Raw genomic sequence first — 281,732 nt, 5'->3', positions numbered from 1 at the left:
AGGTCATTCTATATAATGGGTGCAGCAACACTAAAGGCAGTCTTTCCCCATTCAGTTCTAAACCTCTGTGTTTTCAAAGTTATCCAGTTTTGAGACCTTGTTGAATAGCTCGAAATGTTTATGGACAGGAGAGTGGTAAGGTAAGAAGGCAGTTTACCTATGAGTGCCTTGTAAATAAACAAAATACTGTGCTGCTTTCTTCGTTGACCCAACGAGGACCAGCCTACAGAACGCTAAAGGTCACAATGATGAGTTCGAAATCTGTTGCCTGTGATAAAGCGAAGAGCACTGTGGTATAAGGCATCTAAAGGCTTCAAGACAGAAGCAGATGCGTGTATGTAGAGTGTGTCTCCATATTCCAAAACGGGCAGTATTGTAGCCTGGACAATCTTTTTTCTATTATGCACGGTTAGGCAGGATTTGTTCCGATACAGAAAACCAAGTTGCGGTCTTATTTTTCCAGAAAAACAAGAAATGTGAGACCTATACAACAAATCATGATTTAACCAGATACCTAAATATTTAAACTGTTGAACACACTCAATGTTTACATTGTCTACTGTTGACAATGTGGCATTAATGGGTTCAACATTCTGTCTTGAGAAGATCATATATTTAGTTTTTTCGGGGTTCAGTTTCAATTTAAGATGAACAAGAGTTTGCTGGAAATAGTTAAAATCGGTCTGTAGCAATGAAAGGGCTTGAGTATTGGAGGGCACAATGGCATATAATATTGCATCGTCAGCATACAGGTGAATTTTACAGTTTTCAATATTTTCTGCGATGCTATTTATATACATTGTAAATAGAATTTGTCCAAGGATAGATCCCTGAGGTACTCCTTTGTTGACCTCCATGAAGGGGGACTTTACATTATCCACAACTATTGCTTGGGTTCTGTTAGTCAAGTAGTTGTGGAACCAGTTCAATGCAGTTGTCTCATCAAATCTGGAGAATATCCTCCTGAAATGATTCAGATATTTGTTAAAACGGCTTTAGTGACACTTTGCAGCTGAAGAAATGGAGGACACTCTTTAAATGTGTGTTTATGTTACAGCACAGCGGCTGTATTCCAGAGGGGGGGAACGGCTGTTCCCCTAGATGACGTCACCTTTTGTTCTCCATTAGTAAAAAGCAAGTAATTATCATGTAAGACAACAGTTGTCAGATGAGCTCATGTTGTTTCCACCAGCTGTTTTCCCCTCGGGAGTCGCTGGTGGTCAAAATGTTGAGGGGCCTGATGACAGCTTTCTTCACGTCTCTGTCTTCTTATTCCTCCATTCTGAAAGGAACTGACAGGCTGTTCAACAAAGGGACGATTGTTTCCTTTCTATGTCCCGCTCCCTGACACTTCAGCATTTTATGGTTCATTTCCTGTTGTCTGCCAGTTAAATGTTTCCAATATTTCATTATTTATTGGTTAGAGCTTTGATTCTTTCTGTGACAGCAACATGACAAAATAATCCTCCTAACTCTCAACTCTTTTTTCTAACTTCGACAATATTCATCCTCAATTAATTTTAAAGAAATAAAAAGTGGCTGTATTTTAAAGTTATTACGAGCTCTTACACTACTTTTGTTTTATTTCCAGCCAAAGGTACATGATCTTCACCAAAGCCAGAGATATTGATGTTCACAGTGTACAGTTCAGGAAAGCAAAACAAGATCAGCACACCAAGAAGCTCCCGTTTGAAGGATTTATTAAGTGACGTTTTGAGCCAACATCCTCCTCAGTCTACAGTTATCCACACTCGATGGCAGCAGTAAAGAAAGGGTCAAAGTGTATAAATATCTTGGCATTCGGCTGGACGACTCATTTACATTTAAGCATCATGTGGGAAATCTCACTGGCAATTTTCTATTCATTGTAGGAAAAATTTTGTTGACGCAGTCTTTATGTCGGTCCTCGATTGTGTAAAAATCTTGTAAAATCATTTCAAGGTCTTGTGTTTTAATGGATTTACCAATGACATTGAGTACCACTTCGAAATGAGGTTCAATTTAATTAAGACAACCTTTTTCTTTTCACAAAGGTTAATCTTATTATTATTGAGCTGCTTTTACATAAAACAGAGAACAAAAACATGAAACTAAAGAGCTCAAATTAATACTGATGATAAATAATCAGATATAAAGAATATCAAAATATAAAAAATCTGTCAGGGAGGAAATGAAAAAGCTTTAGAGCACTAGATGTTTAGCTGTCAGCTCAAGAATATCAAGAGAAACATTAAATTCAAATCATTCCTCACTTAACTCTACAGAAGCCCTAAGCGGACAAACTTCTGTACATTTGATTAAACTCTGTTTGCCCATGATGACGTATAATGGTTTGGTTTCTGAAATCTTGACTTATTTCTGCGTTATCTCAGGAAAACAGTGCTGGTTTTCTCGTGAAAACTGGTCTATTTCAGCAGTTTTCTCCACATTCACTCGTTCTCACAGGAAATCCAGAGTTGTTGTCCCGAGATAAATAAGTCGAGATCTCAAGTAAATAAACTGAAAATGTTTCCATTTCACTGAAAAACTGAGTTAAATGGATGGATGGATGTCTATATATTTATTATATCACTTAGTTTATACCATTTTGATAAAAAGGTGATTTTTTTTACACTCGAGATCTCGAGAGCTACGAGGCGTGTTTTGTGTAAAGATTGTGTATGACAAAGATTCTCAGTTAGGATAATTGGAAATAACACATTTTAAAAGGTGAAAACTCTTCCTTCTAGCTCTCTTAAAAAGACAGAATTTAATGCAATATTTATTAGGACCTGACCGATGTGGGATTTTTGGGGCCAATACCAATATTAGGGAGAGAAAAAAAAAATCTGATACCGATATATCGGCCGATATCTTTCTTCGATCTTTCAAGATGGATTGATATAGATATTTATTACATTGATCCCCCAAATGCAGTTTTCAAACACTTGTAAAACGAATGTAAAACGAAAACTTGTCACCACTTGACATGGTGTAATGTTGTTTGTTGTAATCCATATAGCGCCCTCTGCTGGTGAAAGAGAACGGCTAGTCTTATACAATAAAATGAAATGCTATTTCACCGATGAATAAATCTAGTAAGATCGATGCATATCGGCGCCAATGCAGATGTGACTTGATATGCTAATATCGAGTGATATTATCGGCTGGCTGATTTATCGGTCCGGCTCTATAAATTATCAGTTTAAAAGTTTCTTTAAATTGCGTAATATCTTGCAGAGTTGTCTGTTTCAGATTTAATCCGACTGACTGCCCCCTCCATCAGCTCTGAGCCTGGTTTCTCCCCGTTTGGTTTCCTGGTGTGACATGTTGGACAAACTGAGGTGTCAGGCCAGAGGATTTAGGAAACTGGAGGCACCGCGGCGGGTTTAAACAGGAAGGATCCACTTTCGGAAAACAGCGGCTATTTCAAGTCAGGTATGCATCAACACAGGCAAACTCCTCCAGGGATGCCGTGTAGGAGAGGGGAAATCCTTTGTTATTTCTCCATGAAAATGTTAGAAACCGTTAATTAAAGAGGTGGTGAGAGAGCTTTTACTCACTTATGATCCTAACTGTACCCTTCAGTTACCATTTAGTTTGTTTAATGTGCACTACGGTAACATCGCTTTACATTCTTTCTTTTAATCAAGTTGGAAAGAGCCCTGCAGTTCACTCTCCTGTTTCAGCTTTCCTCTCTAATCTGTTCCCTCACACACCTTCTGTGACCCTCCATCCTCTCTATGATGACTTAACGCTAATGAGAGCGTGTGACTGCTCACACCGACACAATCAACCGCTTTGCTCTTTAGTCAAACCGCACAAACACAAACACACAAGCAGTCATCACTTCGTCTTTCATGTGGTGTCTCTGGTCCTCGCTCTGCTCGCCGCTCTGGGACTGAATGTTGCTGTCTTGCAGAAATTACACCCCTCCAAACGCTGCAGACACCCAGAGGTTCACAGGGGCTGCTGGTATTTGGGGCCCGAGGCCAAAAGCTTTCATCTGAGGGCTTTGGGAAGAGCACCGGTCTGGTCTCTTCAAACACACGGAGAGATAATGGCTTAGAGACACAGAGGGAGGGGAAGCGGCTGTCACACCGGCTGAGAGCGGGGGCTGCAACACACCGAGGAGAGATTTTAGGAGCTGTTGACAGCTCATGTTGCTCAAAAGAACAATCTCACTTTCTTGCTGAAATTTGCGAGTGATGATGAAATAGCTTTAGGTCTTTATGATGTTATTGTTTACTGAAATTCAAACACATCCTTTTAACTTTGATTCATAATTTTAAATTGATCTACATGCTCATCATTCAGGCTGTGCATCCGTTCAATTTCATTCAATTCAATATCATTATGCACATCGATGCACATGTCTACATTTTCATCAATGGAGACAAGCAGTCAGATTAATATGAAGTCCCTTTTTAATTATTCAGAAAGTGCTTTAGAAATCAATGACTTTTCATTCTAAACCAAAATAAATGAATCTATAAATGTTTTTTTCATGTTAAGTTTGTCATTAAGGGTCGCCGTCTCCAACACCCGCTGCATGTTGTCTTCAGCACATATGGTCAGAAAGGCCAGCACCTCGTTGGGGGTCCACTTGTCATACGTCTTTTTCTCAGAGTCCATCTTTAAACACATTGATTTGCATCACGATGAGAACATTTAAACAAAGGTCTTGCAGCTGCAGTTGTTAAACATGGCGCTAACTCTACTAGTGCCTGGCCAATCAGACGTTACCTAACGCTACGAGAGCCTGACCAATCAGAGATGTTCAGTGCTGCAGGCGCTGCCCCAAATGTCCCTGGACCTTTGGAAAGTACTACCCCCGAGCAGATTCTGTCTTCGGGGTAGATTATTTACCCCAGAACTAAATTCATACCCTGGTAGATTCGATCGAAATGCACGTAGTTCTTCAAAAAGACCCCAGTTCTGGGGGAAAGTTCCTCCGGTCGAGAGAGCAGCTCAAGAGGTAGAAAACTGCTTGAACAACAAATCGATCAGAAATTGCAATCAGCAGTGGTATAGAACGAGGTGATGTGTTCACAGAACTGTGCTTCAAGGAAGCAAAGAGAGAATTCCAAACGTCTTTTTGACGACACCAAAGTGGCTTAAAAGGAAATCCCAGTGGAGGAAGCAGGCCACTGTCTGAACCATCGGAGATATTTGGTTTCAAAGCACATCTTTTAGATGTTAATGAAGGCGAGCCAGGAAGTGGAGAGAGATGGAAAACATGACTTAAAAAGAATTAATTTCAATTCATAGTTTCAGCGTTACTGAGGAAAAAAGAGGATGAAAATATTCAAAACCTTTAACCCAGACCTCCACAGAAGATGATTTAAATGAGTAAATGTTTCCTCTTTATGTGACTAATCTGGTCGTAATGTTTCATTATAATGTGACTGTAATGTGAATCATCACATCATCATCTAAATATTGAACTGAGGACGTTTTTTAAGGAAGACAATAAAACTTCCCATTGTAGAAGGAGGATAAGTTTGGTGTTTATAGCTTCAGTGTTCGGCTGACTGACTGACTGTGGTTGTGGGTTTTAGGATGATGAAGAGAAAAGACATGTTAGCAAGCCAACCCACTATACTGCTGTTAGCATATGCTATCTCACTGCATGGCGGTTATATGTGCAGACTGAGAGCTACATGACAACATTGTTCAGTGGAATAAGAAAGACGTAAAACGGAACTTCAGCTGTTTTTTTTTGCTTAATTTGTATTTCTTGAGTTCTAACGTTAACAAACATAAGCTGTTTAAATGTATAGAAATTAAAAGGACAACAACTAACAGTACAATAAATGTTAATACAATGTTGACTGGACAAAAGACAATAAAAAGATCAAAATGAAAAAAAGAAACCTGCAAAGAAAACTAAATAAATCGACTAAATGAACATTAACAGGGATAGGGTAACTTGTCACCCACCTTGTATATATAGTCAGACTAAACTGTAGCCTTTTTCACACATGAAAGGAGAGGACATCATGTTTTACTGAATGTTGCATGATGTAAATGTCATCATCCCCTCCCACCATTTTCCTGAATATTTCCTGCTGCGTTCCCACATCGGCTCACCCTGTCTTCAAAAAATAATTGTACAAAGGGACTGGTTAGATTCAGGGTTAAATAACAAGGCTGTTTTGCCACATGCAGCTGACTCGGTAAAAGTTCCATATCTTGTAAAATGTTTTTCTCTCATTCCTACAGGCCGTTCATGTCGTTCATTTGAGCTGGCAGTGCCCATTTTCAATACAAAACCAATTTAGTGTGGGTTTTTGTCCCGGTGTTCCCAGCACTCTCATTTGAAAAAGTTGAACTTTTGTAACAGCTCTGTGTTCGTCAATGTCACTTACCACCAGTGTTGGACAGGTTACTGAAAAATAGTAAATAGTTACTGAATTACAAACTGAGGTATTGCTTTAACGTTACTGTACATTATTTGCGCCAATGCTCGTATTAATGTTGAGATTATTAAGTGTTGCTGTGGCAGAACAACAACTCGGACATTTCTAATTACACTGAAGTCATTTTCAGTTTGTGGGTATTTTACCGATTAAATCTCTGAAGGCAACAGACTCATCCGTTGATATTAAACATGTCGCCTCCAACAAACCTGTCTATGAGTCTTTAGTTCGGCTTACAGCTCGTGCAGCAGGCGGTGTTTTAAATCAAGCCGGCTGTATGGAGTGTCTCCTCCTTGGTCTGCCGAGCTAACATGACCTGCAGTGCACTCTCCGATCTTATTAAGCAGCGTTGGGCTCGTCTTTCTAGGGTATAATTTCCAGATCTAGAGCTGCTGCTGTTGCCAGGACAGGATTCCATTACATTGTTTTCATATTTTCTTGGTGACATTTTTAAAAGCGATCTGAACCAGAGCAGAGAAATGGACACAGGCCCCAAACCAGAAAGCTATTGTCTGTAAGGGTTTACAGAACCACTTTCTCTTTGGAAGGGAGTCATCACTTGATTTTCATTTTAATGCAGAACTTTTCCTTTCTCAATAACTATGAGTATGCTTTCAGACATTTTGGAATGCTGTTTACAAACAAATTATGCAACCAGGATACAAGCTGGCCTTGACTGTTCACCACAACAGTGATTAAAAATGGAACCTTTGACATCCCGGTTCTCCTCCTGTGGCTTCGAGAGCAGCTTTTCTCTCAACATCCTCAAACCAACCAGCACATCCCCACATCCTGCGTAAATTGTAGTGGTCTTGGGTTTTTGTCATGACGGCTTGGTGTCAGTCAAGTCACACAAAAAGAACATCAGTGGCTGTAAAGGGCTGACCACAGAGGAAAGCATAGCGTGCAGGATTCAGAGAGACTGTGGACTTCAGAAGACTTCAGTGCTGCAGATCTTTCGGGGTCCTGACATCGACTATATGCCCATGTCAGGAGGTTAGCTTCCATCTGTACGTTGATAAATAACCTTCAGCCAGATAATCATGAGCAGCACATTCTCTCAGGCCCCAGTGGAGAACTGGCATTGGTCTTGTTTTTCACCATGGCTGCTTTTATTTCAGCGAATGACTGAAATATGAGTTCATGTGACAATATTTGCTGTGTTACTGGAGGCCATGGCCAAACCGAGGTGTGAAATCTGCTCTGTCAGCATCAACATACCAGGAAGACGGGAGTTGGCAGCTTTTAGAAACGCTTGGCTCTAAGAAGACATGAACAGCTTTTACACTTTAAGTTGAGCATGAAATGAAAAATACATTTTCCCAGTGTAAATCCACTTTTCCTGTGTTAAATGTTAATTTATCTGCCAAATATCTTCAATAAAGCTTTATCTGAGTAATTTTACAGCAAAGCAACTCTTAATTTTCCTGTAAAGCGTTTCAAATGTGTGATGACTCATCCTGCAATCAGGGGTGTTTACTCATTTTCTACTTATTAAAAAGCTTTGTCGAAGCCAACGATCCAATCAAATTAATCCAAACGTTATGTCCCGCATTCTTTTTTGTGATTGGTTCTATCCCATGTCAGTTGTTAATGTGTCACGGCTTTAAAAATCAGACCATCCCAATCTTAAAGATGGTTTTACCTTGAAAACGAAAAGGATGTGTTAATGAAGTCATAAAAAAAACAATGTTTCTCTTTTGTTTGTTTGCTAATATTTGATTTTTGCTGCAGGTGAATTGTTAGCTAGCTAAGGTGGCAAATTGTCGCTGGCACAAATCCCGGCTTTGGCCCTTTGCTGTATGTCTTCCCTCCCAAACCAATTTACTTAGAAAAAATGAAATCAGGGAACTTAATTATGAGTGAACAATTATTCAATTTACAAGTGTAGAAGAGGAGAAATGTGACTCCATCGTGATGCCTTCAGGTACTTGTAGGAGTAACAAGGCCAACAGCAGGATATATAGGCCTACCCCTCGTATTTTAAAATATTACAGCTGCAGAATGATTGTTAATAGAGGTCATGTCAGAATCTGGTTGGTTAAGTAATTAAAGCATTAACGCTCATAATCAGCTGATCACCTGAGCAGGAAGATAGAAGTGAGGGAGTGAGGGAGTTTCTTTCAAATATCCAGGGTCCTGGTCAGATCAGGCTTGGTTGCCTCGCCCTGAGAGAAGGCAGTAAAATACACCTGCATTGTAAACTCTTAATGGGATTTAAACCCAGCTGTTAAATTGACTTACAGCTGGGGTTTAGCTGCTAATGTAAAACAAAGATTTTCACCTTGGACAGCATGCACATTATACTGCACAGAAATAGCTTTGTGTTGTTGCTGCATGTTGTAAACAATAGCTGGAAGAAAAAATAGGATATTTGTCATATTTGACCCATTTTAATGAGATGAGAAAAGGTCAAGGGAAGGATCAACTGCCCTGCCCTGACCCCCGTTAACTTTAAACGATGATGCAAACAGAATCCATGCTGCATCTGTGAGCAAGATGGGGAGATGGAGTATCAGAATCTCAGTTATCTCAGTTAAAACCTTTATTTATATTTCATATTTTAGATCTGTTTCTCCGACAGGAAATGCTCTACATCAGGGTGGAAACTGTAGAGCTCCAAAACACAAGAGGAACACACCTGAGGAGCACATCAACATCTGAATTTTGTTTCATGGTTCGACCTTTGTTCTCTAAATCCTTCCATTATAAATATCTTTGCTTTGTAAATTGCCTTGTATTAAATTAAAAAAGAGGCTCTTCATACTCTCCCGGGTCAGTTGATGTATCTGTACCTGCACTGGTTTATGTGTTGGATGGGCTCGTGCATGAGTGCGTCATCGTTCGGAGCTCCGTTCACTTCAACATCGTGACGTCACCAAGCGCGCACCTCTGAGCTGCTCCGGGACGGTCCGGTCAGCGTAGACACGGCAGAGGATGAGGAGGGGATGAGCTGAAGACACGCCGGGCGGACGACTGCTTCTCTGTGAGTGACTTTTGAAAGACTTCATGTGTGTGTGGTTTTTTTTAATTTCCCTTCGTGAATATCAAACATTCACGTGGCTGTTTAAGAACAGCCACGTTCACTTAAATATCATGTTTCATGTAGGGTTTGCAGTTTAATTTTAGAGCGATGGTATAAACAGAGCGCTGAAGTGACACTTAGATTGAAAAATACATCATAAGGCTGCAGAACCCCTAAATAAGACATTGAAATAACGCGATATTTATTACAAATGTTTGAGTTAATTCGATAATTTCAGCGAAAGAGGCAGACGAGAAAACTGCGAGAAAATAATAATAAACGCACATGTTCAACTTTGTTCGTATGATTTAGATGAGGGAAAACGTTCATCTTTAGGCTATTATAATAGTTTGTAGGCCTTTTGTAATTCCTGAAAGGACACTTTATTACTTTATGAATAAAAGCTGTTTTATTGTTGTTAAGGTTTGATTATCATGACTTCTCTATTAAAAGTGGTTGCCTATCGGATTTCTTTTGGACTAATTTGTGAATTTTTACTATTTTTTAGCTCCTGTAGCCCATCAAACTATTCCGAGCTTTAATTTCATCTTGCTTTCTATCCAAACAATGGACTTTCCAGTCTGTGATTTCACCTCGCCCCCTCCCCTCCTGCTGGTATTTATGACAGTTGAGTAGGCTACAATAAAGAGCTCAGTATTTATTTTGACCCGCAGAGGACAGCATCATGCTGAGTCTACTGCGCCACCTGCTGGCCGTCTTCCTGTACCTGCTGCTGCCCGGTGCTCACGGCAGGTTCCCCAACTACAACAACGGCTTTCACTACCATGACATCAGCAACGGCAACGGCAACGGAGAGAGTAGGTATTGTGTGTGTGTGTGTGTGTGTGTGTGTGTGTGTGTGTGTGTGTGTGTGTGTGTGTTATTGAAGTAGCTTTACCATCCTACACCTTCAACAAAGTCTTTCTTTAATCCGCTTGCAAGAAAAAAAAAGTTACTTAAATTCAAAATTAAAATGTAGGATATTAGTGCCAAACTAAACTCTATGTAAGAGCATACCTGAAGCAAAATAACCCATCGTGCAGCAATTTCCCATTTTCAGAGAATCACATTTTATCATAGGATTTGAACAAGCAAAGACAAGCAAAGCAGTATTTGTACTTCACTTGTAAAATGGGATCTAAAGTTAACTTGTCCATCTACTGGTAACAAATTGTGGATCAATAGTTACACCTTGTAACCCTGTTATAATGCATCACGGCTTTTTGTTTGCTGTACTTTGTACTGTAAATCTGTGTTTGCAAAAAAAAAAAAATCAAACACATTGGAGTCTAAAGTACAGTATATACTTTTGGGTTGAAGAACATTTAGATCCTAAAGCTGAGGAAAAACTGCAAATTGTACACTTGAGTAAAATCTTTATATTACTTTCAACACGTCAGCGTGCAAACTTATCTTACTTTTCGATTTAAGTTGTTGAGTGGGCTTCTTGATGGGCAGAATTCACTGCAATTAGTAGTTTGAAAATTGTATAAAAAATGCTCAAAATAAATTGTGGAAAACAAACTCAAAATGTTTTCAGTGAACAAAGGGGGAATTCCTCATGTACAACATAACAAGCGTAACTTTCTAATCCCTGACAACAGCCGGACAAAACAAAAGAAAACATTGCATTTTGTAAAACACATTGCGATAAAGCCCCACAAGAGTGAGGGAAAACAAAGCAGCGGGAGCTATTCAGGGTTTAAGTGTCTTGCCCAAGGACACATCGGACATGTGGCTGCAGGAGCTGGCGATCGAACCCCCGACCTTCTGGTTGAGATGACAGACTCTACCAACTGAGCCACAGCCGGAAAAAAGGAAAGACATGATACAAAACAAGAATCCTTCAGTTGTGTTGTTTAATATGACCCAACATTGGAGGAGTGTGGGAAAGTGTTAATATGTCGCTTAATAAAACTAGATGTGTAGACAGAAAAAATGAGGGATGAACTAAATAGAAAATGACAATTTGTAGTAGACTATTACTGTTTATATTCCGCTTGTGGTACTGTGGTATAAAAGCAATGTCTCACTTGCTTATAGTGAATGTTAGCAAGTTTCCTTCAGTCAAGTCAAAGTGTGCTGATATTCAGTACAACAGCAACCCCTCTTTGATTATGTTGCATATATAACCCCATGATTACAAAATATGCAGAACAAAGTTAAGCTTCCACTGCTTGACTCTTTTTGTGTTTTTGTTGTCTTGTTTAGTCTTTTTCAATGGTGTCCGTCTCCACGTGGAATCCCCGCAGCTTGCCGTGTCGGCCTCCAGGGGGAGCAGTGTCATCCTTCCTTGTCACTTTCACTACGAGCCTGAGCCAAACACACCACGCAGGACACGTGTCAAATGGTCCTGGATTCCAGCCAACACTATCAGTGAACCTGTGTTCCCTGTAGCGACCGCCAGGGAAACTGAGGTCATGGTTGCCATGGGTAAACGTCAACGCAGCTACGGCAGCTTCAAGGGTCGCGTCCGCCTGCGACGCTCAGTGCCAGGGGACATGTCGCTGGTGATCAATGAGCTGCAACTCAATGACACGGGCAGGTACCGCTGTGAGGTGATTGACGGCCTGGAGGACGAGAGTGTGACAGTGGATCTGGAGCTGCGGGGTGAGGAGAGTGTGTGTGTGTTTTTATTACATAGTGGGGACTGCAGTATGTTCAGCCACTCACAATATGGGGTCCAAAATGTGTGTGTGTGTGGAGTTTTATTATGACATGGTTGAGACCACCATGTAGTAAACCACTTACAGTATATGGTCCAAAATGTGTCTGTGTGTTTGTTTTTATTACATGGTGGGGACTTCAAAATGTTAACCCACACACAGTATGGCACCAGGTACTGTAAAAGAGCCACCATGTTTATGATGAGTATGATGATAAAAACATTATAACAACCTGTTAAAACTTCCTCTGTACAGGTGTGGTGTTCCCTTACTTTTCTCAGAAAGGACGCTACCATTTTAATTTCTTTGGGGCCCAACAAGCATGTCAGGATCAGGATGCCACCCTGGCTACATTCGAGCAGCTCTTCACAGCGTGGGAGGAGGGGTTGGATTGGTGTAACGCGGGCTGGTTGGCTGATGGAACAGTGCAGTATCCAATCATTGTCCCACGTGACGGCTGTGGGGGAAACAATTTGGCACCTGGTTTACGCAGCTATGGACAACGACATCGTCTGCTCCACCGCTACGATGCTTTCTGCTTTTCTGCGTCCATTAAAGGTCAGTATGAGTTTATGTCTGTTATGTTCCCCGGGATGACTAGGGGATGAGGGGAGTAACAATAATATAAAACTCAAGGAAAAGAAGGAGGAACCTAGTATAAGCAAATTATAAAATAATTTCTTGACAAAATCAGAACACCCTCCTTTGGCAGAGGGAGTACAACTTCTACAAGCTGGTAGAGTAGCACGCCACCAAATGGTCAGCTGACCCTGACTGCCAGCTCCCCCTTGCTCTTCATATGCTGCCCACTGATTGCAGAGTGGGCACAGGTGTGCTCGATCAGTGGCTGCAGCGAGGCAAGGAGCAGCACCTGAGAGAGAGAGAGAGAGAGAGAGAGAGAGAGAGAGAGAGAGAGAGGAAGAAAACGAAAAGAAAAGACAAACACAACACTGATATCCACTGAATACCAAAGTTCTCCTTTTCCTTCGTTACAATGTAATTTAAGGATTTATGGACTTTATAGTAAGCATCTAAAAATAATAAGAAACCAGTCTTAAACCAAATCTGATATTAGGTGTAATTGTTGTATTGGTAAGCTCAGATATTCATTAGGAAATTCATAAAATAAAAAGTGGTAACCAGTGAAGTAGCTCGCGATTAATATTTATTTAATTAAAAAAATATATAAATATATATATTTATATATTTTTTTATATAAATATATAAGTTAATAATTGATCAATGCACAGGATACATTTGTAAAGAAACAAAAGAGAAAATATAGTACATTTATGTAGCAACCATGTGACTGTGAGGTATTGTGATCTAATTTATTTTTCCTTGTCATGTTATTATTATTTATCATTTATCTTCTACTAAGTGAGGTAAGTCGCATAACTGTACATTTTATGTTTTGTTTATGTTAGAATGTAAAAAAATATAAAAGGCAATAATTTAAAAAGAGATTAGTAAATAAAAAAAATAATTATATCTTCCTTTGTTTATTGTAAATGAGTGGTGACTTACCTGCAGGACCTTCAACCCATACTTTAGGAATTATTGATAAAAACATTTAAGCTAGCTATTTTTAATGTAGGATATCTAATATTTTGAACATTTATTTTTACTGAGATTGTTGTGGATGTTTTTATGAGTATATCATATTTGTAACTCAACTATTTCAAACCTTTTCCTTCTCCTTCAGGGACTGTGTACTTCTTAAAGCACCCCACCAAGCTCAACTTCACAGAAGCAGTCGAGGCCTGTGTCAGAGATGGAAGTCAAATTGCCAGAGTGGGCCAGCTTTACGCCGCCTGGAGGCTGATGGGATTGGACCGCTGTGATGCCGGCTGGTTAGCTGATGGTAGTGTCCGTTATCCCATAACGGTGCCCCGGGCAAACTGCGGCCCACCAGATCCTGGTGTGCGTGGTTTTGGGTTCCCCCCTGCGCATCTGAAATTTAGCGTTTACTGTTATCGATAGATACTTTTTTGCTCAACACCATAGAAAACGAACAATTTACAAAGCTCACTGGTTGAGAGGTTCACTTTAGATGTTTCCTGGAAGCAATTTAGCGGTTAGCCAGTTTGTTCCTCCACTTCAAAAAGAACGTAGCTGATAACATCTTTTAAACTAAGTACATCTGAATCCATGGGCATTAATATGCTGCTAATACATCTTTTTTGATTCTACAAGTTTTTGGAATCTGGAATCAGAAGATGTTTCTCTTATTCAGTCACAGCAGAATTAGTTAGCACATATATAGACATTGGGCATTTCACCTTTTTCCGACAAGCTGTTATAACGTCATACCACTTTGATCCACTTCATTGATACTAGCTGTGATCTTGTCCCAACCACAATGACAGTCTGCAGAAAAGGAAAACACCTTCCTGTACTTTTATGTACAATCATTTAATTCTAGGGAACAGTTAAGATATTTCTTAACATTTTGCAAAACAGCTCAGACTTTGTGAACCACCAGCACTGACATTAATTAACAGATGATTCATTATAAACTTAGAGGAGATTTCAGACAGAAAAATCTTTATGCTTGGAATACTCTCAAACCTTGCCTACATCCTTCATCTACTATGTACTAATTCAAGACCTTTTTTTCAAACCATGCCCATTATAATCAAACTTCAAAGCTCTAAGCTTCAAACCACATCTGTAGCTTTTGTGTTAAGTGCCTTGCTGAAGGGCACTCTGACGATTAAAGCAGAGAAGAATGTTTCTTTTTAATTTCCCTATAAAATCTCACTCACTGTGTCGCCACACCAAGCAATCATTCTGTCTCTCCGATACTGTGAAATATACTAAAGTGTTTGTTCGTTGACTGAAATGCTTGTTTATCCCACTTTATAAAGTATAATGCGTCTCTTAACTTTTCTCTGTGTGTGAGGAGAATAGTTTGTGATAAAGAAAAGTTATCTGTATTACTGTAGTATTTAAACGCTGTTGTTTATATCCGTTGTGGGAAAAGAAGAAACATTGTCTCATTACATATATTCACATGTTTTTGTTTTCATTATCTAATTTTTGTATTTGTACCATTTTCTACAAATTGATTAAAACACTACTGTACGGACTTTTTGAATAAGGAAACAGTGTATTTTGGGAAAACTTTTATTTGTTAAAGACCAACGTTCATTCATATTTTAGAGTGTGTAAGGAGCGACATAGGGGTCAACACTAAGACTTAAGAAACCATTCATGCAGTTTACAATCTTGCCATGGTGATGTTTTTTTAACGATGTTTACACCAATGCAACAATTGGGAATCTTTGTCATCCATGCCTATATCAGTGAAATAATAGGATGTCTACATCAAGAGAAGAGCAGTCTTAATGTCTGTTTCCATAATCTGGCCAGCTTCTTCAACAACGGGCCACCAGACCGCCATTTACTGAACATAATACTTGTCAGTATCCTCACTTAACCAAAATAAATATAAATCAGAACTATCCCTTTAGCCACCGCTGGATGGCATGCTCTTGCAGTCCAAACAGGGATACCATGGCGAGGTGAGTTGGGTCAGTGGTCCGTTATAAAACAGCTTCTGTATGTAAACAGCGTCACTCTGTCTGAGCTCGATACACTTTTAGGTGAGTGTGTATACGAACACGTTGCTACGCCCAATATCCAGCTTCCGCATGTGAACAGAAGTCCCACTGATGATATGGCCAAAAGGTTTTTATAAACATGTTTTATTTACACCTGCCCATGTACCTATACATACAGAGCTACTCTCCCGGTAACACACACACATACACATACACAGTAGATCTGTTTGCGGTGACTGTAGTGATGAAGGCACTCGCTGTGCAGGTTGATGAACGGGCTATTTACTGTGTGTTTGTTCACGGCTGGGTTCCACAGGAAGGTAAAAACAAACTAAAAGCCAGTTCTGTTCCCCTTGCCTCAGAGCGTTTACCTCAGATTTAACAGCTCTGGGTTAGGACGACTTTCAAAACCAGCAGAAAAATCAGTTTGCGATTTTTACAAGAAAGATAACATGAAGCACAGAGTGACCTGTACAGCTGCTTTCAATGTCAATGGATTGATATCTTTACACTAAAGGACAATAATGTAACAGAGACAGATGATTCCAAGTTTTATTTGGCACAGCACAGAATACTGTATGTTCACACATCAGGTTTCGGGATCTGAACAGAGTCATAACAGAGGTGTGAAATGTTACACATATTTTGGTTTATTGTCGAAAGATTTGCTGAAAGCTCCGTTTGTAACAGAGTCCCAAGGTCACAAACCCTGATACAGACGACTACTTTCACCGATTCGGCTGGTTATTAAAAACTGTTCCTTGCCTAATCCCTTAGATTTTGTTTTTGTTATACTGAAACGTGAGCGTATCCTGATGTGAAATAGACTTTGAAATATTCATTGACACACCCATAGCATCCCAAAGTGTCTTAATTCAACTTTTTTCTTGTATAAAATGTTCAAATCTTTGTGCAAGCTGTGTGTTTCACTTCACAGCTTTGCCAGACTCACTCATCATCGTCTTTCATTTTCTGTTGTGTGTTAACTGATGTGTGTTTTTGGCTGTGTCAGAGTGTATGACTCATCCGTGGAAGTCAGATATGGACACTAGTATCTGCTCTAAAGTTGAAGCAAATCTTGACCTCATGGTCAACATTTTATAATCTCCTCTTCCACCTCTACCTTCTCTATCTTTCTCATCATTTATATAAATTTCTACTGCTTTCACAGTTTCTTTTCCTTAAAATTGTTTCATTTCACGAGTTTCAAGACATACTTTTCTGTTTATTTGACCCTGTCACACGAGGAACAGCCAGAAACCTCCACAAAAACTCCTGAAAAATCAGTTTGTGTTCTTTTAAAGTTCAGCTTGCGGTCACACCCACTTAATAAACAACGCATAACTGCACCTTACCAGTTATTAAGACTAACAAATCAACAAACAGGTTGATGATAAATCAAACGACTGTCTGCTCTGCAAAAGGTTTTGACAGATCCTGCTGTTCAGAGAATTGTAGAGAAAATATTTACAGTGAGAAACTAATCCATTCCGTTAATCTAAATCTTATAAAAGCAACATTTTAGCATAATTCTCAGAGTTCATTGATTGCGCTTAAGAAGCCCTAAACATAAAACTGAACCTGCCAAACTTGGTGCACTTACTTTGCAACAGTTATCCCAATGTATTGGTCTTCTGCACTGTCCTAGTTGTGTGTGTGTGTGATTGTTTTTATAAGGTGCACTGGATTCAGATGATTAGCACAGAAGTTACTGAATGCTCCCAAAAGTGCCTGAGTGCTGACTACTTCGATCCAGGTTTGTTACAAATCCTCTCTTAAACTTGGCTTTCCATTACCATCATCACATGGAAGAGCACAATCACCTGTGAAAAGAAGGCTCGGACTAATCCGAGCCTTCTTTTCACAGGTACAACTTCCAGATGTAAAGATGCTGCTCATGCCAGGACATTATTGCCTTACATTGTTTTTATGTCGATGAAATGTCCTTTAATAAATCCAAATATTAAGCATATGGAGCAATTACAAAATTGACATTAGTGTCACTACCGAGGAGAGTGTGGTGAGCCAACTTTCGTACCCTTGCAACAATAAGCGTCTGTGAGAAGCACTCTCAAATTATGGTCATGAGTGCTGCCAGCTCAAAAAAAAAGGCAATTAATGGACACATACTCTTATTGGGCTGTTTCATGGACTTTAGGTGTCACTCTAAAGCTTCTTATATCCCCATCTTACAGCTTTATCTACATTACTTTGTTTTGCAGTGCTGGCAGCTAATTGCAGAAAGTTTGTGCATTCAGGTAATTCTTCCAAATACTGGGTCACAGCTATAAATAAGAGAGTATAAATATATAGAAAAGTGTCTCTAGAAGATTTAGAGTGACACTCAAAGAAACACAATTTCTGTTAATTACTCTACTACTGTCTAAATGTGCTTTAAAGTGTGTGTGTGTGTGTGTGTGTATATACATGGGGAGGAATATTATCTTTTTGGTAGGGCATTTGCATTGGTGTCCATGCCTCTTTTCAAGAGGGGTCCTTTGTGGCTCTCTGCAGTGTGTCCTTTCATTCCCGCTCAGTGCTGCTTCCTCTGTTCCTGTTGGCTGCTGACACCTTTACTTCTCCTCCTGAGGGATCTTTTGTGTAGCCTGTTGCTGTTGGCACCAGCTGAGGAAGAAAAGTTAAGCATACTGATGAAATCATACACAGTGTGTTGCTTAAAGCCTTATGCTTAAAATTGAAGTGACTGTTGTGGCTAAATGATCAAGTCAACTGGCTAATGACCAAATTCCAACAGCAGCCAATTTCCTGTGACGTCAAAATGTAAAACTGCCGTTTCTCAGCTTGTAATTGTAGATTAATGGTATCTGAAAATTATTTTAAATTGTATCGTCTTGAAATAAAGGATTTGCTTTAACAACAGAGAGGGAATCTGGTCGTATATCTTAAGTTAAGACCACACATTTGATATCCTATCGAGCAAGATTGATTGCCAGAAAAAAACTAAAGGGTCAGCTACAGAGGAAAAGGCATTAATTCTGAGTTTGCGTTATGTTAGCTTATGTTATGCTAACAAACTCATGGCATCTATTGTGTGATGTATGGCTACAGTTTATGACCTAACAGTTATGTTGGGAGTCACAGACATAGTGATGTTTAATCCATTTGAGTATAATTACTAGAAGACAGATAGCAATTTCCTGAAGGTGTACCAGAAATAAATATCAATTATCAATACAAATGTAAAAACTAAACCTAAAAACCAGGTAAAACAAGCACTGTCTAAAACATAGCCAGTGCCAATCAAATCTGATTCCTGAATGTAATGTGCAATTCATATGTGACAATCACAGAGAACTTATGAAAGGAGGAAAAAATTGATTAGTTAACTTAACATGAATCTTTGCCTCTTGAGGGAATCGAGTACTTTGTTTTAAGTTTTAAAAGAGCTTCACTTTCCTTTAAACAATATATCAGTAAATCCATATTTCAGCATTTCCATTGAAAATTACCTTCTGTACACTCCACTTGGGGCTCCTCCCACTGTCCATCTGGCATACATCGTATGATAGGCAGGTGTCGCTGTGTGTAGCCTGCATCACACTGGTAGCGGACTATAGAGTTGACCGCATAGTGCTCTCTGCTGCTGCCCATTGGATGGCCATGTTCCACCTCAGGAGGTGCTCTGCACATAACTTGAGAAGAAAGAAGAATAAAAAATAAAAATCAAGATTATAGTTTTTGTGTCATGGTTCAGTCCAAGAGGTCTTGGAGATGTCCTGTAAATTTCAGAATACGTAGGTGGAGTGGTGGTGATGTCTGATTTCTGACTGAGATTGTCTTCAACCACAAAAAAACACAATTTATAGTAAACCACTGTACCACATTTCCTTCAATTTTTCCATCAAAAAGAATTCCCAGGACAACTTTTTGTTCAGGATTTATTCCAAACCAATAAGCCTACCTGGACCAGTCTTGCAGGTGAAGGGAAGGTGGTAGTTGCAGGGCACGTCATTCCACTGTCCACCCTCGTGCCAGATCATCACCACACAATCCTCCCCTGAGTTGAAGTAATTATCTGGCTGGTTGGGCCTCCAATTCTCAAAGGTCTAAGAACAGTAAAAGATGTTTAATTATATGGCACCTTCCAGGACAACTATACAACCCCAAATAAAAAATACAAGAAGATTGTATATAAAAGGGTATATTTTAGCTTCTTAAAAAAAAACGATTGGACAAATTACATCCTTGTGTTTTAAATAATGTCATTGTTGAGGACCTAAACTCTTGTCTTGGATATGGAACCCAGAGAGAGCCCAGAGGTCTGTTAGTGAGAACCAGAATTATGATTTACATTAAAAACAAACAAACAGGGAGCTAGCGGAACAAGATGAAAGAGTGTTTTTGGTGTGATCATCTTTTGTAATGTGTCACAGACCTTGCAGTAGCTTTCTGGGCGTGTCCAAATAAACTCACCAAAGGACTGCCATCTGTCCAGCGGAACTCATTCTGCACATCTTTGTCGTTGAGTCCAATCCACTGGTAGTCCTGACCATTGGCTGTATATAAATTAGGACAGATTTAAGCTTTAAAGAAACATGTATATTGCTCTTCTTTCTATTATGTTTCCATCCATCAAAAGGCTATTGTAGTATCAAGCTTCATCCCTCCTGCAAGGCTCAATGAAAATACTTGGAAAGCAAGTTCTCCCGCATTGCATTCCTTTTTATTATATAGATTAATACCATAACCACAAGTCTACACTGTGTAAACCTCCCCCTACTCTACCACCCACTTGATGATCCTCACTGGCTACCCACCCACAAACTGGCAAGTTTCAATTCATCATAACTTGACAAGCATTAGCATTAATAGGCTTTTAAAAAAACATCTTAAGGCTCTTAAAGCATTAACTGCCTTTAAAAGTTTAAAAGCACACTGACACACACAGCTACTCACAATTGACAAACTGCTGCTCCTCCTGAGAGCCGACGCTAACCAGGTGGGAGTTAAGCTCCTGACAGCGCTGCTCAGCCTCGGACCAGGTGTCTCTCTCCGAAAAGTGGAGGTAACAGCTGCCCATAAACTCCAACCAGCCCTCGGCACAGCCCTGCACATCTAGGGAAAGAAACAGTCACATCCAGGTAAATTATGACATTTTATTATTTGTATGCTAATTCTCCTGTGTGCAATGTGCAGTTTGTTATGGTTGACTCACGTGTGGAGCAGTCTTCGCCAGTGAAACCAGTGGGACACTGACAAACAGCAACGTCTCCCTGCACAATGCAGGTTCCTGATCTGCAGGGGTTTGGTTCACAGGGATCTGCAGAGACTAATATCAGAGAGAAAGAGACAGTACTTTGTCAATTTTGTATGGTGTAGTTCCAGTTTATTAGTGGTACTGACACACATGAATATGTCTTAAGATACTCAGGTGGACAAATCTGTTTATTTAAAAAATGTAGCGCATGCCACCATGGAAGTTTTAGTCTAGTTATATAGTATGTCAGTGAATTAAACATCTAAATCATATACCTTCCACGACTTCAGGCTGCTCAACAACAGAAGGGGTTGCTAATGACACTGATGGTGTTGTGGTTGGGCTGGTGTAGGCTGAGTCGGGAGTCACGGAGTCAGTGTAGGTCACCTGGTCACCACTTCCTGACTGATGCAGTCTTTGGTCCAAAGTACCACTGAATTCATGATGGATCCCTGACCCACTTCCTTCCCCGCTTACCTCCACCTCCCCTCTTCCTTGCTGAGGGTGGCTAACCTGTGGGGCTACAGTCACTTCCATCAAATCAATGTCTGTAATGTAGACGACATCTCCACGGTACTGGACAGAGTCCCCAGAGGCTGAGCCGCTACTTGAGACACCAGATGGAAAACCACTTGGGAAGCCGCTGTGGAAGGGTCGATATCCAGACACCTCCTGCTCACCAGATGCCTGAACAGTGAGATCAACAGCACTGTGGTCTATAAATGAGATGCCAGAAAATCCACCAGAGCCAGACCCAGAAATATCTCCCGATCCTGACATGCTTGATTCCAAGAAGGTCCCACTGGAATCAATGCCTCCATGACCTAACTCTTGCTCAGTGGGGTTTTTCTGAGTTCTTGGCACTTCCACTGTCCTCCCATCCACCATGATGATCATTGTGTCTCCACTGCTACTGAAGATGTCTCCACTTCCACTTGTGAAACCTGATCCTGAAACACCAAAGCCAGAATGCCTTCCGTCCAGCCTCTCCCCTGATCCAGAGGCACTACCATGTTCTCCAGATGTGAAGATGACAGAACTTCCTCCTTCGGCCTCTTGTGGGCCTCCAGAAGCAGATGGTTCTCCAGAGAAGATGTCTGTTTGTCCACTGAAGATGACATTCTGTCCTGATCCAGAGGCGTCTCCACTGGCACTGGAGGTGCTGGACTCTCCTGAGATCTGGCCACTGGTTGAATGATCGGCTGAACCAGAGCCAGATTCATCAACATGGATTGGAGGTAAAATTGTTTTCACTGGCGGAAATATTAAGAATCCAAGCAAAAACAATTACATGTATTGTAACATCATGTTCAGCAAATTTAGATATTGTGTTTAGTTAATTGATTTAAATAAAACTATTGCATGTTTTGCAAAAAGCGGAATACATTTTAATAGCTATATTCCTCTAAAAGTTAAAGCAATAAAACTTCGTACACAGTTATTTCCAGCCCCCTTACCAGTAGGAACAGCTTGCTGAGTTGTGATGGTCGTCTCGTTGATAAACTCCTCTATACCAGTAATATTTACACTAGTTTGAGTTTCATTGTAATGCACTGTAGTATGCATTGTAGTTTCAACTGAAACAAACAAAACATACAGAAATTAGATTTGGCAAAACATGGACTGTATATTTTGATAATGATATTGGACAACAAGATCAGGCCAAAGTCATGACAAGGACTTAAAAGAGCAGATTTCATGCGTGTTACCAGTGGGAGCCACATGATCAATTGTGACGGCTGTGGTCTTGTCGATGACATCTACTGTCATTGTTGTCACATTCACAATGGTTTCTGTTTCAACATGTACAACAGTACTATCGGCTGAAAGAGACAAATGAGATAGGGACAAAATGAGCCAGATTACAGAAATAGAAGTAACTTTGATGTAGGCAGCATTCGGTATGCTACCAAACATTATAGAAATTGATGTGGTGAGAATATTTTTGATAAAACTAAATGTTATTATGTACGTAAACAATTTCTTATTATTCATATCCAACTAGGTTCAACCATTTTTTAATCACTTTGGGCTTACCACTTCAACCCCATATCATATGACTTTAGCTAAGTACCTACTTGTAAATAAAATTATATTAGTTGATCTACACATCAGTGTTATGCCCCCATTGTTAAGCATGAGTAAGTATGAATGGGAATAAGTGCAATATAATCAAACAACAAGTTATGTTTATAGTCAAGTTTGTAGTCATACTACTTGACGGAAGCTGTATGTTTTACCTTTCGTGAGAGATTTCAACAATTTGTCTGTTACTTTCAGCCAACTATTTCTACCATTTTACCTAGCTTGCTACCTCTTCTTCAACAAGTGTTGCCTAGCAATGCCAGAATGACAAGAGTTTCCACGTGTCATTTCAAGTGGGTGATTTTGAATCTTACACCAAACAGAATCAGTTTTGCCATTAAGCATAATTTTCTTCTCTATGTCACTGTTTTATTTACAAGAGGTTTTTTGTTTCACATTAAAATGTATATGTAACTCACCTAATCCTTTCCTACCTTTGAAACAATAGGCGTCATAGCGTGAATGCTCATCAGGAAATCCTGTCTGGTTGGGGTAGGCGTAGATAATGTGGACTCCAACCTGCCCGCCTCCACAGTGGGACCTGGGGGTTGTGATTGGGTAGCGCACGCTGCGATCCATCAACCAGCCTGGACGACACTTGTCAAGGCCTTGGTTCCAAGCAGCATAGATCTGCCCAGTGTTTGCCAAGGTGGTGTTGAGTTTCTGACAGTGCTGCACAGCCTCCTCATAGGAAAAGCTGTCATAGTCACTGGTAAAGAAGACCTCACCTAAGAGAATCACAGAGGTATTTACCAACATTTAGAGGACTTTGGATCAGTGGATAGGTATGTCGCTAGACAGCTTTCTGTAATCCACCATGATTGGGCTCCTCACCTTGAAGACGTTCCACATAACAAAATACATCGTAAAGTTCACTAGCTGGCCTCAGCCCGTAGGATCTGACTCCAGGTAGGTGAGGCAGATTACCATTACAATTATCTCTTGGTGATACAATGGGATACCTGTGAAATAAAGAGAATGTTGGTACAGTTTATCGTTTTATTTCAATGATTTAAAATGTTATCACTACTGTACAAACCCCTGAATCGAAACAAAAAGGGAAATGTTTTGTTAGAATTGCGATGTTGCTGATGTTTCCTTCATATTGATATATTTGATGTATCTCTATTATACACATGCCTCTTTCTCACCTGACTGTCTGGTCACGGAGCCAGCCAGCATCACATTGGTGCAAGCCTTTCTCAAAGGCTGCCTGTAGCTGCTGAGGACTGGCAATGATTGCTCCAATACTCTGGCAGGCTCTGGCAGCCTCCAAAAAGGACAGGGTGTAGCGACCAGTGATGGGTCGGTAATGGAACACCACACCTGTGAAATGTGAAAGCAGGAAGAAATGAAAGATAGTAGGACAGAGGGAACAACTTTTTCCAGTTGTGATGTTGTATTGTAATTCTTTAAGGTGAATTCTTAAAGCTTATATACATCTTCAACAAAGTGGTCTCAATAATCAAGTTCATAACCAGCTTACCTGTGGGAGCCATGGCAGCATATATGTCTGTCAGTCCAAGTCCAGGCTCAGGTACAACAGGAGTCACTTTGGTAAATGTGTCGGTCACACTTGGTGGGACAGGCAGTGGGGACAGGGTGTCAACTTCACCACCCTTGATCTCCTCACCCCTGGGAGTGGGAATGATACCTGGGTAAACTCCTGAGGCAGGTGTCAGGGGAATGATGTCTGGGAAAGGGGTGGTCTTCACTGGCACGGTACCTTCATCCTCACCAGCTGAGCAAACCAAATTGCACAAGTGCTTGATGAAATTGATGTTTCACACAGATACGTCCATAAATACACTGACCATCACAAACTGGTATTCCATTTTTTTCGGGAGTATGTGTCCATGAGGAATTTACCTTGGAAGCAGATGGCATCATAGCGGGAGTCTGGGTAGGGGTATCCTGTCTGGTTGGGGAACAGGTAGACGGTTCTCACTCCAAGGAGCCCGCCTCCACATTGAGGTCTGGCTATGTTGATGGGGTAACGTACACTCCTGTCTCCCAGCCAGCCAGCGTTACACACATCCATGCCAGCCTGCCAGGCCAGGTAAAGTTCTCCAGTAGTGGCAAGGCGTGCATCAAGTTTGGCACACTGATCCCCAGCTTCATAGAAGGTAAACTTCTCCACAGACATGGAGTAGAAGACTCTGCCTGGGAGGAGAGAGGAGGGAGTTCAAAAACAGTGGACTCCTGAGTGGTGGAAATGTTTTGTTCATCTGTGGTGCTATACTTGATAGATGAGCCTACCTGACATCTTCTCAGCAAAACAGTAGACGTCGTAGGTCTCATTTACATCTCTCACACCATAGGTTCTCACACCAGGGAATGTCTCCTTGTCTCCATAGCAACGCTCGCGGGGCTCCTGGATAGGGTACCTTGAAATGTCAAGATAGATGTTAGTCAGAAGACACCAACATCAGTTATTTTACTGTGTTAATTATTGCAAGTCTGTTGGTGCATAAAAGGCATGTTTTTATATTAGCACTGTCATATTGGACTGTCCTACTGTATCATCTCCGAAAGTACAATACCCTCTGAATGGGACAGCATTAATTCATTAATTTATACGTATATAGGGCCAAACCAACAACAACAAAAAAGATATCTGCCTCTTAAATGCTGGAAATGCTTAATGTAGATGGACAATAATTTAGATGGACACTACCTGACGGTCTGATCCGATAGCCATCCAGCATCACACTGGTGGTATCCATCATCATAAGCAGCCTGGAGCTGGGCTGGAGTGGCAATCGTGGCACTGTTCTGGATACACGCTGCTTTAGCTTTCTCAAAGGTCAGGGTGTAGCGGGTGGAGATGGCTCGGTAGTGGAACACAATACCTGTACAGAAAGTAGTCGGAAAAAAGAAAAGCTGTGGAATATTTCTTATATTTTTTGCCTATTTTGAAGAGTCCTTTTCAAACAACACTTATTTCTTCTGTTGGTAGCTTATTTCCATACATACCTTGAACCTGAATGTCCACAGTGTCATAGTTGTCCTCAATGCCGTGCATCACCTCACAGCGGTAGGTGCCAGAATCTTTGGACCTGAGCTCTGTTATCTCTAAGGTGGCATCAGTGGACACCAGTGGGTAGTTGATCATCGTCACTCTGTCCAAATACTCAGTCTCCACTTGGACTTTTCCCTCTGACGCCACCAGGATGGTGGTGACTTTCTCCTTGGTGACGTAGGTCCATTTAATGCGGTGGGATAGTGGGGCAATGGTTGGAGCTCCGGGGTCGTTGACAGTGCTGTCCTGAAAGTAGCACGGTACCACTACCTTGCTGCCGAGCAGAGGGCGGAGAGGCATCTCCATTGGAATACTGACACGCAACGTGCCATCCAAGTCTAGGGTAAGACCAGTTAGGGTTAACTTAGACTAGATTTTTGCACAATTGTGAATATTGGTAGAGACTACATTTAAGAACTTTCTTGAAGTTTTCCAAAAGCTTACTCAGAGTAATATGTTCTGATGCTGCTTGGGGGAATCTTATGTTTTTGGAAATGACTTGCAAAGAATGGGCTCAAAAAATGACAGAAAGAAACTACAATCTCTACACTTAAGACATAAAAACTTGGTCACTAAAGCCAATGCCTTTAGAAGATATATCACAGAATATATTAACGAAGACTGATGAATACTTTCCATTGCACAACTTAGCAAGTTTTCTCATGGGTCTGAAAGGTATTTGAAGATTACACACTGATGATGAGAATGAGGAACTGTTCAATAAAAAAAAACTTACCATCGTGTTTTTCAAGCAATATTGTTGCCGAGATGATGGGCAAGGACACACACAGCAGAAGCAGGAGGGTCATGGTTACCTGAAAAATATCCAAATACCCCAACACTGGTGTTAAACATGTTGAACAAAATCATTAATGACAGAAAGGACTAGCATGGGAATGGTGGCGCTTACTTTGCCCCCAATTTGCTCAATTACAAGGTATAACAAGACCCAAAAATGTCATTTTTATGTTTAAAATTATTTTTTTGTTGTTGTAAATAATTGAACAAATCTGAAGTGTGTGCTGGGATGGACTGAAATTCTGACTTCTCTTTACCAGAAGTGCACACAGCATGAACAGTAAAGTAAGTGTTAAAATGAGTAGGAGGGTTTATGATCATTTCCTTTGCTTATGAATGCTACTGTGTTTTTTCCTAGCTCCTGTACACTTACAGACATATTCCACGGGATTCAGGATATTCAGTGTGTTTGGTTGTTACGTCAGACCTACTAGCCAAAATGGAAATAGACCGTCAAAAGTCGCCAGAATCATTTAGAAATACCAAACATACCCACTGAGGAATCAAAGCCCCTCTGTCTCTGGGAACAGGAAATGTCTTCAGCACTAAAATAACTTCAGGCGGAGACGAAGGAGTGTGATTCATTCATCTCAAATGCTTTTCCATTTGTTTAACACTCGTGCATAAAATAATGAACTGAGGCAGTTTTTCCATCTTTCAAAATGTCCTTTCAAAAAGCATCTTTGTCTCTTTGTGCTTTGTATAAAATTAACCTAAACCACTTGTATGAACTGTATTTCTTTTCTCTATATCTGTTTTCTGGCCGATGAGAGTGTCTTTTCGTGCCACACTTTAATCCGAAAATCATTAATTGTGAACTAATATGTGCTTTTAAATAATAGCTACTTTGAATCTGAGACCTCAGTTTAGTTATTTTAGTGACATACAGTAGCTCTGGGGAATGGCAAAGTTGGTTGCTCCAACAATGAACACCGATTCACGAGCAATGCCCACTACATCATCAGGATGCAATTTGTCTATTATTCATTAGTTATATTGGAATGAAGATTCTGAATCAGGTGATGTTGAACGTTTTTGATCAGTTTAGGGAAGCCTCTTAGGGTATCCACCGTAGCTCCCGGACGTGACGAACCTAATCTGGTGTTATTAGCACCAGCATCAGGTGTACTTTGTGATTACTACTAATGCTAACATGCTAAACTAATTTGTAAGCATATTATTCTTGTTTAACATCAGTATGTAAGCATTGTTAGTGGTAGCAAGTAAGCTTTCTATTGCTAACATCACCAGCAGGTTGGCTATAAACTCTGAAGACCCTTACAATAAAAACTCGGGACAGTTTCCAGATATTCAGGTTCTGATAATATCTTTTTATTATTTTTGCCCTTTCACAAATTTCAACTTGAAATAGTCTGTCAGGTTTGCTGAGGTAAAGGGGGCCTTGATAGAGCATGCAAGACGAGGAGAATGACATCTGGAGGATGGTCCTCCAAGCGGGCGACTCAGGTTTGAATCTGACCTGTGGCTCCTTTCCCACATGTCATTCCCCACTCTCTCTCTCTCTCTCTCTCTCTCTCTCTCTCTCTATCCGCTTTCTTATCTCTAAAATAAAGACATAAAAAGCCCCAAAAATATATTTAAAAAAGTCTGGGTTAATGAATTCAGACATTTGCGTTCACTATTGAACCCCAGTTGAACGATCTCAGGACATTTTCAGGTGAAAGGTGCATGTGTGAACGTGCTTGTATGTAGTCTTTCTCCTGTACATTTCTGTTGAAATTCAAGTTATCAATGCAGATTCACTAACTCACACAGAGGATTGATTATACAGCTCACTCAGTGAAAATATTCCTTTTTGGTGGGTTTCTACCCTCATCTAAAGACAAATCCGACCATAAATATCGTTTAATATCAACGACTGGAAACTCCAGTCCAACATAAAAAAAGCCAAAAGAGTAAATGCAGCGACCTTTTAAGAACGAGTGACTCAGCTTAAAAAACAATCATTTCTTTACTTTAACAGAGTGGAAGAAGCCAGAACAACTCTGGGCAAACGCCTCACATGAGTAAGTGTGTGTGTGTGTGTGTGTGTGTGTGTGTGCGCGCGTGCGTGCGTGGTCTGCTAGCATTCTCAGAGTTCCACAGATCCAGGACATACAGTATGGTAGGACTAATATTTGCCCTTCTGTCTAAGATCTGTCTGCAACTGAATGTTGGCCCAGTTTTGGCGGAAACAAAAAATATGAAGATGGATGGACACATCGAAGCTGCAATATTGCACTCTGTTGTTCGAGTTCAGTCAGACTTTCCCAAATGTTGCCAACTGTCTTTTTATGACTTTTGGAACTTTTGACTTTATATTCCATCTGACTTTTTCTGTGTTTTTCTTCAAACTTAATGGAACAGTGAAGACACAACCACAGCACTGTTCCGCCCTGCTGGCTCCGATGTTACACATTTCCACACCCTCGCCTCTTTTCCGTCTCTGTTAGGCAACTGAAGGCAAATCAGGGGCAGGACAACCTCACCCCACCATTATGCCTCGGTGGGTCACACACTGCAAATGAGGCGTAAATATCCCGCTTTGAACTGACAATGTGTAAGGGGCTTTTTCAAGTTACTGCACAGAAATATGACATTCTGCCTGATGGCCTCTTTTGTTTTAGTAGGTCATAGAGAGCCAGCCGTATTTATGTCATGATGTTACAAACTTTTCACCAAGTATCAAAGGTAATCCTAACATACCCACAATTATACTTTAAACTTTTAGGGTTTATCAAACATTTTTTGGGCTGCACTTACCAACATTAATTCTGCAGGATATTTAGGTTGTTAGGGGGATTTTGTATGTTTCTTAAACACAGAGAACACAAGCAAATACCAAATTCTCAACTCCTCACTGCCTACTGTCCGATAATTGAGAAGAAATGTGTCTCTCTTTAAATGCATCATTTAAACTGTGGCCACTTCATAGTTTGTTTGTTTTTTTATACCAGACCCCCTCTCCACAGTGTGTTCATTCAGTCAGAGGGGCGGCTGCTGCTCCCCTGTTTGGTCACTGTGGTATGTTCCTGCTCCCAGCTGAGGAAGGGCGCTATAAGGCCTTGGTCTGTTCCAACAACGGACAGGAGCAGGGACTTTTAGGGAGGGGGTGGGGGGGTGGGGTGCAGACCTGCCAAGGTAAACACAAGCTTGGCATCCAGAGGAGCCCCCCTTCCCTTGACCCCCCCTCACCACCTCCCACCTCCACACACTCTCCTCCAAAGCTCCAGAGACCCTCAGCAGAGGAACAGAGTTGACATTGATACCTTACACACACAAACACGTACACACAGAGATCACGTCTGAAGCTCCTGGGAGAGAAAACGCTCTGCAGTGTGTGTGTGTGCATGTGTCAGTAATAGCACTTACTGTAAGGCCTGTGTTTAACGACACACACACACATCCACAAATAAACACACACCCATGTACAGTAAAGTGGAAACATTCATATTCACAGTTGTTTGTAGGTGCATTAGTACACGCCTTCATACTCAAAGGCATGCTTTAGAAAGACGCACATTAGTTTAAATGTCAAATATCAAACATATCAAATGTGGTTGAAGTCTCTAAAAAACCATCTCAGGTGCCAAATGTCAATTAAGATCCTTCTAAAGGCTTAATTGAAGATTTCTGCTATAATGGATTCCTTTGTCCCATTTCCTTTTTGATGAATCATAACGTGTCCTAACACGGCCTGATGTCGCCAAACAATCAGGAGGTCACTCTTGTTTTTAGTTTTTTTTTTTAATCTTGCAATAAGAAATAGTGATTAGAATCAAAAGCTTTTGAAGAAATCATTCTCCTGTTTAATTTAAAACATTTGTAAAGCTGATCATACAAGAGAGTTATAGGGCTGTACATGTTTAAAATTAGCATCATGCACTGTACATAAATGTTGTGAATATTGGGATGCCAGTTTAGCTCAGTGAGTAGAGCACTCGTCCCGCACACAGAGGCTCTGACCTCTGTCAAAGCGAATCTGGGTCTGACTCCAACCTTTAGGTCTTTGTTGCATGTTATCCTCACTCCTGTTTCACCTGTCTTTCACTCTGCTTTCCAATAAGATCTGTGGGTTAACTCGAACTCCAAATATGAGGAGTTATTCACAATTTACTCTGAAGGTCAACACTTTAATTTCTCTTGTGTCTCAAAGTATTTTCCTTTTTTTGGTCTGTTAAATTGTGTTTTTTCTGTATCTCAACATCTTTCTTAATAAGGGGAACCTTAAAGATGTATGAGGTTTAAATATTGGCATACATTTAAATAAAATAAAGGCAAAAGCCAACAATAAAATCTTGAAAAAATGTCAACACAAATGCATATTGTGTCATCAGTGGTTCCCAACAAATGTCAGATTATTTCAATGAATCATGATAGAAATCTCCGGATATACAAGATTATTTGAAAAAAATTAAAAACATATTCCCGCCAATTTTTTCCAGACTTTCCTCTTGTCTTTTGTGACTTTTTTAACATTTCAGGGCTCTAAAACAGATTCAGAAATAATGAAAAAAAGGGGTGCCGGAGTGCCTAGCGGTAATGCCATGCGTGCCTCTTACAGAGGCTGCAGTCCTCATTGCAGCAGCCATGGGTTAGAATCCGACCTTGGCCCTTTGTTGCATGTCATCCCTCAACTTTCACCTCCAAACATTTTGCTCTCCCTCTCTTCAGCTGTCCTGTCCCATAAAGGCAAACATTTCTCAAAAAATATAATTTTGAAAGAAAAAAAATAAATGACGAAGGAAGAAAATTGCCTGCTGATGGTCATACGCCATCAAGATTTTAACCACAAATAAGAGTCAAACTCCATGTGAGCACTGCCGTAAGGAGACTTGATATTTGATCATTCAGTAATGTGATGCAAGTTCATTGATTCTCTTCACGCAGGGAAGACATCCCGGATGTGAAATAATCAATTCATATAAATGTCCTTATTCTTAATTTAATTTCCAGATCTTTCAAACCCTTTTTAGACAGATTAAACATTTGAAAATCACCTTAGAAAACACAACACAGAGCAGCAATGTCAAAGCAACAAATCAAACACAAACGACTCCATTCACTCCTCAATGAAGTCAACTCAGTAAAACCTCTGAAATTCAAACCTCCCACTGCACACTGAGCACAGAATCTGACCTAAATTTTTCACCAAGGATCTTATCACGCTTAAGTTCTCTTGGCTGTGATTTCTACGAGTTATGGTTAACTTTCCAAAGAGCAGCCCAATATTGAGATAGAAAGCATTATCTTCTTCCAGCATCAGTACATTACCTCCACCAAACACCTGAGGATGAAGAGTTTTTTTTCCCCTTTTCACAAATATTCCTTGTTCAGGGCTCCAGCAGTGAGACGTAAACGTACCGTTGATGCTCCAAAGCTCCCGGTGCCAGCGACTCCAGGGGCCTCTCACTCCTGCCTGCGTAGGAGAGCAGAAAGAAGCTTTATTCAAACTCCAGCACACATTTAGATGTTGGAAAGAGAGAGAGAGAGAGAGAGAGAGAGGGGGAGAGAGAGATGTGGTTCTTTCCTGCCAGGTGGTGAGGTCATACAAACAGCCTTGAATATCAGAGCTGAAGTTCAGAAGAAAGAAAAAAAGGAACCTGTGCTACTCCTGGACTATACACATGATATCAGAGTTTCTTACATTTTATTCAAAACCTTTTGAACTAGGTCACATGCTGCTATAAACCCAAAATACAACAAACTAGCCATGTAATTCATATACATTCATAGTTAGGTATTCATACAATAATATGCATATTTTTAATCTTTAAAAATAAAAGTGAAAAAATGAAAGCAACATTATGTAGGAATGTGGTTTGGTGCGCCTTGGCGCTCACCAAAGATCTGACAATAGAGGAGATTGTAGAGCTTGTTGGCATTTTTCTGCCATTCAAATGGATGTTAGGACTTTAAAACTGGTCATTGTTAGAAGAATATGTTAACTGTGTTTAAAGGAAGACCCAAATGTATACCTTCTTCATATTCAAAATATTAGAATTTTCTGTCCATTATTTCTTGGGTCAGGCATTATAGGGTTAAAGGTCAAATATTATCCTCCATTTCAACCAGTTTAAATAAGTCTCAGAGCTCCTCAAAACATGTGTGTAAAGTTTCTTGTTCTAAATCCACTCTGATCCTGTATTTGATCATGCCTATAAACCCGTCTATTTCAGCCCTGCTCAGAACAGGCTGTTTCTGTGTCTGTAGCTTTAAATATGAAAATGAGCTGTTTCTGACAACACCCCCGTGAAAAGGCTTGGGTGTACTCAGTGCTTTCTCGCTCCATGCCCTATTGTTTACAGTGTGAAGGCAGACTCAGAGGGCAGAACAAACACCTAGCTGTGGGAGGGGTTACTGCCCTTTGTGATGTCATGAAGGGAAAATCTCAAAATGGCCTGTTTGAGCACACATTTTCTGAAAAGTGGAGCAGGCAAAAGATGCAGAGGATGGACTTTTCTCGTCATTGGGGGGTTTGTAGACTAACTAGGGACACATATTAGTGTTAGAGAAACATGGTGAACAGTATTTTGCATAACGTGACCTTTAAGAGATGAGTGCTGCAGAACAAATCCTGCAGTCAAGCTAAAGACAAGCTAGGTGTTTTCCATCTTTTTTACTTCATGCAGGTGGCTTAATGGCATTTACAGTATATTTACAACAGTATAAGGATTAAGAGTGTTTTGAATCTTTGATAATCAGCTGCAACGTTTGAAGTCAAATAGTTTTTCATTAATGTGTTGAAATGAGCCGTTTTCACACATGCATACAGTCTTTGGTCATGCACGGATGGCAGGGAATAAATGTCACCAGCCCCTTCTGCTCACTCAAGATGAATTCTCCTGCTTCTGTGAATTCTGTGCTGCGTTCTCACATCAGCTTACTCGGACTTTTGGTTGAAAAAATAGTAGGAGGCTGGCAGGAGAAACTGAGTGAAAAATTCAGCTGTTTGCGTTCACACATGCAGTTTACCCTGAACATTTCTGGAGTTTTTCAGAGGTTTTGGACAAGTGTGAACAAAGCTAAACAGATTATTAGCTGCTTGGTTAGCACGTGTCAGTAGGTCAGATTAGAGGGCATAGAAAAGCTAATTGGACACACGAAGGAGGTTTGGTTTTCATTGTTAGCTTATCTTAAAGTACATAAAGGGCTAACGCAGATATTTTCACATTCTGCAATAATGCTTCAGAAAGCGTCAACTTTTTATGCTAAAAGATCTACAGGAGTGTTGATGTGTTGGTGTTTGTCACTTTGCAAAGCAGCCAATAAAAAAAAGCAAAGAATCACGAGTCATGCCAGTGTGAGCACGTGTTTGCACATGCCCATTCCACTTTGTGTATACACTGCCACATGTGTGTGCTGCATGAGTCTGTGTATTGAATTTAAAGTCAAACATGCTAATGTTGGCCTGAGGTGGAGAAAGGCGTGTCTCCTCTCCGCTTCCAACTTAACTCTATTCAGAGGTGTAAATACTGGCTGTGTGCTCGCTGCACTCGCTGACGCACACTCGCCGTCCACATCTTCAAAGGAGAACGTATTAACAGACGATTCAGTCTAATTTGATGCTTATTTGCAGACACACTCAATGTTTATTAAGCAGCTGTGGAGGGAGATGGGATGGTCACATCAGGTTTACTCGCCATCATTCATGTCAATCAGCTGTTAGATGCTCACATTCCTGAAGGAGCATTTTAGGCCATGACACCTACAAACCTTTTAATGTTCAAGATTTAATTTTACTCTTTTTTATTGCATATAGATTCTTGGATTTATAGCCGAAACAACCACTTTCTAATGTTGGCAGCTCAGCAGCTTCACTAAGATGTCGAGCACTTCGTCAACAGGATTCAGTGAAGAGGAAGACGTTTCCCTACTGTCCAAGTAAGCCGGTCTGGGGAATCCATCGGGTGCTGTGAGTCACAATAAACACTCCCCTTTCATTTAAAGAAACAAAAACTGATGAAGTATGATCAACACTTTCTTTTTTTTGAAACCATGCCAATTATTATTAATGTTTTAAGGTTTTGTTTGTTGGCCTTCAGTAGATAGGACAGCTGAAGAGAGACAGGAAATGTTGGGAGGAGAGAGTAGGGGATGACATGCAGCAGAGGGACGAGGCCAGATTCAAACCCACGGCCAACTATAACCTCCGTGGGGTGCGCAGCATTACCGCTAGGCTATATGTCGCCTCAAAACCATGCAGATTATGACTATTTTGTAATTTATTTAAATTATTTTTAAGAGTGGGAACTTGCAAATAATTAATATACATAAAAAAATAACATGACACAGTCCCTTCAGGATGTCAAAGGATTTTCTGTGATCGTTGTGGGGACCTTAAAAGTCAGATTTTGGAGGCCGCTTTTTGAAAAGTTTTTAATACAAGTCGTGATGTTTTTTAAGAATATTTCGTGAGAGAAGAAAGGCTCAGACATGATGGGGCTCCTGGTGGATCTTGTTTTAGATTGAAGGTTACGACTTTAGTTTAACTGAAGAAAAAGTAACTTTTTACAGATTGAAAAGAGAGTGAAAACAGTGAGAGGGAATGGTAAAGAAAAGAGAAATGTTTGATCTACAAGGGGATACGATATGATACACTTTGTTGTCCTCTTGGGTAAATTTGTCTTGGACTCAAAGTGCTGCCAAACATTCAGCTGCTTCCTCTCCTATCAATAAATAAAAAACAATAGCAAAAAACGTTCACAATTATAATACTTTTGATTCGTCAACTGAGCTGTGTAGGATTTTTTTTAAAAGTAAAATGAGCCGTAGTGATGTCGTTCTTTTCCATCTCTCCAGCAGCAGGGAGACGGTGCAGTGGCTAAGCTATACGGTGCGTTACCGTGCTCCTAAAGGGACAAAATAGCACACGTTAAATTCAATTTTTTAAAATGTATATATTATTGTCTGACCTTAGTCTAATGGTGATCAACGCATCCACGCTGACAGCCCTTATAATTAAGTGTTATAATCTGATCCTCCTGTATCACTCCTGCAGTAGTCAGAAGCAGAAATTCTGTCTTTCAGAGATTTAAAAAAAAACTGAACCCCTCTTGAACTTGAAACCTTCCAGTAGGTTTTAGGATCATCCGCTGAAACTGCACTGAGGTTGTTAAAAGTGTTGAGTAAATATACTGCATACATAAAGGCTTTATGTGTGAGGTTACCTATAATTCACGGCACACAATGAGTCTCTAGTTATGGACATGTAAGGTCTGGGTCGTAAAGGATTGTGGGTGTATGACTATGGTGTTGGGCTGACTCACAGAATCAATAATGTAACACAGCAAAGGACTGTCGCCATACTAAGTCGACCATGAATGGTCCTTTTCTTCTCACAAAGAGTAAAGAATTGTGTTAATTTCCTTCTTTTATAAGAGTTATGCATATCCCAAATTGGTCCTTCTGTGTATGTGCATAGAGTCATCGCTTAAAGTGACTCCTTTCAGCTCATTAGCAGTCTCTGTGGGTGCAGACCTGACTCACAACTGAAAGCTTTAGTCCACCTGAAAGACCTCTCAGAGTGGACGAGGCAGGTCAGCACAGAGACGCCTGTGTTTGCGCTTTCCCCCCACCTCAAATGATCCAAATATGAGCAGCCACACGCTGGAAACATGCTGGAATATTGCTGACACAGAAAGTGAGGCGGGATCAACTGAGACTGGACTGAGGCTTTTTCTTTCTTCAGGGTGACAAAAATTTCAAGCTCAGAAAAAGTGCTGAGGCGTCAGTTTCGGTTGAGGGGATGATGCTCCTCTGTTCACACAGGCCAACACACATTCATTTGACTTTGACAGCTCCTTTCACACCCACACTGAAAATGTACTCTCCTTGTCTGAGTGGGCTGCATCTGACACCAGACATATCCAAATCTGTTCTTCCTGACTTTAATATTGCTTTCACACTTTCAGAAAACTCCTGATATTTGCCGGAGGAGCTGTATGTGTGAACGCAAACAGCCAAATAATTTACTCTGACTTCACCTGTAGTTTCTCCTGACAGACCCCTCACTCTGACTTTTTACACAGAAAGTCAGAGTGAGCTGATGAGAGAACGCAGCAGGGTATTCGCCGGAGAATTCACCTCGAGCCAATAGGAGGGGGAGTGACATTTATAAACTGTGACTGCTGCACGATGCATAGAGTGTGGAGCAGTCCTCCTGAATGTATCTAGATATGAACAGCAGAAAAATGTCTAATAGGAATCAGGATGAGCTGATCTGTGAACGCAGCAGGTAATGATTTGGAGAATTAAGCGCCAAGTGTGAGCGGGCGGAATGATGGCGTCCACGTTGAGCAGAGTTTCTCTGCTTTATAAGTGTAGAAGCCAATTTTGTATGTATTGAATTTTTCCTCCATTACAGTTAGAGTTTGGTTTACATGTTTATTTATTTACACTTATTTGTTTGGACACGGCATCGGGATAATCGGTAGTGTGGGTTAATTGGTGGTATGGGTCAGGCGTGAACAGGAAGTCAGTCAGGTGGCACAGCTGGCGGGAACCCATGGCTCTTTTTGTAAACATAAATGTAACATGATTTCAGCATAAGCTTTGAACAAACATGGATTTGTATCATCACTGCGGTACATTGTGTCTGCTTCATCACTTGATGAATAAATAAATAAAAGAAAACGTCTCCAAAAGTTATTTCATTTTGGACATTTGGTTTGTTTTGTTTTGACCGTGACCTCTGCACATGACTAATAGTCTGACTTGCACATTTGGACATTTGAAAGTCATTATAATAAACCCTTCACACATTAAGAGTCTGCAGCAGCGCCGTAAAGATGCTGTCACTTTGCATCACAACAGTGTACTATTAGTGTTACAGTGAGTGGTTCACATTGTGTTACAGTAATGCAGGAGCCTGAGAGTTGTTAAAACTCTAAGAATCTCAACCTGCTATATTTTAGACAGTCATATGTATCACTCGCTGTGAATCTTTGTCATTAAAAATGTGAGGAAAAAGCTTTTTCTGCAGCTGTTAATCGCCTTGTCTTACACCTGCCGATAACATCAGGGGTTTCAGGAACAAACATAACTTTAAAGACAAAAAAATCTACTTTTATGCTGACGCTGTGGTTTGATTTTCTAGATCATATAGAGGCATCAGTTTTAATGTAAGGCTGTTTTGTAATCATCTAATAAGTCCTAAATACAGATCTGTTAGCACGAGCTACCTGCACCGCTGTGTTTGTGTGGAATTCCTACTTTTGTGGTATACAACTTAATTTTAGAGTCGACCTGGCAGCACTCATAAATATGGAAGCCAGAGGGGGGAACCGACTTAAAGACATATATTTATACATACAGGTTTAAAATCTATCGGTATGAAACAGGTCATACATACTCAGTAATGTATACAGGAGGTACTTGGTCGAGCATGGACACAGAGAAATTGTACACAACCACTTAATTTGCAAATGCAAATATTCCATATTAGAAAATCTAACGTTATTAATGTCAGCGGTTTCAGATATAAAACATGTCCGCAGCTTACAGACCTAAACTTGTCCTGTCTGATTTTGTAAGTTCTGAAGGCTGTAAATCAGAGAGAGAGACGAGGAGGGGCTTAAAGACGGACAGAGACCAAATTAATGGATTAAAAAAAGAGAGAGAGAAACTTAACTGAACAACAGAAACTTTCAGATGTTCAAAATCAAGTAGCATCCTTGGGTCCAGTGACCATTGTGAAAATCATGACACCTCACATTACTCCTCCCTGTATTTTAAAACTTTCCTGAAATAGTCGCTCAGTTTAGCGTGTTGTGGTGTGAAGTAAGGCTGAAAAAAAACCCACATGGAGACAGAAAAAATATGGACGCTTTAGTCAAGCTTTTTATTCAAAATATAAATATCCCCCTCACCTCAAAGTAATCAAAGACAAATGATGGAACAAAAGGGAGTGGAGACCCCGGTCAAAAAGAACAAAGTATGGGAAGGTGCCGAGCCAACCTCGCAATAGGCCGTCCCCCTAAAACGACCTAAGAAAGAAACTAACCTACAGAAAACAAGAAAACCGAATCGGGTATCACCAGCCAGAAGTAAAATAACAAAACCCAGAAACCCCAAAAATGCACAAAAGTAAAAACAGAAAAAGCAGGGAACAAAATCACTAGATATTTAACAAAATCATTGTGTCCCACCTTGTCTTACTAGAGGAACCTAGAATTCCCAGTTCTACTGATTTCTTCTGGTTTCTTCATATAATTTGATACAGTAACAATAAGTTTGATATCATGCTGAAAGTCAACTCAACTCAACTTTATTTATATAGCACTTTGAACACAACATAGTTGATCCAAAGTGCTGAACATTGCAGAAACAAAGCATTAAAAAGTAACAGACAAGAACAACAACAATAAAAAAAGGAAAGAACAAGTGACAGTTAATTCCAGTGTAACACAAGAATAACAGAGCTATGGGTTTTTGTGCTTGATGGGTTACTGAACATTAAAGGCAACTGAGTAAAAATATGTCTTAAGGTGAGTTTTAAAAACACCAATAGTGTGAGAGAGACGGATGTCTAGGGACGAAGAGTTCCACAGTTTTGGTCCTGCAATAGGAAAAGCCCGATCCCCATTGCACCTTGTCCTGGATCTAGGCAGTGACAGAAGGTTTTGTGCTGATGACCTAAGACCTCTCAACAACCTGGCATCACTGAACTCCAAATTAAGAGTTAGGAATGTTTGGCTGAGAATAAAACATCATGTATTTCTGCAGCGTGTTCTGCAGCTTCTCTCCTTGGCCAGCAGAGGGCATCAACTATTCTGTACCAGAGCCGTTACAGTAAAATGAGATACTGACTTACATTTTAATATAACGCTGCTGATGACAACATGCAATTGTAAAACCTACTTTGTTCTGTTAAAACCAGAACTAGTTTAGTAGGTTTTACTAAGAAGTAATATGACACTTAAAACATTTCCCATTTCCTATGTCATTTCTTTTTCTTGCCGTCTTTATGTGTTTGTGTGTGTGTGTGTGTGTGTGTGTGTGTGTGTGTGTGTGTGTGTGTGTGTGTGTGTGTGTTTGTTTCCCTCTCATAAGGCCTTCTTTCAACTAGTCCTGGCTGGGCATCTCCTCCTGCTATCCATTAAGGAAAGGCAGCAGTGTGTGTGTGTGTGTGTGTGTGTGTGTGTGTGTGTGTGTGTGTGTGTGTGTGTGTGTGTGTGTGTGTGTGTGTGTGTGTGTGTGTGTGTGTGTTTAAACAGCCTCTTGCAGTCAATCAAGTGGGAGGGCTGCATTTTTCTCTTTACAGCCTCTTCATAGAGGTGAATGGCTTCTTTATGGATGTCGGGGCTCGCTCACTTTATATAAAACTAAGTCCGAGTAGGAGACTCACTGACAGCTCTTGTTAAACACATATGTACAAAATATCTCCTCCTCTTCATTCTGTGATTGTCTTCAAGGCACTGTTGATTTTTAATTTAGTTTTAGAAGATTATTCTGTGACTTTTTTTGGAAATCAGGGCACTGTAGTGACACTCTCAAAGATCATTTAAAAGTAAAGCATGTGACACAAATGCAAAGGGTAACACACTGATAGACTGCAGAGAGAATACAAACCAGTGTTACACACATTGGTTTGTATAAAGTATGTTGAGAGTAAAGCCTGGTTGGTGTGTCTGCGTAGTAGGGTTGTAATCAAGACCACAGTAACCGAGACTAAGACATAACCAAGACCAGAGTGCACTGAGACCCAGTCAAGACCATGACCAAGACCAAGACCAAGACCAAGACCAAGACCAAGACCATAAATAACACACAAAAATCCTCATCTTGCGTATAGGGGGCATGTCACTCACTTAGATCGTAACACGGGGAAGGTTGCGGACATAACTGGAGGATAAAAATCTAATTATGAATGAATTGAAGTTATTTGTTATTTTAGAAAGAGGCATTTTCCTTCTAATCACAGTAATGAAGTGGAAAAATAGCCAATCAGAGGTGGTCTTGATCGATCTTGATTTAAAATCCGGAGTCCACCCCGTCCGAGACCGAGACAAGACCGAGTAAAAATGCTTTCGATTCCGAGACGAGACCTTCAAAAAGTGGTCCCAAGACCGATTTGAAGTTCTCCAACACTACTGCGTATAGCGTCAACGTCAAAGACCCCTCAGGCAAGGCGCTGGTGGCCCAGTGGTTAGAACGCGCGCCCAATGTATGGAGGCTGTAGTCCTCCAAGCGGGCGGCCCAGGTTCAAATCTGACCCGTGTCTCCTTTCTTGCATGTCATTCCCTACTCTCTTTCTCCCTGATTTCCAACTCTATCCAGTGTCCTATCTCTCCAATAAAGGCACCAAACACCCAAACATACATAAAAAAAAATAAAAAAAGATCCCTCAGGCCAGTAAGTCCACAGCAGGTCAGATTCTTGTGTCTGTTTGATGCCACTTTTGTTAACAGAGTGGCCAATAGTGATGTTAGATTTACTTTAAGGAGAAGTAGGTGCACATGTGTATGTGTTGTATTATTACAAAGTCACTTTAACATCTACTGTCCTGGCATGTACACTAGAGTGTTTTAGTCTTTTTTTGTGGATCTGTGTGCACAGCGTTGTTGTCTGTTCTGACTGAACTTTTTTTAAAACGGAAAGCGACGCAGTTTCAGTGGATGGAAACGTGGCCTTGATGTATGCCCTCTTCAGTAATGTATCTTTCATCACTCCTCATATCTTTGTATGTCACACTGCGGTTTAGTGACCTACCTTTTATAAATGTTTTATGGTGTCACCTGGCTGCAAAATGAATTTCCCCTTGAGTGACGACTAAGCTGAAGTTAAAGGTGGAGAATCTGAAGTAATGGATTCTTCTTGAACCCGTTTACCCCATTATCTGTTGTTAGAGACTCCAACTTGCCTCGCATGGAAACTACATGAAGGAAACGTTCCTGTTGTTGTTTTAACCATATACTTGGGTTCGGAGCTAAATTGGTCACAGCGCACATATTTTAACAAGCTCTCTCTGTGGGTGTCTGTGTTAATTTGACTGCTGACAATCCTAAGTCTAATGTTACAGCTTTAAACGAACCTTTTCACCTCTGTTTCCTCTCTGTTTCTGTCTCCTTACAAACTGAATATGACTTAACACAGACAAAGACGTGTTTGTCTGCAGGCTTTAAAAGTCCAAGACATGCATCGATGAAAGTGAACTCATTGAATCAGTGAAGACAGGCTGCTACAGATACATTTTCGTAAACGTATTACATAATTTAAGGGTTTAAAAAAAGGGGGTTTTTGGATGCTAGATAGGTGGTGAGAGAGCGAGGATGAGGAGAAGGAGGGAGCGGTGGTCACTGTTTTTTTTAGCGAACACTGCTTCCTTATGCAGCAACACAGACTGACTTCTCACGTCCTGCTGCTGCATGAGGGGGGGCCACGGAGCCGCTCCACTTTTTCTTGACAGGTTGCCAGACTCGCATCAGCCTCACCGGGCTGTGTGGCAGCGTCCGGAGCCGCTCCGATGATGGGAACGGCTCGACGGGAAGCAAAGGGAATGCTGGGATCATGGACATCTATGTGAGGCTTGTTTCATAGCTCATCTGACTGTGTGTGGCTCCTGTGTGAGGCAGCAGTGTGTGATGAATGACTAATGAAATCAAAAGTCTGAGAGCGTCCCTCTAATGTAATTCATCGTTTATGTGAGACAGCTTGTTTCTACGGAAGCCTTTGGTGGACAAATCCATACATTTTATGTACACCAATTTCCTTTGATAATGAGTAATTTCTTCTTTTTTTGGGGCTAATCAGTCCCCCCATGCTAAGTGCTAAAGCTGGCTCTTTAACTCAATGTGATGCCAAATGGAGCAGCAAGAAATTCAGCCAGTCTCACAGATGACTAGAGTAGATCCTGAAGTATGGACTAATTCATAAACAGACTTTGAATCAATGAATCCAGAATCATTTTGAATCTGAAATCGATTCTGAATAAGGATTCTGAGGCTGTTTCTGTGTCTGTACCTTTAAATGTAAATAAGCTGTGTCTGACCACGCCCCTTCTCTGGAAGGGCTTGGGTGTACTCGGTCTTTCTCACTCCATGTCCTATTGTTTATGGTGAGAAGGCAGACTTAGAGGGCAGAACAAACACCTAGCTGTGGGAGTGTCACCCACCTGGGGGAGGGGTTACTGCCCTTTGTGATGTCATGAAGGGAAAATCTCCAAATGGCCTGTTTGCGCTCATATTTTCTGAAAAGTGGAGCAGGCAAAAGACGGAGAGGATGAACTTTTCTCATCATTGGGGGGTTTGTAGACAGACTAGGGACACATACTAGAGTTAGAAAAACATGGTGAAGTGTATTTTACATAATATGTGACCTTTAAAACATTTAACATTAAAGTAGGCCTACAGTAATGGAATCCAAATAAATACTCCTTCTACTTGAAGGCCATAGTTTGTAAAGCAAAAAACTTGAAACCGACCTACAGTACCTTCACTGCCCACCAGAGGGCCAGAGCCCACACTCAGGGAATCACTGATTTAGACAGTTTGGCCCCAAAACTGTTACTCAAACCTACTGTGGGGACCTTTGAAGTAGTCATGATGAGACATATTTAGAGTAACACTGATGCCTCTTTTTACAGACACAAGAAACCAAAATCAACAGCCAGAAGATTCATAATTTCTTTGGAGTTATTTTTCGATGTCTCTCAGCACTGCCACCAGGTCAGATAAAATGATATTCAGCTTGCAGAGCAAAAGTGATTTTTTTTTTCCCATCCTCTGACTTTGCTTCTTGCTTCGTTTGTTTGTTTTATCTTTTGACTTGTTTGTCAAAGTCAGTTGTGGATTATCACTGCAGCAGTATTATATTGAAGAGCTCTAAGGATGTGTCGCCTCCTAGTGGACTATAAGAGAAGTACATGGGAGAGCAGCAGTTCTTAGTGCCACACAGAAACCCTCTTTGGATTTTTTAAGTTTGTGCATCCTTGTTATCATTTCTCTCCTCGTCTCCTTATTTTGCGGTCGCTCCTACCTGAGATATGAGTGGAGGAGGTGAGGAAGAGTCGGATGACGGAGCAGTTCAGGACTTAAACGTTCATCAAAATGATACCAGGACGTCAGAGCGGCCTTTGAAAGCAACAGATTCAAGCTAACATGAGACATCACTTCGTTAACCATCCATTGTTTTGTTAAAGTATTTGAAAAACTGGTTCTATACTGTATGTGCAAAGAATTATAATTTTATTTACATGTTTTGTTTTGGTTTGTTTTTGTTTTGAAATATTTTTTGGGCCGTGGTTTTCTTTATTGGACAGGACAGCTGAGGAGAGTTTCTTGTCAAGTTGCAGTTGGATTGTGAACAAACACATAACAACAGAAGGACATACTGGCTTGAAGTCATTTAATCACAGACCGCTGGCTGTACTCCATCACTCTCAGAGGTTATAGTTTATTAGGCTAGAAATTATTTGATATCCACATCCTCAAACGTGCATCCTCAGCATGTAAACATCACACAGACCTTTGAAGTAAACTACTCCAGAGTCTGTGAGGGTACACAGATAAAGAAAGAAGGCTTCAATAGACATGTTCTAAAATTTATTGTGTATACATTTTCTTAGATTTTAGTATGAAAGGATGAAACACGTGAATGTACATCTGGTTTCAGGTACCAACTGGATCCATGTTGCCAGGTTTGATTTGATCACCTGTTGGGAAAAAACAAAACATCCAAATCTATGAATAGAATGTTTTCGTATTTTACACTTGTTCTTGTTATTATGTATAATCCATTTCAATTTAATCAATTCAATCTCTGTATGTATGAAGCACACATGTTATTATCCTGTGTTCAAACGGGGATCCTGCTGCGGCTTCAGGTAATGTAAAGACATTTTCAGGTGTGCAGTGCTTTAATTAAAGGAAGAATGTGTGACTTTTTGATCCAGTAGATGTCGCCCTGGAGCACCAGCATGAAACCAAAACAAACTGTTGTTAGGTGACACCTCCTCCGTACTGTTCTCCTCCAGGGACACACCTCTAACCCCTCTCCACTCGAACTACAACTTACCAAAATTGGAAGGATCAATCCCTTTTATTGTATCTTAATTTACCGACCTCCTGGTCAAGCAGGACAGTTTTTAACTGAGTTCACTGACTTTTTAACATCTTGTATTTAACTGGACAGAATACTTTTAGCTGGGGATTTTAACCTGCATATTGATGATGTTTCCAATTCTGCAGCCACTGAATTTCTCAATATTACAGATTCTTTTAACCTCAAGCAACATGTTGTAGGCCCCAAGCACATAAAAGGCCACACCTTGGACCTGGTTTTTTCTCTAGGGATAGATGTCAACCATGTCCGATGTGAAGAGCTACTGATCAGTGACCATAGAAGTATTTTCTTTGATCTTTGTGTAACCATTGATCCGCCCAGTGTTGTAAGAACCTTCCACTCCCACATCATTACAACAGATACAGCCGATCAGTTCTTAGCACAATATGATTGGGATTGTCATTCACACCTAAACAATACTGACCTTTTATTACAATCTTTTAATCTCCATTGTGCCATTTTACTGGACACAGTGGCACCTTTAAAGACTAGGACTAAGGCCATTCCTAACATTTCCCTATGGATGACCAATGCTGTCCACTGCCTGAGACAGCAATGTCGAAAGTCTGAACGACTATGGAAATCCACTGGACTAGAGATACATCGCCTTTATCTCAAAGATTTGCGGCATTCTTTTAATGAAGCAGTACAGGAAGCCAGAACTGCTTACTTTGGCACTTTAATCTCTTCCTCTAGAAGGAATCCAAAAGTTTTATTTGACACAGTCAACAATATTGTCTCACCATCTCCATCCACCTTAGCATGCTGTTCAACTGATGACTGCACTAAGTTCATTTCCTTCTTTGTTGATAAGGTATTGGCTATAAGGTCCAATATGCAGCCGAACTCTCACCCACCTAGAGACAGCTCCTCTGCTACCCCTACAGTCTTGGACTCCTTCCATCTTGTTAGCTTTGAGGGTCTTATGGATTTGACATGCTCCTTGGATGTCTTACCACCTCACTGTTTTTAAAACTTTTACCTACTATTGGTCCTGCTGTTTTATCCATTGTAAATTCCTCATTGCTTACAGGATGTTTCCCTACTTATTTTTAAAATGCAACGTTTTAGCCCATCTTAAAGAAACCAAATTTAGACCCAGCGCTGCCTATGAACTATAGGCCAATTTTAAAGTTGCCATTTATGTCCAAAATATTGGAAAAAGTTGTGGCCAATCAACTCACTGCTGTGTTGGAGGAACATAACATCTATGACAAATTCCAGTCAGGGTTCCAGAAAGGGCACTCCACTGAAACTGCTCTATCAAGGGTCTCCAATGATATTTTAATGTCTGCTGATGGAGGTGATTGTTCAGTGTTGGTTCTTCTTGACCTCAGCTCCGCCTTTGATACGGTTGACCACCCTAACCTCATACTGGCCCTCACTTATCAATCTGGTGTAGAAACCAGCGCAGATTTGGGTGTAGAAATCAGCGTACGTCAGGGTCCACGTGGGACCTGTGAAACGTGCGTATCTGGCTGATCACAGCGTACGCAAGACCGGGTGATCTATGTTTTATTGTGCCAATTATTGTTCCTGGTTATAGCAGGATTTTATAATGTCATCCATGACGTACACATTTTTTATTTTATCTTCTTTCATTGTATGGATGCTGTTGTTGTTTTTTGTTGATGTAAAGCACTTTGTGACCTTCGTCTGCGAAAAGCGCTATATAAATAAACTTTATTGTTATTATTATTCATACAAAGGTTTTAGCACAAGCTGCAGACAAAAATGTCCTTTGCTCAAGCTGCATAGTTGAGCTAGCATTCTAATGTTAGCACTCTTTAGTTAGCATGTAGCTTCATGTTGCATGTAAATTGACACAGAATGACCAAGATCTAAAAACACTTAGCTGGCATTCAAATAATCAGTGAGTATGTTCTTCTTCTTCTCTTGTCCTTGACTAAAACAGCTTTTATACACAAGTGGAGGAGCCGGCCGTCCCGTCCATGTTAACACGGCTCTGACAACAACACAGCCAGCAGGACTCAAGCTTCTCACTCATTGTAGACAGTCATGACTCAGAGACACATTTACACAGGATAGACTTGATGTCTGTTGTATTAATGGGTAAAATGTTGCACATTCTTCATTCTTCTACAAGTCGCTACACTAAACTCAAGGAGGGCAAGGCCAGGTGAGTTCATTTTAAGAGCACATTTCAGCAACAAGGCAGTTCAAAGAGCTTCACACAAAACATCGGAACATCATGACAAGGAGAAAAGAAGAGAGAGCACAGGACAATTATTAGAACACACCAATTAAAAGAGTTACTGAATTTAAAAAACTTCTGAAACAGAAGCTTGAATATAATAAAACATGATGTAGTAACAGTGTCTCTAACTAAATAGTACCAGGATCATTTGCACTAGAAGAGGGAGAATCACCAGAGAAAAAGATACTGCTTCAAATATAAGATGTGTATTAGGATTTTAATCTCCATCAAAATAAAATAAGTTGGGAACTCACTCTGAGGTTGTTGTTGTTTCAGTAGGCGACAGGAAAGTAAAGGACATTAACGAGAAACAAAGCAGAAGAGGAGAGTCAGACACTTACTCACTGTTTAACATTTGTACAGCCTGTTCAGTCTGGTGATGTCATTTTGGCTCATCTGGGTGGCCGTGCCGAATTCAACATTGGCGTTGGGGATGGGAGCCATCGTAGGCTTATTGTTCCCAGAGAAGGCGTACCTGGAAATATACACGATACAGATAACGATAATTTATTTTGTTGTCTTGGGAAGAAGAAAATTATTGGTTCACTATCAGCTGTGTCAAAAAAGGCTCAGGGAGTGTGGAAAATGTATTTGGACTTGTGGAAAGCACCAACCCCCCTTTAAATACGCATACTTTCCCAAGGTTGATTCTGCTTCAAAGTTTGGCATTTTAAAATACAGTATAAGGGGATTGACTCACTTTGGATCCCAGCCCCAAGTGGTCATTTGAGGTACTGCAGGTGTCGCTTGAAGGAGTTAATAAGGACTTATAACAGTTCATGTTGCAGCTCTTTATAGAGGTTTTTTTTCTTGTCTCTTAGTAAAACAGATTATCTAAAAAAGTGTTGACAGAAGCCGAAGAGGATTCCTTCTTGCTTTGATGAAATGAAACGTATGATTCTCCTCGTCTTTATCCCAATCATTTTCATAGTCATATTTAAGTCCCTTAAATCAAGATTCATACAAAAAATGATCGCACAAAGTTATTAAAAGAAAAACTTTCGGAAAATGTATTAAATGATATCGAAACAAGAGATGCTGGATGAAATGAAGTCTGGCCAACCTGTGGTACTGCATGACAGAGTTGTAGTCGTAGGGGGTGTTCTGGTTCAGAGTGTTGATCTTGTCGAAGGCGTACTCCCACCCTAAAGACAAAAAAGAAATCACAACAAGGGTTAAAAGAAAAATAGAAACTGTTAACTGTCTTTTAGTTTGCCCGGTTAGATCTCTGGATATTGCATTGAGGGAAAATATGAAATGTGTCATTTAAATTGAATTTTTTTTGTGCCAGTTTTTATCATTTGTTAGCTGTGAAGCAGTAGGATTACTTTTGTGTTACGATTGAATTTAAGCTATAAACCTGTTTCACAGATGCCATGATTTCTCAGCTCATCTTTGAGTTTTGGACTTTCTGTTTACAACAAGTTTACACAACATATATTAATAAATAAAAATGTGAAAAGGGCACGAGCATTTGGGAGAGTTTAAGTACTGGGTGCTGGACGAAAAACATCCAAACATAAAAAAAAGTGGTGTGTCCGCACACCAGAAGCTACTGCAATTAAATTGAATTGAATGGAATATCCCATATCTACAACCCCGAGGTCACCTGACATCATATCACATGACCTGTCAGGTGACCTCTGTGTTGCATATATATATATATATATATATATATGTATGTGTGTGTGTGTGTGGAGGTGTGTTCATTAACTTGTTCATGTCTGATGAAGGTAGAAAGCCTGAAATGTTACATGTGATATTCCATTAAATTCAATTTAATTGGAGCAGCTTTTGGTGTGTGGACTCAGTACTTTTTCTTTTTTTATATATTTATGTTCATATAAACCTCCAGGTTGTATTTCAAAGATAAAGATATGATCAATTTAAAAAAGCAGACCTATCAGAAGTATTTTTTAATCCTCAGTTGGGTCCACTGATGAGTTTATCCTTCTTCTAAATGTAACATTATAAGTGTCTCTTTGGTTTGTGTGTTAGAGGCTGAAATACAGACCGGACTGGATGTTCTCCCACAGGATCTTGATGTATTGGTCTCTGTCTGAGCGGCACTGTTCGTGGTTGAAGCCGAGCGCGTGAAGCAGCTCATGCTGCACAGTGCTGTGGTAGAGGCAGCCCTGACGGTCCAGAGACACCGTCTGAGAGTAACCACGGCGACCAACGTACGAATAACAACTGCAATCAAACAGTGAAATAAAACATGAGATGATAGAAGCAAAAGTGCACGGCTCAATAATTTGCTGAATAATTAAGAAGATAATTATTTATCTTAATGAAATAAAGTCTTCACTGACTCTGACGCAGCTGTCTCCCCCCCCCCCCCCGTCCCCTCCTCTCTAGAGTCAATGTGCACGCAGGTTGCCATGTGATGGACACTGAAGCTTCAGTGTTTAGCCAGCTCTGCATTAGTCTATAAACCATTCTGTGTTTTAACCTCCCTCCATTTTTCAAAAGCATCTCCAATATTGATCCTAGTTTTTGCACGTTTCTGCTCGTTGAGCTTATTAGAAACATGCATAAGTTTTTTAGGTCGGGTACAATCACTTCTATCTGAACCAGTTCTCTTGCCCGCTTCCATCGCTGCAACACCTGTTGGTTTGACCTGATAACTGCTCTCATATCTGGTCTCATATACGGTCTTATGGGGGTGCTTTAAAACCGCCCACCTTCTCTGGTCCAAACAAATCCAGATAATTCAGGACCAGAATCTAAAGTTAGAAGGAGAACATACTGGCTGCTGCATTGTTGACAGAGAAGCCAGCACTTCAACATAGCATGTTTCCTTAATGTCTGATCATAAAGTAAGGTCACTTTATCATTTCAGTTAGCAGATATCTTACAGATATGTTGCTCAATTTTCTAATAGCTGATATTAATTGATTTGTATTTTGCACAATCACATGTTTGAGGTAATAAAAACATCACCCATTGTCGGACTGGATGTTCAGGTAATCCCTCTGGCTGCTGCGCTGGACGAAGCGAATGCACGAGACGTCATGGAAGGAGACAAGACCACGCTCGATGATGGAGCGCTCACGAGAAGCTGAGAAAAACACAAGCACAAACGACTATGAGCAGGGGTTCAACATGTTGACGAGCAGCACCTCTGGAGGCATCTTAATCTTTACTTGATTACGAGTTCAAATCTCCGTAGAAGCTTAAAAAAATTTACTCACAGAAATGTCCTGCGATGGTATAAGGCACATAGATTTTTCCATCAGCTGATTTTGCCCACATGCAGCCTTGGGAGGTGCAGGGATCAGCGTTTCTCTCGTTTTCATTGTCATAGGCGATGTCATCGATAACCAAGGGCTCGTCCTTTGTGCGCACTGCAGGAGGACGACAAACAGGATAGGTCAGTGACATCATCGCCGAAGTCCGTTTACTTTGACCTTTAAAAGTGTTTAACTGGAAAGGCTGTCTAAGGCACAACCAATGTGCATGGACTTTTGCGTCATGGACTGTGGCAGCCTTCATGGTCCCCCGTATGGGACATTTCATGTAAGACACCCAGGTCTAAGATTGGCCAATGGCAGCTGGGATCGGCATCAGCAGTATAGAAAATGGATGGATATTTCTCCATCATTACCTTACTTTGTTTTAAAGCCACCATAGCTTTTGCCACATTTGACAAATGACTTCAATACTGAATTCATATAATTATGAAATGATTCACACTATCAAAGTTAAAATGTAATAAATACATTTGTCTTACCTACATCTTTGTTGGCCCTCCACAGGAGCTCAGACACAGACAGATCCTAGATCAGGAAGGTCATGTCATTAATAAGAGGACAGGAAATGGTAAATGGTCTTGAGCTTGTAGAGCGCTTTTCGAGTCTTCTGACTACTCGAAGTGCTTTTTCACCGCAGGTCACACCAATTCACACACTGATGGCAGAGGCTGATATGTAAAGTGACCATCAGAAGTAACGAATCCCATTCATACACATTCATACCCCGCCACCGAAGCAATGGGAGCAATTCAGTGTCAAGTGTCTTGTCCAAGGACACATCGGACACGTGGCTGCAGGAACTGGGGATCGAACCCCCAACTTTCCGTTTGAGAGAAGACCGACTCTACTGAGCCAAAGCAGCCCCATTTAAACAAACAATCAGCAAATTCAGAAATGCATTTTTGAAAAATATATGTACAACAGTCCAAAATAAATGCAACCACTGAAAGCCGCCCACACATGAAAAATGAACCAAGCTGCAAAAGTTATATGGAGAAAAAAAAGCATAAATAACAAACGTGCTGTTGTTGCAGGTTCAAACATAAAGACATAGATAGTAAAATAACTCTGAAAGAGTAAAATAGATAATGTTGTTGTTACAGAAATAGCCATTTTAGTTAGATGATCAATTAAAATGTAAGTAACTTAATCAATTGTCTGCTCTTATGAACATCCTTGTTGCTATAAATTTGGGATGCAAATCTTTTACAGCGTAGTTTGGGGTTAGTTGCAGCAGATCTTTATTTTCTGTTATTAAACTGGAGATAATAACATCAACAACAGAGGGCGCCGATAGCCTTGTCACTATAGGCTACCTTGCACTGACGCTATAGTCTTCATCACAGTGGCCATGGGTTTGAATCCGACCTCGACCCTTCGCTGCATGTCAGTCTCACTCTCTGATCCCAACGTTTCTGTCTCTCTTCAGAGGCCCAAAAAATATCGAACAAACAAAAAACCAGCAACAACAGGAGGAAATCCAGAGACTAAACTGAGAGCTCTGATCTGACCCTCGTTTGACCTCTTTCTTCTTTTCTGTTGTTTTAAAATGTGAAAGTTTCCTGACCGTATCTTCAGCCCAGGAGCATTCAGAGAGCAGCAGCAGGACAACGAGGACACCGAGCGAGCACTTGAAGAGAGCCATGTTTCCGTCCTGCAGGTGAACAGAGTGGACACCTGGGTCCTGCTGCAGATGCTGTTTATAACCTTCACTACATCTGCTTTGCCCGGTGATAAGAGGCGTCGCCTTGAAAACATGCGGCTGATTCCCACATTAGTTCAGCAAAATAAAATCTGCTTATGGAAGCAAAATAAATATTGGTCACTTTCATGTGAAATCGTGGGAGTGAAGGTGGGGAGGACACCTGCTAAATGTTGAAGTCTGACCCATGACAGATACAGTCGAATAATTATAGACTTTATTGTTTAAACTACAGATAACTGTTTCCTTAGAAAACAGCATGAGGGATTAAGCTAGACGTCATTTCTTATATCCATTTATATAACAATGTACTGGCCATTCATACAAGGGGCTGGCAAAAAAAAAACATTCTTATTTTAGCAGAAAAAGTAAATTCATAAAGAAGCAACACAAGAAGTGAAATACGATGTTTTTTTTCATTTTGTGAATTCATCTTTCGACTTTACATCTTCTTAAAGTACTTTGTCTCTATGTTATTTTGACTCAGCAAGTTTCCTGGCGGGTATGTTGCGCCCCCCATGTACAGAGGCTGTAGTCCTCATCGTGGTGGCCGTGGGTTTGAGACGCTGTTTGTCAACAGGCAAGATAGGGCCCAACATCAGTAGGGCAAAAAACTGAAGAATGGTGGTGAGTGCTGGTTGAAGGGGCCCCCTGTGAATCTTTGTCTTGGACCCCCAACAGACTCTAGAATCGCCCCTGGTTTGAATCCGAACAACATTCAAGGAAACCCGTGCTACCAACCTTCAGTCCCTTTTTATAAATGGGATGAATTTGCAGAACAGGGCATGTTCCACTAAGGGGTGATGTGAAGGGCAGTCACTATGCAAGTAGCTCTCAGGGCAGAGTCCGAGAGAGCATCATAATACAGTCATCAAGTATGACAATATTTTCACATATCTTCTATCATAAAATATGAAACATTATCAATATATGAACCTGATGTTTTGCTCCTGCTGGTTTTCATTAAGTTTATATTCCCTCTGGTCTACCTTATCACGTGTTGACCAGCTGTCACTTTAATGTTGCCTGAGATAATAATGAACCAGAAAGCTGTATGAAGTTACCTTCAAGCTAGCACACATTTCTCTCATCTTTACCTATGGCTACCAAACAGTAAATATGATCAGACAGCATGTTGAACAGAAAGGCTGGCTTGCTAGCTTTCCAAAGTGTTTTCACGGAAAACTAACGTTATGTAAATTGCCATGTGCTGCACAATGCGACTCATTGCGGTCGGGGTGAGAATGGTCAGAGTGTCTGAGCGCCCAGCCACACATCTCCAAGATTTTGTAACAACGCGGACGACCTCGTGTCGACCACGATTGCGCAATATTTCCCCGCAGGGCCCGGAAGTACTTTCTTCGGGCCGTGTTGAGCAATCAGACCGCTTTGACCGCAATCAGTATGAAACGACTCAACGTTTGCAGGGACCGTGGCGCCGGCCGCAAGAAGCATGACCTCAATTCTTGTTCCAATAAAAAGGAACGGCAATGATCATAACGACACATTTCACAGAGGGGGGCTCACAAACCAATGGGTGACATATCGGTGGCTGCGTCCACTTCTTGTTGTCCATTTTAAAAAACGCACCACGTTGGTTGCCTGAACACAAAGACGCATCAGCAGCCGTGACATAAACAACATTTATTCAAACATCGATAAGAGCAGCGAGACGGACACAAATAAAAGTACAATCAGGTGCAGAAAGACTTGGGGAACCTTTCATTATTTTCATTTAAAACACATAATACTCTGATTCAGTAAAGGACTTCTCTGATTAAAACTCTGTACTTTACAATGCTGGATTAGCTTCGACAGTTTCTGAAAACAGAAACCTGCTGAGCCCAGTTCATCACAGGAAACCAGATCCAGCTGTTCAGGAGGATCTGGATCAGAAGGACAGGTTAATGAGCGGGGCGTTGTTCTCTCTTTTGTCTTCTGGACTCCACTTGATGAGCGGAGAGGTCAGATCGATCAGCTGCTGAAAGAAATACATCAAAAACATTCCCCTATGAGGTGATGCTTGAACATGTCATTATAAGGCTGAAACTATACATTATATACTAATCTTCTGATTGTTTTCAGGTTCATCACAATCCTTTTTACAGGCAGAAAACGACATTGACCAATTCCCGTCTACAAATTCTAATGCCACACTCTGCATCCCAAGTCCCACTTTCAGTATTTGGCAGGTCACATTATGTAGAATCCACTTCATCATGTTTCTCTAACACTAACATGTGTCTCTAGTCCGTCTACAAACCCCCCAATGATGAGAAAAGTCCATCCTCTCCATCTTTTACCTGCTCCACTTTTCAGAAAATGTGTGCTCAAACAGGCCGTTTGGAGATTTTCCCTTCATGACATCACAAAGGGCAGTAACCCCTCCCCCAGGTGGGTGACACTCCCACAGCTAGGTGTTTGTTTTCCCCTCTGAGTCTGCTTTCTCACTGTAAACAATAGGACACAGTTACCTGAGAGGACGGGCAGGTCTTGCCGCTGGTCCGGATCAAGTCGGGGGTGTTGGTCAGGTCGATGAGCAGTTTCTCTTGAGGGTGCACAATGGGGGCCGGAAGATCCAACAGGAGGACCTGAGGAGATTAAAAAGAGAGAGGATGACGAGTGAAGAAAGTCTGAAAGGTTCTCTCAACTGAGGAGGAGGAGGAGGGTGAAGTTCAGATCAAATTATACTTTCAGAATATCCTGTTCTCTGTTGACCAGGCTCTGAACAGGTTAATCTGCAGCCAGCCTCAAGTGGAAACCAGAGCCTGCCGCTGTTTTGTGTTTGTGTGTCTTCTCTGACCTCCTGTGTCTTTGTGTTGCTCTCCCCTGTAGACCCGAGTTCGATCAGGTCTCTGCTGGGCGCTGGTTCCACCTGAATTGGTTCCGATACAGGCTCAATGCTCTCCGATTGGTCGGTGTGTGGAAGGCTTGGGGGCGGGGCAGCAGTAGACTCCTCCTCCTCTTCCAGACAGAAGGGCCGGACCTCAAGGGCAACAACAAGCTCTGCCTCCTGAGTCTCTGCTGGGGTGGGGCTACACAAAAAAAAACGACAAAAAACAAAACAGAAACAAAACAGAAGTAAGTGACAAAGGTGCTTTCAATATTCATTTGTACAACTTAATCAAACTGAATGCACAAAGTTGGATTTTTAAATGTGTATACATCAAAGTGAACAGGTAAGTATTTCAGTATGTCACCTGCAGCTTTTCTCTCTCCTAGCAACACTGTGGCAAGGGGCGGGGCCAGAGTCAGAGGTGGTTGAAGGTCTGGAGGGCAGGGTCAGGTTGGTGGGCGTGGCCGGGGGAATGGCGGACATCCTGCGCTTCACAGGGGTAGGAAGGGCAGAGGGACGCCGTGCCTTCATCGGCAACACCCTGCCACTGCCAGCAGAGGGCGTTACAGGACCGGCAGAGGCCTTCTGAGGGAGACTAACCTCAGCACTGTCAAAGAGGTGGATTAAAATAAACAAACTTAGATTTGAGACACAGAACTGAGTGGCAACAGAGACTGGACATGTGTTCAGGTGCGTTTTTTCCACCTGGATGACACATCTACTTTCTATAAATATCCCTCTGTACTTTAAATTAGATTAAGTTTGGAGCTGTATGTTGACTTTGTTTTAATTGAATTAAAGCTCTCTGTAGAGAACAAATTCCTCTTTGTGTAACTCCAGGTCAAAACTCCAGGACACCAAATCCCCTTAACGGCATAAACTTGCTCCCGTCAAAAGGATGTCAGCCAGCTGGTTATGTGTACAATTTGTAGGGTTTCATTGTTTGCATCTTCATCAACATCCAAATGACAAATTAAGCTACATATACTCTGCTCTGTTTTTGGACATGTGTCAGTCACATGACCAAAATAATAATAATAATAATATTTTTTTTAAAAAGGTCCCTGCTGACATAAAACTGACTCAAGATTAAAGATGCGGCGACAGTGGGGTAGTGGGATTTAATTTACCTTTCCACGCTGCTTGTTGACATCTGCCTCTTTAGATGAATCATCTTTGAGGTGTCTGGAGACGAAACACAAAGTCAGACAGAACGAGAGATTTAAACTTTTACTCACAGACAATAACACCCAACAACACTTTATAAAAGATTTCATGTCTTTGTAAAGAATGAGATTTTGTTTAATACACTGCAGAATGAATGACTTTAACTATTTCACAAACAAACTACTGAAGATGAAATTGAACTCTCACCGTCTTTTTGAGCGACTCCTCTGAATCCTCCGCTGGGCGTTGGTAGGACCAAAGCTTCAGGTTTGGATTTAGTTTTCAAACCACTCTGCAGCCGTGTCGAGGAGCTGGAGGGGATGGAGGCAGTCCTCTCTGAAAGTCTTTTGGCAGGCGTCACCTGGAGGGGCGTGGTCTCAGCTCTCTTCAGCGGTCTACACTTTGTGGTTTTGGGGAGTTCCACCTCTGAGGGCTTCCTCGCCTGGGTGGACAGCGAGCGACGGCCAGCGTTGGACGACGCTGGTCTCGCAGTGCCATACACACTTGAGCGGTTTGTTCTGCTGGGATTGGATGGTTTGGTTATGCTGCTGGGGGCGGGGCCAGTGGAGCCACTTAGGCTCTGGTTCAGAGAAGAGTTAAGTTTACCTGAGAAGAGACAACACCTGAACTGTGACTTGATAGTAATAAGCAGGAGAGAGTGGTGCAGATGTTAGTGATTTGCTGTTGGATGTCGGGTCTTCAAAAAGAATTTAATCTTCAATACTAAACTTGTAAAAAAAATAAAACGTAAGTCAAAAGGCTCTTAATATCTTTTTGATTAACTGAGATAGCACACAAACTCCTGCATACTGTCTGAGGGAACTCTCACACTAAGTAATCGGTACCATGCCTAAGCACACTTCACCCCTAAAGTCCAGTGTGAGTGCTCCGACCCGAGCTCAAACACTTCCTCAGCCCTTGCACGCTTGGAAGATGTGTGCGGCACGGGACAGTGCACGGGCACTCACTGTGGACAGTCTTTGTTATGGAGTAATCCCGGAGTGTTCTGTCTATATCTGACTAAAATGACTTAAAATAAGACACAAAGTCAGTAAAGTATCTGTCATGTTCTCTGTTTTGTTCTCCGATGTGCGGACGTGGACTCGACCGCCCATCCCTGTAATTATTTAAGTTTTCGAGTCCGTCTGTCTTGTAAACTAAGCACACTTCATAGTTACGTACAATCCTGCATGTGTTGTATTACAACGTTTACGCAGGCTATAAGATGTTACCATGCTCAGGCCCGGTTAGTCCTGGAGCAGTGTGAGTGCAGGCCCAGTGGGGGCAAGGGGAGGGGGGGTAATTGTGCTTAAACAGCTTACCAGAGCATGAGGCCTAGCGTCAAAGAGTAAGGTCTTTGATCTGCTTTTTGTAAAGTGTCAAAAAAAAAAAAAAAAAAGGCAACGGTATGTCGACAAAAAAAACTCCTCCCACGTGCTTTAAAAAGAATCTCATATCTTAGATCTGAAATTAGTTTTATGTTCTTCCTAAAGATTTACTTTTGGGCTTTCAGCCTTCATTTGATAGGACAGTGGATAGAGTAGGAAACGAGAGAGAATGGGAACAACATGTGTGAAAGAACCCCGCAGGTCAGGCTTGAACCCCAACCAGCAGCTCGGAGGATTATAACCTCTGTACACAAAGCGCGACCCAACAGCTAAAGGAGTTTTTAAAATGTTTTATTTTGTTCATTCTTTGCTTTTTACTTCATGACCTGCCTGTTTGATTCTGCTGCCTTCAGGTAGCACTTTTGTATCGTGAAACGTGTTTTATAAATCAAAGTTATTAATAGAAGATGATTTAGAAAAAAGGAAGACGTTTGTGATGAGTTAACTTTGAGGTCATAGTTTACCTTCAGGCTGGCACAGGGAAAGACTGTGGATGTTTGAATACAAAGTAAGCTGTAAGCAGTTAGCTTATCTTTAGCTTAAGGGGATATAGACAAATGTTCGATGTTTGTGTATGATTGAGCTGTTAGCACTTAGCATACCTTTAGCAGGAGACAGAGATATGCTGGAGTTGAAGCTGGACACTGATGAAGAGGACGAAGACGTGTTCTTCCTGTCCGTCACTCTCCTGCTCTGGAGGGGAGGAACTTTCACAGCTGACATGTTCCTCGTAAAACTCTGAATCAAAACAACATGATCGGTGATTTGTTAGTAGGTTTATAATAGCATACACAATCAATATGATAAAACAGATATGTGTCGGGTCACAATCGTACTTTGCTGGGCGGAGCCATCGTGCGTTTTCCCAGCAGGCTGGAGTTGAAGGAGGAGTCGCTGATGTCAGATGCAACACTCGCCGAGTCAGAGAGCAGATCCTCACTTGAATCTGCCAAGCTGGAGGGACGAGAAGATGGACTACGCTTCCAAGTCCCCAAAGCCTACAACCAGACAACAGCTGACATCAACATGTATCATCCATTTATTAAAACGTCAAACCAAACTGGGGGTCAGGACTCCTGTATGATCAGTGGGACAAGTAAAGAATTGTGTATACTCTAGTTCCACTTACCGGTTTCATCTCTCCGACTTTACTCAGGGGCTGCAGTCTGGTTCTATCCACTCTGCTCTTGCTTGCTGAACAGGGAGCCCTTGGGCCTGCTGGTTTGCTCGGCAGCACGACCCCCAGCGCGGCTTTCCCTCGCAGCCCCATCCTGGGCAGAGCCTTGACCCCGACCACAGGGCTTGAGGTGCTGAGTCTGGCGCTGGTGGAGAGGCGGGTGGATGATGTTGTGCTGACCGAGGCAGTGAGGCTTGATAAAGCTGCATTGTTAGGGCGGATGGTGGAAATAGTGTTAGCTGAGGCGGGGTGCTTTGATGAAGATGTCGCAGGGCTCGGGGATGGAGCTGTGCTGTTGCTGCTTCCTCTCAGTAGGCGGCGCTGGACAGCAGGCGGCAGCTGCTTCAGTGGACTGTCCTGCACTAAGAAGGTCTGCCGTTTGATAGGGCTGAGCGTGCTGAGCGAGCTGGTGGCGGTTAGAGCGAGCACGCCCAGTTTGGCTTCAGCGTCCTGCAGGAACTCCTCCCTGCGGTTTGTGGCCGCGGATGGCTCTCCAGCCTCACCGTGTGACTGGCTCAGTTCGCAGCTCTGAATCTGGTCCGCAAGTTTGTGAGCTTCCTGACACACAGCGTCCAGCAGATCTCCTGTCAGCGGACTCCAGCTCACCCGAGCACAATCGCTGCCCTCAACCCGAGATGCCACTTTCACAGAGACGCACTTTTCTTTATGGCTGAGTGGACCCACAAACACCTCGTCTTCATCTTCGTCTCCTTTGGAGCTGCAAAGAAGACAGAAATGACGGACATCCCAGCAGAGAGGAGATCAAAGAGCTTACAGAAGAATTAAACTCATGAAGGGGGAAGAAAGTTGACGCCTCAACGCAGAGCTCAATTAGAACAGTTGACTAATGTTAATGGCAAAACTTTAACATTATGAAAGTTGTTCAAATAACAGAAAGATGTGACCAGTTTGGTGCTAAATGTTTTTTGTTTGTTTTTTTGTAGCTTTTGGCTCTTAAGTAAAGTTTTCAGGAAATGTTCTTCCTACCTGGCAGGTGACAAAGAGACATCGAAGTCAAACTTCTCATCAAGCAGAAAAGACAGATCTGTTCAAAGACAAAGTTCATAAACAGACAATGTGATTACAACAGTATTAATAAAGTTTTATCCTATCCTATAAACAAAACAGACTGGGGGGGGGTCAGGGAGTGTTCACTTACCGCTGTTAGCTCGAGAGTCCATCCCGCTGTTTGTTTCTGAGGGAATCAGACTAAACCGGACGACACCTGCAGAGGTAAATAAAGATCTGATATCAAACAGCTTATAAAATATTCCACATTAACACTCTGACAAAGAGCGGAGACTGAAAGCATAATGTTGAACAGTTCATCGTCATGCTAACGTTAGCTTGTAGCCCATTGGCTCCCCAGACAACGCAGTTAACTCAACTCGATATGAGCTCTGAAGTGAGAATTTATATGTGAAGTTGCGTCCTTTCAGCAGCTCGGGGGAGTAAGAGTTTCATTTTAATCAAAACTACAAACCTCAAGTTCTTCTTTAAAAACTGACAATTCTTATGTTCTTCTTCGCATTCAAACGGCGACACGAAAACACGGCCAGAGCAAACGATTCAAATCGGCTGCGCTGCTGGTCACATGACTCCGACGAGCTCAGCCATTGGTTGGGAGGCGAGTGACGAAGGCAGGAGTAGAGTTGTGGGGATTGTAGTCAGATTGTAGTCCGTAGAGAGAAACCGACCTCCTGCTTGCATAAAAATAAGCAAAATTAAAAATAAAATACTCACAATTAACCGAAAAACATTAGCAGATACATACCAAGTAATATTAGTCTTTAACTTATTTATATATTTTTTATAATAATTCTTTATTTATCTATCATACTATGCGCTGGCAGAGCTAGTATTTTGTACTGTTATCTATGAGTAACAGCTACTTATGCACATGGACCATCCATACCACTTTTTTATCCTGGCTATGTATTGTGGGCTCATGTTTTTTGTATGTGTGGGATATGTATATATATATATATATGTGTTGTGTTGTGTGTTTGTATGTATGCTGGCTGCTGGAACACCTAAATTTCCCTGCTGGGATGAATAAAGTATATCTTATCTTTATCTTATCTTAATTCAGAATTTGGTTAAAAATGTATTACATAACATATGCATTAGGTCTATGATATGAGAGAAGCCTGTCATGTGTGATAACATTGTTCTGTATTACCATAACTTAGACTGAGACTTTCTTTATTGTCATTCAAACTTGTACTTTACAGTGCAGATAAGAACGAAATTTCGTTGCATTTCATATAAACGATATAAAGTGCAACACATGTTTCTCCTGAATCCAAAATATGAACAAAAACAAAAAGGTGATTTTTTTTAACCCCTTAATTGGCAGTGGTACCATCTGAGGGTATCTGACGAAAGCTTAAACTTCATTTGACTGCATCTAAATTGTGTGGAAGTATGAACATTGTGCCCAGGTTTCCATCCATTCTTTAAAATGTGAGAAAGCATTGTCTATTTACCAGAAATGATTTGCTTAACACAATAAATTCAGACTTCATGCGATCAGTTTATTTCAAATGGTCATGTCGCGAGAACGGTACAATTGTGATCAATTGACCAAATTAACACTGTAGACGAATAGCAATGCCTCAAACAATGGCTAAAATTAAAACAACAGAGCTATCATAAATATCTAACCAGAGGCGCTGCTTGTACACAGGCAACGCAGGCAACAGCTTGAGGCCCCGGACCAGTAGGGGGTGCCAGATGGCTGACAAAATTAAAACTAAAGAAGAGACCCATAATTAGCTAAATTTTGCTATGACAGTTGGGGACCTCCCTAAGGGGGCCCCATCTTACAGCATTCACTCTCATTGCCCTGCTGAAAGCTGGATGGAGGGCCACCCCAACTGATTTTTGCCTTGCATCCCAACAGACTCTAGAATCGCCACTGTATCTAGCAACTGTTTGACCGTCTGATCCTGTTGCTTTTGTTTTTATCGCTGGTATGTTCAGTATATTATACTGAATATATTTCATTCTCTTTTTGTCCTTTCAATATTTTTGTACATTTTATTTTGTGTTGCTTTCTCTCCTTAGCCATTAGTTGGGAGTGTTTCTCTTTCTATAATTATTCTAATTCTCGTTATTTTTACTCTGCTTTTCTCTCTTTGTATTAAGGGGGATGCATGCCACTCAGTTGGTAGAGTTGGTCGTCTCTCAATCGGAAGGTCGGGGGTTTGATCCCCAGCTCCTGCAGCAACATGTCCGATGTGTCCTTGGGCAAGACACTTAACCCCAAGTTGCATGCATTTCATTAGTTACTCCTGATGGTCACTTCACATAGCAGCCTCTACCATCAGTGTGTGAATGTGTAGGTGTGGCCTGCGGTGTAAAAGCGCTTTCAATAGTCAGAAGACTAGAAAAGTGCTCTGCAAGCTCGACTCCATTTACCATTTACCAAAAGCCTCCTATGTGGTGAGAATTAGCATTCGTGCTAAAACACTCAAAGCATACATCCGGTGCGTCCAATGTAATTGTGAGATCCATGCCGAATAAAAATCTAAATATTCTTATGTAGATATGATAGTTAATAGGTTAATTCTTTATATATTTAATGGGGAAAATGATACAAAATAATACATGATGACATGGTATAAAAACTTAATAGTCATTTTAATAGTTAAAGGATAAAAGACACCTCGTTGAAAATGATGTTGGACACATTTCTGAAACATTTAATAGAAAAAAAAAAAGAAATAACTTTTATAAAACTTGTTGAGTTAAATATTAAACAGTTAAAATAGTTAATGGGAGAAATGTCAAAGCATTTAATGGATGAACTGTAGTAAGAGATAACAGATACATTGTTGAAATAGATAATTGCTAAATCATGAGTGAGCGTAACACAGATGTCAAAAGAAATAATTCTAACAATTTCCAATGAATGAATGAGTTCAAGAAAGCACATCTGGAACATGAGGGAATACGTGAGGGACACACAGTCACTGGTTTCAGCTTCCAGTGTGAGTCAGCACTATCTGTCCACCAGGGGGCGCTCCCTCTGTTTGTCCAGCAGCTTCATTAGAGCAATCCTGCCATCAACAGGGAGAATGCACCAATAACTCAGGTTACATCAAGTGCACAGCCAGAAGAAAATCAGTTTAATGGGGGGGGGAAATTATTTCACAGGCGTTTCTTATATTAGCCAGTGGAAGTCATATCCGCCTCAACATGGGATTGTCGATTGGATTGTTGAGGTGAGATAAGATGTGCATGTTTACACATTTCCTGACTTTCCATGTAAGCTGTAAAAATGTTATTTTCCATTTAGCTTTATGATCACATTGTTTGTTCATACAGTTTTACATTTAAACTGATAAAATAAATGACAATCCAGTCCCACTAACACTTTTTTATGATCTCTTCAAGGTTGCTACTATATTTAAAAAAACACATCTATTTTTCCAGATGAAGTTATAAAAATACCCTTAAATCCTCTTTTTTTTTTTACATTATTTGTCTAAAATCTATCTCTTTAAGCTACAAGTCACATTTAGTTAATTGTTTGTGAATTAATTAATTTGAAATGTCCCTTGATTAAATGATCTGTCTGTCAGGTCAGAATCCACCAACCAATCAGGGTTACCCTTCATGTAACAAGCTAATCACAGAGGAGAATGTTTGGGTTGCTTAGCAACAGTCATCCAGATTCTACATGACTTGTGTTGACAGCTCCCTTTCTTGCTCTCTCTCCTCACCTCGATGGTGCTTGGAGCTCACTGCACTACGGCTGTGCTGCACATTCAAGTTCCTACTTTTTAAGTTTTCTAGGATGGAAACTAACGAGCTTTTAATGTTTCTCTCTGAGTTACACATACCTAGCTGAGTGGGTCAGACAGTCAAGGGCGTACAGTGTATGATTTCAGCCCGATTCACACCTGATCTTTGGGTTATCCCACTAATTTTGAAGTAGAGTGGTGGTGCAGTGTACAGGGGGTCCTGTCTGATCAGCTGCTCCTGACCGGTTGGATGCATTTCTGCATGTTTGAAATTTTGTTTGTATAACTGCACACACTCCTACAATGAGAGCAGAGACACGAGCTGATTCAAAGACTTCAGGGAAAACAACAGTTACCACATAAATACTAAAATAATTATTTACAATCTTATTACAAATTTTTATTCGAAAGCCACAAATTATTATTTGTCTGTTTTTTTCTCTGAACCCGGACTAGGAAATGAAGAAAGAAAAAAAAAAGAAAACCTTTGTTTTCATCTTTGTTATATTGTTTTGTTGATAATGAAAGGAGATTTTTAACATTTGTTTGTTTTAATATGATCCCCTCGAGTCACAATCACAGTAGTTCCTTTTCTCTCAGATAGAAAACTTGATTAAACACAGCTCATTTATGATGGGCTGAGTTTTAATAAGGTTGATTTCTTAACATTCAGTTTTATAATGTGAAGGGCTTTAAACCGCCTGTCTTGTGTTGTGCAGTGAGACAGCTGTCTGTGGACCTGTGTGATATTTTTGCCGAGCGTGAAGACCCTCTGATGTGGTAAATGAATCTAATGTCTCATGAAGGAGGTGAAACATCAGCATGGCAGGACCGTGAATGACAGTTTGAGTATGTTTGTAGTTTTTGTTTTCCTTTACAAGTGAAGGTAAGGTTTCTATCTCATCTCTTTGTGTAGTAGCTGTGTCACAAACATCCTGCTCCATAAGTTGTTTTGTTTTTTATCTTTTAATAACATCTTTGAAACAACACCCTAAAAATAAAATCAGACATTAGAGATTTACTACAAAGGTCTCTAAATATTTCCGCCACAGTCCTAAAGGGTTAAACCTTGCAAATAAAACGCACTGACTACTTTTGAACATCAACATTGATATTTACAGATCTGAAACTGATTATTGATCGATCACCTCACAAACACTCTTCTCCTAAACAACAACTGCAGAGTCCATATCTATTAAATTAAAGAAAAAATCATCAGTCTGTGCACACGCAATGCTCTGTGCACGTCCACAAACACACCTGGGAACATTTCTGCTTCCTGGATTCTAAAAAAAACAGTAGTGAACATCTGATAGGAACCAATTAGAGAAGTCTTTTTTTAAAAACATTTCTTTGGTCTTCATGCCTCTGCTCTCAGAGCAACCAGAACTCTTGTTGTAACAAACAGTACGAACAGACCATCGTCACAGGAAGTGCTCAGGTCTGGGGTTCAGAGCGAGGTCTCCAGGCTGTGCAGCGGGCTCCCCGGACAAGGCGGCAGAGTTGCTGAGTTGGGCTGGTTCAGACCGGGCCTGGAGGCGTCCTTATGCAGCGGAACAATGCGCTCCGTGGCATTGTTGTTCTGGTTGGTTGAGAGTGGCTGCAGGTTGGACAGTATGGTCAGCGGGGGTGGAATGGCGCCGGTGGAGTTCCGTTTAGTAGGAGCCTCGTCCTCCCCATCGACCTCATCGATCATGGGTATCTGAGGCTCAGAGTCCTCAATGCGGAACTCGGGGGCGGTCATGAAATTGTGGATGGAGCTGCGAGACTCGGGCGTCTCCAGACCTTCGTAGGGAGATACGCTGTCCCTGAAGGCGTTCACCACACGGATCTGAGAGAAGAAGGAACACAGTCAGCTTAGCGTTTGACGACAGAGCAAATAAGAACATTTGTGGTAGTTTTTAATCTGGTTCTTTTTCTCACTGTGTCTGTTTTAACCATTCATAGTTTATTGTTCACATACAGCATGATTCCTACAATGAGTATAAAGCATCCAGGGCTGAAAATGCAGCCAAACTAGATCTGTGACAAACAGCTGATTTAGACGGGCCTCTTGAGGCTGGCTCCAAAATGAGTCATCTTAGTAAAGGCCCATTTTGTTCTAATAATATTTAACATTTAAATTGAACTCAACCCTTGGGTTGTGTGTGTTGTGTTTTCCCCCAAAGATGTTTCCATGTGAACGACAGACATTAAGGCTCGTGGAGTTAAATGTACTAACAAGTTTCCACTTATTTTTTTTAATGCCATAAATCAATAAAAAATGTCACCGTGATTAATCACAGTTAATCACAATATTAAAATACGATAACATATTTACTTTTGAACATTTTGAAATACTCAAAATGTCCATCATTGAAATGTAAAGAAAGCTACTAGCAGCTTGTTGCAGGACACCAAATAGTGTATTTGGGATTTTGGGCCACCCCCACAATGGGCACTATTACAAGGCATCATTTGGGGGTACTCAGAAAATAAACCATACCTGTTTCTGAATGCGGTTTAGGCCACGACACCAGAGCACATGGCTCCTCCTCATTTCCATCTCAGCGTGATCGATCTCCTCATGGTCCTTCATCTCCTCCAGCTCTTCCTCAGGGATCTCCTCCTGCTGCGTTCCATGACCCGCTGTCTTCAGGAACTTTAGCCACTTGGTTGGGATGCTGGACACCAGCTAAGAAACCGACAGACACAAATATTACACCTCTGTCAGATTGAACTCACCTGTCCTGTTTGTAAACACCTCTGTGACCTGAAAATGTTATCATGTCTCAGATTTAAGTCTGGCCAGAAATGTTTGCATATCATCCCTTCCTTTTGAACCATGATTTCATGTTTTCTATCTACTTAAAAAAATTGCAAAAAGGTGTCTCACCTGTCCCCAAAGGAGGCTGCCGAGGCCCAAAAAGGTACACCACAGCCACTGCTCAATGTTCAGACGCACACAGCTGAATGGTTTACCTCCAAACTGCACAATGACAAACTACAGGAGAGAACCAACATACAGGTAGTGTTTTAGCACGTCAGACAGTTAACCTGAACAGGTGTGTTGATTATTTTGCCCCTCATAGAATACCTGAATGACAAAGGTTCCGAGGACGATAGAGCAGAAGATTGGGTTGTTGAAGACACCCTCAAAGACATTCCTCTCGCCGTGAATCTTGCGTGCGTTGAGCTCGTTGAAGATCTGCATCAGGACAAACGTGTTGAAGACAATGGTGTAGTGCTCAGAGGGCGGGGCATGGAGGGGGGCGTTCCTGCCACTGTCGATGTCAAATATCTTCTCACCTATGAGCAAGATTGTAAAAGACCACTGAGCATGTGAAGAATTCAAAGTTATACCCATGATTTTTAATTAAAGTTAAAAACATGTAAACATAAATTATAATGTAATATAGTATTAAACTGAATAACATGGAGACATTTGTTGCTGTTTTCCCTGTTAAAATTAAAGGATTTTTTGTTTTTCAAACCAGTTGGCTATTCCAATAAATCCTACAAATCCCCCCAAAACAAGAATCCCTATTTTTCCATGCATATACAAGGGATGTGACTCAGACATCAAAGTAAAGCCAAACAAACAAATCAACCTCAACACATTTTATGCACTTTTGCACAACGCCTTTATGTACTTTCAGGATGGAAAAAAGAGATACAGTCAAAAGCCATGTCAACCAAAGGCAGAATACATTGTCTAATACAGGGAAACATATATTTAAAAGAGTTGTGAGAGAACTGAGAGATTGTTTTGATAAGTAAATGTGCATACAGTCAATGTGCAGAATGTAAAGCAGTCTTTGATCTATAGCCCAGTAAAATACAAACTATAAATTTGAACAAGAAACAACAAAGCTCAGCCTGTACCTCAATCACATCGCCTCTATTTTGAGATTAATAATAATAACAAATAGATTTAGAATGGTTGGGCCTTATTTGCCTTGTAATTGTAGTTGAACCTGCAATAAAAGGGTTCGAAGACTGTAGTCCTAGTACATAAAGTGCCTGCTCTACCAACTGAGCTAGACTAGCGCCCCTTTATTATTAAAAATAAGAGTTGATTTCTAAATAAATACAGCATAAATATATCTGTTCGCCTCTGATCCCTGCTGCCTCACTGCTTGTTAACCGGATGCAGAAGTCACCTGGTTATTCCTAGGACTAGGTCTGGTATGAGACAGTCCACACTGTAAGGGTTTCTAGAGTATGGGTCATTTCCCTGAATGTACTCAATTCTTTACTTTTGTGTCAACAAATAAACTCTTTTAATGTTCACAAGTTCCTGACAGCTAGTTGCTCCTTTATTATCAAGTAGTAATTACGTATACATATTTTCATTTATTAGCATATTTTTCCTCTTCTTTAAATTTGAAATCTTTCTTTTTCTAAATATATTTTTGAGCCATTTTTGCCTTTATTGGATAGGAAGCTGAAGAGAGACAGGAAATGTTTGGAGAAGAGAGTTGGGTATAAAATGCAGCAGAGGGTCGAGGTTGGATTTGAAGGACTGTAGCCTCTGCACATGGGGCTTGGGACATAACCGCTAGGCTATCCAGCGGCCCATGCTAGATAATTTTTACAATTAAGAATATGCACACTTTGCAGTTCATAGAAAATAGGATGACAAAGGTTACATGCATTGGATTATAGTTTTCAGAGAAGTGCGGTTCCCATTATACATGGTTGGTTAACTGTCTAAACCTCCCCTAATCAATACTCTTCTGTATAGTGACAATGAAAACCTGCCATTACTTCTCTGCATCTCAACTCACAATAATTTAATCACATCCTCGTGTAAAGATATGAAGCTGTGGTGTGTTCACTGACCAGCAAAGAGCAGGGTGAAGATTACTGTCAGCTGGTAGACTCCGTGTCCGAGGATGTTCTTCATCATGGTGCGGGAAATAAGCGGCTTCTTGCGACCGTAAGGGTCCCTGAGCAGCAGCGCCTCGGTCGGGGGCTCAGTGGCGAGAGCCAATGAAGCAAAGGTATCCATGATGAGGTTGACCCACAGCATCTGCACAGCTTTCAGAGGAGAGTCCTAGAAACACACAGACAAATGCACAATCAAGGTCTGTCAGCAGAAACCAAAGCCTGATACACCTTGAGCGTTTTGGTTTTCATTCTTATTGCAGTTTTGACTTTTAGAGTTTAAAATATAAAATGTATTAAATGATAACCGTCCTGTTGTTTGTCACTAGATTACAGTTACTACATTCGTAAACTGCAGCAAACTTCTCCTTGAAAAATAGATTTCTGAAGTTGAAGTATCTGACCCTTTATTTGCATTTATTGCTTAATGTGATTTCATATCTTAAGAGTATCTTCAAATGCTTTTTATCCATAAAGCCGTCAGGTAAAGATTGTAAAGCTTTTATTATCATAGTGTAGCGATTGTACTTCTTATTTAATAAAACATTTGAACATTGTAATCAATGATCTCCTGCAGGCAGATCACCTGTTTTACTATTTTATTGTAGATACCTTTAAACAGAATTACAGTATGTATAAATAATCTTCCATGGTCTGTTTAACAGAGATTTTGTATGAGTCTGTTGTAGCTCGGTGAAAGGAAATGTCTTAAAGCCATGAACCACCTTGTCTGACAAAGTTAGCACGGCCAAGAAGGTTACTAATATTTTGTCCATCCTTGTAGGCGACAGCACTAGTGTCAGGTAGAACCGACCTGGGTGATGCAGGCTCCGGTGAAGGCCACGATGACGGCAACCACATTGACAGTGAGCTGGAACTGCAAAAACTTGGAAATGCTGTCGTAGACGTTCCTTCCCCACATCACGGCCTTTACGATGCTGCTGAAGTTATCGTCAGTCAGGATGATGTCAGATGCCTCCTTTGCCACATCAGTACCAGCGATGCCCTGCAGAGCAAAGCGTGCAGGTCAGCTTACACTCACCTAGGTTTAGACTAAGGAGGATGTAGGATACTGTTGACTGAAGGACATGATATGATCATAGAGCAGAATCAAGAATCAATCATCAATAGTTTGTCTTGTAAGTTGTGGGTTGCTCTGGACTATTTTTATTTCTCCTTCAAAATAATAAATGTGGTATCTGAATACTAATCCAAATATAAATCAATGTCTTTTAAGATTTTTTTTTACATCTCTTTACTACTAAGTTCAGTTTTTAGATGAATAACTTTTTACCTATGAATCCACTCTTAATATTTAAAGATGAGATCACAACCGCTGTTTCATCAGTATTAAATTCAGCGTGCTTTATAACCTGTCAAAAACTCCTCACAGACCATAAATCAATAGGCAGCACTTTGATGACAGTGACAGTGACTGTTACCATGGCAAAGCCAACGTCTGCTTTCTTGAGGGCAGGACCGTCGTTAGTTCCATCCCCAGTCACTGCAACAACCTGCCTCTTCTCCAGCACAGTGCTGTCGATGATACCTGTTAAAACGGAAGAAAGAAAAACAGCTGAGACACACTTACAGATGGAATAAGGAGTGGCGGTGTAGACTGACACTAGGAGCCTTAGAATAGTCTTGACACTCTTTCCTTTTCTCTGAGCTGTGCATCATTTCTTAATTACTTCTTATTAAATTATGTTTTTTCACACTTTAATGTTTTTTTTTCCTTATAATGTTTACATGTATCTGTTAAGCACAAAGAAACTGCATTATAAATCAGGCTGAGTGAAGTGTGTCTAACCTTTCACCAGGGTGTGTTTATCTGTTGGAGAAGATCTGGCGAGGACTCTAAGTTTAGGCCAAATCTTATCAATACGCTCCTGCTCAATCTGAAGAAACACAATAAACATGAATACAAAGTTAATTTAAGTCAGTTTATCAGTTCTTGACAGTGCATCATTCAACAGCCACAAAATGCAAATGTCATGTGGGTGATAAGTATTGTGTAAGGTGGTCAGAGGACTTTAGCTGCAGACACTGATATTTTATTTTCACATTTTTGTCTGTCTGACCTCTCCCATTGGGTTGCGGATCCTTCGGTTAAACTCTTTGCCCTCTATGCACAGGAAGTCGTCTCCGGGTTGCAGTATGCCACACTTGGAAGCAATGGCCCGTGCTGTATTTATGTTGTCTCCCGTCACCATTCGGACTGTGATCCCGGCCCGCTGGCATTTTCTGATGGCCTCTGGTACCTGATGAGGACAAGAGAACAATACATGTAAGGAGTATTCAATGTTGAGGTTTTGTAGTGCTATGGACAGAACACTCAAGAAATACAGTGATGATGTCACAACCTGTTCTTGGACTACAGTTTGCTGTTCTGTGAGTTTTGACTCTTACTGTATTTCTGTGTGGAGACAGGGGCTCACGTACCTCAGGTCGTACAGGGTCCTCAATGCCAACCACGGAGATGCAGGTGAGACCGGAGAGGATGTGTGCCTCATCTTCCCAGTCAGGCTCTCCTTCAGAAGCTGGGAAGTCTCTGTAGGCGAGGCAGATGGTCCTAAGGCCCTCTGAAGCCATCGGCTCAATCACCTTCTTCACCAGATCATCTCTGTCCCGAGGTTTGAAGGATTTGGCATCGCCGCTAGACACAAGGATCTTACAGCACCTATCAAGCAAAGGCAGGAGTCATGTAATAATTATCTTAATGAGCATAGAGGTTCATCATCATCAGCCAAAGTAAACTTACTTCCTGAGCAGGATTTCAGAGGCCCCCTTGCTGTACATCCGGTAGCTGCCATCATAGTTCTTCAGTACAGTGCTCATAGACTTCCTCACAGAGTTGAAGGTGTAGACCTTGAAGAGCTTCTCCTCTGGGATTTCATTGCGAACAGTTTGGTAGTCACGTCGCAGGTCCAGGGAGAATCCCAGTAAGGCACATTCAGTCTTGTTTCCTATCTGACGAGGCAGCCCTCCCTCCTTCTCTGGAGGCTGAATAGAGCAGCAGCAGAGTGGATGTTAAATTACAATATTTACAACATATGTTTCAGTTTAAATGGCTAATTGGTTTCTTCTATTGTCTGTAGATAAAAAGTAGCAGCCACATATGACAATAACATCGATTCAACATCATGAGCGTGACACAAATGGGGCAATGTCTGCAAGCTAGTTCAAGCAGACAATTGGAGCTGCACTGATTTCCCACTTGACATGCGTCATTATCCACAATCACCTGACAACACCTCCTTCCAATTGGCGGTCTATTTAAGCTGCAAGTTTTCCAATCTCTTTCTCTGCTCTTTCATTGCCAGATCTGACCTGCAACAGTACTGCATTCTTGCTCAGCCCCACCACCACCCAAATTCCCACCTTTAGGCTCCGACTGGGGGCGATTTAGATATCTCATCCCTCCTTAAATTTTTGTATGTAAAATAAAAATGTGAGGAATAATTAAGTCAGAGCAAAGACCGCAAAGACAAACTCTGTTCTGATGCTGCAATAAATATTTAAAACAAATACAAACATGAGTTGTCTGACTAAACTTTCAGAAAACACAAAAGAGGTAATAGTGTTCAGTGTCCCAATAGATTTTACACAGCAAATAACAACTACCGGTAACTGCTAGAATACAGAGCATTCACATTTTTGAGACGCAGATCAGATACTTGTTCAGCTCAGTCTCTGTCTTTGCCTCTATCCCACTCTTCAAATCCAGAATAGTCGCAGCACATGGCTATTCAACATGAATCTGGTTCTACTCGAGTTTCTGCCTGTTAAAAGGTAGTTTTTCTTTGCAGCTGTTAATTTGTAAATGTCGCAAAGAATGTCTGATCTTTAGTAAAACACAGAGACATCATTTTAAGTCATAACACTAAAACTCTTCATTGTGAATTAGTTAGTTATTAATTTCTCATTTTTATTTTCCAGCAAAAATTGTGCCCTAGGGGCCTGAAACCCCAGGTTAAGGACTACTGTTATATACAACATGACAACTGATAATGGAAATAACGTGCAGCAGTCTCAGGAGTGAGCTGACAAATTAAAACTGATTAAAAATGTCTTGGTATTTAGTGAGCGTTTAGGTGACCTGTTCATCTCCTCGATTCTCTGATCTGTGCAGTTGATCCAAGAGCGAGTGATCAGATGAGTCCTGAGCCACTGTGGCAGCTCTCCAAATTATCTTCCACTCTAGGTCAAATGATTAACTAACAGTGCTTCCTGAATGGAAAGCTATTTTTACAGCCTACCATAATCTTGGTGGTGTAGGCGCAGTTGACCCCAATGCCTTGGATGAGTAGGTCCAAGATCCTCGCAGGAATCAGGCCCGGTTCCGGCACCTTTTTGTAGTAGCGTCCTGCAATGTACGTCTGCACCACTGTCATGCGGTTCATAGTGAGGGTGCCTGTCTTGTCGGAGCAGATTGCTGTGGCATTGCCCATCGTCTCACAGGCATCCAGGTGACGGACAAGATTGTTATCCTTCATCATTTTCTGAAAAAGTAGGAACACAGGGTTGCTAGCTTCACTCTGAACTTATAAAGCCATTCACAGTAGGAGCCGTGTTTGGTCCATGATTGTTTGGACGAAGTCAAATAGGCCCACTAGGGGGTCACTGGTACAACCAACATGGACAACAGCAATAGAGCATCGAATCAATAAGTAACAAAAAGAAAATGATCTGACTGAATGTGTACATGCTTGCAGACTGGAAAATGAAGATGTATACATTCAGAGTGACACTGCTGTGTAGGACAGACAGACCTTGACTGAATATGCCAGGGAGATGGTGACAGCCAGAGGGAGACCTTCAGGCACAGCTACCACCAGCACTGTCACACCAATGATAAAGAACTTGACAAAGAACTGCATATAGATGGGCATACACTCTTTGGACCAGGGAACCCCCTGCACCCAGAAGGTGTCGATCAGGAAGCGAGTGATGAGGATGAGGACTGTGAGAGCCGACATAAAAAGACCTAGAAAAATACACAGAAAGATAAAGCGTTGTGTTAACATAAGCTAACCTCAGAGTTGTACTGTTAGTTACAGATGAAGTGAAGAATGAAGCATTATTCCCACTCTGTTCATATTTATCTCGTTTTTGTCTATACCTGCTTCGCCAATCTGCACAGCCAGTTTGGTCAGCTTCCCCTGGAGAACTGACTTCTCCTTCTTTGGTAGGTTTTTCTTCTTCTTGTCTAATTCTCCATCTTCCTTGAGTGGCTGCATCTCCACACCATCCTTGTCTGTTCCTGCTGAAGAGATATCATGCAAACATTCAGGTGTTTGAACACAATCCTTTACAAATTCGACTTAACAGTATCATTCATATAGCTCAGTCATATTTGTCCAGAGTAATGCCCGTGCTAAAGATACTGACTCACTCAAAAGAGCTACGTAAGAAAAAAAGGAAATGGCTGAAACAATTGCCTGTAGTTTGCTGTTTAAATGATGTCAATGGCATGAAGCTGTTTTCAGATGTTTCTCTTTTATAAATTGAAAATGAAAGGCTTGGATGGTATTCACAATCTGTATTTTCACAATTAAACAGTGTTTGCACCAGCCCCCCCCCCCCCCCCCCATATCATACTCTCACAATTTATTTTGTTTGGATAGAGAAATTAACTTTTGACGTTAAATATGAGCTGGAATCAGGCATCCCCTGAGCCAGGGAAAGGATTTTATGTTGACCCAAAATCCTAGCAATATTAAGGAACATTAATTGGCACATTGTTGGGCATTGAACGGTTGTGACAGGAGTGTGATAGATTGATCCTATTGGGCTCTTAGTTCATTTATTTTCTGTTTCCTCAGTCAAGATAAAAATGGGCAGGACTACTCAAAACATCTGTGTTTTGACTAATAGAGCAGAACTATAAAAACATACGAGACATAGTGGTTTTGAACTGTGAAAAATCTACATAATACAGTCTGTCCATCCTGGATTATATACTTTTTTGCATGTGTTTTTTTCTAAATGTAGAGCATGCGATGTGTACTTTTCCCTCACTTACTTCAGCGGGTTCTAAAACGTTCATGTCGGCTGCCTGATGCGCGCTCTACTCTCACACACTCGGAAGGCTGATCTTTGAAAAATACCTGATTGCCAGTGTGGCATCACTTGTGACAATTTTGTAAAAATGTATTGGTCTTTGACTCTCTGAGGCCATTGCAATTATTAAGGTGAAAAAGCTTTGATGTTTAAACTAGAAACCCTGGACAAAATGTTATAACAGGCCAGGTCCGAATAGGACGGCATTTTGGTGAGGAATTGGTTTCTTGGTCTGTCATTTGCTGACCAAGGCCTTATAAACTTAACTATCACACAATACCATGCACAACAATCCTTCATTTGGTACACTTCTTATATGAATCCCAGAGCTGGAGCTGAGGATGATGATAATAATAATATTAATAATACATTTTATTTAAAGGCGCCTTACAAAACTCTCAAGGTCACCTTACAGAGCAGAGATAAAAACAACAAAGTAACAACACAACGATAAAATTAACATTAAAAACACAAAAACACAAATGTACAGGATGTAAAGGAGTTGTGAGACCGGGTGGGGAATGATCAGACTGAATATGCCAGTTTAAAAAGATGTGTTTTGAAATGGGATTTGAAAATGGAGAGAGAGAGTCGATATTACGGATTTGTGGTGGGAGGTATGATGTCAGTGTTGGAGTCATACTGCCTATTTGTCTCGTGTTAATAGAGGGAACAATCAGTCAGAGTGTGATGGACAGACTCGTGAATGGCAGAGTCTTAATCGTACCTCTCTACAAGTGATTAATGTTTTTTTCTGTTTCTAATGATTTTTGTTAATAAACTTAACATATGAGTGGGAGCCTCCCTCCAAACTTACTTAATTAAAAACAAATCAAGTAACGAACTAAAAGGGCAGCATTATCTCTTTTGCCTCCAGATCGCCATGGCAACAATTTACGGCACTGCGGAGTCAAGTGACACATAGCTCAATGTCAGAGAGTGAGGGTATCTGAGTGTGAGTGTGTGTGTGTGTCTGTGTGTGTGTGTGTGTGAGCTTGCTGATCCCAGCTCAGTAATGAGGTTATTAGTGGACAGGCCAGGCAGCAGCAGCAGGCAAGAGAAGAAAGCAGCTGCCAAGCTTAAGGCAGATAATCTACTTGCTCCTAATCACTATCAACAGAGTCAGGAGCACCTGCTCCTACTCCTCGGACCACAGGGACACACACTCCACCAAGTGGAACCACAAGGAGCTAGGAGGACCTGCCAGGGACCAGGAAACATGGGCAAACTCAGAGCCATGATCTTCAGCAGGACCAGACTTTTTTGAGTACCAAATCATGATACAGAATGAAATTGAAAAAGAATAAATAAAAAGAAATCATTATCTATTTAACATTGCAAAAATGTTCAGTAATGAAAGATACACAATAAGTCTGACCTAAATAAAGATGTTTTTGAATGTTTGGAAAAGTTCTTGTATAACATAAACCTGGTACTTTAAGGACTGCCTTCAAGTGTTGGAAAAAGAGTAGGTATAACAGGCTAAAGTTTTAAAAGCAGGCTAATTTGAATTCAGGAGCTCAAAAAAACAAGCATAGAAAGATAGTTTAACATTTTATGTCTACATGAGACTACAAAGGTTTTGTTGACATCAGTAGCTCAGCTTGCTAGTGAACATCTGTACACTGTTTCATGAGCTCTCCCTGGTGGACGGAAGAGGGGGGGGGTTTCACAAGTAGGCTGGCAGGAAAAACTCTAGGTAAAGTCGGGTTGGAAAATCTTAATCTGGTCAGTGTGAGTGCTGAAATCCATGCAGTCTATCAACTAATACATCACTGGCTATATCCTCCACCATTGCGACTGAAAATACAAGTCTATTCAAAACATAGGATTCTGAGTATTCTTGCAATTCACAAAAGTGCAACGCCAGAAACCAAAGAAGGCCCATAGTCTAACAACTTTAAGGCTGCATTAAATCCTCCTTACAACAAATTACTGTTTTTCACAGTGCTTAGTAACAACTTCTTTTAAAGTATATGTATTGTGAAAAAGTTCAATCATATTATTTTTCAGTATGCTAAGCCAGGGTTAGCCAGTGAATGGTTTTGGAAAGCTGAAGCAAAGAGTTACACAGCTAAAATCTGTTTAATGCCGTTAGGCTTTTAATAAAGAGAAGTTATAAATGCAGTGCCTATTATACATGCTTCGTTCATTATAAATATGATTTAAAGTGCCCTATGTGTTCTGTTACTCCAGGAGCATAATGTTATTTTTTTTATTCCTGCTTAAATCAAACTATTACTTTTTATCAAACTTGCAGACTGATGATGTATTTTGTCTGTGTAAAGGGTCTTGTTAATTTTGTCAAATTATGAACATTTTCTCTTGACAAAAGATTCAGATTTTCAAAAAATACATTGTAAATGGTCTCATGTCTCTTGTGTGTCATTTTACCCATAAACAAAGTCAGTCTGATAAGGTTAGCCTGATAAGTTAAGTGTAATCATATTAAGTTGTTGTGGACTTTCCAGTGCTTTGCATTTTTGTAGGCACGCTACCTAGGACACAGTAGGAAAGGTAAACTGGTGTGATCATCACTGTAGATGTCTACAGAATCTGTCTAACATCAGGGTATCTCTTTAGCATACTACACATTTTTAATACACATTTTTAATTTGAAATGAGTACATTGTGCAAAAACATCAGGAAAGTCTGAAAATAACCCAATACCTATTTTTGTTGGAGAGGAACTCCTCCACACACAATTACTCACAATACCACTTTCTTTTAAGGTGAAGTCACAGCTACCAAGTGCACTCTTGAGCTCGACCTATGGTTTTGACTACTTTTTGAGGCAATTTTAAATGGTTGCTACCAAAAGGAAATCAGGAGTCTGAAGTAGTCAGTCCAGATGAACTGGACCTGCCACTGTTCAATACCACGATTACATCCACTCACAAACTGAAACTGACAATCGATGTGCAGCTTACCTTTCTTGCTTTTATCATCTTTTTTACCTGTAAAGGAAAAACATGCAACAGAAACATGTAAGTCACAGCTACAACACCAATTACAAGAGCATATGATGAGGCTCCATGCAGAATCAAATAAGGTAAATCATGAATTTTGATGATTAACACATTTCAAACTGGAGTGGTGATCTCTGATTTCCAGTTAATGCATTGACAATTTCATCAAATAATCGATCACTAAAATGCGGACTGCTTGAATATCAAGAAACTGTTTGTAATAGTGATGTTACGGTATGAGTATACGTTGTGAACCTTCATGTCCATTCACAGGCATACAGGAGTACTAAATAAACAAGATTTTTCTGTGCATCCAGCTGCAGCACTAACAACAACTTGTCTTATATTTTACATTGTAATTATTTAATATTTTCAAAACAGAAGATATCATTCATTTCTGTGTCGTTTTTATTTTGTGTCTTTATTTTAGCAATTTTCTCAGGGTGATCCAAACAGAACTATGGGCCATACTCTAACTTGCACTACTGGACTTTTTGTTGTTTTTTACCTGTTGTACCGAACTCATACTGAATAGTGATCCCAAAATCGAAGTATAAACCGAACAGTGACTTTGTTCCATGACACCCCTCGTTCGTATGCTGCTGTATTAAACCAACAAAGCATGCACGCTTATCATCATTTCCCTGATTAGCTGGCTAAAATTTGCTGCCACAGTGGCGTCACAACAACCCAATTCTAACAATGTATTAGTAATTGTATTATGCATTCTTCTTATACATGATGACTGGTTAATTACTTTTAATGGGCATGTATTTTGTTAACTAAATTCTTCAGAACCTCAACATTTAATCAATCATGGTCACATAGGAACTCGGTAGGAAAAGTGAATTAAGGTTTGAGCCCCAGGTTCTTGGGTGCATGCTTCAAAGTGGTTATAACAGAAATTGCAAAAAGGTTACGATAAGGCAGTTTATAAAGTCAGATTCAGTCCAAATATTTAAACAGAAGTGTATCTACTTTCCAATACAGTGCCTTAAACAACCACTTTAAAAATCATGTCGATATGAACCATACTTTAGAGTTCCCTTAACTTCCAAAAATGTGTTGAAATGTGAGCTCTGTTCGATATCACAGTCTGGGGTCGCTTTACTCTGTATTATTGTCAGCTATGTAGATACATGTCACACATAGATGCACAAGTAATTCTGCTCTTTATGGGGCCCTTAGCTGTGATGTATCACAAGAAGTGATAAAGAGCATATGCTGAACTTACTTTTTTTGTCCTTAATCTTCTTTTTTTTCAGTTCCTCTTTCAGCTTCTCTTTTTTCTTTTCTTTTTCCGCTTTCTCCTCTCCATCTTCTTCACTGGCTCCAAGCAACGAGAAGATGATTCCAGTCTGAGAGTTAATACCGACAGCACAGACCAGAATCTTGCCAGAACCCTCCATCACATGGGTACCTGAGAGTGTGAGAGAGAGAGAGAGAAAGAGAGAGGAGTTTTATCATTGTTATTTCTGTCTAAGCTTTAAAAACTACACCAGGAGTATAACTTTATATTCTGTTAGAGGGATCTCTTCTTTGTTGCTCTACTTTAAAGTTGTTGTACCAAAAGTGTGTGCACTGTTTTCATGTGTTGCTTGTTTTACAAAGCATCTGAATGTGAGTGTTAAGAGTTTAAGTTTGATAAATGCATGTGAACACGATGTTGTAAAACCAATCAGTAGCTGTGTTTACTAATCTTGATCTCAATATTAATACGAATAATCCTGATTAGGATTTTGGACAAAATCGAGCAGCCCATAAGAGATGGTTCTATTTAGTTCCTTTGTACAACCCTTAGGATAGGATACATGAAGTAATTTGAAAAAAATCTGTTGTGTGTTGATTTTGTGACAAAATTAGGGTTTTTTGTGTTGTATTTTTTCCTTATAAGGGTAATTCACTGTTCATTCCACACATGTTAAGACTAGAAAGATAGACAGATCTAATAGTGGAGCTGACAATAACAGCTCAGGTCACATTGACCTTGGCAGTTTTTTTGACATGAATGGAGTTGAGAGAAGCACCTGACAGCAGCATGGGATCTTTGTCAAGAGTCTTCTTGACATGATCTGACTCTCCGGTCAGAGAGCTCTCATCAATCTTCAGATCGTTGCCCTGAATCAGGATGCCATCAGCAGGAAGGAGGTCACCTGGTACAAAAAGTAACACAAGTATGCTATAATTAAAGCTCATCCTCATCAATCGTTATGTTACATCATCCTTACAGCATCTGTCTGTGGCATGACAACTGCAGGAAATACAAACAATAACCAATCCTAATATCATGATATTTCTTTCTTAATATTTTGAATAGTTATGTTGGGACTTGATGAGGGAGGATTTCACTCATTATCTTTAGAAACCATTAAAATGCAAGGAAACTTTTACCTTAACAATACATTTTGTTATTGTTAAAGGTTTTGGTCTCTTACCATATTTTACTTGTGCAATGTCGCCGACGACAATTTCTGATACTTTGATCTGGACCATCTGGCCCCCTCTGACCACGGTGAACTTCTGCTCCTGCTCGATGCGGCTCTGAAGGCCACGGAACTGCTTTTCTTTACTCCAGTCATTAAAGGCCGTCACCAGGACCACACACACCACTGACAGTAGAATGGCAGCACCCTCAATCCATCCTGCCTCCGCTTCACCATCCTCTTCCACGCCCCCGGCTGCACTGCCACAATCTGAATAGTGACAACACAGACTGGATTTAAAGTTCTGGAATAATTCAACGTTAGTTAATTTTCCTGCCTTTCCATAAACTCAACCATTTCACCTAGATAGGAAGAGACCTCTGATTGTTATGCAAGGATCCAAGATTCAAAGGACAAGTCACTCTTCCTTTGGGAAAACAGTCCCCAACTACTTTTCCCTTTTGCTTTTACAATAGAAAGTAATCATTTAAAAACAATAGTCTGTGTTGTTGTCACAGAGAAGTATTTTATTGGGATTACAGCTAAAAAGTAATTTCATTTTAAACATACTGGTATTTTTGTAGCCTTAATATTTTGTTGCCTATCTGACTTATAGTCGATTCAGACAAACGAAGCATCCCAGATGCTCTCCCTGATTTCCTACCTTATCCAAATAAAAACGCTGAAAGCCCAAAACAAAATAAAAAAGAAAGAGATGGTAGCTAAATGAATGTTACCAAAAAGTATGTCAATTAACCAGGGTCCGAAATGAACAACCGCCAAATGCGGGTTGATTTGGCAAGTAAATTTCAGAGGGCTATTAGCCACATGTCATATACCGTAACTAACATATAAAGAATCATCATGAATATTGAAAATAGGCCGAGCTATAAACATGTTTGGTTTAGCTGCAGCTTCTTTCTCTCCCTCTTCTGTGTCTCAGGGGCACTGTCACAAACTAACATACACTGATACACAGAACGCTAAACATAGTTGGTTAGGAAAGCAAGTGATTTTGTCGAATGGTCAGTTCGACTTCTCTCCATTCACTCTGACCGTGTCTGCATTTATCAACAATCAGTTACTAAACGATCGTAACTTTATCCAGCAGCCTGCTGTTGTCTGTAAATTTAAACGCAGTCAGTGATACATACACATCCGCTAGATGAACGGTCTGGAAATGTTACATGTTTAACATTGTCAAAGTTAAATTGAGAAAAGATAAAGTTTTGTGGATTAAAGCAAATTTATTATTAAAAAAATAAATTTTTGTGTGTTTGTAATTCTGATAAACAAAGTCTGCAGGGGCAGATCCAGGGGCTGGGCCCTGCTACTGCGAGCAAACATGTTTTACCATTTCTTAATTTCCTGATCTGATGAAATTATTCAATCTGTGTCTTAAATCTGTGATCCGATCCAACGGAACATAATACCTTATTAACTCAATTGAATATACTGAAACAAATGTGTATGTGACACAAAAACTACATTTCTATTATATTGGCCAGCAAAAAATGTTGCTTGTCTCGTGAATTTTTTCATCTAACTGCCACCTTGGCCAGTGAGTCAAAAAGTTAATTTCAGGCCCTGTTTGTAACTGACTAAAAGCAGAAAGTTTGTATGTTCCACTCTGCCTAAGGGACCAGGGAGAGAAAAGTCAGTCTTTTTAGGACAGTAAAATGTTTTTTTTACTGCACTCTATTATTAGTGGAGTCCCTAATTACCAAGACAATCAGAGATAAAGGTTTGATTTGAACAAACAATCAACTTACTCTGTCTCTCAGCATCTGGTGGTTTGTAGAAAGAAAGGCCTAGTGAAATAATGGCTGCCACCTCCAGGATTATCAAAGTCACATCCTGCAGGGCTTCCCAGACTAACTGCACAAAGGTTTTTGGCTTTTTAGGAGGGATGAGGTTCTGTCCAAACTCCTGTTTTCTTCGGTCGATGTCCTCTGAACTTCCGTCTAAACCTGCAGGTGGAGACAAACGCATGGCATTAAAAACATGTCCTCCTCTGATCCCTGCGACTTTACATTTAATCTTACATCCAAGTAAATTCTTAATCCTAACCTCTCTGAAACAATGTCTGCTCCTTTACAGAATCATCATGTTTGTTAAAACGTAATCCTTAAGTCTTATTGTAAAGTTTCCAAAGGTCCATAATGTGTAATACTGTACAGCAATGTATTAAAATGATTATTAGGGTGCACATAGGGTCAAAGAATATTTCTGACTGATACATGTTTAAAACCATTTGTTAAAAATATATATTTATTTCAAAAGAACTAGAATACGTAAACTGGGAATTTTTCCAAACGTACAAACGTACAAAAAAAATTCTAAACGTACAAATGTGTTGATTTTGAGATTTTTTCAAAATACAAATGTGACACTTCACTTTGTGATGAATGTGATCCATCACTAACTAAAACACACTCTTGAGGTTTAATCACACTGATGACGATCTAAACCTCGGAAGAGTAACAAGTAACAAATCATTTCAGAAAGATGCTGAGATAAACAAAATAAACAAGTTCCACCTACAGGCATTTACAATAGAAAGGAAGAACATATTTTATCCCAGCTTGATCCTAAAGTATCGGTATTTAGATAAGCACATCTGACATTTGCTTTAAGACACCTCTGAAGTCTTGCTGAAGACGGGGTATGTTTTGGTCTTCTGGATTGATTGGTGTACAGTTGTCAGAAAGCTCTATTTGAGCATTTATAAAACAGTGTTTTCTTTTTACTGACGTTCCAATAAAATATAAACATTTTCACAAACCCCATGTATATTCTGTTGTCTACAGTCAAAAATAAAGCAATTGATAAATATTTTAAAGAAATACTTTTGATTTATCAATATCAAAAGGTAATAGGTCAGCACAGTGTGGCTAACTATTAAATGCAAATACCTTTGCCCCACACTAACTCAAGCCATGTTCAACTATTTATTTGTAGATAATCTCTATTTATGTCTATTTGTACAGGGAAAAATATGGAGCAAGTAAATTTATGCCACATCAGTATCAGTGAGGCATAGGAAACATTCTGGATAGTTTAGTAATGGCCACCTCAGTTGCTTCAATCTGTTTTAAATGAAGTCTTAAATCCAATAAATGTAACTTTAAAGAAAGGGGACATGCCTGGTGTTTGTGTCTATCTCCAGTATTTTAGAGTAGTGTTGTATGTGAGCAGGGAGCAGACTGGTTTTCTCTGGGGAGCAGAACAACATGTCAGAACATGCTCAGATCCCTCTGGACACATTGCATGCAGCAGCAGACTCGGTCACTTTGAACAGGTTTTAAACCGAGCACTCTTCATCATGTTTGAAAATCATACATCCATTACAGAAAATGAAACTCAGGTAGCAGAGTACTTATTATTTTGTATGCTTTCAGGTAACAGAGGTTACATTCTATAAGTAAATGGATCCCCCCTGCCGGCTGTCACCCTCAAGACACAGAGCGCAGAAAAGCAGTGTGATGGATTTTCCACTGATTTCAAGCTGCTACTGACATTTTACCTCTCTCTGTCAGCAGGAGTCGAAATGCTGTAGGTGTTTACTGTGCAAGACATACAGACAGACTGAATGAATTAATGATGAGGAGGAAAATGTCAAAGGGCAGACGTATTAGAAACACTAAGTCCACAAATGCACAGAGTCCAAAGCATTAGAGGTCAGCACGACACGCACTTAATTCACTGTCCCAAGGTCAGTGTAACACACGTCAGTGTCATTAATATTAAGTTTGCCTCATCTTGACAAAGGTTGACTCAGTATCACCTGAAGTAAAAGCCTGTAGTCAAATAAAAGCAAGACTTGAATAACGGCTGTGTTTGACCACAAACAACACAATAAAGAACAAACAAAAAGAGGCTTTTCCTAAATATAGTCTGTGGGTCTCTGCATTTATAAAAAAAATATGTTTAAGCATTTTTTTAAGGATAGAAGGTCACTGGTCTGAAAACAGACTTGCTATTTGTATTACAGGTACTGAAACATACAAACAGCAGGGTATTTATCAAAAAGCAGTGAAGGGTTCTGTCAAAACTAGAAGTCCCAGTGGAGTCATGGAGTCTGTTTTTAGCATGAAATGTCTAACACAAAACACCTCTGGTCATCTGCAGACACTGATTTTTTAAATGACATTGATGATGAAACAGCATTTAATTTGGGTTGGTGATCCCAAGCCGATTCCTACTGCTTAATAAGATTACTACCACTGCCAATACCATACAAATGACTGATTTATTCTATGTTCAATGCATCCCTGGTTTAAGATACTCTGTGATTGTTTTACATCATTGATGAAAGTTCCTGCTCAGAATTGAACAAAAAACAAAGTTCTCAATGGCGTTCTTTGTAAAAAGTCGCTTAAACTAATTCTGTGAAACTTCGGAAAACACATCCCTATAACTGCCTCAAAAACAGGAAGATAGCTAAACTTTTTCGAGCTGTTGTGAACTTTACATGCATTTTTTTTTAACTGTAACTGTCTTTGTCTGATACTGTCCTGAAGTTAACAGAGGGCAGAGAAGAAAAGAGGCTGCAGGTTAGTTTTAGATTCATATTTCTGAGGCTTTGGTGCCCTAGCAGGCAATGTGACCTGTTGGTTTATAAAGAATCTGCAGACAGAAAATGAAAAATGACAGTGGCAATGGCAGAGCTTTTTAACATATTCACCATCAACAGGCGATGTCCTCAGTCTGGCACACAGTCCATTAACATCTCCATAACACTCCTGAATCTTGGTCACAGATTCTGGTCCTCTGAGCTCCATGAGAGCGCGCAGATCCTGTAGTGAGCAGCTGAACTCCGCCTCATGGTTGGCCTCGGCGCGTCGGCCATGTCTGGACCCCCGAACTGAGTTGCTGGCCATGTCTTCCACAGGGACTCGACAGAGGCCTTCCAGATAAACACAGGCTCAGTGGTCAGCCTGAGGTGCAGATCTGGCCTGATGGGGACTGTGTGACTGTAGGGTGACAGAAAATCTTTGTTTTATCAGAGGTCCTTTGGAAATCAAATTAGAAACTCTGGGGAAAAATGTAGAAACATTATCACACAAATGGCATTAAAGCGCCAAAATGTTGAAATTGGGCACACAGGATACAAAGGTACCTTAGCTCTGTTTCCACTTTGCATTTTCTTTCTTTTTTTATTTGGGGTATTTTCCCTTTTTTTAGATAGTGTAGTGCATAGAGAGTAGTAAATCGGGAGATATGGGAAACGAGACACAGATTGGACTCGAACCTAAGCTGCCTGTTAGAATGACTACAGCCCACATAGAAGGGGCGCGACCTAATCGATGGGCCATCAACACCCCTTCATTCTACATTTTCATACAAATTATATGGGAGGGTTTTTTAAGGACCAATATTTAGAAGGAATCAATATATTTAGTTAGTCTTTTTCTGGCAAATAATATGATGTCAATAGAGTAGTAATAGAGATTGTTGATGCTTGGAAATAACGAGATCATGCGAAACAATAACAACATATACATTCTTTTTTATGTGGTTGGGATTACCCAGGGGGAACTTGGACTCTGTTAGAGTTAATTATTTTCCCCAATTATCAATACACAAAAACAGTATCTTCAAATTAAAACATGTGGGCAAGTGCAACATAACTGATAGTGTAATAAATAAAGTGATGCTGCAAGCATTAAACCTCCACTGTAAAGCACTACATCAGTTCTCTTCAAGGGTCAGCCAGATGGTTTAAAGTCAGCTGGAAAGAAACTTTTTATTTTTTTTATTTTCTTAGATCAGCAAGCATTCAATAATGCTTTACAAGATTTCAAGAACAGCAGCAGCATGGGGGAGACATTAAGACATTAAGTAAGGGAAGAACAAACTAATCAACAAAAAGTGTTCACAATAGTGGCTTTATCCTGGACAGCAGGGCTACATTAAGCAACCCCCTCCGCTTGTATCATCTCATCAGTTACAAGCCGTATCACTTAAAAGCCCTAAACCAGAGAAGAAACACAGAAGAAAGAGAGCCAGGACCTGAGCAACCCAATCCAATCACCATTCCTCACACTGCTATGATCGCCGACCCCAGTTCATAAAAACAATCAAACTGTTGATTGACTTGGAAAAGACTTGGTCTTTTAATTTAAACACCTGCTAGTACGTGAACTAAAAGCATTTATATTTGTTCTTTACAGGTTGTGACCTCTGTGCTTTCAGATGTAATCTGTGTCAATCAGTCAGTCGAGGCTTAATCTGAACAAGAGAGAAGCAGCCTGTTTAAGGCTGAAGGAGAAAGAAGGAGCTTCTGAGAGCAGAATATGCTGAACAGAAGTCATGGCAGTCATATCAATGAATAAAACCTGCAGCTTAATTTGTCCAGAGCAAGAGCCTTATAAGTGTTTCAAACTAAAAGTGCAAAATAAATTCAGTGTACAGCAGGAAACACAGCAAGGCTATAAATCTTTTGAATTTTGTTATAAATTCTCTGTTTATCAGTTACAAATGAACTTATCATTAGCAAAGAGGGAAATTATTTGATATACACAATACATTCAGGATATTAATACAAATAGTCAGGAAACAGAAAAAACTATTTGTATTCCTGCTTTAGCATTATTGTCTATTTTTTGCTTCAGCAGTGAGGACAAGAAAGGCTTTACTTACAGAAACTTCCCCCATCGCCTCTTGTTAGCAGCAGCAGGTATTAGCGGCACTCTGATTACTCTGAGCAGCTTCACGCTCCCAGGTCCAGAAACAGCCCATAACCTGACCACAGCTCCTCAGCTGGCAGTCTGCACACCTGCTCCAAGACCACAATTTATTCCCAAAAACAGGCTCTTGCTCAGAAATTCAGTTTGACCTTCAGCAAGCTCACAAGCACAAGCAGCACTCCATCGTAGGAAAAAACAGGAGCTGGCTAAATGATTATCTGTGGAAAGCCTCGCTTAATCTAATTAGACAATCTGTGGCTTCAGTCAGCGCCAGAGAGACGGCTGCTCCTGCTGCTGCAGCTCCTCCTGCCGATAGGGACAGACCAGGTCTTCAAGTCACACACCTACACATCTACACATCTCAGTCCAAACTTACAGAGTCAATCAAAACCATATCTAAACAGTGGCACAGTCCAAGTCTACAACAGATACATACAGACCAGGTACTCACACTCAGTCTCAACAGACCAGGTCTACTCACAGCAGGGCAACAGAGACTAGGTCCACACACTAGTTCTAAACATACCAGGTCTCCGTAGACCAGGTATACTCACACCTGGTCTAAACACACACCAAGTTTATATATGTGACCATGAAAACTATTCCTCCAGGTCTAAACACATAAGTAGAACATGTAAAATCACAGACAGGGGGTTAAACACACACACAAAAACTCATGCATTAAATCCCTTCCCCCCACTGAGCAGTGATGCAGTCTGACGTCACATCAGGTTCCACACACGCACACACAGGTGGATTACAGCACATGGAGACACAGGAGGATTAAACAAACACACACCCAATCCACAAAGGGTGAAATCACTGATTCACATTTGCATGATACCTTTTTTAAGTCAGAACTGGTATGACCTTTGACCCTGCAGTCTTAAAAAGACCAACACAGTAGTAAGTCACAGGATCGTTTGACATTCAGCCAAAGATTGACCAAGCCCAATGCCATCACCATTTTCCAATCAGAGCTCTGGTGACCTAATATTAATACCAACTTTTAAATCTTAATCTACAACAAAAATAAATGCATGTTATAACACTTATAGGTGAGTGAGATAGAGACTGGTGTGGATTGAACGGATATATTCAAACCTTAAAACAAGATGAAAATCTGTAGAATGACTTCATATATATATAATGTATAATATATACACGTATATATTATATATGACATATGTATATGTCATAATATGGAATGTCATAATTGCTAGAGTCACATATTATGACATAATATTATGTCACAATATGTATATATTATATGTACATATATTATGTGTGTATATATATATACACACACACATAATAAATATATATATATACTTTTTTCTTAATTAATTTAATTTATTGTAAAGAGCTTAATTCTTCAGGACAAGTTGACCAAGCATCATCTCAACTGTCTGCATTGTGACTTCTGTAACTTGTGTGTAAGTGTAATGCCACTTAGTGGTCAGACATTAACAATACACAGCACATTCTTGAGCAACTCTGAGTCTAGAAAAGTTCAGATTATGAGATTAAGTGTCACATGTCTGATATATAATTAAAACCAGAGACAGAAACAGGAAAAAAATAAAAAGAAGAAAAGAAGAACAACGGGATTAGTTTTTTATCACGTGCATCGATCAACCTAAACGCAATCGCTGTACACACAGCTGATCGTGACGTCACTCGGCAACATGGCGGACTGGAATAGAGGTATTTATTTTTTGACACGTATTCACTTCTAAACGTACAACCATTAACCGTCTCCATTGCTACAGATTAAATGTATCATTCGTGTAAGGGAGGTTAAAATCTTAACGTCAGGACAGACCGGTTTTATGTTTGTTGTTTTGAGCAGTCACTTTACTTAGAGACAAATACAGACCTGAGCTTAGCTAACAGGCTAACTAGCTGTTTGGTAAAAATGAAAACTTGAACTGTCTAAAATATCAGTCTATTAATGGCTTTGTTTACTCGGTCCACAAATCTGTTATAAATATAAGTTTTTATGCAAGACGTAAAAAGCTGATACCGAATTTAGACTCCATCATCTAATATTCAGTTGAAAAGGTGATTTCTTGTGTTTGGTATAACTTAGGTTGGCTTGCTTATATTAGTTTAATATTCTGATTTTAAAAACTAGAATACATGTTGATAAGACGCAGTAGTCTGTGTCGATGACTTTAGCACACACTAACAGCACAAGCCCTTCTTGAACCGGACCGTCCTGTCCAATTTTCCCCAAATGTTTTTTTTTTTTTTTTTTTTGTGGCCAGACCAGCAAAGGATAAACAGCCTCTGTAATAACAAATGACATGTAGGACTAGTTTTGTATATTTAGTCAGTGTGTACTTGCCAATTAGAAACAGAGTAGATAGACTGATACCTTCAGCATCCTAGGAAAAAAAATGCAGTATAATACTGAATATTACAATTCAATCAAAGGTAAGTGGTGAATAAGAGGGAATCACCCTATGGAGACAGAAACATATGTGGGTATATGTAGCATACCTGCCTATACAACAATAAATATATAAATATAACAACAATATACTGCCGACAACACTAAATATGTTAGCTGTAAGTCAAGTCCTGTTATCTTTATTGTCATTTCAACCACAAGTACAGGGTACAGGGTACAGGGTACACAGTACAGAGTACAGAGTACACAGTACAGAGTACACAATACAGAGTACAGGGTACAGGGTACACAGTACAGAGTACACAGTACAGAGTACACAATACAGAGTACAGGGTACAGAGTACAGGGTACACAGTACAGAGTACACAATACAGAGTACAGTTTACACAGTACACAATACAGAGTACACAGTACAGAGTATAATCAAAGTAAATAAGGATCAAACTTATTTATAAACGCATCGTAAGTTCTCATGAAACAGCCGTTGAGGTGACATTTTAAACTTAGACGTTGACATTTCTACCGTTACGTGTGTTCAAGTTCTCCACAAAGCTCGGATATTCTACAATTCACTGAGCAGATATTCTATAATGAAACAATAAATAATAAATAATTAAACTTTAAATTCTGAATTGGTAACCACATAAAGTGGGTGCTGTACCCTTGGCTAGTGACATACATACGTTTTCTCAAACTATCCGGTTGTTGTTCCGACATGAGGAACACTTCAAAATGTATTCCCGCTTAGAAACTTCTTTCCCCCATTTTTTTATGACAGTACGTGAATGCACGGTCGCTTGACGTCTCCATTAGCATACAGGCTATTACATTTCGCCAGTTTTAAACTTATGCTTACTTTTCACTTTTAACAAGAGGGTTTGTATTTGTTTTTAGTAAAATGAGATTAGCTGCTTAAAAAACAACAACTTTATAATTGTCTTATAGCTTCTCTTTACTGCAAGTCTTTATGCTCGATTGACGTTAACGTTAGCTAACCGACAGCGCAGTGTGACTATCTTATACTTTACCACAGTAACCTCTTGCAAATTTACCCCAAAATAATTGTCTAATCCACATATATGTATGAATTTACCTTTTTTTATGGAGATCCGCGGATATTTGAAGGAGTAGTCACAATCGGAAAATGTTAAACCCTGCCGCCAGGGGCTGATAGGTTTGGAAACCCCGTGCCGACGAAGAACCTTTTTTATGACGATGACGTCACACACAAAAATACTGCCATATTCATTCTGTAATAATTTCTCGTGATTTTATTTTTTTCCCGTATTTTTTTGTAAACATGTATAATCTTACACGCGTTTCAGATGTTTCTCCTGGCATTTACAAATTATTCACTTTTAGGTGATTAGTAGGTTATTCTATGGGGCTTGTAAAATGAAGTGATAGGCTTACTCATTGACACATTACAGCAGGTTATCCCAACCTTGGGGTCCTGAACCCACGTGGGGTCGCTTGGAATTTAAATGGGGCCGACTGAAATTATTATTTATATTACATTAAACACTGGCTACTGTAGGAAATAGCCAATGCCAAAATAAGAAACTTGAAGATTCTCTGTTTGAAACGTCATCCCAGCCTTTCTTCCTCGGTCCACAATGCAAGAGAAAGCCTTAATGTGGTCTAAAATGAATCTGTTTGCTTGCAAGACACTAGGAAAGCTATGGCTGAAAACAATAATTTGAGCAAAAGTCTGTATGTGTTTTGGATGACTGGGGTCGCCAGAGTTTTAAGAAGTCAAAGTGTGGTCATGAGCAAAAAAAATGTGGGTAACCACTGCATTACAGTGTAGGCTATACTGAATGAGTTTGTTTATTGAGTTAATTCATTTCAATGTTTTGTGAAGGTATGGATCAACTGCAGAACTTACTGAGGACTTTTAACAGGAAAATCGTTTTTTAACATTAGTGAAATGTGTTTGTTTTACAGGACATGACTCTGTAAATGACATGCTGGATGCTGAAAACAAACGGATAGCAGAGAACTTGGCCACCAAAGTCTCCCGACTGAAATCTGTGAGTTGTTAAAAAGAGACAACTTATCTCGCTATTTGTCTTATGATGGCTGATCATTTTATCTGACCAAACCCTTGTGGATATTTATGTAACTCTGATATAATCAAAACGGACTGTGTGCTTAAGCAAATATAAGATGATGTAAATATTAATTGAATGCCTTTAACCAGCATGTTTCTTAAAAAAAAACAAAAAAAACCCAAGTGGTAGATCTGTCAGATAACATTGATTCCCTGTCTCTAAATCCAACAGCTTGCGTTTGACATTGACAGAGAGGTGGATGATCAGAATGACTATCTGGACGGCATGGTGAGTCCTTTTTTTCTGTCAAGCACTATAGTACAAGAATCAGCGTGTGTTAAAGCTACCCAAAACTTATTTGGAAAGACATGATTTCTGATGGCCTGGCAGGTAAATCATGTAATTCATTATTTTTCTCAAAGGATTTCTTTGTAAGAGGCTGACTTTTGTTTTACATGTTCTACAACAGCATATGTTCCATGTTTCTAAAGTTATCAGCACACATTTAAAGCCTCATAGGTTCTGTAGTTGTTGAATGGCAACCAATTGATAATTGTTTTAATTTTTTAAAGGTCCTTCTTCATGAAGGCTGTCACCATTTTAGATACTGTGATACTTGCATGTGTTTTAAAACAATATGTTGGGAACTAATATTTACTGACTGTTAAAAAAAAAATCTACAGTATAAAATAGAAGTGGATATGTTCTCATTTTGATTAAGGTGTGTAGGGCTAAATTACATTCTTCTCTTCCCTCTCAGGACTCAAACTTCATGAGTGCGACCGGCCTACTGAGCGGCAGCGTGAAGCGTTTCTCCACCATGGTCCGATCTGGCAGGGAAAACCGCCGCATCCTCTGCTATGTCTCTGTGGGCCTGGTCGTGGCCTTCTTCCTGCTCTACTACATGGTCTCCAGGATTCAAAGCTGACAGAGAAACCAAAAGGGCTAGAAGCTGGTCCTGATGCTGAACTGAGACTGTAGACTCTTGATTCAATCATCTGTTGTCAGGAGAAGACTTATTCTGGAGTGAGAACACAAACTGGAAGAAGACAGAAAACATGTTGAATCCTTGAACTGACCAGCAGGGGATGTCTGGATTACATTGTAATGAGATTTGCACAGAACAATGTCAGCAGGATTTTGAGATTTGAAAAAATGAGTAATACAGAATTAAACACAAATATGCTATCATCTCATATCGTTTCACAAAGGAAATAGAGGATCAATACAAAAGTGAAAACATGTCATTAAATCGTTTTTAAACCTTTGATATTACTAAAGGAAGATCAATGCAAAGAAAAGGATTACATTGTGATTAACAGGGCTATAGAAGAATACTCAAACTTTAAACTGCAACATGTTAAAATATTATTTTAATCCTTTAAACATCAGTTAAATTCCCCTTTAATGTTACAGCACATAAAGCTCAGTGTGTGTTTGAGGGTTCAGCCTGTTTACTTCTAACATTCATTGAAAAATGTTGACACCTGTTCTGTTCATAATTTACATAAATGTTTCATACCATTATTACATTTTGGCTTTATGTAAGACAGCTAGAGTCCTTTCTGTTCAGTTTACATTCCAGGTGTCTTTCTGTTAACTCTCTACAGACTATATTTGGTATATTAATGTATCTATATATAAAATGAAGGGTTTTCAGTGGGGTACATGTTGAAGGTGATTGGGATTGTTTTGGGAATTATTTGATGTATGCATAAGAATAATTTATGGCTTGAATTTATCAAAACTTTAAGAAAGGAGTATATTTTTATTTTCATAATAATAGTTTAACTGAAAAAATAAGATTTTGTTTTGATAAATAAATGAAAATAAATAATTCAATTTAAAAAAAAACCACTGTCTTTGTAGTTGCGTTCTCTGTCTAGAAATCTCTACACATGAATCAATCAAACAGATCTAAAGGTAGAAAAATGTAAGTGTGTGTTTACGTGTCTTTCTGTATGTGCGGATATTAGCCGCTGGGTGTCGTCCCGGAAACGCTCGTATTCTTTCGGCAGTCTCCGGTGCATCAAGAGATTTCATGAAAACAGCCGATCGGCCGTCCTCTCTCGGATTTACCCACCTGATTTTTTTGTGGAATCCATTTTTATTAAATAGTAATCGTTAACATTAGCAGTTAATCTCTGCTTCGTTCTGGGCACGGTGGCTTTCGGAGCGCGCTCCTTCCCACAGTCGCTCGTTCATATTCGGCTTTTGTCGTTCGGCGGAAGAATGGACGAAGCGGACTCGGCCACGAAGGCACTCGGGCTGGTTGAACCGCCCATCGGCATTCAGCCGGGGGATGACTCGGATACCGAATCGGAGGCCGAAGTTACCACGATGGCCGTGATGGCCGAACCGGGAAACATCGAAATGGGAGCCGAATCCCTGCCGAACTCTGACGAGGCCGAGGCGGCATTCGCAGGCAAGGCGTGCTTTAAGTTAGCAAGCCGGCTAGCTCGGCGGGGTGGCGCTAAAAACACAAAGTGTGGCTGTAACAGTGATCATGTAAATAAGCCTTACTCCATGTTTCACTGAGGATACAGCGGTCTAGTGAATGTTTGAATACAACTACTAAATCAACGACATTTCACACGAGAATGATCATCTCTAATATCTTTATTAACTACAATGAGTTTCCTTAGAATTTGAGATAAAAAGGACCAGTAAGTCTGCTGCCAAACCCCTTTCATATATTTTCCATTTTTAAGAATAGTACCCTATCGATAGGTTATACTTTGCATATCTCACAATACAAATATCCCATATATTAAATTATGATTTTGCCTCAAATTCGGCTTTGACTGGAATCATTTATCAACTTTCCATCTTTAATATTTACACTTTTAGAGCTATACTGCTATCCAAGAGTTAGCACAACATAGTGAGTTAAGGGGTGGATTAGATGGCTTTTGGATTAGATGAGGTGAAGTCTCTTTTATCATATCATAATTCATACATGTTGAACTGAAGAGAGGTTATTTATGTGCTGATCTACAAATACAATTAAAAGGATGTCGTTTCGTCTATCCTCAAGTTATGATAGAATAAAATATATTATTTCTGTACGTGATTTGGTTAGGGGTTTAAATTGGGCTCTCCCAACTGGTCAGGCGGCCCCAGTTGTCAGCCAAACAGCTCTAAAAAACTTGTAATTTATTTATTTTTAGCATAAAAAAATGAAACATTTCTCATCTTTGGAATTAAATTTAAAATCGAGCTTTAGATTAATTCAACTCTGACTTAGTTGATGTCTAAATTGATGAGGATACATCTGAACAAGAGAGCTTTCTAATGTAAGCCTTCAGCACTGTGAAGTCTATTGTCAGGGACATCACCTACAATATTAATTATTTTCTGACAAACACACTTATTGGTATGTCATAGAAAAGGTTTTTTTGATATTTCCCTTAGTTTCCTGTATAACCCCGTGTAGCTTTGTACGCTGTCATCTTATCAACATGTTGAGTTTTACCCAGAGACATTATCATTTATAGTGAAAATGACAATTGTAGTAGAAATGTTGCAGTATAAGTACTGATCTGAAGATTTCTGTGAATATAAAATATTTTAATTTCTTGTTGTTCAGAGGTGACGGCCGTGACGGTGGGAGGAGTTCATTCTGCAGAGGACAACGTTTTTACCACAACAGTTGCCACGTCAGGAAGTCTCCCTGAACACATGCTGGTAGATGAACACACTCACTGTTTCTATGTGCATGCAGCTCATGCTGTCACAATACACTCTAAGATTTCATGCAACATGTAACACTTAACAGCTGCAACGTTTACGCACAGTCCTTAGTATAAGTTTGTTATTTTTATTATTTATTTTATCTTTTTCTTGAACCTGTTTTATTCCAATTTTTGATTTCAGTCCTTTGTTAATGTGTGTGTCTCTGTGTCACAGAGTGGGAGGACCACCCTCCAGCTTGGTGAGGGTCTCAGCTCGCAGAAAGCCACTTTGATCGTGGTTCACACTGACGGTAGCATCGTAGAAGCTGCTGGCCTAAAGTCTGCAGCATCCATGGCATCAGGTACATGTTGTTGTTTGTGTTTATTTTGCATGTGTGAGGGCGTGGTCTCACTGGCCATCCGCACCGTGCCCAAGCACGCTTCAACGCTAATGTCCAGTTCGTTTGGCCAGTGCGACCGCTCCGTATCGTGCTCAGGCATGGTACACTTCCTTGGCTTTGGCACACTTCGGAGAGGTGTGCTTCGGCACGGTACACTTCATGCACGAGCACAAGCACGCAGGTACACAACGCTGACAGCCTTCATTATGGAGAAATCCAGAGTCTCATGGCTGTATCTGACTAAAATAACTCAATATAAGCCACAAAATAGCTGTCATGTTCTCTGTGTTGTTCTCCGATGTGCGGGCGTCCGCACAGACTCGAGTCTGCGCGTCTATTTTTAATTTTTTTTAATTTATGGCTGTGTCTGATTACAATGGCTTAAAATAAGATGCAGAGTCAGTAAAGTAGCTGTCATGCTCTTTGTGTTTTTCTCTGATGTGCAGACGCGTGTTGTGTCTGCAACATGTGTTGTATTACGACGTTATGTACAAGAGGTAATCATGCTTTTAGGCACGGTTAGTTCTGGCCAGTATGACCGCCGGCCATGCCGGCCAGCGTGGGAATGGCACAGTGGGGGGGGGGGGCAATCGTGCTTGAGTACAGCACGGTACAGATGGCCAGTGTGACCGCGTCCTGAGTGTTGCAGTACAAAGAATGTCCCCCTCTCTCTGATGTGTCCATATTGAGCCAGGTTTTTCAAGAATACTAATAAAAAACTGATTCTAAATGACAGTGTGGTCCACGGGTTTCTGTGTCTGATCTGGGTCTGTTTGTCCCATCCTCCTGTGTGTCCCTCAGGCCAACAGACTCCACCCACCCCGATGACTCCACCACAGGACAAAGACTCTTGCTCCAAATACAACTGGGACCCCTCGGTCTACAACAACGAGCTGCCCGTCCGCTGCAGGAACACAAGTGGAGTGCTCTTCAAGAACAGACTGGGATCAGGTGATCAGCATATCATAACCAGTAATCCAGGCATTTTGTCTGTTTCAAAAAGGCCATTTATACTAGTATGGCTGCGATAGAAACTTGGAAACTTAACCCTCCTGACTGGCCTGGTGTATCACTCACACTGAGTGTTTTGTGTACAGGGGGAAAAGGTCGCTGCATCAGACACAACCAGCAGTGGTTCACGCCCACTGAGTTTGAAGGCGTTGCAGGAAGAGCGAGCAGCAAAGACTGGAAGAGGAGCATCAGATACGCCGGCAGACCTCTGCTCTGCCTCATACAGGTACTCCTGCTAATGCTTCCCCACAGGCTAATTGGGTCCAATTTAGTTGTTGAAAAAAACTGCTTTTTGTATTTGTTGCGGGTTCAGGACAGACATGTTGCAATTGTGTTAAACATGAAGAACAACAGAGTTAACTTTGTCCATGGACTAACTGTGTGTGTGTGTGTGTGTGTGTGTCTGTGTGTGTGTGTGTGTGTGTGTGTGTGTGTGTGTGTGTGTGTGTGTGTGTGTGTGTGTGTGTGTGTGTGTGTGTGTGTGTGTGTGTGTGTGTGTGTGTGTGTGTGTGTGTGTGTGTGTGTGTGTGTGTGTGTGTGTGTGTGTGTGTGTGTGTGTGTGTGTAGGAGCGTATCCTCAACCCTCACGCTGCCTCCTGTACCTGTGCAGCCTGCTGTGATGACCTGACAGGGGTGAGTCCTGTGTGACGGTCATTTAACAATCGATGAGAGTCAACGATAACGACAATATTGTGAGGATTCTTGAGTTTATCTTGGTAACTTGATTGGCCAGGTTAGAGCTGGTGTAGTTTCTGTCCAGGGTTGAATTGTTGAATTAATCATTTGAAGTCCCATATAAATAAAATATATCATATTTAACCTCATGAGCTGAACTTTTTTGTGTTTGTCTCTGATTCTCTCTCTCTCCAGTGTTCAAAGGAAGGAGACAATGTGGTTTCAGAAAACATCAGTATGGTGAGTATATATTTATATTCCTTTGATGAAGCTGTTGCCTCAGTATTATAAGTCACACCTGTTTTTATCTACGACTAAAACAGTTAACAAATGCCTGGTAACATTTTTGACTCTTTGATCACGGCTGCTTGTTTTGGAGAAAATTAACAATTCACTACTTAATCAGATAATCAGGTTTATATGTTTTTAAACAGCTTTATATTGAAGTAGCTGTGAAACACTAAACCGTCCTGTCTTCACTGTTTGTCTGATGCTGTGTTGATTTCATGTATTTCTCTGTATCCTTTCTTGATTCAGACCGGTCCAGTCCGCCTCTTCGTCCCGTATAAGAGACGGAAGAAGGACAATGACCTTCCTGTCAGCCCTCCCAAAAAGGAACTTCAAGCAGCCAAAAACATAACCCTAACGCCGGGAGCCACATGTACGTCAGGTGACTTCAGTCTGATTTGTGTTTTTTGAAAAGAAGCAGGGCCTCTATGCCAACGAGAGAAAGTGTTGACATCTCTCGAGTCGGTTTATTCCACAGGTGCAGTCACGACGTCTTCCTCTGAAACGTTTAAAAAGATTAAGGGAAATGTGTCATTTTTAAATCTGTTCTTATTCCTTTGGAGACAAGGTGTCTGATCAGACTTCCTTCATTAAAAGTTTTTTTTTTTTTTTGTTGCTGCCGACTGACTCAAACAAAACTGTCTTATTTTATTATGGAAAGGTTTTTTTAAAAATAGAAAGACAGCAGATCACTGCCTTCAAAGCCACCAGACTTCACTTCACAAAGTTATGGTCTGTCGTTTTGGCTCCTTTGTTTTTGTTGTTTGCTGACTTTGGAGTGTTAAATGGTTCATTATGATCCAGCTCTATATTTGTACAACACACAGTAACATAAAAAAAAACAGATCAAGACAGCTGTAGCGATGTAAGTCCTTTGATCTTCAAAGTTAAAATACTGTTTTAGTCAATGGAGTCTGGTGGCTTTGGCCAAAGGATCCCTTCTTATCTTGAGATCTTAAATAAGAACAAGATGTTTCTTAAAGAAAATCACTTGTCAAAAACGAGAACTTGTGTTGCAGCCATCATAGCCCGTTTAAGGTTTCATGACTTAACCAATGCCAAAACCTTTTGTCTCCCATAAGTCACAACAACTCCATGAGTAAGGAGGGAAAACGTCCTCCATTTATGAACTCTCTCAATTTCCAATTCAGTCCTTTGCAGTACTGTTGTTATGCTATCTTTTAAGTATTGAATGAACATATTGCTTGTTTTAGTTGGCCACCTTCTTAATGATATGTAACGTTTATAAAGACTTATTGAATACCGTCTTTGGATCTCTACAAACACGTCTGACATGTCTGTCCTCCACCAACAGTCACCATGTCCCCGTCGGGACAGTTCACCACCTCCGGCACCCTGACTTTTGACCGAGCTCCTACGAACGATGCCTCTGCCGCCGCTGCTGCTGCCGCCATCATCTCAGAAGGTTCAGCGCAGAGCGAGGTGTTCGCCAGCACAGCAGGTACCGCCCATCGCCGCTGTCATACCGCTGAGCTTCATCTGTGTGTTGTCGGCTGTTTGTGACGGACAGATGTGGAGTTGTTCAGGGCAGTTAAAATAAAAGAACAAAATTAGAAGAAAAGTAAAAACTTGTTTTTGGCATTTCAGTGACAAAAAACAATTGCATTGTCTCTCCACTAGATGGTGCTGAGGAGACATTCAGGCAGGATTGGTAGAAAGTTACTTTAAATGAAGATGTAGAACTGATTTAGATTAAATTCTCATTAACTGTTATTTACTCCCCTAATGGTAAATGGACTTTTCTGTAAAAGTTGCATTACATTTTATTTCAGTTGAGTGTTAACGACATAATAGAAGGTCAATTTGTCAGGGACATGCAACAAACTAAAATATCCAGCTTAACGTCGACAGAGGAGAAATGATAACAATAAATAATGGCATGGATGGGGGGCGCATCGGTCCCCATGTATGGAGGCTGTGGTCCTCCAAGAGGGCGGCCCAGGTTCAAATCCCACATGTGGCTTCTTTCTCGCATGTCATTCCCCACACTCTCTCTCTCTCTCTCTCTCTCTCTCTCTCTCTCTCTCTCTCTCTCTCTCTCTCTCTCTCTCTCTATCTCTCTACCTCTCTCTCTCCACAATCTCTCAAATAAAGGCACAGAAAGCCCAAAAATAAATCTAATAAAAATAATTTGATAAATGCTCATAAAAGGTTTATTTTTTGGGCTTTTGTGCCTTTCTTGCGGGAAAGGAGCAACAGGTCAGATTCGTACCCAGACCATCGGCTTTGAGGATTACAGCCTTTACATGGGGCGCCGGCACTGACCACAAGGTTTCCAGCGGCCCCGACTGAATTTTTGATAAGTAATGAGAACTCATTTATTTGTGCTTACAGACTGTAGGTCCCGTGCCTGTCATCATCATTAGAAAAAAACAAACATTAGTCTTTTAAAAAAAATTATCCCTTTATTAAAAAAGCTTCTAGATTGCGTGTGTTTTTGTGTTCCATGTTCATGCTGGTCGCTCTCCGTCCGCGAGCAGTCAACTTCCTGCTCGTAAAAAGCATTGAACCCCAATGCATGATCGTATCTATTGCTTGCTTTGTGGCCATCAGTTGTACACTACTTTTCACAATGCATTGTGGGATACAGTGAGTGCACTATATAGGGTATGATGAGAGACGTGCAACGATCAAAATGTTTACATACTGTACTACTCCCGGTGCAAAATGTGGAAGTTGGTCTGGCCTGGAGAGGTGCCGGGTCGGGTCATCTGAGTACTGCCGAGGTGCCCTCATGCAACACACGGTACCCCCAATTGCTCTGGAGCGCTCCCTGTGTAGCAGCCTCACTCTGACATCTCTCCATTAATGCATGTCCACACGTCTTGTTTGTGCACGCGTGTAATTCTGTCCTATGTGTGTTAGAAGCATGTCTCTAAATAACAGAAGAAGGAGGAGATATGCTTTATTAATCCTGCGAGGGGAAATTCAATTTTGTCACTCTGTGGTTGAACATGCGACACACACATGCACAAACAGGACCTGTGGACATGCATTAATAGAGAGATGTCAGAGTTGGGCTGCTACGCAGGGAGCACACCAGAGCTGGGCGGGGGGTTGTGTGGTTACGGTGGCACATCTTCAGCTACCAGACCAAATTCGGCGTCCACATCGGTAATTGACCCGACGACCCTCCGGATCCCAACCCAAGTCCCTACTGACTGGTTGCAGAGTGTGAAACCAGAATTTCCCTGGGGGATCAATAAAGTATGTACCATTAAAAAAAAAAAAAGAAGAAATTTAAGAAGCTAGTTGAATTAGTGGAGAAAACAATATAGTTGTTTCTTACTGTTTTCTTCTAGATGTCGGTCGTAGAGATGTTGTATAAAGGCGATATCATACTCAAGATCCAGATGTTGACCTTAATATCTTCAGTGTTTCAATTATTTCAGGCACTCAGCCTGCGGCCTCGTCTCTACAGCCGACTCACAGAGGTGCTGATATTCAGCACATCACTCCCTCTTGTGTCATAATGCTTCATTTTGCCTTGAGTATCCCGATGATATTGATTAGTTGGGCCTATGGGGATTCTCAATCAATCAGTATTTGTACAGCGCTAATTCATATCAAGTGTTATCTCAAAGCGAAAAATGGGATAAAATTTCTGACACTTGTTGTATTGTTAACAATATAGTGGTCACATCTCACTGTAGTGTCACATCTCCGTGATCTGTGCAGAGCTTTTCAAACCATCTCCTGCATCTCTGTAGAACCTGCAGCCTATCCAGCATCCTATCAAACATCAGGGAGGCACCACAGCTGCTTCCTGATTGGCCGTTGTACACCTGTAATGAGCTCTCAGGAGAGGCCTGCTCGCTGTGTGTGACTCATCAGAGATTCTATTTAAATGATAGATCTGGTAAAAGTTAGGAAATAAAACTGAATGTTATTTTTAATTACGTTTATTATTATTATTGAGGTGAATATTTTTAGTTTCAATCAGCTGACAATCAAAACAGCAGACAAAACATCTATCATTTAATGCGTCAACTGAAGATGTTGATGTTTTCATCTGAGTGCTGGGAAACGCACACGCGCGTACACACACACACACACACACACACACACACACACACACACACACACACACACACACATTCACACACATTCACAAACCCCAGTGATCCAGCTGTCAGTACTGTCTCTTTGTCCTTCAGCCTGAGGTTAATGAAGCACCCTGGGAGTTTGTGTATTTTTGAGTTTCAGATGATGAAAACAGATCAAAGGCTCAGTTTAAATCATTCCAATCCATACATTTAAATTAAATTTAGTGATATTCAATATCAGTCAGAAATCTAAGTGATGGTTTGAATGTTTATTAAGACCAAAAGCAAAGCTTGCAATATATCAGATGTCAGAATAGAAACAAAGTGAATCCTTTGATACAAATGCACAAATGATAACTGGAAAGACGCAACACAAATCACAGAAAAATGGTGTCATTTCAGTGAGTTGCAGTTTTCAAATGAGGCTTGGATCTGACTGAAACTTGTTTATTTTAAAATGATAACAGTTTTGAAAAGTTTCTATCTGGTTCTGGAAGTGTCACAGCATTGAGACAGCACTGAAAAAGCTCTGCTCGCTGTAACAAATGAGCTTTGAATGGCTGCTGTGCTCAGTCCTCGTACTCCTGGATTTAAGCGCAGACTTTGACACTATATTAATGATGACATCGTATTAGACAGACCGAGGCACTGAGTAGGGGTCTCAGGTACGTGCGTCATTACGCCTTTGAGATGAGATGAGATTCAACTTTATTGTCATTACACATATACAAGTATAGAGTAACGAAATGAGGTTTGGCATCTCACCAGAAGTGCAAATAAGCAGAAAGTGCAAGAGTCTGTGCTATGTACAGTAATTACAAAATTTACAGATGTAGACTAAAAAAAGTGAATTATTAGGTATATATGGATGGCTGGATTAATGGGATGCTATAAATATAAATAAATGCTATAAATATAAGTGTATTCTTAGGATTATAATATACAGATTAAGGTGCAGTGAGCATGCTATACTAGTTTACAGATAATATAAAGAATATGGACATATTGTACAGGTCGATAACTTATTGAGGTGATATGAACAAACTATAATACAATAATACAGGATGAGAGATGTGTGTGTGTGACCAGGAGGAGTGGTGGGGGGATGATGGGTGTGAGGTGATATGCAGGGGAAAGGTGGGGGTCAGCAGGGGGCGGAGAGAGAGAGGGAGAGAGAGAGAGAGACAGAGTTCAGAGTTCGGGGGGTAGAGTTCAGTAGAGAGACAGCTCTGGGGAAAAAGCTGTTCCTCAGTCTGCTGGTTCTGGTCCGGAGGCTTCTGAAGCGCCTGCCGGAGGGCAGGAGGGTAAACAGTCTGTGGGCAGGGTGGGAGGAGTCTTTAAGGATGCCGTGAGCTCACCGCAGACAGCGTTTTCTTTGGACATCCTCAATGGCAGGAAGTGGACACCTTGTGATGCGCTGGGCGGTTTTTACCACCCGCTGTAGCGCCTTACGGTCTGCGACAGAGCAGTTTCCGTACCAGACAGAGACACTGCTGGTCAGGATGCTCTCGATCACACAGCGGTAGAAGTTCATCAGTACAGCTGAAGACAGGTGGTGTCTCTTCAGTGTCCTCAGGAAAAAGAGGCGTTGATGAGCCTTCTTAACCAGACTGGAGGTGTTAGTGGACCAGGAGAGGTCCTCTGTGATGTGGGTCCCCAGGAACTTGAAGCTGGAGACACGTTCAACAGCCATCCCGTTGATGTGAATGGGGTTGTGCGTGCTTCCTCTTTCTCTCCTGAAGTCCACGATGAGCTCCTTCGTCTTGCTGGTGTTGAGGAGCAGGTTGTTGTCAGCACACCAGGCGGCCAGATGCTGTACCTCCTCCCTGTAGGCTGTGTCATCGTTGTTGCTGATGAGGCCAATCACCGCCGTATCGTCCGCAAACTTGATGATTGTGTTGGATCCATGTACAGGTCTGCAGTCGTGGGTGAAGAGGGAGTAGAGGAATGGGCTCAGCACACAGCCCTGTGGTACGCCTGTGTTGAGTGTGATGGTGGTGGAGCAGGTGTGTCCTGACCTAACATACTGGGGTCTGTTGGTCAGAAAGTCCATTATCCAGTGACGGAGGGAGGTGTTGAAGCCCAGGTCTCCGAGTTTAGTGTTTAACTTGGAGGGGATGACAGAGTTGAATGCTGAGCTAAAATCAACAAACAGCATTCGTGCGTATGTGTTGTTATTGTCCAGATGTGTGAGCACAGAGTGCAGCGCAGTGGAAACTGCATCCTCTGTACTCCTATTGCTGCGGTAGGCAAACTGGTATGGGTCCAGTGTGGGTGGGAGGCAGTTTTTCAGGTGTGCTAGGACCAGTCGCTCAAAGCACTTCATTATGATGGGTGTGAGTGCTACAGGGCGGTAGTCATTCAGACTACCGCTACTTTGGACATTTATATTGAATCTGTATCACCCTATTGTTGTCCCAGTTTGTGAATTCTCATTGCTTCAGCTTCAAGAGTTTCAGAAGAGGCCCTTGTAACTTCTTTGTTTATTGCCCCCCAAAGGCGGCACAGAGAGGGGATCACTTCGTCCCCCCATTACATCTCCAATATATTCAAATTGAAGCCGAAAAGCCACAGGCTTATATATCATGCCTTGCTTTTCTATTAGGGCAGCTGTAAAAATGACAAATGACCTATAAGGGGTCACTGGTAAAATCATATTGTATCACATCCCAAACTTGGAAATAGTGTAATTTTTATGCCGATGATGATACACAGTTGTGCCTGCCTGTTATTAACACAGACCTTGGAAGAAAATCAACCAGAAACAAAGAGTTAAAAACCAAAAATAACGACCGGATAATCCTACGATTTTACAAAACTCTTTCCAGGAAGTGTCCTAGGATTTAACACAGTTGCTTCATTGTAGAAAGTATAACTGAGAAATGTTGCTGTGGCTCTCAATACAGATGAGATAAACAGAGCTTTATTTACCTGCAAGAGCACACACACACACATTTCCCCACCAGGGACGAATCGGAGCCTGAGATGGATGTCCGGTTATTTTTGGACTTGTCTGTTCTCGGTGGATCTCTGCACATACGTTAAAGCAGCGCGTATGTAGGTCAGCAGTGGATGTATAGAGGATCCACAGACACATTTGGATGTCTTTTGACCACCTGCTCGGCTCAATTTCACATGCCTAAATTCTACCTTAAACACCTGAAAAACAGGTAGACTCCTCAGAAAGCACCTAGCTGCATTAGCTTTCAGCACTGGAGAGATGCTGCAGCATGCACTCCACATGTGAACCAGGTGTGTAAATATTCATCAAATAGATATATCGACAAAATGTTTCCTGAGCCACCACACTCATCAGTGATGTCATGGGGTTTTGAAGTACACCTGTACAGCACTGCAACCAGGTGTAAAGGTAAACCTCGGTCTAGCACACTGGTTCAGACCTTTCTGATGGCTTCATGTGGCAGTCTTGTGTCGCTCTGTTTTCTCTCCATTCAAGATTAGACCTGTATCAATCGCCTCTGTCCTTCTCTCCTCTTCCTCAGTGCTGACGGCGTTACCGGCACTGGCTGTGTCGCCTCAGCCTGTTCATGCCAAGATGACAGTGACGACTGCAGCGGCGACATCTCCGTCGGGGTCGTTGATGAGCGGGATGGAGGAAGGGCCTGTAAGTGGGGTGGGGCCCATGGTTAGCGAAGGGCAGAAGAACACCTGGCTGTACCTGGAGGAGCTGTCCAACACACTGCTGAGCAATGTCCAGCAGCTGAAGGCGCTGATCGAACAGGCCAAGAACTCTGCGGCGGACACAATGGTTGCCAAAGGACAGACAATCAGAAAGGAGGTGAGAGAACATGACAATTCAAACGTAATTTAACAACAACTCTTTAGCCGTTATTACTTAGAATATTTGTGTTTTTTGTACGCTTGTGTGTGCCTCCAGTGCGGTCTCAGTCAGACGTTTCAGAACCAGATCACGTTTCCACAGCAAGACGACTCGGAGGTCAAAAGGGGCTCTGAAATCACAGAGATCATCATCAATGTAAGACACAAACGCAAACATTTCTGATGAATGCTAGGAGAAAAAAAATCCCATCCTGCCACCTGTTCTGTTCTCCTTTGTGTTCATGTGTGTTCTGCTGTTTCTGTTCTGCAGCAAATGTGTGTAAATTGTGGTCGGGTGGCGATGAGTGAGTGCACCGGCTGTCACAAGGTCAACTATTGCTCCGCCTTCTGTCAGAGGAAGGTAAGACCCACCACACTGCAGACTCATTGCTCAGAACCAATTTAGTATTAGATGTGTTGGCACTGATCGTAGATCTTATTGACACCTGATCATGATTAAAGTCAACCCCCAAAAAGAAAATGAATGAATATAAATGATCATTGCACAAAATCACTGGTCGGTCTGTTCATTTTCACTTCAGGACTGGAAGGATCATCAGCACACCTGCTGTCAGTCAGCAGGGGGCGTCACTGTTCAGGAGGAGGAGGAGCCAATCACAGCTATGGACATGGACAAAGTGAAATGAAAGCAGGCCCCCCTCCCCCCCACACACACACACTGTATGAATAATTTATTGAAAAATACAAATGTTCTGAAGACTTACAAGTCAGGCTGACATCAGAATTAGATCTCTGTTTTCATGAGAGCTGAACTTATTATTTAAATAATGAAATTAACTTTTTTTGCCCCGTACATTTAATTACCAAAGCAGCTCCTAGTGGACTCTAAAGGAACCGCAGCTCAATGCACTAATGTAAAAACACGTCAAGATGTTTCAAAGTATTAGCTCTGCCATTAACGATGACTTCTTATTCATCAATAAAAGATCTGTTTGTTATTATCGCAATAAATGTATTTTTTTAAATTGGTGACCAAAATGGTGGTTTTTATTTCTGCTCTTCCCTCAGTTTTTTCACAGATCTTTATTGATGACAAATTGGACTATCGGACTTACTTTTATTCTCACTCTACCTTCAACGAGACCTCTCTCCTTCTATATTTATTTATCCCTTCAGGTGTTTATTTAATTAGTTACTCTATTAATAAAATAAAAGTTTCCGGTGGTATTTTTATCCAACTAGAGTCTCAGGGGGAAAACTCAGCATCTTCATTTCCTACAGGTTCCACCAGAGAGAATTGTGTTTTTTTCTGTCAAGCTTGTATTCTGTGTTCAGTTTTTGCATGTTTGACAGTTAACTTTTTAAAAATCTTTCTGTCAGTCAGCGGTAAAGTGATCTGTCAGAGCTGCTCTACATGAGTCACCTCAGACGTGTTGACATTTGATTCTGCAGCGTCTCAGTCTCGGAGGTCCCCAGGTGTCTGCTGCAGCTTGGTGACAGAGAAGTGAACCCCCCCAGGACCAGATATTTCCTAAATTTATCTGAACTGTAACAGGAAAAGGAAACTTATTTCTTGTAAAGGTTAGGCTCGCATATTTTTCACATCTTTCTCAAAACAATAGTCATGTCTCATACATATTTTGTTAGATTGATTTGCAAAATTTAAAGAAGAATTTGTTTCTTTTTGTCATTCAGACTTCTGGAGTTTCATTAACTTGAGTTTTTTGTACAGAAAGATGGTTATGAACTTCTGTCCTCAATCTTCTGGAGATTTCAAGGAATTGTTCTCTTACTGGAGCGAGGTGAATAATTAATTTATTCTTGTGTATTTCCATGTTACCAATTTCTATTTTAATCCACTTAAATTATTTGACGTTTTGTATCAAGTTATTTCTCATATTCAGATTATAAATACATCGGAAGAAAAACTAGTGATCAAATGACATCAGCACCACCTATATGTGCTGAAGAAATAAATGAATATTAATCTAATATGTATTATATGCATCATGAAAACTTTTCTTTTGGTTCTTTTTGTGTGTGTGTGTGTGTGTGTGTGTGTGTGTGTGTGTGTGTGTGTGTGTGTGTGTGTGTGTGTGTGTGTGTGTGTGTGTGTGTGTGTGTGTGTGTGTGTGTGTGTGTGTGTGTGTGTGTGTGTGTGTGTGTGTGTGTGTGTGTGTGTGTGTGTGTGTGCGTGTTAAACATACATTATGGGGACATAATTCTGAAACGTATTCAAACTGTGGGGACCTTTTGTACCAAAGGGGAAAAAAAAATGTCCTCATACTGAAATCAATTTAATTTCAAGGGAAGACTTGGTTAAAGGTGTCATATCCTCTGAAGGGATTGCGACACTAGTGTGCGTGTGTGCGTGTGTGTGTGTGTGTGTGTGTCAGTCAGCCTGTCAGTCTGTCAGTCAGTTTGACATCTGCTGACAAGCTTTTAAAGCTTCACATCTGTTTGTTGTCTCTGATCATAAAACTTTGATGTCCCTTCAGGTGACTTTGTGGAGACACCGAGGACACTCTTGAGTCAGTCTGCATCATACTAACAAGTTTGTTGTAGTTCAGTTTTGAGCTTTAGTCTGGTTTCTAGTAGTTATATGAACAACTAGTTACTTAGTAATTTCATCCCTTGATAGTATTTTGTTGAGTCTAAGACCATCTGTAGCTGACGTGACTTTAGGTCTTTGAGTATTTTAGTTAGTTACTTCCAGTGTCTTGCTTGTTTATTGTAATGTCTTCTGTGTTTAGTCTGGGGTCACCAACAAAAAGTAAGCTGTAGCAAAATTGCCAGAAGTCCACAAACACACACTCCTTAAAAAGCTAATTATTTATCATAAAAACTTTATTCGGAGAAGGAAGAAACTCATCATACAAAATCCTTCCTTGTCAGTTGTGTAATGTAGATATTTTACTGATCCTCTGAATGCTTTGTTCCTCAGACTGCAGCTTTTTCACTGCAAATATCAAGCTAAAACAAACTTTGCAGTCATCAAATGTAGAAAAATAAAATCCTCACAAAGGAATGACACATGAGCGATGAACAAAGACTATAGACACTAAATCAACAGTCAGCAGTGTCTCTTGCAGCTGTAAAAATTTGTGCAGCAGTAGCGTCCTTATCGGGCGCTTTTGGAGCAGCAGCCTTGAAGGAATTTCTTGAAAAAGTTTCTGAACTCAGTGTTAAAGACGGTGTAGATAATAGGGTTGATGGCGCTGTTGACATAGCCGAGCCACGTCACCACGCTCATCATGGCCGGTGGGACGTTGCAGTCCTGACAGCGAGCTCGCAATGTATGGAGGACAAAGAAAGGAGTCCAGCAGAACAGGAAGGCACCTGCAGGAGGAGAGATAGAGGAATCATAGATTAAGTGAGTTTGTCTTTTTTGTTAGTCAGGTATTTCAGGTTTATTTGGCTTCATCCAGCCAACCCTGTAGGGGTGGGAAATAAAACCAATGTGGAAAGTCCTAAAACTGCAGTTACTGAGTGGCCACTTGAGGCTTTATCCAAAAACAGTTAGTGTCTGTTAAGCCCCGTATCAAAATGCTAAAATTTACAGCAGAAATAACTATGTTTATAGCTTAACAGCTTTTGTCTCAATGGCCCTGTTCACATCTTGCATCAACATCCATCCTGGGTAAGCTGATAACAAGGGAATATACTTAATGCTAGGTCAGTCAGACAACTCAGGTTAGCATTGTTTCAAATATTTATTTCAGCAGCAGAACAAAGTTTGAATGTGGATCATCACTCCTCGCAGATTTATTTTAAATGCAGTAATTGAGGAGTGATGACACAATGTCTTTAACCCCAGAGCCTGCAGGTTGATGCTAGGGTGGTTGGGGTATTTAAGTGCAGCACTGTTACATGACAGCAAAGCAATGACAGGGAGACACCAGAAAGCTTGCTGCATAAATAGACCGCTCAGTTGGGAGGATGTGTGTTGTTGGAGATAGTGTGGTGAGTTTAGTTGCTTATTTAATTGCCTTAGAAAAATTAAGAGATTTGGTTGAACACAGCCAACTCACCACTTGCTTTCCCTTACAGACACTTATCCTGTGATGGCACAGACTTTTTTGGAGCACTTTCGGGTTCAGTATCATGTTGATGGATTAGCTAGTGACCTAATTGGAACTCTTCATATGGGGTAGCTGTTAATCCATGACATTTACTGTTCACCCTACATCATGACATAATCTGTTCCTTGACAGGAAGGAAATCCTGAGATGTTGCTCTCTGGTTGGGCTGAAAGTTGCATTATTTTGTTTATAGTTTAGTTGAATACTCCTTTCTGATTGTTCAGATTAAATGTCAAGGCATGGACGACCAGCTGTCCTCAGACTCAGCCATCGTTACCACAGATATGTTTGAACTTCCTTGGTTAAAACTTGTAGGATGATCAGTACAGATCTGGATTTAAATGTATACAAACTATTAACCTTTCAGGCTAATTTTTGTCTTTTTTTTTCAGACATCAGTAATTTTCTAAATGCTTCCATGCCAAACACTGAGTTTGCCTCATGAGCCATCAGATGAGCAGTTGCAGATTATTGAGAACTACCGGCACACTGAAAATTGTGTCTCACCAGCTTTGCGTAATAATTGGATTTCAGATTAAGGAGCTGCAGGATTAGCTACTGTGTGCTAAAGGGAAGCACTTCTGCGCATTAGAACCAACACTGGTTGCTAATAATAGTTCAACCTTATGTTAAAGTGGCTCTGAACAGACATCAGAGGTAGAGGTCAGGCATCCAAATACCAGATACATTATCAATAATGTGTTTTTTTTCTTCTTCCAATAACTTAATTTAAATGTTTGTGAAATAGTCTTCCAGGCGTGACCAAATGTGGCTGTTAGCTAACGGTTCTTTAGTCCTGTTTCCTTTTGCAGGTCAAGCGAAATACAGGGTCAAACTTCAGCTGCCCTTGTAATGAAAGCAATTTTATTGTGAGACATTTTGGCTTTTGGCCTTCATCAAGGCCCAGGTCCTTTGTAGTGAAGATCATTATATTGATCATTATTGAGCTTCATTAGCCTGCAGCCTTTTGATTTTTCAAAATTACTCACTTTTTCTCTATTGTGTTTTGTCTCTTTTTTTCTTTTTGCACCACAGTAAACATATTACTGTCAAATTACCAGACTTCTTTCTGTGGGTTGAAAGATTACAAGTAGTCTTGAGAGCTATAACTGCCCAATCAGGGTCTCCATCGTAAGGACCATGCCATGCTATACAAGGCCAGGCCATGAGATGCCACGCTATACGCTACAATACAATGAAGGAAATGTCTGAAGAGAGCATTTGTTTTGATCTAAAAATCTGCTCTGAAAGTGGCATTAGAAGCCTTTAAAAAAGGAAAAGTGAACTCACCCACGACCACGGGAAGCACCTTCATGGCCTTCCTCTCTCGGCTGTTGATCTTAGCCGTCTTTCTCCTGCGTGGTTCAGGGTTGAACTTTATCTCTGCTAAGCTAACTGTCCGCACAGGGCCGTCAATGTACACCGAGGGGTTGAAGGGCCGATCTTGATCGTCCGGTGTATCCGTAAATTCTCGCTCTATAATGGGCGGGAGAGGCGGTGGCAGTGAGGCCAGCGGTGGCAGCGAAGCAGCAGCCTCCTGCAGTTTGCGGCAGGCTTGGATGCTGTTCCTCAGTTTGGCTTTGCGCGCCTCCTCCCAGCGCCGCAGGCCACGAAACATGCCGCAGTACAGGAACAGCATGATGGGACAGGGGATAAAGAAGGAGCACACGGACGAGTACAGGACGTAGTCATCATTCTCTAGTTTACATTCCGTGGGGTCGCGACCCGGCACGTTGTTGATGCCGAACAAGACGGGCGATGCCACCGCCAGAGCCAGGATCCAGGTGGCTGATAAAAGCACCGTCTGACGCAGGTCCACATGCTTCCTGTTGTAGTTCAGAGGGATCAACACGGCGATGAACCTGAAACAACAAATTTTGGAATCAGATCTATAAATACAATATATAACATTTATGTTTTTAAGTATAGTTATGTCCTTATTCCTTTCCCACGAGAACTATCCAACATTTATTCCGGGAAGTTCAGTTGGGAATTTGCATGAATGTCAGAAAACATTTGGGCTTATTTGTGTAAAATTTGTTGAAAATTTCAGGGTTTTATAGGAATTTTTTAGATTTTCTTTTTTTTTTTTTACTTTTGGGATTATTAATAAGGATTTTTTTGGAATACTTCGGGAGGGTAGAAATTGTTGCCTTTTCAGAAACATACTGAAATTTTCCTCAGGATTTTGAACAAAAATAGTTAAACAAAAAGTTCCCCATGGACTTCTGTTCAGCACAGAGAAATGTTGTGTAGGTTTGTCTGGAATAATCATGGATTTTAGAAAACTTAAAGAAAAATTGCAGAAACTTTAGGAAGGTTTCCATTGTTGTTGCTTTTTTAACTTTTACCTGAAATTTGGAATTTTCTATCAGGAATTTCAAGAAAATATTCACCAAAAAGTTTGCCATATATTTGTAATAAGCACTGAGAAATGTCAGTAGGTATTACTTAATAAGACTGAGCAGCATGTGTGAAGCCTGAGAGGTGAAACTCAGGGCAAGAAAAGCTGAGAGTTTCTCAACTTTATACAACAGCTTTCATACGTTCATGAGGCCTGAAGTGGCTCACATATTCAATACCATACAGATGGAAAGCTTTAAAGCAAAAAGTGAAAGCAGTACAAGACATTTTGACAGACAAACAAAATTAACTATCAACAAATAATGTCACTAATGACAAAAAAACATGCTTTAAGATATAAATACTCAGACTTAGACTATAACATTACTCCTAATTAAAAGACAGATTTAAATTCCTTTAATCTTTAATTTATTTTTAAGGCTTAGCATTGAACATTCTGAATATTCAAATTGCAACAACCATCTATCCATTATCTATAACACTATTCCTATCCTGTCTGAAGGGAGCATTTACTTTGGTTTAAAAATCTGCTACTAAAGTCGCATTGTCTTACTTAGGGTACTTAATAAAAAATACAGAGCAGAAAATCGTCCAGTCTGTGCTTTTTTGGTACATTTGAGAACGGTGTGAAAAGAAAAGTGGTGAAGAACTTTTGTGATCTGTAACAAACAAAATAAAGTAAATCTTTGATGTATCGGGCGATAGATTCAAGATTCTGCTTATTCTCACCATGATAAAAAATGTAAGCATGGGAGCGAAATGTTGTTCTTCTCAAAAATGACGCATACATAAAAATAAGAACAAGATTAATGCTAAAAACACTAACATTACAATATGAAAAAAAAACTTTATAATTGGTTTGAAAAGATCAAGGATGCCTGTGCTGTGTCTAATACAGTAGGGTCATGTGAGTCATTTTGTGACTTTTGTGACGCTCGAGTTAGAGGGGAGTTACAACAATCAATACAGACTTGTGATAAAAACATGACTTGATGTTTCAGCATTTCCTGACTTAAAAACAGTGTGGCTTTGACCCGAGGACCTTGATGAATATCAAGCTGAATTTTGTTCTTTCAGACCTCTGAGGATTGATTGCAGGTTTCTCTCTGGATAGGTAGGTTGTTTCTTCATTATTTATTAAAAAAAAAAAGATGATTTGTTTAATGACGGCCTCCACTGAGTGAAATAACATGTTCTATCCAATTGAAAACTCCTCCAATGTGAACTGCACAGAACAATGTTCACAGCTATTTGAGTTTAAAGATCAACCTGAACATGAATAATTGGGAAGAACAAGCTTTGTTTTTTTTTTTTTAAATCACGTCAATGGAGTTCATCCTGTGAAGAAGATGGATAGTCACGAATAACTTCAAAATAACCACACGCACTAATCATGCTAATAATTTCAATCCGCCGAGGTTGAGCAGACGCTTGTTTTTTCTGTCTTATATAAATCTTCCTAACCTAAATCTTGACAGAATCAGAGCACTGTTTTTTTCTTCTTCTTCAGCATTCCCAAATGAATCACACTCACAGACTTTTTATTTTTTCTACTGGAGACACTTTGACCTTTCACAGCTCCAGAGAATCACAAGTGGAACTAATCCTGTTTATGATATCTCCTTACAGCAATTATTGCAAAATAAGAAGTTAATCATGTTATTAGTTTCACTTTTGATTGGCGGGTCAGAATATCTGCTGTGACAGCTCTTTATCGAATCCTTAATTTTAACAGATTGTTAGACGATAATATCTTTTTTACAATATGAACATGGAAAACAACACCAAACTGTTAAAAAGACGACTACGAATGCTTGATTTGATTAGTTTAATGAAGAGAGAGATTTTTAATGACTGATTGCATTTGATAGACACTACAATGTGAGCTGCAGCGTTACTGAAAATGTTCATTGCCTGGTACTTTTCATAGGAAGCTGTAACTCTCCTGAAGCTGTTTGGAGAACGATGACTTCCTTTTCGGCACGATAGCTAGCCTTCCTGTCGCTACGCAGCAGGTCCTGTTAGTATGATAAGCTAAGCTATAAGCAACAGCTGCAACCTTGAGATTGATTGACGTGTACAGACGAATCAGTGTTTAACTTTGACTCGTAGTGGATTGGTGATGTTCCTCGGCAACAACATTGATTGACATTTATGCTACAGACAAATCAGTGATGCTAGCATGGTGTATTGTTGTGTTTGGTTAAAACCGTGACAGGGACTGTTCAAAACCGGGGCATATTAGTGTTTTATAGATATTTATGGGGACTCAGAAAATGGAGCTTGAGAAGGGGTCCTGGTCAAACCCTGCTCCTTTTCAGGAAGCTGGTCATCTTTCAGTTCGTTCATCATCAATCATTAGACCTGCCCAGAGACCAGAAGATTCCCTCTTTCACCAGCAGGTGGACTCTCTGCAGACCTTCAGGATCTGTTCCCTGTCCGGTCTGTTGAATAATTCAGACTCTGTCGTCCAGCTAAACCTCTAACTGCTGCCTCAAAAAGCTTCAGATCATCACCATCAGTCCACGTTAGCCTCACTACCTCCATCAGTCTTTGATGTAATCATATTTTCCTAGAGTTGGGACATCAGATTTAGGTTTTTTAGCTCAGATTTTCATCCTTCAACATCATCTGAGAGTTTGGATAATCTAATTTAGTAAAAACGCACAAGCAAAGAGCGAGTGCTGGCAGTTCATCACCCCAGACTCATCCCTCTTTTGGGGCTCTAAGATTTGCTTAATTTTTCTTTTTGTGTAGCTTTTACAGGAAACAGACAAAGTTAATGTGGTGTTTTTTCAGAGTGATCTGTTTTGTGACAGTCTGACCCTGACCACCTTCAGATGGAGACCTGAGAGTCTCAGCAAGTGGTCCTCAGGGCTCACGTTTGATTAATAAGCTGGTTGTTTCTGGGTGACCCTGACCTGAGGGTGATTCAATCTCTGGTTATGACGCTGGGTGTCTGAGTTATACCTGAACTTTGGCCTCATCCTTTTAATCAAGTCTACAGAGTTTCCTCTGATATCTCTGCAGGAGTTTGCAGGAGAGCTGGATCTGGATCACTGCAGCTGGAGAAACTGTACTGTTTGGTATTTTGTCATATCTTACTGTATCATATTGTTGCATATTTTATTGGACTGTATTGTTTTATGTCTTGTTGTTAACCAATCTGTAAGATATCTACTAAATGAAATGATAACGTGACCTTACTATATGATCAGACATTAAGGAAACATGCTATGTTGAAGTGCTGGTTTCTCAGACAACAATGCAGCAGCCAGTATGTCCTCCTTCTAACTTTAGATTCTGGTCCTGAATGCTCTGGATTTGTTTGGACCAGAGAAGGTAGACGGTTTTAAGGCACCCCCACACGGCTGTTTTGGACGCCCCTCGGTTTGCCAGATATGAGAGCAGTTATCAGGTCAAACCAACAGGTGTTGCAGTGATGGAAGCGGGCAAGAGAACTGGTTCAGATAGAAGTGATTGTACCCGACCAAAAAAACTTCTGCATGTTTCTAATAAGCTCAACGAGCAGAAACGTGCTCAAACTAGGATCAGTATTGGAGATGCTTTTGAAAAATGGAGAGAGGTTAGAACGCAGAAAGGTTTACAGACCGATGCAGAGCTGGCTAAACACTGAAGCTTCAGTGTCCACCACATGGCAACCTGCCTGCACATCGTCTCTGGGGAGGAAGGGGCGGGGGGAGACAGCTCTCTCCATTGTTTCGAAATTGAACTGCAGTACCCATTTTGAACTCTAGGTGTCAGAGTTACATATTGCTCCTTTAAAGCACTTTAAAGAAACACAGAAATAAAAAAACAAAACAAAAAATAGTAAAAAAGGAAAGAAAGGAATCGTAATGATAGACAGATGTTTGCAGGTGAGCACTGACCTGTCGATGCTGATGGCGCAGAGGTTGAAGATGGAGGCGGTGCACAGCATCACGTCCATCGTCATCAGACCGTCACAGACCGTGGTGCTGAGGGTCCAAGCGCCACCCTCGAACTGAAACACACAGAAACATGTTGGGTATGTTTACTTTTGCACAACACACAAAACTTTACAGACATACAGGCCATACATTATTCATCACATTAAATCCATGACATTTCCTGGTCTCATTTGTACCTGCTGCTAGTTGTTTGTTAAATAGCAGATTCATTTTAATTTCTTTTTTTTTTTTTAAGATTTATTTTTGGGCATTTTGTGCCTTTATTGGAGAGATAGGACAGAGGATAGGGTCGGAAATCAGGGAATGACATGCGGGAAAGGAGCCACAGGTCGGATTGGAACCTGGGCTCCTGCTTCGAGGACTACAGCCTCCATACATGGGTCGCGCGTTCTAATCACTGCACCACCAGCACCCCGAATTTTAAGTTCTTGCTCATTGCAAACTGCACTTTTATTTGGATGCCGGAGCATCTTTGCTGGGCTTTCTTGTTTCATGTTTTATGTATTTATGCACCATATCTTTCATGGATTATTTCTTAGTGTTGTTAATGTATTGTATGTTTCCGTCTGCAAACAAATTTCCCTGTGGGAACAATAAAGATACCTTCGACCTTTGACCCTTTGACTACATACACAAAAAACAGGGTATAAAACAAACAATGCCAAACAGCAATCAAAAGTTCATGTTCAGCGAGGCCTTTTGTTCAGGACAGCTATAACAGCAGGGATCAGACTTTCCCCAAGGTGAACCCTCTGCTCCTCACTGCTTCAAGGACACTTAACAAAACAATCAACAAGACACAAGACATGGGCGCGGTGTGGAGTCAAACAGAGTAAGGTCTGTGCTGTCGCTGAGGAGTGTGTGCCAGTTTAACCTTTACTTTATATTGTTTTTTTCCCGAATTTTGGTTCAGATTTATTTTTGTCATATTGCCTTAAATGTATCCTTATTTTGCCTTTATTGTAAAGCACTTACTAAACTTTAAAAAACGATAGGTGTAGTAGGAATTTAAAATAAATAATTTGACTGATTTGCAGCGAACCAGGACACATAACCCAAAACAATGTCAACACAATGCTTTGTTCCTAAAGGGGGGGGGGGGGGCGTCTCTTTTTGTTGTTGTTTTTTTTCTTGAATATTTGTGACAGTTTGTCCGGATCAGATCGACCAGCCTGAATGACGTGTTTGTATTCATTGTTGTGATAAAAAGAAAAACAGTTATGATAACAAAACGGAGGCGTGAGGGTAAAAGCTGTGATGAATAAAGAAACTGACACAAAGACACGTGACACAAACGGACAAACTTTGACCCCTTCTTATTGTTTTCCTCCGGTCCATTGTTGATGAGGGGCCCCTCATGGGAAGTAAAGGACAGACTGTATATGGGACACAAAGACTGACTGTTTCAGGAAATACACCGTACCAACACACATTATTTTACTCCTGAGGTATGGATGAAATTCTGTTTTCCTGTTTCCTGTTAAATTCAAGTTAAAACAGGTTAAAAGAGGGGGGAGTAAAAAAGTGAATTGTTAAAATTGTTGAAAAGAATCCATACAAAACATACATTTAAAAACTATAAATACAAAAATATAAGTATTTTAGTCAAAAACAAATAGTGTGAATAAAAATATCTAAAAGTAAAAAACATTTTTAGGGCTAAAATGCAACAAAATATAAACATATTAACCATAAATTTTGTTACAGAACGTTGAAATTAAATGCATCAATAAGATTATGATAATTATTAACACCTCAATGTGTTCTTCACCTTAGTACTGTTTGATTGTTTTATTTTCATGCTTTTCATAGGATTTTATTATTATTTGATTGTATTGTGTACTTTACGGTTGGGATTTGATAAGTGCTTTATGCTATGTATCTTCTCTATAATAATAATAATAATACATCTTAATTTCTTAATGTACAAAATGCCATGTTTAAAGTTATCTTATGTATTATTATTATTTAATATTATAATTTCATTTAAAGGCCTTTCCCTACATGTAGTGAAGTGACAAACTACAAACTGATCTCTTTAGTGAAGTAAAAGTTCCCAAAGGTGAAATGAATCTGTAATAAAAACATAACTTTATTCTGACAAACAGAATGTTTAAACTTTCTGACTTTACTTAAACCTTCTGCTTTTTCTGCCAGGGCTCCTTTGGCAGATGAAAATATTTTCACCCCCCATCCTTCACCGTATCGGGACATCAACATTTAGCGATATACTATATAGCGATACTAAACACACCGTTAGTCACGCTCTTTGATCACACATTCCTACAGTTTTAGGATTGAGCTCTAACATAGTCTGCAAAAAGTTCAGAATAGAAACTTCTGAGTGTGAGACAACAAATAAAGAGAAAAAACTGACGAGCGGCTTTAACAGAGGAAGCAATTAAAAGTGACAAGAGTTTTTAGATCTCGGTCATTCTGTGTTAATTTATTTTCAATGTGTAGCTACAAGCTAACTAAAGAGCGCTAACATTAGCATGCTAACATAACAATGCAGGTCGTGGGCAACTGCAGCTACAATTTTGTCCGATGCTTGTGCTTAATGGTGTTTAATTATGGTGCATTCTAATTTATAACTCCTTCGTGTGAACGCGAGTAGAGAGGGGTTGGAGGTGTATCGCTGGATTAGAGCGGAGGCTTAAGAATAGCAGTTTGTTTTGGTTTTATGCTGGTGCTCAAGGGCGACATCTACTGGATCAGAGAGTCCCATTCTTCCTTTAAAAGACCAGTGTGGGCTTGTTTTCTGCTCCAGATCTCCTCAAGTCCTGAGTGCAGCCGTGAGACTGACACGCTTAGTTAATTTTCAATGTCAGGCTTTGTTCTGTATTTTGTGTTGTTTAAGGGAGCTGCACAAAGAAAACCCTCCTGCACACAGATGTCTCATGTACAGGAGAAGCCAAGGGCAAGATTTGACTCGTCACATTTTCTTGTCTTTGTTTCAGTAGTTCTGAGTTGTGTGTTGTCGATTCATTTTGAAAGTCCTCTCACAACATATGCTATGCTTTCCTGTCAGTGCAAAACAGTGTTCAATGTTTTTATTTGGCCTTGCTGCACACCCCCCCCCATCACATTAGGACCCCCCCCTTGTCATCACATCAGGACCCCCCCCCCCCCATGCCTCACTTTGGAAATCACTGGTCCAATTCTGTAGTTAGTTTAAATCTACACTCTGATTGGTTAATATTGTTAATAATCCTGGCTGAAACAAAACGAGGAAATCCTCACACACGGATGTAACTCTTTTTGTGTGTCTTTAAAATGACTCCTCTTCTTGTTGTGAGCGTCTCTGCGGGTCGTGTCTCGTGACCTCACTGCAGTAAAAAGACGAGTGACATGTTACACTCCACATGTTTCTCTGAGAAAGTCTCTGTTGTTTAATTTATCCATATTTCAAAATATTTTGTATTGCTAGCTTAATTGCTGAAGGAGAACTTGTATGTCTCACGCCTTAAAATGCCATAAAATTTACCCTGTTTCAAAATTATTTTTCTTAACGTCACCGAGCGACCTAAGCAGCCATGTGAACTTATCTGATATTCCAGTTATGTCACAATCAGTATATCCATTCAAGGACCTGCACAATGTTAGGATACCTATACACACTGACAATACTGATCGAATGTGCATGTGTTGATTTAAATCATAACCTGGGAGGGCCCACTGACTGGGCCTTTAAGGGGCCCAACAATTTTTGCGGGGGGGGGGGCCTGCACTTTCTTTACTGACGTTCATGGACTGATGTATTGCATTTCATGCAGACTGTCCTCTCTTTGATGATGATCATGAAAAATTAAGGTTTCAGAAAATTACATGAATCAGGTTCATGTTTTAGCAAAGAGTCAAGGCAGACTTTCTCTCTTCTTATGTCAGCTCTTCCTCTCATTTCTGCTCTTATTTGTTACACTTTTTTCATCACTTGAAGTATCTTTATGTGTTCATTAAGTTTACGTTATTTTTCCCCTCCTGCAGGACGATAAAGATCTAAACTGTGAGGTCAAAATGTCACAAGATCTGAGCATCAAATATCGACAAGAAAGGCTCCTGAATTTAATCAGTTCACCTCAAAATCCATGAAAACCTCCATAAGTACCAACAACCCTAAAATAATGGAATACTAACTGAATAATGCATCAATTATGATATTTTAAGGAGGTTTCATGGTTTACCTGCATGGTTTCAGGTGTTTCAAACTCTTACTTTATACCGCTTTTTCCCATTCGGGGTTACACCCTGGACTGTTCGCCAGTCAATCACAGGGGTAACATTTTTTTTTTTTAAGATTTATTTTTGGGCTTGTTGTGCCTTTAATGGAGAGATAGGACAGTGGATAGAGTTGGAAATCAGGGAGAAAGAGAGAGTGGGGAATGACATGCGGGAAAGGAGCCACAGGTGGGATTCAAACCTGGGATGCCCGCTGCGTACTAACCACTGCACCACTGTACCACTTTTCTTGACTTTAGTTGTATTATCATTTAAAAACGCTGTAAACCTTACAACTATACGGTTAAACACTCTGCATGTATCTGAATCTGTTAAGTGATGAATCAGTGATGGATTGGAGCTGGATGTTGATGCAGATTACACAAGCTGAATAACATGTTACAGGCAGTGGTGTAGAGGTGCCTGAAGAAGTGGGTACACTCAAAATTTTCCCCAAATGAAGCTTTTAAGGGGCCGCTCCAGCAGAGGATAAACAGCCTCTGCAAACAGTGACATGTAAGACTGCATATTTAATTCACCTTAAAAGTTGATGTTTTGTATTTGCACATCAACACTCAATTTTTACAGTAGGGATTGTCATGAAATTAGCATTAGCCACAGAAGAGGAGCAGATTTTGTAACTGGTCAACAGACTAAAGGCTTGAGACAACTCACATAGTGACATATACGTGCATGGTATTGGAGGGGATGAGTTACAAAGCAATCAAATCAACACATTACCACCTGAAATAAAATGTATTTTAGACTTAAAATCTTTTACGAAAAAGGTGAAATGCTGAAAGCAAACCAGAGCTGTACCCACTTTTAAATGTTCTGTAATTTAAACTGGCTTATAGCATTTGTGTTGTCATTTATGTCATGTATTTTAATGTATCCTCATGCACTGTAGTGAACTAACTCTGATTCTTTTCTTAATTCAACAAGTTACATAATGCATTGGTTTTGCAATTCAAGTAATCAGTTTTTATTATTATTATTATCATTTTTTTTTAAAGATTTATTTTTGAGCTTTTTGTGCCTTTATTGGAGAGATAGGACAGTGGATAGAGTCAGAAATCAGGGAGAGAGAGAGAGTGGGGAATGACATGCGGGAAAAGAGCCACACTGCGCCACCAGCGCCCCAATCAGTTATTATTTAGAAGTGGGTATACCCTATGAGACTGAAAAATCAGCAGTATACTAAATGCATATATCCTGGATATAGGGGAATGTCACCCAACTTCTTAAGGAAACGACTAAGGGCTGAAATCAAAGTGATGTGAGGGAGTTAGGACTCATGAGTCAATCCATAATAAAGCTTAGTAATTAGAAATATGCCACGTGTCAATTGAGGAAAAGTCAAGCACATCTTCAGGGCTTTAATTTAAAGTTTTAAAGGGCTTTGACGTTGCCTTCTGAAATTAATAAATGAAGGGATCTCTGGTTACCAACTGAAGTAGGATTTGAGTTTGCTGTTGGTGAATTGACGTTTCTTTGAGGGGCTTTGTCACACTTTTAACAGTTCCAGGTGGAGAAAGTTTCCACAAATAGATCTGAAAGGGAAAGTTATGATCATCAAACCTGCAGAGATCTGCATCTGGACGCCAAAGCTTATGAAGGTTTTTATGGGGACCCTTCTACAGTTTGGGGTTCTCTGAGGCTGTGGATGCTGCTGTAAGCTGAACGTGTGAAGGAAAAAATAATCACCTATATTGTCTAACTAATTTGTAACATCTTCTCGGATTGTGCTCAGGTTGATCTCACCTCGGAGTAGACGAAGAGCGGCAGCACGAGCACCGCGAGCATCAGATCCGCCACGGCCAGGCTGACGATGAAGTAGTTGGTGGTGGTCTTTAGAGCCTTCTCGGAGAACACGCTAAGACACACCAGCATGTTCCCGCAGATGATCACCACGATCAGCAGCACCCCGAACACCAGCGCCGGCAGGTTGTGTTCCCTCGCCACCGCCTCCGGTGCTGACGCTGCCGCCGCCGCCGCGCTCAGGTTGGACGCCATCTCCGCCGCGGCTCCTCCGCTCCGTCCCGGTCCGAGCCACAGCAGCGCGGCCAGCGGGGTCTCATGAAGGCCGGGCCAGACCCTGTTCCCCGCACTGTGATATCATCTTGGCTACTTGACTCAAACTCTACAGTTGAGCTCCAGGGCGCTCCGGTGCGCACTTTACGCAAAGAAACAGCGCGTAAAACAAGATGGAACCAGGTGAAATTTGGCCTTCTTCACAAATTTTAACGCTAACTCATGATTATTAAAAAGATGCAGGGAAAGTTTCGGCTTTGCTCTGGAGAAAGAACACTTAAAGCCATGAACATGGGGAGGATCAAGAGCGCGTTCAAATCTTCAACCCGTTAGAAAGTTGAGGAGCTCCATGGCTCCTCGGTTTAAAAAAAATAAATAATAAAGAGCTCAGTTTGTTGAGTTGCCGACCATCCGGAGCGTCTCTGGGGTCAGACCACGGTGAGTGTGTCGGACTGCGGGTGGTTTCAGCTCCGGTGTGTTTACCTGTAGCCTGCTAAAGGCCACCGGGGCAAAATTAGCCGATTAAAGCCGCTTATCAGCTGCGCTTTAGGTAGCGTGTCCTTCAGTCCTTGAGCTCTAGCAGGAGACAGTCTGTCCACCTATCTGCCTGTCTGTCCGCGCGTGTATATGTATGTGTGTTTTTGTGTATGTGTGTCAGAGAGAGGGAGGGAGAGAGAGAGAGAGAAAGAGAGAGAGAGGAGCGACCACTGCAAAAAATATCAACAGTTTTATTTAAGAGGTAATTGAATTTAAAAAGGACGGTAAATGTCACAGAGAAGAAAAACAACATGTAAAATTTGATAGAAGAGTTTTATGAAATCACTATCAAGAATCATCAGATATTTTCCTTTGAATTTTCCATTATTTCACCTAAAGATGTATTTTAGGTATCCATCTTAAAGGTCACATGTTATACAAAATAAACTTTACCATGTCTACAAACCTCCTTATTATGAGTAAAGTCCATCCTCTCTGTCTTTTGCCTGCTCCACTTTTCAGAAAATTTGTGCTCAAACAGGCCGTTTGGAGAGTTTCCCTTCATGACATCACAAAGGGCAGTAACCCCTCCCCCAAGTGGGTGACACTCCCACCACAGCTAGGTGTTTGTCTGCCCTCTGAGTCTGCCTTCTCACTGCAACAATAGGGCATGGAGCAAGAAAGGTCAAGCCCTTCCAGAGAGGGGGCGTGGTCAGACACAGCTCATTTACATTTAAAGCTACACTGTAAAAAAAAAATAGTTGTTATAACTTTAAAAAGTTAGTGTCCGGGCTGCCTTCAAATTTTAAGTTAACTGAACTTAAAAAGATAGGTTGAGATAAATTTGTGATTATTCCAAATAAATACAATTTTCTAGTCAATTAAACTTGACATCAAGTCAGTTGGACTTCAATCTTTAAGTTCACAAAACTTTTGATCACAATTCAGTTCCTGTGAAACTATTTAACAAAATGGTCTTTCAATTTCTTTTAACTTGAAATCCAAAGTTAAACTTCAAAAGTTGAATCCACCTAAAATATTGAGTTAAATGAATTCATCAATTTAAATTGAATATATATATTTATATTTTTCAAACTTACATCAGTTTAGTTTATACATTTTTAGTGATTCTCTTTGCTTTCGTGTTTTCAACTTCCTTTTAAATTACAATTGAAAAAAGGTCTCACATGAAACCTCCACTCCACCCTGCAGGTGAGGGGGCTTTGTTTCCTTTAATCCAAAGTGTCTGGTATTAACACGTTTCAGAGTGACAGCTGCATAGAAAGAGACTTGAAGAAAAGAGTTTGTTGGTGTGAGATTTCTTGCAGTGTGGAGTGACGGGTAAGTCTGAGCAGAGGGCCACAGGGGCAGAGAGGAGGAATCCCCCCCTCAGACAGAAACCTGCGGGTATCCTCGGCTGCTGTTCAGTGTCAACATCTGGACTTCATCACATCAGCCGAGGCAGAATAGAATCACAAACTATAAACCACTTCTTGTTGTTGTTCTTTGATACCCAATCACTGTACAAAAGTTGAAACAGCACTATCATTTGTCATACAACAGGCCTTTAACGTAGACTGTAAGATAGACCAGTGGTTCTCAATTGGTGGGTTGGGTCCCAAAAGTGGGTCGTGGAGCCTTCTTAGTGGGTCATGATCCTGTCCCTGAAAAAAAAAGGTGTGTCATGACGTCAGTGAAGCGCTTTTTAAACATGTTTGTTTTATGTTGCAGACATATTGTGCTGGTGATGTAATCTGGAGCAAGACTCATAGTATTGAAGCCCCGCCCCTTCTGCTGAGCTAAACACACATTAAATATAAGGATCAAACGCTAAGACCCCTGAGGTCAAAACCTATTATCACCATCTAGTGTCCTATTAAGTAAAAAATAAACATATAAACCAAACCATTGAAATACAATTCATAATCATATACGCACTGAACAACGGCTCCCTCACAGATGACCACCATTGATCAGCTTCAAAACGCCCAACAGATGACTGCACTGAGACTACGTCCATGTTTACATCATAAGAAAGCACAGTTGAGTCTTTGTAGATAATATAACAAAGTGTCTTGAGATAGCATTTGTTATGAATTGCCGCTATACTAATAAAGATTGATTGATAGAAAGTGTGTCTTTAAAATGTGTCCTATACAAGCTGCAACCTCCTAGAAACCTCCGTCTAGAAAAATGAAGTCAGTGCAGTTCTTTGAGTGTCCACTAGAGGCTGACTGATTAGTTATTGTCATCATGGGCACACACTGTGCGGGGGGTGAATTTTTGTAAACGGCTCTGTTTCGATTTTATGAACGATATGTGTTATCAGTGCGTAGCTGACATGATTGACAGGTGGGCGCGCTGTCATGGTTCATCAAGAGGCTTAAAACCCGCCTCAGCACCAGCTCTCAGCCTGTCGTTAGGTTGACTGAAAGTTAGACTGAGACAGGATTTCCAACATGGCGGCTGCTGCTGCTGAGCCTCCAGAGCCCCCTGCAGGAACAGATGGGTGACATCACGCAGGCTTCATCTTTTAATATTTACAGTCTGTGCTCCTATCAATTGTTTTTTGACTTCCAGTTGAATCACTTTTACATCTTCGACTCCCATGAAACCCTCCACTGGAAATGTATTAATAGATATGGGTAAATATAATCAATTAACCAAGTTGTCAACAGAAAGCTAGAAATAGTCCTGAGAGTGATGGAGGTCAATAAATCCTTGAAGGAGACAGCTCGGGCAGACCGACTGCTCGTCTCCTTTGTCATTCATCAGACGTATGAATGATGAAACAGATTCAAGCTATGGTGTTTGTCGAGAGTCAGCCGCTGTTTTCAGTCAGTGAGTCAAGAATCACTCTCTGGCAGCTTGAAAACTGAACACTGAAAATCAGGAATAACGAACCGAGGTCCAGTGACATGATGCAGCCATGGGAACCTCTTCTTTCAGGTGAAACTTTTCGAAGTCTAGATCCAGCTAATCCAGAGAGAGAGACAGGTCCAATATTTTAAATAACAGAAATATTTACTGGTGGGAAAGTATAATGAAGTCTTATTACGACACAACAGGACTCCATGAGTTGTTGTTGTTAGTAACATTTTCAATATAAATATCAAACTTTATTGCAAATATGAGATTGATTAAAGAAATCTCCTGCAAAGTTATTGATTTTGACGAGGGCTGTCAAATGCTAAAATTGACCAATCGCAAAATTTCAATAGTTAATTGCGATTAATTGCATTTTTTAATCCCAATTTTGAAATTCAACATTTTTGTACTATGAAAAATTATTAGGCTTTTATTTTGAAATTTTGTACTGTTTTAAGATGAGTACTTTACTTGCTGTTTGAATTTAACCCAGCTTTTACTTTGAAATAAGGGTCCTCAGGTTCTTCAGACCACTTCATTAATTACACAAAGTTGTTCACTTTTCCTCAGCAGTAAATAACTTGTGACGCAGTTCTTCCCAGATCCTGAACTTTAAGGGCTCTTTTCTTTCCACGTCTTTTTCCACTTGACATCTTTGATTCTTCTATGAACCCGTGTATCTGTGGCCTGTCCTTCCCAAACTGTGGTCACCGTCAGCCCTCTCTTGTCTAATCTGCTCTGAAGAGTTGATGAGATTTTATTTTTTTATTTTCAGTCCGTGCTGTCTGCTGTGCTGATGGATCACCTGAGCAGTGATGTCAGTCAAACCTCGTGGGACACCAGAGCAGACGCACCTTCTGTCTGTTGTCAGGCAAAAATAGTTTAGAAAATGAGGAATGGGATACATCACCGCCGGTATGTAAATGTTTGTCTTACATGTCAGTGTTTATTTATTTCAAGCAAACTATTAAAAAAAAAGCCATAAATGTTCGTCCTTTGTTAATATGAAACAAAAAATCTCTACAAACATGCAATAAATAACCATAAAGTGATTAACTACATTTTGTCAAGGAAAACCTATTTGTGTGTTTTCTTGTCACGTTCATGCTCCTTTTTAACCTTATTTAATACTGCTTTAATATACAAACATTTGTTGACATTTATGGGGGAGCTGGACGATCACGTCCTTCACGTCTCCAAGTTTGCAAAGAACCGCGCAGTGGAATAAAAAGTCACAGAACGTGTGTAACTCTGTGTCATCAGAGCTCTCGTTTACTTCATGATGAGACAGTGGGACAGCACAAAACACTCACAAACAAACCCCACAAGAGTGTTGGGTTTGGGATGAGGTTTGTGATATTCTATCTGATGTATTGAGTGTACCTGTGCCATGCTCTCCCGCTCTGCTGCTCCTGAATGATACAACCTCATTAAAATTAACATGTATAGATACACGTATTCTTTTAACAGGCATCACTGCAGCCAAAAAGATGTTGGCTTTATACTGGAAACCCCCACACGCAGTCACAAAAAAACAGTGGATTAACACATATATTGATATCATTGGTGTGGAGCTGTCAGTGGCAAGAGTGCATGGTGCTGCAGCTGTCACCATCTCAGCATGGGAATCGATGCTAGAAAGAATTAACAAACTGCTGTAAGCGCTATATTATTATTTTTCTATGTTCTGGAATCTGTTTTCCCTGCACACAGTATTTATTTATAATAGAGACCTATGGGGTGGGGAGGGAGGGAACGCCACAGGGTTTATGTTTCACTTTTTTGTCTTCTTACTTTTTGTCTGTATTTTTATGATTGTTGTAACTCTGTCTGTTATAAAAGGAAATTAAAAAGTTGATCACAAAAAAAAAGAGTGTTGGGTTTGGGACTGGGCCAAAGATGACTTGGACCTGTTTAGAAACTATTGGAACCACTTTTAGTTCAATGACCTCCAGACTAAAGGACAACCACACCGGGCTGTTTCAGACGACTGACAAGACTTTTCATTCAAATTCAGCTCAGAGTCGTGGAGAAAACTGATTAACCTGCAGTCTCTTCTGGAAACACCCTGGCCCTATCCGCTTCTACAGTGTTTTTGAACATATATTGGGTAACATGAGTGTCTACCGACCTACAAAATGTGAAATAAACCCATCCAGTCCTTTGTTTGTGGTCTGCCTATAAGTCTTACAACACCGAGGAAAATGCTCCGTTTCAAATTTGCTCTCCTTGTGATGTCACAGTGGGATTCTGGTTAAAAACAAATCACCTCCCCTCCCCTGGTATCTCCACTCATGGACTCCACCCCCAGCCTAGCTCAAAACTTTTACGCAGGTCTGCCATTTTTATTCTCGCTACAGAGGAGCGATGTCTACGGGGAAAACTCAGGGGGGCTCATTGCATTTAAAGAGACACACACACCAAAACGGAGCGTTCTGAGAGAGCTGGTTTATACAGGGTCACAAACCTCCTCTGGTGCTTGACTCATGTTATAATTTGACCAAAGCACAGCACAGATGTTTCATGTAGACCACAGGGGACTGTTTGAAAAGGTGGAAAAGGGGGATAATATGTCCTCTTTAAACAACAGCAGTGGCTCAAAATGTGCAAATTTTGCAATGACAGTAGGATACCTCCCTAAGTGGGCACCATCTGACAGCACTCCCTCTCATTGCCCTGCTTAGCGTGGCATGCATTTTTACTTATTTACTTCATCTGTCAGTGAAAGTGGAGGAAGAAAAATGAAGAGGAATTATCTGTTTGGGAGAAAAAATAAAGATGAAGAAGAATAAGCGTCAGAAAAACTGGTAGACATATTGGTGATGAATGCAGGCTGGAGGGGCCCCCTAATGAATTTTTTCTAGGGCCCCAACAGACTCCAGAATCGACACTGATTAACATCCATCTCGGAGTGACTGGATCACAAGTGGACGGCCTAAATGCTATCAGGCTACATATGCAGGTGGCCTGGGACCTTGTTAACACCTGGTACCAACATGTGGTTTCAGTAATTTGTTAAAAGGTTATTTCATATTCATAATTCATATCAAGTGTTATCTTTAGATGCTTTACAAATGAGCGAGTAAAAGACTGTATACTTATTAAGAATAATGGGATGGGGGAGATGGGATAAGATGCAGGAGCTCAAGTCCATTTACCATTTACTGAATCACAATTTCCCTGAAAACAACTTAAGGCAACCTGGAAGAATCTTGTTTGGCAAGCCTTTCCAAGGATGATGGGAGCCCTTTAAAAGACCTCTCAAAGGACTGCTCGAGTCTCTTCATGGAATCATGGAAAAATCTGGAGGACCCCTGTAACTCCCATAGGACTGCTAGGAGCCCTGGAGTCTTCTCAAGGACCTCTTTCACATGTAGCAGTACAGGAGAACCTCATGTCTCCGTGTCATCCCGATCGACTCTTCAGCTGCAGCTCTTCTTTTTCTGTTCAGTGTTACAATGATGGGAAATAGACATCACACTGCATCCTCAAAACTTCTTCAGGATCATTGGAGTCATCCCAAAGAATCAATGGAGCCTTTTCAATGACCTCTGTAACCCTCCTAAAGAATACAGGAACTTCCTGAAGGACCCTTGGAATACCTTCAAGGACTTCTGCAACCTTATTAAATACCAGTACTATGGGCGTCTATGTACAGTTTATTGTTGTAGACTTACTGCCTCTCTACATGGGTTATTCACTAAAGCTCTCTGCTGCCACCTGCAGGCATTCATCACACACTACAGAATTAAAAAAACAAAACACTCATAATGGCAATATTTCCACTTTCCCTTTTAATATTTAATATAATGGTTTTCTTCTAAAACCACATCTTAAGACCACAGATGTGAGAAAACCCTCTCACTTAAGATTTAACTTGTGCTCACATGATATCATGCTTTTTTTGCAGGATTTCAGTGATATAAATCTCACTGACCCATATACACTTTTTCATACAGTTCTCAGAAAGAAAAAAAAAAGACAAGTCAACAAACACTCGCTCACAACTACCACATGGACGAGACACATGAAGTGGATTTAAGGAGTTGAAGGTTTTTGGAGCTGTGCTAAAAGTAAGAAAAAGAGCAGTAGTAGCAGAGTAAACAAACAAACAGGTGCTGCAAGTAACCAGAAAGTAACGGACAAATTAAACCTTAGGTTAGATTGACACAGCTATAGTAGACTAACAGACCCTGTTAACAGCTTTAAAGTCACATATAATGCTAAATACAGCTCACAATGTTTCTCTAATACTAATATGTGTCTTTAGCCTTCAAGATATATATATTTTTAACAATGAAAACATGTAGTGTTCCCACAAGTTTTTTGCTTTACAAATTATGGCCTTCAAGTGGAAGGAGTATTTATTTGGACTCCATTACTGTAGGCCTACTTTAATGTTAAATGTTTTAAAGGTCACATATGCAAAATACACTTCACCATGTTTCTCTAACACTAATATGTGTCCCTAGTCTGTCTGCAAACCCCCCAATGATGAGAAAAGTCCATTCTCTCAGTCTTTTGTCTGCTCCACTTTTCAGAAAATGTGTGCTCAAAAAGGCCGTTTGGAGATTTTCCCTTCATGACATCACAAAGGGCAGTAACCCCTCCCACAGGTGGGTGACACTCCCACAGCTAGGTGTTTGTTCTGCCCTCTGAGTCTGCCTTCTCACCGTAAACAATAGGACATGGAGCAAGAAAGACACCCAAGTCCTTCCAGAGAGGGGGCGTGGTCAGACACAACTCATTTACATTTAAAGGTACAGACACAGAAACAGCCTGTTCTGAGCAGGGCTGAAATAGAGGGGTTTATAGGCATGATCAAGAACAAGAAACTTCACAGACATGTTTTGGGCAGCTCTGAGACTTATTTACACTGGTTGAAGAGGAGGAGAATATGTCATCTTTAAGGGACAAATGTCCAACAATAACAGTGTTTAAGTGAAAGCTCATATTTCCTTTTGTTTGTGACATAATTGGTTTTTCTTACATTGTTCCATTGCACAGTTACTTATTTGTGTCTTCTGATTGTTTAACATCGCATAATGTAATTTTGCATCTCAAAGGTTCATGATCTGAAGAGACTCCTGAAGTGTAACAATGAGAAATCCCATGGTTTTAGTTTCTGTGGTGGGCGGGGCCTCACTTTGGTACACTTATTGCTCAATGAGCTGAGAAGATTTCTTGGATGAGCTGTTAAACTTTCAGTTTCATATTTGGCAGCTTGTTTTTAAAGACAGAAGCTGTGTCTCAGTTCAGAGGAAGCATCCTTCACAGGCTAACCCAAACTGAAATAAGACTGTCAGTGTCACCAGCTGTTTCTGTCCTACACTTTTATTACCAAGCTCAGCTGCTAATATAACTAATTGGAAGCTTTTGATTGAGATGAAATCCATTACTTACACTTAAAAGGGTATTATTGGCTGCTTTGAGTCTGCCAGCTCCTTTGAATTGGCAGGCAATGGATCTCCAGATTCATCGGGCCACAAAAAAGTAGGATGGCTATTTGGTCAAATTTGAAGTAGCCTTGGACATAGGACAGCCGGTAACACGCCTCTGTGACATTACCCGTCTTGTAATTCGCCTTCTGAAGGATGCAGCACCTGATTTGGGACACACTTACACCGATGTTCTTTGTGAGATCATGAGACATCATGACGTCCAGTCGTCATGTCATCACTTCTCCAGGCCACTGGAGCTGATGCTGATCATGAAGTGAGGCTGCAGCACCGACAGGATTGGACCTCGAGGTGCCCCGGCCAGGCAGTACGCCTCGTCCACGCTCAGACCGCTGGAGCGTAGAGTCAGCAGGGAGTCGGCGCAGCGGTCCCTGCCGCCGTGCAGCGTCACCAGGATGAAGCTGAGAGGGCTGTCGCTCAGCCTGAACCTCCGCCTCATCTCACCCATCTGAGCCGCGAAACTCTGCAGAGGGAGAGAATAAAGAAAATGAAGGTCTTCAGCATGAGTTGAAAAGTGATGTACATTTATCCACAGTGTACCTGAACGGCCCGTTCGGTGCTCACTGGCGTATGTCCAGAGTCAGGCTGGATGACAGCGTCCTCACAGAACATTACTCTGAGCTGGTCTGACGTTGAGATCGCTACCCGCTGGTCCAGCAGCGCCGAGAGAACACCTGGACCGAAGAGCACCGGACACCTCTCAATGTGTTATCAATAATTATTACTCTATAATGCATTCTGGTTCAACTTCACAGTTTTTGAAATGGTAAATAGACGTTAGCTTGTATCGTTCTTTTCTGGTCTTCTGACTACTCAAAGCACTTTTACACCTACACATTCACGGTATATGGTGATAGATTATTCTGCTGTGATGATCTCCAAACTCCTTTATGTGCTACTGCTGCATTTCAAAAGGTGCTCCTTCTGGTTTTCTTCTTCTGTGGTTGTTATCTTATCTTCCCCTCCCCACTGTGGGAGCGCTGGGTGCGTCTCGAGTTCATTAAAGACAGAAAGGATAAAAAAAACCCCGCCTTTACCTTTCTGCGCTGCCTGCGACGCCTCGTTCCTGTCTGTCGTCAAGAAGAGCTGCACGTTATTTGTCTGCAAGCTCTCGGCGAAATCGTCCTCGCTGGCGAAACAGAACCTGCTGATTTCAAGACCTGAGAACAGAGCAGCGTCGTGACAGGAAGTCATCGACAAGGATGCAAACTGATCAGCTGTCAGTGCTGCTGATGTAAAGAAAGTTACCTTCACATTCACACACTGATGGTAAAGTTTGCGACGTACAGTGACCTTCAGAAGTAACTAATCCCTTTCATTGCAGCGGGAGCCACTTGGGGTTAAGTGTCTTTCCCAAGGACACATCGGACATGTTGCTGCAGGAGCTGGGGATTGAACCCTTGACCTTACAGTTGAGAGACGACCGACTCTACCAACTGAGCCACAGCCGCCCTGGGAGTGTGGTTTCAGCTGATACTGTTTAGGGTCAAATTAGCATGATATCCTTGCAGCTGTTGACGGTGAAGTTAAATGACTTTTATGTGTGAGACTGCTGATATAGTTAAAGAAAGTAATGTTTGGTGACACTCTGGTACAAGTTAAAATGTAATTACATTTATCTCTGTTTCTGCTGGTTACTTTTAAATCACGTCTCGTCTTTACAGCTGATAATGGTCAAGGTAAAACGACCACAGTGAGTGAGGCTTTTTGTAGTGGTAGCTTAAATGTTAAATCAACATGCTGTCTGGTGGTGCTGCTGTAATGTCTGAAAGAAAAGCCCTGTAATATGTGGTGCTGCTGCTTTCTATTCAGAGTGAAATTACCGTAATGTTTAGTGCTGCTGATGATGCGGGAGCTCTGCTGCTGTCGCTGGCTGTCCGTGGTGATCAGGATGACATCAAACAGGAGAGGCTCTTCAGGATTTTCCTCCTCCAAACGTTCATTAACTCGGTGCAGTAACTGAAAACAGGAAGACATAGAGTTTATCTTTAGATGTGGATTGATTCTCTTGTTGGTCCTTGTAGCAGCTGGATGATGTTTGTAGGATGGAGTCATAATAATGGGACAGGCTTTATGAAGAGACAAGCTTTAATTATTGTCTAACAACACATGTGCACAGAAAAGATGGGAGAGACTATACAATTGTAAATTTTTACCACAAAGAAAGAGAAGGATAGCTCCTGATAATATCATCACTGACGACTGCAGTGCAGATTTTACAGCGTTAAAACGATAAATAACCATCTCTAAGGTCAGCACAAGCAGCAGAGTCCTCCTCGTCTCCCTCTCTCCGGTTGCTCACTGAAGTTAAAATGTCTTTAGTTTTTATCCAGATCATGCAGGAGACTCTGAGAGCACTCATGCATAATGCACTCTATTCTGCTTTTAGTTGTTGAAATGATTGATGTTGAAATCCATCTTTAATATTTGTGTCTTGCTGACTTTTTCACCACTGAATGTCTAATGAATTTTTGCCTAAGGCCCCAACAGACTCCAGAATTGCCACTGGTGGTAACACCAAGCTACGAAAGGGAACAGGGCATTACATTGGGATGAGCTTTTTTATTTTAAGTTTTACGGTAAGATAATTGAGAGTTATGTGATCTGGTGAAAAGGTGATGGCTCGTTGCTGTATTTTCACAAGGTATATGACCAATAAAAGAGCTTCACAGGACAGAGAAATATCATACATCAGCTTGAAATACAGACTTTGATGGATTGATGTCTTTTTACATTTTGACTCTGACCTTCAGCAGCAGGTGAGACTCGTCTATTTCCAATATTTCACCGCCATCATCAGGTCCACTTTTAAACACTTCACGGGACGTCACGGCCACAACCACCGCCCGATCAGCATCTTTCTGCAGCGTGGGACACACAACGTGAAATCTTCATCTGCACTTTGTTTGACACATTTAAATAAGACAGGACATAAAACCAACGCCGAACCATCAGAGAACCATTAAAGCACCAATGTGAAATCATTTGAAGACCAAAACAGAACCAACATGGATGTCTGCTTACAGTACGATAAAAATGACTGAAATTGGAGTTCAACACGGCACTTGACTCCATTACTCCATGATTTAACCAATTTGATCGCATCAAAAAATCTGTATAAACAAATACTAATTTAATTGACATGTTTTGTCTGTTCTGGCAAAGAGTGTGCTCTGCATCCAGATTCTCTTGAACTTTCCACAAGTCGCACGTTATGGACTTTGCATGCCGATACCCCTTGCAAAATATGCAAGTTAAGCTTTTAAACCCTAATAAGTGATCAAACTTCCCAATCAAAATAACAACTTAAGGCGTAATTTTAATCATTATGACTCACTGATAAATTCGGCACAAGTTATTTCAGCAATAGCACATATTTTACATTTATGAATGTAACTTTTAAATGGTATGCACTGTAATTTTTTGGTTTAAAGTTTGTCATGATAGTACAGTAAGTGTACTCCACAATAGACAATAGTGTAGAGGGAAAAAACATACGAAGAAATGCTGCAAAATACAGGATGGACTTTCTATTGCGTCAGAACGATAGACTGCAGGCTTTAAAAATATATACATTTTAAAGAAGTCCTATTGTGGCCAGAAGTGCATGGGTGTTGTCTATGTTGCAAGTTCTGCCACTTGTCTCTTGGGTTGAGATAGCCCTGCAAAACACCCCTCAGGTGAGTCCCTTACCTGTTTTACGTCGGTGTTCTGGACGGTGGAGGCCATGACCTCCTCTCAGCTGAAACTCTGCTGGATTTAATCTGCAGGTTTCAACAGGGAAATCCACCGGTATGTTTCCAAATACTACCACGGAAACTCCTGTCAAACTTACTTTATATTGCCCCCAGAAACAGAGAACTGCCTGTTCGGGTTCCGCCTGATGTGCCGATCACGAACGAGTCGACACGAAGAGCTGACTCTTAACGAGTCGAGATGTCTTTTTTTTTGTTGGTTAGTTGAAGGGATAGTATAAAGGCTTTCTAAAGCTGCAGCCTTGGTAACATTCACAGCTCTTTATTATGATAACTACGGAGCCCATAAGATGACTTACTGTTTTGGGCACCCGTTTTAAAATTCCCATGCTTTTTGGTAACTTGAACGCACATCTTTATGAAAACACAATTTTTTTTGGATATCACGTACAATTTCTACATATTGAACAGATAAGTTGATTCTCTGCAGTACAACTTTCAAACTCTTCACAACTTCTAAACTTTCTTTCATTTGAGCTATCACAAGCAAAATAAGAATGTCAGGTTTTTAAAATCACTAAGGCATAAGCCTACATGTATATTCCATAAATATCTACAGCATGGGATGATTGTGGTGTCAAAATGATGTCAATAGCACCTTTTAGTAAAGGAAATAAACAAATGAACAATCAAGTAGTTTAATTTATTTAAATAAATACATACTTGCCAGTTACTTCAAAGTGTGCGCAATTGATAAAATGGGTGTGTGAAATAGGAGTGTAAAAAAAACAAATAATAAATGTCACCTCCAGGGCTCCGTAGCTATGGCAACCTGACAGTGAACTGTGCAGGGACATACAATATTAGACACAGTTGTTTCTATGAATATAAGCAGGGTTAAATTCAAACAAGTAATGTACTCACAGTTTAAGACTGTACAGAAATGATAAATAAAAGACTCACAATTTTTATTTTCAAAGGTGAAATGAAAGAATTTCAAACATTCAATTAAAAATAACTACTTACAGCTCCAATTTAAATTAATTTAAAAATACATTTATCACAAAAAAAGAAAGTTATCAATGTATTAACATAGGTAACAGGCTAATGTTTGATATATATTTAGTTTTTTTTTTTACACATAAAATTGGTATTCTAGAAATTGTAAGGCTTAGTAAAATCATATTTAACAAATTAAGACTTAAAACTGCACAAAATATCCATGATAGGACAAAAATTACTAAATTTGATGGAAGTAGTTTTTTAAAAGCGAAAGAACCTATTTTGAATTCTGAACCGAGTCAAATGTTTCGACTCACTAAAAATAGCCGTACTCCCCACCACTACTTCCGCTTTCCTGAACCGCGACGTTCGTTTTCAGAGCACGGCGTGATGACGTCACTTCCCTGTTTGTCTGCCGCTAGCAACCCCGCCCACAGCAGTGATTATTGTGTCAGTTATTGAGAAACTCGGTCGGGTTTACCTCTTTTTAACCCTCAAGATCTTTGTGAATAATTGGGAACGGTTGGAAGTGGATTTGACCCGGTTTGGAGCGGGTTTGTAACGGATCCGGACCGGCTGGGAAAACAGAGAAGGAGGGAAAGTTTGCATCAGCTTATGCTCACGGTGAGAAATCCTCTCCCTGTTCACTTTTCCCTTCCCTCTTCCCTTCCTATGGTCTTTACCTTGGTCGCCTGAGGAGTCCCGTGTGTTCAACCTGAACCCCGGTGACTGGTCGGGTTCTTGTGAATCCTCCTTGAGGTCTGCAGGTGAACAGCGTGTGATTGGCTGTCACCGGTACAGGTAGCTAACAGAAACAAAACAGACTCATATCAGACCGGCAATCAGGGACACACAGTGTTAGCTGCCAACCAGCAGATCAATCAATCAATCACTCAAATAAAAAACAAAAAACAAAAAACAGACTTTTTATTCATGTAGCTCTTTTCTCTTCTCAATTTAATGCAACACGATCTTTACAGCCAACAAGCTCCAGGGACTCACTCAAACATCCTGCATCACACTTATGAAGCAGGAAATGGACTAATGACTCTGGGAGTTCTGTGTGGTGTAAACAGATCAATAAATCTGCACTTGTAGCAACAATTCATAACAAACATTATCTCAAGACCCTTTAGAAAAGAGCAGGTGGAAAACCTTACTCATTGCTCTTTTATCTACTAAGACTCAACGTGAATGCACCATGAGCACAAAAAAGATAAAAAAAAAACCCAAAACAACAACAACTTCCTTTAAGAGGCAAAAAATGTTGGGCAAAACCAGACTCATGATGAACAGCCGTCTGCTGAAACTGCACTGGGCTTGAAAGATGGGATAGATGGAGTTAGTGATGATTATAATGATAATGATAGTAATGCATTTTATTTATGGCCTCCTTTCGCGTCAGTCAAGGTCGCCTTACAGACACAGCAGTAAAACAGTGAGTGAAAACATGAGCACGATCAACTACATGAAAACAAAGACAGCAATAGTGAGATGGGTGTGGTCAGACAGAATAAGCTAAACTAAAAAGGTGTGTTTTGAACTTCTGATTTGAAGGTGGAGAGAGAGTTAATGTCACAGTTGGTTTGTGGGAGAGAGTTCCAGAGACGGGGGGTTGCACGGCTAAAGGCTCGAGACCTCATTGGAGATGCAGGAAGAAGGCTAGGGACAATCAGAGGGGGGTAGAGGGTCCGTAGCAGCAGGCCGCCCCCCCAGACCCCCCAACGACCCAGAGGAACCTTGAAGACTAGAGCTCAGGAGCTCCAGGGAACATGTTTATACATATAACTTACATAGTAGATGCACAGATAGGGACAGTCCGTGGTCTAGTGCAGGGTATACACACTCATTTTTCAGTTTCCATAGGGTATACCCATTTTTTAACACCCTCTGATTCACACCAATGATTGAATGACAATATCTGTGGTATGCTGCAATTTTTTTCCTAGGAAGGTGAAGGGATGACTCTCTCTTCTCTGTCTCTAATTGGCTCATACGCACTGACTACATATTCAAAAGGAGTCTTGCATATCACCGTTTATAACACAGGCAGATTATCCTCCGCTGGATGGGCCACATAAAAAAGAGAGTATACCCACTTCTTTAGGCCCCACTACACCACTGCATGCAGTGATATAAATCCATGAAAGGAAACTGGTGGGGACACATTAAAAATGTGTAATACTAATATTGAAAGAGTAAAGCTTAACATGAAAACAGCATATTCATTATATCAAAGGAAACAATTTCAAACCCCTGTATGAATCTAGAAATATGTCAAATTATAACAATCTGTTGCTCACTTATTGTCCCTTACATATCTTACAGTGTAGGGGTGTAGCGACTCATCGACTACATTGATATATCATTTTATACCCCTACGATCCAACCGCATCAACAGGTGCTCGCCAAGTTCTCCTTCACGGGGGACATGATTCGATATGCAGGATTAATAATCTTTTTAATGGATGCTAAGAATGTCCACATTGTGTTTAAGCGAGATAAACTACATATGGATGTACACTGATAAAAGTAAAGAAATGTTACACTGACTCACTCTCCCTGTATGACGTCGTCATTGATTTTTTGACATGACTGATAAACATCGGCTGCTGACATCGGAGCATGCCATGTTATTTGCTGCTGGGCCGTTCTCTGTCAACCGGGCTGATATCGACTTTAAACTGATTCATCCCTATCGTTATTTAATAGGCAATAAAAAGTCAACATAGGGAGTCTTTAGTGCCTCTTATTTGGCTGCAGACTTAAATAGTTTAAAATCACTCATTCAGCTCTCAGTGGTTCAGTCAGTAAAAAACAGTCTCTCCATCTCCTCTCAGTCAGTAAACTGTCAGTCAGTTAGGCTCATCAGTGTAAACAGGGCTGCAGTGTGTGTCAGAGACTTAGACAGTAATCATGCAGTTGCTCTCTGTCATTCAGTCTGAGCAATTACAGCTAACAATGTCGATCAGTCGGCAGGGAGTCAGTCAAACACGTTCCTACGGTGTCGTAGAATCAGATAGAAATCATTAGAAGCAGTCAGACCAGTCGGACAGCTCAGTGATCCTCAGACTGACAACCTTCACCCTTTAATCCACATCAGCACTCCACCATGAGAGCGTATCAGACCCAGGCTGAAGCTTTAAGGCTCCTCTGTTTTTACACGCTTTGTGATCTTTTTCTAAAGTCACAGCCTGAGGCAATATCAAGAAGATAGGTACAATCATAGGAATATTTAATATCATGGCAAGCATGCTAATCACTTACTGACTGAGTAAGATGTGAAGATTGAAACCACTCTTAGCTGAGCTCAGCATTATGACAGGAAACGGGGAAAACCGCTAACCTGGCTCTATCCAAATGTTACAAAATCCATTTACCAACACCTCAAAAGCCCGATAATTTAATTATTACCAGTAGGGGATGAGACAGATAATCGATACAGCGTAACATCGAGGTCCTGACCCGTGTGATACAATTATCAAACCCCTGGTGCAAAATGTTGATTTTATAATAACAAAAGAAATGAATGCTCTAATTTCCTTGGCAAGTTTCTCACCACTTCATGACTCCTCGTGGTGAGAGATAAACAAAGAAGATGATAGTGAGATATCGTCAGACTCAGTGAAAAGACGTCAATGAATGATGAATCAATCAGTCAATCATTATTTGTATAGAGGCAATTCATAATAAGTGTTATCTGGAGACGCTTTTCCAGGGACGAGATAATTTCCTCGTCCCTGAACAAACAGTGATGATGACAGCACAGTGCTGCACCTTGGCTGCTCCACCTGTTTGCATTAGTGGCTCAGGTGTTGATGCTCCCTGTGTAAATAAAGTTAAAATGTAGTGTTGAATAAGCCTCACATTCAGTTCAGTAATAAGATTCTATTGGAGATGAGTGAATCCAAACCGAAAGTTCAGATTCAATTTTTGGAAAAAGACAAACTGTCAAAAACTTACCTCAGAAGTCCTGAAAACACCTTCAATATAAAGATCCCATATTGTCCTCAGCTGCAGTCTCTTTAAGGCCCCCCTCCCCTTTTGCCCACTTTTGTCTGATTGGCCAGCTCTCTGGAAGCCTTCCAGGGGGGGCAGAACGCTGCAGGGCTGCCAGTGGAGGGCTAGTCTCCAGTGCTGGGAGAAGAGAGTCTTTGTAAGAGGTTTCAACGGCTCAGGTAGAGACTTGAAGCCGTTTCTGGAATTTCTTGGTTTCATATTGGGGAGCGATGGCGTGATTAGCAGAACGAGCCGTTTAGCGCTGTTAGAAGGTACTTTCATGTATTCATTCACCTTGGATTCTTTTGTGGATTTGTTATTTTAAATCTGTCTACCATAGAGGAAATCCTTCTTTTAGGTCTGTAGTGTGACGACAGGTGTAAGAGTCTTATGGCAGCAGATCTATGTTGGGATGGGAGCATAGTACATGTTGTGAGCTTACAAGGAACGTTTAGGTCTGGTATTTATAAGTAAGGGTAAGGTCATCTTCCTAACCTTTTAGAGGCGTTCCCAAATAGAAAGGAATGTATGGGCTGTAATTTAATGTAAATGGTACGATCTCCATAACAATAACAATTGATAGTGTTAAAAAGTGCTGACACTTATAACAAAAGTGTACCAGTTGGTTGGTCAAAAAAAACAAATTTGTATTTCAGTCAGGATCAAACTTACTAGTTTTACTAGTCGTGCCACTAGAATATCTACAGGTGTGACTGAGGCTCCAGAGTGTTTCTGAATCCTTTGTGACTCATTCTGAGTCTTTTCCTCCCACTTCCTGTCTCTGCAGCGCCAACATCAGTCATGTTCAGGTAGAGATCGACTCAACGGCGCCCAACCATGCGGAGGCATCTAGACAGGATCCGGTTCCGAGGCCAGAGACGGGACGAGTTCCAGGATCTGGCCGAGTCTCCAAACACGTCCGACACAGAAAGCACAGACGATGTCGGGCTTAAGCCTCAAGCCTCCGTCATAGAGTCTGTGGAGCTGAGGGAGGTGGAGGGCGAGCAGCAGAGTGATGCTCAGGTAAACAAACACACCTGCAACAGAGAAAATCCAAGACACACCGTATATCATTCAGGAGTTCAAAGGAAAACATTTGTCCTTCCTTATTATGAAAGCAAGAGTATAGAAACTGAACACAGAGCTCACACATCACAGGGAATCAGCGAGTACTTTTAATGTTTAAATTTTTCTGCACAGATCATTTTGGTTTATAAATTTGGTTTAAAGGTTTTTTCTTTTCAACTGGTCGGTGTCCTGAAGTCTTATATTAAAGCAGGAAGCTTTGATGACATCATTGATTACATTTTCCAGGCTTTTGAAGAGAATTGAAGGTGTCCTGTCAGAACTTCATGTTGTTCAGAGACCTTCTGGCTGAGACGTTTCCTGCTTCCTGAACCCCGTTGCTGCAGATAAATTAGTCTCTTCCATATTGACCTTGTCTCTTTGTGTAAACAACCTGATAGTTTTCCGTCTGCTGCCTGCATCATCTTGAACTCTTTGTATCGTTAAAATGTTAAGATTTGGTCCTTCCTACACGAGTATTTATGAATTTTTTTGGTACACCTAATGAAGTGTTGAGAAATGACAACCAAAGATGATGTGAGTGAAAAATACTGTGTTTGTCATTACTATAAAATTAAGGGATTTCTCTGATAACTTTTCTTCTAGATCGTTGCTTGTGTTGTACTTAATCTCTGTTGTATGTCGCTTTAGATAAAATCATCTGCTAAGTGAATTGTAGAATTGTAGAACTGATGGAAATATTTGAGGTAATATAAGAACTTAACAAAAAGAAATCACAGGTTTTCAATCAATTTTGGATATTTTAGTGTAAGAATTCTACATAGTGCATGTTTAAATTCAATAGTAACAAAGTGTGAAAAATAGAGGACCCAGGATTGAACCCTGTGGAACTCCACATAGAAGTGAAATCATGACTCACGTCACTGTCATGTCTTCAAACTGATACTTTTGATACTTGTAGTTCAGTTTAGTTGGGTGTGACTGATTTTATTTAACTTATTCTGTAGTATTCACAACCTGTTTTTTATTTCTTCATGTTTCTGTCTGTGTGTTTTTTTTCTCTCAGGCTGGTCCGGGCTCATTTTCTGCAGCTCTCCAAGATGACACCAAGACAGATCTCAACGAAGTCAAAGGTCACCTAGAAATCGCCTTGTTAGAGAAACATTTCTTACGTGAGTAGTCTTACCTGAACTACAGCCTGTTTCAGTTCTTATTCTGCCCTTAATCTAAAAGACTTTGCGAGCAAAAAGTTTCCAATGTTGAGCCAAAAAACGGCTAAGAATTACACCTCAGTCCATACTGTTTAAAGTACGTCTTTTCTTGTCTTTCGTGTCAAGTCAAACATGTTTTACGTCGTATCGCATTGTATCATATTGTTTAATTTTGTGCTTGTCGGGACCTACTGATCATGCCAAGTGTCTTATCCTATCCCGTCTTGGGGGGGGGGGGGACCCTGAATTAATTTTCTTGTTCAAAAAAAGAAATGATAAAAAAAAGAAAGCAAGGCATCTCTTTTAATCTGTGCAGTAAGCGATTATGTGGATTGGGTCATTGTTGCTCCTCTCATTAGTGTGGAGTTAAACGTCCTACAGCACAACGGCATGCTGGGTAATCCATCAATATCTGCCTGTCAGCTTTATGTAACCCACACACACACACACACACACACACACACACACACACACACACACACACACACACACACACACACACACACACACACACACACACACACACACACACACACACACACACTGCTATTAATAACCCTGCTGAACTCATCTGACACACAAACACGCATGTTGTACATAATGATTAAATAAGCATCTTGTTTATCCTTATAAGATATTAGAGGACAACTTCCTGTCCTATGTTTGGACACTGAGATAAGTGGTGAAATATGATTACAACATTCACAATGCCCCAAAAACCACCTTCATTCTCAAACCACAGGGAGTTAAAATACAGAGAGACTAAATATTGCCATTCAATAATGAATCCATATAAATACAAAAACCAAAAGACCAAATCTATAACTTTCACAAGAACACTTCATAATCTGTCCGGTTCAGTTTCATCAGTATCTAAAATAACACGGATGAATAACCGACCGTCTCACCTTCTTCACTGTCCATGAAGGATATTAACTATGAATTTACTCCAAATAAGATTTATAGGTCATTAATAATTTAAATGTTTTATATATGAGCTCTGCAGCTCTTAAAGGGACAGGATCGAATTGTTTCAGGTCTGTTTCAGAACACTAGGTACTAGATTTATTTTTGATTAGTATTATCAATTAGCTACAGCATCAACGATAAACAGAAGATACTTGCAGCTGTGCCTGACGACATTTACTGGTGAAGCTTTGTCATGGATCTTTTTATTCATATAAAGGTGTTTAATTCTTATGAATAAATCAGTATTGCTTTTGTGAGGTGTCACTGATGAGTCGGCCTTCTGAAGCTGAAACATTCAAACATTTGATTTCATGCTGGAAGGAAAAGTGAAGTCTATTTTATTCTCTAAATCTCAGTATCACAGTTTGACCTCAAGAGGGATAAATACTTGCTGAGCATACGACACTTTCTAGATTTCGACTTGTGATTTAGATCCGAAAAACGTCCCTAAAAAAATTTGAACTGAAGAAATGGAAGAAACATAACAAATGACACCACAGGAAGAAGACACAGATGCTCTTTGTTTAGAAGTCAGCACAATTATAATCACAGTTTGACAATCAAAATTTCAGAGTAGTGTAAACATTTTAGGGGCGGCTGTGGCTCAGTGGTAGAGTTGGTCACCTCTTTACCTTAAGGTCGAGGGTTTGATCCCCAGCTCCTGCAGCAACATGTCCGATGTGTCCTTGGGCAAGACGTTTAACCCCAAGTTGCTCCCGCTGCTTCGTCGGCGGCGCATGACTGGATTAGTTACTTCTGATGGTCTCTTTACACAGCAGCCTCTACCATCAGTGTGTGAATGTGTAGGTGTGACCTGCGGTATACAAGAGCTTTAAGAGGTCAGAAGACCAGAAAAGCGTTATACAAGCTAAAGTCCATTTACCATTTTAATTATATTCAAAGAGTATGCATAAAGAAGGAGGACGCCGAGCAGCCTTCCATGGGGTCAGTCATGGTTTTGTCTCCTCTAAGAGAGACTCTGATCTTGTTGTGACTCTGCATCTGTTTCAGAGGAGGAGCTTAAAAAACTTAAAGAAGAGTCCAACGTGGACTCGCTGAGGCAGGAGCTGGAGAAGGAGCGCAGCAGATGTCTCGAGCTGGAGCAGAAGGTGAACGACGTCCTGAGATCCAGGTGATTATTCAACCAAACAAAACGTCTTATTTTAGGAGCTGGTTTGAGACATCAGTTAATACAGCGCTATCCTGTGCTTTTTACTTCTTGTCTAACTGTTTATTTGTTTCTGCAGCCTTGAAGACTCGCCGCCTCTGGCACCCAGAGCCCCGCCCCCTCCTCCACCTACAGTCAGCAGCACAGGTGAGAGAGTGAGAGAGCTAAGATCTTCAAGTAGTCCAGTTTGGATCCAGCATCACATTTTTTTTTTTCAATGTAAACAGCCGTCCGAGTGCAGATAAAAATCCGGTCGTCTGCTCTAAAGTGATCCTCTGTTTTCTTGTCTTGTCCTCAGACAAACAGAAGGACACTTTGTCCAACAGCTGCCTGAAATGGCTCTACGACCGTTACGGCGTTTACATCGAGGACTTCCGATTCCAGCCCGAGGAGCATACGGTGGAGACGGAGGAGCCGCTGAGTGCCAAGAGGTGAGCGGGATAATCCAGAACAGCACGATTACTTTTTTTTTTATTACACATAATATCTGAAACAAACCAAATCTTTAACATGTCTGATATTGTTCTTGTTTTATTCTTAAGAGCTTTGTTTGTCTTCAATCTAAATAAAAGTCTGGTTTCTGATTTGCAGGTTGACTGAAAATATGAGACGTCTCAGTGAGTACGAACCAATAAAAAAAACGTTCACACCTCTGATACAGCAAATATATCAGAGCAGGGCTGTCCACACACTTACAAAGTTTAATTTAACAGCTAATCATAAACAAACATGTTTCTCTGTCATGATAAACTCTTGTCTCGTCTGTGATTGGTCAGTCGGTCTGTTGTGGTGTTTCCAGAACGAGGATTCAAACCTGTGACAAACTTCATGAGGAATCTTTCTGCCTTATCCAGCTGGTACTCCGTCTACACATCGGCCATCGCCTTCATCGTGAGTCCACACACAATCAGTAACTTTACCATAAAATATATCCTTAAAGGTGGCATATTCTCCTCCTCTTCAACTCAGTTTAAATAAGTCTCAGAGCTCCTCAAAACATGTGTGTGAAGTTTCTTGTTCTAAATCCACTCTGATCCTGTATTTGATCATGCCTATAAACCCCTCTATTTCAGCCCTGCTCAGAACAGGCTGTTTCTGTGTCTGTACCTTTAAATGTAAATGAGCTGTGTCTGACCACGCCCCCTCTCTGGAAGGGCTTGGGTGTCTCTGGCTTTCTTGCTCCATGTCCTATTGTTTATGGTGAGAAGGCAGACTCAGAGGGCAGAACAAACACCTAGCTGTGGGAGGGTCACCCACCTGGGGGAGGGGTTACTGCCCTTTGTGATGTCATGAAGGGAAAGTCTCCAATTAACAATTTATCAAGACATACAAACCTCTGACTTTGACTCTGTGTGTGTGTTTGATACAGGTCTACATGTACGCAGCGTGTAACGGCTGGGCCATCCCCATGTTCCTGTTCCTTGCCATCCTCCGCCTCTCTTTAAATTATCTCATCGCCAGGTCAGTGCAAGCCCTGCCCTCTTTCTTCTTCAGCCAATCAGAAAGGCAGAATCAGATAATGTGTCAGTTTCTTTGTGAATCAGGTCTTTACACTCAATTACAGCAATAACCGATAGGATCGGGTTAATGTGCTTTAAATCTGGATTAAACTTCAGAGTTTGTGTCTATCACAACCAATTATTCTGAACCGTTTGGATTCTGACTTGCTGACATTTAAAACCATTAACTCAAAGATGTTTTGATTTCATGTTAAATTATCTCTTTTATCTACCTGTTTGTTCCCATGATGCACTGCTCTCAGGGGCTGGCGGATCCAGTGGAGTATCGTACCTGAAGTCTCCGAGCCCGTGGTGAGAAATCTCTCCTCACGCCTGCCTGACTGTTTGCTCTGTTGCTACATGCTTTGCTTATTGAACTTGGATACTTAAACCAGTAGTATTGTAACCCTGGCTGGTAGTAAAGCTACCTCTGCTTTAGTAAAGCACCTGAATAGCAAAGTTTGCCTTGTTGTTTATGAATTCCATTAAAAAAAAACAAAAAAACTAAATCTTATTTGAGACATTATTGCCTCCAGTGTGCAGGTGACGTCAGGTGATTGACAGGTGTCAGTGATGACGGAGTTGTTTCCCCCTCTGTTTTCCAGGAGCCGCCTAAGGAGGACCTGACCGTGTCTGAGAAGTTCCAGCTGGTTCTGGACGTCGCTCAGAAAGCTCAGGTGAGACAGAAAGGTTATGTACAGTAAGACAGGTTACAAAACAACAACAACAACAACAAAAACAAAACAACAATTTTTAATGTGTGTTTCTCGTTCTGTCTTAAAGAATCTGTTCGGGAGGATGGCTAACATCCTGGAGAAAATAAAGAAGTGAGTTTGTCTGCACGAGTTTGGTTCAATGTCCGAAGAACCAGGACCAGTGTCTTAAACTGTGTGTGTGTTTATGTGTGTGTCTAGTTTGTTCATGTGGGTTCAGCCAGAGTTGACCCAGAAGCTGTACATTGGTCTGTGGGTGGCCTTCATCTCCTCCTGCCTGCTGCCGTACAAACTGCTGGGATTCATCATAGGTACGTTGTAAACACGCACGCTTTATTTTTTTATTTAGTAGTAGTATTAAAGGAAGAAGTGCGTTACTGAGGTTCGTTTCATTGAATTGACTTAAAAGGAAAACTGAAACTTGATTTAAAAAATGTCGGAATAACATAAAGCTATCAAGCCTTAACTTTCTCTGATGGGTCTCCTCCTCCTCATCTTCCTCCTCCCCCCCCCTCCTCGTCTTCCTCTTCCTCTTCCTCTTCCTCTTCCTCTTCCTCCTCCTCCTCCTCCTCCTCCTCAGGTGTGTACGCAGGTATAAAGTTCTTCATCATCGACTTCATCTTCAAGAGTTGTCCGAAGCTGAGGCAGCGCTTCGACACCCCCTTCATCATCTGGACCAACTTACCCACCGACCTGCAACTGAAGGAGCGCAGCAACATCACCATGAGCAGACGGGTCAGTGCAAACTCTCTGAGAATAAATCTCTGAACTGGAAATCATTAATATTAAAATATAATCATTAAAAACAAACTGCAGCATTTTCAAATGGGGCACCTTGGTCTTTCTCAGACTCATTGGCAACAATTTAAACCAACAAAAACATCAATGTAGCTGAACCAAAGATATCGCCTTTTTTACTGTAGATACTTTCTCCATGGTCAAAAACAAGTGCCTACATTACCCACAATGCAACTCAACCACTCTCACTTTTTTGATATATAGAGCTCAATAGTGAACATCCCATTCATGTTCTCCACAGCAGATTTAATTATTGCCCATAATGTCATAACCATCCAGAACTGAAATCTGTCTTTTTTTGTTCAACATGATTTCTGCTGTGAGTCTTTTCAAATGTCTGTGTAGGTTCTCAGTCCTCCAGGTCATGGTACATTTGAAGCTTGATCCAAAGGCAACTGGACTGGTTGAAGATCACCTCACCTCTCCTCCTCTGAAAGGCTTCTTCAGTTACGAACTATCTGGTGGACAGAGCTAGAAATGTAAGCCTCTGTGGAGCATTAGCATTAGCATGCATGATCATGGTAAAAGATGGTTTTTGCGCCTTAAAGGACCTGGCACACCAAGGAGATTATCGGCCGACGGTGAGAGATTGTCGCCCTAGTTTTTGCTGTGTGTTCAGCTCCGCTCAGTTAGAGGAATCTCTCTGATTGGCTGTTGGGAGGTTTCATTTATCTGCAGCTCTCGACACAGGTTCAGGAAAGCCCCTTGAGCATGCCGCTATAGTATCCATGCTTTCACCCATTAGTGTGGTTTCACCTTATTTGTCTCGCCTCTTCTTTTCTTTTTCCACTAAAAGACGAAGGGATGACAACGCCAGCGCCATTTTCAACTTTTTATCAGACATTATTCTTCATTAGTAGTCTATCTATAATACGAGTGGAGAGCGACAGCGGTGTGAAAATGGTCTTCTCGTATCATAACAATGGACTAATGCCGCCAGCTGGTGTGGAGAGTTATTTCCTCTCACGCATGTGCAGAATCTCGGCTGGAGTCTTTGCAGTGTGTTCAAGTTCAAAGTACAAGTTCAAAAGTTCAAAGGACGCCACAGCCGGCCTACGTCGCCACTAGTTCTTTGCTGTCTGCTTAGAGTGTCAGGGCCTTAATATAGATGGCTTCCATAACATCATTTCAAACCAACAGTCTTCCCTGGCCAAGGTAAGCTCCACAGAGGCAAAGATAATAATCCAAAGAGGCTTAAATTTCTATCTCCGTCCACCAGATAGTTAAGAACTGAAGAAGCCTTTCAGAGGAGGAGAGGTTCAACGTCTTCAAGATCTTCAACCAGTCCAGTTGTCTTTGGATCAAACTTAGAATATTATCTAATCATATAAACTCTCAGAGAAAGTTTCTCTGAAATGTTTGTTTTAAAAAGTAGGATCATTTACACCACTTTCCTCTGAAGGGTAGATCAATGATCTGGATCACTGTCATACTGGTTCTTACTGGTCCCAGCAGGTGGTGTCTGCTCTGTCTGTTTTCAGTTCTTTGTTGTTTTTCTTTCTCAGCCGTCTGAGTGTGAACAGGTAGGATTCTGATGTGTGTATTTATAGGTTGTTAGTGCGTAGTTAGAGTTGTATAGTCATGATGACATCACTGAGTGGAACCAATCAGCTGCTGTCATTCTCCCGACTGACAGCAATGATCGTACGTGGTCGTGATCCTGAGATTTCCCAACACTTCCTGCTCAAAGCGTCAGTAGATTTCCCGTCCTGCTCTCCAGAAGATGAACCCTTAAGACTTTAAATGACTCAGTCCACTCCCTCTAGAAACAAACTTCACTCAGATCTTACTTGAATTTTACCCAAATTTTCAGGTCGGTATCCAGATTATGTTTTTTCAACCGAAATAAATTTCTTCTCCAAAATCTTTGAGTTTCTTTTAATTCAAAGTGTTGTGTCTGTTTGTGAACGGATCTAAAAATTTGGGTTTTCCTACTTAATAACTAATTTTCAAGTCGGATCTTGTCTGAACTTTTAGGATTTTCGTCTCAGATTTCACGGAACACATGCTGCAGAGTGCAAACCGTTTCTAATGTCCTGTAGTGTTGCCTCATTGTGACATCAAATACACCTTACAGACTTTGTTTTTGGGGTTCAGTTGACTCTCAGGTAGATGATACAGGTGTTTATGTCCTACAGATATAAAGAAGACAAATTTAAACACAGAATTCACAAGTTATGTCGCAAAACCACTCAAATTATCTTCAGTTTTTGAATGTGTTTCCTCTTTTGACAATTTATAGATATATGTATGTATGTATGTATGTATGTATGGAAAAATGAATGCATGGATAGATGGATGGATAGGACAGGACAGTGGAAAGAGTAGGAAACCAGGGAGAGAGAGAGTTAGTGGGGAACAACATGCGGGAGAGGAGCCACAGGAAGGACTAGAACCGGGGCCTTGGAGGACTATAGACTCCATACATGGGGGGCAATCTTACCTAATTGCTAGGCCATCTGCGTACAGATTTCATGGTACAGTTTTTCATACTGTCGCTGTATTTAACAACACATACTGCAGCTGTTGACAGCAAAGTGTAAATGAGGATGCAGTGTTTTAGATTATGATGCAGTCAGTCAGAATACAGGTGAGTTATGTTGCCCACTACTTCACTCTCTAACTCTGGGATCTAAAGGTGGGTACATCTGCAGGTCCATGCTCCCAGTTTGATTTGTTGGTACAATGTCTGACCCCTCTGCTCACCTTTTCAGGTAACCGCCACGGGAGGTCGTGGAAGTCTCAGCGCCGCAGCACCTCTGGGTGTCGGCCGCGACGAAGACGGAGGGCGAAACTACAGCACCAAGAGAGGAGCTTTTCATGAAGTCTTCAGCCTGCCGGAGAGTGAGCGCCCTCTGTCAGGTGGGCGAGGAACTGCAGAGGGGACTGACGCACCTTCTTACTTGAAACTTGAAACTAATGTTTTACACATGTTTTGTACATAAAGAGTAGATTTTCTGTTTGTTCAAACCTCTGAAAATGGAACCCCACATGTGCGATCAGGTCTTACGACGCATTTTAATCCCCTAGAGCTCTGAGGGTTTTTGTGTTCCAAGTGTTGAGGATTGAACTTTAAAGAAAGAGGATGTATCCTTAAGTCTTTTATGGACCCTAAAGGAATGGAATACTCTGATTCTCAAACACTGCATCTGTCATATAGATAGATAGATAGATAGATAGATAGATAAATACTTTATTCATCCCCTGGGGGAAATTCAGGAGTGTCCCATAGCTCACAAGTTAGAAAAAGCAGAGAAAACAAAACATGAATATTCATTTAAAACTGTATGGATATGAACAGATAATTAAAATACTGACAGTTTTTATATTCCTAAATGCTTCTCATAATGGCACAAATCACCAGGGTGTTAGGGAGAGAAACAAGAAAAAGGCAGACAGTGACTTTCCCCCCTCTGCTCCAGTCATGAGCTGATACCGTTGGCCTGTGTGTTAAAAAGCCTGATGGCTGTGGGGACAAAGGATCTCCTGAACCTCTCGGTCCTGCAGCGCAGTGAACTTAGCAGTCCACTACAGCTACCTGCAATAATGTCATGAAGAGGATGACTAAAATTGTCACATTGTGCTCTGTAAGCGCCACCCTGGTTGCTATAGATACTAAATATTTCTGCACACAACCGTACAGTATGTATAATCTCTCCACTGTGAGCTGCAGCAGCTGATTATTTTCCTGTGCTGGTTTTCTTTGTGTTGTTGTCTCAGTGTGCGAGAACGGCTGGCGCTGCTGCCTCATTAACAGAGACAGGAAAACACCGACTGACTACATTCGCAACGGAGTCCTCTACGTCACAGAGAGGTAAGTCCTTCTCTTTCTGTCAGCTCCGCGCACACAGAGTTTAGAGGCACTCTTCACAAAGTCATTTAGATTCTAGGTGTAACAGTGCCAGTTTACAACTCCAACACAAAGTCTTATACTTAGCTTAAATCTATATTTAAGGGATTATGCGCATGGCGGTGCAGTGGGTAGCGCTGTCCCCTCACAGCGAGGATGGTCCTGGTTTGAATCCCCGTCAGACAGGAGCCTCTCTGTGAGGAGTTTGCATGTTTCCGGATACTCCAGCTTCCTCCCACACTCCAAAGACATTCTCGTTAGGTTATTCAGTGACTCTAAATCACCCGTAGGTGTGAATGTGAGTGTGGCTGGTTGCCTGTCTCTATGTGTCCACCCTGTGATAGACTGCTGATCGGTATAGATGGAATGGAGAGCAGTTTGCAAATCTGTTGGCTGCAGCTCACTTGTGGACCTCCAAGCATCTGCAGCCAAAGCTCATTTAGAAAAAAAGCACATGTATGAACAAATGTTCTTGTCATGTTTGACTGATCCATAAATGTTAATACTTCTGAGTATAACTGGTCAAAGAGCTAAATCGACTCCTGAAATAGACATACTGGTATTATAAGAGAGTTCAACCAGACTGGAGCTACAATATACATACCTGCAAGATATTAGACTTCATGATACAGTAATCTTATCTCTGTGTGAACCGAGTCCGATCTGTCTCCTCAGCTATCTGTGTTTCGAGAGCTCCAGCTCCCGGTCGGGATCGTCCAAGAGGAACAAAGTCATCAAACTCATGGAAATTACAGACATCCAGAAGGTACGCAGTTATAGTGCACGAGTATGAGAGTTCAGCATAAAAACTAAAGAATCAATTGCGGACTTCAGGGACAGTCAGTAGAAATACAAATGGAAAATACAAACCACTGAATTATAGAAATATAACAAATTTGATAGAACACAGAGGCGAAACCATCTACCACATAAGACTAGCAAACGTAGTATGGACTGAATACTCTGCATACTATGTTAAACAGCAGTATGTAGTATTACTGCCAGTCGGGGGTTATTCTGCAGTGTGTCAGGCTTGGCTAAGCTGGTGTCCGGTTTTGGAATGAGGAAGTAAACAACAGACCGGCTGAGTTAGCATCTACTTGATAAATGGTGGTGTCTTTGTATGGATTGGTCTGATTGGGATTATTTACTCTGTTACGATGGCCGTTGCTGTCCATCATTTCCATCTCTGACTGGCGCTTTGCATTGTGGGAAACAGTAACAGGGACACAGAATCATTACGACATCCGGGTAGATTTGTCATACTAATCTCTTACATTTGTTTGCATACTGCATCCAGTTGCATTTTGGCCAAAATCATAAGACTAGTATAGTAGGTGGTTTGGAAAACAGCCCATTGAAGGTAAATGTAGATTTAAATGTGTCGTCTTCTCCCTCCCTCACAGTACAAAGTCTTGTCTGTGTTACCTGGATCTGGGATGGGGATCTCCATAGCAACACCATCCACGCAAAAGGTAAGAGCTCGGAGAGAGGAGCCTCTTTACAGAGCATTAAAAAGGAATAAGCTGTCGAATCAGAAGTGAATACTATAGTTCTTTCAGAGACAGAGACTAACAGGCTGTTTACGCTAACCCCGATGTTCCTTCTGTTCTGCTGCAGCCGATGGTGTTCGGCGCCATGATCCACAGGGACGAGGCCTTCGACGCCATCAACACTCAGTACGCGAAGATCAACGGCATGGCAACAGCCGACGACCCAGAGACATAGTAAAAAAAAAAACCTCAAGAAAACAAAGAAATCACAAGAAATCAGCCTACACACACACACACACACACACACACACACACACACACACACACACACACAGACACACAGAAACTTTAACCCTTCACCCACCAGGAAACGTCTTCAAACTGAGTGATGAAGGGCTTCAAATCTCCGATTGTTACGACACCAGTGAACACATCAAACCAATGATTTGATGACATCATCAGCCAAACAATGCCAAATCTGAGCGTGACTTTTCAGTTAATTCTCACATTAATGGCTGGAAACGGAACAAATAAAGCCCAGTGAAAACACGTGATCAATTCAACATAAAGTAACCGGTACATCTCCGCTGCGTTAAAACAGTCGGTGCAGGACTCATGACATACTCACCACTCTGCAGAAATCACTAATGCTGTTCCTACTGTTGTTGCTTCCACTCTGCCGTTTTATAGTCCCCGTCGAGCACCAACTCTTGAAACTTAATTCTTGCACAAACGCTTCATCTTCAAAGTCTTCCAAGGGCACAACCCCTCCCTAACTTGGACGGCTCGTTATGTTCTTCTCCTCCGCTTAACGTTAAAAAAAAAACACGGGATAGATCGCCGCACAATGTATTAGCCCTGAGATGATGAATAGATGAGCAGAAATTTAACGGACGATACACATTATAAAGTATTACTCCTTTAAGTAACATTTTAATCCAACTCCCAAACGTTTGAGTCTGCTGCTTTTCTCTGTCGTTTCTATTTAAGATGAATATCTTCAAGTTTGGGAGCGTTGGTTGGCGGGAACAAAACTTAATAAGGATGATGTCATCTTTTTAACCCCTTATAATTGTGACTGATGTTTTTGTTTTGTTATAAATATGATGATTGAGACAATAAAAAGACAGTATTTTACTCAAACAGTTCAGGCTGGCTACACTGGACGATTTTCAAATCTTGACCAATTTTTTGAAACGTGGGAGATCGCAGACAAAAGGACAGATTCAACCGATTTCTAACGTCATAGTCCACTAGACCAGCAGACCCAAAAGTGGGTAGCTTAGCCGTTTTCAGAAGGTCGCAAAAGTGCCTGGGGAAAATGTGTGCCTCTTTGTTCCGTCACACGTTTTGTACCATCTGAGGTCCAAACTGCACCTTTTTTATTAGACAAATCTCATTGGTTGAAAAAATATCAGAAATTTGGGTTGAAGTTTTCTCATTTACGGAGTAATGAGTCCTGAAGCTAGACCAGTTGAGAAACAGCGTTCTGTTTTGTACTCGTGTTGTTTCTATAATTCCATAAACTGGTCTCCTTTTTCAATATTCCACTCGGCTTGGTGCACAGTCGTGTTTGTGAGCTGTAAAAGCATGCAACATCCGGTTGGTGACACTTCCCGGTCGGCTCGCTCTCATTGGCTATTGCTGGTATTCAGTCAGAGGCAGCTCGATCTGGAATCGTAAATTTTAAACATATTTGGTGAGGCTGCGACTTTTTTTGGAGCAGTAAAATGATCGCATTGACACCGCACACTTAATCCGCACAGGATTATTTGGACAAATAATCGCTAAGCCTTGAATCAGGCCACGCCCCCTCCGCCCAAAATCAGGCCTTGAATCTTCTAGTGTGTAGCCAGCTTTAGAGAACGTAGGAGACACTTGCATCAAACTATGCAGCCTGTCTTGCTTTTCTGGTGGTTTTAAAGCCTTTATGAAAATGTAAGACTTTGGCGACTATTAGTGGACATCTTAAAAATTACAGTTTGTCCCCGCTGTATCCAGCAATCATACCAAAACACAAAGACCATGTGTCAATTTGTCTACAGTGTTTTCCGTTTTGTGTCAACTGACATTTCAAAACTTAAAATATTCTTGTTCAAATGATTTAAGACGGAGAAAAGAAGCAAATTCGTATATTAGAATATTTTGAATTGAATTTGTTTTTTACAGTGTAACGAGCAGTTAAACACGTTTAAAAGTCATTATTTGCATTAGTGTCTTCAGGGAAATGTAAAAACTTAAGTGTCTATATTTACTGAGCAGTTAAGCCTTACAGTCTGTTAATATTACAAAATGTTGTTCTTTATATGGTGGCAAATATTTCTCTTCAGTATGAATGTCCTAAAACTAGCTTGTGTGCAACATTTGATGTAGCATTAAATCACAAATTAACCACAGTGGTTAGCACATTTTCTTTCTTTGCTTAAAAAGCTAAAGCTATGCTAACACAACCTGTACTACTGTTTGGTTTCTATCACAGTTAATTCAGCTTTTTCCAAAATGTCTCTCAACTTTAGCTTTCCTAGCGGCTAATGTAGCTAAAGCTAAATACTAACAAAACAATGATGTAAAATTTGAGATTTTAACAGCACTTTTACCTTACAGGTGTTCGTTGTTTTCGTTGTCAATCAGCTAAGGGGATAAAAAAAGAGCTAATTGTTACGTGATGTGTTCATATTGTAATTTCCCTTCTTAACTTCTTTAAGCCTAGCTAATTGGCTAAAACTAAACTAGCCAGACAACAGAAGAAAGTGCTGAGAAGTTTTTGTTTTCTAGCTTTCAGTTTTAATTTTCACAGAGCTCAAAGGTGACAAAAAACAACTGATTGGTTCACAGAAAAAAAAACAGGTTTTGCCTTTTAAAGGAAGAGTGTGCGACATTTACCAATAAATACAGCAGAAATCAAGTAAATGAGTGAGAAGCGAGAGTCCTGCTGACTGTGTTGTTGTCGGAGCTTGTTTACATGGACGGGATGGCCTTGCGTATTAAGCTGTTTTAGTCGAGGACTAGAGAAAAGAATAAGAACATACTCACTGCTTATTTTAATATCACGTAAGCGTTTTTACATCATGGTCGTTCTTTGTCAATTTATATGCAAAGTGAAGCTACTAGCTAACTAAGGTGTGCTAACATTAGCCTGCTAACACAACACTACAGGCCACAGGCAATTGTGGCTCAAGCTAAGGACAATTTTATGCAAGCGCGAAGATAGCGGAGGCTTCAGAATGGCGGACGTGTCGCCAAACAGAAGTTTGTTTTGGTTTAGTGCTGGCATCTACTGGATCAAAAAGTTGCACATTCTTCCTTTAAATTAAAAATAATTGCTCTCAAATTGTCAGTCTGGTTAAAATGAGCCTTCTGGTGTTGAAATGTGATGTGTTGTTTTCCTTTAAGTCCCACCATTCATCAACATCAGTGTGATTTTTGTTGTCATTTTTACAAATGTAAAGTCTGACACTGGATTAGGCTAAAGAGCAGCTATGGAGTTTTTAAAGTGTGTCTGTAACTTTGTTTTTTTGTCTGTTTCTCACAGGAAATGAGTGTACTAATAGTCGGCCCTAAGTATGGAAGCCCTTAGAGGACATTCCTCCATGCGTTTAATTTAACTCCATTTTCCAGTAAGGAGTACTTTTCGATTGGTTACTCGAGGTCTCAACTTAATTATCTTGTTTACTCCGGATAATCAACGCTGGTCGTCCCGTGATAGCTTGTTGAATTTAGTTTTCTCTAAATCTCAAGACATAAACTCATCCTCGAGGGAAAATCAGGATTTTCTCAGGATAACGACAATAAATGGTTTGAGATCTTGAGAAAACGAATGGAAATAATTCCTTATTGCAGTAAAACAGAGTAAAATAAAATGCATCCGCCTTCAGCGTAAAAGAGCACTGTGTCCTATAATACTGACACACGCACTGCCATGACCGCTAGTGCAGCTGCCACAGTCACATATTAAAGAAGACCGGACACTATTAAGAATTGGGCCCTATTCATTGTGTATTTAAAAAAGAAACTGCACGATTTGGACTTTATTCAACACTGTGGAAATCATCACGCAGGAAGACCGTTTAAACTTTTTTCTTTTTCTGGAAGTCGCCCAAAAACTCCGTCCTTAATTACCAGTGCCACTTATAATCTGGATGTTATGGTTTGTCTGCTTAGGGCTTCCGTACCTAAGGTTGTAACACCAGCATTTGTCGCATTCAAATCCCATCATCTCTCCTTTTGTAAGGAAATTTCTTAAAATGTACATCCTGACCATTAACACCCATTAAAATGAAGAGTTCTTTTAATGAGTAGATGAGAAGATAGACTTCTTCTAACCGCCATTGGCACATCGAAACATCTGAGACATTGGTTTGTTTTCTTCTCAAGTCCACACAATTCTTCATCACTTTGTTTTTAAAAACACAGTGTTGGTAAATCTTTGTCACTGTTCAGATTCTGCCACACAAAGCTATTTTGTTGCCAAATGTTTTTGTTATACAAAAAGTTCTAAATGTTTTTTGTTTTTTTTTCAGTATTGATGCCAGTTGATTACGCCATGTTGCCTCATTCAGACTTTTGTAGTTTTAATGTCTTTGATTCAGCTCTTAATCCTCATCATGTAGTTGTAGTTGATCAGGTTTTATTTTGGTCCTGTTTTAAAACCTGTGAGCATTTCTCTTTGTTGTGTTTTTTCGGATGTAAGGGTTTTATAAAATGGTGTCATTGTACGACTGGTGTAATATTTTTAACTGAAATAATATCTGTTGTAATTATGTGATTTTGATTTTTTATTTAAGTAAAATCAAATGTCAAACCTCAACAGTCTCCTGGTGTTAATTCAGTGCAGTACGCGCTTCGTCCTGTTGGTGTTTGCTTAGATTTTATTCCCTCAGTGGTTTGAGGAGGAACAGTTTTCTATGGAGCCCCTGAAGTCCAACTATCCTTCCATTAAATAAAACGCTTTTCCCATTCGGGTCGTGTTGGGCTGGAGTTGATCCCAGCTGTCATTGGGCGAGAGGCGGGGTTACACTGTTAGCTACTCAATCACAGGGCTGACATATCGAGACAGACAACCAGCCACACTGACATTCACAGCTACAGGCAATTTAGAGTCACCAGTTAACCTAACAAGCATGTCTTTGGACTGTGGGAGGAAGCCGGAGTACCCGGAGAGAACCCACGCATGCACGGGGAGAACATGCCAACGCCACACAGAGAGGCTCCTGTCAGACGGGGATTACTTACAAGGAACCTCCTCACTGTGAGGCAACAGGACTAACCACTGCACCACCGTGCAGCCCACCTTTTGTCCGCACTAGATTAGTGTTTAACTTATTAAGAAACAGTACCATTATTTTGTGCGTACAAGATATGATATTTTGTTTTACTTTTTGGGACTACACGCTCTACCAATGAAAGGCGTCTGATCCAACCTTCACAACAGGGTCCTAAGTCTGTAAGTAGACTCTCCTCCTCTGTGGCCCCCCGGTGGTGGAGCAAACTACCAAACTCCATTCAATCTGCTTTGTGCCTTTAAGAAAAAGCTAAAGACCCAGCTCTTTATGAACACCTACGACCTTAATGAAATTATTGACGATAATGATGATGACGATGGTTTTGTTTGATAATGGCGATTATAGGACGGTTTTGAGGCTGATTAGAACGCTCAACAACAGCTGACGGTGTTGTGCTTTGCCTCTGTGCATTTCCAGTCATCACCTGTGTGTCTGATCAGACTTAAAGGCTGAGTAAGTGGAGTCGGTCGTCTCTTAACTGGAAGGTTGGGGTTTGATCCCCAGCTCCTGCAGCCACATGTCCTGTGTGTCCTCGGGCAAGTCCTGGGGCACTTAACCCCGAGTTGCTCCCACTGCTTCAGTGGTGTATGATTATGTATAAACGGGATTTGTTACTACTGATAAAGCGTCTGCTAAATGTATTGTAGAATTGTACAGGAGCTCCGTAGTTTTCTTATTTTACAAAAAAAAACAGACGTAAAGTTCTGGTCTGGAGCGGTACGCCATCAAAAAGTTTGCTGAAGCCTTCGAGGCTTTGCCTCGTGCGCTGGCTGAGAACTCTGGAGTGAAGGGGAGCGAACTCATCTCTAAACTTTACTCCCCACATCATGAGGGAAACAAAAATATGGGAACTTTAAAAAGTTCTGCTTAATATTTGATACACTTAGTCATCATAACCCTAACTGCTCATATAAACTGATATCATTAAGAACTCATTCATCCACACATCAAAAGACTTCTTTTATTTACGTAATTCTTTTTTATTTAAAGGAAGTTCAAAGTTTCAGTCATAATGTTTTAGAGTCTTCGGTATCAGCTGGGAGGGTTTTATTGTCGCTGACGGATCATTTCACCTGCAGTTTCCCTCTGTTCATTTCTAGTTTCACACAGTGTGATTAATGCAGATATTTATCAACATTTTTTTATTTTAAATCCCTTAAACTAAATGTCTGCAATACTAGCAATGGCCACTAGGGCTCTAACAATATCTGCACTCCATTTCTTTGTGTCCACTAGTGTTTAAGTCAAGACCACACTAACTGAGACCAAGGCAGGGCGAGACTGGGACAAGACCTAGACCAACCGAACTACAAATTAACTAGTTATTTGTTCCTTATGAAATGGGTGTTTTCCTTCTTCACAGTAATGACATGAGAAAATAGCCTGTCAGTGGTGGTCTTGACTGGTCTTGATTTAAAATCTGGAGTCCGCCCAGTCTGAGTAAAAATGCGTGAGATGACAGGACGAGACCCAAACCTTAAAAAATGGTCACGAGACCGGCCTTGGTCTTGAGTACTACAACACTAGTTTCCTCTACATTCATCTCAGCAGCATCAACTTTTAAAAAACATGGACATTATACTCTTTTTATAAAGATTTTACAATACATTCATTTTTAAGTATTTACATAAAGAATAAAAGCTGTAAATGATTCACTCGAGATCAGAACTGTCATGCACAGAAGAAAGGATAAAATTGAACTGAGATTAATATAGACTTTTTCTTATCTTTTTTGAGGCATGTTCAGTCCTGCATGGGTTTGTGTTAGCGGACTTCAGTCAAAGAGTGATATCATATAAAGGACTGCCTGCTGATCAACAAGATTTACATTTTATTATAGGTGGTTCCAGCTGTGTGCTCTCGTGTCCCATTAAGTGCCTATTTCACAGATCATAAGTCACCCTCTCTCCCTCCTCTGAGTCCTCTGCTGGATCCTCGATCCTCACACCAAGTCCACTGTCAAGATCTGCATCGTTGAAGACTGCTCTTGGGGTCATGCCGAGGTTGTCATCGTCGTCGTTCTCTTCTCTGCTGCTGGATGACTGTTCTTCCTCTTCTTCGTCCTCGCTGTCGTCCTCTCTGCTGTCTGGGATAATGACCACCTCCTCTTTGGCGTCTGGATCAATGTCCTCCTTAAACCAGACTGATTTGTACCCGTCATCCATGCGTTTCTCTCTGGTCAGGATGGGCTTCATCTCCTTATCATTGTCGTCCTTGTCTGACTCTTCCTGGATGGCATCGTCACCCAGTAGGGCATGGAGCGGCACTGTGGACTTCACAATGGCTTCTTCAAGCATAAAGTCCCCAGACGCTTTCTGTGGCTCTTCGCCCGCCATCTTCTTTCCCACCTCTGGGCTGTCTCTGTCTTCATCATTCATGAAGGCGTCATTGGTGTACTGCATACCTTCCTTTGGACCGCCTGAACCTTGACCCATCTGGAGAAGAACAACAAATCCAGGAAAAGAAAAAAGACCTGTTGAAGTTCTGCAGTTAAAAACTACAATTTCTATTCGCTATGAATCGCTAAATTTCAATAGTTAATTTAGATTTATCACATTTTTAATTACATGTTTAAAAAGCCATTATTTTGGATTTTAAAATAAAAATTGTTTAGCTTTTATTGTAATTTTAGTAGCTAAGTTGATGGAACTTTACTTGCTGTTTGTAATAAAGTAAGGACATCCTGGTAAATTGTAGGTTACGAAATTAACTTGTTACGGATTAAAAAGTCAAAGGAACGGTAACAAAGGTCAATGTGTGATGTCATAAGGTGGATATTACTTTGGACTCGTCAGCTGAGCTGTCTGAGAGTTTGTTAAAGTGAAATGAGACATTCAAAGACGCAGCAGTGTCCTTTTACATCACTGTGACTACAGGGAGACACTGAGGACGACTATCTACGGTGAATCGTAAGGGACAAAATAGCATGCAATTAGTCCAGATTAAAAAAAACAGTATTGCATTAATTTCAGACCTTAATTAACTGCAATTAACTAGTTAATGCTGACAGCCATAATTTAAGAATATGGTCATAAATAGGAGATTTCAAAGAGTTTTTAAATTTATATGAGGAACCAAATCAATTTTAGTTTATCTGAAAGACAATTATTCTCCCCCAGATTTGGAAGCGGGCAAGAGAACTGGTTCAGATAGAAGTGATTGTACCCGACCTAAAAAGCCTCTGCATGTTTCTAATAAGCTCCACGAGCAGAACCGTGCTCAAACTAGGATCAATATTGGAGATGCTTTTGAAAAATGGAGAGAGGTTAGAACACAGAAAGGTTTACAGACCGATGCAGAGCTGGCTAAACACTGAAGCTTCAGTGTCCACCACATGGCAACCTGTGTGCACATCGACTCTAGAGAGGGGGGGAGACAGCTCTCTACAATGTTTTGAATTTGGACTGCCGTACCCATTTTAAACACTAGGTGTCAGAGTTACACATTGCTCCTTTAAGTGAAATGATAAACCCAATAATTGTAGCTCAGAGTCAGGGATGATTCTTGTAAAGCATATTAACAACTTTATGGACTTACTGTGCTTCGGAATGTGCTGGTTTCATGGATCTTTTTCCAGTCTGTTTTTTCCCTCTGGATGCGAAGGGCAAATACCACGATGACAACCAGACAGATGAACAGAAGGACACCCAGCGTTGCACCAAGCGCTGCCATGTCTGCTGGCCCATAGCCACCAGACGGTATGATCACTGTGGGGGGAAAAGGTCACTTCATTAAATTCCCCCAATAGATATCTTACTTTGCAACCACAAGGTTTATGATTCTAAAATTTGTGTTAATCATTTAAATAATATAGCTATTACGGTCTATTGGTGCCTTCAAATGGGTCGTGTTTACAAAGGAGACCATATGAACGCCCGCCCTCTTACGCTATTCCCAACATCATGCCCAAGTCAAATTTTCCGGAAAACTTTGAGTTCAGGAGTTGTGACGTTTGTTTTTCAGAAATGGCGGAGCCCATGATGTTAGCCACCCAATGTAGTTTTCAGACGTGAAAGGGACCAAAAGGATCTATGGCACCTTTCTCATGGTCCTCTGCGTGGTGTTTTAACACAAATAATGTAATATTAGCATTTCCATTTTAAAAGCAAGGAGGAGACTGAGCAATGTTTTAGCATCCATGTTGCCGTTGCCTAGCAAGAGCTTCACTTGAACGTCAAGCCTTTCCAGTTCACGACTTCATGCCACAATTCCACAACTTTGAGTTCCATTTGAAGGCTACATATGGTTAGAGTTGAATGAAAGGAAAAAAAAAAAAAAAAAGAAGGGAAGGATAGGCTGGAATGTTCAAACTTCAGGCCAATTAGCGTCTTAAACCAGGACTACAAACTCTTCGCCTCTATTCTAGCCAAGAGACTAGAAACAATTCTCCCAGACATCATCAACTTAGATCAGACGGGATTTATTAGACAGAGACAAACCCGGGACAGTATCAGACATACACTGCAATATAGAAGCTCTAATACTAGGATTAGATGCCAAAAAGGCATTTGACTCTGTAGACTGGTCTTTCTTGTATAGAGTGTTGTTCAGATTCAATTTCCATGAAAAGTTTATTAAGACAATTAAAGCATTATATGACAGACCAACAGCAAAGATAAGAATTAATGGTTCCCTATCAAACCACTTTGCATTACGAGGTTGCAGGCAAGGCCTCTGTCCCCACTTTTATTTACGATCTTCATTGCACCTTTAAGTCAATGGATCAGACTAAATGAGAAAATACACGGAATCAGCAAAAAATTGCGTTATTTGCGGATGATATTTTAATTTATTTAAGGCACCCTAATACCTCCTTCCCCGAATTAATCTCATCCCTCACAGATTATGGTCCTTATCTGGTTATAAACTAAATACTCACAAATCTCAAGTTTTGACTTTTAACTACATCCCTAATCAATCTATTAAAGAGACATTTAAAATAAACTGGGACCCTGAAGCGATGAGATACTTGGGTGTGAACATCCCAAAAAACTTGGAAAAACTTTTACCATTGAATTATGACCCCTTAATATCTAAAATTAAATCGGGCCTGTCGAGGTGGGGTCAAAGAAGGCAAAGAAGCCTCGGATAAGGTTCAAGACCCTTCAGTTACCTTACTCCAAATTCACACATACTACGTGCGTGCCACAGTTTTGCTCAGTCGGACGGCTCGCGCCCATTCACACTAGATCTGTTTCTGGGACGTCAGCGCAGCGGAGCGCACCCATGACACATCACAGGAGAACTACAAGATCCCGTGGGAATTAAGAGAAAAACATGCAAACAACATGTTTCTTTGTCTTTCTGAGGATGCATTGTTGTTAATTCAGTACCTGTTTTGATGTAATGTTGATAAAGTGATGAAAAATACGATCGTGAGTCCGTATATTGTGTTTTATTTTAAAATTTTGAAATTACCGGATGCTCTGTGCGTTTCCTTGTCTGACTTCCTATCTGGGCTGTCATATTCTGTCCAGCTTGACACGTGCCTGCAGCGTACTCCGGCGAAAATAGACTTGCTGCGTATTTGAAACGGAGCAGAGCGTAGTGCCGTTGGTGGCACGCGCCAGAGACGGACCGCAGCACGCGCTGTGTGAACACAGTGATTGACTATAGAGTGGAAGCTAAGTACAACGTAGTGCGCGGCGCTGACGGACCAGAGCGCGCACAGATTATGTGTGAATTGGCAGTAAGGAGAAAGGTGGCATTTCACTCCCGAATATCAGAAACTACTATAGAGCTGCACAACTAAAAACCCTGGTTGAGATATGTAATCCATCCTATAAAGCACGGTGGAAAGAAATAGAATGCCTGTTATCGAGTGATATTCTCCTGCAAGCTGCTATTGGGGACAGTGCTTTAATTAAACACATAAAAGAGGCCAATCCTTGGATAGTCTTCTCTTAAACCCTGGTTTCATGTGATGACAGTACATCGAGCCAAGGGACCATTCGAGCTGTTGAGATGGATAGCCTATGATTCCAATTTCATACCTAATAAGACTGACATAACATTAAAAAAATGGGCGGATAACGGCCTGGTAAAATTCAGCAATCTCTATATAAACGGCAGCTTTAAGAGTTTTCAGGAGCTTAAAGATCATCATGGCCTAACAAACAGACTTTTACAGGTTTCTACAACTTAGACATTATACTGATAAATTAATAAAAATGGATGACTTAGTCAATATTAATGCCATATTGAAGGTTTTCTTAAAGGCATATGACTCAGATCCAGGCCTTAGAAACATCTCTAAGTTGTACAATGGTCTAAATGAGCTAGATGGGGACGACACGACTTAAGTAAAGGAAAAATGGGAAAAGGCAGGAAAGCTTACATTACATTCTGAAGTATCGGAGAAACTCCACAAAAAACAATGGAAAAGTACATCTGCCCTGTCCTGGAGAGAGTTCGGAAGGAAAAATTTGATAAGTTTCTTTAAAACGCCTGCACAAAATAATTTTGTTAACAAAAACACATCCTGTTGGAGGTCTTGTGGGGAGAAAAAGGCAAACCACGACCACGTATTCTGGCAATGCCCTTTGCTCCAGAATTACTGGATTCAAGTTAAAAACGTTATGGAAAAGGTGCTGAAAGTGCAGATCCCGTTCAATTTTGCAACGCTCTATCTAGGTCTGAAATCAGACAACATTGAGGGCTTTTCCAAAAAATACTTGTTTAATATTCTACTGATATCAAGCAATTAAGCTCTCACCAGAAAATGGATGTCAACATACGCCCTCACGGTTGATAACTGGATCGATGTAATTCATAATATTTTCGTGATGGAGAAACTCACATTTATTTTACGACTTGAACAACAGAAGTTTAAACGTGGTTGGACACCTTGGACCACTTATACATCCTTATTAAATCCTACTACAACCAATCTCAAAATATGGACCTAATACACCTCTTCCCCCTAAGTGCTTACTAGTTTTTCGTTTTGTTTTTATTTTTTGAGCAACTAAATTGTACATAGTTTATTGTTGTCAATACAAATTTCCCTGATCCAGGAACACATGCAAGCAGCTAGGCCAAGACCCCCCCCATGTTTCCTTTTCTGTTATATATCTCACTATGGGAGATAATAAAAGGGTCCCAAGTTGTTAATTTGAATTTGTTCTGTGGCACAAGTGACAACTCTGACTTGTAAAGTGTGTTTTTTTTTCACTAAGACTTTACTTTTATTCATCTGATAACTGATCACTTTTACAAGTTTCTCAATTTTTTTTTGAGCATTTCTCAGTATGTGAAGATTTATGACTGTAAACTTGGGTATACGTTTTTGTGAGAGTATATTTACTTTAAACTTATTTACTTTCTTTCACTGACTTATTAGTTTGCCTGAATGGGTGCGTGGGTTTGTATGTGTGCAGGTATATGTTTTTAAGCTTATCTATGTAAGCGGGAACATGTACATATATTTATATGTATACAACAACAATCCTATTCGCTTACACATCTTGGCATATTACTTTTACTCACAATGGCTTTGCCAAGCTTTGAATTTCCTTTTACAAATTGATTATTTGTCTCACCACTATTACCACCTCATTTTGAATGTTTAGACAACTGTGACTTATACCTGTTTTATGTATCTCTTTACTTTCTGAAAAACCTTTGTAACTTTGACTAGCTGCAAAACATGTTTAAATTTTGCTCTGAATAAAAATGTAAATAAAATAAAGCTAAAAAGAAACAGCTGCTCCTCGTTGGATGGATTCACTAATATAAAATCCTAAGCTAACAAGTTTCTTAACATTATTAATATTTTCTATAGAAAACTTTTCTAAAAGGTATCTAGGAAATTTAGGATGAAGCTAAAGTTAGGTTTATGCTGTAGCTAGTTGCCAATGAATGTTGAAGCTAATCGTCTTAAAGTTAACCAATTGAAGCTCAAACGTTTATAAAACACATGCAGGTATCAAGCTAACGTAGAACAAAACAGTTGTGCTGTAAAGCAAAGTTAAAGCCAAATCTAAAGGTTATACAGTTAAAGCTTATACTCCACAATCAGTGTACATCTTCTTAGACTTTACTTTAAACTTTCTTGAATCAATACCTTATAAGTATGGCTGTATACTTTATAATTGTTATGGTGAAGGTAAAGACGATTGAGGAAAAATTAGACACAAGCTCTGTGCTTTGAAAACAACTTTGAGTACATCTTCTACTGCTCATTCAGCTTGTTAGTTATTCTAGATTAAAATCCAAGTCTGAGATATTTGGATAAACACCAGTAGCTATCTTAGCACTGATTTGCAAGACAGTCTTCTTCAATGTGTGAGCACCTGGTCAGACTACTGTTAAATAAAAAGACAATGCTCTGGGATCGGTTACTTCCAACAAAATGTTTTTTTTTTTAAATTCAAAGAATGCAGCACCTGAACACAACATAAGCCCCTTTCACACATGCACTATTTCTAGAAAATTCCAGGACCGCCCGCCCCTGACATTTTCCAGTTTCCCAGAGTGGAAGTTCTTCCCTGTTGAACTGAAGGAGGTGGGGGTCTCAAGGGGCAAGTAAAACATGTAAAGGAAGCGGTGGAAGTCACATTGAGAGTCTTTTGCGATGACCGTTTTTTCCTTGATAGGAATGCTACAGATAACTGGAAAATTGAAAGCCGCCTTGCATGCACGAAGACCCTACCAGTTTGCCGAAGGTCGCGTGATGTGAACATCATCAATTTTCCTGCATACCTACTGTCTTCACACTTTGTCTAAGCCTGACTTCTTAAAGACTTTCCAATTGGGGGGCTGGCAAAAATGCTTTTGGTTAAAATCGAGGTGAAGTGTTCGGCTGTTTGTGACGCACATGCAGCTCACCTGGAACGTTTCCAGACATTCTTAGGAGTACAGTGAGTGTGTGAGTTTCTTGTGAATTACAGGAATTTTTAGAGTAGCGTTTTCTGGCAGAAATTCACCTACATCAACAGTGCATGGAGAAAGAGGTCAAAAAGCTCCAGTCACGCTCATACTGTACACTTGTATATTCAAGAACAACTTTATTCAACCGACGTGTTTCGCCTTGTGGCCTTCATTGATGACCCTGATGAAGGCAACAATCTGAAAGGTGTCGGTCTAATAAAGTGTTCCTGTAATTCACAAGACACTCACTGTACTACAGGATCACTGTCCCTTAGTAGTCTTATTTCCCTCAGTGGGAAAAAAACGGGATTTAACTGAGCTACTGAGAGATAACCACCTGTTGCAGGGTGAGGTGAGCTGGCTGTCGAGATGCCTCCCTCACTGGTCGCACTGGGATTAGAGGTTGACACACTGCCTTCACTGGTCACACTGGAAGAAGTGGCCGAGATGGTGCTTTGGCCAGTTGTGGCAGGGTTGGTGGTTGGCACGGTATCTTCAGTGGTCTGGCTGTTTGTGGTTGATTCCCCTACAGATGGCGTGGCCGTACTGTCTGTAGTGCTCAGAGGTAAACTGGTGGTGGTGAGACCTGGGAGTACGACAAACTTTGTAACCTGCAATTTCCAAATAGTCCGTGCACACTGCGTTCTGTCAGTGTTGTGCACTACGGCGCTGTTAGCTCCAGCTCTAGTTAATGATTGTGTTTCCACAGCACACGCCGAGGTCCGTATCCATCTCTTTTTGACGGAGCCTGCTGCAAGCCCACTTCAAGCTCAACAGAATAGATTGACCCCACAGGAAGTCAGATAGGGGAATGCAGAGTAAATTTCAAAATAAAACACAATAAGTATTTTCCATCACTTTATTATCATTACGTCAAAACAGGCACAGAAGAATCAGCAATTCAACCAGAAAGACAAAGCAACATGTTGTTTGCACGTTGTTCTGTGAATCGCTGCTCATTGCTGCACTCCCCTGTCGTCACGGGAAGAAACGGACTCAGTGGGGCAGGGCGCACACCGACAGAGCAAAACCGAGCCGCTGACAGAACACAGCACGCACGGACTGTGTGGAAATAGCAGGTAAGGCTGATTCGGAAGTGTTATTAAGTTATTCCTACGAACTCGACTGCTAGTATTTTAAAAACACTTGTCCTATAGCTAAACCTTAAGCTGGTCTACAGTGTGCACCTCAGTGTTTTTTGTGTGCTTTAGTGTAATGAATCTACTTTTTGATGAGCATTGTCAGTCTTCCACATGTCATCCCTGAATTATAAATGTCATCACTTATAGTTAATGTACAAACTCTGCAAACACACAGTTGATAAATGAGGCATCTGGATGGCTCTTAAAAATTTACCAGGAACTACACATGTTCTCCTTTTCTCTAGTTTTATACGTGCGGCCTGTACGTATATTTGCTCAGTAGAAATCGACAGCTTCAGGCTGTGCACAAATCGCTCGCATGAGAGATGCACAAGCACTCACCTGGAGATTCTGTGGTGAAAAGGCTGCTAATGCATAATGTTTTGAACATCTGCACTAAGACTATGATTTTATTTATTTTTTCTCCGCAAAGAAAATCACCAAGGCCACTCTCTTCACAAAGTCGAACCCCCTCACTTACAGAAGAATTAAACATCAGAAATAACAGCTGGGATTCAAAGTTGGAAAAACAAACAAAAAAACAACAACAGCATTTCCTGTGTTTTTCTTTGCTGTCCAGAATTAAAAACTGGATTTAAAAAAAAGATTCTTGGAAGTCTGAAAATGGCACAAGATGGCCTGAAAAGTTGAACTCTTATTTCTGTGTATCCATTAAAATAGACCAACCACAGGACTGTGTTATAGTGTGCGACACAATACACAGAAAAAAATCGAAATAACAGGGAATATTCAGCCTCTTATTCCTCATACAACGGATGAAGCAGTACCAACAATGCTACCAAGTTGCTACATGCACACCTTGGTTCAAATTACCGTACATTGTCTACTTGTATAAAAAAATTCCTGACCATAGGAAGGTTTTAGCTGGGTACATTTCAATTTCTAGCCGAGAAATAGTGTATTGTATACAGTTTCTTCCTACCTGATTTCACCTCCACTGACAGCTGAGCTACAGCTGTCTCGTCATTAGATGTATCTGTAGCCACGATCTGGGAATGAGACATGAAGTTGAGTGTTTTGTAAGAAAATAAGAAAACGACTTAAGGTTTCCTAGATTGGTAACTCACCTGCAGAGACAATGTGGAGTCTGCGAGCTGCTTAGTCATGAATAAATATCCGTTAATAACCGAGAAATCAGTGCTGCCAGTTATGGAGTAGGTGATGTAGGGATTTAGACCCTGTGGGACCAGGAATACAAAGGTTAGTATGAGTTTCATTCCTATCTTTATTCAGAAGAAACATTTTCCCAAAACCTCTACCCTCGCTTTAAGAACAGACCCTGCTTGTGCTTACATTTGCTCTGCTTGTGCTCAACCTGGATGCTTTCACTGATTTCCTGCACTACTGCTTCAGACTTTTTCCTCACACTCAGACTGCTTCCGTATGCTCTTGAAACATTTGCTGCTAGATTCCTGACATGCTCATGTAATTGCCTTTCTGTAAGTGCAAGCTTGCAGGGTTGAGCAAAAGCAGAACACCTTTAAGCACAAGCAGCAGCTATTTGAGTGGGATAGCAGTGTTGGACTTGACTGGTCTAAATTCAAAATTCGGAGTCCAACCATTCCGAGACCGAGACAAGACCGAGTAAAAATGCTTTTGAGACTTTTAAAAAGACCTTTTCTGAGTACTACAACACTACCCACTCCATTGCATTATAGGCATTTTAACTTGATTCAGTACACGTTTGCATCTCAGACTCGAAATAACCCCTTTTCTGTGCAATGTTTAACTTTTTTCAATTTTTCAGTGTTTCCGCTCAGAAGTGCACAGAGTCTGGAATCAGTGCTTTACCCCAGTGGCAATGTAGTCATCGTCTGTGGCGAGGATGCGCAGCAGATTGTCTGTGTTGCTGGAGTCCATCGCCATGGCCCCCACTGAAGAGACGACAGCTTCATACTGAGGCCTTTGAAACCGTGGAACGTGGAGACTCTTCACCTGAACACTTATTGTGACAGAAGTGGTCGCAAACTGAAATCTGTTCGTCTTCTGGGCAGCCTAAAAGAGAAACAAAATGGATAACAGCTTTATAAACATATAACTGTCAAAATGTGTTACCACAGAGCTCAGGTTTGGTGATTTGAAGTTGTAAGGTAGGTAGCTCACTAAACAAACAAATGATTTCTCAACTGAACCACTCTATTTGATTTTAGATCAATTTTAGCCTTCTATTATGGTTAAAAAACTGCAGATGAAAAGATGCGATTAAAAATTTGTCACAACTCTATTAAAGACAGGGTTGGTAATTTCCTTTTTGGTTGAAATTGTCTTTAGGTCCTGAAAGAAATTAATAACTCATGTCCCCCTAAAAAGGAACAAAGAAAATCTGTCATCTGTAGCAGTTGTAAGCCTGTAAAAACTTCAACCAATGTCTGCCACGAGGTACCAATCTGATGAACCAATCAGACGCCCAATTGTGGAAAAACGTGCGCTAAAGTGCCCGCTTGGGAGCCAAAACGCGTTAGAATACAGGAAATGGCATCTACTTAATTGAAAATGTTCTGGGGGAGGACCCCCAGACCCCCTAGGTCTCCTATGTCTCTGTGTGTTCTTCACAGTCCAATGTTGAATCTACACAGTTCTCGTGGATGCTGATCCTAACTACAAACTAACTTGAGTAGTCTGTCCAGTTAGTCTGTTTTAAAGCTATATAATGTGCCATTTGTATAACATATAAACATGTCTAAAGTGCCCTCGAAAACATGCAGAATTTAGCGCCCTCTTCAATGGCGAGAACGCGCTGTATGTGCCCTTTTTTTTCTTTTCGCCCCTGCCCTTCAAAAAGTCTGTGCACGCCACTGGTTGTCAGTGGTAGCTATTCAAAGATAGCTTGTTCAAAGGTGTTTAAGCACCTAGGTAAAAGCTGAGCTTCATTCTGTTGATTGTTTGTCTTGGATTTATGTCATAACTGTGTCTCTGTCGTCCCAGTTACACCAAATCCAAGACTGTTTGGTCGCGGCTTGACACAGAAACTAAGGGTATGGAATACTAAAAACACAAAGAAAAGATCATGTGAACACATTGGATCAGCTCAAGTGAAGAGTTTGTTTTTACCAGCACAGTCAGACTGATTGTCCCCACCACGTCGGTCGGCTTCAGCATGGTGATGAGTCCTGTGTTTACGTCTATCGCAAATAGACCGCCACCATCTTCTCCTAAAACACACAAACACACACACGCACAGGTTGAACTGGTACCACCTGCCTATAACCAACAACTTATTTCTGTAACACAAAACCACTAACCGCTGTTGATTCATTACAATAGGAGATACTTACCGCTCACAAAGGAATATGTTATCTCCTCATTTATCCCAGAGTCTCCATCGATGGCCTTAACTGGTCCTGGTTTAAGGGGCAACGCACCACTCTGCAGAGGAGAAAACACTTTATCATGATTATCATGATGTGTGGACAATGAGGAAAAGTGTCCTTTAGAAAGAGAGGGAAAAAGTAGAAGGCAGACTCTAAAGGCTGTCTTTAAGAGTCAGACTTTTAACAGTTTCTCCAACGCTGCAGCAGCATCCTGCAATTTATGGAAACTCCTGAAACTGTCAATACCACAATCATGGATACTTTTTGCAGTGTTTAGTCTGTAATCCTTTTTCACATCACAGTTCAGAATAAACTGTAAAAAAAAAAAAGTGTTACCACAATGGAAGCATCACCTCTTGTTCATTTAAGTCAACCCTCCCGGTGTAGCCTTCGCTCTGGCAGATCAGAGTCCCGTCCATGTTGTGCGTGGTGCATGGCTGGAACCACGGCGGTCTGTTATCCACATCCGTGATGACAACATTGATGGTGGTGGTGGCAGTGTGAGAAACACCGCCACTTCCTCCTGTCAACGGTGTGTCCTTAAAAAATTGAATAAAAACGTATCACAAATGATATCGTATGACCCAAATGTTTCAAGTTAAAGGAGCAGTATGCAACTCTGACACCTAATGTTTATTGGTACTGCAGTCCAAATTAAAAACATGGTAGAGAGCTGTCTCCCCCGCCCCCTCCTCTCTATAGAGTCGATGCTAACGCAGGTTGCCATGTGGTAGACACTGAAGCTTCAGTGTTTAGCCAGCTCTGCATCGGTCTGTAAACCTTTCTGCGTTCTAACCTCTCTCCATTTTTCAAAAGCATCTCCAATATTGATCCTAGTTTGAGCACGTTTCTGCTCGTGGAGCTTATTAGAAACATGCAGAGGCTTTTTAGGTCGGGTACAATCACTTCTATCTGAACCAGTTCTCTTGCCCGCTTCCGTCGCTGCAACAGCTGTTGGTTTGACCTGATAACTGGTCTCATATCTGGCAAACCGAGGGGTGTCCAAAACGGCCATGTGGAGGTGCCTTAAAACCGCCTACCATCTCTGGTCCAAACAAATACAGAGCATTCAGGACCAGAATCTAAAGTTAGAAGGAGGACATACTGGCTGCTGCATTGTTGTCAGAGAAGCCAGCACTTCAACATAGCATGTTTCCTTAATGTCTGATCATATAGTAAGGACACATATTGCTCCTTTAACTTGCCTTTTATCAAAGTTAGACAGAACTTCTACTTAACAAGCCATATGCACTTATGCACTCTGAGTTATGTTTATGTATTTTATTCAAATATAATTTGCCTCTAATTCACACATTGATGGCAGCAAGATAGGATGTAAGCAACACTAGATCAGAAGCAAATATATGGATAGGTGGAACCAAGGTGGACTGAGGCCTGGGATTACTGAACAACCTGTTAAATCGGCTTAGTTCATGACCATGTTCATTTAATGTCTGACTTTCAGAGTCTGAAAGAAACAAAGTTAGAAAAAAGGAACTCAGTACTCACCTGGGCTCTTAATATCAGCTGGACATTTTTGACTTTGTCGTATTCCAGAGGTGTCTCAACGAGGAGAACAGCGCTTCTAGGAGACTCGAGTTTGAATGCATTCTGCAGGAGTCAAAATCAAACAGGAGGAAAATTAAACTGTTTAGATCTGACTTTAATCGAGCATATATTATTGAAAAGCCAACAGGGTACCCCGTTACACAGCCAATACGTTCTCAGGTGCACACGGTTACAGGAACATAACATGAAAGATGAATAAAAACTCTAGGGCCCACTGAAAGTAACTTTACTGTATTATAATCTTGAACTGCCTCAGTCCGTCTGCTGTATGAACAATGGACGTAGGCTCCGTGATGTCTGCTTTTGAAACCTCAAGTTTTAGCATTTTTGCCTTTGTCCTCTTGTTTTTTTTATGTTTCTATCCTGGTTGTCATCACACCTTGATAGCGACTTGTTCGTAAGTGGTATCAATGCCCTAAAGTAACATCTGTTAATCTCTAACTGGGACCAAAGCTTCCAAAGCAATAACATGTTGCTGTATCATAAAAGACTTGAAGCCAATGACCGAGACCATAACCTCATGAGGAAAGATTTTTACTCCTAACTGGATTCATAAAATCAAACTTCTTTTTGCAAACAGGGGAGTATAAATATAGGCAAATCTGTGTTATATTATTTGTATGCATGAAGGAAAATCACGTCCGGCATGAATTTTGAAGACGATGATTTTGTGCTCTTTCGATGGCCATTTTTTTCTCTTCTGTATGAACTTCGTTAACTATAGGAGCTGGTCTTGCTGCTTGTCTTTACTTTGTTATATTGTACTGTGTATAAGTGTGTATGACTGTATGTGTGTTGGACCCCAGGAAGACTAGCCAATGCATATACTGGTGCTAATGGGGATCCTAATAAAGAAAGAAAGAAAGCCCCGCCTGGCTTTTAGATAAATATGAGGGTGAGGGCTCTTCCGAGAGGCTAAATCCATTTCTTTTAACCGTATGATTTCTGTTCTGGCAGTTATCTATAAATGGTAAGAAAATATGAGGGTCAAACTAAATAAATGGATTCAACATTAAAAAATCAACATGAGGTCTTACCAACTCCGACGTCAGTGAGTAGAAGATATCTGAAGTTTCGTCTAAATCTGTGGCAGGGAAGCTGCCCACTGATTTGCCGACAGGAGACATCTGGGACAAAACAGTACAGTCAGTGTCTGGGACTGAACTCAAAGAAAAATATACTAAAAAACACTGTTTGGTTTAAGGCGTTTGATCAACTCTCACCTCTTCGACGTTGATATTGTAGGGGTTCTTAGTAAAGGTTGGAGGATTATCATTCACATCCTCCAAAATTACAACAATGTTGAGGTCCAACTGGAAACCAAGAGACACATATTTTGTTATTGACTTCATTATATTGTTTATAATATATTATGCCTTATTACAACAATATGTTAATTATTTTGTTGAAAGATATCAAGAACTAGAGATGAGTCAAACACTGACATCCAACTCTGATCTGCAATAAGGGCCAAACTGTGACACCAGTCTGTATAACATGTTCAAATGTGTACAAACCCTTAGCTTTTCCAACCTGCTTTAAAAACCTTTGAATTCTCCTCCAGAACCTGTTAAACATCTTTAAGCCTTTGACGAACTACTTGACAAACCTTTACGACCTTCCCATGCCTTTGAGAAAAAAACGTTTCTTTCACATCCTTTACGAAGAACCCGTACAAGATTTCTAACCTCCAGGTTATCCTCCTCCCAATGCATTCTTCTTGGCCATTCTTAAGCTAGCTCAGCTCACTTTAGCGTGTGAATGACTCGGCTCATGCTCAATGAGAACACATGTATATGCACAAGGTAGGCAGGTGAACAAGCAGGTAAGTAAATGGTAAATGGACTTTTCTAGTCTTCAGACTGCTCAAAGCTCTTTTACAGCTCAGGTCACACCTACACTTTCACACACTGATGGCAGAGGCTGCTATGTAAAGTGACCTTCATAAGTAAGTAATCCCATTCATACTCTGCTGACAAAGCAGCGGGAGCAATTTTGGGTTAAGTGTCTTGCTGAAGGACACATCAGACATGTTGCTGCAGGAGCTGGGGATTGAACCCTCAAACTTCTGGTTGAGGAACCACAGACTCTACCAACTGAGCCACACACCCAGCCTGTGGCACCTTTCCCGCATGTCATTCCCCTCTCTCTCCCTGATTTCTGACTCTATCCACTGTCCTATCTCTCCATTAAATATTCAATATTGGTTTTCTGCCCACAGAGATTTCTTCACATTCTCTGAATCTTTGACTGATAAAACGTAGACGACAAAATTCCCAGATTCTTTGAAATTTTATGTTAGAAACATGATTCTTCTGCTAGCAAATCCCCTCCCCATCAGTATTTTGACCAATCATGTTACTTCCCTGTTGCCGGTAAACCTTATTAACTGGGAGATGCACCACCAGGTGTTTTCTTTTTTAAACATTATTTACAGTCTTTTGATGCTACTATCATAACTTTTTTAAATTGTGACGCTGCCATAAAATCCAAAATGGGCATATAGTATTCCAAAACAATTTAATGTCTCAGTTTCATAATTTTGATATGTTGATATGTTTGAAATAAATACGGGATGTCAGTGTTTTGAGAAGCGTCACATTTTTTTTTACAAAATGGGGTTGTAAATAGTTTAAATATTATAAAAGCTTAAAAAACAGATTTTAGAAATCTCTAATGTCTCAAATCTCCTCAACATTAGGGGATGGTTTTACCTTAATGCCGGAGGCAGGTTCAGTGCAGGTGATGGAGGCTGTATGAAGTTTTGTTTCCGTCTGCGAACAAAACAAACGTCATGCAAAACAGCCGGGTATTTTAACAGAATACATCAACTGAGTTAGACATATTCTACCATACCTCAAGGTCAAACATCCTATTGGATTTCAACTTGTTTCCTTCAAGCCTGAATGGGTTGGTAGGGGCTGGAGATTTGAAAGTGAGGGTAACCTCTGGTTGGACAGTGATTGTCACAACATCGACACCAGCCGGCTGGTTTTCTTCAAAATTCACACTTAGAGGAGCAGAACAAACTGGGGAGAGAAGAACACAGGTGTACAGTTAAAGAGACAGTATCCATATTACTCTATTGTTATATCCATTTACTGTAGGGTGACCATACGACCCGATTCCCGAAGTCCCTACAAATATCTATAAAACACTAATATGTCCTGATTTGGAAGAGTCCATGTCCCGGTTTTAACCAGCCAAAACAGTACACCATGCGTGAAAAACTGATTTGTCCGTATATACATCAATCTGTGTGGTGCCAAGGTTGTTGCTGTTTTGACCAATAGAAGAACATCAACAATGCACCCCGAGTCAAAGTTCAACACTGATTAATGTGTCAATCAATCTCAGGGTTGCGTCTGTTGTTTTGTTATCCTAGCTTATGCTAACAGGATGTGCTGCGTAACTACAGAGTTACAACTTCCCAAAGGCCATCTTGGAAAACCCTCAGCACCCCCTACATACAGAGTTTAGATGTCTGCCGACAGGGCTGAGGTTCACTTATGTTAGGAGGGCCAAATCAAACAGATACCTGAGGTTGTTTGTCCCTTCAGCTGTTGGGTTTTTAAATAAGCTGTAGGCATTGTTGCCTCTACACTTTTACTATGCACTGTTGGTTTTTGTGTCCCTTATCTCACTCACGTCCATCATGATGATTTCCATGGTAGTTGTGTTTAATATATATGTATTTATTTATGTCATTTTGATGTTTTTTTTAAGGATATACTGCCTGTATGGACCTCTGTTGCAAACCAAATTGCCCCTCGGGCACAATAAAGATTTTCCAAATCCTCGAAAAGTAGCAAGAAATGAATATGTTGCGTTCTGCACACACTGAAAGTGTCAATTTTCAGTCACCCATGGTGGAAATATGGGCATTCAAAGCAATATTAAAACCAGCAAACACAAGCGGTGGCTACAGGCTGGAAGTTGCCTTGCTAAGATCTACTTCAGTGAGGAAAACGCTGGTGACAACCAACTTAAACGGGCTGCTCTGGAGGAAACCTTGTGTGACCAGTGCTAGGTATTGATCTGGTAATAGATAAATGAATATGCTCTATTACACCAATGCAGTCCTTGTGTTTTGTGTTTACTGGTGTTATATTTTTCAAATAAAGTTTTGGATGATCTTGGGAGACATTTTTCCTATGCTCCTTTGTGCAAAATCGAGTGGAGGGGGATTGGAGGTGTGTCACTGGAGGAGAGCGGAGGCTTCAGAATAGCGGAGGTGTCGTCAAACAGATGTTTGTTGTGGTTTAAGCTGGTGCTCAAGGGCGACATCTACTGGATCAAAAGACGCACATTCTTCCTTTAAATGATTACCATTCCTTGACTGATTCGTGTTCAAAAGACATCCATGCACAAATTAATTAAAAAAAAGCCTTAGTTGAAATAAAACATTTGAAACATCAGCACTCATAGTAAATGACTCCGACCCTCACATTTCTGGCCTCAGCATACATATCGATTTTTCTTCCTGGTTCAGTTACATGAGCTCGTCCTCTGGTTTTATTCCAAGTCTACATAGTTTTCCTTCATCAACACATCGTGTACTAGTTTAAACTGGTTTTCGGTACCATATGTACCAATAAGCACACTGTTATAATAATAATAATAATATATTGTTTTTTTATAGCGCTTTTCTAGGAACCCAAAGACGCTTTGACAAAATATAAAACCATAAAACCAAACAAAAAATGACGAGGACAAAACGCTTATCAAGCACACTGTTTTCTAAAAAAGTGTCACAGTCGTTTAGATTAAACGAACATGCCTCAGCCGGCAGATTTCAGTACTCACTCTGGGCCTCAGTGGACGTTTGGAGCAGAATCAGAAGTAAAAAGCTGAAACACGTCCTCACAGTGAATTGTGAATAAATCCCCTCCATGTCTCCGACTGTAATGTCTGAACTGATCGTCCTCTGTCTCTGTGTTTTCTGCTTATCTGCTCGGCTTTATTGCTGCAGTGGACTTTTCCCCGTCATAAAAACATAACACACGTCTGTTTGCTGGGAAGTCATTTAAAACCCTTTTTTTCTTGTACTAATTGTCCTTAATTTGACCGGTTTGACTTGAAGCAGGTCCTGGTTTAATGATTACAGAAGTAGAGAGTATTAATAACAGCTGTAATTTAGTTTTCTATCGATTAGTATTGTGTATAAGCACAACCTCGACGATCCTCCCCTCCCACTCTGCTTTTATCAAGAGTTTCCTGGTTTCCAACAACATGGACAACATGGCAACAACACAGGACAAACAAAATACAAAGACACAGATTTAAAACATTTAAAATATGTATATTATAGGTGGGAGGAAAGATTCCCAAGGGGTTCACGTTTGATAAAAATAATAAGGTATCATCTGCATACAGACATTTCATTTGTTTCTCTGTTAATGTAGGATCGTTCTGGACAATCAAACTCCCACACATAGAGCATAAATACAACTTGGCATTTACATGTAACATATAAACAATGTAATACTACTGTTTACCAGGACAAAGATGCACATCATAATTACTTTTAAAATCCTGTCTTTTGGTGTAATTCATTGCCATTATACTGGAGATACTGAGCTCATTTGTTTTATTAAGCCAGACCATTGTTGGCATATAAAGTTATATAGGTTTACATAATTAAGCTGGTGATGTCATTTTGGAGTCTGCGCAGGGAGGAAATTCTGGTGGAGCCGAGGTATCTGCTTATCAAAGTACATATTTAATTTACAGATAAAAAATCCAAGAGCCCTCTGGTGGTAACAGTCAGAGGTGCTGTTTGTCAATAGGCAAGGCAGGCGACTGCTTGGGGCCCAAGTCCAGTAGGGGGCCCCCAGGGGCTGACAAACTTTAAAGCACAGCAGGGGTTGTAAACCTCCCTAAGAGGGCCATATCCGACAGCACTCACTGTCATTGTGCTGATAAGCGTCGCACGCATTTTTGCTTTGGAAATCAAAGTTTGTCATTGAAGGAAAAATTAAGAGGAATTATCCGCCTGGGAGTGAAAGAAGAACGAGAGAAAGAGGAAGTCAAGAGTCGGGAAACTGGCAGACATAATGGTGATGAATGTTGGTTGGAGGGACCCCCAGTGAATTTTTGCCTAGGGCTCCAACAGACTTTAGAATCATCACAGGGTACAGTCCACAGCAGAACAGATTCTTGTGTGTGTGTGAAGCAGACACTCATGGTCATGCAAAGTTCAATAACTATTGTGTTTGTTACATTTCTTCTCACTGTTCCTCCTCTACTCTGATATTAAGCTGCCCACAGCGCTGCAGGAGCCGCATTTGTCAACAGAGCTGTTAATCATGGCGATAATCTCCTTTATTTAGCATCAAATCACAAATTAAAACTTGGAAAAGTGAATACATGGGCATAAATCAGCATAATAAAAACTATAATGACAGAAACAATATATGAGTTAAAATGTATTTGACTTGTGTTTTTATTTTACAGTTAACATTTGTTAACATTGAGGAGGCGGAGCTTATTATCTATAGTTAGCGCACACTCACACTAGGCAAGCGAGCATTCCCCAGCACGCGTCATCCTCAAAGTCCAGTTAGTTTGACTAGTGTGAGTGCTCCGCTCCAAGCTCAAGATCGGTACACTTCCTTGGCGTAGTGGTGTGCTTCGGCATGGCACAGTTCATGCACATGCACACACAGGGGTAACAACATAGATTCATGTCCTTCATTATGGGGAAATCCCAGAGTTTCCTGGCTGTATCTGACTGTAATGACTTAAAAAAAAAGCCACAAGTCAGTAGCTGTCTTGTTCTTTGTGTTTTTCTCTGATGTCAGGACGTGGACTCAATCACGTGTCACTTTTATTTTCTTTTTTTGTCCGTCTGTGTTGTAAACAGTACGGGGCAACAGTCGGGGGAGCTAAATGTTTTGATTCTCTTTCAGGGGCTGCCTGCCCTAGCCTCCAATGTCCCTGGAGCTTTAGAAAGTACTGCCCCCCCAGGGTAGGGTATCTTTTATAAATACTGTAAAACTCTACGTCATGTAAATTAACCCATCAGTCACATAATTACATTTTTTTATTATCATGTTTACTTCAGCATCTTTAGAACAACTCACCACTGCAATATTATCTAATTAAGTCTTATTAATCTTTGATTATTTTGTGTTTATTGTGAACTAAATTTAGACAATAGGTCCTGAGGTCGAAATGCACATAGTTTCTCAAAAGGTCCCTCGCTCTGGGGGAAAGTTCCTCCGTTTGCGAAGGGGCTATTTTTTTTGTCTATTTTTGTTTCTAGAGATCGGGAAAAAAGTCAGGATGGGATATACACAATTTCCCAGTTTGGGATCAATAAAGTAAATCTATGTCTATGTCTATATTTTCTTTTCGATTTATTGTATGTGTATAGTTTTAATTCTGCTCTCTTTTACTAGATGAAGATGTCTCATTAGCCAGTTGTGTAGCCTACGACACAAAAACAAAATAAACTGGATAATAAACTGTGTAAGCAGGCTAAATGCTCCATTCATTCATGAAATACAAGACACAACTTGAGTACTTTCCAAAACATATTTTAATGACAAAGATATCTGTTTTTCTTCATTACATATTAAAACAGCTGCATTTATTCTTTATTCAGAACATCAGAGACAAGGGGGCCCTCCCTAAACGAGCTCTCCTCTCTGTTCTGTCACCGTGGAGCGCCCTCTACAGGTCGTTCGGCCAGTTGTTGAAGACAGACGGACACATGTACTGTTTCAGCAGCAGGTTCACTTTCTCCAAGTCTCCTCCCACCCCGCTGAGGACGAAAACACACAAAGTGAGGTACCAAAAATCCGCTTCTGTGTCTGCATACTTATGACGGCAGCAGAATGATCCTTTAACACTGATGTGGCCGAAGTCTCTCACCTCTTCTTGACGCTCTGTACGCGGCGCAGGAAGGCGCAGATGGAGCTGTGTTTCGCTTTAGATCGCAGGAACTCTGCGTATCTGTTGGAGAACTCGATGTCTCCCAGCTGCCTCCTGCGCTCCAGACCTGGCGACAGCAGCTGCCTGAAACACGCGTAACGATTATACCGATTTATACCAGCATGCAAACACATTATCTGGTTTTTTATTCACCTCACAATGTAGCCGACTTTACAGGGTTAACTTGAAAATCCCAAGCACCACGTGAAAATGAATATTTATTGTCTCACCAAAAAGATTGTCAGTTTTATTGTTTTGCTTGGGTTTTAACACAGTGGAGTTTAAACTCACCTGAGTCTCGCCTCGAGCAGAGCGTCGGCTGAGTTCACCTCGGACAGAGACCACGGTGCGTTCAGGGGTTTGAGCTGAGTCAGGAAACTCTCCAGCTCATCTTCTTCCCTGTGGTTACACGACAGAAAGAGAAAACATTCAAACAAACATAAAGAACAATTTCAAAGATTAACAATTATTATTTTGTTACTCAACAGGAGAATTAAACAAGGTTGTATCTTTACTTAGCAGTTTAATGCAAATAACTTTGGTTTATGGTAGTTTTTTTTAAACATAAAGAGACATATTTGGATGATGTAGACCTGGTTTGTAGGTTACAAACGTTTAAGGAAGAATGTGTGTCTTTTTGAGCCAGTAGATGTCGCCCTTGAGCACCAGCATGAAACCAAAACAAACTTCTGTTTAGTGACACCTCCTCTATTCTGAATCCTCCGCTCTCCTCCAGCGACACACCTCCAACCCCTCTCCACTCACAGTCACTCAAAGGAGCTATCAGATGCAATGCTCCACATTTAAGCACCATGCTGGTGCTGCAATCACCTGTGTCCTGCTTTGTTGTGTTAGCATGCTAATGTAAGCGCCCTTTAGTTAGCTCATAGCTTCACATGGCATGTAAATTGACACAGAATGACCAAGATCTAAAAACATTTACGAGACATTCAAATAATTAGTGAGTATGTTCTTCTTCTTCTCTCTAGTCCTTGACTAAGACAGCTTTTATACACAAGGGGAGGAGCCGGCCGTCCCGTCCATGTAAACACGGCTCTGACAACAACACAGCCAGCGGGACTCGAGCTTCTCACTCATTGTAGACAGTCATGACTCAGAGAGACATTTACACAGGAGAGACTTGATCTCTGCTGTATTTATGTGTAAAATGTCCCACGTTCTTCCCTTAATCTTATTTTTCTTTCTTCAGTGTGTGTGTGTGTGTGTGTGTGTGTGTGTGTGTGTGTGTGTGTGTGTGTGTGTGTGTGTGTGTGTGTGTGTGTGTGTGTGTGTGTGTGTGTGTGTGTGTGTGTGTGTGTGTGTGTGTGTGTGTGTGGGTGTGTGTGTGTGTTCAGGTACCTGAGAGGAAGTGATGTGGCGAGATGGAGAAGGGCCAACAGCAGGAACATCTGAGTCACACTGATTGAAGGCATCATGATGAAGATGAGGATGATGGTTTCCAGACTCCTAATACTACATGTGCAAGAGCAATAAAATTAAATGTGGAAGCTCACAGAACAAAAATGACTGCAGCTAAACATGATTACAGTGATACTTAAAAACCCTGCAGACTTTCAAAGAAAGAAGAGCTGATGAAAGGGACCATTATTCATTTATAATATTTGGTTTCATAACGCACTTTTAATCTCGCAGAATCTTATTGTTTCTATATTGTGTAATTTACATTTTACTCTTGATCACCTTTTTTCTAAACATTTGAATGATAGTTTTTGTTCAATAACCTCCTATAATAAACCCTGAGGAGATCACGGACTCTTTTAGGCTTTACATACATTCTCAGAAAACAGTTTTTGAATATATATTTTTTTCTGATTACAAATTGGGTTGATATCGAAGAATTTGCACTTAAAAGACGCACCTGTGAGGAAACGATGATTGTGTGATAATTTCAATTAAGTGATGAAAACAGCAATGTTTTCATGTTCATGATTTCTGACGCTGATATTAAAGGGATACTTCACCCATTTGCATTAAGCTTTGTACCATTAGAAACCTGGTAGTATTTTTGAATGGTCGTGCATCCCGCCCTCATTTTCCCCTGAGATGGGAAATCTTTGTATTTCTAAGTCTGAAAAGAAGCTTCCAGTGATGCAAAATGACGATTTTTGTGTCACTGGAAGTTGTTGCGGTTAGCAGGGTGAAACTACAACGCTAGTTCCTCATATTTTCGACCACTGAAGCTACAGACCTATCACAGATCAGTGGGTGGGAACTCACTCCCAGAATTGAAACTTAACGTCCGCCATATTGCTTGGAAGATATGCTAACAGGCTCTATGGATAAAGCTGATAATGGCGAAAAAATATAAATATAGCGGCGAGATGGCTGCTGCCGACAGGCCGGTTTTGTGTTTTGGCTGCTGTGGCCGTGGGGCGCTGGCCACCGCGAGCCCGGCCACGACACAAGACCGGCCTGTCGGCAGCAACCGTCTCAGGGCTTTATTGCTATATTGCCGCCGCCGGCCGCTGCCACCTCAGCAGCCGAGACATAAGGCCTGCCTGTCGGCGGTGGTGAGGACGAGGAGCCGGTGCTGGCTCGAGCTGGGGCAGACTGGTAGTGTCGGTGCTCTCACTGTTTGCCTATGGACACAGACATAGAGTCTGTTTTCTGCCAGTGAGGGACCACCCCCCCCCACCTTCTTGTTTTTTAAATATATTTTTGTCTGTCCTCCTCCCTCGTCACCTTATTTCCTCCATGCATGTGTTCTTGTACTTTTTTACTAAAATATGTAGAAAAGTATCATGATGAACAAATAAGTGATAACATGTCATTTAAAAACCTGCAATAAAGTAATTTAAAAAAAAAGTTTGACAATCAAGCTGAAGTTCAATGTGCAAAAAGGACTGAAGCATCAATAATGAAACAAAAGAATTAAAACAAAAAATAATAAATAAGTCACTAAGTTTTATATCCAAAGAGTGCAGAGACAAAAAAACAAAAACAAAACAGGATTCAAACCAAAAAGCAACTCAAAGAACTCCAGGAAATCCTCTGCTCTGGGACAACCCCCCTCCACACCATGGGAGGCTGGGCCTTTTGCTCCACTGCTCCCAGTCTGTGCAATACTCTCCCCGACCTCCTGAGGGCGCCACAGTCTGCGGATGCTTAAAACCCACCTCTGTAACGGAGCCTTTTTCTAGTGTTTTTAGTTTCCTTAGCTGCCTTTCTGTTTTTATTCCCATGGTCTTTTTTTATGAATGTAATTTTTTATTTTTATTTTTTAACTCTGTTGCACTTTGAGATTTATTTTCCAAAAAAGTAAAGTGTGTTTCAAATCAAATGTATTATTATTATTATTAAAGCTGAATTAATTCCCTTACACTGCAAAAACTCAAATATTACCTAGTGCATTTCTCTTATTTCTAGTCAAAAACTTCTGGTTACACTTATTATTATAAAGCTCAGGTACCTGACAAGAGATCATAAAGATTATAGTCAAAATAATAACCTTTATCTTTAGAGCACTTTAAAGTGCTTTACAAGGACAGAAATAATTAAACACATGTACAAACAGGCAGGTTAAAGCAAGGCAAAGATAAGAAATAAACATTTTGAGACACACCATTCATTTAAAGGGATGTAAAGATTACTCGTGAGGCAATGATAAATGGATTCATAGGAGTAAAGATTCACATCTAAAAAATTAATCTCAATAATATGGTGAACGTCAGCAGCTGTAGTGCAAGATTTAGAAATTGATGACGCACAATCGTCTTTTAAATCGGAGGTGTGAAAGCATTCTGGCTTCCCCAAGACATAAAATGAAAGAGGTGAGAAGATAACAGAGAAGACAAAAACTGTGTGCAAATATTGCAAGAAGACAGGGAACTACAAAAATAACACAATCAACATGATGCAGCATTTAATTGACAATGAGAAGCTTCAATCACCTCCCCTTGTTGGGAGAAAAAACACATTAAAAGGCCAAACCACCCTGTGGGTTTGCAGCCCCTAAAGGAATCTTTTTCAGTCATAATTTGTCAGTCTCATGAGAATGATACAGTCTCATTTTGTAAAATAAATCTTGAGAGAATCGTTTCATGAGTTTAGTGATCGTAACATCCCTATTTAAAGGAATTAAAAAATCCACCTTCAGTCAGGAAAGGCTCTCCGGTAAGAGTCTTCAGAAGTGATTTAAAAGAGATGAATGACTCGGCTGACCTGATCTCCTCGGGAAGGTCGTTCCCAAACTTTTAGAGCCCTCACAGCAAACCCTATATATCCCCTTTAGAGCTTTAACATCTGATTAAAACAAGACATGAGACGCTTGTTATGAGTTAAAAAAGAAATCTACCAGCGGGGCGAGCAAATGTTTAGGTAGGTGTCTTGAAATAAAACATCACAGCTCATTTTAAAGAGTCAAATTTGCCTGATTTTTAAAAGACTCATAACAAACAGCACACGCCTTATATTTCCCCCTTGTTAGATCTTGAAATAAGATGTGTATGAGGACTCCCTCAGGTAGATGTGGCTCATAAAAAGTTTATTGAGAAGTTTTGACTAGAAATTAGCCTTGCTTAGATTCTAGTTTTTGTAGTGTAAGTCAGTCGAAACAAGCTGATTTAAGTCAAATGGCCTGTAAAATGAATAAAGTCTGTTAGCAGTCAGAGAAAGAAGAGACTCACCTAGACAGTTCTCGCTCACAGACCGGATCAGATCAGATGAAGACTGGTGGTTCAGGTCCTCATCGGGTCCTTTTGAACCCCCCTCACGTTTCTACTCTCACTCGTGTTTTATTGCTCTGATTATTTACAGTGTCAACATGTTCAGTCAGGGACCGTATTTTCCTGCAGCGGCTTCCTGAGATGTTGATAAAATTATCGGCTTTCTGACTTCCCTAATGAGCTCTAATCACCTGTGAGGGCTGCCGGCTGTTTGTTCACATGGAAACCGTCATCAGATCAATGCAGAGTATTGATCCTCAAACACACCTCCACATCTCTTTATCACTCGGAGCTCTGCTTCTGTTTGCTCTGACACAACTGGATCTGACCTCGGAGCGCTCAGCAGAAGGTTTTCTTCGTCTTTGTGGAACTAAACTGATGAATCAACAAACCTTATCTTCTTTAACATCCCTTTACTCCTTTAATATGCAAAGAAATAAGTTGTGCAAGGCTTCCAATGATGACCTTTCTTTCCTGATGCCTCCATTGTTGGGTGTATGGTGGTCATTAAACTACGAGTATTAGGGCCACGCTAAAAAAAAAAAAAAATTCTAAATTTTTGAGAATAAACTCATTATTTAAAGAGTTTTTATCTCATACATTTATGACATTATTAAATATTGTAAATGTATTCTCTCATACATTGGGGCGCTGTTGGCGCGGTGGTTGGTGCACACCATATATGGAGACTGTAGTCCTCCATGCAGGCGGCCCGGGTTCGTGTCCGACCTGTGGCTCCTTTCCGCATGACATTCCCCACTCTCTCTCTCCCTGATTTCTGTCTCTATCCACTGTCCTATCTCTACAGTAAAGGCACAAAAAGCCTAAGAAAAAAAAAGAAGTTTATTTTCATTCTCGTACATTTAGGAGTTTTAATCAGAAATGTTAGATTTATTTCATTCAGGAGGCCCTAACACTCATCTTATATTAAACCCCCCTTTTATCTATAAAATCTAACATCTTTAGTAATTGTACGCTAAGTTTTGATCATTCTATTAAATTGTCTATACGCTCAAACTCATCCATAAATGTTTACATCATCAGTCTCCTGAGGTGCTCGGTGACCTCGTTGTTACACTGAGATTATCGGGCTCTAACACATGGAGCGTATCGAGACTGTAAAGGTGCCTTTTCAGTCATTTTAAACTCAAACTGAAACAAGTCTTAAAGAGGACTCAGTCTCGTGGTCATGTATGATCCTGCTATTCCTGTTTCACTCTGGTTCATAGTACGACAGTTTGTATCCTGTACTGTTCTGTCTGGTTATTGTTGTGCTTGTTTGGTTCTTTATGTGTATCTGTTGTTGAGTCTTAAAGGCTCATCTAGGGACGGGCATTGCAAACTAACTTAGGCTATAAATGTTGTAACGTGTGTGGCAACGGCTTTCTGTTTGACTTGAGCAATAAAGGCAACTATCATTAATAAAACTCCAAAATCTGCTTTGAATGTCAAACTGATAAATGAGGCGAGGCCTGCGAGCTCGTTCAGGCAGACAACATGAGCAGCCCTTTGATCTGCGTCATTATCAACAATCACCTCACAACACCTCCCTCCTATTACCGGTCTATTTAAGCTGCAGGATCTCCAGTCTCTCTCTCTGCTCTTTCATTGGCAGCTCTGACCTGCAGTAGTTCTGTACTCTCGCTCAGCCCCACCACCACCTGACTCCAACATGGGGGGGGTTATGATATCATACATATAAACAAATACGTGAGTTGTCTGACTGACCTGCAGCTCCTCACAGCCAGGCACAGACAGACCGCAGAAGCCTCAGAGGCCTCTTCACCTGTCATTGGGTTCTCTGAGACAGAAACTGGGAAAGCTAACTGGACAAAGAATTGGACACATACTGTGCCGGACACTGTGCATCATCTCATAATGAACCTATTGATCCATTTTTTTTTGTACACATATATGCTCACACCCACACATATCTTACAAAGGTCACTCCCTTTCTTTTGTGTTACATGCACACACTTCTGAGACAAATGAGGAGGGAAGAGAGGCATGCAATCAGCCGCCTCTTCTCTTCTCTGACTTGTGCAATAAAGGCAACTATCATTAATAAAACTCCAAAATCTGCTTTGAATGTAAAACTGATAAATGAGGCGAGAATAAATATAGTAGAGGAACTTTGGCCCCTAAAAGTTGAGATACCTGAGGTAGAACAAAGCACCACCATAGTTTTTCATAACTTTAAAGGCAGGGTTGGTCATTTTTGAAAACTAGCATGATTTTGAAAGTAGCATTCCCTCAGTGCCATGTCTGCACCCACCCCCTCCCCTCTGTGCTCCCTAAGCCACGCCCCTCACTTACATGCACGAGCGCCGTTGCTCCAGAAGTGGACCTCAGTTCATCGCTTGCATTGTGTAGAAACTACGTCGTCTCATGTCTCATTCAACAGTAAGTAAACTCACAGTATAAACTCTGTCTTCTGTGATGCGCTTTGAGTGTGAGTTAGAGCACGCAAGAGGTAGAGAGCGAGCAGGGAGACAGGGAGGTGTCTGATTGGTTCATCAGATTGGTACCTCGTGGCAGACACTGGTTGAAGTTTTTACAAGCTTACAACTGCTACAGATGACGGATTTTCTTTGTTCCTTTTTCAGAGAACATGAGTTATTAATTTCTGTCAGGATGTTCACAGGTAGTTATTAATTACAATAAAGTAAAGTTTTTTTTTTTTTTATCAAAACCATTTTAATTTTTTTAAATACACACTTAAACAGAAATGTAGTTTAGGCGGAAATTGAAATTTCCAAAAGAAAAATTCAAAAGGTATGTATATCAAAGTCTCTCATTTTTTAAGAAAGGACATCAATCATCAAATTATGTCATTTCTATCTTCTTAAGACTGTTATCTTAACATAGAAGCAAGTTATTTGACCTTTCACTTGACCCTCTGCTGTTTCAGAATAATAATTTTAACTTATTTAAATAGATTCATGGATTTCATACTGTAAAATAAAGACTTTATTCTTGTAAAGGTAAAACTTTATTCTTGTTTGTTTACGACTTTATAAAAAATCCTCTAACGTGGCCCTATTAATATATGTTGTACAAAGGATGAATCTCGCTGCATATTGTTTGTATGTTTGTTAACAGCTGAGCCAAAGTGTAGTGGAAAAATCTCTCTGACAAAGATCCTTTTTATTAACCAGAACTGTGAAATTCTGAAATTATCTCTGACATGAACCTGATGAAACTCAATGGTTGCTCTATTCAGTTTGAGTGACAGGAGAGATGATCAGAGGGGCAGAGTTTTTACCACCATTGTTAACACAGGGATCAAAGTATAGGTAGAGTTTCTCAGTGAAGGAGTAGATCAGAGCTGCAGCATCGACGTCATAAAAGGAGACCACACCCTCCTCATAATCCACAAACACCCCCACCTTCTTAGGACGGGACTTCAGAGAAAGACTGACTGGTGAGCCAGCACAAGCTTCATACTCGTTTTCATTCCTCAAACATATCGTCCAGAAACCATACCGAGTAGAGATGGAGATTTCTCACTTCCTCTTGATCGACTCTTTGGCCACTCCTAAATCCCACTTTGTCTTCCCTTTAACCTGAACCTCGTAGTAAAATCTGCCTGAAGAGAAACTCTGTTTTGCAAAGACAATAGGACAAGTATCAAATCTCTCTGGAGTGTCTGGGAGATTCTTCCTTTCATCACCATCTTTAACTTGTTTTCCATCATTAGACAGGATGAGATAGGGATTTGCAGGATCAGGATCGAGTGTCACATCCACCTCATACTGCTGGACCCTCTTCAGCTCCACCTTATAGAGCCGCTTCATCTGTTCACTGATCGTCGCCTCCAGCTGGCTCACAGCTCTCACCACAGTCCCCTTATATGAAGGTGGATGGACTCTGACATCAGTCCAGTTCTTGGTGTATGGAGCAGCGTTCAGTGATGTGAAGTTTTGGAGAAGGTGGAGGTGGTCTCTAGAGCCTGAGAGCTGCTTCACCTCAGTGCTACTCTTCTCCAGCTCAGAGATTTTCTGTTCCTGCTCTTTGATAAAGCCTTCAGCCTGTTTCTCTGTCTTCCTCTGCTTCTCTTTGATTGTGTCGAGGAGCTCGACCTGGCTTCTCTCAACAGATTATTTCAGAGTGGTGAAGACCTGAACACCTTCTGTGATCTCTCTCTCTGCATTCTTATCACTGAGCTCCACTGAATGTTTGATCTCCTGAATCTTCTGTCGTCTCTTCTGGATCATCTGCTGAATTTCAGCCTCTGTCTTCCCCAGCTTGGCCTTCTTTCCTTTATATTCTCCTTTCAGAGGAACAACATCATGTGTCTTGTGGTCTTCAATTGTGCACAGCATGCAGACACACATCTGGTCGTTCTTACAGAACACCTCCAGCAGTTTGTCGTGCTTCTTACACATCCTCTCGTCCAGGTTCTCTACGGGGTTGATCAGCTGATGTCTTTTCAGACCTGAACTCGTCAGATGAGGCTCCAGGTGAGTCTCACAGTAAGAAACCAGACACACCACGCAGGACTTCTGGGCCTTCAGTACGGTTCCAGTGCAGACATCACAGGGAACTTCTCCTGGTTTGGAAACTTGTTGCTCTGAGCTGCTGCTGGCTTCCTGTTGAGCTGACTGTTTGTACTGAGCAGCCATCTCAGAGATGAAAGTATTGACCTTCAGCTCAGGTCGTCTGTGAAGAACCTCTTTACAGTTAGGACACTGAAATGAGGCTTTAGCTTTCCAGTGTCCAGTGATGCAGGTTTTACAGAAGTTGTGTCCACATGAATTCAAATAAGAATCTGATGTTTTAAGACATTAGCAGTCAGGTTCTACAGTGTGGTGGGAGTGATGGAAAGTCCAGACAAACTGACCGGAGAAGAGTGGAAGTTGTTACAGGTAGAAATATTTCTGGAGGAACGAGAGTGAAGTGGAGAAGCCGGTCAGGAGGAATTTAAACGAGTCGTTTCTACCTGATAACATAGCTCAGTAAACTATAGTGTGGTGTTGTATAGAACAGAATAACAATAACATAAGTAAAGACATCATACACTTCTCTTAAAAACACTAAATCATTTCTTTTTGGTAAAAATGATCAACACAGGCGTGAAGAGAGGGCTTATAAAAGATCCATCCTGTTAGCTTCTAATACAGGATGCTTCTTATGATCGTGAAACTCACTTTGCAGTTTGTGGGGTATAAGGTTAAATGAATATTTAACATTTATGGTGATTCATTATGACTGTTTGAGCTCTATTGTGGCTGATGATTCACTAAGCAGCTTCAGGTGATCATCAATCACAATTCAAGCTCACACATTATGCTTAATACTCTTCACCATGTATGTGTCCCTGGTTTGTGTACAAACCCCCCAATGATGAGAAAAGTCCATCCTGTCCGTCTTTTACCTGCTCCACTTTTCACAAAATGTGTGCTAAAACAGGCCGTTTGGAGATTTTCCCTTCATGACATCACAAATGGCAGTAACCCCTCCCCCAGGTGGGTGACACTAACACAGCTAGGTGTTTGTTCTGTCCTCTGAGTCTGCCTTCTCACCAAAAACAATAGGACATGGAGCGAGAAAGCCCGAACCACTCAAGCCCTTCCAGAGAGGGGGCGTGGTCAGACACAGCTCATTTGCATATTTAAAGCTACAGACACAGAAACAGCCTGTTCTGATCAGGGCTGAAATAGAGGGGACATGATCAAATACATGATCAGAGTGAATTTAGAATAATAAACTTCACAGACATGTTTTGGGGAGCTCTAAGACTTATTTACACTTCAAGAGGAGAATATGTGACCTTTAACTGTGTTATTGAGCCCCCCTATTAGCTGACATATAATCATTTTTAGGATGTGTTGACACAAACTGAAAAGAGGTTAAATGTAATTTAATAATGAAGCCTTCATTAATGATTCCAAAATAAAGTTGTTAAATGCACCTGTTGTAAGCTTATGACGGATTTATTTGACATTTTCAAAGAAGATTCAAAGTCCTCTGCTTATTAAATTCTAAACTACTTACAGATGTTTAATTATTGCAAATCTTCCTTAATTAATGTGTTGTAATAAATCACTTTAGATCTGCAGTAACATCCAATGATCAAACAGTATTTACAATCATATATTATTCATGGTTCGATACCAAAGACTATGTCATCCCTTTTCTTTGCTTACTTTACCTAAAGTCATAATATCTCTTCATTTTTGAGCCTCATCGGTCTGTTGTCCTCCTCAGCGTTGTGTGTATGTGGGCGTGTTGTGGAGGAGATGTGATTTGGATCCTGCAGTGTTTTTACTTCCATTACCGCAAACACATTTAAACAGTGGGCAGAGTTTTTGTTGGTGTGGTTTGCACAGTCTTAAAGGCTGCAGCTGGACCCTACTCAGAGCTACAGCCAGTCTATGGTTACAGCCCCACCTAGTGGCAGGTGGCTGCATTATGGGTTGAGCACAACAGAGAGTGGAGAATCATGATCCTTTTTTAAATGACAAAACATGTAAACATTGCATAAATGGACTCATACTAATGCTAGCTGTAGCTGCTCTCTGTTACACCTTAAAGTTGTCAGAGGTGAGGCGCTGTATTTGGGGATTTACCTGTTTTTGAAAAAACATTTTTCCTTTATTTTAAATCAAAATGATCCTTTTATGATACTTTATGATTTTTACATGGTGCAACAGATATTTTTACAAAGTAAAAAGCACATTTAAATATCTACTCAGAGCATTTTGACCTTGTAGGGCGCTGAACTCACCGATGTTTGAAAGAGGCTGCTGGAAAGTTGTGAAAAACTGGAAGGATTCACCTCAATTAGTCATCAGACAAACAGACTTTTCTTGACTGCAGCTCTGCTCTCACTACGACTGACTTTCACTTTAACTGAAAATAATCTGATATCAAAGCTCCTCCTCCTTTTAGTGTAGCTCTGTAAGGGAGGTTTTATTGCCTCCTTTGGAAATTCGTGAACAAAGCATTATTTATTCTACCAGAGAAAACATACAGCAGCCCAGCAGCCAAGAGGGGCGGCTGTGGCTTAGTGGTAGAGTCAGTCCCCAGCTCCTGCAGCAAAATGTCCGCTGTGCAAGACACTTATCCCCGAATTGCTCCCACTGCTTCATCAGCGGCGTATGAGTGTGTATGAATGGGATTAGTTACTTCTGATGTAAACTTTACAACCTCTGCCATCAGTGTGTGACTGTGTAGGTGTAATCTGCAGTGTAAGAGCTGTCTACTGTCAGATTGTGTAGGCACCTTGCAACTCAGAAGCACCCAGGGTGTATAATATCGAGTGACTGAGTAAAGGCAGGTGAACAGAGGAGCAAAACTGTGACAGTGTGTGATAAAGGACAAATTGTAACCTTATTTTGAAAAGGCAATTTAGTGCAGGTACCCATATTGAAACATGTATAACGGTATCAATGAACACCAACCATCACCACCAAGACTTCAAAAAAGTGGAGGAAAATGTAAGACCAAAACAAGCGTAGGTTTAAATAATCCATGTCCAGACACTCAGGGTGGTTAGAAAACTATAAAAGGCCTTTAATTCATTGGGCTAGAAACATTCAAATACACCAGCACGTGCAGTCTGCACCCTGAAGAAAGCGCAAGCCGATATGCATTGGTTTATATGAATGTCTTCAGACTATTTTTCCCCAGACTAAAGGTGCAGTTGCTACATTTTTGTTGCATGTAAAGTGCTATCCTAATAAAGTCTGATTCATAAAGATAATGGCTGCAGTTTCTTATAAATTCCACGAGGGCGTCCTTACATGTCCCTTGGCATAGACTGTAAGGATGTCCTCATGTTTTGAGACCAAGACCGATTTGGAGAACTACAACACTACCGCTGGGTCTCCACTGAATTTCAGTGTTACATTTTAGTGTGAAATATATAAAAAATGACATTTTCTTACCGTGAGAAAATCCCTAAAATGGTTCGAGCCGGCCCTGGTGAAAAAGGTCTGAAGGGTTTGGCATACAATGATCACTCTGTACACGAAAGAGTTTAATTTACTTTTTATTCCTGATAATGATCCCACTACAGGAGAAGGTAAAGATCAGTTACAGCTCAGATAACAGCTCGAGGTCGACTGATTTACTCGATCAAACTACTTTTCAGGGTCACATTTAAACAACACTGATGAAGACAAATAATATTCTTTGTTAGCTGCAGAGGTTTAAATTGGGAGAATCTAACACTTGAAAGCTAAATTAAAAAAATGTCTTAATTACATAAAAAGCAAAAAATAGTTTGAAGAATCACCGGACTTTATTCTGAAATATTAGAGATGATCAGAAAGATTTAGATTTATTAGTAATATAAAATAATAATTTGCAATGCTTATCCTTCATCCTACATGTTTTTGGCTGAACAGCTAATACACTAGTGATTTTCTCATTTATTATCTCTACTCCTACTTGTTCACTTATACTATAGTTTTTACAAACACTTCACTGAGTTGCTTTAAGGGCCCGGTCACCACAGCAACAACATCTGTTACTTCAGCGTTATCTCAGCAGCAAGTTATCACCCTGCTCTCTTAGCTTAACTTTTCCGTTATGTGACTCTTAATACAATTTTTGTTGAACTTTGTCTGCCTTGTAAAAACTTCTTCTTGACAAAACCATCGTCATTCAAGTCATTTTTTAAATGAACTTTGTTAGCAATGGGGCTAGCTAGCTTCCTAACTCAAAATTCTGTTTCCACTGTTCAGTTCTCAATTTGTTCATAACATGAGTTAACAGCCTAGCAGAGCCGTATTAGCAAATAGCTACTGCGATTGGGTAGAACTAGCATGTTCCTAGCTTGCTAGCTTTTAACTGTACGCTTGCGAGATACAGCAGTTCACTTTTTAGCCCTGTGAGTTGAATGAATTTTGCTGTGTCATTATCAGGTAGGCTACAAAGACCGGGCCTTTTCTGGCAGAACTTTTAGTGTGCCTGATTAGCAAGGAGCTAACTTGCTAATCAAGCTAACTTGAATGCTAGCTGTTCTGGTTGAAAATGTTAGCTTCTGCCTTAGAGCAACTAAGCTTGCTTAGCAAGCTTTCATGGCTAAATAAAGCCATTTAGAAGCATTTTAGCAGTTAACTAATTTGCTGGATAATTTGCTAAGAATTATTTTAGTTAAGCAAATTTCCTGCAATCTATATTTTGTGAAAACATGCACATTTGCTAGTTCAAGTCTTCAGTTGGCTCTACATGTACACAAAAACAATTAATTACAGCCTACTAAATGTAAATACTTTTATCATCTCCAAATAAAATAAAAAACTCCCATCAGTCGACCTCTTTGAGTGCATGCTTGAAACATTTGGTTTGTTGTTCGTCAAGGTTTTACAGCAAACATTTAGACTCTGATTGTACATCAGTATAACATGAACAGATCAGTCAGAGGTCTTCACAGGTCCACTCAGGTCCTATCAAACAAGGTGCCAGGCGGTCCACGTTAATGTCAGTCTGTTCAGGTCTGTCAGGATTTCATTTTTGTCATCCTCTTTAATGTAAGTGCAGCATCATTAATATTTGCATGTAGGGTTCAGGTAGTGTACAATGGTGCTGTTTTAATTTGACCCAAGATTTTTGGACCTGTGAAGACCTTTAGACTGAGCTACATACACACAGCTAAATCATTAAACCTCGGCTGGTATTTGGTTGGATGAGGATCAAGAGAAAGCTGATTGGTTGGTTTTTCTGAGCACCATGAGCTGCTACTGGTTCACTCCACTGTCATTTAGAGTCCAGCTCGACAACAGCAGAGAGGAAACAGAACTGCTGGATACCCAACAAACGAAACAAAACAACAGCATCTATGGTCTGATAGTGTGGTGCTGACACTGGACTTTCTGTCTGGTTCGTCTCAGGGTCAGTAACATGAAAAGTAATTATATTCTACACATCACCAGTGTTAGAGGGAGGGACGTGCGGCTATTAAAACCATAAAGAATCATCCATTGACCAAACTATTGGATGGACCAACATTACTTAATTTCTTCACAAAGTGAAAAAAATTCAAAAATATATACGTAAAACTTGGAAATGACATTCCAGATGATGGTGCTACATGCTGATTGGATTTTGTATAAAGAAATTCACCTTTTGGAAGAGAGCAGCGGCTACACAGACGGTTAACATCAGGCTACAGCGTGATCAGAGCTGCCCGCCGTAAATGTTTAAAGGTCACATATTATTCTCCTCTTCAACCAGTTTAAATAAGTCTCAGAGCTCCCCAAATAATGTCTTTAAAGTGTCTTGTTCTAAATCCACTCTGATCCTGTATTTGATCATGCCTATAAACCCCTCTATTTCAGCCCTACTCAGAACAGGCTGTTTCTGTGTCTGTAGCTTTAAATGTAAATGAGCTGTGTCTGACCACGCCCCCTCTATGGATGAGGATGTGCTTTGGACTTGCTTGCTCCATGTCCTATTGTTTACGGTGAGAAGGCAGACTCAGAGGGCAGAACAAACACCTAGCTGTGGGAGTGTCACCCACCTGGGGGAGGGGTGACTGCCCTTTGTGATGTCATGAAGGGAAAATCTCCAAACGGCCTGTTTGAGCACACATTTTGTGAAAAGTGGAGCAGGCAAAAGACGGAGAGGATGGACTTTTCTATCATTGGGGGGTTTGTAGACAGGCTAGGGACACATTCTTGATAGAAAACTTGCGTTTTGTAATTTGCATAATATGTGACCTTTAATTAATGTAAAGATAAGATTTCACTCTGAGAAAATGTGTTTTGAGAGCAGGTGGTTGCATATTATCACCGGTCTTTACAGTGCAGTTTCCGTCAGTAAAATTCATTTAAACTTCTAATCTTTAACACAAATCCCACAATGTCCCTTACTGGGTTTTAGATGTAACATGTGAGATATTTCACATTTTAACACAAAGACAGAAAACGTTAACAGCCATTTTAGGGTCGTATTTTTGGATTGTGTAGATACAAAAGTGTTAGTGTAGATAAATCTAACGTTTAATGATTTGATTCCCACATTGTCTGACTTTGTCTTTATGATTTGTCCTCACAGGTTGCATTGTTTCCTGGCTGTGAAGGGTTAACATACGACTGTGTTTCTATTATACGTATAGAAGAAACACTCAGGACCAATTTCAATTTAATTTTGACCTGATGGTGGTACTATAAGCAAAAACAACCACCAGAAATAATTTCAGTGCCTCTATTGGGGAATGTCGCTGTACACACTTTAAAAGCAACCTGTCCGGATATTGTTTGGACATTTATGTCTGGACAAAAGTAGTCGATTGACTATCTCTAAATTTGTTTTTAGTAGCTTTTTTCATTATCAGATTTTTTTTGCGACCATTTGGGGAAACCCTGCCCCAAGTTTCTTTTTGTTTCATGTGAATTTCTACATTTAAAGTTCTAGCTACAACCTCAGCTCATTTTGTAGACATAAAACCTGCAGAATCTTTGTGAACTATTGGTGTTAAAGCAGCTGTTTTTAAAAAGGATCCACTTTGATTTGTGTGATTTTACTTGCATATGCAGCAGAAATGGAAGATTAAAAATGATTGAGTGTGATTCGATTTTTAGGAATATAAATAAAGTGAAGATTGAGCTCAAAGGATCTGATAGAAAATCAGAATGTAACAGAAACCTTCACGCAAACGTCGGACACAGAGGGGTTCAACATCTGAAAACACACCTGCAGTCAGCACAAGTACACAATGAGTTTATGCAGACTGGGTAGTTTTCATGAGTGAATGAACCAACTGCTGACCCACAATGATCTTTACGCTGAGAAAGAGTTGCAGGTGTCTGGCATCCTTAAAAATATGAAACAGCTAATTCAAAATACATGATCAGTTTGGAGTATTTGAAATAATTAGAAACTATTTAAAAAATGCAAATAAGCCAATATGTAACATTTTCTAATCTAAAAAAAAATCTAAATACTAAGAACTTTGCGGTTTAGACAAGTCTGAGTCAAGACCTCGATAAGCCAGAGTCACAACAAGTCTGAGTCAAATCACTGATAAGACCTAGTCACAACAAGTCTGGGTCAAATCCTCGATAAGACATCGATAAGCTAAAGTCAGGACAAGTCTGGGTCAAACTACCGAAAGCTAGAGTCACAATAAGTCTGAGTCAAATCACTGATAAGATCTAGAAAAGCCAGAGTCACAACAAGTCTGAGTCAAAGAAGATAGAGGTAAGACCAAGTAAAACATTCACAAGACTGTGATGAGTCAGAGTTAAGACCAATCCAACTCAAACCAACCACCAGAATAAGATCAGTCAGAGTCAATATTATTCCAAGTTACAACAACCACAAACAAGGACGGAGTCAAGTCATGTCAAAATTAAATCTTTCAGAGAGACATGTAAGAGCCTAAACAAGTCCAGGTCAAAAGAATAACAAGACATAGTCAAAGTCAATGTCAAATTACTCACAAGACTGGCAAAAGTCCAAGTCATATTACAAGCAAGAAGTGGGACAAGCAAAAGTCAAGACAAGTCCAAGTCAAAAAACTCCCCAGACGGAGCAAAGTTAGATACAGGATGAGTAAGAGTCAAATCCATCCATCCAAATCGGAGGAGTCAGAGTCATGACTAGACCAGGTGATATCAGTCACAAGACTGGGAACAATGTGAGTCACAAGTCCTGTTTGTATCCCTCATAAGACTCAGACAAGTCAGGGTCGAGACTAGATCTGACCAAATACATACAAGGGTGAGACAAGGCAAGTCGCTTACAAGCCTGAGATGAGTTAGAATCAATCAAGTCCGAGTCTTACTACTTGAGAAACAGAGAGAACTAAGAGTCGAGACAAGTTTACATCCAAACAGCCGTAAGACTGAGACGAGTCAGAGTAACAGCTCTAAAGGCAGTGACTCAGGCAGCAATGCTTTGTGCAACACAGAAACACTTGTATCACTTTGGTTTGCACCCAAAGCGTCTGACTTTTGTTTATACATCATATTACCTTTACAGAAAACATCTGGAACCTCAAGATAAGACCATCAGGTCATGGTCGGAGGATTCTGGGGTCTCATCTGCAGAACAGGAGATCAATAATGCTAATCATTTGGATGCCAGACACCCCACATTCATTTGGGTGCGGCACTAAAACAACAGGAAAATAATTCAAAATCTATTTCCAAGTATGGCCTTTCTGGCTATTCAGGATGTTACTACACCTAAATACCTGTCAGTGGGGATCAATGTTTAAGACTTTCAGAGCCAGAAAGTGATGTTTTTTTTTCTATATTTACTGGAGATCTTTGTCGTGTAACAGTTTTCAATGATGGTAACAGAAGCAGTGGGGTTGAAAACAAAAAGAAGACTCCAGTGTCTTGCAGGGATTCATTTGGGTTTAGGGTTTATATTGCACAGGGGTTGGGGAGATCCTCAAACACCGTCGGTTCTTCTATGCCTCGTGCAAACAGCTTGATCAACTGGCAATGCACTCTGGGGAGAAGAAGAGAGAGTTTTTAGGAGGGTTAAACTATTTGATAATACAAAAGTATGAAATACCCCAAGTGTTGTGTTACCTGACATCAATGGCTGTGTGGGTGAGGATCTCGCCATCGCAGTTCCAGCTGCTGTAGGCGGGGGCACAGCCACAAGCTGGGTGGTCTCTGCATATCTGACTGAAGATCTGTCGTTTGCCGTGCTCCCGCAGATCCAGCTCCAGGTCGGAGTCGCTCTGGCAGTGACGCGGAGTGAAGCGGAAACGACGCACACGGTGGACTTCAACAAAAGTCAGGTCAAACTGGAAAAACAGAAAAAGGTGTGACTCTACCAGCTGTCAGCAAACTGGTCCAAACGGCTTGATATCCCCAGCACAAGATAGTTTTTTCTTTAAAAGCTTTTCATGATGATTTGGGGAGAATAACCCACATTGGTGATTCAAATACCTGGTCGTCTTTGCTGGTGTGTCTGAGGAGGTGTCTGAGGAAGTCAAAGCGGGAACATTTCCGCACCAGGATGAGGTCGGTGGTGCCATCAGCCAGGTGAGCTGCAGGTGAGAGGCCTTTGGGGCTGCGAGGACAAGCACAGCTCATACTGGCAGCGTTTATCGCCAGAAACTTCCCTCTGATTGTCCTCCACTCGCCATCACTCTCTGAGACCAAAACACACATTTTTAGATTTTTTTTTACTGCTGCTGAACAAAGTTAGTCTTTTTTTCAAAAGGAAAGTTGATATTACTTTACTATATTACTTACAGGAAAACAACAAAAAGAAATTGTGATCCTTGACCTTGGTAAAGATCTCTGGAAGAACTGTTTCTTTGACCTTTAACTGAGTTTTTATCATCCAGTTGCCGTGTTAGGAATGAACTTAAAATCACACCTTTAAAACCAACATTGATAAGAAGTTGTTAAAGTGCTGACGAATTCAACATTTGAGCATCTGTGTTTCCATGACGACGGTTTCAACTCTCTGTCTGCTGAGGTAGACCATGAGATATGATCGATAGTCCAGAGCAGCGACTACATGGTTGAAAGGATATTTTTTCTACTTTAGGAGGATACATTTCTTAGCCCTAGTGTCTTGGTACAAGACTACACTCAAGATCCCAATCTGTGGCGCACCCTAGGGCTCCTTTCTTAGCCCCTTTAGTTTTACGAATAAAGAATAACGCATTTTGAGATACAAAACGAATCAACATGTAAGAAACACAGGTAGGGATAGTACAAAACAGCAAACCAGGTTAATGTTTTTACAGCTTCCGGGCTGAGTGACTTTTTCAATAGAAATACATTTATTAAATGTTCAAGATGGTTAGGCAATTTTCTCATTCATTGTGTTTGAGGCATCTGATGACGTTTTTGTTGGACTCACCGCTGTCTGATGTTTCATCCATCTCGTACCTCTCGGCTCTCTCTGAGAGAAGCTGCCCGTTGTGTTGACAAACCACACAGCTGGAAATTGAAAGACAGATAGATGTTATTGTAAAAGAGGCACAAAATAATAATTGCTCAACTGATCTCAACTGTTGGGTTCAGGTGATTTGACAGTTTAGTCTAATTAAAAGCAAGGGCGGCTGTGGCTCAGTTGGTAGCCACAGCCACAACCCTGAATGCTCCCGCTGCTTCGTCTGCGACATATGAGGAGATTAGTTACTTCTGATGGCAACCTCTGCCATCAGTGTGTGAATGGGTAGATGCGACATGCTTACCCAGATCGACACCTGGCTGCATCCCGTGGGGTACCCATGGTTCCTCTGGCAGGTAGGTAGGACACTGTTCCCTCATAGTAATGATGAGTGAGAAACATCTTCAGACCTGCAGGAGTCAGAGTGTCAACATGAAGCCAGCTAAGGTGTTGAAATAAATGAAACGGACAACCAAGGATCACTGTCACAGACACAGCTTCTATTCAAACCATATCATTATACAGTATCACGTCTATATAGAGGGATTAATTTGACCTTTTTGTTAAAGGTCGTCATAGAGAAGAGAAGCCATTATCACCATGTTGGATTTTCTATTTAAAACAATTCAGTGTCATATTTTATTTCTTTTTTTAAGCACATGGTCTGTTCATACCTGAGAGGTCGTATCTGGCCGGTCCCATCCATCTCTTCCTCTCACTGTCAGTTAGCACATCGCCGTAGAAACCGTATCCAAGCAGGGACACAGAGTACCGCAGGAAGGTGTTGTTGTGGTGAACAGAGCACACGTCCATCGGCTGAGAGTCTCCTAAACACCCACCCACACAAAACACATAAATACATATCATCAACACACTCATCTGGAATCATTCCCTGGTAGACTCTGAATATCCATCAAGAACATATAAAGTACTTTTCTTAATATACACTAGATGGCAGCATGAGACCATGGAGAGCCCAGAAGTGTAATGTGGTATGAGTCTATTGAAGTAACAAAGGGACAGATTTAAATCATTGTTTAAATTAGCACACAAAAGAAATCATAAACTTGAGCCACATATTACTGAATTATGAAAAAACCCCACTGAATGGCTGTTATATGAGCATGGCCTATGCCTGGGGATGTAGCCATTTATGAGAAACCTGCAGACTTATTTGATTGATTGATTGTATTTATTTACGTGTCATGCACCAAAGTGCCCAACCTTCATGAGTTTATAAGACAGCAGAAAGCAGTGGTTTCTAGTAACATTTCATAACATTACAAATTTGCATGTTCCTGTCACAGCTCAGTCTTAAACGCCCCCTAGTGATACATATGTGTCATAGGGCTGGGTGATATGACCTCAAATCAATATCACAATTAATAAACGATTATTTGTTTTTTTGCCCTCATAGTTCACTGACATGGTCTCTACTGTAAATAAAGCCGGGATAGAAAGAGTGCATATCTGATGAACTATTTTGTGGTTATTTATTGAATATTTGGAACCGAAATCAAAGCATCGCTTGAAATAAAAACGACACATTTTAGTTTTAAAGTAGAAATTAACGTCTCTAAAAACAGTAGAAAATTAATAACTTGCATTTCTTGCAAACAGTTTTTCAGCAGTGTTTACATTTTACTTATTTTGTTAGGTGTCGTCTTCCCTAAAGACAAAATGAATCCAAACGACGGACACTGCTTCCATGCCCGAATCGGACATGTTGTCACATGACTCTGCCCTGAAAATAATCAACATGGGCAAGATTACATCAGTTAGAGGTTCTGATTGTTGGTTTCGATTAATTTTCGATGAATTTCCCAGCCCTAATGTGTGATTTTATTTTCTACTGGGGAGGTTTGTTAAACTGAATCACTGCAGCACAATCATCATCCTCTGAGTTATTTATTTATCAGTGACATGTAGGCATTGTTACATCGATTAAAGTGCAACACATGCGATGTATATAGGACTTCTAGCCATGGCTAATTTACAGTCCTTGTCCCTGGTTAGGCTTTTAGGAAATAACACACATGATACAACAACGCTGAAAAATAGACATAAAAACTGACGATTGCAGAAGACTTAAGATAAGCAGTGACATAGATGCATAGAAACAAATGCATGTCTGATGTATAAGGTTATAGATAAACCGTCTGATACTGAAATGACTTGTATTGTTTTTTTTAACTTGATGTGACTGACCAACAATGATGTGCAGTGCTGAGGTCACGGGGTCGTTGCTGCCCACAGTAGCGAAGCAGATACAGTCAGTTGAACCTGAAACACAGAGAGGAACATACATCATCACATCCACTTATTCTTATCGGCGTATCGTTCATGTTCAGAACGTCCCTGAGCTCGACTGATGGTACTGAGAACCTCACACGTTTCATTGTTTTTAGAGAAGTTCAACAGTTCTGCACAAACACAATACTGCACTTTTCACTTTTCAAAGCAGGTTGAGCTGCTCAGAGAAAATAATGTCTCCCTGACGGCTGTGTGTGTGTTTGAGCGAGCGAGAGAGAAAGAGAGAGAGAGAGAAAGAGAGAGAGAGAGAGAGATAGAGAGAGAGAGAGAGAGAGAGAGAGAGTGTTTCTCGGTTTTATCTATTTCAATGTATTTTTATTTATAGAACGCCTTTACAGACAAGTAAAAAACAAAAAGGAAAGAAACAAAAAAGGGAGAAACGAGGCCATTGTCATTTGTTCTTTCTATTTATACCATCAGGATGTTGAAGTTCCAGCACTCAAACTTTGCAAAGAAAATACATATGCTGTTTTCACATCTGCACTCCTGGAAATATCTAGATCAATTCAGGAGGACTGCTCTGTATATTCTCCCAACCTAGCTGTTCACATTATACTCCTCACAGCGGGAGACTATCCCTGTCAGCCGGTGGGGGGGGGTGGATGAAGCCAATCACAGCCAAGCCAATCACAGTATAGAAATGTCACTCCCCCTCCTATTGGCTCGAGGTGAATTCTTAAGATAATATCCTGCTGCGTTCTCACATCAGCTCACTCTGACTTGCTGCGGAAAAATTACTAGGGGGTCTGGCAGGAGAAACTCCGGGTGAAGGCAGAGTGAAAAACTTGCTGTTTGTGTTCACACATGCAGTGTGAGTTTTCTACAAGTGTGAAAACAATAATAGACAGGAAGAAGCAGTCTTTGAAACAGTGTAAGTCCAGGTCACAGCATGTTTTGTTATAAAACAACTCTTTGCTTACTTCTCATTACCTGTTGGGGCATTTAACCTACAGTCGTCACTAAGAGAATAACTCGGGACAGAAATATAAAAGCAACACTTGTGTTGAATTAAACGATCTGAGCCTGTTTCTCTGTGTGTTTCAAACTGTCAGTGAGCAGCTCTCCTTAACCGAGATAATCCACCTGACAGGTGTGGCATATCAACATGTAAGGTAATAAAAAGGTCAGTCTAAAATGTGCAGTTTTATCTTGAAAAGAGACATTTATTTGGCACTGAACTTTGGATTACGCAGATATGCAGGGAAGGGTCAGAAAACCTGTGAACGTGTAAAAAAAACCAGAAAGTGTTTATTTTCTTGTTCAGTGAGAATTAACTCATGTTAAACACTGCGGATGTAAATTCCGCCGCCAGGGGGCTCTGAATCAAAACAATAACAAAAGATGACATCGGGGCTGGCGGGGAATCATTGGAGGGTTTCTCTTTTTAAAGGGGTCTGCTTCATTTTTCATGAATTTTGATTCTGTGTCATGTTACCACTCTGTTAGATGGACAAAAATGAGACATCAGATCTCTGCAAAAATAAGAACAAAAATTAGCCTCAGTATATCTTTTTCAATATTTTTTTGGAACCTTTTTGCCTGTATTGGCAAGGAAAGCTTGAAGAGAGAAAGGAAATGCTGGAAGGAGAGAGTAAGGGACGACATGCAGCAAAGGGTCGAGGTTGGATTCGAACCCACGGCCGCTGCACAGAGGACTATTGCCTCCGTACATTGGCCGCATCATAACTGCTAGGCTCTTGGCCCCCCAGGAGCATGATTCTTTAGGCTACATTCATCCCTCTTCTTCAAGGCCCTCTGTAAGCTCTTCAGTGCCCAAATCAATCCCCACAAGGACCTCCTCCATCACCTCCTCAAGCCCCCCTACAACCTCCGGAACGATGTTTTGACCCCCCTGAACGACCTTTACAACCTGCCCAAGTCATCTACATATTTTTGCTACTCTGAAGGTTGGAGGCAACACTTCCTACGTTTCATCATCACCAAAATAGAACCAGCGTGTTGAGGAGTTTCTCACCTGCAGGGATGATTCCAATGCGAAGCGAGCAGGAAGCCAAAGTTTCGTCCGCACAGTTCGGATCGACGCCGCCGTCCATCTGAGTCCTCCAGATCAGGCCGTGGATGATCTCGCTGAACATGCCGTCTCCTCCGACACACACCACCCTGAGCGGGGGGCAGAGTCACATGTTAGCTAAAGCTTTATAAAGTCATTACTCCTGATGGTTGATGTTTTGGAGGCTCATTCATTCATCGACTCTAACGCAAACTGACTGAGCCTTATTATTTCTTGCACTGTTTTTCCGCTCTGTGGCGTCAAAGAGCGTCAGCGACACGATGCTCACCCATCATACTTCTTCAGCTCCGCCTCCGTCCTCAGATGATCCCTCGCATTATTGGCGTGCGCCGTCACTATGATCACAAACACAGCGAGTTTAAGATGTACAATCCCTACTTGGAAAGATCAGAACACTGAACGTGAAGGTTAACGAGACGAACCGATGACATCCGCGGAGACTCCTGCCTCGGCGAACAGCGGCGCCACCTTCTGCTCGTAGATGTGTTTGCCCTGCCGCTTCCCGCTGTACGGGTTGATGTAGACCAGCAGGTGTTTCGGTCGGCTGGCTGTAGAAGAAAACAACAACCCTCATGGACTCGCAAGACAGAACATCTGGCTGAGTATTTGAAGGCTAAAGATTGTAGAACATTTGCGGTGTAATGTCAGCTCACACCGGATGACTTCAAGTGAGTTCATGTGCTCACGCAGTACGAGTTAAATCTGGACAGAACATTCACAAATATTAAAAGAAACCTCCCACAGACGGAGGTTGTTCTCTCATATGCACAGCTCAAATATGCCTGCTGGCAAAAACGTGCTCTCTCGCTCTCCCACACACACACGATCTGTATCACATAAACACAAGCTTACATGCAGCTTCACAAATCATCACAAATATTCCGTCAGCTGGAGGTCCATATGGCCTACTATAATGATTTATGAATTAAAAAAAATATATTTTTCTCCGCTCCAGAGCAGTTTTGGGGTTCAGTGCCTTGCTCAAGGGCACCTCGGCAGTGCTCAGGAAGTGGACTGGCACCTCTCCAGCTAACAGACCAATTTCTGGACTTGGACTTGAACCAGCGACCCCCCCGATTCCCAACCCAAGTCCCTACAGACTGAGCTACTGCCGCCCCATTCATATAGTTTGTCAAATGAGAGAGACTGCACTTAAACAAAAACAGATACAAACTGAAGGTGTCCTTTTTTTGTGTTATTTATTTTTAATTCATCTTTTTAAATCACTTGAGCCTTTGTGTACTCGCACTCTGCACACACCGTACGTCCATTAACTGTGGAAGATTTTAGTTCAGGGATGTTGAGGTGGAGATTGTGATTGTGCCTCTCAGCGTGTGTGTTGGTGTTAAATCTTACTGATAGCGGCGAGCTGATCTCTGATGCTGCTGACCCAGCGTTGACACAGCGCCTCCTCTGGACAGATGAAGGTGACCTCGGCACACCGCCAGCGGTGCTGCTGATTCCTCTCCACGTACATCACTGAAACCGAACACACACAAATCTTTAAAAATATATATATATATATATTCATGGTCCGTTTTTGCCTTTATTAGAGAGGACAGCTGAAGAGTGTTAAATTCCTCCTTAGATTCCTCTCGTGTTAAATATATTAATGTGTATTTAATGTGATCCTACACGTTTCTGCTGTCTCATGGGCGCGTTTATTATGTAACAGATGTTTTTGTAAATGTGTTTTCAGGATTGTTCCAGGTGAGTGTAGAGGAGCTTAAAGATTTTCTTTTTCGAGATTAATTTGGATATTTTAGCAGGTATTTTCAGGAGGTTTATCTAGAGTGTTAGCTGTGGGTTTACCAGATGTATTTTCAGGGATTTGTGCAGTGAATGCACAAATGTGTTTCCAGATGTTATTACAATACGCACAGATGTGTTTTTTGTATTAACGTGTGTGTTTGCAGGTTTGTTTTCATTTATGTGAACAGCTGTGATTCTAGTTTTACTGTCTGTCCACGTGTGTGTACAGATGTGTTTTTAAACATGTTTCCTGTATTTCCAGATGTTTTAACAGATGTAGATGTTCTCTGTATATACAGGTGTTTTCACAGATGTGTTTAAAAGTTATGTGTAGTTGTGACTCTAGATTTAATTTCTATGCTTCTAAATGTGTTAATTTTTCTTGCACAATCTGTTGTTCAACCAGATGCCCCCCCCCCCGCCCCCACATGCTAAAGGTGTGTTTACCTGTGAAGGCCTGCCTGCAGTCCTTTCCTTCTCTCTCTTTGATCTTCTTCCAGCTGCCATCTTCTATTTTTCGCCTCCTGCTGGTCTCATCCTCTTCCTCTCGGACAGAGATGATCTCTGACACTGGCACGCTGTGACACACACCTGAACACAAACACACACACACACACACACAACTGTTCATCAGGATCTTCTTTGCAGCGCATAAATCCAGCATCAGATAGCCCAGTGTTTTCATCCATAGATGTTAGATTGTTATCTGTCTGAAGAAAATCCAGCAATTTTTCTGTAACAACATTTAATTAAAAATGATTAATCTCTGGGGCGCCTGTGGCCTAGTGGTTAGTTTGTGCGCCCCATTTTCAGAGGCCGCAGTCCTAGATGTGGGCTTCCCTCCCGGGTTCAAATCCGACCTGTGGCTCCTTTCCTGCAGAGCATATCCCTCACTGTCTCTCTGTCCTGAATTTCCGACTCTATCCCCCGTCCTATCTCCACAATAAAGGCACAAAAATAAAGATTTCTCTGAAGCAGCATCAGCGCATGAATCTGAAAAGTGAACTACAGCAGATGAGCAGAATATCTGAGACTACTGAGCCAAACTACACAACAGAAACAGACCGAGCAGCAGCAGAAGGAAGAGAGCATGTTTCTACTGGATTTGATGTAGCACTAAAACTCACTCTATCTACTTCTCTGAGGTTTATTCCACAATGGGATGTTTGATTGATCTTTAACTCATTTAAGTTTTAAGGGATGGGGGAAAACAGCGCTGATAAAAGCTCTGTGCTGAAACGCGCCCGTTGTTGATCCATACGCTGCTACCCTAACAAAAATATCCCTTTAATTGGCCCCTTTATAAATTCACAATGAACAAGTCCCAAACAAACGAAATATGCAATATAATCTACGAAAGTTCAGTTCAAATTGTCTTTTTAGTCCACAGAAAAAGAAGGACTTTCACTTTGCGATTATCGTTTTACTCCGCCAAACCAATGACGTTTGATCATCCAGGACAGAGCAGCATAACTAGATGTTTTCCTATAGTTTGGAATTTTAGATGATTATTTCAAAATCTTTTAATAACTACAAAACGGAACAACCTTATAGGGAGAAATAGCTCAAAGCGGACAGATGGACGAGCGAGATTGAGCGAGTGTGTCATTACGCACAGAGGAGAAAGATGAAACAGACACTTAAATTGTTCACCTGTTCTATAGTAACTTAATTTACCAGAGTAAAGTGTGCTCTACACTGCAGACTGTAGTCTTTGTTAACAGAATGTTTCTGTCCAAACAGCTTCAACATGCGATGAGTGCGTATTGATGTCCGCGCGGCCGCCTGCCACACTGCTCTAATTATAATAAAGTGTTAAAACGGTCATAACACGTCTGTGTGAATTTTTATTTGAGGTTTGCTGTCTGTTGAAGTAAGAAATTTCCTAATTTGAACATTAATACAAAGGCATCTTACTAACAATTATTAAAATCCCAAAGATTCAAATTAATCAATAGATACAGTCGGCATCACGTCATAGTTGGGGACGGGGCCTCCCGTGGGGCAAAAGAATCACAGAAAAAAAACAAATTACAAAACGATTACTCGAGTACTCGCTTTAACAATGGGAACAGTAATCATTTAGAGAAAATTTTGCATTTCTGCACCCCTAATATCCATAATACCAAATATTGGATGCCTACTTTGCCTAGGAAGTCAAAATGTACTTTTAAACTTGAAGTCAATGTTACAAAACTGGCAGCATCTCTTCTCTGCAGCAGGTCAGACATTAAAGATTCACACCTGAAACACAAACACACACAGTTGTCTCAGGGCTACACACCCCGCAGGTGTTTCTGCTGTCCCCATGACTACAGAAACTCAATGCAGTGTTTATGAAAAACAGCTGGTCTGTGATCAGCAGAAACACTGAGTCACTCCAGGAGCTCCTGCAGGTAACTGCTTCATGTTCAGATGTGAGCTGAACCTCGTTATAGGGACATAAAAATCTCCCACATAAGGAACGATATAAACTACAAAAGAGGACATCTGATATCTTTCATTTGTAAAAGATATAAGATACAAGATTTCAGTTTTTATTTCTGTGACATAAAAACTGAAAGAGATGATTGACTACAACTCCCATGGTGCAAATCAGTGAAGACATCAAATTCTGTTTTGCAGCCTGTCCTGCAGACACTGAGCAGGTCTCAGTGCAACATGAAGCATCCTGTAGACACTGAGCAGGTCTCAGTGAACCCTGAAGCATCCTGCAGACACTGAGCAGGTCACAGTGAACCCTGAAGCATCCTGCAGACACTGAGCAGGTCTCAGTGAACCCTGAAGCATCCTGCAGACACTGAGCAGGTCTCAGTGAACCCTGAAGCATCCTGTAGACACTGAGCAGGTCTCAGTGAACCCTGAAGCATCCTGTTTGATCTGATACCTTTTGCACCAGCTTTGAATAGTCAAATTTCCTGAACACAGATTCACCTGTCTGATAAACTTCCATGAACAGGGAGAATCTGCTAATGAAGATAATGCTGATCAGAGACACATGTTAACATGTCGGCAAGGTACTCTATAAACAGATATCAATATTAAACGCACAGAATGTTTCTGACAAGACATGTCCCGTTACAAGTATAAACTAAAGGATATCTCTGGCTTTGAAAACTGTTGGATGTATTCGAGGAAATGTAAGTACTCGATAAAATAAAATGAACCGTGTACGTGAGTGTCTGTTCAATCTCTCTCCGTCAAACTGCTCAAATGAGTCATCAGAGGAGTCATAATCTGACTTTAAGCACCTGATGAGTAATTATTAACCGTGTTACCCGAGAGGGCAGTAGCGGAGCGAGTGTGGGGGCAGAAGGTGCGGCCGCCCCGGGCCCACTTTGAGCCAAATTTAACATGCGTTTTGTTATTTAGTTGAATTTTCGAAGAAAGTTAGTTTGACTAGGTCTGAGTCTCTCTTTTCTTTTGCCGCAATCAAGACACACAATGTATTTTGTAGAGCAGAGAGGGGCCCCCTTCCACTGCCAAGGGGGTTCTCAACTTCGGCAGCAAACAGCACCAGCAGGGTGTAATGTTTGTAATGTCATTGATTCCACCTCTTAGCACCCCCTTTGCTGGGCCCCCCGCTGCTGTCTGGAGTTTTAAAAACCTAGTCGTCTGTCTGCTTTATTTCTGTTTACCTCGCAGTTTTTCGTAACATTAAAAGTCTCAACCCTCAACAACTCAACCTGGCGAGTCTCCTCCCGTTGCCAGCTCCACTAACGTAAACGCTACTAGCCAAGCAAATAAAGATGTTAGCGAGGAGCACCCAGCTAGCTCCGTGCAGGAAAGCAACAGTGCTGATGAAAACTTAACTGGTGAGTTGTTTCATCATTATTTGAGATTACGCTTAGATGCTGGTCTTTGTTTGTGGGTGTATGTGTTGTAGACCGCTGTGTCTGCTTGGTTATCGTACTGTATGAACAGCAGGCCATTGCTGTCACACTGTTTACAAAGTTTGTTGTCGTGCGTGAATTGATAATGTGTGGTTTTATTGTATTGTCTGTGTGGCTGGATGAGCGTCCAACTTCACTGAATGTCAAACTGTAGTTGCCTTCTATCTTTGGTTTCCCGTCCGGCTAATGAAGTCTGCTTTACTTGTTTAATCGGTGGAATATGCGCACAGACATATCAGCACTTGTTCTGCTTAAACATCAGCAGGTCACTCACTGATAAGTCCCTGTCACTGTAATAGCACCCTTTGTAATCTGCAGCGGCATTTCTCTTCGTCCCGCCCCGTCTTGTATCTCCATACAGCCGATACTAAACCATAAATGCTATACTATATTACTATATAGGCTACAGCATATGCCATATAGCCTATAGACAGTGTAAGGGCCCACTATTGGTCCCTGCCTCCTCTGCAATGAGCCATAGGCTCCACGCCTGCGAGAGGGATCTTTATTTTTAAATAATATTTATTTGTAATAGTTTCTAACAGTGTTCACAGCTGTAATGGAGTGGTTACAGACGTTTATTTTAGAGAAAATGGGACATAAACTCTGAGTTATCAGCTGATTTAGAAAAGAATAACACATGTAAAGTCACCTGGATGATATTAAAACCTGTTGTATTCATACGTGAGTGTAAATAATGATGAGAGGGGCGAGACGAGGTGTTAACATCAAGCTAGCAAACCTTTTTGTAGCAGAGAACTCCCATGATTCCCTAGCCTCAAAGTTGTTGTTTGTTATTGTGGTATTGATTGAGCGCCCCCTGGTGGCGGAATCTACATATTGAATCTTTAATCGGCCAATATATCTGCACCAAAAATCTCATATCAGTTAGGCCCTAACAGGTACATCAAGTTTGCTCAAGAAGATACTTCAGATGGCATCAGTTAAAGTGGCTGTAACAGCTTCGACTCAATAGTTGTGGCTAAATCCACATATCAACATATGTCCACACTAAGTGTTTGTTTTGGTCACTGACAGGCTCAGCTTGTTTTTCTGAGTGTCTGATAACTTCACGAATAGTAACGCTACGAAACGACACCTCTTTCTAACTGTTACAGTGACATCATCACCAGAAATAAGAAAGGGGAAAAGACTGAGAAAAGACTGCTGTTGACACACTTCATCTCCATACTGTGTTCAGAAAACAGCTTGAGAATTGAATGAGGTTTGGTGAGTTGCCTGCAGCCTCAGTGTGACCTCCACATATTGTGTGTCAGGCTGCTGGATGACGTGTTACGTAACCGGATATATCATGTCTCACTTAATAGAACAGTCATTATCTTTTTGCTGTGTAGATTAACACGTTATCTTCGTTGTCCCCTCCGGTGTGTCCCTTTGTTTATCTTGGCCGTGTTTTTAAAGGCCGACAGACAGAGAGACAGAGAGACAGACAGACTGACTCATTGTGTGTGTGTGAGACAAACAGAGAGATAAATAAACAAGTTTCGGGTCTTACTGGGTCTGAATGGGTGGTAAACGGGGCTGGAAACCCGTCTCTTCCAGGTGAGCAAGGACCGGCTCAGGCTCACATCGTACGCCGCGTTTCTGACGCGAAGCTCGGAGAGCAACAGCAGTCTGCTCGGCCTCTCCATCTGCGCGTATCCGTCCTGCTCCGTCCTTCAGCCGGCTGAAGAGGCAGCAGCAGCTCCGGGGAAGGTTACCTGTCACCGGGCATGTTCTCTGTGTGTGGCCAGCAAGGCTCCAAACCGCGAAATTAAACGACTTTCAGGTGGTGTTATCAACAAAAGTGCGTCCGTGTAGCGGATTCTGGCTCAGGATGTTTTTTTTGACACATAGCGGTTTCTAACCGGAAGTGGGCGGGGCTCAGGGGAGGTGCGTTCAAGTTCTGTCCGAAAACTCTGTCTATTCTACTCACACGTGGAGTCAGGTATGGCTGCATCCTGGCGCTCTCTCCTCTGTGCGCTCTCGCCTGGATGCATGAAGCCGAGTCCCCTGAGCTTCTAATTTTCAACATAAAGCTCCGGAAATAAAAATATATGTAGTGTACATGTGATATATTACAAACATACTAGGTGCTTATATACGACGGAGGATTAGGGCCATGTTAAAAAATTATATATTTTTTTAATTTCGAGATTAAACTCGTAAATTTACGAGAATAAAGTTGTAAATTTACGACTTTAATCTCGAAATAAAAAATAAAATAAAAAATGTAACGTGGCCCTAGTCCTGCATCGTACTTACTCGTACATACATTCGAGACTAAATTAAAAATAAGCAACTGCTTGGGGCCCCAGGCCAGTAAGTGGCCCCCAAGGGCTGATAAATGTCAAACCACAGCAGTGCCTCAAAATGTGCAAAGTTGGCAATGGCCACAATTGACAGCACTCACTCATATAATAGTAAATGACTGAACGATGCTTGTCTAGCCAAATTTGAGGAGTAGACACTTTATTAACATAACTTCCGCAAAAAAAAATGTTGGTGTCAGATTATTAACAACATAATGGGGACAAAAGCTGTTTGGAGGAGCACCCTGTTAATTTTTTTGCCTTCGGCCCCAACCGACCCCAAAATCGGCACTGACTAAAGTAGAGTATTGTTTAAGAATTTTATTTGCAATTTCTTGTATTTCAATGTTATTTATTTTTACTGCAGTTTTGGAGTTCAGATCAACATTTTCTGACACAACCTCAGGACGTGAGGAGAACTTTAAAACTCTATGCGAGTGATATAGGTGCAGTAGCTCAGTCTGTAGGGACTTGGGTTGGGAACAGTGGCAGTTGCAGAGACCTCTGGGGCCTAAGGCATAAATTCAAAGGGGGCCCTTCCAAACAGCGTTTATCCTCATTATGTTATAAATAATCTGACACCAACAAAAACATTTAGCGGAAGTTATGTAATTAAAGTGTCTGTCCCCCATATTTATGGCTAGATGAGCATCATTCAGTCATTTACTATTATAAGAGTGAGTGCTGTCAGATGAGGCCCCCTTAGGGAGGTTTCCTACTGTCATTGTAAATTTTGAGCCACTGCTGTGGTTTAAAGTTAATCCGCCTTTAAGGGCCCACAACTGGCCGGGGGCCCCAAGCTTGCCTTGCCTGTTGACAAGCAGGGCCTCTGGTTTGGAACTGGAGGGTCGCCGGTTCAAAAGATGCCACCGAGACCCCAACAGCTGAAGGAGCCCCACTCTGACTTCTCTCCATTAATGCATGACCTCCTGTTTGTGCATGTGTTTAATTTAGGCCTATATGTGCACTCTCAATCACAGACAGTAAACCAGAATATATTGTGGTAATCATATTCAGTTCACATATTTGCTTTGAATTAGTTTGTAATGAAGCTCTGCACACTGTTCACTGAATATCGGATGTTTTGATGAACTAGATATGTTCAATAATTTAATTTGACCACATGAAGCCATAAACTTGGTCATTTATCGCTTCTCTGTTCTGTTGTTTATTAGGAATGCTACATTTATTTACTTCATCCAAGCCAAGGCTTTATCACCAAGTTGTTCGCCATGTTACCTCCAAGAATCATCGACTTAACATGGCCAAGAGGTTCAATTGTCCCTGTGAGCCCTCGTTAGATTCTGTACCTATTAAGCCCTTTGGTTTGATCTTCTGTAAATCACTATACTTCTAGTGATGAAAGATACAACAGAAAACTCAAAGTACTTGGTCTTTTCAATTCTCTGATTTTCAAAGATTTTCAAAAATCCAAAACAAAAAACACAACCCAGAATTTACATTCTTTAAACGGTCCAGGTTAAAGTCTGCAATAATTTATATGTAATGATTATCAGGTTGTAAAGCTACAATGATTAATCCGTGTTCTCAAGTGCCTGTTTAATCTCTGGATCAAACTCTTCTCCTTTATGACATTTATCTCCTCTTCACCCTGATACAAAAGTCAACACTGATAAACTTGTATCATTTCACATATCACAGGTTTAAAACTTCAATAAAATAACACCAGCAATGAATAATAATAATAATAAAGATTAGTTTATTATTAACAACAATGACAAACTCATTCTCTGTTAAAATCAAATACATCAACACAACACAGCACAAGTTATAAATCCTGATTCAGATCAAGTGTAGAAACATTGATTGATTAGTAAAAGGTGAAAAATGAGACAGACTAAAACAACATTTCATTCTCTATTTTTTGTTTTGATTGAGATCCCCTTTAGCTTTTGCATAGCAGCAGCCATTCTTCCTGGGGTCAACATGATTTACCCAAATAAACCACCCTTTGAACATCCATTTAATAAGACAGGTGTGTAGGAAAGCAATGAGTCCATCCAAAACTTAAAGATAAACTCCCGCACACTGTCTGACTTGCAAACAAACATTTATTGGCGACACTTCGACACTAGATCTTCATCGGGCAAAAAAGGCAAATGAATCATCGACACATTGTCCATAGATGTTTGTTTGCAAGTAAGACAATGTGCAGGAGTTTACTTTGAAGTCAACATGATTTCTAAAATGAAAAATACACATAACATCACTGTACAATCAAGCAGCTTTACGGTGTTGAAAATTGAAGCCAATGCCGAAGTGCAAAATCCTGCAGTTCGACGAGTATCCACTAGAGGATGACACAACGGTAAAAGAATCAGAGAATAAGATTCAGATGAAAATTATCATCATCATCACACTGAGGCATTTCTTTTTCTACAGTCACAGAGACTGTCCCCGGTAAAACCCTCAGCGGGTGTTCCCCCCCAGTCCTGATGTATGGAAACAGTTTTTCAGAGAACGTGTGTCTGAAGGTGTGTATGTGTGTGTTAGCGTCGAGATCAGAGAATGACAGCTCACCTCTGTCACAGTCCAGATTCACTCTGATCCTCTGGAGCTTCGTCTTCACCGAGAGAACAGTGTTTGAATGGGATGTGGACGATGCTTTGTATGTTTTAAAACTGAGCAGTATCGTCCATAATCCAGAGTGTATGAAACTGTCCCTCTCGACAGACTCTATCACACCCAGAGACCAGTTTGTGCTGTCTCCAACCTCGATGTCCCAGCTGTGAGTCCCTGAGTTAAAGCCCTCAGAGCCCAGGACAGAGCAGAATAAACCGAACCTCTCCGGATTATCAGGAAGCTGCTGTCCCTCTCCTCCTCTCACACAGATCAGATCTTCAGACAGGGTGAGTTTGGGATAAGCAGTGTTTGGATCCAGAATCACAGGACTGTAGGAGACCATGTCCTTCATCTTTTTCCAGATGTTGAAGCTCAGGTTGCCCAGGTGTTTGGCCTGGTTGATAAGAGCTCCCGAGGGCAGCTGTAGATCCTCCAGCAGGGTGCACTGCTGCACTCTTTCCACCGCAGCCTTGTAGTTTTTCAGGAATGAGACGTCTTCGGCTCTCAACTCGTCCTCTGTGGCTCTGACTGTGAGTGAAAGAGCGGCTATCTCTCCGTTCAGAGCCTCCATCTCCTCCTTCATCGTCTGACTCTTCTGCTCCTTTTCCTCCCTCAGTGCACACAGCCTGGCCTCCTCCTCCTCTTCTAGAAACCGGTGAAGCTTCTTAAACTGCTCCCTAATCTCTCTCTCTGTGTGTCGCGCCTGGACCTGAATGTGTTCTGCTGTTTCATCAAACTTTACTTGAACTTCTTTAAAATCCTTTAACTTCTCCTTCAAGGGTTCCAGAGTGTCCTGAAGTTTCTTCTTGTGCTGTTGAGCGGCTTCATCGATGGGTTTGTATCTGTGTTCGCTGTGTTTTCCTGAATCTCTGCAGACGACACACACTGGCTCCTGATGGTCCAGACAGAAGAGTTTGAGTTTCTCAGAGTGCACGCTACAGAGAGCGTCCGAAGTGCTCTGATCTCTCTCCTGCATAAAAATCTCACACAGATTCTTTAAAACCAAGTTGATAGGTAATGCCTTTGAATGCCTTCTCCTACAAACTGGACACTCCTGATTTTCCCTCTCCTTCCACCAGCTCTGCAGACAGTCTTTACAGAAGCTGTGGCTGCAGGACAGAATGACTGGATTTTTATAGATGTCATGGCAGACCGGACAGCACAGAGATTCCTCCAACTTGGACGCCATTTAGCTGAGAGTCAAGCTGAAGCAAAGCAGACGAACAGCATCAGTCACTCCCTTTCAATTAAAGTTTGTGGATTCAGTTTTAGGTTGAAGCGTAGGTATTCTCAGTATCCTCGTATTCCCAGTATTTCCTCCTGCAGCTGTCTGATTATACTATAAGGGTGAATAAGTCCTTCGTCCTTCAGTGCGTCTCGTCTCAGTGAGGCAGAATAAGAAACCTTTGACCGGGCTGTCTCAGGTGTGTCAAGACATGGGGATGGAGATTTATTACTGTGGCTTATTGGGTTCAAGGTTCATAATTTGGTACTTTGAGATCATTGGTGACTGACCAAAACATAACATTTTCTGGACGGATTCCATTACTTACAACCGTGGCGTTGTGTTTCAGCTGTGGAGCTCCTGACCATCCGTCTCCACTGAGTGAGAGCGGAGATTCAAGAGTCCGCTCGGGCCCCATGCAAAAAATCACAAAGGGCCAATCCAACCAATGTTGAAAATTAAATTCCAAAGTTCACATAAGTATTTGTTTTTCAAAATATTTACATTCACCTGAAAGAAAATTCAGTCTTAATTGCATCAGAGAATATGTTCATGTTGACTTAAAGATCAAATTAAAATACAAACGATACGATTGCATTTAGATTTAATTTGTTTGAGTCAAATGATGCATGTTTAATCTGAAAAACTCAAAAGTATTTGTGTTAAGGCATTTTTATTTTCATATTTGCTTTTCCATTTCAGTCATGAGAACTGAATTTTAATCATGTCATACAATGTGCATATTTGGAGATTAAAATTAAACTGCAAACTTGATGAATTAATTCTCATTTACTTTTGAGTCAAACAATGCACCTTTATGAAAATTAAAAAGCATTAATTTGCTTTCCAATTTATTCTACGAGAACTATTTAGTGGAGCATTTTCTGTAAATTAAAAACAATTAATGTATTTTTCTTTTATTATTTTTAATCATGTTATACAATGTGCATACTTGGAGATGGAGATTAAACTGCAAAGTTGATGAATTAAATTTAATTGTATTTTTTGTAGTCAAACAATGCATTCAAAAGCATTTATTTAAATGCATCTGAATTTTCAAATTTGATTTTTATCATTTGAAGTCTGATCCCGAGTTGCTTCCTAAGACGTTTAGCAGCACAACAAGAGTGCTGTCACATGAGGGGTCCCTTGGGAGGTTTCTTACTGTCATTGCAAACTTTGCACATTTTGAGCCATTTCTGTGGCGTATATTTCTCAGCCTTCAGGGCCACCCCTACTGGCCTGGGGCTCCAAGCAGTTCCTTACCTTGCCTGTTGAAAGCAACATCTCTGAACAAAGAGTCCTAAGACACAATATGTGCATAGCAAATAAATGAAGATGCAGGCGATTTCACGCAATTTGACAAGAAGAATAAAGAAATGAAGGAAGATCTTACAAAAATGTAGTTTCTTCACAGTCAAAAGCCAAACACATTAACAGCCATCACCCTCCCTCGGTGAACTGTTCTCTGTTTATGCAAAAAGAAATCCCCCAAATTCCAAAGTTTCACGCAGCACCTGAACGCATCTGAATCTGCTGCGTCCGTCTAAACTGACGTCATCACGTCCTCTGACTGATCTTTTATCTGGAGAAAAAAACAAGTTCCCGAAACTGGAAACTAACAATAAAACGTTGTATGTGTAACTAAATACCTTCTGGACATTCATGCGATATATCTTTAAATGAACCATGATGAATGACGTCATAGTTAACATGTTAATCTCACATTTTTTGTTACAAATAACTCATATATACCATATAACATATATTTTGAGAACAACAGATACAAACAGTTTTTTTTTATTATAGATTATTAAACTGTTTAAAAATATGGCCAAATCCAGCTGACACAATTAATAAAAATAGATTTGATAACTGCCGAGGTACTGCAGATGTAAATATTTATCCCAAGGCTAACTCTGGTGCAGTGCATCAAATTGCAACATTTATGTTTAATATTGTACATGGTCCCTTTACAAATTAAAAGTTAAGTAATAAATTATTAAAGAACAGATCATTTTCATTTGGCGGTCGAAACAATACAATCGTGTGATGGTAACTTTCCAGATTGTCAGAAGGCAAGTCCATTTGTTTACACTGAAGTCCTTCTTTAACATAGTTCATAACACCAACACCCTTCCTACATTTACGATCTCACCTACAGACACTATAACCTGGAATAAGAAAAACACTAGATCTGGTTAAACACACCTCACCCTGGTCAACATATACTTATGTTTTCATGCTCGTTTATGATCGACACTGACAAACTTAATTATGATATGATACTAAATGCGTTAAATACATTTTTTTTATTTTTTGTTGATGGAAACAGAAGTGTTTGTGACTGAAACCAAACCCAGCTTGTTGAGACCATCAGCTGATTTAAACTTACTTTTTTTTATCCCAGGAGGTTTGTAAAGTGTCTCGAGATAACATTCGTTATGAATTGGCGCTGTACAAATAAAGATTGATTGATGAGTGATGAGTGTTTGCAGGTTTCCCAGGATGTGCAGTTCATTTTCCTGCACCTCCTCCTCAGAGGCAGCAGGGGGCGCTGTTGCTGCATACGCAGCTCTGTTTCAATCCACTCTGGTTCATTTCAGTCTAGTTTTTTCTTGGGTATGAAGACTCCCACACTCTGACATATTTATTCAACTTAACTCCAAAAATGTAACTGCACATATCTTTTTTTTAAATTCATTGATTTTGACTCCCATATTTACTCTCGTTGGGTTTTTTGTTGTTAAAGTCAAAGTCCACTCAGTCAGCCGATCTTATTAACGTTTACTCTAGTTACATTTCATTCTTTTCTAAACTGAGGTTAACAGAAAATACTAAACTGATGTTAAGATGACATCAAGAAAAAAAAACAGCTCTATACTTCTACTCTGAAGCAGAAGCTTTTTAAATGAAGATATGCAACATGTTGGGTTTTAGATGCTTGATCAATTATTCATCCTTTTAACTGTAACAAAATAGATTAAAAAAACATGTAACATTTATTAACTGACACATCTTTTTTTTTTCACTCTACTTGTCTTTTACTACTCTTTAAAAAAAAGGTTAATTTACAGTTTAAGGAATAAAAATTAAACAACAGAGTGCAACAAAGATCTTTAGTCAAAATGCTCCCTGCACATTCAGCTTATCAAAAACCTTCCTGCTCTCGTTTAAGAGCTACAGTGCTCCATCAGAAAAACCCTAATGACTCTTTTATAGGAGAGGTTCTCACCTGGTGGGTCAGGACCCAACAGTGGGTCATGGAGCTGTTCTCAGTGGGTCGTGAATGTGTGCAAGGGAATTTTATTTTGGGTCAAATAGTCTGAGGCGCTTTTTAAACACGTGTTTTGTTCAGTTTCTTTGTATCGTTTGAGGTCCAAACTGCGTAACTTCACATGAAATAAATCTGATTGGTTGGAAAGTATCAGACATTTGGGTTTTGGATTTTTCATGAGTAATTGGTGGTCTGCTCTGCACTGTAGCGTTGTCCACACCAAGAACCAGAACTAATAACTTTTAGTCTCAGTCAGGAGTAAAGTCAGTTATTGAATTACGAGGTAAACGTTTTCTTACTGGAAAAATTGATGTTTCTTACTTCCTGTTGTCAGACTAACACCCCTCTGGCATTCAACTTTAGAGAACAAATAAGAAGACTACCACTGAGTTTTATTTTATGTTAGACTTTAATTGTTTAGGCTTTGACCCCGTGACCTCTGAGTTTCAGGTCACACAGACGTCCCTCTCCTCCCCTGAGAGACAGAGCGTAGAGATGGATGAGTCTGACAGGAACCTCCTCTCCGGACCGTGATGGATGCAGCTGCCTGCGACACTCCAACCGCGGCGAGGGAACAAGGCAGCTTCACGTGGAGGAGGAGCAGGAGGGTGGAGGTCAGGGTTATATATAGAAAACAGATGAGGCACTTTGCCCCACCCTCTCTGTGATGCATGATGACAGCTACTCCAGCTGCGTCCACTCAGGTGATGTCATCTAAAATGGACGATGGGTGAAGTGGCAGAGCAGCTGTCCCAGCATGGCGCCCGGACCCTGCCGGCCCACCGAGTCGAGTAAACTCTGCTCACCACAGCATGAAGGACCAGAGACCGGACAGGTCCGAGGGGGTGGTGACATTTATAGTATTTCCTGAAAACGGTGGAAGACCATAGAGACTGTATGCTCGAGATAGTTTTGCTCTCTGCATTTAAACTTCTGCCTGATGTTTTCCAGTTTGTTCTTCTCCGCTCTTTTGTTGACTTTGTGATTCGTTTACACTCACAGCATAGATACAGAGGTAAACAGTCTCATTTTAGCATCGTGTGGTGGACTGTTGCCTTGTTTCATGCGTGACCAACCACATGAGGATTTCAGGGGCGTTTCTCCTGAAATTATCTAGAAATGCATTTGTGAAAACAGCAGTTATGTCATCATGAAAGAGTGAACCTTTTTATTTTTCTCAAATCAGTACCCTGAATATTCAGTTTTCTCTGATTGAAAACCTGCAGACAACAACCAGATCAGAATATTAGAGGAGAACTTAAGTCTCATTCATTTAGTAGAAAAGTTTCTGGGTTGTTTTTTCACCGTAGAAGTCTGTCCTCCACTTTGATTGGACCAACAGCTGATTCATGCTGCCACAGAGTACCTGCAACATACAAACATAAACCTTAATGCATGTTATAAAATAACATGACTGTAAAATGCACCAAAAACTACACTATAGTCACATCTTATTTCTCCACTTTGTTGTATTGTCATAAAAGCATAAACTTGATTCTGCTGTGTATATAATCTGCAAGCAGTCAGAACGCAGTTAAAGAAAGTCAGCAGCAAAGTCTTGGTTTATCTTACCTGTTCCTGGCGGTTGACTCTGCCCTCGTGCTCCACAGTCTGTATCACAGCAGGTACACGCGTCATGTCTGCCACTGGCCTCCCTCCACCTGTCATTCATAAGCTTGGCTTCATCAAACTGATCAAAGACTCAGAATAACATCATAATTTTCACATCTTTTGAATTTAAGGGACTTGTGTAATACATTAGTCACTGATGCTACATTTTATTTTGTTATTGTACAACTCTGATTTCTAAGAATAAAAATCAGATAAAACTTTTTATTCTGGAAGAATTTCTTCCAGAATAAAGCGCCAAATAGCAGCAGGGTGAAATAAGAGTCACACAATGAAGCATTAAATAACAGTGGGTGTGAAAAAGGAATTGGCTAAATAGAAAATAATTAAAGTGTTGAGGACAAAGAAAATGCTTTACTTTTGTACCCATCAATTATATGAAATAAAATAATTTTTATTAAATTGGTAACCGGTTCCTCCATCTTTGAGCATTAAGGAAGTGAGTAAAACAATTTGTTCTTTTAAAAAAAAAAAAAAAAAAAAAAAAAAAAAAAAAAAGACACATTTGGCTTAATTAAGAGGCGTTTAAGGGACGGATCAAAAGCCCCTTTTCCACCAAGCAGTCCAGTTCACATTTATTTCCACTTTCCAGATATGGGCTAAAGAGCTAGCATTAGCACTTCCCAGGCAGGGAATGACTGATTAGGCCCCAAAAAAAAAAAAAAAAAAAAAAAAAAGAGTTTATGAAGTTATAAAATATGCTGTGGATTTTTAAAGTAATTTCAAGGCTGTTTTTTTGCAGCTGCTGTCTGCACATAGCGCTGCCCCATGATGACCTCGAGAAGCGGTCCTTAGGAATCATTGATCTTTGTTCACTTTTTATTGGCTTTCTGCTCAGTGAAACCCGGGATTGAGAGAGGTAAAGTTACAGCAATGTTCAGAATGATATATTTGAGATCATACAACCTTTTAAAGAATAAAATCTGCACCAATCTTTTCAATCATGGCAGTCCCTTGAGAATAATGTTTTGTGTTGTTTGTAGCAGACTGGATGATGGGAGTTGTAGTGTTTTACCCGTTGGAGAATGAGCAGGCCTTGTTTGTTGCGTCAACAGCTGCAGACGCTGCTGTGGCTCTCACACTGCAGGTGATGTACATCTAAGAAGACAGCATTACATTTAAAATTAACTGAAAAGTAATGGATATTCAGACAGGTGATACAGTTTGAAATGCAAGAATAGTTAACGTGACGCGTATAAGGACTCGCCATGCCGCTGTGGTCCTGCTGGAACCTGAACGCCTCCAACTCAAACTGCAGTCTGTCGTCCTGAGACCGTGGAAGGAACTGAGAGCTGGAGCCAGTTAGTTGGCTGTCAAACAGGCACCTGAACGCAACACAAAGGGCTATTAAGACAAATCATACTTGACCAAAAACAAACAAAAAAAAAAAAACCAGACTCTCAGACAATGTCACATGGGACAGAGAATGTGCCTGAACACAACACACAAAGCTAGGATGAGATAAGACACCTGAACACAACACAGATCATCAGACAGACAAGACACCTGACTGCAACACCCAAGAATGTCAGACACAAGAATGCAACAGGTTGTGTGTGATGTCACAAAATCAAGGTCATGTGTGTTTGACCTGGTTGACTGACCCGTTGTTTCCAAGGAAGGAGTATCGAGGGACCGTGTCCATGTTCGGGACAACAGTGGCCACGCAGTTGTCGACCATCACTCTGAGAGGAGCGTGATGAAACTGTTTGACCGAAACTTCAAACTTCATCATGTCTCCCAGCAGGAAGGCAGAGGACGGGCGAGAGAACTGCCAATCATCTGTGAAGTGGGAAGAAGTCATTAAGAAAATCCAATAAAATTCAAAGGCAATCAAACGGAAAAAGCAAATACATTCCACAAATAAAACATCTCAGGCCCTGTGTCCATCTAGCGTTTTTTTATTAAGCGCCAGCATCTTGTTTCACTTGTTTTCAATGAGTAAAGAGCGTTTGTAGCAGCAGGCAGTCGCCTGGAGAAAGAGCGCAGCGCCCAGCGGTTTTTTTCCTCCAAGCTCTCTGCCTTTTGTGCATCAGCTCCAAGCGCTCAAATAGAAAATCTTGAAACTTTTAAGAAAGGCGCTGTTGATGTCACCAGCGCTCTTATCTAAATTTATGGTATTCCCCGGATGATTTCCACCTACAGATCGTGTCTTGTACCCACATCCTCCTCGCGCCGTATCTGATAAAAAGACGATCTCAAATATAAAACATGCAGTAAAAAGTAAGAGAGCCGTGTCAGTCATACAGCGGCTGTTGTGAACAGACTGTTGTCATGGAGACAGGATGGCCATTTAGTATTTTTCTTAGAGCACCTACACTTCATGCTAACACACCCGAGTGCACAGCCAGCGCTTTTCTGCCCAGAAGAAGAAAAAAAAACCGCTAGGTGGACACAGGGCCGAACTCTTTAGAGGTTAAGTAGAACCTCTTGACCACAACACTTTTAAGAAAGTTACCTTCCATCATGAATTAGTTCCAACAAAAACTCACCAGTCATGATTCTGAAGTCGAAGTAGAGGTTTTCCTCTGAAGCTTTGGTGTCGCTGAATGGCGTCCAGGTCGGCTTAAACACGTCGCTGCTCACATCGTGTTTCCTACAAACAGAAACACTTAAACGTCATGTCCTTAAGAGGAGACACACATTAAAAGTAAAACATTTCAATGACATGATACTGCAAGATAAATTCAGTTGTTCTGGTTCAGAGTGTCTAAATCAGACCTCTGGTATTGACACTGGATGCTGACTGACACGTCTCCGGTTTGGACGATCTGAGCGTTTCCCAGAGGAGTGGGGGTGTAATGCAGCGTGAAGGCGTAGATGAACCAGTCCTCAGTCATCTGAAAGAGTTTAAAATACAACAATGCAAGTTTAGCGCCCCCTGCTGGCTGGCAGCAGTATATGGGGTCAGCCATGTTGTTCTTGTTAAACTCTTACCATCAGCTGGCTCCCACATCCGTGCAGCTCCGACTCAAAGATCAGGACTTGAGTGCCAGCGTCCTCTCCTGTGGCCGGACATCCTCCTAGCGTCACGTCTGAAGTCAGGACAGGTTTCCCGATGCCCAGCAGATCTTTTTTGGCCTCCACACGGACAGAGCGCTCCCCACAGACGGCGCTGACGCTGTCGGCTGCTGTTGGGACCTTCAGCTCGAACTCTGGAGGGTAGTGAGGCTCGTCCTCCGGGGGCGGCATTGGAAACCTCCAGGATAACGGTTCATGGAAGGACTGCTTCTCCTGGAGGTTATCTAGGAGGAAAAGTTGATTCTCGACATCGGAAACTGACTCAGATCAATGAATTAAAATAGTTTTAACCTTAAATGCCGAGGCAAGAAGCAACTCACTCCATCCGGTCTCTTTTGTTAACATTTCATTAAAAGTATGAAATTAATTTATTTTGGCTCATTACGACTGTAGCTCACATCAAACTTAAGGTGGATGTTTTCTGCACACCAGCCACAAAGGGGCAGTAATGAGACCAGTATACTTAGAAGCAGCTGAATAAGGCAAAGTTATAATAAACAGTATATAACATGGGCAACATTTTAGCTGAAAAACACTTTGGATTCCTCTAGGTAATTTGTGTATTTTTTCAAATCTGTCAACCATCTTGGCAAGTCTTCTTTAGGTCTGTGTAGCCGTTATATACACAGTATGTAAAGACAGTGTTGTAATACTCTATTTCAGTCGTGGTCTCAAGACCACTTTTTGGAGGTCTTGGTCTCGTCATCAAAAGCATTTTTACTTGGCCTTGTCTCGGTCTCAGACTGGGTGGACAATCAACACTTTTCTTGATCTATGTTACAGAGAATGCTGTGGTTCACACATACCTGCTGGTTTCTTGACTCCGGTCTTCTGTGGTGCCTGGTTTCCAAACTGGTTCCACTTCCACTGAGCTGCTGACAATCCAAACAAGAGACAGAGAAAAAATTGAACACACAGCTCCATGCTGAATTTTTTTTTTTTTAAGCTTCCTCTCAGAAAACACCTTGGCCCTAGGCTGCAGGAGGCTTTATAAGGCTGATATGTGGCTCCGCCCAACGTCTGATTGACCTCACGGTGCTCCAGCTGTGCCTCGTTCACCTGCACAGACCTGCTGAGACTAACCTGAGCTCCATTCAAACACCCACACAACTTTAAAAAAAAATACAAGCTGACAAAGATGTCTGACTTGTTAAGGTGGATTGTGGAGGAATCATTTCAAAATGCAGAAAAAGACACTTCATTAATAAATAAAAGAAAACTAAAACTAAAACTAAAAAAAAATTCATATAAAAAGGTGAACAAGAATATTATTATTGTTGTTGTTATAATTTGGATCATGGCATTAATTGAAGTAAAACAACCCACCCATTCACACACTGATCCATGTGTGCATCCATCCACCATCAGAAGTAACTAATCCCATTCATACACCACCACTAAGCAGTGGGAGCAACTTTGGGTCAAGTGTCTTGCCAAAGGACACATTGGACATGTTGCCCAGCTGGGGATTGAACTCTTGGCCATCTGGTTGAGAGGCGATGACTCTACCAACTGAGCCACAGCCACCTCTTAGAGTAGAGAAAGTAGATTCATCATCTCCATGTGGGCGCTCTCTGACCGCCATGAGGCAGATCAAAGCCGTGGCACAGACGCCGCGTTCAGACTTATCCTGGATCAGCTAGGCTCAGAACCTGAGACCTGAGCTTTGGATGAAATCAGACAGAAATAGATCAGCTTTGCTTTGTGTTTATTTGTTTCTCTTTACCGGGCAGCAGCTCAGGTTTACAGTTAACATTTTTAAAAAGCCTCATTGTTTGTTATATTTCACGTCGCAATGAAGTTTAAATCTGTCCCGAGCAGAAACCTCCAGTCTTGAAAAATGAAGCCAATGAAGAAGTGCAAAATCCTGCAGTTCATCGAGTGTCCACTAGAGGCTGGCTCCAGGCGCACCGGAAGTCACATACACACAACAGGCAAAAAGCAGATTTTACAGCAGAAATGTGTGAATGTGTGTGTGTGTGCGTGTGTGTGTGTGTGTGTGTGCATGTGTGTGTGTGTGTGTGTGTGTGTGTGTGTGTGTGTGTGTGTGTGTGTGTGTGTGTGTGTGTGTGCGTGTGTGTCACTAATTAAGGTCCTGATGGACTTCCTTCTGCTCAAATTGTTTATGACTCATTAGAGGTAGACAAACAGGCTGCCCTCTCCTCATCCCCCATGTCCTCTGTGAAAATCATTAGTCCAGGCAAGGTCGCACGCACGCACGCACACACACGCACACACGCACGCACGCACGCACGCACGCACGCACGCACGCACGCACACACACACACACACACACACACACACACACACACACACATACACACACACTGTGTGGTGACTGTGGGTACATCCCAGTTCCCTTAATTGCATCCAAGTGTCCTCCACTTGCATCATAGTCCCTCCCACCAGAGATGCATGGAGAGATGCAAGGAAACGAGGAGAGAGGAAATGAGGAGATATGTTTTAAGAGACATGAAACGTCCTTTCCTCTGTAGCGTCAGGTGAAGCGACGTCCGTTTGTGATGATGACATCAGCTGATCACGTTCAGCTGTCAGTCGACTTAAACAGCTGTTTATGTCCGCACAAATATGAACTGTATTATTTCTAATAAAATACACACAGTAGCAGTGTTTAGTCTCTTTATGTTACCTGATAGCAAACACCTGTACATGAAGAACAACCTGCAGTCTGCTTAAAACCAAAAGGACCATTTCTACAGACAAAAATATTTAATATTGAATTGTTTATTTATTTTTGACTAATCATTTGATAATGAACTCTGCATTTCATAAACAAAGATATTTTATGATGTCCTAGGAACACGGGAAATTATTTTTAAAGTTCTAAATAGAGAAAGAAAACGTGACATTTTTCAAACACGAAGCTCATTAATGATCAGTCTGATATGAAACTTCTTTAACATAATGATGAATGTAAAACGTGTTTCTGACCGACAGACGACTCCCACGCTGTCAGCCGTTCATTCTCAATATAATAAATTAAAACGGACAGTCTGACTGATCATGAAAAGAAACTATAACCTACCTGTTATAGTTATGAAGGAATCGCTTATGATCATTTGATTTCCCATTAATCCAGCCATCCATATATACCTAATAATTCACTTTTTTAGTCTACATCTGTAAATTTTGTAATTACTGTACATAGCACAGACTCTTGCACTTTCTGCTTATTTGCACTTCTGGTGAGATGCCAAACCTCATTTCGTTACTCTATACTTGTATATGTGTAATGACAATAAAGTTGAATCTCATCTCATCTCATCATTTTAACACTTCATACAAACAGACTTTTTGTTTGACAGTGAATCAAAAACAAATCAAATATAAAGTTGGGAGAGATCGGTCTACACTACATTATATTGGTTTTATATAACTTATGCTTCATATTTCGTTGTTACTCCTCATGTCAAACACTTTTTTAACCCCAGCTCATCACAGACTGACTCTTTACACACTGACAGATGTTTACAGTCTGTTTAAATGTCCAACGCTCTGTTTAGCGTCTTTTTAGAGTCTGTCTCTTCCCCGTTATTGCTCTCCGCTCATGCTGATAAGTTTCATTGAAGTTTGATCCGCTGCAGCGTCCAGTCAATGAGTGATATTCGATAAGGGGGCGTGCCTGTCAGTAAAAAGACTTCTGCAAAGTCAGCTCTCCTGTATCCTCGGTCATCGCTCTTCAGGTCTCTCTCCTCTCTTCTCGATTCTCTCTCCTCCGTTCAGTTACAAGAGCTTTGGGACGATCCTTAACATGGCAGGTCTAAAACTACTTCCGGATCGGCCGAGGAGCGAGGACACGAGGAGACAGCATTTAAGAGAACTGAGATGCAGGGTGTGTCTACAGAGAGCCTGTTCTCTGACTGGATTTTACTGTTTTGGATCATATTGGTTGACTTGTTTGTGGGCGGAGAGCTGGTGTGTTTCCACCAGCCAATGACAGTAGACAGGTGAGTTTAGGCATGGAAGCGATTCAGTGACTTGACACCATTCAAACCTGCAAATATGGATGTGGACGTAGCGTCAGAATAGAAAATGTAATCACAGTAAGGTGAAACGCCAAGCAGGCTCCTTCCAAAACGAGGGTGAAACTTGTGTTGGCTTTCATCCACAGACGCAGAGTTGGTCTGTTGGACAGGCAGGTGAAAAACACCTGCTTGTTCTAGCTTGCAGTGCAGCTACAGACTGTAAACATACACACTACGTCCTTCGGTGAGTGTGAGCTTCTAGGGGCGATGAGCCCAGGAGGAGGCGCCCAGTTTTGTTGTGTTTTATAATTAGTTAAAGTTGAATAATTCAACGTCTGAAACAGAATGGTAAAAGTAGTTTTAAATCATTGTTGTACTTCAGTGGAAAAATCCAGGTTTTATTCTGGGGCATGATTTTTTTTTTGTTTAATTTTAATCTGTGTGTAGATATGTTCAAATATTTGGAGAGGCAAATTTCACCGTTTGCGTTTGTGCATGTGTGTGTGCGTGTGTGTGTGTGTGTGTGTGTGTGTGTGTGTGTGTGTGTGTGTGTTAGCTTAAGTGTTAGCGCTGGTTTCTCCCTCCGTTCATTTCCTGTATAAACTGCAGCAGCCTCCTGAGGCTGTTAGCGACTCACCTTCACTGATATTAATGAGCTCTCTCTGCTCATTTCCTTTATTTATTAACTGCTAACAGCCAGAGGTGTGTGTGTGTGTGTGTGTGTGTGTGTGTGTGTGGGTTCAGCCGTTTAATGTCGTGTTATTTTTACGCAGACGTGGCTGTTTTGTGTGATTTTTATTTTTTATTTTTTTATTTTTTGTTTCTGGAAAACAAAGCAGTTTGTTAATGATGTTGATGGCAGCAAGTTTTCAGTTCGACCTTGATGAAGGAGGAGAGACTTTTTAGATGACAAAACTCTGCTGAGACAACAACATGTGATACAGTACAGACACAAGACGGTGTTCTTTATTAGATAGATCAAGAGACAGAGAAAACAAGAACAATATGTATATTATAGAATAATAGTCATAGTTTAAATCTATCACACGTTTGTTATATACTTTGTGGAATTGTGTGCCTCACATTTGAGACCCTCTGAAAACGGCTCTGTGACCCACTTTTGGGTCCCGACCCACCAGTTGAGAACCACTGGTCTATGCCATCGTGAGCACTGCATCCTAAGCTAATCTTTTGCACATTTTTAATAACCACAATTTTTATTTTAATTGTTCCATGTGTTGTCTGACAAATAAAGAAACCCTGCAAGAGCAAAACGCTAGCTGGCGGTCTGATTTCCATGCTCTGGTTCACATTCACACATTCTCTGCTGGTTTGTGGACAGAAAACCATGGCGACTGAAACTTAGCGTATTATGTTGGAGTTAGAGCTGCAAAACAGTTGATTGGTGTTCACTTTTAGCCTTCTTCCTTCTTTGTAATTTTGAAAGTGTTGATGGTACCAAAAATGTTGTAAATGCAGGAAATACAATGCTACCCAACGGACCAATCGCAGGGCTTCGACGCGGTATACAAGGGCATAGGTTTGGATTCAACATTGGGGGGGATTTTGAGCGTCAAACACTTCATTTGAGTGTCAAACACTTAATTTGAGTGTCAAACACTTAATTTCCTGCATTCTGGTGAATTTTTATGCAACAATTTGTGCCTTTTCTGAATTAATTTATGGTGGAAATTTCTTAACTATGTATAGGAAATTATAATTATTTTTGAATTACTATTATATATATATATATATATATATATATATATATATATGTATATATAATTCTAGTATATATTCTATTATATATATTCTTATATTCTTATATTCTATATATTCGTCTTATATTCGTCTTATATTCTTATATTCTTATAACATACATACCGTCTTATATTCGGACCAATACGGTCAAATTGTGCAGAGAGAATTATTTCCATTGGTCATTCTGACCGGAGAGACATTTAGAATTTTCGGTCCTCCTCATTTTTTTCCGGTCAATGACCGGTAATTACCGGACAACGGAAACTCTGGCCATAGGCCTTCCATTCATTCCAGTTTGTAGTCAAGCGCTCAGGCATTGCTATGGAAACAGAGTTGTTGTTTTTTAAAAACAATTCTATTTTGACTGGAAAAACACAAAAACATTATCAGTAATGAATAGACTGCGCGTTGGACAGTTCTCGCCTCCACGTCTGATAATTGGACACCTCGTCAGGCATTAACTCGTATACTTTGTGGTGTCACCTCTATACAGTTAATGTGATACTAATGCAAACACCAACCTGTTGCTCTTGCTTTGTCTTGTCACTGTCTGCGCCCGCGACCATAGACTGTATAAAGACCACGACTCCTAACCTGACTGGACCTGATCCATTGACCAAGCGTGATCGAGAGTAACGTGCCTGCGCACGCGCGCGTGACAAGGTTAAGATGGTATGGTCCACTATAGGGGTGTCTGAAATGATTGGGAAACGTATTTACAGGTCAGAAGGATATATAAATGTTTTGAGCCCCCCCAAAATGTTTTTCATTACCTCTTTTTTCGACCTTTTAAAAATGTTTTTTTTTTGAGGGGGACAAATCGACCTTTTGTAAATATTGGGGGGGGGGGGACACAGAGGACACATCCCCTGCGTACCCCCCCCCCCCCGAAATCTACGCCTATGGCGGTATATATCCAGGAACTGTCATTAATTGTTGTCATGTGGGGGGTCTCTCACATTTTCAACATCTGTTTTGATTTTCAAACTCTTTCAGTGTGTGTCAGATTTAAGCGACCACGGTGCCTACGAGTTGCTCGCCCATTGTTTGGTTCTTAGTCTACACATGACGAGTTCTCGAGGATATTTTCACTTTTTCCCTCTGAAATCTCCCTAGACCTTCTCGCATTTGTAGACACTCAGCGAACAGACTTTAAACGTCCTCTTAAGAACATGTGGAGGACAAGAAGGACAAAAAAAAAAGCATTTCTTTTTTCATCTTCAAACTTTGCACTCTAGATCGTGTGTGAAGGTTGCAGCTCATTGAGGTCAGAGATCACCATGAAGACAAGTGAGCGCTGTTATCGAATCTGCTGAGCGCCGCACTTCCTGTTGGACCTCTGACCTTGAACATCATATCCCATAATCACATTGCTGCTCCGTCCCTTATGCTGTTAGACTTGAACAGTCACAGCGAGTCAGAAGTACAGCTGCGTGTACTGGTTTTTATGAGCAAGAACTCTTTAAAACAAAAAGACAAACATAACCATGAGACTGTTAAAGTGATAAAAACCAAAGTGCTGCCTGGATTAGTTTTGTTCTGATGGTTAACCATTATCTGTAATGCTTCTGATAATATGCATGCGCACAGAGCGACCGGCAGTGAGAGTTTGGTGTCTCTGTGTTTTAAACTTGTGTGTTTAAGTGTATTGAGTGCTTAAGTGCTCCTCGTTCCAATTGGAAAATGGATCCTTTCCACATCACTTCTTTGTGGACATTGTTCCATCTGCTTCGGTTTGCCTGCGAGGCTTACGCGGCTGTCCACAGTCAGAGGACACAGTACTCCAGGGAAGTAATGCTTCAAATAAACTGTGCGAGTCTTGCCCGCGTGTCAACTAACTCGTAAATGCTACCGGACTTTATCTTGAGGACAATACTGTAATGCTGCTTCTGTGACTCTCAGAGAGTGCATTTGTATGCCTGATGTCGAACTTTTATCAGTGTCGCTGCGCCCTTTCTATTTGTCATGTGAGTTTCAACAGCTTTTTATAACAGTTGTGTACATACATCCAAAAGCAAATGTCATCTCTGCCTCCAGCACAATCTTTGACATAGTGCTAAAACTGCAGACACTTGCACCGGATGCACCAAATTTTATAATGGGCGACTTCAATCAAGTCTCCCTCAAAAAGACACTTAAAAACTTCAAGACAAGACATTGGATCTTTGCTATGGGTCAATTAAGGATGTCTACAAATCCCTGCCACTACCACAGCTGGGACTTTCAGATCACAACTGTGTCCACTTACTGCCCCGATAATACTGTTTTAAAGAGGGAGAAAGCACAAATAAAGGACATAAAGGTCTGGAATGATGAAGCGGTGCTCTGCTTGCAGGAATGCTATAACTGCACAGACTGAGACATGTTCAAGCAATCTTGTGAAGATTTAGATGAACTTACTGATGTAATATGTTCTTATGCTGCTTTCTGTAGAGACATGATCATCCCTTAAGCGAGTTAAGGTTTACCCTAACAACAAACCATGGGTGACCAAATCTGTAAAGGTTAGCATGAAAAAAAAGAAACTTGCCTTTAAACAGGGTGCAGACTCAGACCTGCATGCAGCTGAAAATTGAAATTTTAAGAGCAAAGCAAAATTACAAATCTGAATTAGAAAACAAGATGGCAACAAACAATCTCGGCTCAGCCTGGTCGAGCATGAAGACCATTGCAGGCCTCGGAAATTCAAAGAGGGGCCAACTCACCACATTGAATCGTTTCAATTCAGATACTGAATTTGCAAATGCCTTGAATAATTTTTACAATCATTTTGATCATTTTGATTTTAAATCAGACATTCAAGAACTGAATTTTAAACTCAAGGACGATCAGCACTTTGATATATCCCAAAATGCTTCCTCTCAGTTAAAATAAATAAGAGGTTTGGACCTGATTACATCTGTGGCCGTCTAATCAAATCTTGTGCGAGATATCTGGGACCTGTATTTCAATACATCTTTAACAGATCATTAAAGGAACAGCACATACCCCAGGTCTGGAAGGATGCTGTGGTAGTCCCTGTTCCCAAAAGTAGTTCCCCTAAAATCCTTAATGATTTTAGGCCAGTCGCCCTTACATCAATTGTCATGAAAGTCTTTGAAAAACTGGTTAAGGTAGAGATACTAAAGAGATCTGAGCATGCACTTGATACCCTGCAGTGTGCATACAGGCCACACAGAGGTGTAGAGGACGTCACAGTCACATTGCTGAATTTGCTGATGAAACATTTGGAACAGGAGAGGTTCCATGCTAGACTTTTATTTGTTGATTTTTGCTCTGCTTTTAATACCATACAACCGCATGTGTTTATAAACAGGCTTTTAGATCAGTTTGATTTAGTTAACAGTCTGATTGGCTGGATACTTGACTTTTTAACGAATAGGACTCAGAGAGTGAGGGTAAACCCTATCCGAACAAGTCTGCTCTTCAACCTTCTCTCCACAACGATGTGTGATTTCACCACTCTTGTTCATCCTTTACACAAATATGTGCCAAAGTACATATGAAAATAGGACCATCATAAAGTATGCAGACGATACTGTCATTGTTAGCCTTCTATGGGACAATGAAAACAGCCACAGTCCGGTCCTTGATGACTTTGTCAAATGGTGTGAGGAATGATGTGCTGTTGTCGAGTCGATTGTATCTTTTTTTGTTGTGTCATGGTTTGAAAACCTCCCTGTGAAGAACAGAAACTCTCTGAACCAGATCGTGAGGTGGTCCAGTAAGCTGATTGGAGAGCAACAGCTGAGTCTGGAGACCTTGTACACCAGGCAGGTGGAGCGGTTTACCGGCTCAGTCTTAAATGATGAGTCCCATCCTCTGCACTGTGAGTTTCAGCTCCTTCCTTCTGGACGAAGACTTTCAGTTCCAAAGTGCAGAACGAAGCGCTACAGGAACAGCTTTGTCCCAGCATCTATTATAAAGCGGAACAAGTCATAGTGTGTGTGTATCATGTCTTTCCTTTTTGCTGCTTGAAGTGGTCATTGTAATTTCATGAAGGCCTTGCATGGAGGGACGGAGATAGCAGCCTGAGAAGTTGTTGTCATGCTTCTTAGTGGTTCTTTATTCGTGTATTATTTATTCTGGTGTTCTCGGCTCTGTAGCTTTTACAGATCAACTTGTTTTATCAACTGTGATTGGAACCTGCGCACTTTATGCACCTCAGCACTTTTACCCGTGTACCGTGCATTTGCACTTTGTGTGTTGTATGTATTGTCTGTGTCGTTGTATGTATTGTCTGTGTTGTATTAAGTGTCTCTCCCTGCAACCAAATCTACCTATGGGTACAAATAAAGTAACCTGAACCTGAACCTGATATGCAACATTTTGAATATTAATACAGCAGAAATCAAAGGTGTGGAGTAATGAAAGACGACCTGCTGACAGACAAACATTCTCTCTGTAAGATCCTCTGTACTGCTGCAGAGAGCTGAGCGGCTCACACGCGGTCTGACATGTCTGGGACAAACCGGAGAGCAGCTCAGGACGGGCAGATGGAAGGAGACAGGAAGTCCAGGAGGAGCAGAGGAAGAAGAGCAGGATGTTTAACCTCTCTGTCTCGCCTCTGTCGACTCTGCGGCCCACAGCTCTTTACTCTCCAACAACAACTCCTTCAGGAGCTCGGAGGAGTCAAAACATGTTTCAGCTCAGCTTTATTATTCATGTCTGGAACAAACGGGCCTGACACTGAGCGAGAGAGAGAGAGAGAGAGAGAGAGAGAGAGAGAGAGAGAGAGAGAAACAATACAGTACCTCAGAGGCCTTGCAAATGTTAAGTAACCTTGTTGGAGTAATTTGAGCTCCAGTGTCTGAGGGCTTGATTAAAAGAGTCCAAACCCATAATGCACAAGTATAAAAAGGTTGAAAAAATAATAATAAATGCAGCAAAAGAAGGCAAGTGATTTCTGTATTCAAAGCATTTTTTTCCCCCAAGTCATCTGTGGTGAATAAATTTAATTTAAAGGAAGAATGTGCGACTTTTTGATCCAGTAGATGTCGCCCTTGAGCACCAGCATGAAACCAAAACAAGCTGCTGTTTGGCCACACCTCCTCCATACTGAAGCCTCCGCTCTCCTCCAGAGACACACCTCCAACCCCCCTCCACTCTCGTTCACACAAAGGAGTTATCAATTAGCAAAATACTTTTACACACAAAAAGTTTATTTAGTTTCAAATGTCCATTTAACAGTACAATCATTTTCAAAAGGGAGAATGACCACAGAGCTGGCACTACGCTCTTCCTCATTGGCTTCATTTTTCAAGACTGGAGGTTGCCGCTTGGGAAGAACACAGCATTAGTGACAAAAGCCGTCAAAACCATAAACAGGACAGCACATAGTAACAAACAAATTAAAATGCACCATTTCAAGGTTTTCAAGGAGCAAGTTCAATGAAGTGCAGAGCGCCAAGTTCATCCTGTATAATCAGAGCTCGTTGAGCAGCTGAATGCTGCGTGGTACAAAGGATGTGAGTCCGTCTTTCAGTCCTCATCCTGGTCGGTCTGTACCTGCGTCCTCAAGTCAAGAGTTCATACTCAAAAAGGGGTGCAGAGGGTCCGCTGTAATCCTGTCGGCTAAATTCAGATTTTAGGGTTCCAAATCACCCAAGCATTGTTTTCTGCATGACACACTATACTGTAGTTTTTATGTTGGCATATTTCAGAAAAGATAACTGGTCGTTACATCTACCCATATCGGCCCATATCGGCCAGCACTGGATGAATGACTGTAACTGAACCCCTGATGATTATTCAGTGATATAAATGATTCTGTGGTCATTTAAGGATAATGATAACTTCCACATCTGAGTATTGAAGTGTTTAATGACACACATGGTTTTGTATTTTTACCTAAATTAAAGTTTAAATGCAGATACTAATTTGGGAAAAGATGTGTTTACTCCCATCCCTCCTGAGAAAACGTGTTGGCTCAGCTCTTTGTGAAAACTCTTAAGTGATTTTTTTGTTTTTTTAAATCCTCGTCTCTCCGACCTTGTGTTAATCAAAAAACGGAACCAAAGCTTCCCCCTGAGAGGAGTCAATCACAATCAAGATTCATTAAAACTGGATAATAATTACTGGACTCAGATGTCAACACTGCAGAGTGACAGGAAGACGATGACAGCTTCAATAAAACTGCCAGGAAACACACCTCACAGACCGCTTCTGCTGCGGAGAGGGAACATTGTAAACCAATTAATACGGCTCCTTTTAATGTTTGTTATTTACATTTTAATGATCTCTGGGTTTTTCTCCCCGTGTGTCGTCTTTCAGGCTCCACTTGCCATGTCACACTCTGTTAAATGAGGCGTTTCAGTCTTATGTAAATGACCTCCTGCGTTGACTCGTTTGCCTGCGTTTGTATTCATGTATGTGCTGATGATATCATTCACCTGCAGCCGGCAGAGCGATAACACACCGCAGATAATCACACTGATCATCACATCACAGAGGAGAGGGGCAGCTGAGTGGGATCATCAGATTATGTGTTTGTGTATATGGTGAGCAGGTGTTTGATCTTTTCTGTACATTTTATTACATCTATTGTTTCAGTTTCAGGTTTCCATGGCGACTGAGGCAGTCTAAAGTTTTTGTTGGATTTCAAGTCTTCAGGTCTGAGAGGATTTTTGTGTCTGAACCTTCGCGCATGCAAATCCAGATTTGGGGGTTTAGTCAGGACCTGGACTCCGATCAGCGTCTCTGAACGTTTGATCTTCTTTGTGTGTCTTTGTTGTCGGCCTTAAGACGATCAGGCAGAGCTGCTCTCAGAGGGGTGAATGTGTGTGTGGCCTGTATGCAGGTATTACGGGGAGTTTTACACACTGGAGGCTGTTGATTTAAATTGATGCTGCAACTCCTGTTGGTTTGCTGTTTGACTGACGAACCGATGGGCAAAACGTCTGTGTGGGGGTGCCTTAAAACCGCCTACCTTCTCTGGTCCAAACAAATCCAGAGCATTCAGGACCAGAATCTAAAGTTAGAAGGAGGACATACTGGCTGCTGCATTGTTGTCAGAGAAGCCAGCACTTCAACATAGCATGTTTCATTAATGTCTGATCATATAGTAAGGTCACTTTATCATTTCATTCAGTAGATATTTACATGTTGCTCCTTTCAGAAAGATCAGATGACATGAAAAACATAAACTTGTGTCTTTTAGACACACACAGATGTTCAAAAGTCATTAAAGAATGTTTAGTGTTGCAAAAAACATTCAACGTTTGGTTATTTTTAGGCACCAAAAAAAGTTAAGAAAAAAAACCTAGTGTTGTAGTACTCGCAATTGGTCTTGATCTCAAGACCGGCCTTGAGAGACCAACTGTTGATGGGCTCGTCTCGGAATCAAAAGCATTTTTACTCGGTCTTGTCTCGGTCTCAGACTGGGTGGACTCAGGATTTTAAATCAAGACCAATCAAGACCACAACTGATCGGCTATTTTAACGCGTCATTACTGAGATTAGAAGGAAAACACCTCTTTGTAAAAGAACAAATAAAGAATAAAGAATAAAGAAACCTGAATAAGAATAAATAAAGGATTATCTTATCTTATCTTAACAAATAACTTAAATTCATTTGTACTTAGATTTTTATCCCACCGGTTATGTCCCCAACCTTCCTGGTATTACGGTCTAAGTGAGTGACACGCCCCCTGCACACAAGATGACGATGTTTCTCTGATATTTATGGTCTTGGTCTTGACTCGGTCTCACCCCGGCCTTGGTCTTGTCTTGTCCTTGGAGCAATCTGGTCTCGGGTATGTCTTGGTCCCAGTTAGTGTGGTCTTGGCTACAACACTTAAACAGATCTATAAAGAAATATCTAGAAATGCTGGTGCACACAGCTTCATATTTTGATGCCTTAGGCCCCTGACAGACTGTGGTCGATGACAATTACAACAGACTGACAGTCAAACAAGCCGGTCTTAAAAAGAGAAACTCCTTTCTGGCTCTTTACCTGGTTACTCTCTCTCTTCCCCTTTATCCGTCAGCTTCCTATTTCTTGTCTTTGTCTCTGTCATGATTTCAGGTATTAGGAGGTGTTTGTCTTTGGAGCCAGGTAGGAAGAAAGAGGCTCCATTCTCCCCATTAACAATAGTTGTACCTTCAAATAAAGATTTTCAGTTTAAATCAATCACTTTTCCATGTTTCTAATGAAAAGGCTTGAAGAACCTGAGCAGAGTGAGATCTCTTTGTGAAACTTCTTCAGGCGATTCTTAAACTTTAAACATTTTTCATCCTGCAGGCTGAGCTCCCCTCTTTCTCTTTCTCTCCCCTCTCTCCCTCTCTCTCTCTCTCTGTCTCCCCCCCCCCCTCTCTCTCTCTCCCCAATGAAACCAGGATGAACATCAATTACATAATAAAACATGCTGTAATTGAGGGCGTAGCTCATTATGCCACATTAGTCTGATATAAATAGTGAGCTATTAGCACTAATTTATTAGAAATCTGCCTCTTATTAAAGAACTTGAACCCTCATTATCTGCAGAGGCTCCTCGGCTCCTAAACTGAGAAACAATCTGAAGCTCATGAGGAGACAGTTTGTTTGAACGTCGGTCTTCCTGGTTTCTCTGATAGAGAGGATGAAGCCATCTTTCTACCTGGAAGCTGGATTTCTGTGAGATGTCCACAGCATACCAAGCAGGTAAATATGCAGCATTTATTCAATTTAAATACCCCATTCATAGACATCCATGCATGGCGACAAACTACAAGGACTGCACAGATTTTGGAAATGATTGTTTCACAGCCTCATTGGATAACTGGCAGAGCATTTCAGGGTTTATTTTTCTTGTAAACTCTTCATCCTAAGCAACACCAAACTGCAGGGAAATACACTCAGGCTGGTTTTTTCTAGAAACGGTTACACATAAACAAATTGGGTGAGTTGAGAATTAGAGCCGAAATATGTGAGAGGGCCCTTCAAGAAGTTCTCGCCACTATGAGGTTACCAAAGAGGAAACTTTCTGATAGACTCAAGGAACCCGACATGACACTGTGATGTTTTCTCCACTGTAAGTGCACCATAAAGGGCAACATATCTCATTTTCTCCATAAGAAATGCATCTTAAACTGCCATCATTTTCTCCCCTAGAGATGCATCTTACAACATTTTAAATACCGGGAGGAAATCCATGAGGAACCTTTAACATATTTCTCCACAAGAGAAAATGACCATCTGATCTGCTCGGAAGGACGTCAGGGCCAAATCATGAATATTAAACTTTAAAGCTCACATATCACAGCAAGCGCTTCTAAGCTGGTGGGGGGGTCTCAGTGACTTGCTCTAGGGCACCTCGGCAGTGACCAAGTGATCTGGTACCTCAAGCTACCAGACCAATTTCCAGATTTGATCCGCACAGGGACTTGAAAGAGCGACCCTCCCAACCCAACTCCCTACAGACTGAGCTACTGCATTCCCACAAATCACAGCATCATGCCAACCATCGACACAGGTAAATCTGTTTTGCTTGGATGTAAGAGTAAGTCAGGAAATGTATAGGAACAGAGGACTACAAAGACAAACCAGGTCAGTGAGTGAGAGACTACAGTCATTGATTCAAATCTGCATAAAAGCAGTGGAGAATGATTTTTTTAAAGGGAAGGTAGATATCTTTACATAAATCGATCTTCTGCGGAAACGAGATTTAATGTCAAACTGTAGTTGTAGATGATGATGTTTGGTGCTGCGCGACAGCAGACAGCTGTTCTTTTCTGACATCTACACTCCTGTTTTCATTTCTCCAGGGCTTGATTTTCTTCCCCATGGTCATTTTTGAGCCGGACTCCTCATCCGTCATCAGCTCCACCTGCGTCAGAACAATAATATCCCTGCCAGGTGTGATGGACAGCTGAGGCGAGGCGGTGACAGCGGTGCGATGTCCGGACACAGATTGAAGGTGGAGACCAACGTCGACATTTCCATCAGGAGTCTGTTCACAAGGACGTCTGAGCTGCCTGGAGACGCAGCGTCCTCCACCTGCAATAAAACACCTCCGCCCTCCAAACGTTTCTTCAAGGCCTCGGCCGAGATTGCAGCGCTCATTCTGTCAGAGGAAAACCGTCGAGATTCGTCCACACTGTGATTTATTGGATCAAACAGTTTCACTTCCACTATAAAATGTAATGTGTCTGGTGCAGAATGTGACAGCTGAGGGGGAACAAAGTCAGAAAACATGTGTTCTGTTTGCACAACTCCTAAACCTCCACAAGTTTGGCTCTTAAAGAAAGATTAAAATCTTAGAAAAAAAGATAGACATCTTTTTTAAAGACACTTATAAAGAGTTTTTGAAGGTTTGATATATAAACACATTTTTTAGCTCCAGTGAAACTTTCTCCGTGGAACTTTGACATGACCTTTGACCTATTGTAATCGTCTTTTCATCAGAATTTCTATTAACAACCATGCTAACTCTTTTTAAAAGCCTAACTTAATTTTCTGAATTAATCAATGTTAAATATTAAAGCAAAAAATAACAGGAACAGGGGGCGTGGCCAGGGGTGGGACAGAAATCAGGGAGAGAGAGTGACCTCCAATGTCCAATTACTCTGTGCCGCGGTCCGTCAGCGCCATAGTTTTGTTCCGTCAAATGGCTGTGGAAACACAATGATTGACTATAAGGGCAGGAAACGGCAACGTAGTGCGCGCTGCTGACGGACCACGGCCACATTGAGTTTGTGGAAAATGGGGATGAAAAACAACATGTGGAGAAAGAGCCTTAGGTCGGAATCGAACCCAGGCTGGGTTCTCTAAGCCGGTTAGAGATGTCACTTCTGCTCTGCTGCACACACGAGCGTCCAAACCCACAAACAGTCTATCAGTGTCGATTATTCAAAGTGACATTTCCCATGATGCTTCTGCCCGATTGCTGACACACAGGATGTGCATGACACCTTTATAGCACACACGCATACTCTAAACAGAAACGTGATTTTTCAGGGTCACCAGAAGGTGAAGTTAAACTCTTAATCAGGAATATTTCTTAATTGGATGATTGAACCCACTGAGCATAATAAGTCTCCAGTCCTTATTAAGGACACACAGATCTTCACCTTGCTGTGTGTGACAGAGCAGACAGAGATTGGATGTCTCACTCTGCTGAAGTAATGAGCTCATTCCAGTTGACAGACTCACCTCAGACTCTCTCTGATTTTATAATAAATATTGATCCGCCAAGAAGACTCAAACTCCTTCTGTGTGCTCAAAGTTCAGCAAAACTTTGCAACGTGAGGTGCCAGTTCTTTTTCCGTTGAGGTGTAAAAGCTTCAGCAACACTGGAAGTATGAAGATCAGCTTTAGACCCAGATGGTTAGACCATGACAAATTAGACGGTCTTCATACTTCCAGTGTTGCAGGAGCTTTTTGACTTCTTCCGGCCTTTCACACTTCAAGCACCTTGGTAGGTAGTGAAGTTGTGCCACACAATCCCGCTCTGCTTCCTCTGATCTTTTTAAGCTGGCCAATTAGCCGACTATTTTCAGTAGACTGAATGTAGAATATAAATCGGAAATGTAATTTTTGGTTTTCCACGATCCACAAATCCACAAAAAGAAGAAACTTTACTTACTTTCATACATTGCTCTGACTCTTTATTTTTTTTAATCTTAAATGAATAAAGAGTCAGAGCAATGTATAAAAGTAAATAACGTTTATTTAACTAGCACCTTTCAAAAACAGACATCACAAAGTGCTTCACAATAAAGGATTGAGCAGAGATAAAACACACAGACAGTCACGTAAAATCAAACAAAGGCAAGTCTGAACACATGAGTCTTTAAAAGCGTCCACAGAGTTCACGGCTCTCAGTTCCAAGGGACACCCAATGTAAGTGATCTTAGACCTATTCTATCTTGGGTTATCCCAGTCAAACCTTGTCTTAACTCAGTCCTATCTGTCTAAAACCAATAATTTTTGTAGTAAACCCAGTATAATCTGGTTTGTTCTGAGTGTAATCTGGCTTCAACTCAGACTTTCCTTGGTAAACCCAGTCCAACCTGCTGCTAACTTTGTCTAACCCGCCTAAGTATGACATGGATTCAAATAAGTTTTATCAAGAGTAATCCCAAACTAATCAGGTTTAAACCCAAACTAAATGTGTCTAAACCCAACGTGGTTTAAACCAAGTCCAACTCATAGTCTAAATCCGCTATTACCCCGTTTCCACCAAATGGTCCGGTTCAGTTCGGTCTGGTCCATTTGTTGGCGTTTCCACCATCAAAAGTTGTGAATGGTACCAAAATAAGGGATCTGTGCCATCCTACGTTTTTGGAACCCTTCTGTTGGGGTGCCAAGGGTACAGATCCGACCCTAAAGGGTGTTTGTTTACTGTGTCCCTGTTCTTCTTGAACGTTGAACTTAATTAATAGCAGGCTACACTGTGTTGGACTGCTATGATGTCACACTATTACATAGCTGACACGGCTATCTCCATCTGGCTTAAACTCCGCTTACCAAATAAAGGAACTGTTGGCTGTGGAAACTCAAGCAAGTTCAGGGTTTACCGTACCGAACTGAACCAAACTGTACTGCTTGGTGTAAGCGGGCTTAAGAGATCAAAAGTCTTGTTTGTCTGAATGTAGTATTAACCAATGTGATGTTTGAGCTTTAGCCCAGTTGACCCTTTTCTAAATCCAATGCAGAAAGATATTAGCATGTTGATGTTACCTTCACCTAATTTTAATGAGAATCTTAAAGCCTGCCAGTTGAATCTTATTTTGGGAATGAGCCTCTGCGGCCACTTCAGATCAGATGTGGATCATTCTCATAGGTTCATATGAAGGCGTGCTGGGAGAAGTCATGAAAACAGAGAGATGATGAGAAAAGTGGCTCCTGCAAATCGATACACGACCCATCAGTGAGACTCTTCCATCACACTATGACTTATCGATCAGCGCTGCGGCGGGACCCTGAAGACATCTGTGGCTGTAATTGAGCTCCGGAGGGTTCATGGGAGTCTGTGCTTCGCATCCTCAGTCGGCCTCCACCAATCAGGTCCAAGTCATCCCACTCAGTCACTGAATAAGAGAGCGAGAGAGAGAGATACTCACCACAAACAGCAAACAGAAATACTGCAGGTCTGTGTTTGTGGTGAAAAACTGAGCCTGGAAAATAAAAAAAAGGTTGTCTGTTTGATAGCAGATCTGCAAAAGCAGAAGGACTAATGTTGGAAGCAAGATATTTCAAAGGGTCTGGTTTATATTTTTACTATTTATAAATAAAATTATATTTTTTTGTGTTGGGGGAGGTGTGGGGGGGGGGGTTGCTAAAGAGAGACAGAAAGTGTTTGGAGGAGAGAGTGGGGGTCTGGATTTCGGGCGCTGCAATGAGACCTATAGCTTCTGTGCAACATAACCGCTTGGCTATCCAGCCCCCTCAACCAATCAAAAAAGCCCTTCAGTTCCTCTTCTCTTCTAACATCACATCAAATATTTCCAACATTTATCAAAAGCCAGAGAAACCTCATTTTGTAGTTATAACGGGGCGTATCTGTTGCAGCGGTGACAAAATGTTTATCGTTGCCGTGGAAACACCAGATGTTAAGCCAAAGAACGCTACATAAGAAAGCGGGAACTGCTACTGAAAATGTCTGTACTGTTGCTGTGTGTGCAGCTGTGATAAAAAAAAAAAGAAAAGTTATTTAAAAAATGTCTGTTAACACATTTTCTTCCTCAGGTCTGTTTCGCCCCGTATCTTGACAACTCAAAGTTCGTTTTCATGCAGGGTGGGGGATGGAGTAGCAGAGAGAATCACTCCCATGATTCCCCACCAGCTGTTATTGTTTTGAGTGAGAGTCCCCTGGTGGCAGAATTTACATACCGTGCATTTAAGAACAAAAACATTATCTAAATTCACCTGCAGACGGTTTATCAACAACGACTGACGCATTTCTAAATGGGGTAATGACCACTATTTAACAATAACTGATAATAACTGAAATTCAGGACAATCTCTCTGAAGACACACAGACTCTGACCCCCTCGTCTCCTCCACACCGAGATTTTACAGTCTGCTGTTGAACATCTTATGCTGGTTATTAAACTGTGGTGCATTTTAGTGCCTGCTGGGAAAAAACTCCCGCTGCGGTAGAGACTCATAAATCCCTGAACACCAGTCGTATTAATGCCCCCTCCATAAAAGTGATGTGTTTCCTGCTGCTGACTGGACGATGAGGATCGTAAATATCTGCAGCCGCTGTCGGCTGATCGCTTCATCTAAGGCGGTGACGATGGAGAGCGAGTGGGAAACGCCTGCACAAGGAAATACAGTCTGGGTATCAGGTTCACTGCTGTGATAATGTTTCATAATTTCTTTATTGTTTGTCTTAATGAACAAAGCATAACTATTTAGAATTTATGTATTTAATAGGGACAAAGCGATTTAACATATTTTCAATACAAAGTATGAAACTATGTGCTGCACAAAGAGAATATCTTTTGCTAATTTCCAACTCGTGTCCTTTGGGTAAACAACAGAGTAACATTTGATCACATAAAAACACACAGCACTATATAAGGATACATTTAAAAACATGTACATGTTAAAAACAATATGACAACACAAATGCTATAAACCATTGATCGATATATGGACCACATTAAAAATAAGGACAAAATATCATGATGGTATTTTTTTTAACCACCTGTTTGCTGAATTGGGAAGTATCCCACATTGCAGAAAATTACAAAATTACTTCATGTAATGACATTGATCTGTTGGAGATCTCGTTCAGATTCTTTTTTTAATCAACTGCAACAAATTGGTAAATTTTTTAAGCATTGTTTTTCAGTCATTGAGGGTATCTGACGCAGGGTTTCCTTCAAAGCCACAACATTATTTATCAGCTCGCTTTTAAAAACAAAGTTTACAAAGTGCTTTACTGTAATGAAAAAACAAAACAATCCAGCAAAGGTAAAGGAACATACTGTATGTCTTGTTAGTTTTGTAGTACTCAAAATCAATCTTGGTCTCAAGACCGGTCCGGAGACCGCTTTTGATGGTCTCGGTCTCGCCTCTGAATCGAAAGCATTTTTACTCGGTCTTGTCTCGGTCTCAGACTGAGCGGACTCCGGAATTTAAATCACTACCGGTTAAGACCACCACTGATTGGCTATGTTTCCACGTCATCACTGTGAATTAGAAGGAAAATGCCTCTTTCTAAAAGAATGAATAACTTCAATTCATTCGTAAATTGTTTTTTTACAACCCGACCTTCCCTCCGTGTTACAGTCTAAGTGAGTGACACGCCCCCTGCACACAACATGATGATTTCTCAGTGATATTTATGGTCTTGACTCTGTCTATATCCCTAAATGTTTTGGTCTTAGTCTCGTCTTGGTCTTGACTCGGCCTCGCTCCCTAAATGGCCTCGGAGCACTCTGGTCTCGGTTAAGTTCTGGTCTCGGTTAGTGTGGTCTTGACTACAACACTATGTCTGGTATGAGAGGGAGGCAGGTAAAAGTGAAGACATGTCAACAGTCAGATTTAAAAAAAACAAGTGTCTAAAATATTCAAGAAGAAATGTGATGTATAAATAAACAACTTCCTGCTGACTGTCAGAAAAAGGTCTTTGATTGGCTGAGATGAGCGAGGTTCGTCTCCTGCAGGCGTTAAACTTTCAGCACGAGACGAACTGAGTGAACACCACACTCACTGATCATCTTATGTTCATGATGAGATGCTCGACACAGGATGTGATGTCATACAGGTGTCAGATGTAACCGTTAAAAGTACCGTCTGTCTATCAAACGTCGTATGACTGGCAGGTGACAGGTCAAAACATCGTTGTCGTCTCTTCCAGCTGATCCAAGCAGCTTGCCTCGCCTCCCCTCCTCCTTTGTGTGTCATCAGCGTGTGATGTGACATTAACAGGCGTAAACACAGATGTCGACATGAAAAACCAGCCTCACTTATCAAACACATCGTCTCCCTCGAGGGTGTCGGGTTCTCCCCGGCAAGCCATCGAGCGTGAGCCGCCGTCGCCACAAACCACACACTTCACTTCCTGTCTGTCTGTCTGCAGAGCATGAATGAAAGAGCTGGTGATGAAATATTGACTCAGACAAATTTCATATTTGGAGAAGTTATTTATTTTACATTATAGACAGACAGACAGGCAGACAGACGGACAGTTGGAAAGACAGAGAGACAGACAGACAGACAGACTGACAGACAGACAGGCAGGCAGACTTTATTGATGATCCCATACTAAGTAAATAAGAAAATTGTGTCAAATAGTCTCCAGAAAAGAGCCGCTCTGCGACAAAGCTGTTACCGAAAGCAGGATGACGGCAGCTCTTTGTATAGAATAAGACAGCAGATGTATTCAAGCTGAACGCACTGCTCTACACTTCAAATTACTTTCTGTACCTTAAAAGGTGACTCAAAGACAGAGCAGGTGTACTGATCTGGTATCAAAGCAGGAAACATTGTGTGCTGATCAATAATTCAGAAGTTTGTAGAAGTTTCACCCGGCTGTAAACAGAGTTGACTCGGGCAGATCTGCAGATTACAGATTACAAGTGTCTGAATTTATGCATCAAGCGAGGAGCCGCTGTATCATCAGAGTGTGATGAATGATAAATGACGGCGCGGTTAATTACACACACACATACACACACACAGAAGAAAAGAGAGGACCCTGCGTGAATAGAATATTTACTGTAATTCTGAATTTCAATGTGCAACTTTCAATCCAGCAATTTCAGCAGGTTTAGAGTTCTCGAGGAGACTTTCAAAATATTCTAACACTTGTTCTGTGTCTCGAAAGTATGAGCAGGGTTCAAGAATCCTCTGGACTTTATCCTTTCAGATCCAAAATGATTGGAAATATGATGATGCAAAAAAATAACCACAAAGAGAAACATTTACTAAAAAAAAAGATACAAAACAGTTTCAAGGAGGTAATGCCAACCTCTTGTCTCCACCACACAGAACCAAGCACCGAACCTGTGGGGGACAGAGCCGTCTCCGAAGCTGCCCCCTCACTGCTTGTAATAGAGCAGTGAGGGGCCCAGAGCAGCCCCCCCCCCCCCCCCCCCAATTCAGACAGCTTTCTTCCTGAAGTTGTTTCTCCCTCTTTGTGTTTTATTTATTTTTTATCTAGTGATGCTGTGTTGATGTTGCTCTGATCGGCCTCATCATTATTCTCAGCATCATTCCGCTAGCAAAGTGTTACCGGGGCAACGGTGACCTTGCCAACGGGACTCCCGTATTAAGCACTAATGAGGATGAAGACGAGTTTGAGAGGAAGGAGAAAAAGCTGCTCTGTTTGAAACGCACAGAAACAGACAGGCAGCGGTGGAACATAACTGTGGACACACAAATGGGATGTCTTTGTACTTGAATTATGTCTTTGAGATTTTAATCTTTCCGTCGCTAATCCTAGCAGTTATTTTGATGATTTCACTTTATTTATAATAGATGAGAAGTTTGGACTCGTTTTGGGGCAAAGCAAACATTGAGCTTTATTTTAGTGACTTTATTTAGAAAAAGGACAGAAATCAGGGAGAGAGAGAGTTTGGGGACTAAGCAGCCTACTAGAATTCTATAATTCTTCAATTCACTTAGCAGACGCTTTTATCCAAAGCGAAAGAAAGACATCAGAGAGTTAGTACAACGCAAGCGTGGATCTAGAGAAGAGGAAACAACATCAGCTTTAAGTCCGATTGGACACACAGGTGCTGACAGGAAGTGACTAGAGGCAAAGCACAACGTTGACGGCTGTTCTTGAGAGCTCTAATCAGCATCAAAACCATCCTACATATCATTATCATCGTCATCATCACAATCATCAACGTCATCATCACTATCATAGGTGCAAACAGAGCTGGCAAATCGTAAGAGAGTGGTCCAGTAGGGAGGGGGGCCTCAAAGAGACAGCAGCTGAAATAAAGCGTTTCAGGCAGAGGCTGAAATGTAGGGTTTTACAAAAGCCATTTTCAGAGGTTTTTGAGCTACACATCTCGTTATGCTACTAAATAGGATTGACTTAATTAAAGGTTAAAGTGAGTATCATAGATCTCCTTTAAAGAGGAATTGGCTCGATACGAGTCTCTAGAGGGAGAGAGGACGACATGAGCTTCAGCAGCCGAGCAGTCAAAACTTTCCTGAGAATATCCAGGTATAAAAACACTCGTTCTGAAACATACTTTGTCTCTCAAACCCTACAGGTGTAGCGTCAAACTGACAGGAAGACAAGCTCAGGATGTATCTAATGTGACAGCAGCAGACAATCACACTTTTCACTTTACAAACATGTGAGTAACACTAGCTGACGGGTTGACCTTGGTCTGACCGAGTCCTATGAGGAGCTGGGGTGAATTCTCGAACATAAGGCGATAATGAATCATAAATGTGAGCCCCGTGTTGTGTTTTTGTCCAGTCTGATGGAGTCAGACCTCCCTCTGTGTTGTTTACTGGGATGTGAAGCAGAAAATGCTGCATGATTGAACACTCTCGCTTTGGTTGTCGTTGAGGTGTCTCAGCTCAGGAACAACAAGGTGAGACGACGAGATGCTTTTACATAAATAACCATATCCATCCTGCAATCATCCAGCACCCGTGTTGGAGAGGTTGGTGATGCAGTTAGAAACTTTTCAGGTTTCTCCACCTGATCAGTCACAAGAAAAGTACATGCTTAAAATTACCCTTTTTTCAGACCTTTGTTTTCTGCACTTGAATTAAACAAAATAGGGAAGATTATTTATTTATTATTATTATTATTTTTTTTTTCATTTTTATTCTATAATGAACCTTGAGTTCCCCATCCAAGAGTGAAAAAAAGCCTCATTGAAATCTGTTTGTATCGACCATAGACTGTAAATATTAATGGATGAAGCCTGAGTGATGACAGCCATCTGTTCCTGCAGGGGGCGCCGCAGTCTTTAAATAAAAAAACACCCCCGTACAGTGTCTGCCAGTGATGACAATAACAATAGACCTATTTCATTTTTGTAACAGGCTGTAAACATGTTTATTTCTGCTGTAAAAACAGCTTGCCAGTCATATGTATGTGACTTCCTATGTTCACGGAGCCAGCCTCAAGTGGACACTCGAGGAACTGCAGGATTTTGCACTTCGATTGGCTTCATTCTTCAAGACCGGAGGTTGCTGCATGGTAACAACACAAATTATTACATGTTGAAAGTTTGACCACACCTGCCTTCATAGTACCTATTAGCCTATTGGTGATGAAATGTAAATATGGGTGTGGCCACACTTCCTTTGTTCAAAAATGATCACCTGAAGAAGACCTCTGGTTGAAACCAAGGGGCAACCTCCGGTCGATGAAATGAAGCCTATGCGGAAGTACAAAAAACTGCAGTTCCTTGAGGTTCCGCTTGAGGCTGGCTGCAGAAGCGCCGGAAGTGCCATAAGGCCACAGCCAAAAAAGCCCGTTTTTACCACAGGAATCAACATGTTTACAGCCTGGTTCAAAAAACGAGATGTATCTGAGAAGTTGACGGCCCCTTCTCCTCACACTGTGGGGGGGGGGGGGGAATTTTTTTTATAACTCATCGGATTTTATTCTATTAAGGAAAACGACTATGCCCATATTAGGGTTGTGGCAGATTTGATTGACAGCTCTGCGCGCTGCATCTGTCTGTCAGGTCAGCAGGTCAGGAGGCTAACAGCTTGATCCTCTGATTTCTCCTCTTTCTTACTTCGTTTGGAGAATTTGTTTAACACTTATCTGACAACATACATGGCTTGCTGTGCGGTTAACAGACCATCCAACAAGTTGATGCTTCAGTTTTCTTCGGTAAGTGATATAGTAGTGTTATATTTACTGCTTACTCGTGTTTATATTTACGGACCTAGCTTGTTTAGCGTTAGCTTGTAAACCAGTCGGCTAACTGTACTCAGTGTAGCTCATTATTTACATTATTTACGGTCAATGGTTTAGAAATGTTTGTTAAGATGTTGAAAATAATGAGTTTGTGTGATGTTAGAAGCTGAAGGTTCACCTCGGTGGTTATCTGACATTATGATGAATGTTTTACTCCACGTAAATGTGGACATTAAAAAACAAACTGTGTGTAGTAATTATCTGTAACATAAACTGAACTGAACCTAATGTGCTGTGTAGGTTATAGAGGATGACATTAAAGTTACATGGTTGATGTAGTGTCTTAAGATTTGAGCAAACTGTTAACAAATTAAAAAAAACTTCACTTTGTAAGAGCATCTGTAACCGTTAAGAACTATATTAATAACCATATTAACTTTCACTGAACTCATACACAGAATATAGCAGTAGAAATATAAAATATAAATAACATATGGTATGAAAATAAGCTATAAAGCACATAGATATAAATTATAAGAAATAGTTTGAAGAATACAGCCATGTACTGAGCTCATAAATGAACTACTGTATGTTGGGTACTGAAGTACAGAGAGTTGGGACCTGTTAATGATTTAAATAATTCAGGTTATATTTGTTTCATGTTAAGATGAAGTACTATCCACAATAAACTGCTTAATTTTTCCTCACAAAATCTGAGACCATTTGATGTGGAATATCATTGTGTGAGTGAGAGAGCTGAAAATATCATGATTACAATAATGTTTATCTTCTTAACTTTGAATAGATGTTGATTACCTGAATACTGTACCTTTGTTGTCTGGGTAGTACACTGTTGAATTTCTAAATGTACTCTTACACACAGATGAATACAGAAAAATAGATGAGAACAAAAAAAATGATTTAATGAATAACTGATATTTTCTCTCTTTCTTTGCCATCCTGAAGACCCCTCACTAAAAGTCCATGTTCTCCTGGATCCATGTCACATGCTCGAGCTTCTTCTGAATGACTTTTCAACAGTCAAAGTTTTGCTGAGAGAAGATGGCCAGCAGATAAGACGGCAGTACATGAAGGAGCTCCACAGGCTTCAGGAGGAGGAGGAGGGTTTGCACCTTGGAGGACTGTATTCATGCTGTTCAAATAAAACTAGATCTCCTCCAAACAACTTGCAATCAAACCATTTTCTTCCCATTTTAAAACCCTTTGTCCAGTTTAGATGGGAGAAGTTGATATTATGTGATATTGATCAGGGAAGACTACATTTCTAAATAATTTTTAACTGTGTTTTTATTCACAAGTTATTGATCTTATTTACTCTCCATGTATCTTGATTTAAGAATGGGGCTGTGTTTAAGGGCATATTTTTGCAATGACTCTGTTCCATCCCACTTTTAGAAATGAACGACATTAGTATTTGGTAAAAAAAAAATGTCGAAAGAATAAAAAGTTGTGTAAAAGTAGACTTCCTTCCCTTAGCTATTGAGTTGAGCATTAATGCACATTTTAGTCTTGTCATTTCAAATCTGAAATGTATACACATAAGTAGACATAAAGGAGTGCATTTATATAGAAATATTTATTTAATCTGAAAAACAACATTAAAAAAAGTCTGTTTTTACAGCAGAGATTAACATGTTTACAGCTTGGTACAAAACAAAAAAATAGGTGTGATTAGCTCATGTCTCGATGGAAACACACTGTACGGGGGGGGGGGTGAATGTTTTGATGACTCATCAGTTTTGATTTGATGAAGGATAAGAGTTATTCACAATAAGGTGTGTAGCTGACCAGCTTGATAGGTGGGTGCGGTGTAACGGTTTGTCAAGAGGCTTAAAACACACCTCAGCTCTCAGCCTGTGGGTGACATCACTCAGGCCATCCGGGGGAGACCTCCCTCACAGCGAGCTGTTGAAGAGAAGCAACCGAAGTCCACCCCAGAAGAACCAACCAATGCAGATGTTGTTGAGGCTCAGGTTTCTTCCTCTGTCTCTGCAGCTCTCTGGGCACCTCGACGGACAAGTCACCAATAATCCACACTGTGTCTATAGGAGAAATACAAAGGTGTTCAATTAATGCCTCAGACAAGACTAAATGTACAGTTAACTACATGTGACAGCTCAGGGTGTTTTTTTGTTATGAGCCACATCTGCAGGAATAATATTGAACGAGGTAGCTGCAACTCATAATAATAGATGCCAGTCTTAAACTCTATTTTTTCTAATACTTAAAGTTTTTGGTGTGAAGCTGACACTGTCCACAGACTCCATGACTTCACAGGTTCTATAGAAAACAAATGTCTTATAATAAATACTAAATAATTATTTTTCAATTGTCATGTTCACCGTCATCGCTGTTGACATCAGTAAATATAAAACACAGACATTCCTCTTTTTGTCAGAACAGTAACATGAACTGTATGCTTTGTAATATTTATTTCTTCTGGATGTGTCATATTTATTTACAGTTTATGGATAAAACTTTGTTAATGTATTTCTCTGCTAACACTGACAAAGTCTAACTGCTCTGACAAATAACTAATAAACATGGTTGTATATTTAAAAAAGTGTAGTTTTAAGACTTTAATTAAATATTTGGGTTGAATATAATTTGTTTTAACTGTGTTGTAGAAAAGTTAAATGTTAACTTACTGTTTATAGAGTTTTCTCAGGACGAGCAGGAATAGTTGATGATAGCAGCCGTCGCTGTTAGCTATGCTGTCAAGTGGACTGCTAACGTCGAGCTGAATGCGCGGAGTTAAGTCCCGCCGGTCCCGCCTTACTGCTGTTACTAGGTTGCTCCGAAGTTAGGTTGAAACTGCAAATCCAATATGGATGCGGCCGTCGATTGGACTCATTTTCTACTTATGTCACAGATGGGTCAGGGTTCGTCCAGTAATATTTACAGTCTATGGTTGAAACGTTGTGATTTTGATGGAACATCAAACAAAAACATTTTCTGGCATTTGAGAGAAGTGTGCGGACATATCAGGGCACATCTTCCTCAACAACACAAATGACCCCCAAAAATACAGCCTGGAACATAATCTCATTGCTGTGTGTAATTGTAAAATGAAGATCTAATTATTTGTACAGTCAGTGTTTCCAATAATCCTTATATCCTTGTTCACATCATGACTCAGCAGAAGAGGCAAATCAATAAGAGTAATGACATCACTTTAAAGAGAAGTGGACATCACATCTTAATGTGGTTAAAAAAGGCCGGGTTGCCTTAAAATTTTAAGTTACCTGAACTTAAAAAGATAAGTTGAGATAAATTTGTGATTATTCCAAAGAAATAAAATGTTCTAGTCAAATAAACTTGACATCAAGTAAGTTGTACTTAAATCTTCAAGTTCACTAAACTTTTGATCACAATTCAGTTCCTGTGAAATTATCTAGTTGAGGCAAAATGCTCTTTCAATTTCTTTTGACTTGGAATCCAAAGTTAAAAATACTTTATCAAAAGTTGAATCAACCTAAAATATTGAGTTAAATGAATTAATCAATTTAAATTGAATATATATATTTATATTCTAGGAAACTTAAATCAGTTCAGTGTATACATTTTAGTGATTCTCTCTCTGATTTGGAAACTTTCAACTTCCTTTGAAATACAAATTAAAAAAAGATATAATCTCTTCAGGTTATTCGCTTTATCATAGAAACAAACTAACTTTAGTTCTTCAACCTTTAATAGCAGATCAGATCAAATAGCACATCTAAACATTTACAAATGATTTAACCTCAAATACTGTGCTGGCTTGTTGGTAAAAACATTTCCACCCAAGAATGTGCAAAAAAACAATTGTCTTTCTTTTGCTGCATTTATCGGTCACTTTTCTCAGCATTTTCAGATGTAATAAACGTATAAAATAAGGTAATTTACACATTTAATGAGGTGATCTTACTGTGGTAAAACAAACACTTCAGAAAACATCTGCTACACAATGTCCAAATATTTCTTGTCAATGTCCAAAACTTCCGACCTCGCAGCTTTACAAAGAAGTCTTTTTCTCAGTCCATGGACCCTTGAAGGGGGCAGTGGTCACCACCGATATTCAATAGGTTCTTCTGTATGACTTTAAATGTATACTGCACTTCCTTTTGGTAGTCAATGTTAATTTCATAAAGCAGACCCATGAGCATAGCTACCATATGCTATCAATAGTCCTCCATGCCATGCTGAATGATCTGACCCACCAAGCCTACCTCATCTTTTATCACCACAATGATGGAGACGTTCATATCCTTTGTTATGCCGTCCTCAGTGTCTGTAGATTTACAAAAGACAGAAAAAATAGATATAGATGTAAATTGTTTGTAATACTCTCTGAGAAACAATATTTTTAGCCGGCAGATCCCCCTATAATCCTTCACTCTGTGAGTGAACTGAGCACAGACACAAAATATGGCAGCGCCCATAAGACCACAGGGTTTCTCTCTTCCTGCAACCCTAGCCCTGTGGTAACACTTATAGGGGAGTTTATAGTCAGCTGAATCAGCGCATAGAAAACTTATCATAACATTGTGACAAAGTGGGTGAGAAGCTCTTCTCTTATCCACCACTTGTCTCTTAAGTCATTATTTAATATCATATCACATTGTTAATTACAGTTGTGTATTTAGCTTTAATTTATTTTTGCTTGTGTAACATTGCAGCACTGTTGTGGATTTTTTTGTTGGTAATGAAAGACCTCAAGTCAAAGTCTTTTGTCTTTGTGTATTTTATTGCTTATAGAAGAGTTATTTTGTAAAAGGGGTAGCTACAAAAGTAACATCAGTGACCTGGCCTGTGCGGACATGTTGCTCAGGTTTGTGCAAGGTTCCCTCAGTGCCAAATAACATCTGCTATAACACCCCTCAGAGCTCCACTTCAACCACTACCCATTATTGGCACCCCATTTGAGCGCCTTGGGATGGACATTTTTGGTCCTATACAGAGAAGCAAAGCAGGGAACCGTTATATGCTGGTTATAATAGACTGCTACCAAGTATCCAGAAGTCTTTCCATTAAAATCCATCCATGCTTTCTGTTTGGTACAATTCTTTTCAAGGGTGGGCTTCCCTTGTGAAATATTATCTGATCAGGGAACTAACTTTATGTCTACGCTGCTGAAACAGGTGTACCAGTTACTGGGTATCAGGAGCCTCAGGACTACACCATATGCTGTTGGGCTAACAGAGCGCTTTAACCAGACCCTGAAACCGATGCTCCGGAAGTTGGTAAACAACACTGGTACAGACTGGGATTCTTTGGGATTTGAGATTCTTTGACCCAGGACAGAAAGTGCTGGTGCTAACAAACTGTTGGCTAAATGGCAAGGACCGTCCATGATCTCTTGTTATTTCTCTGGTTACAGTAACACGTGGGAGGAACACCTGGAACACCTGCAAGCTGTCTTGGATCACCTTCATTCTGCCGGGCTGACTGTCAACCTATCGAAGTGCATCTTTGCTGCTGTAGAAACAAAGTACCTGGGCCACATCATCTGCAATGGGGTTGTACGACCTCAGGTCAACAAACTCCAGGCCATAGAGTCCTGTACCCTGCCACAAACAAGGAAGCAGCACCAACCTTTTTTGGGCTATCAGGCTTCTATCACCGCTTCATACCCAATTTCTCCAACAGGGCAGCTCTACTCACTGACTTGACTACATCCCGGAGTTCCAATCTGATCCAGTGGACAGAGGAGGCAGTGGCAGCTTTCGGTGATATCCAGCAATCACTAAGAAAGCAACGTCTTCTGTACAGCCCAAACTTTGACGAACATTTTCTTTTGCAAACTGATGCTTCTGACAGGGGTTTGGGAGCTGTGTTACTCCAGGGACCCAGTCGCCTACATCAGACTATTCCTCAGAGAGGTTCAATATTTGACGTTTGAGAAGGAGGCACTGGCTATCCACTGGGCCCTTGATTCCTTCCTGTACTACCTTCTTGGGCGAGAGTTCACCATGAAGACGGATCACAAGGCCCGTTTGGTTTATAAACTTGTTTTTCTATTTTTGGGTAAAATAAAAACCCACCTTTTCTTTAAACTTACTCCTGTGTCTCGTGCCTTACTGCTTGGTCCCTAACAGTCCCCCACAAGAGAATCCTTCTCACCAGGGTAAGAGTGATTATAAGACACACTACAAGTGAAGGTCTGTGTCTGGCCATGAAATGTTTGTCTGATTTCACCTATATCTTTGATGATGTCACCAGCTGTAATAATCTCAATGAATTTCATTACCTACATTAAGATGTGGGTTCTTCTTTTTCAGGCTTTGGTAGAGAAACCATCCAGTGGTGACGAGAAGACGTACCACTATCTCCTCACACAGAAATACGAGGCTTCTGAAGGTAAACTTTTTATATGATTCTGAGAAAACACTGTGCCAATTAAAAATAAATAAGAAAAGAGGAGCCGTGCAATGCAACATGGGGGAATTAAGAATCTGATCTGTCTGTGTTGAAGGATTATTCTCTTGAAAAAAATCACACATTTTCTATATTGCTTCTTGATGAACTAGTCATGTTTGAAAGATGAAAATGCTAATGTTAGAGCGACAGTAGCTCATGATATATTTCTCTATGCATATTTAGTACCACTTTTACTTTACAACAGATCATAAACAAAGAGATAATGATTTGTGCTGGTGTATCCATGAATTAAACTGTATTGGAAGATATCCTTGCTGCCTTGTCCATCTTATACGTTTATCACTGATGTTTTTCCGACTGCATTTTAAAATGGTTTTGGCTGTAATTATATTTACTGTCAGCAGGGGCGTTTCTAGGTTTCTGAAACATCTGGGGCTTAGCCCAGAGGGAAACGGCAAATGTGCGCGCTGCAAACTTTTTTGTATGCTTTATTGCGCATGCAACATTTTTCATAATGCTTTACCTAAATAAACAAAATATGCAGTTTATTATAGCTTTAAAATAACTACCTGACTGCTGTGCTGCTTATCCCCAGACATCTAAAGTTCCATTCAAGTTATTTCAGAGTAAAATGAATACAAGTGAGACAGACCTTACATTACCCATATGGATCTGACTGGGGATAGGATAAGTTAATTCACTTGAGGTGGTAAACAGTCTGGTTATGTTTTTAAACCGTTTATTCTCTTGCCAGAAGGACTATCTAGAAGGACTAGGCTATTTTATTTTGAGATGCCCCTGGAATCCCCATGTTTCTTTCTAGTGTAAAGCACACGGGACATCCAACAAATAACTAACTACCATTAGTGACTAGAATCATTTCATCACTTCTAGACTGAATTGAATTAATGCATTCCATGGTTACCAGTAAATATACCAATAAATACCAATGGTAAAAATACCAATTTTCACAAACTTCCCTTTGCCCAAACACAAAAGTGCCTCATTCACGAAACACCAACAGTAAACATTCAGCAAAAGTAAACATTGTCATGTTTGATGAGTCACACAGTCATGTATGTATTCTTTACATGTTTTTCTTCATTCATTTCTTATCTTGTGTGTGTCTCTGTCTTAACCGTTACTCTCCACTTTACCTATTGTTTTTCCTCGTACATTTATCGTGTACAGTATGTTTCTGGTCTTTGCCTTAACTTTTACACTTTACATATTGTTTTACTTCGTACATTTAAAGAGTTAAATTACTTTTCTCATATCCTTACACAGAACGTAACTAAGAACACAAAGTTGGTTGAATATGGAGATTTTGTTGCTCTGTTGTCGTGCGGTAAACGAGGGGCGTTCATAGACCGTCGGAAAATTGAATTATTATTATTATTTTTTTTTTCAAAAAAATTATATTCGGGGCTAATTACATAATATCCGGGTCTTTAGCCCCGAATAAAACAGCCTAGTGACGCCACTGACTGTCAGATATTCCCTCTGGACACCTTCATGGACAAAATGTACACACAAAATCTGCAATATTTGCTTTTTTATTTTGCAGTTTTTTCTGCTTTTGTTTTCTGGCCTTTTTCTGCTTTTGAAAGAGGGCTTCGTGAGAACTCTCGTGAAGTAGAGGACCCACGCTTCACATATATTTTTTTAAAGTGCTCAAGCCTTGTGACAATGTTCCATCCCATGTGCAGATGAGCACAAATAACTATTGCGCCTTCTGTTGCACTAACAACAGATGTATGGACCACCTGTCTCTGTGAGAAAGGTGGGTTCGACAGAGCTCGCCATTTTTAAGTTAATGAGTCACTTTTCAAAGTTGGAAACCTTTCATTTAGTTGAGGTGACATAAACGTATAATATTGAGTTAACACAACATTTTCATGGACTTGAAGTAAAACTAACTTAGAATGATATGTTATCATGACTTTTTGTTTTTACAGTGCAAACTGAGACATTATCAACATTATCAACAGAACTACATCACATATGCAGTAATCAATACTCCTCGGAGTCAATCTGACAAACTAATTCTTCTGATCTGCTCCTGATCACATTAACCTTTGACCTCTCACTGTCTGAAATGGGGCTGTGAAGGGTGTCTGGTGCCAGAGAAACATACAAGGCTCTCAGTGAGGACAAAATACACTGAGGAAGTCTGGATCCATACGGAGGTCGAAGATCAAGTGCTGCAAATGAAGATGGGTTATGGAGAGGAGTATCAGAGGGGATTTATTGATCAGAGGTAAGAGAGCAATTGTTTCTTGGGGGAAAGAAGAAGAGGGCATCAGAAAAACGAAAAACTTAAACACAACGATATGGGACACAAAAAGACTGAGGAACCAGAGGATCGATGAAGTTTGGGCCAAAAATGTTAAACTAATTTAGGCTTAAAAAAACAAAACAAGGTTTAATCCAGCACTAAGAATATTGGTCTAACTGAGGCTTTAAAAGCAGGCAATCAAGAAATATATCAGTGACAAAACTTTGGAAACTAAACCAATCCTTTAAAGAAGACATATTATCCCCCTTCCCCACCTTTTCAAACAGTCCCATGTGGTCTAAATGAAACATCTGTGCTGTGCTTTGGTCAAAATATAACATGAATCAAGCACCAGAGGAGGTTTGTGACCCTGTATAAACCAGCTCTCTCAGAACGCTCGGGTCTTCCCGGTAGACATCACTCCTTCACTAGCAAGAATAAAAATGGCGGACCTGCGCAAAAGTTTTGCTCTAGTCTGGGGGTGGCGATATCAGGGGAGAGGAGGGTATTTTTTTTTAACCAGAATTCCACTGTGACATCACAAGGAGAGCCTAGTGCAAAGGTAACAGATTATATTAGAAAATGGGGTAAAAAATAAGAAACTATCCTCAACATTCAGTCTGAAATTAAAGGGGTCACATTATGCCCTTTTATGGGTTCATATATTTAATTTATGTGCCTACTAAAGTACGTTAACAATCGCTACTGTCAGAAAAATGTGTCTGTTTTCATGTACTGCTCCTCCTTGCACCATCTCCGCTCCGACACTGTTTGTAAAGCCCACTCTGCAAATTCCCAAGTGTGCCAAGTCTGATCTGACTGGTCGGCCGAACCGCTCTGTCGCAATTGATCAGTCGCTCGGCACAGTTCTCTGAAATTTCATGCCCCTTTTACCATACTGGGAATGCAGCGAGAGCAGCAGGTAAACAAGCAACAATGGCGGCGGTATCTGACAATGGAGAGGAGGAACAACCACCACAATCGTGAGCATAAGCACAACGTTTCGGTGTTGCAGGTATTTATTTTGCAGCCTTTTCAGATGTAATATGTGTGTAATTTGTGCTCATCGGGTAGCTTCATTGTTGTGGTGTATGTGCGGAAACTGCAGCTAACTGCATACCCAAGCAGAAAAGGTGTGCTGCAGAATACTATAACCGGGATATAGCAACGTAGCCTATGATACGTTTGTATCAAGTCTTTTTATCATAAAAATACTCACTGTTATTGTGTTGAAAAATACTTTAGCCTCTTCCACTAAATCGTCCCCTTGCTGTGATTAAAAATTAAATGAGAAATTGTAAGTATCAATGACATCATAGACTGTTAGTTACTTTCACTACAAAAGCCCAGGTGATAATCACGTGTTTGTTGGATCAATATCTCATGCAATAATGTTTCCTCCTCTGTCATTATTTTCCTTCTTATTGAACATTGTTTCATTTTAATCAGAATCTTCTTTGATCAGGAGAATAAATCTGCTGCCTGTTCCTTGTACCAAAAACATCCAGGACTGTTTAAACCCATATACACTTCAAAACATCCACAACATCTTCAGAGGAGAACATCACGGAGAACTGCAGAAGAGTATGTTCATTATAAATAATGATTTACATCTTCAATCAAATTCATTGTAATCAAACAGTTTCACCGTTTCAGAGGAATAAAAGTAAACAAGAGAGAAAATATTTTATTGAAAGTTCTTTATTCTCAGCTAAGGTTAAAAAACATTTAAATGTGTAGAACTATACGTGTAAATATACAATGAGAAGTAACATTTTTACATCCAACTATATTGTCTCCATACAGGCTGTGCAGACACTTGGCAGTGGTTGGAATGGTTATCCTGTTGTGTGTCGTCCTGAGGATTCGCCCCGAGTTTCCTCACCTGACTGGACAGTATGTTTGCTTCCGCCCACCCCTTGACTACACCTGGACACGTCTCCAGCCACCCCTCCTTCTTTCTGAGAGCCAGGTATTTTCTGCAGCTCCTCCATGAGTGGTTCTGGTTCCTGAAACACCTCCTCCAACACCAGTGCCATCAAGTCCTCGACATATCCTGTAAAAAAGTAATTCAAGAACAAAAATCTATTTCATAATGTTTGGTTATTGCTCATTTTTCATACTCATCTGTTTTTTGGAAACGTTTACAAAGACTTTGAAGGTATATTTAAACAGGTATGTATCACTTTAAAAATCACATTAAAGGTTTAAAAATAGAATGTGCTTTTGGGTTTAAAAAATAAAATAATTTGTAACTCACTGTCTGTTGTTTCTGGCTTTTTTGGATTCGAGGAATACCTCCTTATAGACCATCTGTCCTGTAGAGGTTGTTGCTTTATCACGTTCAGCATGTTCGTTGTTATGCATCACAGACAGCAACAAGCTACAATACAAAAAGCTAAAATCAGCAATCATGTAATGAAATCACAGTTTTCTGATATTCTTGCTCACATTTCAGCAGTTGGACAATTTCTTTAGGTGTGTGTGCGTACCTTTGCTTGTCCCTTAGTGTACCCCAGGCCAACTGTGTGTGGACTGACGACCCCTTTGGAGGTAGGTATGTCTGTGTGGCCTCTGAGACTTGTGGGGAGTCTGTCTGCCAACCAATCTCATCATGGAACCTTGGTACACTCGTTAGGATACTGGAGCTTGTTGTCTGTGTAATCTGCTGTGATGTACTCTGAAAAAAGAGACAGAAAAATAGCAAATTTAGCATGGCAATCTAACATGATTCAGAAATGCACTGTCTTCTTGTTCATAGCTAAATATTTAGACCACACATATCTTTCCAAACAAAGTGCCTGCTGCACACATCTTTACGTTTCTCGTGTTATTGAATTTATAACTGTATTATCTATGGGTTAACCCGTTCTTTTGCAGTCAGTGCTATGATTAAACAACACCACCTGAACACTGGCAGAGCTGTTTAGATCAATTATCAATACTTTAGCAATGGTCCGGCTTACTACATCGGTAAAAAATCACCACGTAACAAAGCAGTTTTACGCAGAGGTGGATGATAGAGCAGAAAGAGGATAACAACAGCTGTGTTATTTTGCAGAGTCTTACAAAGCTCAGAGGCTGTAACAAAGTGGATTTTACATTCTTTAGACCGTCTCGAACCACGGTCATAAATCCAAACTTTAGCACCGTTCAAGCTTCTCACAACAATAAACAAATGCAAAGTAACAAAACAATTTTATGCGGAAGTGGAGACACGGCAGAGTAGAGAGAGGCTGACCACAACAATGTCAGCTGTTTGCAGAGTCCAATAATGCTCTGAGTCCGTAACAAGCAGATCTGGACCCCCAAAACACCACTTGCATGTCTGAGGGTGGTTAACACTGCTATACCTGTTACCGCTTTATGTGAAAGTTGATAAATAGTTTAGTACTGCTCTAATTTCGAAAAAATTGCATTACTTAGCATGTTAGCCGAGGCTTACAGTTCAGCTACAGACAGCCTTCACAGAACTAATGTATCTTCTTGTTATTTGTTGTTTTCAAACAAATAAAAAAGACAATAAATGACGCGTCCTTACATGTTGTGGTTGTGAACTTCCAGAAGCATCAGAATCTCCATAGCTGCCACAGAGAGTAGGAGCTGAAACTTTTTTCCAAGTCTGTTTTTTGCGCAAGCGAACTTGCATTAGCACCTTACTGTGCTACCGCAGGCTGCAGCATATCGTGGGCGTGCCACAGAAGTTTAATGGGCGTGCAACATGAGCTGCTGGGCTTGCCACAATGAGCCAATGGGCTTAGATCAGTGATCTCACACTGACAATGACGTCACACTGGCAAATTCTTTTAAAGGGGGGCTAGAACTGAGCGTTACATGCAGCTAACAGTAGGATGTAGGAGAAGCCGCGCAGGATAAACATGCAGAGGGTACATGGAAAACACACTAAAGAGCATATAAAACCAGAAAAAGCATAATATGACCATATGATATTGGTCATATGATATCAGGAAACATTGTCAAACACCTGACTCATAGACATGCACACTCTGTATAAATCTCTATAGGAGCAAAGTTTTTCCCCCTGTCCAACGTAAGAGTGTTTTCATGTTTCACCAGAGAGAACTGACACTTTTTAAAGCTGCTCTGCCTCAGACGACCTCAGACTGCTTCGTCACAGCGACGAGTTAAAAACCTGAGCCTTACCAGCCGAGTTCTTCTCTTTGTTTCTGAAGTGAATATATTTTTCAGTCTCCAGAGTCGTCTGCCTCCCGCTGAGCTTTTCCTGCTTCTTCGTCTCTGACAGAAAACGGCTCTTTTAGACATCAGTGAGCCTTCTTCTTCGCCACTTTATATTCACGCTGAGGTGCATTTGTGTGTGCAGGAAACACAGAGGAGAGCGGTTTGTTTCTTACAACAGTGACAGCATGCTGATGGATTCTGGTTCACAACATCCGACCCAGACTCAGTTGATATGCTGAGGACATAAAATAAACAACTGTGGGGATTTGATGTACAAGAATGAACCCAAATCACCTCTACTACAAAACCGAGGACTGAAATGTGAGAAATATCTAACTATGACTTTTCTGAAGAACACTGCCTTAAAACAGCAATTTAGACTTAGGCCTGCATATAATTAAATCGCCGGTATGTAACTCTGACACCTAGTGTTTAAAATGGGTACTGCAGTCTAAATTCAAAACATTGTAGAGCGCTGTATCTCCCTGCCCCCTCCTCTCTAGAGTCGATGTTCACGCAGGTTGCCATGTGGTGGACACTGAAGCTTCAGTGTTTAGCCAGCTCTGCATCGGTCTGTAAACCTTTCTGCGTTCTAACCGCTCTCCATTTTTCAAAAGCATCTTCAATATTGATCCTAGTTTGAGCACGTTTCTGCTTATTAGAAACATGCAGAGGCTTTTTAGGTCGGGTACAATCACTTCTATCTGAACCAGTTCTCTTGCCCGCTTCCATCGCTGCAACACCTGTTGGTTTGACCTGATAACTGGTCTCATAGCTGACAAACCGAGGGGCATCCAAAACGGCCATGTCGGGGTGCCTTAAAACCGCCTACTATCTCTGGTTCAAACAAATCCAGAGCATTCAGGACCAGAATCTAAAGTTAGAAGGAGGACATACTGGCTGCTGCATTGTTGTCAGAGAAGCACTTCAACATAGCATGTTTCCTTAATGTCTGATCATATAGTAAGGTCATTTTATCTCAGTCAGTAGATATCTTATAGATTGCTGCTTTAGCCAAGGCAAGGTGTCAATACAATTTGAAAATGAAGTAAACCTCAGTTCCCTAAACCAAATCGTTAAATGCTTGACTCGTCTGATTGATTAGTCTCAGCTCTTCCCAGCGTCCCTGTATACGAAATAGTTACAGCGGATATTTACCTTGATTTTTAACCATGATTCCCAACCTTTGCACAGTGATTTTTAGCTTCTGTAGAATTACATTTGAATGTTTCCCATGAAAGAGCCTCCCATGATTCCCCGCCAGCCTCCACCTCAACTTTTTGTTATTGTTTTACATACTATGCGTTTAAGACTGAGGGAGAGGGTTCATCAGTCACTCTTGTATTGCCCTAGTTTGAAACTAACTTAATGATTGAAGAGGTTAAATAAAAGCTCAAATAAAGTCAAACACTAACTTTTAACACTTTGATTCTCCTGATCATGAAACTGCTCGTTAACCCTGTGACATCTCGCTGCAGCAGCACTAATAATTTGTTAATCTCCTTCGTTGATCAGGTGGAAGAAATAAAAATAAAGAAGAATTGGTTCAAATAAAACAGAACAGTTTGAAGGAATTGGATGTTTTTGTCTTTTTTCCCCCCACAGTTACCGTCCTGCTTATGTCCCAAAACGGAATAAATCACATTCTTCAGAGGCAAAGAAACTGATGGAGTCATGAATAAAACATGTGTTTGGGTTTTGTGAGGACATGTAATCATCAGATTTAAATCAGCTGCTCGGAGCAACACAAGGATCACACAAAGAAACCAGCTGCAGTCAGAAATGTTTAGGATTCAGGGCTGCCAACTTTTGAATTCAGCTTGGAGTGATGTTTCTGTCGGGGTGCATCCTTCATACGTAATCCACACGCGTGCAGATACGACATAAATTACAGAAGTACGACTGAAGAATGCGTATGGTTACTGCACATGTCAGCTCACCGCAGAGGGCTAAAGATTTATTCAGTGATGACGGTGCTTATCGGCTCAAAGTTGAACCATCGTTGACGTGGAAAGAAGTTGTGGTGAGCCGCTCAGTCCAAGCGATTAACCTTTCTTCTCCTTCTTCTGTGGAAACAGAAGTCTTTTCCCGGCTGCTCGACCTCCTAATCATATTGGCTCTGCTCCAAAGGTGGTACGTGCATCGCAATGAGTTGTTATTGCACGCATTTGCTCGAAAGTTCAAACCTTTGACTGTATGTTTCAAACAGATGCTGATGATGACTGGCACGTTCATGGGCAATCTATTGTCTATTAATCTAAAGCGCCGTCTTAGCAGTGGCGGTTCTAGACCACTTTTACTGAGGGGGCCAAACTGGGGCCAGTTGTTGTCAGAGGGGAACATTAAACCCAGGTGAGACAAAAATCAATTCTGTGTGTGTGTTATTAGGGAGGGCTCTTCCTTTTGGAGGGGTGGCCACATGGGGGACCAAGCTCAGTGTTACAGGGGCACTGGCCCCTGTTGGCCCTGCCTAGAACCGCCCATGCTTCTTAGTGATGAAAACTCTCAGTGTCCCAGCCATAGACTGGTCTGTGTTAACACCTGGGAGACTGGCAAGGTCTGCCCAGGTGTGGAGGAACACCGCCCACCAGTGACCTGAGCGCTGTCACACTTATAATATCAATAATACAACTTTGTCTTGATGTATTATATCACAAAGATTATTGACCTCATTTGAAAAACAGTCTTTTTCTCAAAATGTTCATCTTTCCCTCTTAACATTCAAACCATAAAACTGCAGAACTTCTTAGTAGTCGATTGATCCAGTGTAAGTATGAAATATATTGATTGTTGCAGCTATGAAGCATTCATTTGAAGATGGAGGTGACTTTAAGTGAAGGCTGATGGTGTTTTAAGGAGAGGGGGCTATTTGTCAGGTTGTTCCAAGGATAACTGTGCTTGTAGTCCCTCTCTCTCTCTCTCTCTCTCTCTCGCTCTCTCTTTCTTCTTGTAGTCTATCTCACACAGACAGGCAGACAGGGTCAAAGTTGCAGCAGCTGGAGTGCTTTTAAAAAGGATTACATGTATGTATCCAGTGCCAGGATGTCTTTTCTGACCTCCGACCGAGATGAAACATACAGATCTTTTTTCTCTCGCTCTGACCTGGAAAACTGTCTCCGAGCTCTTTACCACTGCCTGACCTTGAGGACAAAAACCTTCCGCTGCCGTCGCTCGCCCACAGAGAGCTTTCAGCGGTGGTGGTAATTGGATGCTGGTCTGTCTCTGCCCCCCGCCGCTGCTCTCTGTTCTCTCCGCTGGAGGTGTCATCATCAGCGCTCTAATAAGGCAAAGGCCAAGAGCGCCTACAGCAAGTCATTATTCACAGTAATGACTCTTCACCAAGCTCCAAACGTACTCCGCTCTAGGTTGAATCTGCACACGGCGAGCTGGAGTGCCGTTTAAACACTCAGGTCATAAGATAGTAAAAATATGAACTGAAAACACTTCTGCCTTTCAGTCACAGTTTAATTGATTTTAAAGGTTCAGTTCAGTCCTTCTAATATAAAATTCTAATATTCATTGCAGTCAGAAAGTACTCCTTAATGTTGTAGTCAAGACCACAGTAACCGAGACCAAGACATACCCGAGACCAGCGTGATCGAAGACTGAAACAAGACCAAGACTTTTAGGGATCAAGACCAAGTCAAGAACAAGAACAAAAGCAGAACGAGACCGAGACCATAAATATCACTGAAAAATCCTCATTTTGTGTCACTCACTTAGGCTGTAACACCGGGAAGGTTACGGATGTAATCGGAGGATAAAATTGAAAAAATAAAATAAAATGAAGCAATGTCTTATTTTAGAGAGAAGCATTTTCCTTCTTATCACAGTAAGGACGTGGAAAAATAGTCAGTGGTGGTCTTGACCGGTCTTGAATAAAAATCCGGAGTCTGCCCAGTCCGAGTTAAAATGCTTTCTATTCTGAGACGAGACTGAGACCTTCAAAAAGTGGTCTCAAGACTATCATTTAATCAACATAAATAATTGGTCTTTAAATACAATCTGTAAGTAGTCTTTGTAATTATTATAAACTCAAACAGGAAATAAATCTGGCTGATGCTCATTCCATGTTCATACAAGCATTTAAAAAAAATCTGGATGGGCTGGTCTTACTGGCTCACTGTAGGGACTTCACAGTAAACTGGGAGAAAAAAGAGGTGCCTCATTCCTTCCTAGCACATCATCTTTATGTTAATATATTTGAGGTTGGTCAGCATAAGAGGGGGGAACATGAAGTAGAGATTGGTGGAGTTGCCAGCTCCTTACTTTGAACAGATGTAAAACAAGAACCAAATGCAATGGGGTTCAAACTTTAAATGTTCCTGTTGGCTCGTCAGAATCAAAACTTAATGCAGATTTCTTGGAGCTATCATTGGCAGCCGTCCATACTTTTTAATCCACCTCTTTGTGCGACACAGGTGTAGGGCATTAACTCAGAGTGAGTGGTTTTATAGAGCCCCGCTGCCTGATGTGGTAGTCTTCATTTTTATGTCCTGAACACAGAATCCAGATAAATTGTAAGCATCAGCAAAAGAGACTAATCAGCTCTACAAAACACACACTTAAAATCACGTAGAGACTCAACACACAGTTCAGCTCCTCCATATTTGATGAGTGTTTAATTTTTAACGCTGTGAGTTTTCAGGGTACAGGATCATCCAGAGGCCGCTCCACTTCCCAAACCAAACAGATCGATTATTTGAAGGAAACTCTGAGAATGAAAACCTCCTCAGTTCGGAGCTGAAGAGGGACGCTGAGCGCTGAGTGTGAGGCCTTAAAAGGAATAGTTTAACCGCAAACTGAGTGAAAATGGGGTTGATATCAGTCGTGTGGAGCGTCTGTCCTTTCAAATATTTTCACTCAGCGTAGATTTATGTCCGTTAAATATTCTTCAGTTTGTCACGTACTAAAAACTATTTTTCCTTATTTAAACAAATCATTCTGAATGCTTAAGTCTGACCTTAATTTTTATCCAAATACATAACTTGGACTGTGTTGTAGAAAGAAGCTTTTTCCTGTTTAACCCCAGTATAATGTAGATTTCCACAAAATTAGAAATTGGCCTATGTCTTTATACTTATTTTTGGAGAGACAACACATTTAATCACACCCCCATTCCTGTTCAAGGTGACTGTGGGGGACCCCGTTTGGGCCCAAAGCAGAAGCATCCCTGGGTGGGAGCTATTATTTTCTGATCTTAAGCTTTGTTGGGTATCCACCAGCTCCTCAAAATGTTGCTACGTCTGGATGATAAATATCCAATGTGGATGGCCAAAATACCAAACTTAGAGCTTCAAAAGGCAGACTGATTTCAATGGGTGACAACAAAGTTACTATCCACAGCTTATTTAGAGTCAGAGGGGAAAAAGGGAAGACTGCAAACTATCACTGACATTTTCTCCACTGCAGCCTGTTGGGAGGATTTGTTTTTAAAATGAACATTAAGTATGTACATATTTTTTCATCCACCCTGTGATTCACTGCGAGAAGACGAGGAAAAAAGAAGAAGAAAAAGAAGAAGACGAAGACAAGTGTGCAGGTACCGATGAATCAGTGGGTTCACCACACCGGGGTCAATAAACTGGTGGGAGGCAAAGGGTGTGAGTGTTCAGGGCTGGAAACAGTCTCTGAAAGTATAAATTATAAAATATCTGCAGCACACACACACACACACACACACACACACACACACACACACACACACACACACACACACACACACACACACACTCACACTCACACAAACAAACCTTTGATCTATTGATTTTTTTGTGGTTGCTCCTCAACTCTAAACGTCATAAATAAAATCATCAAAGCTGCAAACAGTCAGAGTCCTCCAAACACAAACATCTGTGTTTCTGTACTTGTGAGGACCCTGCCTCAGAAACACTTGATTCAGTGAGCTCATATTTTCTAATTTGCTCTGGCAGATTCATCTCATCCCCCGAATGTTCATATAGATTAAGATTTTCAGGTTGAACTAATCATCAATGTTACGCTAATGGGCAGGTTTAAGCACAGTCAGAGACTTTTTTTGTACAACCAAGATGGCTGACACAGAGAACTTCACACTAATCCTGTTTCTGTTGATTGTAAAATAGGTAGTGTAATTATTTATTACAACTACAAGGAAATACAGTATTTTGCCATATTCTACTTCCTTTTAAACTGGACTGAGAATGGTGAGTAACCTTTCTTTAGTGGATTTATTTGGGTATGGATTATTTTTTGATGCTTCACAACTCTGGAATCTGCACAACATCCTCTTAAGAGTTATAAATTGGGGCGCTGGAGGTGCAGTGGTTAGTGCGCGCGCCCCATGTACAGAGGCTGTAGTCCTCCAAGCAGACGACCCAGGTTCAAATCTGACCTGTGGCTCCTTTCCCATATGTCATTCCCCACTCTATCTCTCTCCCTGATTTCTGACTCTATCCACTGACCTGTCTCTCTAATAAAGGTACAAATAGCCAAAGATTGTTCCTAAATCTAAAGCATTCAAGTAACCAGACAATTTAGTTGATTCTAATTCTTAGTGATATGATCTGAATATTTATATATAAATATGTTCTTATTCAAACTGTTCATTTTGTAGTTCATGATTTAAACTCATATTTAAGAGCAAGATGTAAATGTGTTCAGATAGTTTCATCTGAAATACAAATTCTGGGCCTGATTCATGAAGGAATTGTGCAGCTTTTAGGCCCGATAAACCTGTGCAAATGAATCAAAAAGACACTGTCTAATTTACAAAACACATGCAGAGGGTTAAATGAATCCGTATCTGTGCTGCAGAGCAAACAGCGTTTCTGCGCTGCTGCTGCTGCTGCACGTATTGAAATGAAACGTTACGCTGTTTTTTGGGGGAAAAAGAATAAGCCTCTTATTCACAAACTCCAGCACTAATAACAACGCACAGTTATGGCAGAGTAATAACTTCCTGTTTAGTGCAGGCGCGGCCAAAAGAAATGGCTGGGTCCCTGAAAGGCAGACGCCATTTAATCCTATCAGTGCAGGAGTATTGGATCAGTAGCGATAGCACTAGCCTCCTGGCTAACATCTGCATGGATCTGTAAAGAGTTGATTGTTGCCTTGGGGTCAAATGCCTCGAGCCAGACCTGCTGTATTGGTCTGTTATCATAGGGTTAAAAATGTGGCATTGAAGCTGAAGAGAACAGAAGTATTAATCTGAAGGTGTGAGACAAATGTAACTAATCATCTTCATTACAGTCTCTGTAGATCAATGAAAGAGTTTAATACTTAAATCATTTAACTGTAAAACACTTCACATTTAACCCTGCATCACTTCAATCACTGATAAAAGTGAGAACCAGGTCATGTGACCTCAGTTTGAGTAAGCTCCTGATCTGAGCTGTCAGCTCTGCGACCGATGGACATTTATTATCTGAGAATAAATCCAAAACAACAGAGTGAATAAATCACTCAGAGTGCAGCTTCATAAATAAAGTGACGGTATATTAAAGTGTTGGCGACGGAGCAGCTTGTGTTTGGCAGCCGTGATACGTTCAATGGTTCCCTCATTCATTTAATCAAACAGCATCACAATCATCACTTTACATGTCATCTGCTGTAATTAAATCTTTATTCATACATCGAGTGTTGACAGATGGGTTACAAATGATTCACAACAGCTGCAAGAAAAGGCCGTGAGTGACTGTCAGTCAGCGGATTAAGCAGTCAGACGGACCGACATGAGGAATGGGGTTTCTGCAGCATAGTTTAGACCTCTGTCAAAACAGAAGAATCCATGTTAAATGACCCTCGTAGACGGCCCTCTGTTGGAACAGGAGAAAGTTCATTAACATGGTAATTTGGCTTGTACTTTTTACTTTTGTTCTTTGGGGCAGCAGCAGCTCAGTCTGCAGGGTCTTGGGTTGGTTCAAGTCCCAGTGCGGACCACAGTATGGAAGTTGGTCTGGGTGGTTGGAGAAGCCAGGTCACTTTCTGAGAACGGCCGAGGTGCCCATGAGCAACAACAACAAGGTGCGCTCCCTGTGCAGCAGCCGCACTCTGACTTCTCTCCATTAATGCATGTCCTTTATTGCATGTGTGTGATTCAGGCCTATGTGTGTGTGAGAAGCATCTCTCAATAACAGAGTGTAAACCTGTCACGGTGTGTTGAGTACAAGGGAGGTGGACCCAAGTACAGAATAACCAAAAATAATAATTTAAAGAAAAAGGCCAAAGGGCAACAATACTTCAAAAATTATAAAGGTAAAGACCTTAAGGAGCCAAGAGGAGATACGGGTAACAACAACTATACTCAACATCTGACAAACCAGCACACTACATCCAAGAACTAACACATCTAACTTACAACAACGATCTGACAGCACGAGGGAAGGAACACTGAGACTAAATAGACATGGGGTAAACAAACACAGGTGAGGACAATCAGGGCAATCAAGGCTGGAGGGAAACACACAGAGGTGGGGAGAAAACACAAGACAAGAGACACTGAGACAAGAGACACTGAGAAATACCTGCCAAGAAATACCAAAATAAAAACACTAGTAACTAAACTAGGAAACGAGAACTACTAATACAGGAAATATAAATCTGAACTCTGAAAATACAAAATATACAACTTAAACAAGACCAAATCATGACAAAACAAAAATGTTTCTTAAAGTACAGGAAATTAAAAACATTTTTTTCTGAAAAGTAGTTTTAAATATCAGCCATATACAGTAAGTATATACCAAGTACCAAACAGAAACTGCACTTTATTTAGCAGACGGATTTGCTTTTGTCCAAAGCGACATACACCAGAGAGTAAGTACAACACAAGCAAAGATCAAGAGAGGAGGAAACAACATCAGTGAAAGCTAACGAAAAAGCTTAAAGTCTGATCGAACACACGGGTGCTGACAGGAAGTGCACAGAGGCAGAGGACTATTTTATTTTAATTAAAGCTAATACATCATCATCAAAGACATCAACAGCTGCTTATGAGACTTCTAATCAGCATCAGAACCATCCTAAATATCATCATCATAATCATGAAGTGTGTAGGTGTTCATGGGTCTTTCATACACGAGTATGAAAACTAAATATATATATATATATATATATATATATATATATATATATATATATATATATATAATATTGGTGGAAAAACACCAACCTCTGACTGTTTGGTTTTTGCTAACATTACACTCACTGCAGGATTATGTCAACAGTTTTTCAGAGTAAATGAAACTCTACATTTACATAAGAATCTGGATATACATTTATATAACAGTATACAGATACAGATATAACTAGTAACTGGTTTGTCTTTTGACAGAGATAACTCCGGTCCTTCTCAGACTCTCTGCTCTAAATAAAGCCTCCACAGATTTCAGGAGTATCAGTGGATACGTCATCTTTCCTAAACAGCTTCACACATCTTCCCTGTAAAGTTCTGTGAAGCGTCCAAAGGTCAGAAACCTGCCACCGTCTGTGTCATTGTCGGTTATCTTCACCTCCTGCGTCTCCTCCTCTGTGACATTTTTATAAACCCCTCTGGAGGATTTTTCACCTCAGCTGCAAAGCGTCCTCCTCCCTTTGTCTTTGTTCTCGTCTTCTTATTCACTTTTCAGCACTTATGGAGATAAACGGAACCTGCAGGATAACAAAACACTTCACAGACTGATGATTCTTTCATTCTTTTCACATTTGGCACTTTTACATTTGTAGAAGCCACATTTGCAAAGAAAGCCAACACAAAAAAGCTCTAAATATTTATTTAGACCTCTGCCTTTACCTAGCTTGATACCATAAGTCCCAGATATGAGCCAAAACTAGTGTTTTAGTACTTGAAACCAGTCTTGGTCTCAAGACCACTTTTTGAAGGTCTTGTCTCTTCTTGACTCTGGAATTGACCAGTCAATACCACCACTGATAGACTATTTGTCCCTGTCATTACTTTGATTAGAAAGAAAACGCCTCTTTCTAGAAGAACAAATAACTTCAATTCATTCAGAATTTGATTTTCATCCCCCGGTTACGGCCGCAACCTTCCCGGTGTTTCGGTCTAAGTGAGTGACACGCCATCTGCACACAAGATGATGGTTCTTCAGTGATAAAGATAAATATAAAGATAAACTTTATTGATCCCCCGTGGGGGAAATTTGTGCATTACAGCAGCTCCAGAAAACAGGGGACGGGAATACATTTATTAAAAATAAAAATAAAAGTTAAAAACAGATCAAACATATTTACATCATTTAAATAAAATAAATAAAAATAAAAAATAAAAATACAATAATGTAAAATTACACAGTAACTTGTTCTTAAAAAAACACACACAGTGTGTAGCATGAGGTGGTGATGCTGTTAAAGAGTCCGATTAAACAGTCTGACGGCAGATAGGATGAACGACCTGCGGTAGCGCTCTGTCTTGCAGGGTGGGTGTCTGAGTCTGCTGCTGAAGGAGCTGCTCAGGGTCCCCACAGTGTCATACAGGGGGTGAGAGGGGTTGTCCATGATGGATGTCAGTTTCGCTAACATCCTCCTCTCACCCACCTCCTCTACAGAGTCCAGAGGACAGTCCAAGACAGAACTGGCCCTCCTGACCAGTCTGTTCAGTCTCTTCCTGTCTCTCTCTGTGCTCCCTCCTCCCCAGCAGACCACTGCATAGAAAAGTGCAGACGCCACCACAGTGTCATAAAAAGTCCGTAGCAGAGTCCTGCACACTCCCAAGGACCTCAGTCGCCTCAGCAGGTGAAGTCGAATGACTTTCTTGTACAGGACGTCAGTGTTGTATGACCAGTCCAGTTTATTGTTGAGGTGAACACCCAGGTATTTGTACGTCTCCACCCTCTTGATGTCCAAGCCCTGGATGTTCACCGGTGCAGTCTGGGGTGACTTCCTGCGGAAGTCAATCACCATCTCCTTTGTCTTGCTGGCGTTGAGCTGAAGGTGGTTGAGCTCACTCCAGTCGACAAAGTCCATGATGACCTGCCTGTACTCCTGTTCGCTCCCCTTAGACACACACCCCACGATGGCTGTGTCATCGGAGAACTTCTGCAGGTGGCAGCTCCCAGAGATGTAACAGAAGTCCGAGGTGATATTTATGGCCTCTGTCCTGTCTCGTTCTCGTTCTCGTTCTCGTTCTCGTCCTGCCTTGGTCTTGGTTTTGACTCTGCCTCACTCCCTAAATGTCTTGGTCTTGACTCGGTCTTGGAGCACTCTGGTCTTGGGTATGTCTTGGTCTTGGTTATATTGGTCTTGACTACAACACTACCAAAAACCATGATCTTTACCTATGTTTTGTACCTAAAGAAACCACATGCTGTTGCAATTACTAAGGTCATGGCAAACAAAATATATGGTTAGGTCTAGGAATGATGTAAATGACTTAACCTTTGGTAGTTAAAATCACTTGATTTGATCTTAAGTTCATGCTCGGACTCGAAAATCCAGTCCCAGTCATCTCTAACCCTATTTTTGTCATCTAAACTAAACACTTGTCTTTCTCCTGGTGTTAATGTTGTAGTTAATAAACTTGTAATAGATTATATTAGTGTAAAATGCCTGCCGACTGACATTTAAAAAAAGGGGGAAATTCATCTCTATGCAGATGATTCTATGTTTCACATTTCAGTGACTGTTTCAGTACAATGGAACTTGTTTAAAAAAATGTATTTCTATAAAGTGAGTAACACTGAGTGCTGAGTGATAAAGTGAATGGAGTGTATAAATGATTTAATTGGGTGTTTGTCTGGTTGTCTGACAGCCCTGTACATCATTTCCAGCTCCGTCTCTCTCTTCCTTGAAGCAGAGAAGTTTGTCTTTCTTCACTTTAATTAAAAGTCTGACTGATTGCTTGTTTGTGGTCATGGAGCTCCACTTATTCCTTCCCTTGCTTTCATTCCATTTTTCACCAAACTGCTAGCCAGAAGGAAGGAGGGAAGAGGAGGAGGGGGGGATGTTGTGCTGGAAAAAGGGAAGATATAGCCTGCTGTTTCTGCTGTGGCTATGGTGGCGGCGGCGGTGGCAGTGGTGGCGACGTTGCGAGCTACAGCAGAGAAGGGGAGATTAGGAGCTGATATCCTGCCTCCTCATCCGTCCCTGATAACACACAGCGGGATAATGGCTTTGCTATTTCTGCCGCTGCTGCTGCTGAGACGATGACGGTTGTTATCTGACTGCTGGAAGCTGCTGTTTAGAGCTCCGGGAGGCGACACGGCAGACCAATCAGTCAGTATCAGTGATGGATTTATGGAGCTCCTGCTGGTAAACATTAGTGTCGGTGCAGCTGAAGCCAGACCATCACACTGAGCGACATCTGTCAGGTTAATACCACATTCATTCATGTGAAAATAAGAAAATTACATATACTTATGTCTCCTTGACAAATAGTTTGAAGTACTTGATCAAATTTAAATGTTTAAACAGCCCCCACCTGTGATCCTTCAGCGTTTCTCAACTGTCCATTTTTTCTCTTTCCTGTGTACATCAGCAGTGGACACATCTAAGTTCTGACAGATTTCTAGGGGATACACCATTAAAGGCTATTTCCTACTCTTAGATGCCACAGTACAGTCTGTAAACACACAATCATACAAAATATCTACAGAGACGGTTCAGAAGGGACAAAGCAAGCTGATCTTGAGCTGATTCCTGCATCAGTTTCATGCAGATTTTGCTTTCCTACCGCTTTGAAAGACAAACTGAAGGTCCTGAGAAAGCTGCTCCATCTATTTGCCTGTTACTGGATTGCCTGTAAGTTATGTTGATCTCATAACAGAAACCAATGAGTGACTTCACTGAGACAACGTCCATGTTTTACAGTCTATGGTCCTGAATCTGTTCCATAGACTTTATACATAATGGACTTGGCCAATAGAAGCCTTGAACTCTGCATCTTGGTAGCCACCACGTTGGTTTTGGCGAGATGTGAGGTGCTAGTTTATTTGTCAGGCTAAAGAAGCTAATAGATCTTGTTAAAAGTAGCAGACTTGCAGCTAACTTGCCTGAAAAATGTGTTTAACTAATTTGTGTGTGCCATGTAAGAGGTTTCAACTTTAACAATCACCAATGCTAGTGTTGCTTAGGACCAAAAATGTTAACTACTGACTACCCTGGATTCAAATGTGGCTTATCTCCACTACCAGATGCTAACTAAGCTAGCTGCACTAAGGATATCATTTTTGCAATGCTTATAAAAAGGTTATAATTAGCATGGGAAGCTAATGTATTTTTATAAACTGTTTGAATTGATCTGCTTGTATCCTGTGTTACAACATATCTTACTTGAATCAACAGCACTGTCAGCTTAAAAAAGCTGCTAGCTTTATGTTTGTTGACATTTGTTGCATCAGTGTTAACGGGTTACTTGATAGAATTTCAGAGCAAAAACGGAGGATTCAGTATTAATGGTGAACAGATTCCACGGTGCACATTTCCTTCATGACTCTTTTCACAGCTGCTTCCTCTTCATGCAGATTGTCTGACAGTGATCAGCTTCATGTCATTGGCCACGCACTGCTCTCCGTCTGTGATGTAATCGGCTGAACCTCGTCTGTACAAACACAGAACGGCCGGGAGTCAATCATCTGAATCATGTTTAAAATGAACTTGGATATTAAGTTTGATCAGTCGAGACGGATTGAAGCACTTAGACATGGAAAGACGAGTTTAAAGGACGTGTGTCTCTCCGCAACATAAAACCAACATCTGTGCAGCAGCAACAGCAGTACAGATGCTACTTTAACAAAACTCAAAAAGAGCCTCTTCTTTTAAACTCAAACACTTAAACTCACAAACTTAAAACTAATTGAACTTTCTAAAAAACAAGTTTGACAAAAGCCCACAGGTCTGCACTGTCGGCCTTATAATGTAAAAAGATAAATCCATTTGAGTTTTGTGATGTTTGTGCAGCCTGGATCAGTGGCACCGCCAGCCATAATCCTGTACGCACTGCGGGTACATTCAGTGGTGATTCTAGAGTATGTTGGGGCCCTAGGCAAAACATTACTAAGGGGCCCCTCCAACCAGATTTCTCTTTTTTTTTGTGTAACGATTCCTTTTTCCACTGCCATACAGATAATTCCTCTTTATTTAATTTTCCTTTGGTAACTTTTATTAACAAACTTTGGTTTTCACAGTAATAATGCATGGGACAACTTGCAGGGAATAGATAGTAAAGCTGTCAGATGGGCCCCCCATAGGGAGGTCTCCTACTGTCATTGCCAAATTTGAACATTTTGAGGCAATGCTGTGATTTAAGATTTGTTATCCCTTGGGGGCCCACTAATGGCCTGGGGCCCCAATCAGTTGCCTATTGATAAGCAGCGCCTATGGGTACATTTTATAACCAGCATATTTTTTTATATGAAAGCTGACCTGACTTTTTCCTTTTTCTCTTTTCTGTTCTTGAGTTGCAGTCTTTGGCTGCGTCCACTCACCAACGTCATGACACAAACACATTTGATATCATAGGATTGGTGTATAAACAAGTATTAAGGATTGTATTCATTTTATATTTAACATTGCAAATATTAAAATAAAACATCATAACTTTTAGGGCTCCACACTGATGCAGTGGTTAGCGCTGTTCCCACACAGCGAGGAGGTTCCTGGTTTGAATCCCCGTCTGACAGGAGCCTCTCTGTGTGGAGTCTGCATGTTCTCCCCGTGCATGTGTGGGTTCTCTCCGGGTACTCCAGCTTCCTCCCACAGTCCAAAGACATGCTCGTTAGGTTAACTGGTGACTCTAAATTGTCCGTAGGTGTGAATGTGAGTGTGGCTGGTCGTCTGTCTCTATATGTCAGCTCTGTGATTGACTGATGAACAGTCCAGAGTGTAACCCCGCCTCTCGCCCCCAATGACAGCTGGGATCAGCTCCAGCCTGCGACCCTTAACAGGAAAAACGGTAAAGATAATGGATGGATTATAACTTAAATCAATGGCCCTTAACAGAGACAGACAGAAAAGCAGCATTATAATAATAGTAGTTAAACACATGTTTTTTAGTAAACCTCAGTTCTTTGGATTGAGAGCCTCCTTCATGTGCAGCCGCACTTTTATGTAACGTTGCTTGGTGGTGTTGGAGTTATTAAAGACTGGAGCTATTTGAGTCTCATGCAGCAGATGTGCCCTGATCCTAATATCTGCTCATTACAGTCATTTAAATCTATTTCTGAAACGAAACATTTTTCACTCTTTTAATATTTCGTCTGTAATCTGATTCAGTCAGAACATGATGGATGAAAAATTTGCCTTCTCAAACACATTTACACTTCTTTTCTCCTCATCCCACTGCTCCTTCCTCCTCTTTTTTTTTTGTCCCACATCCTCTGTCTTTAACTTCTTTTCTTCAGACAGGTCTGATTTGACTTGGCTGAAGGTTAGTCACTACAGGATGTGTTTGACTTTGAGACGTTTGCCATAACAATACAACAATTGTGCTCTGATAGAAATATTAACAATATGAATTCACTTTAAAAACTTTAGTCTGTATATTCACTTCTGACACTAAGTTGAATAAATTAGCCTGTTTGTCAGCAGCACTACTTTTATTTCAAAACTACTGATGTTTCTCTTCTCATACTTTGGCTCCATGCTAAAGCATGAATTGCACCCTTATTTTAAATTTGTGCACCCCCCCTAATGAATAGAAGCAAAACAAGAACAATATATATTTTTTTAACAGTAAGCAGTCAAGGATTTCAAAGAACTACAACTCCCATCATTTTTATAACATCCATGATTTAAATGTCATGACTGGTGCACGTGAGCTGTCTGTTCACAGGGACTCACAACACCTACGCTATTTTTCAAGGCTGCAGACAGTCACTGTAGCTGTTGCACCCCCCTTTAATCTTGGATTGTTCTAGAGCCAGGCCTGTGTTATGCCCCCTAGAGGCCGAAGCACTCAAGCTTTAAAAGGGATTTTTTGAAGTTCCATATAAACATCACAAGGAAACTTTGTTGTTAGAGAGTTTAAGATTTGGCTGGAAAAGTAAAGTAAAAGTAAATACACTTAGAGCTGTGAACAACAGTTTTTTCATTGTTGAGTATTTTGTAAGTTATTTTCTCGTTTAAATTATCATTTTAAAAATAAACATCCATCACAAATATCTCCAAGCCGGAACAATTCACAGAAGCTGGCACCCACTAAATTTCTATATCTGAACCTAAAACCTCAATAAAAACCTGATCAAAAATTTTCCTCATAGGCCAGTTTGTGAGCTAACTGCTAACATGCAGAAGCCAAAGCATGTTGGAAGTTTGCTAACTTCTTACAAGCATAAAAGTAATAATTTAGACAAATCAAGCAAAAGCTAGCTGGCTTGCTAAACTAGTTAAGAACACAGGTGCAAACAGTTGTGTAGTTTAGGAAACTGTCATGTATCCGACGTAGTATTTTCAAACTTCTTCTAGAACAAATTAAAGTAAAAGCTTAAGATACGGTGAATGACCCAGTTTGAGATCAGTTCTCACCTGCAGTCAAAGTTTAGAGCCGAACGATGACATAGGAAGAGGAGCCAGCACGTTGTTCAGTTTGCTTTAAAACTATATTAAATCAGATTCATGAGGGCAGTGTGAATGAGCCATGAGTGTGTGCGCTGCTCAGCTGGTTGCTCAGAGGCCTCCTGAGATCACACACCTCGACAGAGCAGAGGGATAAACTCTAAACTCTGCCTCCTGAGGCAGCTAATCCATGCTGACATTTATCCTGATATCTTATTACAGCACCAATCTGAACACTTTCACTTTAGCGGGAAACTTTTCAGGAAACTTTTTTTTATATATTTCAGTTAATCCACTTCCCTGTGAACAGAGCACATTGGGCACACACAGCTGTCTGAATCAGATCCACACCAAGCCGAACTAACGCGTTTTCCATCAATAACACGGCTGAGATGTTGTTTAGTTTGGCAGTGTGGACTCAGACAAAGACTGTGGTTTCAGGAGGATTATACCGTCTTTACAGGCAGAAAGAGACGTCGGTTGGGGACGGCAGATGTGTTTGAATCAATCGGCAGGGTCATTTGGATTGCACAAATGCACAAATATAAAACTATCCCATCAGTTTATGAAAGCTGCAAACATGGTTCAGTCTGATTTGCTGTCAGAATCACCCACTGCTGATACAAATAACCTTTGGAAAGAAGATTAATTATGAACAGCATACTGAGAACACTTTTGTACTTTGGTAAAACATTTCATTTACTTATCATTTCCTGTGTTTTCATTTCAATTCATCAACTTCATTTTTATAAGGCAGTGGTTGACATTGTAAACAAAATGTAGTTCAATGTAAGTTTGCACATGACAGCAACAACATGTATGTAGCTATCTTCTTATTAAGTCGTGTGCCACAGTAGGCTGTGCGCTACAATATATTCCTGGGACCCTGGGGGTCTCTGCCACCCTTACTGTGGGGCTGAACAGTTTGGAAACCACTGCTCTAAGGAAAAGGTTAAACGTTTCTCTGAAATAAAAGTGTTTATATGCAGATATTTGTTCAAGTAGTTAAAGATGGTAAATAGACTTGAGCTTGTATAATGCTTTTCTAGTCGTCTGAGTACTCAAAGCGCTTTTACACCGCGGTTCACATAGTCATTCACACCACATTCATAAACTGATGGCAGAGGCTGCTTTGTAAAGAGACCATCAGAACTAACGTATCGTTTCATATTTCCAGTTGCTTGAAAAATGTTGTCAGTCTTCCATTGTAACTTCTCAGAGGTCCAGCACAGAAATCTGAACACTTTAACCGCCTTAATATCTTGCTTTTCCCATGCTTTTTATGATATATAATTATTACTAATGTTAACATGATGAACAACAATGTTAACACACTCCTGCAAACCATTTAATATAACCTCCTAAAGGCATCAAATAAACCTGTCAAAGGAAACATCTCAATAATATGAGTACATTTTCGCAGAAGGTCACAGCTGTATCTGTCTGTGAATTTATTAAATATTGCTTTACTGTCCTCATGTGACTGAAGTCTCCTTTAAAGCAGAGTTTCATTAAATTCAGTTCCTCTGTCTTTTTTTAATTTCCAAAAGTGCTGCTTTAGAAATGAGACGTGCAGATCATTTGTAACCTTCCTGTGAATTAATTTGTGTAATGAACTGCTGCTAAAGAAATATGAAGCTGCAGCTGATGAAATGAAAGTGAAGAGTCTGTGCTAAGGATCGTATGGAAACACTCGTTCTGCTGTTTGACGCCGCTGTGTCAGCTCAGTCAGAGGTGGAGTTTCAACCCTGCGTCATGTCATTTGTTCATATTATAAATTTTATGATATTTAATGATGTATACGACATTATTATTTAACAGAGACTTCCACTAAAAATTAAATACTCACAGCAACTTATCTCTGATGTTTCAATACCTTTTTAGAGGCTGAATTAGAAATGTATATGTTTAAAGGTCACATATTATGCAAAATGCACTTCACTAGTCTGTCTACAAACCCCTCATTTATGAGAAAAGTCCATCCTCTCCATCTTTTGCCTGCTCCACTTTTCAGAAAATGTCTGCTCAAACAGGCCGTTCGAGGGTTTCCCTTCATGACATCACAAAGGGCAGTAACCCCTCCCCCAGGTGGGTGACACTCCCACAGCTAGGTGTTTGTTCTGCCCTCTAAGTCTGCCTTTTCACTGTAAACAATAGGACATGGAGCAAGAAAGCCTGAGCCACCGGAGCCCTTCTAGAGAGGGGCGTGGTCAAACACAGCTCATTTACATTTAAAGCTACAGACACAGAAACAGCCTGTTCTGAGCAGGGCTGAAATAGAGGGGACATGATCAAATACATGATCAGAGTGGATTTAGAACAAGACACTTCACACACGTGTTTTGGGGAGCTCTCAGACTTATTTACAGTGGTTGAAAGGGAGTATAATATGTGACCTTTAAAGTGAGTTTCCAGATAAAAAATTACAAATATTGTTCTGTATTTCATCGACAAGTATATGATGGATTTAAAGCTGCTGTAGTGTCAGTTTAAATGACCTGGAAAGATAAACGAACATATTGGCATCTATACATAATCATTGTGAAGCCATTTCCGAGGTCATAATTTAAATTTCTGAAAGCATGATGTGTTGTTTTGCTTTCTTTTTTCTTCCATTCATGTATTTCAAATTGATTTAGGCCTTTTTGCACCCCTAAAATAACAGGTTACTATTGAAGAACAACATTAATGTCCTTGTTGTAAGACTTCTGGCCTGTTCCCTGCTTGTCTTCTAACTGTGATTTTGTTTCAATCCCCCACCAGTAGCTGTCATTTCAGAGAGTACGTTTTTATCCACATATGACAGCCTGTCAGTTAAATTCCCCTGATATGATCGTCTGTAACACGAAGGGTGCCGTCTCCCTGTCTGCCTCCTTGTGTATAAAGTCCTCAGATAAACAGCGTGGTGAATCAGTGGAAGAAAGGCCTGCAGGTGATTCAGAAAAGCAGGCGATAAGAGAGCAGGATGATTCAAAGTCTTATCTGAAACAAGCTCTTATTGCTCCTTTGTTTACTCCTCAGACGAACGAGCTGCCAGAGAGCATCATCACACATCCTGAAGAGGTTCAGTCTCTACGTTTAAACACCGGTACATCGACTTCATATGAAGCTACATGTTAAACAGAGCAGTGTGCTTAAAAAGGCCTAATGTAGCTTTAGCTCTGACATTAGTCACACTGTGGCAGTTATCCTCTCTCAGTCAGAGTGGGAAGGTGAGATACTGCTAAAAGAAATCACACATACCTGTATATGCTGCAGGTTTTAAGCAAGCTGCACCTCCAGTGTTGAAAAATGAAGCCAATGCGGGAGTGCAAAATCCTGAAGTTCGCCGAGGGTCCACTTGAGGCTGGCTCCAAGAGCCCCGTAAGACACAATAACATTTTCAGCGGTGGAGAGGTTCTTCCACACTGATAACACAGATAATCATAGAGCCAAAAGGGGAATGTCACAGTTTTAAAGAGGAATTATCTCCCAAAACTATGACTCCATATCAGCCTGATTAATCTGCTAAAAATGTGTCTGACCGCACTCAGAGGTAAAAAGATGTTTTCATAAAATGT

General features: G+C 40.8%; 15 protein-coding genes across 21 annotated transcripts; 4 read left to right on the top strand and 11 right to left on the bottom strand.

Annotated features, from left to right (window-relative positions):
• Positions 1-9,275: 9,275 nt before the first annotated feature.
• hapln3 (hyaluronan and proteoglycan link protein 3) lies at positions 9,276-15,200 on the top strand. Its single transcript, XM_020636502.3, has 5 exons — positions 9,276-9,387; positions 10,101-10,244; positions 11,638-12,036; positions 12,348-12,650; positions 13,798-15,200. Exons 2-5 carry the CDS (start codon positions 10,112-10,114, stop codon positions 14,073-14,075), a joined length of 1,113 nt encoding a protein of 370 aa, XP_020492158.1. The 5' UTR covers positions 9,276-9,387; positions 10,101-10,111; the 3' UTR covers positions 14,076-15,200.
• Positions 15,201-16,196: 996 nt separating this feature from the next.
• On the bottom strand, positions 16,197-32,222 carry LOC109986000 (aggrecan core protein-like). Of its 2 annotated transcripts, none has more exons than XM_065956865.1 (19): positions 32,146-32,222; positions 26,720-26,798; positions 25,938-26,321; positions 25,639-25,813; positions 25,221-25,348; positions 24,831-25,124; positions 24,448-24,702; positions 24,113-24,287; positions 23,796-23,923; positions 23,396-23,689; positions 22,586-22,699; positions 22,334-22,453; positions 21,152-22,129; positions 20,835-20,948; positions 20,576-20,734; positions 20,093-20,175; positions 19,581-19,725; positions 19,129-19,311; positions 16,197-18,283 (listed from the first exon to the last, which is right to left on the bottom strand). In XM_065956865.1, exons 2-19 carry the CDS (start codon positions 26,790-26,792, stop codon positions 18,192-18,194), a joined length of 3,894 nt encoding a protein of 1,297 aa, XP_065812937.1. In that variant the 5' UTR covers positions 26,793-26,798; positions 32,146-32,222; the 3' UTR covers positions 16,197-18,191. The 2 variants fall into 2 exon arrangements, with proteins under 2 accessions (XP_065812937.1, XP_065812938.1); XM_065956866.1 differs by lacking the exon at positions 32,146-32,222 and adding an exon at positions 32,056-32,128.
• A 12,089-nt stretch (positions 32,223-44,311) lies between these two features.
• LOC109985970 (hatching enzyme 1.2) lies at positions 44,312-52,030 on the bottom strand. Of its 2 annotated transcripts, none has more exons than XM_020636442.3 (8): positions 51,884-52,030; positions 50,796-50,841; positions 50,257-50,409; positions 50,006-50,123; positions 49,077-49,255; positions 48,126-48,207; positions 47,404-47,537; positions 44,312-44,434 (listed from the first exon to the last, which is right to left on the bottom strand). In XM_020636442.3, exons 1-7 carry the CDS (start codon positions 51,959-51,961, stop codon positions 47,411-47,413), a joined length of 783 nt encoding a protein of 260 aa, XP_020492098.1. In that variant the 5' UTR covers positions 51,962-52,030; the 3' UTR covers positions 44,312-44,434; positions 47,404-47,410. The 2 variants fall into 2 exon arrangements, with proteins under 2 accessions (XP_020492098.1, XP_020492097.1); XM_020636441.3 differs by having other exon boundaries at positions 47,408-47,537.
• Positions 52,031-53,647: 1,617 nt separating this feature from the next.
• Positions 53,648-60,192, bottom strand: gtse1 (G-2 and S-phase expressed 1). 2 transcript variants are annotated; one of them, XM_020636447.3, is made up of 12 exons: positions 60,070-60,192; positions 59,746-59,811; positions 59,574-59,631; positions 58,539-59,304; positions 58,246-58,407; positions 58,012-58,147; positions 56,229-56,627; positions 55,985-56,039; positions 55,219-55,461; positions 54,822-55,053; positions 54,493-54,609; positions 53,648-53,999 (listed from the first exon to the last, which is right to left on the bottom strand). In XM_020636447.3, the coding sequence occupies exons 2-12, from the start codon at positions 59,765-59,767 to the stop codon at positions 53,910-53,912; spliced, it is 2,280 nt and encodes a 759-aa protein (XP_020492103.2). In that variant the 5' UTR covers positions 59,768-59,811; positions 60,070-60,192; the 3' UTR covers positions 53,648-53,909. The 2 variants fall into 2 exon arrangements, with proteins under 2 accessions (XP_020492103.2, XP_065812936.1); XM_065956864.1 differs by having other exon boundaries at positions 53,648-53,996.
• Positions 60,193-62,212: 2,020 nt separating this feature from the next.
• LOC109986004 (plasma membrane calcium-transporting ATPase 1) lies at positions 62,213-86,633 on the bottom strand. Of its 2 annotated transcripts, none has more exons than XM_029277836.2 (21): positions 86,307-86,633; positions 84,349-84,637; positions 81,434-81,631; positions 79,674-79,931; positions 79,266-79,391; positions 78,473-78,658; positions 77,200-77,226; positions 73,329-73,469; positions 72,979-73,193; positions 72,466-72,708; positions 70,968-71,209; positions 70,649-70,886; positions 70,288-70,467; positions 70,017-70,104; positions 69,649-69,755; positions 69,021-69,212; positions 68,162-68,375; positions 66,414-66,625; positions 66,213-66,320; positions 65,823-66,011; positions 62,213-65,168 (listed from the first exon to the last, which is right to left on the bottom strand). In XM_029277836.2, exons 2-21 carry the CDS (start codon positions 84,542-84,544, stop codon positions 64,788-64,790), a joined length of 3,741 nt encoding a protein of 1,246 aa, XP_029133669.2. In that variant the 5' UTR covers positions 84,545-84,637; positions 86,307-86,633; the 3' UTR covers positions 62,213-64,787. The 2 variants fall into 2 exon arrangements, with proteins under 2 accessions (XP_029133669.2, XP_065812934.1); XM_065956862.1 differs by having other exon boundaries at positions 73,329-73,472; positions 86,307-86,632.
• A 1,373-nt stretch (positions 86,634-88,006) lies between these two features.
• Positions 88,007-92,671, top strand: bet1l (Bet1 golgi vesicular membrane trafficking protein-like). Its single transcript, XM_020636482.3, has 4 exons — positions 88,007-88,060; positions 90,717-90,802; positions 91,055-91,111; positions 91,584-92,671. The coding sequence occupies exons 1-4, from the start codon at positions 88,042-88,044 to the stop codon at positions 91,749-91,751; spliced, it is 330 nt and encodes a 109-aa protein (XP_020492138.1). The 5' UTR covers positions 88,007-88,041; the 3' UTR covers positions 91,752-92,671.
• Positions 92,672-92,823: 152 nt separating this feature from the next.
• Positions 92,824-105,765, top strand: deaf1 (DEAF1 transcription factor). The gene is made up of 13 exons (XM_020636501.3): positions 92,824-93,248; positions 94,413-94,510; positions 94,733-94,859; positions 95,700-95,849; positions 95,996-96,135; positions 96,477-96,542; positions 96,780-96,824; positions 97,122-97,245; positions 98,188-98,334; positions 104,443-104,738; positions 104,838-104,936; positions 105,051-105,140; positions 105,322-105,765. Exons 1-13 carry the CDS (start codon positions 93,056-93,058, stop codon positions 105,424-105,426), a joined length of 1,680 nt encoding a protein of 559 aa, XP_020492157.1. The 5' UTR covers positions 92,824-93,055; the 3' UTR covers positions 105,427-105,765.
• A 1,004-nt stretch (positions 105,766-106,769) lies between these two features.
• Positions 106,770-122,493, bottom strand: drd4a (dopamine receptor D4a). Its single transcript, XM_020636525.3, has 4 exons — positions 121,119-122,493; positions 115,077-115,189; positions 110,113-110,684; positions 106,770-108,079 (listed from the first exon to the last, which is right to left on the bottom strand). The coding sequence occupies exons 1-4, from the start codon at positions 121,368-121,370 to the stop codon at positions 107,862-107,864; spliced, it is 1,155 nt and encodes a 384-aa protein (XP_020492181.2). The 5' UTR covers positions 121,371-122,493; the 3' UTR covers positions 106,770-107,861.
• Positions 122,494-128,512: 6,019 nt separating this feature from the next.
• LOC109985999 (cytosolic 5'-nucleotidase 1A) lies at positions 128,513-134,077 on the bottom strand. Of its 2 annotated transcripts, none has more exons than XM_065956926.1 (6): positions 133,886-134,077; positions 132,940-133,053; positions 132,016-132,151; positions 131,230-131,352; positions 130,733-130,866; positions 128,513-130,655 (listed from the first exon to the last, which is right to left on the bottom strand). In XM_065956926.1, the coding sequence occupies exons 1-6, from the start codon at positions 133,919-133,921 to the stop codon at positions 130,410-130,412; spliced, it is 789 nt and encodes a 262-aa protein (XP_065812998.1). In that variant the 5' UTR covers positions 133,922-134,077; the 3' UTR covers positions 128,513-130,409. The 2 variants fall into 2 exon arrangements, with proteins under 2 accessions (XP_065812998.1, XP_065812999.1); XM_065956927.1 differs by having other exon boundaries at positions 130,757-130,866.
• Positions 134,078-135,315: 1,238 nt separating this feature from the next.
• Positions 135,316-156,422, top strand: LOC109985995 (GRAM domain-containing protein 4-like). Its single transcript, XM_065956861.1, has 19 exons — positions 135,316-135,513; positions 139,676-139,911; positions 140,981-141,086; positions 143,106-143,226; positions 143,342-143,409; positions 143,561-143,693; positions 143,854-143,879; positions 144,062-144,153; positions 144,632-144,723; positions 145,025-145,073; positions 145,367-145,438; positions 145,545-145,588; positions 145,676-145,785; positions 146,055-146,209; positions 148,987-149,134; positions 149,993-150,086; positions 150,798-150,888; positions 151,529-151,597; positions 151,743-156,422. The coding sequence occupies exons 2-19, from the start codon at positions 139,726-139,728 to the stop codon at positions 151,848-151,850; spliced, it is 1,764 nt and encodes a 587-aa protein (XP_065812933.1). The 5' UTR covers positions 135,316-135,513; positions 139,676-139,725; the 3' UTR covers positions 151,851-156,422.
• Positions 156,423-157,838: 1,416 nt separating this feature from the next.
• cdhr5b (cadherin-related family member 5b) lies at positions 157,839-176,775 on the bottom strand. Of its 2 annotated transcripts, XM_020636473.3 has the most exons (15): positions 176,618-176,775; positions 174,668-174,840; positions 174,526-174,585; positions 173,035-173,124; positions 172,849-172,938; positions 171,752-171,853; positions 170,596-170,781; positions 170,207-170,297; positions 169,983-170,083; positions 168,723-168,926; positions 167,999-168,109; positions 167,854-167,920; positions 166,106-166,354; positions 160,435-160,604; positions 157,839-159,332 (listed from the first exon to the last, which is right to left on the bottom strand). In XM_020636473.3, the coding sequence occupies exons 1-15, from the start codon at positions 176,703-176,705 to the stop codon at positions 158,781-158,783; spliced, it is 2,334 nt and encodes a 777-aa protein (XP_020492129.2). In that variant the 5' UTR covers positions 176,706-176,775; the 3' UTR covers positions 157,839-158,780. The 2 variants fall into 2 exon arrangements, with proteins under 2 accessions (XP_020492129.2, XP_020492130.2); XM_020636474.3 differs by lacking the exon at positions 166,106-166,354.
• A 10,405-nt stretch (positions 176,776-187,180) lies between these two features.
• On the bottom strand, positions 187,181-189,799 carry LOC109985988 (tripartite motif-containing protein 29-like). The gene has a single exon (XM_065956860.1). The coding sequence runs from the start codon at positions 189,057-189,059 to the stop codon at positions 188,535-188,537; it is 525 nt and encodes a 174-aa protein (XP_065812932.1). The 5' UTR covers positions 189,060-189,799; the 3' UTR covers positions 187,181-188,534.
• Positions 189,800-192,417: 2,618 nt separating this feature from the next.
• Positions 192,418-211,117, bottom strand: cerk (ceramide kinase). The gene is made up of 13 exons (XM_020636456.3): positions 210,764-211,117; positions 205,802-205,945; positions 204,959-205,081; positions 204,025-204,150; positions 203,871-203,937; positions 203,546-203,691; positions 201,466-201,540; positions 199,932-200,084; positions 199,562-199,667; positions 199,225-199,304; positions 198,297-198,502; positions 197,931-198,151; positions 192,418-197,847 (listed from the first exon to the last, which is right to left on the bottom strand). The coding sequence occupies exons 1-13, from the start codon at positions 210,897-210,899 to the stop codon at positions 197,760-197,762; spliced, it is 1,671 nt and encodes a 556-aa protein (XP_020492112.1). The 5' UTR covers positions 210,900-211,117; the 3' UTR covers positions 192,418-197,759.
• Positions 211,118-213,256: 2,139 nt separating this feature from the next.
• LOC109985981 (E3 ubiquitin-protein ligase TRIM35-like) lies at positions 213,257-215,521 on the bottom strand. Its single transcript, XM_020636457.3, has one exon. The coding sequence runs from the start codon at positions 215,329-215,331 to the stop codon at positions 213,898-213,900; it is 1,434 nt and encodes a 477-aa protein (XP_020492113.2). The 5' UTR covers positions 215,332-215,521; the 3' UTR covers positions 213,257-213,897.
• A 4,271-nt stretch (positions 215,522-219,792) lies between these two features.
• LOC109985982 (zona pellucida sperm-binding protein 3) lies at positions 219,793-224,262 on the bottom strand. The gene is made up of 9 exons (XM_020636458.3): positions 224,101-224,262; positions 223,211-223,518; positions 222,995-223,113; positions 222,766-222,869; positions 221,878-222,055; positions 221,481-221,598; positions 221,289-221,371; positions 220,217-220,305; positions 219,793-220,010 (listed from the first exon to the last, which is right to left on the bottom strand). Exons 1-9 carry the CDS (start codon positions 224,216-224,218, stop codon positions 219,946-219,948), a joined length of 1,182 nt encoding a protein of 393 aa, XP_020492114.1. The 5' UTR covers positions 224,219-224,262; the 3' UTR covers positions 219,793-219,945.
• Positions 224,263-281,732: the final 57,470 nt, after the last annotated feature.

Source organism: Labrus bergylta, chromosome 7 (assembly GCF_963930695.1).
Source record: "Labrus bergylta chromosome 7, fLabBer1.1, whole genome shotgun sequence".
Lineage (NCBI taxonomy): Eukaryota > Metazoa > Chordata > Actinopteri > Labriformes > Labridae > Labrus > Labrus bergylta.
Note: the sequence above shows the minus strand (reverse complement) of the source record. Positions and strands in the feature narration are given on the sequence as shown.

Bases quoted from the DNA above. Each gene is read 5' to 3' on its own strand.
- hapln3 (XM_020636502.3), top strand. From the start codon at position 10,112: ATGCTGAGTCTACTGCGCCACCTGCTGGCCGTCTTCCTGTACCTGCTG. The intron at 12,037-12,347 runs GTGAGGAGAGTG...TCCTCTGTACAG, and splicing joins AGTGGATCTGGAGCTGCGGG to GTGTGGTGTTCCCTTACTTT. The intron at 12,651-13,797 runs GTCAGTATGAGT...CTTCTCCTTCAG, and splicing joins CTTTTCTGCGTCCATTAAAG to GGACTGTGTACTTCTTAAAG.
- LOC109986000 (XM_065956865.1), bottom strand. From the start codon at position 26,792: ATGACCCTCCTGCTTCTGCTGTGTGTGTCCTTGCCCATCATCTCGGCA. The intron at 22,700-23,395 runs GTAGGAAAGGAT...TGTCTCTTTCAG, and splicing joins TGACGCCTATTGTTTCAAAG to CCGATAGTACTGTTGTACAT. The intron at 20,949-21,151 runs GTATATGATTTA...CTCTGATATTAG, and splicing joins GCAGCCTGAAGTCGTGGAAG to TCTCTGCAGATCCCTGTGAA.
- LOC109985970 (XM_020636442.3), bottom strand. From the start codon at position 51,961: ATGGCTCTCTTCAAGTGCTCGCTCGGTGTCCTCGTTGTCCTGCTGCTG. The intron at 50,410-50,795 runs GTAAGACAAATG...GTCCTCCTGCAG, and splicing joins GAGGGCCAACAAAGATGTAG to TGCGCACAAAGGACGAGCCC. The intron at 47,538-48,125 runs GTTGGCCAGACT...GTATATTTCCAG, and splicing joins TCTGTCATGCAGTACCACAG to GTACGCCTTCTCTGGGAACA.
- gtse1 (XM_020636447.3), bottom strand. From the start codon at position 59,767: ATGGACTCTCGAGCTAACAGCG. The intron at 59,632-59,745 runs GTAAGTGAACAC...GTCTTTGAACAG, and splicing joins GGACTCTCGAGCTAACAGCG to ATCTGTCTTTTCTGCTTGAT. The intron at 55,462-55,984 runs GTAAATTAAATC...CCTCTTTGACAG, and splicing joins TCAACAAGCAGCGTGGAAAG to TGCTGAGGTTAGTCTCCCTC.
- LOC109986004 (XM_065956862.1), bottom strand. From the start codon at position 84,544: ATGGCCAGCAACTCAGTTCGGGGGTCCAGACATGGCCGACGCGCCGAG. The intron at 78,659-79,265 runs GTGCTTCTCTCA...TCACACTCTCAG, and splicing joins AGATCCCATGCTGCTGTCAG to GTACCCATGTGATGGAGGGT. The intron at 73,194-73,328 runs GTATAGACAAAA...GTATTTTTCTAG, and splicing joins TGTGCAGATTGGCGAAGCAG to GTCTTTTTATGTCGGCTCTC.
- bet1l (XM_020636482.3), top strand. The intron at 90,803-91,054 runs GTGAGTTGTTAA...TAAATCCAACAG, and splicing joins AAGTCTCCCGACTGAAATCT to CTTGCGTTTGACATTGACAG. The intron at 91,112-91,583 runs GTGAGTCCTTTT...CTTCCCTCTCAG, and splicing joins ATGACTATCTGGACGGCATG to GACTCAAACTTCATGAGTGC.
- deaf1 (XM_020636501.3), top strand. From the start codon at position 93,056: ATGGACGAAGCGGACTCGGCCACGAAGGCACTCGGGCTGGTTGAACCG. The intron at 94,511-94,732 runs GTAGATGAACAC...TCTGTGTCACAG, and splicing joins GTCTCCCTGAACACATGCTG to AGTGGGAGGACCACCCTCCA. The intron at 96,543-96,779 runs GTGAGTCCTGTG...CTCTCTCTCCAG, and splicing joins GCTGTGATGACCTGACAGGG to TGTTCAAAGGAAGGAGACAA.
- drd4a (XM_020636525.3), bottom strand. From the start codon at position 121,370: ATGGCGTCCAACCTGAGCGCGGCGGCGGCGGCAGCGTCAGCACCGGAG. The intron at 115,190-121,118 runs GTGAGATCAACC...TGTGTGTTTCAG, and splicing joins CGCTCTTCGTCTACTCCGAG to TTCGAGGGTGGCGCTTGGAC. The intron at 108,080-110,112 runs GTGAGTTCACTT...CTCCTCCTGCAG, and splicing joins GGTGCTTCCCGTGGTCGTGG to GTGCCTTCCTGTTCTGCTGG.
- LOC109985999 (XM_065956926.1), bottom strand. From the start codon at position 133,921: ATGGCCTCCACCGTCCAGAACACCGACGTAAAACAG. The intron at 132,152-132,939 runs GTCAGAGTCAAA...TCCTGTTTTCAG, and splicing joins AGTCTCACCTGCTGCTGAAG to TTACTGCACCGAGTTAATGA. The intron at 130,656-130,732 runs GTACACTGTGGA...CTCCCTCTGCAG, and splicing joins GCACCGAACGGGCCGTTCAG to AGTTTCGCGGCTCAGATGGG.
- LOC109985995 (XM_065956861.1), top strand. From the start codon at position 139,726: ATGCGGAGGCATCTAGACAGGATCCGGTTCCGAGGCCAGAGACGGGAC. The intron at 143,694-143,853 runs GTGAGCGGGATA...TCTGATTTGCAG, and splicing joins GAGCCGCTGAGTGCCAAGAG to GTTGACTGAAAATATGAGAC. The intron at 150,889-151,528 runs GTACGCAGTTAT...CCTCCCTCACAG, and splicing joins AAATTACAGACATCCAGAAG to TACAAAGTCTTGTCTGTGTT.
- cdhr5b (XM_020636473.3), bottom strand. From the start codon at position 176,705: ATGGAGGGGATTTATTCACAATTCACTGTGAGGACGTGTTTCAGCTTT. The intron at 174,586-174,667 runs GTATGGTAGAAT...TTTTGTTCGCAG, and splicing joins ATAGGATGTTTGACCTTGAG to ACGGAAACAAAACTTCATAC. The intron at 160,605-166,105 runs GTGGTTATCTCT...TTCCCCCCACAG, and splicing joins CTCACCTCACCCTGCAACAG to TGATCATACCGTCTGGTGGC.
- LOC109985988 (XM_065956860.1), bottom strand. From the start codon at position 189,059: ATGGCTGCTCAGTACAAACAGTCAGCTCAACAGGAAGCCAGCAGCAGC.
- cerk (XM_020636456.3), bottom strand. From the start codon at position 210,899: ATGGAGAGGCCGAGCAGACTGCTGTTGCTCTCCGAGCTTCGCGTCAGA. The intron at 203,938-204,024 runs GTTCGTCTCGTT...TTGTGATCATAG, and splicing joins AGTCTCCGCGGATGTCATCG to TGACGGCGCACGCCAATAAT. The intron at 198,152-198,296 runs GTATTTGAATCA...CTGTTTTTCCAG, and splicing joins ACACCAGCAAAGACGACCAG to TTTGACCTGACTTTTGTTGA.
- LOC109985981 (XM_020636457.3), bottom strand. From the start codon at position 215,331: ATGGCGTCCAAGTTGGAGGAATCTCTGTGCTGTCCGGTCTGCCATGAC.
- LOC109985982 (XM_020636458.3), bottom strand. From the start codon at position 224,218: ATGGAGCTGTGTGTTCAATTTTTTCTCTGTCTCTTGTTTGGATTGTCA. The intron at 221,372-221,480 runs GCGAGTCCTTAT...CTGTCTTCTTAG, and splicing joins AGCAGGACCACAGCGGCATG to ATGTACATCACCTGCAGTGT. The intron at 220,306-221,288 runs GTAAAACACTAC...TATGAATGACAG, and splicing joins GCCTGCTCATTCTCCAACGG to GTGGAGGGAGGCCAGTGGCA.